At 43.1% G+C, this 207,868-nt stretch overlaps 4 protein-coding genes across 13 annotated transcripts; all 4 read left to right on the plus strand.

Annotated features, from left to right (window-relative positions):
- The first annotated feature begins 1,155 nt into the window (after positions 1-1,155).
- Positions 1,156-104,540, plus strand: MYO5A (myosin VA). Of its 8 annotated transcripts, none has more exons than XM_054836821.1 (41): positions 1,156-1,566; positions 21,103-21,213; positions 22,650-22,821; positions 28,521-28,665; positions 44,920-45,076; positions 48,838-48,981; positions 50,212-50,293; positions 51,793-51,900; positions 52,405-52,511; positions 54,914-55,179; positions 55,753-55,834; positions 58,335-58,475; positions 59,266-59,391; positions 61,892-61,975; positions 65,417-65,578; positions 67,550-67,647; positions 68,335-68,421; positions 68,517-68,625; positions 70,148-70,359; positions 71,218-71,374; positions 74,750-74,989; positions 75,515-75,763; positions 76,883-76,976; positions 77,695-77,843; positions 78,562-78,675; positions 80,827-80,973; positions 81,751-81,804; positions 82,521-82,748; positions 85,515-85,615; positions 86,164-86,244; positions 88,154-88,352; positions 89,906-89,980; positions 91,922-92,015; positions 93,999-94,145; positions 94,544-94,698; positions 95,827-95,916; positions 96,625-96,775; positions 97,573-97,855; positions 98,699-98,873; positions 100,224-100,304; positions 101,160-104,540. In XM_054836821.1, the coding sequence occupies exons 1-41, from the start codon at positions 1,540-1,542 to the stop codon at positions 101,310-101,312; spliced, it is 5,637 nt and encodes a 1,878-aa protein (XP_054692796.1). In that variant the 5' UTR covers positions 1,156-1,539; the 3' UTR covers positions 101,313-104,540. The 8 variants fall into 8 exon arrangements, with proteins under 8 accessions (XP_054692796.1, XP_054692797.1, XP_054692800.1 ...); XM_054836822.1 differs by having other exon boundaries at positions 80,830-80,973; XM_054836825.1 differs by lacking the exon at positions 86,164-86,244.
- Positions 104,541-105,457: 917 nt separating this feature from the next.
- Positions 105,458-143,066, plus strand: MYO5C (myosin VC). 3 transcript variants are annotated; one of them, XM_054837315.1, is made up of 41 exons: positions 105,458-105,567; positions 108,900-109,010; positions 109,929-110,094; positions 110,370-110,514; positions 110,919-111,075; positions 111,630-111,773; positions 112,710-112,791; positions 113,368-113,475; positions 114,015-114,121; positions 114,747-115,012; positions 115,460-115,541; positions 115,885-116,025; positions 117,114-117,239; positions 117,867-117,950; positions 118,864-118,998; positions 119,359-119,456; positions 120,399-120,485; positions 120,572-120,683; positions 121,614-121,825; positions 122,518-122,683; positions 123,082-123,228; positions 125,048-125,212; positions 125,447-125,540; positions 126,120-126,183; positions 127,412-127,592; positions 128,181-128,274; positions 129,138-129,201; positions 129,288-129,368; positions 129,754-129,934; positions 131,729-131,822; positions 132,616-132,667; positions 132,906-133,071; positions 133,326-133,413; positions 134,189-134,284; positions 135,270-135,424; positions 136,553-136,642; positions 137,964-138,114; positions 138,527-138,809; positions 139,795-139,969; positions 140,445-140,525; positions 140,784-143,066. In XM_054837315.1, exons 1-41 carry the CDS (start codon positions 105,541-105,543, stop codon positions 140,934-140,936), a joined length of 5,211 nt encoding a protein of 1,736 aa, XP_054693290.1. In that variant the 5' UTR covers positions 105,458-105,540; the 3' UTR covers positions 140,937-143,066. The 3 variants fall into 3 exon arrangements, with proteins under 3 accessions (XP_054693290.1, XP_054693291.1, XP_054693292.1); XM_054837316.1 differs by having other exon boundaries at positions 120,596-120,683; XM_054837317.1 differs by lacking the exons at positions 105,458-105,567; positions 108,900-109,010; positions 109,929-110,094 and having other exon boundaries at positions 110,414-110,519.
- Positions 143,067-151,715: 8,649 nt separating this feature from the next.
- GNB5 (G protein subunit beta 5) lies at positions 151,716-173,932 on the plus strand. The gene is made up of 11 exons (XM_054836652.1): positions 151,716-152,013; positions 155,861-155,997; positions 157,694-157,735; positions 158,528-158,604; positions 160,126-160,258; positions 164,006-164,149; positions 167,287-167,378; positions 167,500-167,548; positions 170,157-170,253; positions 171,312-171,478; positions 171,816-173,932. Exons 1-11 carry the CDS (start codon positions 151,902-151,904, stop codon positions 171,825-171,827), a joined length of 1,062 nt encoding a protein of 353 aa, XP_054692627.1. The 5' UTR covers positions 151,716-151,901; the 3' UTR covers positions 171,828-173,932.
- Positions 173,933-176,474: 2,542 nt separating this feature from the next.
- On the plus strand, positions 176,475-179,810 carry BCL2L10 (BCL2 like 10). The gene is made up of 2 exons (XM_054836653.1): positions 176,475-176,976; positions 178,654-179,810. The coding sequence occupies exons 1-2, from the start codon at positions 176,575-176,577 to the stop codon at positions 178,783-178,785; spliced, it is 534 nt and encodes a 177-aa protein (XP_054692628.1). The 5' UTR covers positions 176,475-176,574; the 3' UTR covers positions 178,786-179,810.
- The last annotated feature ends 28,058 nt before the right edge of the window (positions 179,811-207,868 follow it).

Raw genomic sequence — 207,868 nt, forward strand, 5'->3', positions numbered from 1 at the left:
ACTTTTTCATTTGTGCTTGCTACTTTCTCCATCTCCTTTCCTTCAGATAGCAGCAGTAAAGTACAGCTAGATTATGGCATTTATTGGGAGTGTTTATTTTGGGAGTCAAGATAGCTTGATTCTCATTTCTGGCTGTTACTCAGTTGATGAGTGATTCTGAGAACCATCGCTTTCATGGTTTTCTCTGTAGAACTTGTTTGTCTGTTTCTTTAATAGCCACAGCAAGTTTCAGGGGGAGTCTAGATACTACCTGCTGAATACAGAGCTGTTATCTAAACAGTTGAATTCTGCAGAGATGATACCACTTAAAAAATCAAAACACTTTGGCAGGGAGCGTGGCAAAGATAACTGTTTCAAACTTCTGTATTTTGGACCACTTGGACTGGTAGGATGCATTCCCAAGGTGAAAAAGGAAAATACAGAAAGATAGTAATATCTTCAGTTCTGCTGTCAAAAGAACTCTTGCTGTAACATGAGCTGTAAAAAATCCCACCTGTTAATGATTCATAAAGCAGATGAGCTGCCATCTCATAACCTAGCCGGAACACGGATTACGCTTTTCATTCCCTTTTGACGTGGAAGTTAAACTTTTCAAAGCTGTGTACCTTGATTTCTTGGCGAGAACTGGACTTGCTTATCAAAGGAACTGTTTTGGGCCCAGTTCTCTTCAGTGTTTTCAGTAGTGGTTCGAATTATAACAATTTTGGAGAAAGAAAACAAAACCCGGAAAGCTCGGCACCTGGAATACATGCAGCAATACACAATGGGAATAACTCCATCTGTGGTAGGGTGGCAGCTAGGCATGTAGCGGCTGCAGTAGGCTGTAACCCAGCTGGAAATCCAGGAGGCTGAGGCTGCTGCAGGAGGCTCATCTGTTTGCCTTGCAGGAGAGGTGCCTCTGACAGCCAGGATCGTTTCCCCGGTACCCGGCGCCGGTGGTACCCGGGCTGCCGTGCCGGCGGGTTTGGGAGCCGCAGCTCAGGGATACAGGGGCTGGAAGGCAACAGCAATGATAAACGTCCCTGATGAAGAAATGAGCAATTTGTTCAGTCTAGGAGGAAGGGGGGGGGGAAAGCGGGCTCAGGCCAGAAGGGAGGGATGCCGGTTCTCGCACAAAGCGGGAGGCCGCTGTGGGGCCGCGCCGCGGCGGGAGGAGGAGCGGGCTGAGCCCGGGCTGGCCGCGGGAGGCGGGCGGCCGCCGCGGGTCTCTCCCAGCCCTGCCTCTCGGTCCTCCGCCCTCGGTAAAGCCCGTGCCGCGACGCTCGGGGGCCCGGCAGCGCGGAGAGGGGAGCGGTCAGCGCTTGGGCGCCCGACGCCGGCGGCCCCGGCACGGCTCGCTCCCCGGGCAGCGGCCCGCCCGCCGGTGGGAGGCATCGCGCCGCCCGCCTGCCTCCTGCCCGCCGCTCCCACAATGCACAGAGCGGCGGCAGCCCCGCCGCCCGCCAGGTAGCAACATGGCGTGCCGCGCCCGGGCCGCCGCCTGAGCATCCTCCCGCCGCCGGGCTGCCGCAGAGGAGCCGCCCGCCCGCGCCCTGCGCCATGGCAGCCTCCGAGCTCTACACGAAGGTACGGGGGCGGCGGCGGGGCCGGGGGCTGCGCGGGGGCGGGCGAGGCGGCGCCGGGGGGCGGGGGGGGAAGCTCGGCCCGGGCCGGCATCGCGGAGCGGAGGGAGAGCGCGGGCGGGGGCCGGCGCTGCCATCCGCCGCCCCGGCGGGAGCCGGCGCCTCTTCCCAAGATGGACCCGCATCCCGGCGGGGCGCGGAGGCAGAGCCCCGCCGCCCGTGCGTGCCCGGCCCGGTGAGTCACGGCCCCGCCGCTCCCCGGAGAGGCTCTGTCCGCCGGGCCCGCCGGGGAGGCAGCGCCGCTGCTGCGGCGTCGTCCGCCCGCAGAGCACCGCAGGGGAACCGGCCGTGCTGCCCTTCCCGTGGCGGGCACCGCGGACTCGCCGGGCGCAGGCGGCAGGGGCGGCTCGGTCAAGCTCGGCGGCGCTGCGCCTCGAAAGGAGCGCGGTGGTCAGAAGAGCCGCTCCGTGCCGTGCGGCTGTCTCCTTCAGAAATACCGTCCCGTTCCTTATAGAAAAACACCTTCTACACCATGGGCGCTTCAATGCAAAACTAACCTTTCTGATGATACTGCACGTTTCGATTATATTTATTCGTTTGGCAGTCGTTCAGAACCCCTACAGTCAGCAATGATGCGGTGCGTGACTCTCATACGCTTTTTAAACAGACATTTTTCTAATCTTTTTGGTCTTGTGTGATAGTATCTCATCAGCTTCTACCCGGAAACAGTTACTGCCCTCCGCATCTTGATGATGGCAAAGCCTGCAAATGGAGAGCTGTGGAAATGACTGTTTTATCCACTAGCAATGCACTGTTTGCATGGCTCTGCCTCTATCTAGTGCAAAAATCTGAAAAAAATTACAGACCGCAGGTTTTTAAGGGCCAGAAGGGATCACTGGGATCACCAGAACTGAGCACGGCAGTACAACATGGCAAACTCCAAATACTTCTTTCAAAAGCTTGTACAGTCAAAGTGTGTTTTATCGAAAGCCATGCCATCTAGATCCTTGAGCCGCTTTATGAAATATCACCAGTCGAGCTCTTTCCGTGAGGAGAGAAAGGAAAGGAAAGAGCCTTTTTGTTTTGGTGTGAGTAGTTCACCTTATTTGTTGAGTCCTCCCACTCAGATACGGTGGACAGCGTCAGTACAAATCAAACCGGATGGTCCTTTCAATAGGCTTGACCTTATCTGAATAGTATATTTGTGTAAGAGAGATTGAATGGGAGGAAGCGAGGTGCATGCCTGCACCCCCTCAAGAATGCTAGATACATTAGTTCATATGGGGCATCTTGGTATCTTGCATCTTGTAGAAGAATGTTTCTGTTAACTGCTATTGGAAGAAGGGATGAAAATGAGCATTCAGGTCAAGAGAGCAATGGTACTGCAGAGTTGTTCCCAGGTGCCCAATAGACCTCCTCTGTGTAAGGAGTTGTTCTGAAAAGGTATTCTTTATATATCTCTCATTTTAATTACATTAAAATGTCTTGCAAGGAGTTGATCAGAAATAATTTTTTTTTAATTTTGAATCCCATCTAACCTTGAATTCACTTCCTTGAGTGGTTAAATCCTGTGGTCAGAAGCTGCCCCAAAAATGTGGGCGTCCTCTTATCTTGGGACTGTGTTACAGTGGAAAGCTCGGAGCCCCAGTTAGTTCCCGAGGAAGGTATGGCGTTCTAAGAGAGACTCTCTCTGCTGTCTTCCCTCTTTGCTGGCTTTTTTCCCCAGGTAAAGCCATCATGCTGTTTAAATCACATTCAGTATCTCATCCTTGATTAAGTAACATAAATAATGGATTTAAGGTCGTAGCATGCAGAGGTAAAAAGAGCAAACACAAAGTCAAACAAGTGCAGGGAGGATCCTCTGGTAGGGACTCACTGGGTGACGAAGGCCAGCGAGATGGCTTCTGTGCTTTGCTCTCACACCACAGCCTTTCTTGTCCTCTTTAGAGCCATCTGTAGGCACAGAAAGAGCGACTTTCACATCTTTTTTATACTGGCAGGCAGAGTCAGGATTGTGATTCAGGGCAGCTGCTTAAAGTACCAGAGCTTCCAGTATAGCATCGACACTTAGCATATGTATTGGCATAGATATTTCGCTGGCAAGCAGGGTAGGGTTTGAATTTGCAGCACACCATTGCTGTGTGTGTCCTGAAGCGAGGGACCTGGCACTCCCTCACCCTCTCCCGTGGGAAACCCACGTCCCAGCTTGCCGGAGTTGTTCAGGTGCCTGTGTTCATGTAAGTTACCTGGAACAGCAGCTGGTGAAATTATGTTAATGACTGGATGACCAGTGTTGCAAAGGAGTTGTCAGCGTCTCTGCAAATGTCTGAGAATGGGAGAAGCAGACTTACTTCCAGCTATTTTTTGTGGAAGCAGGGCTCCCTGCTGTGTGCCTCAGTGTGTCTGGTTTGGCTAACGTGCACTGTGAAGCCTTCAAATTTGGTTTCTTTGCATGCCAGTGTAAAAATAACACCCACTGTTCCAGCCACATGTGCCATCTTGAAATAGCATAAAGGAACTCTTATTTTCCCAAGCTAAATTATTTTTTTGTTAGAAACCAGCAATATACGTTTTTGAAGAAGTCGTGCCACTCCTATGGAAATCCTGTTCCTTTGGTTTGTCCAGGTGTATAGCCAAACTTGGTGAACATATAGACAGCACATGGTCGTAGTTAATCTGGAAATTTGGATTTAAGTTAAGGGACTGGCTCTAGCACACTCCCGAGCTAGTTGTGAACAATGGGCCTGAACTGTGCTGGGCTTTGTATTCCTGGGCCCGGTGATGCCACAAATACAGGCTCCGCTTGAAGGTATTAGCTTCGGTTTTGGGGTGCAGGAGTTTAAAACTGCTCCATGGGTTATATCCCAGGCATTCTTATTTAAAATATTACGCCTAACTTGTGCTGTTGGACATCTGTCAATGGCAGGCTGGTGGTCCTGCTGTAGGATCGGTTCTGAAAGTTTTGGTTCTTTGACTTTGGAAGCAAATTTAGGAGAATCTCGACGTGTTTCCTGAATCACTGCAGCCCCATGAGCGGTGCTCAGATGTAGTGGATCAGCATTTCAGTGGCTGAATGGCCCGTTTGGTGTTAGACATCACCTAGGTGAGTTTTGGGTGTGTAAGCCCAAGCCCCAGCACATACTCTCATTGATTGTAGATGGCAATTAACACAGCAGATCAGAGCCTGGGTTTGTGCCGCTTCTTTTAAAGTCCGAGTGAAGAGTCGGTATCTTTAGTAATTTTTGCTCTCAGTCTCCATCCTTTTTTCCCTGGGTTTGAGTTGTTTCTGTTTCATGCTGTGCTTTCCCAAAGCATGCTGCTTTGCCCTCTTGGGATTTCTGTTTCAGTTTTGTATGGCTGCGTGCAGGGCGCTTATTTATTTATTTATCCATTCAGCCAGACATTAATTTAGTTTTATTCTTGCTGCTACCAATATGTTCCTCCCTTCCCAGTATCTTTGAGATTAGGGGCAGCTATCTCCAGCTAGCTTGTTCCTTATTTAGGGCCTAATCCAATTTCAATTAAAGTGAGTGGAAATATTCCTTTGAACATAGAGGAATCTGTAAACAGTTTTTGCTGGAGGGCATGGTCTGGGCAAGCTGAACTCAGTAGCTGACCTTCAGTCCTGCCGCTCTCTCCTTGAAATAGTTCAGTTTGAGGGTTTATAAGCAGTAAATAGAGTTAGGGAAGTGTCAGAAGGAACTGCACAGAACAAAAAGCCACTTGTGCGGTCCCCAGCGTTGCAGGGCGCCCTTTCTTGCTTTCCTGGGGCTGTCTGCAGGCAGCTGCTTCGGGTTTGAAGCCAGGGTGTTACAGGACTTGGTCTTCCCTTCAGTTCCGCTGGGTCCTTGCAAGCGAAAATAGCAAAAGGCAGATTCTGACCAGGTTATGGCTCTTTTTGGGCACGTTAATGGTACATGGGGGAGGAAATACAATAAAAAACAACCTGAGCATAAGAGAGAAAATGTAACTGTATTTCCAAATTTCTGTGCTTATTAGTGGGCTTTTCCTGGGGTTAAAAAAGAGGCTGCCTTAATTATATAGTCTTGTATATTGCTGTTCAAACTACTGTCTGTGACATAAGTATTTTCTAAACATTATACAGTACCCAGTTGTCTTAGTAGATCGCCGCTTTGTTCTTCCCGAGCCGCGCTGCCCAGCAGTGCAGAGATGGGAGTCGTTCATCTCCACGCAGAACTTGGGTGTCCCGCTCTGCTGCTGAGTTCAGAGCGGGGGGGCTGTTGCAGAAATCAAATGTGCACTGTCAAGCAATTACATCTCCAAATGACAGTGAGCCTGTATAGTATTTATAACCGTATCTCCATGTCTTCTAAAAATCTAATGCAGCAGCAGAAGAGGGGACATTGCAGTTGCTTTTCTTCAGCGCCCACGGTGCCACTGGAATAAATGCGATGGCAACTCTGCCAGTGACAGCTCACAACTGTGTGCACCAGCTGTATTCCTCTTGCTGTTAAACGGACGGTGCTGGGGATATAATTACCCAACAGTCTAACAATACTAGGTTTAACCTAACCTTGACAATTTATTATGTTTTTGTACAAAAAATGTTTCCTGTAGTCGGATGCCAACCACAGCAGCCCAAGAAACTGAAGAAACTCTTAGCTTTCTGACGGCAGTTGTGCAACATGTTGGCAATCTATCATTCTTGTTAAAAGAAGCTGTGAGCCTTGGGAGGCAAGAGGAGCAATGGTTTGGTTCGGAGTCTGATCTGCGCCAGAGCTGCTCCCCTGGCTGCCGAGTGTGTCCGGAGGAGGAAATGATACCACGCTGGGCAGGGCCCTGGGGTCGGAGAGGTATCAGGCTCTTTGTGAAAGCTCCTCCCAGCCCACAAATAGTTTTTGGGAGGGCGTATCCTGCAAGCCTAAAGAAACACTGAAACTGTAGCACTGTTGGGAGGTACTTTGGGGAGAGGAGATCAGAGCTTTATATTAAAAAAAATTATATTTTTTTGCTGTAGACCTAATCTTGAAAGTTGTGTGAATTCTTTGTTACATGTAAAGAATAATTGTGAAGGTCCCATATATAATAATTGGTCTTAATTCTTTCAGTATCATGTTAAAACATTGGTCTTTAATTCTTTCAGTATCATGTTAAAACATTTGTCTAATAATATTCGTGGATTATGTGGGATCCCCCACAAACTGTTATCAGCAATCCTTGCAGAATAATGATGGCTGTACATCAAGCTGCCACTGGTTATTTGCAGTCTGTTTCTACTGCAGTGATTTTATAGCATGTGCCTGATGGCTTAGGTAATGGATTACTATTATTTTTTAGATAAAGAAATGATCAGATAAAGTGCTGTTGAGCTCCCACTATGTCAAGAAATGTGTGCAATGACCACTGTTACCTTTCAGTGAGCCACAGAGCTCCAGGTTGAGTTGGAAGGGATCGGCGGCCGGTCAGGCAGATGTACCTGGCTCTTAGGGTCTCCTTGTGGGGCCTTTGGGAGTTCAATCCTCTCCATGTGTCCTAATAACAAAGTAATTTGTCTCTCTCTTTAATGAGACTCATTGTTTAATCTCTGTAGGACTAAAGCATTTTTGTTATTGAAATTTACTCATTGAACCAGTTGAATTGGAGGAAATCACAGAAACAGCCAGTTTCGCAAGGTTTCACTGTTTCTGGGTGGTCTATTTTTAACAGGATTTAAAAAAAAGCAAAAAGTGATACTAAGGTTAATCGTAGATAGTGTTTCTGCTGTGAGGGAAAAGCAGTGCCCGGCTGGCAGGTCTGCTGTCCGTGGGTACTGGTGGGATGGTGCCTGGATCTCTGGCAAGTCAGAACAGCCTCTGCAGCAGCAGAGCTCGGAGGAGCCAGCCCTGGGGTGTCCTACAGGGACGTCCAGTGAATTCAGATTTCATTACTTGAAAACACAAACCATGCACAAACCAAATACTTCACTATTTGAAGTTTTGTTTGTACTGCTGGAGTCTTTGACTGGCATATGTACGGACATTGCTGGTTTGAGGCATCTTGGCTGGGGGGGATGATGATGGACCCAGTTTCACTTGCGCTGTCGAGCGGCAGGAGCTCCTCTGAGAAGAGCCCGTGGTTTGTTTTATGCCTCTCAGTTGCAGTCAGCTTAGCTTGCTTCGCATCTATGCAGCTAGGGACAAGCAGAGTCTGAGCTCCTTTACTTGGCTGCATTTTATTTTGTATGCTCGAAGGTGCAGAGGTTATCCCTGATCTAATTTTGTGCTCACTGTAGTGGAGCAGTGTTTACTACTGCGTGTATCACGCTTGGCTCTGATAGTGAGTGTTTGTACAGTTGGGCCCAGGGCCAAGAAACGGCGTTTGAGCAAGGCTATTGTTCCTGCTGCTTCGTTAGCAAACTACTTGAACGAGTTGAAGCAGAACTGTGCACCTTCTGCTTGTCTTCTCTGCTACTGAAATAGCAAGGAAGAACTTCCTATTTTCCCTTAATAATAGGCAGTTCTTGTTGCAGAAAATGTGGTGTCAGGGTCAGGATAAACCCATGGTTCTTGGAAATTTTCATCATGTCTGTAACACTGACTTTTTCCTTAGCCTATATCTTTTTGCTCAAGTTATTTTCATAGACCGTAACCTCACCCATGATACACCACAACAGATGTATGCTTTTGTTTTGGTGATGATGCTCTTAAGAGTTTGATTGGTTTACATTGGTATCAAAACTTTTAAGTAAGTAGAAATGCATTAGGCACAAAATTAAAACTGTTATCTAAAGGTCATGGGAGACAGAGAAAATTCAAACTGTGTTGAATTCAAAGGCTCTTTGTGTAGTAACTTTTCCCTTTTGTTGGCTTTACTTTTGAGCTGCATCCAGGATGGAGAGTTGTATGATTTGGTTGCTAGGGCCTCGTTTACCGACACGAACAGCAAGGCTTTTAGTGACTTTCCTGGCAGAGAACGGCACTTTCGTGCCCGTGCCAGTGCCGCGCTCTGTGCCACCCTTTGCTTAGGACTGCATCATTTCCTCCTTGTTCTCAGTGTTGCTTGGCTTTGCTTAAGCCTGGGTTGGCTTAAGCCTGATCCTGCAAAGATTTATCTTTATCCCCTGTGAGTAATCACCTTTCTTAATTTTATGCTTTGAAATCAAGCATGTAAATCTGAAAGACTGGGCCTTTGATTCTCTATTTCCTCTCATTGCAGGGAAATAACTTTGCTGTCGTATACCTGCTCAGAATAATTGGTGCGGGAAAACAAATGAAAACATATCCTAGGGATGTTGTCAAGTTCTTTGTGTGAAGCTCTGTGTATGCAGTGTTGCAGTAACTTAGGACCTGTCTACTTAAAACCCAATTTTAATATTTAATAGCAAGTATGTATTTTGAGGAGTAGCTTCTGCTTTCAGGATCCTAACCATCTCAGGGAGATAATGGTTCCACTCATTTTCTTTTAGCATAGCCCACTTTCTCAGTTTGCTACAGGCAGCAGCCTGACATGAAATACTGCGTGAGATGGATAACCTGAACTGCCCAGCACTGCGCACATGGGGAAGCACCAGAGGTATCGAGCTGATGATCTTGACAATTTTGGGGTCTTCCTGTTCCTGGCCATCCGGGTCATAACCCGCACCTTTTCTGTCACAGTATAGCTGCTTTGCTGCCCGCTCTCAGTTAATTGCAGTATTTAGTAGTTTTATTTCTATATATCTTAGTCTATTTATATACAAATAAAATGTAAAGAAGGGATCAGTGCTGGCTAAAAGGTTTGTGGGGTTTTGTGTGTGTGGGTTTTTTTTTTTTAAAGAGGATAAGTACTTGGTGCAATTACATTAGAGGAATGCCCTTGCTGAATCCTGGGCATTACGCAGCTGGAAGGTAAGCACAGGAAGCATTAGGCACTACGAATAAAGTTTAAAGACTTCGCTCCTACTCAATGTCTGTGGATTGCAGATATTGACCCAACTTTTAATGTGAGTATCTGCGAATTTTAATGCGAATTCTGAAGAAGGTGGAAATGAATGAATTACAAAAATCTTGTGTCTTTACACCATCTGTTCTCCTTAGTGGCACAGATTTAATTTCTTGGGCCTGTTAATCTGGGACAATAGCAAGAATTGTCACAGATCGTTCCCTGAATAATGGCGTGGAGGTACTTAAGGCTGGGATAAAGCTTCTTAAAGTGTTAAGGGAGAAGAAGGTACAAATGTAACATCAAATAATCAAATAAGCAAGTACGAATGATGAACGGTCTGAAGGAGCAGTATGAAGATTAAACTGGAGGAGAAGCAGTCAAGAAAGCAGAATGCAGCGGTGCCTGCAGGGTCTCTTCGAGTCTCTTACCTCCATGCTGTTTGGTGAAAGTTGTGGTTATTTTCTGGACGTCTTGAAAGCTGTTGCATTTCCCTCATTGCTCATCAAGTCTTCATTTTTGCCTTTTAACCTTGCTTCAGGTGTGGCTGTAGGTAAGGCTGCCAGGGTGATTCACGTAGAACATAAGCTGGTAATTAGCAGGAGAAGTGGCTCATTGAGTTTATTTAGCTCTTAGGAGACAGTGGGGATGGTTGAGAGCAGACTTTTCCAGGCTACTTACACTGGGGTCTGATGAGAGCCCTTGCTTTAAGATTGAATGTAAAGGCTAAAGCAATGTTGCTTTGAAGAACTCTTGTTCTGTCTTCATAGCAGTTAACAAAGGGGGGACGTATGACTTGCCGCGTCAAGTTTCCTAAGACTGCTGTGTGGTTAGATGTAAACTGCACGTTTCTAGCTTGACAGTCCTAAATATAGAAGACCAGAGACTTCTCATCTGTGTGACTTTCTTACCCATATGGTCTTTTTTTTGTAAATGAATATGAAAAATCATGAAGTCTTGATGCACTTACCAGTGGTGACTTTGAGTTCTTCCATTTGATTATCACAAGACAAGAGAATTTTGCAATTACTTTGTGATTTACAGGAGGACACTCTTGCTCTTTGTAGAGCCAGAGAAATAAACTAAAAATACTATGAGTTGGTGTAACAATGCGGGAATTCATTGCCCTAACATGGCTTGTCACACGTTACTCTCTGCAGACTCCATGGGTTATTCATAAGTATCATAAGCAGATGACCTCAGTTGTTTTGCTGAGGAAACCAGAGAGAGAGAGAGATTCCCAAGTCGCCTTATGAGTTAGTGTACACCAATACAAGAACTATGGAAATATTTTCCATGAAGATTGAGCCTATTTTGCCTGGAAAGGAAACACCAACTGCCTCTGAAAGTGCTGAAAATCTGTGTTACAAGAGATACGGGATGGAAATAGATGGTTTAGACTATATGTATGTTCAAGTAAGTAGACTGCGTTTGGTTGTTTTCTTGGTTTTAACATAAGTGAAGGCTGTATAGCCAAGCATTTAATAGCTTATTAGTATAATAGTTTATTAGTAAAGGTTTAAAGTAAGTAGAGTTTTGACTCATGATCTGGAGATACATAAAGAAGACATTTTCAAACATGCCAGACAATAATTTCATTGTTTAGGACATTGTCTCTCTTAGAAAAATCTTATGTGAGAAGAAGCCTTTGCAGAAGTTGTTAGAATTTGATCTCAGAGTGCACTTCTTCCTTGTGATGATCTTATGTATTGGAAATACAAAGGCAAATAAACGTTTGGCAAACAATCAAATAGATAACGTTTGCAGAGAAAAGGAGTGGAACAGTTTCTCTCAGGCTAAACATGGTATACTGTTTCCAGCTAGTGTGAAAGGTTTTAATTTCACTCCCGTCTCCACCACAGAGGTGTTTTCCATAATTTCGCATGCTAATCAAGGTTAGAACGGCGCTAATGAAATGGGCTGGACCAGGCAGCGCTCAGGTCCCGGCAGTGCTCGCACCCTGCTGCACCCCGGGCTTGGGCTTTTCCCTTGGGGATTTGCGAGGCAAGGGCTGACAGTCGCGGGGGAGAAATGCAGCCGCTCTCGCCGGAGAGTTTCTGAGAGCAATGCTGTGGCCGTTAACCCTAGTTCTGCTTTCACGGCTTCCCCCGACACTTGTGGAGGCTCTTTGGGAGGTTGCTCGCTGGTTTTAAGTTAGAGCTTGCCGGGGCGTTTGTACCAGGTCATTCTGGTTTCCTTGCATGGGGACTTGCTGTTAATTTCCCATGAAAAAATGGTGAGACTAAATATAGCTTCATTAGACGTGCTTCGCTGATGTCAGGTTGCTGTTCTCATATGGCAGAAAGGTGTCTGTGGTGTGGGCTTGACCATAATGACGGTTATGCTCTGCGTTGCCTGAGTAAAACTAGTTTTCCCTGAATAACTCAAGCTAAGTCAGTAAAAGCACTGTTTTAAGGATGTCACTACATCTCAGCCTGGATTTTTAGAACCTCAAGCAGGTATTTTACTGTGACTTTTTTGGAGGGCTAGGTTTAAGTAAGAACAGAAGAATGCTGTTTGGACTTCAGCTCAACTTTACAGAAAAGTACAGCCTTATCTACTATCAAAGTTTATGCCAAATAGCTTTCCTTCCATTTTTAACTTTTAAATTTAGCTTTCACAGCTAAGTCAGCAATTTTCCACACTCGAGGTGTTTCACAGGTATCAGAAAATTTAGCTTTATTTCACCTCTGTGAGCTAGGTGATCAATCACAGCTCTGCTACTTTTATCTCAGTAACTTCTTGTTTCAAAGCCCAGCGCTGTAGCACGGCGCAGTGCATCTGCCTGATCAATACGGCCCTTTCTTTTCCCTTCCTGCCTGAGCGAGTGCTGGCTACACCAGATAATCTCATGGCAGGGATGCAGATGGCTCTGTGCTGAGACAAAAGACAACGCTTCCTCTTTCTGTGGGTACGAACCCGAGATGAGCGACCAGCTGCAGCCAGCGATGAGCTCCCTCTCGCCCTGAGCAAAACTTGGGCAGTGCTGCGTGTTGTGAGAAACGGTTCCATAATCCTGCTATTATTGGTGAGGTTTCTAGAAACTTTGGGGAATATAATTTTAAAAAGCTTCTGCAAGATCTTAAATCCACGTAAGAACTTGAGAAGATGAAATAAATGTTTCATTGTGTGACATCAGCATGTAAAAATACATAGGAAACATGAGTCTTGACTGAATTTGTACCAGTGGTCTGGAAAGAATACTTATTTCAGCATTTAGTTAATTATGCTGTGAAGGCTATATTAAGGCTTGTATCATCTCAGTGTTAAAACCCTGCAACCCGTTGTTTCATTTGACCTCATAGTATTTGTTTTCTTGGATCTTAAATTTAGGTATCCATGAAGTTAATAATGACATATTGAATGCCTTTTATTGTGTGTATTCCTTAAACATCAGCTTTTTTTTTTTATTATTTAAATTGGCGTGTTTTTGTTACATACCCACAACATTCACAGTAAGCTCACAAGCAGGAAATCATGCTTCCTTTCCCTAATAGCCTGTCTTCAATGCAACATGTCTCACTGGCTTAATATTCAGGGGATGGCTGCAGTTGTTTCATTTGCCCTTAAATTTCTTGTGGCCACTTTTCTACAACTCTTGTAACATGTTTTTCAGGTTGGCTGAATTAGGTGTTTTAAGGCAGTCTTATAATTAACAACTTTACGAAATCACTAGCGTGTAAGTCAGCGTTGGCCTTTGTATTGGTGGTGTGGGTCGAAATGCGCTATAGCGTACGCCTCTCTGTGTGGGTACGACCCCAAACCAAGTTTTACGTGAGTCAGAATGTTTTCCTGTCACTTGGTCTGGAGTAGGTGTCACACTTCTGCTCCACGTTTTCGCTGATCTTTTTGTGGTTATTCAGCTGTTTTGTGTCTCAAGTGGTGACCAAAACATGGGTGGGTTTGATCTAGCTGTAATTGCCATCTTTTCTGAAGGTCTTTCAGAGCTGCGCTCATTCCTTTGGCAGGTCTAGAAATCAAAACTGTTTCAAACACAAAATTTTCTTAAACACTGATGTGTCTTTGAATGTATTTTTTTAAGCTTGATTTACTTTAAATTAACATTTCTTGAGAATAGTGCTGAATTAGATGAGAATAGCACTTGCATCAAGTAAGATAGAAGTACGGCTGAAGTACGGGGTTGTTAGGGTGGGTTATTACGCTGCGGGTTTGCTGATGCCTGGTGACATACGAGGAATGCCATAGGCAGCCGGGGCAGGTGGGGAGGCGCAGCGGTGCAGGGGCATCACTCCTGGTCCTCCCATGCAGGCTTGTGGTAGCGGCAGGGACGTGGGGACGGATATAGCCGCACTTTTAACCCGCTGGCCTGGCCAGCGTCTGTCCCAGTCTTTGCATGGCACTTTGTGAAACATGTTTTATTTTCCTGTCATTGATAATACAGCCTTAATTAAGCCCTGTTGGAAGCACCACGTGGGCAAATGCACGATGTACGCCGGCAGTGTTGTATGTGACTTCCCATTGCTGTCCAGTGGTTTTCAGTGGCGGGTGCTGCTGGCATCGCAGGCTGAGTGAGTGACGGAGGACACGGTTGTAACCGTGGCCACTGGCTGAGGATGGAGAAGAGCCTGTGAAAGCGGGTCTGTGAACTACAACAGGACCTGGCAAATGCCATTCCTGCGTGCAGCAGCTTAGGGGGGTGAACGGGCAACATTTTGATAGCTAAAGTATTGTCTGGGTTAATAAAGACTGAGTATAAACCGCATCTGTCTCCCTCTGTATGTCATTTTGAAGAGAAGGTCAAGTACAATCAACATAAAATGTAGAAAGCTATGTTTTTAAAGATGAAGAAAATTCACAACTTTTAAACATTTCATGTCTTTTAACTCCTTAGAAATGTTTCTTATAAAAATCATATCAACTGCAACCTGGGAATATAACTGTTCTTTGATAGATTTGGTGGTTTAAAGTAAAACACTGAGTTTTCTGGCCTTGATGTCAGGCCCAGTGTGTAAAATTTGCAGGGTGATAATTCTTTCTGAATTTTAGTGGAAAGGTTGCTAATAAATGTAAGATTTAAAGAATTTTTTTAAAAAAAAGCGTTTCTTTTTGCTGATTAAATTTGCTTGCAGTAGCATGTATATATATCCTGTGTTTGGGATTTGGCTTTTTTTGCATCGCACTGAAGTAAGGTGAAGTTTCAGGTAAATGTAAGTCAATGGACATTGTCCAGTGGCTGAAGGTGTGAATCTTGCTGCAGTGATTCTTTGTGGGACGCTGATAGTTTTTTATTGTACCTTGTATCATCAAGGCGTGTTTGGCAAACAACGTACAAATCGGTTTTGTTGTTACAAGTCACCAGGCCCTAAATTTAAAGAATGCCTTATAAAAATGCTTAAAAGAAAGAAGGAAAGAAAGGAAAAAAACCCCCACCAAACCCAACCCCCAAAACTTTTATATCCTTAGGATTCAAATGTAGTGGATATTTATACAGTAGATGAAATACTCAAGGACAACAGATTTTTTTTTTGTTGAGCTGCGATTCAAGGAGTTTCCCTGTGCGTGGTGAAGGATGCAGTGCCTTACCTGCCTAACCTGGAGTCCTGCAGGCACTTTGACCCAAGTTTGCAAGCCCAGTGTCAGCAGCGTGTGAGTTCGTAGTGGTGCTGTTGTGGGGTGTAGCTCAGAGCCTGGGTCACCTCTGTCCTCCCGCCGCTGTTCAGGAGCTCTGCATGTGGCTGGTCAGGGAATTCCCACGAGTCAGAGTAACACCGGGCTTTTGCTCTTCCTGTTAGGTAAACCAACTATGTGAGGTTATTTTTCAGGTAAAACATTAATACCACTGTCACGTATATTTTCCCCACTGTATATCAAGATATAAATGTCTTTTTAAATTAATGCTTTCTAACTATCAGGCCTTAAACTGTACAAGAGGTATATAAATGGCTGTTGCTGAGCAACAAGACAGAAAATATGCTCCATGCCCAAAGAATGCTACTGCCTTTAAGAAAATCGATTTTTTTTTTTTTTTCAAAGTTAATGATGCCATTTCCCTTGAGTCATAGGAAGAATTTAGATGAGTTGGTCAAGGGTTTTGCAGCAGCATGCTGGTCATGGAAATGCTCTACTTTCCGATCCCTCCTGGTTACTTGGCGTTTTTCTGAAAGGAAAGTCAAGACTTGTTTTTCTTTCCAAGCTGCAACCAGCAGCAGCACTTTGTAATAGGAACATGGTGCTCCCTTGAGACTGCCTGCTTGTCGCGGGACAGATGGCAGAAATTTCAGTGGTTTCAGAGGTGGAAGAAATGGGACCTCCTCTTGCCTCATGTGCGAGTGATCAGGATCTCTTTGTAGGGGATCCAGGTTGGTCAAGTTAAGTCTTATGTTTGACCCATTACTCACCCAGCCATGCATCTGCTTATATTGTTAATAGAAAAGGTAAAGTTTTCTATCTCAGGTGTTGCTAGGCTCAGTATTATCATCCATGGTGATGGCACCGTGAACCAAGTATAAGAAAAAATACAAAGCCGAAAGGAAATTATTCCAATAACAGCAATCAATGTTTTCAGAGCAACCCCATGCAAGGAAATCACACAGCAAATCCTTTTCTAGGAAGTTAGCATTTTGCATAGGTAAGTTCAACACTTTGTAGTATGAACTTTTGCAATGTTGTGTTCTGTTTCGCAGTGATGCCTCGCTACCATAGACAATTTTCTTTTTCCAGCATAATAATGCAGCCTGCTCTATCCAGGTGGCCGTGTTCAGTTAGCAACTCGTTCACATCGAGTGCTTTTGGTCAAATTTAGCTTTGACTTTCACCATGTGTTGCGGTTCCATCGGCTCCTTCAGTGAGTGCTGCCAGGATTGACGGTATCTCTTTGATCCAGACATTAATGAGCTGCTTTATTCATAACTAAAAATGAGGTCATCCTTGAAAGAGAGAGGGGCAGTGTCTTTCATAAGTTTTTCATGGTTAACACCTGGAAGATGGTGTTTTTTGAGGCTGTCTGTAAGTAAATAAATAGATGATCTCTGCTGAAGTGAAAATCCTACAAGTTCACTTGTGTGGGTAGATCTTGCTGAGGAACGAGGGACAGCTTTTTATGAGTTGAAATTTCCTTTTTTCCCCCCTTTTTTCTTTTTAGGATGTAGATAACTTCATGAACTCTTTCAGCTCTTATCAAAAGAGCTGTTAAGCTGGGAAGATAGCTCTATCTCCTTCTGCAGTATTTGTGGTTGTGCAATGGAAGTGGAAAAGTATTTGACTGCTGAAGCGACTGCTGAGCCGCTTGCATGGCTAATTCCATTTGTCAGCAATGTCAATTAGTGCTTCAAGAGGTTAATATCTCGGAAGAGCAGCTTTGTGAGTCATATGGTCTCATTTGATAGATAATTATTATAGTCTGCTGATTTCTTCATGTGATCTAAGATGAAATCATATGGTATGAGAGAATATTGCAATTCCTATTATATTTTCGTATTATATAAAATTGTGGTAATAGAGCTAGCTTTCTGACCTGCCAGTGAAACATGAAAACTTCTCCCTGTATTTTTTTCTGGAGTGAACTCTTAGAGTCACTACTTAGAGATCACTAAGTCATTGCCTTTCAGCAGCCCAGCTTGCCCTTTCCTGAACAAAGTCTGGCGATTGCACGCTTCCATGTGATTTTGGAGGTGGTGGGGTCTTTACACCAGTCTGCTGAGGCTGGAGGAGAGTCTAGGCAAGAAACTGAGTTTCGAAATAGTCCTGTCAATAATTATTTGTTTTCCTTCTGAATTCAAGGCTCTCTCATCTATGTGCCTTATCTTTTCATTCTGTTTTTTATTTTTTTAAACTAGTTTAGAGTAAGTGGTGGTCCTGTGCCTGCTCGGCTGGAGATGGCTGGCTGCTGTCCTCCTCAGAGTGCCAGCACGACGGCGTGGCTTTGATGTAGGGTGGGAGGATGGGCTGCGTGTCCTCCTCATGCTTCTTTCAGTCCTGCATCTCTGACGGGGACGGGAAGAAGTCATCAGTGATGAGCCAGAAACGTACCGATGGTATCACCTGGCTAGCACAGCTAAGTTTATTAGAGCCAAATCACTAGTGCAATGTAAAGTGCAAGTGACGTTGTGGGTAAGCTGGGGTTATCCTGAAGGGCAACTATTTACCTAACATGTCATTCACTGCCTTTTCTCAAGTAAATTGTACTGTTATCTCCCCTATCAGCAGTTTTATTCTGGTGGTTCAAAATATACATTGAACTATTGCAAAGAGTAATATATTCATTGATGATAATCAGGCACAATTTCAGGAAAGTTTGTTTGTTTCTTGCCATAATTTTTATTGTCATTTCAGTGCATTTTTAGGCTAGAATTTGCTTTCCTTTTCAGAAGGCTGATTTGTAAATCATGGTCTCTAGAAGTTTATCATATTTTAGACTTATTTTAATGTAGTCATAAACTTGATTTTATATACTAGTACATAAAAAGGGATGAATAGTAGGTAGACTGGAGTGAGGTATTTCCCGAGAGAGAGGCCCTTTCTACTAGTGGTGGTGCTTTGTTTTCCACTATAGGGTGGTGTCCCACTAAAGGCTAGGCAGCAATGGGATTTTAACACCAACTGATTATATAAAAGATAGAACGAAAATCTGATTTTGCAAATAATTCTGCTAAATTAACGAGGTGAGAATGTTGCGAAATGATTCAATGCTTATAATTAGGAACATCTCTCTCTTTCCTCCCACCTGTTCTTTTCACCAGGTGTTTTCTTTGGCAGGGATTTAAGGCCAGGCAATGATGCTAGAGACAAAAAGCTACAGCTTAGTGCTCTTAGGATGACTTTAGTATCTGTAGGGTTATGTCATGTGGAAAGTTCAGCCGTCTGTAGTAACCCAGTTTCTATGGTGATCTGTTTTCTGCTTTCTCTTTCGCTTCTCTAGACAGTAGAAAAGGTACAGTTTCAGCTGAATAAATTAAATGAGCCTATTTCGTACAGGCATAGATCACATAGTTAGAAACTGCTACGCAGCATTCACTGCCTGAAGTTAATAGTATTTGTGTCTTACAAGGCTGCTGCCTTTTTTACATCAGGAAACTTTTCTTTGTGTAGCCTAGAGGAGCCCAGCCTGCTAACCTGTTTTGCTAGACAGTATTTAAATGCTTTCCTCTTTCATATGACATTTACTTCGCTTTCTGTTAATTCCTGTGTGGAGAGGGAAGCAATATCCCATCAGAAATACTGAGGATGGGGAAGTGCTGCTGTAGCTGAGGGGGAGGAAACCTGGGAAGGCGCGGTGTGCATTCCGTCTTCGGCTCTGGCTGACACTGTATGTAGCGTCTTTGTGCTAAACTAGAAAACTTCCCCGCCTTCTGGCAGGGTTTTGATTTTTAGTTGTTTTTATTTTTAAATAGAGAGAGTTCTGTGAACAGGTGCATTGGCGTAAGTTTTGGTATATGTGCGTTTGAGTTTTACAGGGAAGCCTTTGTTTAAAAAATAAGTGGAAAGGAAAGAAGACCTTGCTCCTGAGCGTGCTACTTGACTCTAATACTGCACCTCTGTTGTCACACCCTGATTAATTGTTTTGGAATTATTCTGTAGTTTCTGTAGGTTTGTACTTGCATTGGCACATACACTCGTTAGCACGCACCTTCGTTTTACCTCAAAAGAGGTTTCTTAGCCTGTGAGTTGTGGGTACAGCGGGGCTGCAAACAAACAGATCATCCCAGTGCCCGAACCGTGGCTTCTGCTGCTTGTGTCCCGGCTGCTCCACTGCCTTTTTGTGGCCTCCATTGCTCCTCCGTACAGGGTTCTGTGAACGGCCAGAGCGTATACTGAAGAGTTGCTTTAGGGATCTCTCATTTTTCAAATAATTCATCAATATTCACATCTTTTTGGGGAGTGGGGAGGAAGGTATGTAAATAATAAATTAATACTGCACTTTTGTACTGAAAACAATAGCAAATATATATACAACTAATAAAACTCAAAGAAAAACCAAAACACAACCACATATTTACTACAAAGAACAAAGTTTCTCGTCTTTGTATAAGGTAGATTCTTAGGGCTGGCATAAACATCCAGTGAAGATGAGGAAAGACCAGGTGTGGGAGCGCAACATATTCTGTAGTGGGAACAATGAAAGTGAAATTTTAATTTTTTATTTCTTATTTTTCTCCTTTCAGTGAGTAGAGAGACTTGGTTTAAATGTACGGCATAAGCTTTTCAGGAATTCGGGAGCTTTCTAGATGAAGACAGTGACAGTGTGTTAAAGGCTGCAATGTGTTAAGGGTAAAAGCCATTGATTTAGGCTGATGTAAATCACTCTGCTCTTGAGAAGCATCCTGGGGATGGGAAGCAAATTGCTTTGTGAAGTTCCATGTAATTCCAGGCACTGAGGCTCCCTGCAGCCTCCAGCATCCCTCGCCTGGGCCAAGACTGGGGCTCCTCGGGTCTCGCTCCCCAAACCGCTGCCTTTGCCGAACACATTTTATCATTTCCTGTCTTGCAACAAGAAGGCAATGTGAAGTTTGGTGTCTCAAGAAATCCCTAGTAGAAACAAGAAATTAATCATTTTAAGTAGTGGGAAAACTGGATTAGTAAGGGGGGGGGGGGGGAATTTCAGCCTTCTTTGAGGCAGAAGATGCTATACAGAAATAAGTTGTGTAAGATGAAGCTGTATGACCAAATGCAGTTTTCTCTGCCATCAAATGCCGTGCTTTGACAAATACATTACAGTTATTTTGAAATAATTTAGTGGATCGAGGCTGTTTCGCAACATAGCTACACCTCTAAAGCCAAGAAGCTGTTTTGTTTGCAGATGTGATGGGTGTGGGATGATCTCTAGGCATTGCAAGAGCATCAGTTCAGAAGCTTTAATACATGACAAATGTCATAGCCTTTTCCTTGTGTTACTCAAGAGCTGTTTTCATATGTACGTATTTGCATGTACATGCAACTGTATAAGTAAGTAGGTGGTTTCCATACACCTTTGATTCTTGAATATGGGAAAACCATTATGTCTTCACTCACTTAAAAATATGAACATTCTTTCTGGTTTTGAAAACAAGTCATATGTTTGTTCTGGATTACTTTTATGAATAAAGTTTAAGTAAAAATGGTCATCAACTGAAATGCTGGTTTGGGGGTTTTTCCCTCTTATTTGGGGACCTTTTCAATCAAATCTTTTCAGTTTTATTCTTTTGGCATTTTGGGGATAATCCATTTTAAACTTGCCCTATTTGCAACTACAAGGGAAAGAGCTTTTAATACTTGAGATCAGGCAGCTTTGCCTGAATTAACACAGATGTGCCAAAGTGTTCTCTTGAGGGGAAAAAAAGGCAAAAAAAGAGCACTATATAATGTTATGCTGCAAATGCATTTAGAACCTACTCAGAAGAGTTACTCCAAGTAGTTTTTTGATAGCCAAGTTTCTGATCTCTCTGAAGACACAGGGTTTTTTCTTTGTAGATTTTCAGCATTGAATGTGTATCTTGAAATGTTGTTTTGCGTAGGAAATACCTTTTTCTTTATGTGTAGGCAATAAAATTAAGCTCGTGTAGCCTTTTATCAATAGAACAACTTATTCACCTCAGACATACTAATTAACTTGTCTCTTGCTTAAGGGTTTGGCTGTTAAATATTTATTTAAAAAAGAAAAAAACAGTTTTGGTGTCACGTATATTGATGATTTAACTATATTGCAACAAGAAGTCACTGATATTTTGCTGTTGTTGTATTGCAGTATGCCAGGGTTTGGATCCCTGATCCAGAGGAGGTCTGGAAGTCAGCAGAACTTGTCAAAGATTATAAACCTGGAGACAAAGTCCTCCAGCTTCGACTTGAAGAGGGCAAGGTAGGTCTGCATATTGTCCGTAATTCATTGTTCTTGTACTCGACCGGAGACAGGTGTATCTAACGCAGGAAGCTATACTGTCAAAATATATCCGTATTTATCTATATGCAATTATTCTTGTCCACCGACTTCTAGTAGTATTTTTTGGTGTGATAAATTATACTGTTTAGTTACAAAAATCCATTTTGCCTGACTTTTAAAATAAATAAATTTAAAAAATTGTTGCTCTTATCCTAGTGCCTATTATGTTCAGTTGCATCATCTTTTTCTACTTATGCTGTTAAACCTATAACCCTGCTTTGATATTCCAGTGAGAACAGTGTTGCTAGGAGAACAGTGTTGCAGAGAAAGAACTGTGACTTTTAAGTTGAGCATAAACATCAGAAGATTAATAAAGATAAAAAGGGGCAAGGATTAAGGGCATTACAAAAATGATGCTATATACAGTGTAGAGAAATGATGATGCGTCTACAAAAAGCTCACGTTCTTCTGGTGAAGGCCTGTTCATTTACTTTCATGCCATTTAAATGATTCTTTAATTTTAATATGTAACGATGGTGATTCCTCAGATCTTCTAATGGAAAATAAAGATGTACTGCAGTTGGTCAAATGTTTATTTTTAATTTCTTTTTTTCTTACCAGTGGGCAGCTTAGATCCTACTTTGATGTAGAGGCCTACATAGCAATGAAGTGAAAACAACAGATTACATATATAGAATAGCTTCTAAATAAAATATCTTCCTTGAATGAATTTCAGGTTTTGACTCACATTTCTTATACGGCAAACTGAGATTAATTTTCCCCCCACATATTTCAGGGTATGTGGTGATGCTGCACGCTTGCACATTGCAGGCAGTAGAATGGGGGCGTTTGCCAGTTAAGTCACATTGTGTGGGGACAAGGAAATAGCAGGTAAATAAAATGATTTTAGAACTAGGGACAAGTGCAATTAAAAATCTTAGAGATTAACTTATATCTGCAAAAATTATAAGTAGCGTTTTTTCAGTTTGTGTGTTCTTTATGGCGTTGTGCCAACATTCTCAAGTCATATTACCGTGTATGAAGGTGGCTATAGACTGATGGGAATCTGCTTCCTCTGTTCCGCTCAAGAGGAGAATAGTATGGAAAAGCTGATTAGATTTATGATGTAATGTATTTTGTCTTAATAAAAAGATTTGGCAGCAAAAGCAAAGAGTTTGCTTAAGGAGTAGTTTAAAAATATGATATCTCTTTATGGTTGCCTGTTATGCATATAGAAAGCGCTTTTAGGAAATTTTAAATGATGAAAAACTGCCAACTCAAATCACCAGAAAATTTAAATCTTGCATTGTGTTTTTGTAACTTGGTCATGTTTTGCTGGGAAGAATGGTTGGAGGGACTGAATGAGGAAACCTAAACACCAGTTCTTTCAACATGTGTTTCCATTTGGTTTCCAGGACCTAGAATATTGCCTAGATCTGAAGACAAAGGAGCTCCCACCCTTGCGAAACCCTGACATACTTGTTGGTGAAAATGACCTCACAGCGCTTAGTTATCTCCATGAACCTGCCGTTCTACACAACCTCAAAGTTCGATTTATAGACTCTAAACTAATCTACACCTATTGTGGCAAGTACTGTCTTTTCATACCATAATCTTTACAGAGAATGCCTTAGACAGGAAAAGGAAAGTTGATTGTTGATGTATCTGCCTTTAACTTCAAGTCATTTAATGATCCGGCACATTGGGCTAGTCTTACGAACGTCCCTACGTTTGTGGTCGTTAAGTGCATCAAGTAGACTTGAAAGTATTAAGGTTCAGAGAAAATTGACTTCACTGTGTGTTCCTTTAGCTTCGCAATGGACTCTGTTTATAAAATGTGTATTCAGCAATTTTAGCTTGCCAGTGGGATTCCTGGCCAGTTGGTGTTCCTCTTAGGCTTGGTTAGATAGCCGTGGGCTGGAGCGGGGCTTCCCACCATGCGGATGCAGGAGGCTCGCCTGGCTGTTCGGTGGATTTATTGCCCGGCTCTGATTGCCTACCTCTGCGTTGAGCTCCTCCATCTCTGTATGGAAGACAGCAGTTGATTTTCTTTGTTTTCCAGTCAGTGCAACTGTAGGTGTGCATTTGTAGCAGTGCGCGAGCCAATGCTTGTCCAGTCACAATTAGGAACAATCTTGGTTTTAACAATACCATTTAACTCATAGTAGAGGTTACCTGAAGTTGTAATTGCCTGTGATATTTTCAGATGGCCAGAATGGGGGGAAGTTACTTTAATGATCACTTCATCATAAGTGCAATGTTGCAGCTGAGTGGTCTATTATAAAGAAACATTGTGAAATAGTTGAGGCTTAAAATTTAGATTTTCTGCTTCCAGGCTTTTTTCTCTGTGTGCATGTGTTTATTTTAAATCTCAGTGTTTAGTCAAAATATATTGCTAACTTCTAATATAACCCTTCAATATACATAAACTTTGTAAATTTTTCAACTATTTCTCTAGTTTATCTGTACTTTGGACACTGTGCTAGTGCATGAGAAACAGTTTAAGTCATTAGTGGATTTTTTACATTTTAAGCTGAGTAAAACAAAACATAATATGATGATGTGATTGCTAGAAACCAAATATTGAAAATTTCCTTCTTGTAATAGTCTGATTAAGGCAAAGACAGTATGTGTAGTCAAATTATCATTTGCATATTCGTTTCAGCCCCATTTATGCCAGTAGAAAACATGACCCATGATTTCTTTTTTAACATACAATTTAACTTTGTCTCTAATCAGATTTTCGTTGGACAGTCCCAGTTCTTGGTATCACAAGCCCGAGTATACGAGGCCTTCCTGATGTTATCATATATTATTATATGTTATCATATATTATTAAACTTGCTGTTTATAATTTCATTGTGCTTTCCACTGTTTTGCAAACTATGGAGTAGAGAAGTCATGTTGCAAGGTGGCCCTTGACAGATACCAGCTAATCATGACTGCAGGTGTCTGAAACAGGAATTTGTGTTTTGCAGCTGAAGGCTTTGTCCTGTCCTGGTCTGCATATGGAATATGCCAAGGGTCAGATTTTCCCTCTTCTAGTCACCATTACAGCTTCACCCATGGCAATGGCTATGGAGAGCTAAGGCAACCAGCAGGTTAAACATGTTGTGATGGAGAGAGTGCACGTATTAATGTCCTGCCACATTTTGCTCACTCTGGCTATTCCTAATCTGCAGATGCTCAGCAGAGTGCATCTGCTCCCAGTCCTGCTCTCAGCAGTGTCCAGACCATGGGGGACTGATTCAGACTTTGCCACCCTCTGCTTGCAGCCAGCCTTCATTCCCGTAGGAGTGGGAGGTGATTCATACCCACATCTCATCCCATCATGCAGTCAGAGCATGGCTAGAGGCACAGAATAATTTAGGTTGGAAGAGACCTCTGGAAGTCTGCAGTGAAGCTCCCTACTGAAAACAGGTCTGACCAGATCAGGTTGCTCAGGGCTTGGACCAGTCAAAGCATCTGATTATTTGAGTGTCTCCAGTGATGGAGATACCACAGCCCTCCACCCTGCTGAGGGTGCACGTTCTGGTCCCGGCACTGGGAAACCCCCTCGGTTTCCCCAGTTTAGACATTGTCTGTGCTTCTCTCCCTAGTGCCCCCACAGCAAAGCTCTTGGTGGGGGAATGTTTTGTGAAAGGGCTTTTGTGCAACTGGAGTCTCGTGGCCTCAGCTTGTAGGGGGGTTTCAGTCTGCGATTCGTGGTCCTGTGCCTACGATACCACCATACCCCTCTCAGTTTGTGTTTCAGCTACTTTGCAAACATGCTCTGTGTTTAGCATCATTTAAGAGGCTTTCAAAAGCAATGTGCTGTCTGCTAGTTTTGTTTTGCTGTGTGGGAAAACATGTTGTTTTCATGTTTTCCCTCGTGCAGCTTTAGTGGTGGGTTTGGCTGGTTTTATAGTTTCTCAGAGGGCTGGAAGGCCTTTGGCTCCTCATGGATGGGTCTGCCAAAGGGCTGGGGTGGCGCAGCTCGGTCAGCTGTTTTGCTTCCAAACAAGACTCACGGGATGATTCTGGGAGCTGCTGTGGGTTTATTCGAAACACGCGGATCCGGCAGTGTGGGGATTCCTGGTGGGCGAAGGAGGTTTAACACTACCTGGTGAGCTGAGGAATGCAGTATGCTGTGCCTTGACTAGCTTGGGATGTAGGCATATGTAACTTATGTTATCAGCTAAAGGAAAATAAAGTCGGCGTGTCAGCCTTTAAAAATCAAATCCTTTGGCACGGACATTCACCTTTCAAACCACTCTATCAGTTCCCGTCTGGAGTGCAAGTGGCTTCCCTCTGCAAAGATTATTGCCTAGAGCTCTGCCTGCGGAAGGAACTGTATTTGCCTTCTTAATCTGACTCACATGTTAGCCAGGTTAGTTTAAATACCCCGTGAAGGTGGTTTGAGCTAACCTGGTTGATTTAGCCCGAAGGAGATTAAAACCACTTTAATCCACCAAGAGGATGGTGACATTATTCTCAATCAGTAGAACTAGAACTAGGATGGATGGATGTCCACAGCCCTAGAAATGAATTCAACCATGCTGTCTTAGCGTAATATGTCAAATGGGTATTAAATTCTTTAAAATTTCACTTTGAAGTAATCCAAACTTTTAAACAGAAAACCTCCTGATTTCTTAATTTCAAGTCAGCCCTTCAACAGGAATTCAGAGGTGATTTATAATTTTTACTGTTGGGAATATGAAATGAAGAATTAATGAAGGGAGTTGAGAAGTTACAAAGGAAAATTTGAATGCTTGCATGGAAAAACTGCCGCGGTTGTGATGAAAACTCAGTGAATACTGCTGTTTAGTTCAGATGTATAAAGTACTGCCTGCTATGCAGGAGAGCAAACTTTAATGTAAATTAATTAATTAGTGATATTAATATCCACTTTGTCGACAGGTGGGTGAATACGTTCAAGATAAAAGAATTAGATACACTTATTTTGGGTGTATATATAGGAAGAACGGCAAAAAGAGTAGGCAGAGTTTGATTTAGTGTAATTGTAGGAAGCAAAACACGCATAAATCTGATTTCGGAAAGGCCATGATATTTCTTAAAATAGCAATATGATTTAGTGGAGATAAAGAGAACTTTATATATAAATTAATCTGGATTATAGACCTGTGAGACAGACTGATTGAAGTTACATAGAAAGCATATAATTCCTAACTCACTTGTTTTGGATATTTCCAGATGGTAGTTGCTTGTTGATTTTACAGATTGCTACTGAAGTTAAGTGATTTAATATGCTGAAGACTTGTCATGGGACTGCTTATTTTGAATTCAAGGGTTTATTTTTGCCAACGTAGCCAAAAGCAGGAGGGAATTGTCTGAAGCCTCGCACAGATTTTTTTTTTTTTTTAATGTCTCTTTGATTAGACTTGCAAGCCTGGGAGACTCGGCTCAGCTTACTTAACTTTTTACTACTTTTTCACAGTTACAAAGGGCAGGTGTTAAAAACTGACACCAAAAGCATTCCTCGAGTCTGCTAGTACTGAGGTCCCTTCCCCTCCCTGACCCCCGTCTTATTTTTTGGCTCATCACTAGAGCGTTAGAACTTGGCATGCATTTTTATAGAGACTTTTCACTCGAGCTCCTGAGTCATTTCAGTGAAGTCATGGCTGATGGAAAAACACTGACTCTACTCACATGGGTGTGTCCAGCTATAAAACTTGCCATATATTTGAGAAAATAGGTTGAGGTCTCTCAGATCTCTTCGTGAAAGATATCCTATTGTTGTTTAATGTTTTTGCTATGGTTTGTGCTTATCTGTAAATGCATGACAGGATTTAAAAATAGGATGATGCTCCCAGCAGCAGCGCCAGACTGTTGCTGCTTTCACTTCCATTCTCCGAGCTTTTCTGTGGAAGATTTCTTAGGTAGACATCACAACGCTGTAATCTGCACAGAGCAGAGGGCTGGGATCTGCATTGAGGAAGTCTGTGTGAGCGCGTGTGAATTTCTGAGTAGATTTAGAAGCAAGTTGAGTGCTATGGAAATGCTTCTGGTGCAGGTTCTTCAGGGATGCTTTGTCCAAGGAGCGTGTGCAGCACGCTTGCTATAGTCACTATGCAGCCATCTGCACCTGCGTTGTCGCTTTTAGGCAAAACACATATGTGAGAAGAAATTCTATTTTTAAATTGGCCACAGTTAAAATTAGAGTTTCTTCTTTTTTTTCCCCTTATCACATTGTCAAGGTGAGGAGGAATTGCCATGTCAAGAGAGCATAGTTTGCCTTACACGGCTGGGTCGCATGTTGCATTGATCAGTATTTTCACCCCCACGTGGAGCAAATAAGTGTTCTCTACCCATTGTACATGCTGCGGGAGAGAAAGGTACAAGTCATCGTTGTCAAATCATCCCTGTGGGCAGAGCAATCCTTGTTTCTCATGAAAAAGAAAATCGTACTAAAAGCATTTGAGGTGTCACTTTGTGGCTAGGAAGGATGTACGGAGTAAGACTAAGTTTACCTGTGCAGGGAGAGTAGAAGGATGGCGTGAGTTTAGAAATGGTGTAGTAATGAGTGGCATTAAAAAAGACAGATATGTGTTTAATTGGCATGGAAAAACTAGAAAATAGAAGGTGTAAGTAGTTATACACACAGATGTATAAGGTGAGGGGTTTATGGTGCCTTCTAGAGTTGTAATTACTTAATTTCCTGACATGACTGTGTACCACTGTGTATCAGCCCTATGAAATAAGTCTACATGTATTTTTTTTGATCCCTTTGAGCAGGAGGTTGTCCTGCCTGACTGGCAGAGACGCTCTGGAATCCAAATTACGCCATGACTCTACTTTGTTGCTTGTTTCAAAACCAGAAGATGTTATTCCTGGGCGCAGTGTAACGGCTGAAGGTTAACACACCTCACATATCCAAACTGACTGTCATCACATTATCATTTGGAATTCACATAAAACACAGGAAAGCACAATGCACATTCATTGGTTTCCTGCACTGAGCAGGCTTTATTTCAAGTCAACGCACTCTGAATCTGGTTGTTTCCTGCATGCTAGCTTTAGAAAAGGCAGATAGAGAGAAAAAGTAAAAAGTTGTCCCAGATGTGTTTCCTAAAGCAGGGTAGAAGCAAACTCCTCTGATACTCTTTGTACACAAAACTGTGGTCAGAATAAATATCTGTTGAAGTCAGTAATATCAGATCTTTATTCTTCTCTAGTTAAGATTTTTAGAAAGATTAGAACAATAGTTGGTGTTAAAGCTGGTTTTTTGTGTTTGTTTTATTTTGAAGCAACTATTAATAATTCCTTTTGTTTCATTTCCTTTGTAGGTATCGTCTTAGTGGCCATAAATCCTTATGAACAACTGCCTATCTATGGGGAAGATATCATCAACGCGTACAGTGGCCAAAATATGGGGGATATGGATCCACATATCTTTGCAGTGGCTGAAGAAGCGTATAAGCAGATGGCCAGGTTTGTAGACTGCAAGTCTTGAATTCATTGTTTTTCTGAAAGGAATAAGACTTAAAATTCCTGGCCGATGGCCTTCTCTTTATAGCTCATGAAATATTTAGGAAGATCTGTCTTTTATCCAGTGTTTTAGTACATTTCACAAGAGGATAAGGCGCCTAAGTGAACAGTAGAGCATTATGAATGCCATGGAGATCGTGACCACTGACAGGAAACAGGAATAACCACAAATCTTGTCAGTATTTCGGTCTAAAATTAACCCTGTGCTTTATAAGATTATATTGTTTTAATTTGATTAGCAAAATGTGGAAATACTTTTTAATCATCAGTGGATTTTTAATGAGAAAAGTGCCAGATTCTTAACTGTTTTGCATTTATATGTGGTACTGACAACAACAACAAAAAAATCGCTCGGCTTATGAGTGCTATTATAAGCTCCTGGTCGTGTCAGTAGAGTCCCAGCTACGCAATCTGCCTGCGGCTGTTGTTGACTAGAATTAAGAGGGAGCAGAGGGACGATTGCACAGAGTGCCTGAAAACGGAGTCTCTAAGGTCGCTGTAACAACTGCGCAGGAAATCCTCATTTCTTTGAATGTTGCATGAAAATGAACTTGTCGCCCAAGGAGAGTGGCTATTCAAAACTTCTTCCCCTTTACCCCAGGAACCTACCAATTTGAGGAGCTTTTGAAATATTTCATTTCTCAGATAAAGATCTTTGGGACTACTGTGTGGTCTTTGGTTAACAGGATGGTCCCTGGTATCCTCACTGGTTAGCTGCAAGCCATTGATACAGTTTTCCTTGTTGACAGTACAGCCCCTGGTCAAATTAATCAAGTAAAACAGTGGCAGATCTCTGGATTAATTGCGATGGCCCTCAAGCCGTACTGCAGGACGGGGAGGCAAGGGGAGAATGGGTTGAAAATGGTAAAGTGTTCATCTTTGAAATTAGCTAGCTGTGAATTTAAGAATCTGTATGAGAGCTAGAATGAATAAAATGCTCTGTACGCTGTGAAGTTAGCTGTGTGCATGAATATGGTGATTCACGATACCCACGCAATAGATAATTTCAAAAGAAAACAGTACGGTACAGTGCAACATTTCATGACTTACAGTAATTCTGAAATAGCCAATGCTTCCAAAATACCCTACATCTGCACTGTTGGTATTTGCCTTACTTCCTTTCTGCTAAGAAAATAGACGTATAATCTGGTATGGGAATATAAAGGCAAAACTGTTATGACAGTCACATCTGCATTGTGGCTCTTTCACCGTTGTTTTACAGATCTAGATCACTGTTGTTTTAAACAGACTTGCTACTCAAGTCCCTCTAAAACCTCTACAGGAATTTATTAGCCTTATTTTATGTCTGAGGCATAGTACAGCAACCTGCAATTACATGTCAGTGATGGATGTAATCCAAATTCCCAGAAATTTTGTTCTTGCTATTACCCAGTGGAAGTAAGAGATCAGAGGGGGATCTCTCTCCACTGGCTGCCTCTAGCCACTGTCCAGAGCGCGCTTACCTCTTACCTGTGTTCAAACTTCACGTTGCTGGATCGCCTGTATTCTGCGTGCTTGTTAGCTGAAGCCTCTGCAGTGGAAATGTCTGTCTGCCGCCATCTGTGTTCTCTGCCGTCAGAGGAAGGCTCAGAGGGCTGAGATTTTAGGTAGAGTTTCTGCTGTGGTTTTTCCTTTTTGTGTTAATTGCCTGCTCGTCAGCTCTCGCTGCGCCCTCCAGCAATTCTGCTGTCCTGAAGAACAACAAATAAGATGCGTTAGAAGTTCCTTTTTGAAACAAATGATGAGAAATTATATAAGCATGGAAATGATCTTAAATAATCCTTTTGCATTAATGAATTAATTCCTTTGTGTGTCTACAACATGTTATAAACATTTTGTTGTTCTTATATGGATAACTATCAATACTTTCTTAGGTGCAAAATGAAATCTGTGCACACAATGAAAATGAAAAAAAATCCTCTACACTGAAGTAACAATTTCATTGTTTATTTAGTTTCCCAATGTTTGTTTCCTTTTCTCTCTATTTATTTTTTTTGGCTTGTTTGTTTTTAAGAACTTTCTCTGTCATTTGGACATGCTGGATTTGCTCATTGAATTTCATTTTCTAATGCTGTTTTCAATTTCTTAATCAGTTGTCCTGCCCTTTAACTTCAGCGATGCTTTCTACACTCTGAACAAATCACCTTTTACTCCTGAATGATGAAGATAAAGAAAAAAATGTGCAGATTTACATTTTGGCAGCTGGTTATTTAAAAATGAAAATCAGATTGTCTGTGACTATTTCATTAATGCTTTAATAATTGCATTGAATATACATACAGTAGCTACTCATGTGGCATTAATCTGCATTTATGCATGTCATTGGTGAGATTTATTTTTCTGTTGTTTCTAATCTTTTCTAACTCCATGTTTAAATGATCACTGGAATAATTAGTCATGAGGCTCTTATCCATAAGGCTTCAGTGAGCTCTTCTAAATATTTACTCCTTAGGTCTTCTTGTTAATTTATGATTTAATGATTTAGAATTTGTTCTTGCCAGCTTCATTACTTCATCTGCTGTGCCTGAGAAACTCTTTCCATGTGCATGGTTGGAACTACATGATCTCCGTGGTATTCTTCAGCCATAGAAAATGCCCCATGACAGCAATCAGGAAAGCTAGTGATTGTACCCTAAATGTTTACATTGTGTCTTCAGAAAAAATACAGTGCAAAAGTGTTGACCACGGGAATGGCAGGGATGGAGCTCACATCTGGCTTGTGCAGGAAACGTGGTATTCGGCAACTGCTTGGGGTTAAGTGCAGTATAAAGCAGCACATAAAGATACCTTCGCATGTGAAATTTTCTAAATAGAGAGAGCCAAAGGGCTGTGGTGTCCCCTTTTGGGCATCCATTATTCCCTCTTTCAACAGCAGTTCTGTCACCAGTTTCCAGTGGAGGGTTCGTGGAGTATGGCTCGTCTTTACCCATAGCTGACGATGAAATAAGTGATTGCTGTTTGCTCAGTAGCTTCTTGACTTTTTCAGCACAGGAATATGTGCACAGGTCTTTTAAGACTAATGTTATTCTGGATTATTATTTCTTTTTTTTTTTTCTTTTTCTTTTTTTCCCTCTTCTCTGCTCTCCCCTTCTATTCTCCCCTTCTCATCTGTATCTTTGTGCCTTTTTCCTTTTCTCTCTCCATCACCTTCAGCTCCTGAGCACAGACTGACAGCTTTATTTCCGACACCTTTCCTCTGCTGTGCCCAAAATAATCAATGAACTAGTTTTACAATTGCATTTAAATTGTTTTGGACTTAGGGTTACATACATCTGATACTTACCAATAACTTTATTGGTCTGGGTTGTGTGATCCTCCAGACCTCACATGTAGGGGTTCCAGTGCAGATCTCTTCCTCTGTTCGAGCAGGAGGAGATCCACCCGCAAGCGTGTTCCAGCAGGAGGGAGCAGGACGGGTCGGATGGGGATCTGCCCGAGGGGCTTCCCTCTGCCTCAGGGCTTTCCTGCGGAGCGGTTTGGGGCTGCTGTGGCTCCGCAGGAACAGCTGTACTGAGTTGTGCTTTTGGAAAGAGCTGGGACCTGCACTGAGAGGTCTGTCTCTTCTCACGCATAGGCAATGCTTGTTCATGGATGGCTTGCTCCATTTGAGCAAGGTTATACAGGTTTGGGACAAAGTTTAAGGCAGACGAGTGATTTAAAAGGAAGAAAATTATTATTGAAGAACTTATTTTTGTCTCAGAAATATAAACTGCAATGTCAGCGTGTAGGTGTTTGCGTATGTTGAACCCTTTGAACTACAATGCATACCACTTTTGTAAGTCCAAATTATTAACAAAAATTAAGTTCAGTCTTCACAGTTACCCTTCAGTGGTAACTATAAAAATTAAGGCAAAGCGTCCGTTGGCAAGTATTTGATTTTAATTTTTTTTAAAGCATTACAACTTCAGTAGGAATCATAACCATCAGCAGGTGCAGCTCATTTTCTTTGTAATATTCAGTAGAAGCCTCAATTTTTAAGTGTATCATTTGCAATAAGAGGAGATGCTGATGATTATTATACTCTTGAAATTGTTCAGAATTGCATTAATGTATGAGACTTATGATTATCAGTTTCCTAACACTATTAGGTAAAGAAGTTCTAAATCACTCTTACACAGGATCCCTTTGCCTGCCTAATAAGGCTATATTGCAGTAATTAAGATAATGTATTTTTTAATCAGCACTTTGTTGGTCTGGTTTGTTCCTTTCTACTTGTGGTTGATGACAGATACAGCAGAATTCAGTGCTTTTCAATTTAATAAATTAACTTGGAGATTTCCTTCTGATTAATTAGTAAAGTTGTCTAGCAAAGTGCAAGTTGAAAGTAACATTTGCAAACAGAATTAGTTACTGATGAGGTCCCTATAAAACTCAATGAATACCAGGACGGAAAGCAATAGTGTTTAAAGTGTCAGTCTCCAAAGTTTTGCTTTTTCTGTTTGGACAAAGTATAATGATTTATTCAATGTTAGTGTGTATCTTTTTCATTAAATTACCTTTAATAAGCAGGCTGCCTCTCTGTTTTGTCAGATTTTCAGCATGTGTCTGATGGTTCTAACCTACAGGAAGATTGTTTTCTATCACTTTTTGTTCAAAAGGAGCTCGGTGAGCTGTTGAGTAGGTGTTTTGAAAGCACCTTGACTGACAGTCTCCAGTTATCCCAGGCATCTCAAGATGATGTCCTCTTATAAAAAATGCATGTTTGATCAGCTGTGCTTTGCTTCCAAGTGTCTGGTAAAGGGATACTCTGTTCTCCCCTGGCAGAAGTCGGGAGAGGGATGATTAACAACCCATCATGGATCTGCATCCAGTTAAGAACCGAGAGCCTGCTGTGGTGGGTGCTGTACAAACATACAGGGTCATCTTTGACTTACGGCTTTGGCATATGAGTTTTTAAATGAAATACCTTGAAAATGATGGTACTTTTGGGGCTCTGTTGTTAGAATGAAAAGGGAAATTGTCCTTTCTGGTGAGAACAGATGATTTTGGAATAGTCTCTTATACTTTGGGTCTGACATTTTATGATGTTATGAGTACCAGACAGCGGATGGAGTAATCAACTTGACATAACATCAGGGACCTACTTGTCTGAGCAGTGATTATTTTTAGGCAACAAAAGGGTTAAGCATGGTCATAGCTGGAAGCTAGAGTTCATGTAAGGTGTCCTGCTGGTAGTTAAGCAATGAGCTTTCCTAAACTGTTGCAGGAGTGACCTCTGACTAATCCCTAGACAAATCAGTTGCATAGTGCTGGCTCATCTTTGTGCTTCTCTGGAGTGCAATCTGTCATGATTTTGCAGCGCGTGCTGACCTTAGTTTTCTTCATTTGTATGTATTGGGAGATGTTACCGTCAATTCATTATCTTTTCACCTTTTGCCATTTTTGCAGTCAAGAGCTGCGTTTCTTGGATACAATTAAAATGGCAAGTAGTGCGATTTGTTAATTTAAAAAAAAAAAAAAAATTACATCTGCTGGTTTTGAGAGTATTGCAGAATGTTTTTACCAAGCTCTTGTTGAAGAGGACCAAAAGATGCTTAAGAACTTGAAGTGTTTCAGAGTGGCTGAGTCTGCAGCTGGAACAGACTCAAGAGAATTCAGGTTATGTATAATAGTAATATTTCACCTTTGTTTTGCACTTTCCATGAGCAGATCTCAAAGTCCTCTACAGAAGAGATCAGTATCATTATTTCCATTTTATAATTTGAAAGAGACATGGGAGTGGGAGAGGTACTTTGAGTTCACCAAGCCAGCAAAAAGCAGGGCATAGAGCCCCTGAATCGAAAATCCTCATCCGGTGTCTGATGACTTGATCACACCAGCTTGACAATAAAATATATGAGAATAGAGCGTGTAATTGATAGTGCAGCAGTTAAATGGGTTTCCTGGTAACATTCTCCCAAAGCTAATTTGTTTTCAATATACAAAAAATAACATGCTATATTTTGCATGCCTTCATCTCCTGCAGCATTTAGGGGTCCTTGTGCCAAGTAACATATATTGCATAATAACCTTTGCTTTCACAGAAGGCTTCATGTTTCCCAGGCTCTTCACCAAAGTCTGTCTCCTCTAATACTGGTACATCAATTTCTGCTTGTACAGAAGACAAGTAAGGCAGAGATGGTGTGCTGCGGCCGTGCCTGGATCAGCCCAGAGCTGGTCCCAGGTGCTGAGCTGCCAGCCTTTGGTCCTGTGCTCAGATCGTCCTCTTTTTTCCAGCGGTGAAAGCAGATGTCAGTGAGAAATGCTGTTAGGCTTAAAAATACCGGTTAAACTGGAAATATATTTAGAAATGTGGTTAAAGAGCTTTGGTTTGTCGGACTAATGTTTCATGCCTATTAAAAATTAATGATTTTACAAAGAATTAATTCAGTGCTTAGTCAGGAGCAATCGTTATGACTCAAGGTGCAGCTGAACGTGTCTCTGAATTGTTAATGCGTGGCGTCTGTGAAGAGCGGGATGTGTCAGGTCAGAGCATGTTAGATCCAGATAGTCAAAATAAACCGATGGGTGCAGGGTGTGCAGGTGGAACAGACCAAGAAACGTGGCTGCTCTTCTGTGCTAGAAGTGACGCTTGCTCCTGGGGCATAGCACTAGGAAAGCACTTTTTTTTTTTTTCCCCCCCATCACATCACCACAGAATGGTTCAGAGCACTTTAGTCTCTAATAATAATCCTTAGCGCTTACCTAGCACTTTGCACATTCTGGGAGTTTTACAAAAGTTACCTTGTTAATCCACACAACAGCCCTTGGAGGGTGGAAAACTAATTATCTGTGTCAGGCCACACCTTTTGGGATGTGCCGGTACAAGTGAGTGTGGAGGCACCGGCACTGGGAATGCTGGGATGACATGGCTCCGCAGGGAAGGAGGGGTCGTGCCTGCTGTGCAAAGGAGCACTGAGAGGAGCAAAGTGTAAAATGAGGGAAAAGGGTTTCCTGCAGTACAGGGAAAGAGAAGGGAAAGATGTGCTTGGGCTCTGTGGGCTATAGGAAGCAGCTGGAAAGTAGGAGGACAAAATGGGGGTGCTTTCCCGTGTTAAGGAGGCCAACAGGCAAATCCAGAAACAGGGGATAACAGAACTTATTTAGGGCTGCAAAGAACTTTGGGATTAAAATAGCTTGTTCAGAAGGTTGGTGAAGGGCAAGATGTTGCCTCCTGCCCTTGATGCGAGAGGTGCCGGGAAAGCTGCCCAGACCTGGCTGCTGCTGTTCTCCATCGGTCCGAGAGCATTAGAAAACTGCTGAATGAATTCTTATTTATTTATTGAACAGTTAAATTACTAATATTTGAAAAGCAAATCCTGGGTTTGTAGAGTTGCCAATTTTTATAATGGCTCCTAACAGAAGCTGGGCTGAATTTCAAAGGCCTTTGTGCTGAACAAGTGCTGCTAAACGCATACGGCCTTGTTTGCTGCCACAGCACCGCGCTTGGGCAAAGGTGAAGCTAAATGTATTGCACTGACCTGTGTTAAACCTTCCGAGGCTGGTGGGCTTTACAGCTGCCTTTCCTTTTAGGTTAAGTGCAAAAAGCAATTTTGGTCTGTAGAAAAGCCAGTAACAACAGCAGGATCACACGGAAGTGGAGCCGGGTTGCCCAGAGAGTGAACCTGGGCCCTACCCTGAGAGGGGCTGGGGAGGGCAGGCCTTGGGGAGAGCGCGGGCTGGTGAGCTCGGCAAAAAAATCCTTCTCTGCATTTCATGCTGAAAAGACTATTCTAGGAAAAAAAATATGGCGGTATTTTGGGTTGAAGTTTACAATCACTGGTATTTTTAGGAAATGCTCCATTTATTTCAACATTTATTGAAGTCAGACCTATTTAGTGAGCCTTCAGATGAGGTGCGCAAAACCTTATCATTTCATCTTACACCACGGATTTGTCCTTCTGTTGCTTTATTCTTTTCTGTGCCTTCGCCTGCTATGCACCCCCTTTCCTGCGCTGGAAGGTGCCCAGTGCCTTGAAGCCAGCGCTCCCTGTAGCCTGCTGGGGCTGGCCGCCTGCGCTGGGGAGGCCTTCCCGCCTCTCTTCCTGAGCTAGTCCGGCTGCTTTCTGGGAAGCTCTCCAAGCATTCGATACTACAGAGAACTGTAACTTTATATTGATACCTGATAAAAGGCGATGGATTTCACAAGAAAGGAGTTTAAAATCTTTTCTGTGGGTAATTGTTCCAAGACTGAATAGGTTGTTTGGAATGGGTAGTATTGGATGTATTGGAAGTATTAGATGTATTTCTCTATTCCTGTAACATCAATACTTCCAAGTTACTTGGGAACGTGGATAAAGCAGTTGCAATGATATTTGGCACTTCCATACTGCTTTTATTTTTAGTGCATTGTATGAACTTCTTTTATTTCATCTTATCAATGAGGAAGTTAATTGGTAAAATGTTCTGTGCTCTTGTTTTTGTTATAGCCGCCTCATGGGGGAAACTGATCTTTATTAAACAGATTTGTTTAGTCATGGTCTCATATACAGCGATGCATGAATGTTTTGACTGTAGATACTGCAGGTTATTTTGGTCATATGCTGTCACAAATATGCAACGGGGATGCTGAGAGATTGATTGCAAAAAATAGAATACTTGCTTAGGTTAGAGTTATGTTGGCATTGCTGGAGACACTTAATCGTGTCAGCTGCATGTAGGTACGTGCATCTTTGCACAGCCCGGAAATCTGCTTTACAGGGTAGGGTGTAAAAACATGTCACTTAGCTTAAACTAGGTTTGTGTTGGTCCCTGGTTAATCCTATGGCTCTCAGAGTGGCTGCAGCTAATGGAAGTACAGCAGGATTTCAAACATGGCAGCATTTCAGAGTGAATCCTGTCTGACCTTTCAGCAATGTCATTAGTTTTTAAGTTATTTTCTTGGGTTGCTTTGCCTGCTGCCATAATTCAGCTGTAGGATGGCATATCACTAAGTTCCTTTTCTGTCTTTGATGGGCATGACGCACAATGACGTTAGTGGTAATTATGTGTATATGCTGAGAACAGGATCTATCCCAAATGTTCCCTGAGTTACAGGTTACTTCCCTGGGAGTTTGTGTCAGGTTCTTTGATCATTCAAAATTCACTGTTTTGAAAATGTAAAGCAATTTCATGCTTGCAAGTCTACCTTATTACCACAGAACTGCAGTAGAGGAACAGCAGTGCAATAAAGCAGACCAGACTGTCACTGCTAGATTAAATAAGAGCTATTTATTGTGTTCTTGTTCTTGCATTGAAGCAGTAGGAGATTGCAATGTTTGAAGATTGCAGGATCAGGTCTTTAGCAGCAGTTTGTGCTGTTCTGATTTAAATAAAAAATGAAACTGTCATATGCGATGGAGTTGGTGCCCTTAGCCATAACCTAAATCTGTTATTCCAAAAGAAAAGAAGAAACTAGTAGCAACTCCACAAGAAAAAGGCAGTAGATTTAATTAAACCTCTTAGCACTGGAGCGGTGAGGGGAGGAGTGTCCTGAAGGAGGTGGCCTTCAAACCATCCTGACAAGAAGCTTCCTTAAAAACATCAGCACCTTGGCAGTGTCCTCAAGGTTAACAAATGTAGATGATTTAGGATCAAAGGCAAAGTACTAATGTTCTTCTCATCAAAATGCCCTGTTATTTGGTCTCTTCATTTTATGTTAAGGGTATCTCATTCTGATCTTTTCTGCCAATCTCTCTCCTATATGGCACTGAGACAAGTCAACTTTGAAGTAGTTCAGCACAGGCATGCATTTCAAAGTCCGTATCAGAATCTTTTAAAATCAGCTGTTAATGATACACTTCTGCCAGGCAGAGATGCTGGTGGCTTGCGTATGAATGGATTGATACGAATATCGAGGTTGATGTCAATAATTCTGTATTCCTTTTGTTTGTTTTCCCAGGCTGATGTTTTTGTGGTGCATGTGCTTATATACATCTAGTTGACATTATTTGCTGCCGAGTCATCAGTCTGAAAGACAAGATCAAGTGATACATCTGATGCATCAGTCATAAGAAGCAAAATAACACAAAAACAATGTTGTGCTTTCATGATTAAATTGAATAGCTCGGGGCTTCTTTAATCCCCTCTGAAATGCTTGTTGATGGGTAGGTTTTTAACTGTTCTAGTGTTCCTGCTTCAGAGAGGGGTTTTCTATTGGTATAGAGGAAGGTGGTAAACAAAGATGTCTGTAGGGATTTTCCAGTCTATATGTCTTGATTATCCTGATCTGTTTGGACAGTTTGCTATGGAAATAATGGCTGTGATGCAGGAAGCTGGTTTGGTTTTTGGGGGAACCAGCTTCAGTGGGTGTAGTGATCTTAAGGAAGGAAAATTGTTTGAAAATTGACAACTCTGCCTTTAATGTTAGTAACTTTAATGTTTCATTTCTTGCACTGTTTTTTCTTTTTTGCCTCAATTTTCCATTGGTCAACTGAAATAGTTAAAAGCTGCCTTAGATAATGAGAGGTCTCAATGATTAGTCAGTGTTGCTGCAGCACTGTCTACACATTGAAGGTGCCCAATGACAGTCTTGCTCTTGCTTCCACTGAAGCTGACAGCTGTGACCTCATGGGAGTAGTGTTTCCTCCATTCTGAGCCCTTCTGAAAGCATCTCCCTTAGATGTCTGTGAAATCCAGAATTCCAAGTTAGTAGTAGTCAATGCTATTAAAATTAATGCATTAAGATAAATGCACATTCTCAGCAAAGGTGGTGCTTTTTTTCACATCTTGAAAACAAGATTTTTTTTTTTAAACCACTTTCTATTTTCTTGTGCATTGTCATTTCATTCGTGTTCTGCAAAACCTTTTTCTGCATGTAAGGTTTCTCAAGTCATTTTGTAGCACTCTTTTTTTCCCCAGTGCTGAACCTCCTTTGAGCAGAAGCTATCTTCAGTGTTGAATTTTGCAATGGTTTTTCAAAGCATAAAAAACTGCCTGCTGGAATGTAGGTTGTAATCTCAAGCTTTCAGGAGTTAGGTAAGTCTACATCTATTCTCTTTTGGCACTCTGACAGTGAATTTCCTCATAAGCATATTGCCTGTCAACAGAATTTTGTAGGTAAAGCAAAATTGTCTTTAAAATTTACCAGCCTATGCACAAATCTGTTTCTATCCTTTACCAGAATTATGATATGAAAAATTAGTGACATTTATTGCTCATTCAATGGCCATTACTTGTCATAAGGAGTGCAGTTGTGTATGGCTTGGATACAGCATCTCAATATTACCTTTCAAAATTAGACACCAGCATTATTTTTGTGATACTATTTTAAATTATCAGTTATTCATTCCTTAATGTGTTACTGTTCTTTTATTTGACAATAGCTGTTACCCTCACATGACTCTTAAAGTATAGACCTGAGAGAATGGATATGGGAGATTTCTGAATCAGGTCCCCTGCTACTGCGAGTAATCTCAGCCTATTGTTTCACATTTCTGCTTGTGAAATGTTTGGGCCTAACACCTTAAAACTGAAGCTTTATTTTGGTTTTGTCATTCCTTTATTCTTCTGCACTGCTTAGAAATGGCAAAAGCTGAACGTGATCCTGATCAATGCCTGAACATAATGCTTTGTATTTCTGTGAAAGGGAAACTGCTCCCAGTCCATCTGTTTCAGTCTTCTGGGGTTAAACACTTCTTTTCAAGAGAATTTGGCTTAGGATCGTATCACTGTAATGTAGTTCTGGATCCTAGGCTGTGATCATTATCCACCTTGGGGTGAAAGAGAAGAGGACTCCACCTTCTCATCTTCTGGCTTGCTTTTCCCCATTTCTCTTTGTAAAAGCATAATTAAAATCTTCCCTCCATTCAGAAGTAATCTTTAAATTTAAAATCATCTAATTATGTGCTTTATTGAGAGAAAAAGCTACAAGAAGATGAAGTAGTATTGCATAGATAATGGATTGTGGCATCAGGCTGCAAAGTGGTGTCACACATAACGCTGTTGCCCTACTTACTTGTGTCATTGCCTGAAAGTTTTAATTAGAGCTTTTTTCTGACTGGTGACATGTTAAGTGCTCAGAATGTCAGGTCAAAGGTTGAGGGCTAATGATTTAGCTAAAAATAACTCCAAAAGTGTTATTTATACCTGAGAAAGAACTCAGGATGTTGCTACTTGTGTCTTCTGGGGATTTTTTCCTTCATTTTGTTTTTTTGTTGTTTTCTTTTGTTTTTAGTGCAGCCTGATTATGAAAATTTCATTTGGCATAAGCGGAGGTTATATTTTAGACTGACCATTGCTTATACCAACCCATTAAAAATAATTCTCACCACATTTCATGCACTATCCAAGACATCTGGATTTTATTTTATGTGTGATTTTGTTTTCAGCGTGGCATTTTGTTTCGTTAAAGCTTAGTGGCATAAACGAGCCCTCTGCTGAGCTGACACAGCTGCCTGGCAGGACTATCCCACCCTCCTTCTCGAAAGACTAAGTATCTTGCTGCTTGTGGTAGGACATCCGCATGCCAAGTCTTCCCTGGGGTTGTGGCAGTAACAGCTCATCCCCTGCTGCTGTTGCGTTTAGGGTGTTGTGTCACCTGTCCTTTCTCCTTCTTCAGATGTCAAGTGTGATCTTGGCCGTTTTGTTGTGTTTTTCTTTCTCTCTGCCAGATAGCAGAAAGAATAATATGCTAGAGGACGGTCACTCCAGTGTGTTAAAGCAAAACAATGAACTAATGTACTTCTGAAGACAAGAGCGGCTCTGAGCGCAGATGGAGCGCTGGTGGGGCAATGCGAGAGGACTCCGCTGCAGACAATGAGCAAGCCCTTTGTTTCTCGTGATTGCCCTAGCTACTGCAAACACAAATATTCATTGCAGAAGAGATGGCAGCAAGGTTTTCAGCTCACACAGAGCCAGCTGTATCTTCTCTGGGTGAATTTATGGAAAGTGTATCTGTTTGTGTACTTACACAGTAATATAATAATGGATCCCTTATTCCTGAGCATATGAATGAGTGCTAAGGAGAAGAGTACATCTTCGTATCTTATGATGTGGGGAAGGAAACTCTAGGCTAATTAGCAACAGTATTCTTAAGGAGAGATTATTTCAACCTCTTTGAAAACATGGAGCTCCCTCCTGTGCAGCACTCTGAAGAGCCCACTGTTTCCTACACTCCCAAGCTCCCCAGGAGGGACTCAGCGTTGCAAAACCAGCACGCACTTTCCACACTCACACATACCTCCTTCAGGGATGTGACAGTTAGAATGAGACACCTTGATTTCGATGTTCCTCTCTTGGCAACAGAATTAGTTTTTTGTTGACAGTTTTGTCAGAGATCTCTAGTACTAAGGTTGCATTACTTTGTTTTCTGAAACTGTCTGTACTTTGGGAACTAAGCAAATAATAAGCTTAATCATCAGAGGATACATTTCATAGGACTTGAGCTTCATGAGTCTTTGTATATTTACGATACTATAATAATGATATTTAATACATGAAACAGCTGGTAATCTACAAATGAAAAGCTTGTTATGTCTTTGCCCATCTCCTGTGTTAGACAGCTCCTGAAAGCAGACCAGAAGTTTCATATTTTATAATGGTATGGTTGGTTTTTTTCTATGCGAAAGAGCAGTGGAGGAATAAAAAAAGCACTGCCTGTCCCATGAAGAAATTGTTCTTTGTTTTTGACTTGCTGCAGGAACTGTCTGTGTGAGAGGAAAATTGTTTGTTACTGGTTGTCCTGTTTAGGTCTTTGGCTGGACTGCTCTCATGTCCTTCTACTGCTCTTTTTGAACATGAGCATCCATACAACTCACGCCGCCTCCTGATGCGCAGAGCTACAGGCTGTCCCTCATGCATGTCTGTCCACTGCAGGTGGACGCAGGGAGGGGGGAATGGGGAAGAAGCAAGAGTGTTGCTTCTTCCTTTCCCATCTGGAAATCTTCATCTGTAAAGCAAGCCGCCCCAGGGACACAGACCTCCCTCAGGAGTGTGCACTGTAATGAGAGGTCTCACGGCAGGTGTTTTCATTTTCCTGTGGCCAAGGCTGGCATCTCTGGCAGTTTGGTCTTTGTAACCCGGACTACACGCACCCCGGTATCAAGCAGAATAGTTAGCTTTCCCACAACTTTCCCCCTGAGACTGACAGCTTGGTGTATGTGAATGTGTGAACTGTGCTGTAGTCATTCACACCTATCGCATGTGTTAAATGGAAGTTGAGAACATAAAATTAGGTTGCTTTGATCTTCTTAACACTTTCCTATTAAATTTAAATCAGCATTCAGCCATTTCAAGTGATTTCCTTTTACCAAAATGTGGAAAATCTGCTTCAACTGATGCCTGCATTCGGTTAAACCTTGGCTCTCTTGGAGATGCCTGATGTAACCAGAGGCTCCTTTAGCTTATGTCTTTGTGCATCACAAAGCAGATGCTGGAGCTGTGCTCTTATCTGGGGGCTTGGTGATGGTTTTGAAGATAGGAAACAGCTTGAGAGTAACACCGTGACCTGTAATTTAGCTTTATAATTTCATCAGCAGCTTTTTTTTGACCATCTCAGAAATAGAACCCCAGATCTTCTGGAGGACCTTTAGGCTACAGAAACCACCAATATTTTTTCATAGAATCATAGAATGGTTTGGGTTGGAAGGGACCTCAAAGCCCATCTGGTTCCAACCCCCCTGGTGCGGGCAGGGACACCCTTCACTAGACCACATTGCCCAAAGCCTCATCCAACCTGGTCTTAAACACTTCCAGGGATGGGGCATCCACAACCGCTCTGGGCAACCTGCTCCAGTTCCTCACCACTCTCACAGTAAAGAATTTCTTTCTAACATCTAATCTAAATTGACCCTCCTTCCGCTTAAACCCATTACCCCTTGTCCTGTCACTACACTCCCTGATAAACAGTCCCTCACCATCTTTCCTGTAGGCCCCCTTCAGGTACTGGAAAGTCGCAATTAGATCTCCCTGGAGCCTTCTCTTCTCCAGGCTGAACAATCCCAACTCTCTCAGCCTGTCCTCATAGGAGAGGTGCTCCAGCAGAGGTGCTCCAGCCCTCTGATCAGCTTTGTGGCCCTCCTCTGGACTCTCTCCAACAGCTCCATGTCTCTCCTGTACTGGGGCCCCCAGAGCTGGACGCAGTACTCCAGGTGGGGTCTCACAAGAGCCGAGTAGAGGGGCAGGATCACCTCCCTCGACCTGCTGGTCACATACTTCTTTTGATGCAGCCCAGGACATATTCCATGCATATTTCTTCACTTCCCCTGCATAGCATTTACCGGTGGCCTCAGCAGGTGTTTGGAGGCCGTGCAGACTGTGTATGTGCTGTCTGAACGCGTGCGTACCAGAAATTTCATTCACAGTTACTGCGCTGTAAGTGCAGCCTGCTCTGGGGCTTGGCTATTCTTTCTGCGTTCCAGCCCTGGCTCTGTAGAGCTTTGGGGTAAAATTTTATTCCTTCTTTCTCCACCTTCCAGTATGTAAGAAAGAGTTAAGCTCACCCAGCTCATAGGATTATTTTGAAATATCATTCATTTTAACTTCTTTTGTTTTGGAAATATAAAATACTGTATAAAGCATGTATGGTCTTTATTTTAAAAGATTCAGGCTATGTAAATGCTAATTTCTACCCTTGTCATTTTGTAGTGTGTTTATTAGTGATACAGTTGGGGTTTATGGATAGAGTGCTCTTTGAGATGAGAAAAACTTGTTCTAGCAGCAAATGGAGATTAGATTTTTAAATGAGAAGAAATTACTTCACAACAAAGGGATCATCTTCACTCCAGAGCTGCTATTTGTGTCCTGAACAGCCCTGCTTGAATTTTTCAGATTCAGAACAATTCTGGGAAAAGCTGATGATTAGATCAGAAGGACGAAAGGCTTCTGTTGCTGGCTCTGCTGTTGATTTCTCTATCTGTAAGATGGCATTACTGATCTTTACTAATGAGCACTGATAATTTAGTGGAGCACTGTCCCAAAGACTCTGGATAGAAGTAGCTGCAGAAGCACGTAGTGAATAGTGGTAAGAGTTACTTTACTGTAGCCAGGTTCTCTAGAGCAGCTCTGCTGGCTGGCTGGACTGTGGCGGCAGCATCAATCCTGACTAAGCAGCCTGCTTGCAGGCAGTCCCATCAGCCATGCAGGCAGCTTGGTCACTAACAACCTTGTTTCTGCCACATGCATTTACTTTATTGCCGTATTGCTAACATTTATGTTGGAAGGGTTGTTGCCAAGTTGGGGACACAAAAATTAAGTGTCCTTGAGAGAACAGCTGGTAATTAACATGTCTTTGTGTTTCAGAGATGAGCGAAATCAGTCAATCATTGTCAGTGGGGAATCTGGAGCTGGAAAGACTGTCTCTGCTAAGTATGCCATGAGGTACTTTGCCACGGTTAGTGGATCTGCCAGTGAAGCCAATGTTGAGGAGAAAGTCTTGGCCTCCAACCCCATCATGGAGGTAAGGGAGCTACTGCGCTAACCCCCACCCTCCAGCTGCAGTTATTATTATGGGGCTAACATAAGCATTCAATAGAGAGAGCAATACATACTTTTTTAAAGGATCAAAACCCCTAGAATAAATATATTTTAAAATTCTGTTTTAAATCCATTTACCAGGAGGTGCTTTAGGCATAATTTCATAATTTTTATGAAAGATTGAGAGAAGACGGGAGGTAATGTTTCAGTATTGTTAATGTATTTCACATAACAAAGTAATTTTGATATGAATACTGCTTTAAATCTATACAGCTTTGTAACACTGGTAGTTCCCAGACCGCTGGCCCAATGCAAGTGCAGAAGACTGTTTTTGTGTGTAAAATTCCAAAGAGGATTAAACCTTCTGGTCTTACCCACTGAACATGTACATCACACAGCGGGGCAGGTAGATTATACTTTGAAGTGAAGAGAATTGTTGAGTAAAGCAAATGTTCTATTTTAGGAAATGTGATTAGGGAAGATAGACTGAGAAAGCAAAGTTATGTTAGATGCATACAGTTTCTTTCAGAGGGCAAAACCACGACAGAAGACATAATTTTGCTGTAATTAGCTCAGACTAATGTTTCAGTTCTGGAAATGTATGTAACTAACAGCAGTCAAGTCCCAAAGCCATTAGCTTGGGAGCATAGGTGCTGGCAATAGACGGTGAGATAACATGTACAGTTCCCTCCTGCTTCAGGTTCTCTGTTCTCCAGAAAGCTCAGGAGATGCTGTAATTCTGATGTTGTGGCCAAGCAGAAAACATTTCTTAGGCTCATCTGAATTGGTTTTTGTGTCTTTGCCTTTGTGTAGATTGAAGCTGTAGCTGAAGTTAAGGAACTATGTTAAGAAATGATTCACCAGAGAGAAACAGTCTTGGGGGAATTCCTTGAGAGAAGTAGCGCTGTCCATAGTCACGCACATGCCTGTGGACAACCTAAGAAAATGCTTAGGACAACTGATGCCTTGGTAAATGTTTAGCATCTCCATGCAATAGTGTGAAGTATTAGTGGATAAACATGAGGAAATGGAGTGCACGCAGTGAAATGCAAAATGCTGCCATTGTTTTCTTTCTCAGGTATTTTTAAAAATGAACTATGTTTTATTCCTTCTTTCCTCCTGGTGTGAGGGGTTCATGGTACTCAAACTATAGCTGCCCCATCACAGTTATGTGTGTTCTGTCACAAGGTAATGGTGCCTGGTTTGTGGTGCTGTGTGGTGTTTTGAAACTGTTTTGTGGGATAAAACAAGCTGTGCCGTGATGAGCAGTGGGCTCTCCTGTTGTGGGATCCACATGTCCAGCTGTGGGAGGAAGCCAGGGGAGCTGAGCCTTGTCTTGAGCTACACCTGCCCCAGCAGGAGCAGCCTGGGCCCTGGGGAGCAGTGGCAGTTGTGCAGGTGTGTGCTAATCCCAGAGTACTCCTTCCACTGCTCCGACATTTGCAGTAAGTGTCTGTGGCCATGTTGAGATTGGGTGCCTGGCTGAGAGGACCAGGGGTGCTGAGCACCCCTCTGCCTTCCCCTGTGTTCCACAGAGGTGGTACCTGGGGCCAGGGAGGTGGCCGCATCCTCACTGCCTCTCTGCTGAGTGACAGTTAGGGTAAGAGGCTCTGCAGCGTGGCTCTGCAGTTTGCCATTTGTTTGCTGGGTGAAATACAAGCTGTCTACAGGTTTCTCTGTGCCACTTCTTTTGTTTGGTCTCAAAGCCTAAATAAAACATCCCTCTCTCTCACTCCTTGGTCCCCACCTCCCAGTCAGTGGCCACCAGCTCATGACTAATTGTCCAATGTAATTTCCAAAGCAAGGAAATTTAAATTGAAGATTAGAAATTAACTTTCCATCCATGCCTTTTTTTTATCCACTAAAAAACAATGGTGGTGTTTTATTTTTATTTTCTAGAGATAACAACAATTTCATGAACCTGGGTATATCTAAAATTTCAATTACTTTAAACATTGTTATAATTGGATGAAAGTTATCCTTTTAACTTCAAACACTTGAGCTTTAAATAACCTTTAGAGTGAGTGTTGTGAAATCTGGTGTTGAGACAGACTCCAGGATAGCAAAATTAGTGTTTTGAACTCTTCAGTCAATATATCAGCAGAAACACAAATTAACCCATGTAGATTAGGAAGAAAATGACTAATTCATTTTAGAAACAGGAAACTGCTCATTTGCTAAGTTGACTGTAAAATCTTAGGAGCAGAAGGTCATTTTATTTTTTAATTTCCATTTGGACAACCTAAACATCAGCATTTATGAGCTACCATCATCAGTGTCAGAATTTCACATTATCTTTAATAAATACACTGTAATATCAAATGACCACTATACACTTCTAGCAACTATTTGAATAATTAATTTTGCAGTCAATAACTATATACAGTTTTCCTATTGCAAATACTGAAATTGTCAAGTCTTAAACCACATCTTTATGTGTAATTTCCTGCCTCTCATTCTTTGTTACCCTGTACAGCTAAATTGTACAGCTTAGTATGTACTCTGGTAAGCAATCTTATCATACCAAAGACTTTCTTAACAGTTTGTAGAAGTAATACCTTTCAAAGTAGTAATTGGTTTCTGAAAATATTGTAATATTATAATATTATATTGCTACCAACAACAACAAAATATCTCTCAGTAGCAATAATTTTAAAACACAAGAAATGCAGTTTGAGTACGTTCAGTTTGAAGGGATTCAGTATTTCTTAGAACTGCAGAGATGCAGTTTGCTCTTACGTCCTTTACAGCGACTGTACATCTGATACCCACTTTGACATCTGCTCAGTCAGGCATGCGTGCTGCTGCTGCTGCTGTAACGGGGTTTCTGAACGTCTGATCCCTGGTTCCCGTGCTGTGCCCGGCTAGCCCTTACCAATTCACTGGCCTTTTGTTTACAGATTTACCAGTATTCAGCATTGCTATTTGCTCTCATTTGTTTCTCCCAAGCGTTATTTCAGTAGAGAGTTCCTACTGATGGCTACATGGACTAGGAAACTAGGACATAGATACAGCTCTGTGTTCCTTAGTTGTGGTGTGCTTCAGAGCTAGGTACTTGATAACACACACACAGTGGCCTATGAGAAAAGGCAGCGTGCTGTATCTGAATTACTGCAAATGCCATTCCTTTTGAAACAGAGATGTCTTTAGGATGTTTTTGGAAGGTCAATTGCTATATGATGTCTAAAACATGATCTAATTGAGAAGAGAAAATGCTTTTCCTTGAAGTTCAGCATGTTGTGATTTGCATGCCTTGCATTCTGATTAATCCAGCTGGTACCCGTTGTGGGGCGAATCCTAACGCTGATGAGGTAAGGCAGAGGTGCACCAAGACCACTTAGGAACCACAGTCATCCTTTGCCCTCGACATCCCAAGACCACGTACTATAGAGGAAATACATTAAATTTTGTTTATTGTGTATGAAGCTGTATTGAATTAATCTACAGAAGTTAGGCATGTAGGGCAGCATGGAAGACTGAGTCAGTAACCAAGCTGTTATGGAAGGGATTCAGTTTCAGGCAAATGACCTGAGTCTGTATCTGTTAATGTTTAGATTACATTTAGGCACACAGTAAATATTTTATCATGATATGTTTGCAGAAGATCATTCTATACTAAATTCTTGATTATTTTGAAACCAGGACAAAATTAATGTCGTTACATGTTTATGAGCCATGTAGATCATTAAATAGATTTGATAATTTCTAAAAGCTGTTAACCTTTACAATATTCCCTTTTTTCAGTCTATTGGAAATGCCAAAACTACACGGAATGACAACAGCAGTCGCTTTGGGAAATACATTGAAATTGGTTTTGATAAGAGGTATCGAATCATTGGTGCTAACATGAGAACTTACCTCTTGGAAAAATCAAGAGTGGTGTTTCAGGTAATACTGATGCTGTCTGCTTATTCTATATTTGTGGGACTGTGCTAAAAAAAAAAAAAGCTATTGCTTGCTGATATTAAGTATCTCTCCTAAGAGATGGCTGTAATAGTGTATTTGTAATATAGCACATGTGGGGAGAAGGGAGAACAGGAAACCCAAGTCAGCCTTTCATTATATGAATCATTTGTAGTTCTAAAATGTGTATTAAAAAGGCTGTGTATTTAAACATGAAATACCTTCAGTGCACTGCTAGGTATGAGTTTGTGCTTACCATAGCATTATAGAATAGGGCTTCAAAATCTAGCAGAAAAACCAGCTGTGCTCAGGAAGACCTCTCTGTTGTGGTTGGTAAAGCTGCTGTCTTAGCTCCCTTTCAATCTCTTGTTAAAACCCACTGCTATCGCAATAATTATGAACGAGTCTTAACTGCCATTATTTAAGCAAATGAGAGTATGTAATTTCATCCTTCTTGAACTCCCTTCATTTTGGTATTTCAAACCAATCCGCAGCCTTTTTGTGTCCCACACTTCCTCTCCATCTTTGCTTACCTTATCGTCTAGAGCTCAATAAAAATGGACTTACCCTTGACTGGCTGCCTAAAGGTATAAGACAAATAATTACAGTTTGCATTGTGTGGGAGTGCTACACAAAGTACTGTTGTATATTTTAAAGATAAGAGATACTTCTTGCACATGGTTTAACTGAAAGTCCTTTCTGGTTTTTTTGTTGTTTTGAAATTAGGAAATTTAGAGCGCTTAAGTTCAGAATTACGGTGTTGGTCATGAGTCATAACCTTCTAAGCTGTGTTTGTCCTTCATTTTAAAATTCCAGCTTTGCCTTGGCAAGAAAGATACTCCCTTCACCAGCTTATTATAAATGCTGAGGCAAATGGTATTAGTTATTTTTGGAAAACGAAAAGCTTTTAAGTATGATCATTTCACCCACCCATAGAATCCTGATCTATATTTAACAGTAATCCACAGTTCTGAAAAGTGAAATCATACATTTTTTTGAAATGAAAATGTCTGCGTGCTTCTTGCTGTTGAAAATGGATTAAATGAATCAAGAAGGAAATGATAGATGCTGATTTATCTTTCCTTTCTCCATGCGGCTTCTATGCTTTCAATGTAACGCTAGAGAAAGCATTAAACATAGTAGTTCTTTTCTACTCAGGGATGTTTCTGGCACTTTTTATGTTGTGAAAAATAATCAATTCCTTTCCTTTTAAAGGCAGAAGAGGAGAGAAATTACCACATCTTTTACCAACTATGTGCCTCTGCAACATTACCTGAGTTTAAAACTCTCCGATTAGGTATGAAATTCACGTTCATTGTGTTGTGCACCTCTAGGTACAAAGCAGCATCTCTGAGCTTTTTGAGCCGTAGAACCAAAAGAAGAATTGCTGGCTTTTAAATTCGAAACTTTTAAACCTTCAAATACTAAAATATATTGAAAATAACTAAAATTGCAGATCTCAGACTTTGTGGTTTTTAGATAAAATGAAAGTAACAATTTTGTTTATTCAGCACACTCTAATACACTGCAGTTGTAATCACTAGGACTTACTATGTCCTGGATTCCAGAGTACCTTCCTGTGGTGGGGGTGAAAATCTCTTCTCTTGGTCCTTTAAAACCATTTTTCCATGGCTCCAGCTACTAGAGAATTTTACCATTTCTGGTATAAACACCTGAAAAGCTTATTTTGCATCTGCATACTGTCACTTGGACTGTTACCAACAATTACATCTCTGCTAACTTGGTGATCACGAAACTGATAAGTGAAATTTTTCATTTTTCAAATTAAAATGTTGATAAAGGAAAGGTTTCTTATTTAACAGGAACTGGTATGTTGTAAAAGCAAGGCGTTATGATGACCTTGAGACAGGAAATCACCTCATCATTTTTAAAATTCAATATAAATTTCAGTGCTTCGTGTACATTTTTAAAAGTTAGCTTCATAGTGGGAAAACTGCCTAGCCTGTCAGCCCTGATTTCTGAAATATCATTCTGGTTTTAAAGTGTTTTCTCGGCTCTTCTGCACCATCCTGGCACATTTAGGATTCACATCTGCTGACACAGGAAAGAAAGGAACTGATGTAATTATAACTAAAGCAGCCATTTAGGAGACTTCTCTTTCAGCATTCTTGAAACCTTAGCAGATCAGAAGAAAAGGAGTCTGTTGCTGCAGCTGGAGGCATGGCCGCTGACATCGCAGGAATGGACACAGTACCCAGGAGAGCTGCTGCTGTCCCAGTGAAGCCCAGGGCTGTCCCCAGGATGGGCTGAAGCTATTGGTTCTCCAGCCATGACTTCTCAGCCAGAACGGATCACAGATACTCTTCAGACTAAACCAGACCATAAACTAGAAAGGAGAGGAAAACGGGCAAAATAGATTTTTTTAAATATCCTGGTGCGAACAGTAGCATAATAATACCTGCCGCATAATCCCAAAGTGCTGCTGCTGTCAACTCGGCACCTACCCCTTGGGTGGCTGGCTCAGACTTGGAGAAGAATTGCTTCCAAAGTGATTATTCCACAGGTGTGGAAGTCTGAACCAAGGTTAGCTAGAGAATATGCTTGAGGGTCTGTTGTAGGAACCAGGTAGCTTAAGAATACTTCTTTGCACTGTTAAATCTTGACAAAAAATCTTCTCCATAAAAAGCAGGTCCTATGAGCCAGGAGACAAAAATATATTGACATATTTCAAATCATGGATTCTGCCAAGAGCAACTTAATCATTACACAACTTTACAGATGTGCCGTGAATTTCTGCATCAGTGTGTGTAAAAGATTTGGTTTTTTCTCTTACAGGGAATGCAAATTACTTTCACTATACGAAGCAAGGTGGAAGCCCTGTTATTGATGGTGTCGATGATGCCAAGGAAATGGTAAACACCAGACAGGCCTGCACTTTGTTAGGTAATTTGTAAAACACAATCATAGCTCAAATCTGGTACACTAGCAAGCGTTTTCTATGTTGTCGTTGTGTATTTTCTTCATAATCTGTTGGTTTTAAGAACAGGAGTTCGATAAACTTTGGGATTGAGATACTTTTTATTGCATTAAGAAGGTATTTAAATTGCAGTGGAGTCACATATATAGTGTAGGAGTAGGACATGTTGTATGATCTTAAATAAATGGTGGATTTCCTTGGTGTAGCATATACAATGTTGGAGGTCACTGAGAAGGCACTTTGAAACAACAAACTAAATAGTTCATTTTAATGGATCTGTTTTGCATCTGGTTGTGAAATGTTTTTAATAGAAGTGGAGCCAAGCAGTACTTTCAAATACCAAATTCTCTGGAAAAAGAACATGTACCGGTGGCAGTTTTTCTTTTGTTAATAAAATCTTTTTAATCAGCTTCAGCTTGTGGTTCTTTACTTCTCTCTCCATTCAAAACATCTTATTCATCATTTTTCAGGCATTAGTGATTCCTACCAGATGGGAATTTTTCGAATCCTTGCTGGCATCCTTCACTTGGGCAATGTGGAGTTTACATCTCGGGATTCTGACAGCTGCACTATTCCTGTGAGTAGTAGATGAACTGGTTTCTACTCTGACAGTTTCTGCCTTCTGCCTGCTTGCAGGGGCCTCTTCTGAAAAAGAGTAACAATATAAAAACACAAGCAATGCATTTATTTCTAATTTGTTAACATTTTCACAGTTCTTTTTGCAGATAGATTCAACTCTTCTTGGTTTAGAGCCTTCAGACAGTACTCTCTGTATTATAACAGTGGCTGCCTTAATTTCTTTTCAAAACTGTAATTGATCAGTCGTAGAAAATTCTACTAGACAGGCTAGCTTTGAAATCCAGGGCAGGTATCTAGATCTACATTCCCTGCCCACAGTAAATGCTTTGCAGGATGTTTTTCTTAATGTTACATTCCAAACTGGCCTAAACAATTGCAAAGCAAATGCTTTGCAAAATCCTCTGGGATGTCTAGACAGGAGCATAGGATATACAGATATGATTCATGTGACTTGTCTAGTTGTCGTCATTTTATTAGTCCTTTTTTACCTTTGTGGAGGTCGGCAATGAGGACTGCATAGTCTGATCTGAAAAAAACCCTCCTCATTCAGTGAGGGGCAAGGCTTCTTACTGAAGTCTATATTCTGGAGATGAGAAACAAAAAAGATCTGGCTTGTCACTCTTCTTCCTCGGATTCACAAGTGATCAGTTTCTCCCTTTGCTGTTCCTTGAATGTCTGCTGCTGGACTACACAGCCTTCATCTTTCTCTCTCTTCGAATAGTAGCAACAGTTGCAGGGTTTTTTTCCTCATTTTGCTATCAGTCGCTTTCTCAAGAATCTGCAGTAGGAGTTTCTGGAACTGAGACAACAGGTCCTTCATCAGGCCACAGCTAAGCAGTGTGCCTGGTCTGACACCGCCTGTCCGTGGGAAACCACAGCAATAGCCTGGCTCTTTGATGTGTCTTAAAAAGTTGTTCACTACAAAGAGTGTCATTTAATGATCACAGGCAGAAAGCTGATGAGCCCCAGGACATGATAAGCTAGGCTGTGTTGTAATGGGTATCTCCAATGCAGGAATCTCACTGAATGAGCTAGTACAAACCTGCAAGGCCCTGTGCGATCCTGTCCTGACGTGGTAAACATCTAGCAGGCTGCGGTGAATGTCTGCTCAATGGCATCAGCAACCTGAGCCGTGCTGTTCTCTGACAACAGCCATGTCATTGCAGAGCTCTGTCGCCATGCAGACTGGTCTGCCTGCAAAGCACTGGCACAATGATGCAATGGTGGTGCTTCAGAGAGCTCAGTTAAGAGCTCCACGTGGTGCTGTGTGAAGGAACCTGTAACCCTAATGTCACACTTTTGTGATGTGAGCCAGTTAAAGTGGCATGGCTAAACTGAAAGAAGACATGCTCAGTTAACTGGATTTTGGAGGTGTAACAGCACTGCCATGGGACCTGTATGCTGTAAGGACTGGAACAAGCCCCAGAGAAGTCAGAAGGATGTGGAAATAGAGAGATAAAGCTGATGTACCCTGAAACTACTGGGCATGTAGTAACAATCCCCTGTAATCTGTCCTTGTGGAGACGCTGCTTGTCAGCATGCTGTTGAGTCACCGGGTGCAAAGTGAACGTGGTGAGGAAGTAGTGTTAGGGGAGTTCCTTAGGAGGAAAGACCTGTCTGTCCTCCTTGATTTCTAGCTATCGGTTTGCTTGTTAGTCACAAGGTGTAGTATCTTAACTCAGAGTGGTAAATGCACTGCACTGATTTTTATGCAGAAATCCTATACCCATCTCAGTGTGCCAGCCTTGCTTTTTGATTTTTACCCAGTTAAGCAAAGGTCAGTTTTCTCACTTGTACAGTCCAATTTGAGCGTTAGAGAACATAATTTGTGTGCTCCAATCTCTTAATGTTTGTCTCCAGAATTCACAGAGAAAATACTTGAGACCAGAGCACTAATGCCCTTCCGTAGTTCTTCCTCTTTGTTCTTGGCTTTGGCTGTGATGTCCCATTACCCATCACTCCCTGCCCTGGATGTATATGAGTAGACAAAACCATTGTATTCCATTCCATCCCCAACACACAGTCCTGTCCTCTGCATTTCTCTAGCTTCTTTGCTCAGACCTGAGACAGTTATTTGCAAGAGTTCACAATACCAAGTCCATTCCTGCAAAGCTAGGTGATTCATTTTTGTGAAGGTTGCATGTTCCATGTGTGGGGCTTTTTGGTGAACACGAGTATAGTAAAATGCGTTTGGGGAAGCTGTGATTACTGATTTACTTCAGCGATGTGATGTGATAAGTGGGTAGGGAACTTCTTACGTTTTGAAGGAGGAAGAGCTGAGGAAGCTGCTGTTGCTGCTTATTGTTGGATCACTGCAGGCAGGCAGTTCTTCTGATTGCATGATTGCATGTGTGCTATTGGTAATACTGTTTCAAGACCTAACGAGATTGCTTTTATTAGCCCAAGCATGAGCCCCTCACCATCTTCTGCGACCTCATGGGCGTGGAGTATGAAGAGATGTCCCACTGGCTTTGCCATAGGAAGCTCGCGACTGCCACCGAGACCTACATCAAGCCAATTTCTAAACTTCATGCCATCAATGCCAGAGATGCACTTGCCAAACATATCTATGCTAATCTCTTTAACTGGATTGTAGATCATGTGAACAAAGCCCTTCACGCTACTGTAAAACAGCATTCTTTCATTGGAGTGTTGGACATTTATGGGTGAGTCTCTTTGTCAGAGATACAACACCTCTTACGTAATTATCTTACTGCAAAGTGTCTTTGTCTTTATCATGTAGCGCTGCGTGGATTTCGCAAAAAACCCCAAACCCTTACCAGCTGCTTATTCCAGCTGAAGGAAGTAGGTGTTTAGTTTTGACATGCTATCTGAGATCTTTGTCTTGACTTTCAGGTTTGACATTTACCGTGGGATTTCAGATTTTTGCTGTCGGTAGTTCCTTTGTGTATTGTGTTGGGAAAAGTTACAAGGGAACTGTCATCTCGTGGGTCCTCCAGGGTGGCACTTCTAGAGGGGACAAAGATAACTAACATGCTGTCCAGGAACATCAGTCCCTTCCATGTGTTCCTCATCCCTGCCTAAAGAGGGAGCATCACTGAATTGCCCATGTACTGCAATTTGCCATTTCCCTGTGGGCTTTGTTGCTTGACTGTGGTTGTTTATGCCTGGAATAATGCAGTGAATTTGACGGAAGGGAGGAAATTTAAAATTATGGGGTCATTTAATCTGGTTTTTTTTTCACTGCACTAGTAATTTTGAGTATCTGCATATTTTAGATTTGAGACATTCGAAATCAACAGCTTTGAACAGTTCTGTATCAACTATGCCAACGAAAAACTGCAGCAGCAGTTCAATATGGTAAGTAGGAAATGACTGGCATTTCCTCTTCCCTTTTCCCTCACCCAAGTCCATTCTGCTAATTGGGTCCCCAGTGGTTAAGGATGAATTCCTTCAGTCTATTAACCAGTTGTCCTGGCCGTGGGCTTTGGGGGAGGGGGAAAGATCGACTATCTCCTAGAAATAGATTTTATGACTAACTGCTGCTCTGGGACTATTTGAAATTCCGATCACAGTAACAATTACAAGACAGAAGCAGCGCTTGGCAATTAAGACCCCGAGATTGCCTGTCAATGAGAGCACCACGTGGATGAAGTTGGAGTTAGCCGTGTTTCCGTAAGCTCCAGTGAGAGCCTGTGCACGGGCAGCAGAGCGCAGGGCTTCGCTGCTGGAAACCTGCCACCCGCGCTTCCTCTCCTGGCGTTATTTTTGAGGGTTTTCAGCCGCATCCTGAAGTTGATGACTGACGTGTGGCAAGAAGTGCCTCTTCCCCCTCCTCCAGAGAGATCACGATTCTCTCTCCTCAGCCTTAGTGACGTTTGTAATTCTATATCTTACCTGCATAACGATGAGGCAAGTTATTTATGCCAGGTCTGTTGCTAGGCTGTGCTGCAGTACGGGAATAGCTTTGGACTCTCTTGAGGAGTGTACGTCCATGGCAGCACATGCTCGCAGGACTGGATCCCCCGCACCGTTGTTCATCCCAGCGGCAGGGATGCCTGTTGGGGAGTAAGCCGGGTGCTGGAGCAGAGGCTAGGCGTTCCAGCCTCTGTGCTGGTAGTGCCGCAGCTGGCTTCCACTCCGTAAGAGGGATGTCATAACTGCTAAGTGCAAGGTATCTCGGAGTTCTCTCAGCTCTACAGCAAAAATCTAGTCATTGTAAGGGTTCTCTTCATAAAGATCACCGTCCCAGTGTTTCCTTCCCTCTCACTCTGTTGTTGTAAGCTCTCATCTCACGAAGGACAAGGCAGCAGGCCTTGTGTGTTGATGCCCTGCCAAGCTACCAAACCCAGCACCAGTGGACACAGACCCATTGGGCTGCCATGCAGATACAGGGGGTGGAAGTTGTTTTAAATTAATGCCCTGTGTCTGTGGCAGCAACCAGCAAGCCTTCACGTGCTGCCCAGGGCAGCCTGAGCCCAGCTGAGGGCAGGCAGCTTGGGGGCTGCCCGGCTGCCACTTGCATCTCCACAGCCTGCCCGGCCGCCCCGGCTACCCTTCCCCCTGCCTGGCCACCCACAGCCCATAAGGAAAATTAGGTCTGAAGACATTTTTTACCACATAATTGCTAAGTCCGTTACAGTGGAGAAACGTTTTTATGTTTTCTTTCAGGACTTAGATTGAATATGACTCGCCAATAAAACACTTTCCTGTCAGGAATTAACTTGGCGTGTAACGCGGCTGTTAAGCGGCGGGCTGGGAATGGCTCCCACGGGCACCGTTAAGGAGCACCACCTTAGAAAGGATGATGTTAAGCTAATGAAATAAAAGGGATAAACCACTTTTTCAGGGTAGTTTTCTGCTGTCTGGCAGATGTGTGGCAGAGAGCTGCGAGGTGTTTGTGGGCTTATGCACTGGGCTCAGGGCAGCTGAGGCCGGGTCCGCCAATGCAGGTGTTTGTGGGGGCCCCCCGGTCCCTGCCCACACTGCTGCTCTTCCCTGCTCACAGTTCAGTTCTGCCTGCCAGAGCTGTTAGTATGCATTAAAATTTAAATGGGACATAAAGCATCATTTAAAATAACCAGAGTCAGCAGTCCTCTTGTTTTTAAAAAGAGTGCTTGTGCTATTAAGACCACAGTTTGCCTGTTTAATATCCTTTTTTTTCCTGAAGTTTAAATTCATTTCCTATGCACATTTCGTTAAAGCTGTGCAGGTTTGTTGTGATAACATTTTTTAATAAATATGCAACTACATTGTATTGATCTTCATACCAGATACATCTTCCACAAAATTTTGCTTAAAGAATTTCTTGTGCTAGTACTCCTATAGTCTTGCAGGTTTTTGCTGAAGAGTATTTTTTAATGCAATGCATCATCTTAGAAAAATATCAGCAGCCATTTAAGAGAAAATGGAGCTCTGTTCTTTCACAAGCAAACACAAAAGTATTTATAGTGAAATTTTACTTAAAGGAGAGCGGTATTCATAACTTCATAAATGCATTGCACGTCCCACTTTATAGGTTGCTGTTCCTGCACTTGAGGCTTTTTCTGGGTTTTGCATTGGTGTTTTTTATAAGAAAAAAGAGCTTATAGTAATTGGGGGATGATATAGTAAAAAGACAGAAAAAATAGATATTATTTGCAGAGAATATGGATGAGCACTTGAATATAGTCTGTTGTTTTTAGGCCAGGAAAAAAGGTTAATTTATTTTTCATACACTTACTTGCTAAAGGGTTTATTCAGTTGAACTAGTGTGTCACTTGACAGCCTGGATGAATGTGCCAAGGTAATTCAAGTAAGAATTTGATGTATTTATTCTGCATTTCATTTCACAGAAAACTGTTTTCTTTTTGCCCTGTAGCATGTCTTTAAGCTGGAACAAGAAGAATATATGAAGGAACAAATACCATGGACCTTGATTGATTTCTATGACAATCAGCCTTGCATCAACCTCATAGAGGCCAAAATGGGAATTCTGGATCTGTTGGACGAGGAGTGCAAGGTGTGTGTTCAAGGGCTTTCCTAGGGAAAGAGGTCATCAGCTGTCCTGCTCCTGGGGCCTCACAGGGAAAAGTCATCTGCATTCAGCCATCATTTTGACACTCTGCTGTTGAAAGGATTCGGAGAATGTACAAACAGAATTGGCAATTACAGGAGGAGAAAAAATGGTTTTAGTCATGCTTTTGTTCCCCTCCTCTCCATCATGTGTCTGTACCTGTTTCTGGGTCTCTGATCAACCTTCCTTTGACTCTGGCAACTTTCTCTTTCCCGAGTGTAGCAAGTGCAGTCTTTCGTGCTGTCCAATTTCTCCAGATTGCCTCTCGCTTGGTGTCTCACCTTTTGCCTTTTATCTTAGTTTAATTTATGCCAAGCCATGTACAGGGGATGGCGTGTGGTGTCTACTTCAGTGGAAACCCAGCCTGGGGTTCCTGTGTATCATAAAGCATCACAAGCAACCTCTAAGGGCGGTGCGTGAGTTCTGACTCGCTGAGACGCTGCTCAGATAACGTAACTCTCTGATCCCCACCTTCAGGTGTGTGACACTGGAACCGTTATTAGCATGGTATGTGTCACACAGCAGCTACATCTGCTGCTGGACTGCACCCAGTCCAGAGTATTAGAAAGGCAAGTGCATAGCTGGTTACCAGCTTCCTTGCTTACAGCAGTGCTGGAGATCCAAGGAGTTGGACTTTGAAAGCAAACCACAAAGTCTCGTCCCCTGTCATCTTAGTTTGTTTTGCTACTGAAAAGTTTTCAAGACATTTTAAATGGCTGTGTGTTCTGTTCTGTAGATGCCAAAAGGCTCGGATGACACTTGGGCTCAAAAACTATACAATACTCATTTGAATAAGTGTGCCCTCTTTGAAAAACCGCGTTTGTCAAATAAGGCTTTTATTATCAAGCACTTTGCTGACAAGGTAAGGACTTTTCCTCTGTGCCTCTTTCCATGGCTGGTGTTGCTGAGCCTGTGTGTGGGAGGGGATCCTGGGGTGGGCAGCTGTTGCAAGCAGAGACTGGGCAGCAGCATCCCTGGCTCTGCTCAGCTTCTTCCAAAAGTTATGCTATAGAAATACACAGAATAGAAAATCATGTATCTCACTGTAGTTTTAGCTAGAGAGCAACAACAAAATGATGTTGGTTTTGCTGCCATCCTAATATGCAAAGAGGAAAGAGGCTAACACACCCTTCTTCTTATTGCTGGAGCAGTATGTACTGCTCCCACCCTTGCCTCTACTTGCCTATTTCTAGGAAGCTGGACAAGGGGTATCTCAGTGGAGATCTGCATTGTTCAGCTCCCACAGTGCATCACTGAACTGAGCAACTCCTCAGGTTAAAATAAAAGTCCTGTTTAAGATAATTGTCCTGTTAAAAAAAGAAGCTGCCTCAGTATATTGTCAGCTTTGTTGAAAAAAGTTTGGAGAAGCTCTGGGATTCCTATCGGTAGGTCTGTACGTGCTGACATGGGGGGCTGGAGGCCTTTATTTGCCAGTGTGTGAGCTGGCACAGGCAGGACGCAGGAACAACCACAAAACACAGATGAAATGGAAATAGAGAATTTATTTTCATTACCTCATGTACTGGGGGATGCCCAAAGCAGCACCCGGGCAGAGGCACACAAGTGGGGACGCAGGCAGCGCGGAGCTTGGTCCTTGGGAGAGTATCTCCAAACCTGCAGTTTTCACCTGTGTATCAGGGATTTGCGCAGGCGTAGGTTACCACCGTGCCTTCCCACAGCAGGGCAGGAATCGCAGGCATGTTCGATAGGGTGCCTCTGAGTCTATCACAGACCTGTGTTCTCTGAACACAGATGTTCTGCTTGTCAAGCACACAAGATTAAACAACAATTAGTATGATATATGTGTTTTTCTACAACCCAGCTGTAAGTCACCTGAGCATCTTTACAGTTCTCCTCACCAGTCTTCCGTTATTTTCCCACATCCTCCACTTGATTTCTCCCAGGTTCTTGAATTTATGTGCAGAAGAGGGCTCCTGTTCTTGTTGTGTCTAGTGTTACCTTAATGAAAGCAGCAAGAGCATCTCTGTAACTGATTAGAGTCCATTCTGTTTTATTTGGTGGATGAGAGAACAAGAAGGATTTAATTACTATTTCATATACTGTTCATTAAGCTAAACTTTGATATTTGAAAACAAGCTTTCCTATGCCTAGTCTGAGCATTGAGGGCCAAAGAAAGATAAAAGTAGCTCCAAGCAGGTATTGGCAAAGCTGTAAGCTCTGATGAACTGTCTGTGTGAAGCATTTCATGCTTTGCTCTGTGCTTACGTGAATGCATACAGACATCTTGAAGGAACAAATAAAACCATAGCTGGCAGGTTAGTGACCTCTGTGCCTCGATGTTGTCTTCTCTGGGAGAAGGCAGAGATGCTGCTGCCCTCCCGTGGCATTGTCTCCCGCAGTAAGAACATGAACGGTACCTGAGGTAATGTTCAGAGTGAGCTTTTGGCTGTGGAGACACCTTGGGGAGCCGAGATCCTCTGTATGCTTCCCCCCTAGGAATTTTTTGAAATGTTTTACAGCTTGGGGTGCAGTGTCGTTGTGTAAGTACCGATAAATGGCTGTAGTGAATGAGGGGCAGCTGATGGCTCTCAGTCTGTCCGCTCTGAAAGAATAAAATTGCTGTAAGGGTCTGCTCTTGTATTTTATAGTCTGCACTTCTGCTGATACAAGATTGAAGAGTTAGCGTGAGACACTTCATGAGAATTAGCATACTCATGTTAATTAATATCGAATTCTAAGGTATAGACTTTTGGCAATAGTTTTTGGGTTTTGTTCAGCCTTGAATTAGGACAGTGAAATAAATACTAGGTTTTTATCTGATGCTCTGGATGTTCTTTGGTCCAGGGGACTTAGTGGCCTTGTGATAGAGGATTGTTGTGTGTTGTCACGACATTCAGATTTTTTATTGCTTTTGGTAAAATTAGTCTTTCTGAGTACAAATGAGGCATTTTCATAATAAGCTGCAGGCAGATCTACTTATTGCCTCTCAGCTAATGAGATGAAATGAGACACTTTGTTCTCAGTTGCATCTGGATTTCACAGAATTTTGCAGCCCTGACAACTTCAGTGAAGGAAATGCTCAACACACATTTTGATTCTTCACCTTTACGGTAACCATTCAATCATTCTGTCTTACCACAAGCATCTCTCAGCAGTGAAATATATCTGGTATAATGCAATAACAGTATTCATCTCTTTATGTTTCAATGTTTTACATTTTACTGGAAAGCACTCTCTGAGGAAATTCTATATTTCACAAAGATGCACTTGGGAGCTGAAATTTTCAACATGCACAAGAATTATCTGTTTTAAATATGAATGTTAGAGCTCGTGAATTCTGTGCAAAATATTCTTATTAAATACTTTTAATACTTAAGTTTTTGTAAAATGGTGGTTTTCAGGTGGAATATCAATGCGAAGGCTTTTTGGAAAAGAATAAAGACACAGTTTATGAAGAACAAATTAAAGTCCTAAAATCAAGTAAGGTTAGTATAAGGATTTTTCTTCTTCTTTTGCAGTTATGAGTCCTTGAGTTAAGGGTCATATAAAATTTCTTATAAACCTAGGAAATATTTCTCCCTTAGTATCAGATCAGCTGAAATTGAATGTAGTTTGTGTTTTATTTGACTATCTGTATGAATTTAGAAAGTCTGGTAGCCTATGTAAGCCTTGCTCCATGTAAGGTCAGTCTATTTCTGATTTCACTGTTTGGGGCTTTTTTTTGTTTGTTTGGCTGGGTTTTTTTACTTTTCACAAAACTTTGCTATATTTTCTGTAAAGGCATCAAGGGCTTCTGATATACTATAGTAGTGTAAGAAGGCTTAACAGTTAAGCCTTTAATTTTGTAATCTGAAAACAGAAGTTCCTTGTTTATGGCCTGACAACTGAGCAGAAAATTTCTGGAGGAGAGACAAGTTCTGTTCCAGAAACAAAATGAGAGAGGAATGAAATGTATAGACCCTAAGGACATGAACCAGAATTTACAGAGTCTTGCCTTCTAGATATCTATGAAAGAAAGATAACATCTGAATTGATAAATCCTGTGTGAAGGAATATTATAGAACAGGCCTTCGGTGGCATCGTCTGCTTTTTTTAATGGCAAAAATGCTAGTTGTGCTCCTCTGAAATGTAAAGGCAATTAAGTTCCATTGTGCTGTGATGGCTGTTGGGAATTTGCTAGCTCTAATGGCCCGGGAAGCTGGGTATCAAGGACAGCCTATTTAAAATTATGCCATTCTATCAGGAAAACCAGCATTTTCCCCTTCTGTTTCTATTCTGAGCAGGTCCATGAAGTTAAATGCTTAAAACACGTAGTATAATGAAAAACCACAGCAGACTTGCTACTGAGAGGAGCGTAGAAGTGGTTTGAGTGAAGCCAGTTGCTGTGTGTGTGGGAGGCTGGTGGCTCCGGCTCTGCTGTGGCGTGGCAGTGCACTGTGCGGGGTGGAGGTCTGGGGGTGCTCTGAGGGAGGTAGTCCAGCAAGTAAGGGGTGATGGGGACATAGCTGCCATAAGAGCATGACAACAGCTTGGGCAGGCTCAGCAGGCTGAGTCAATTCAGTCTAAACACTACAAAACAACATGGTTTTCCCCAATGGTAAGTTTTACCCAAACCAGCGTTTAAAGAAAAATGGATAAATTCAACTGTGAAAGTAGAGTTTCAAAAGAAGAATGTTTTATTTTTATTTTTCAGCAGGCCCTCTATATTAGTAATTGTAGCGGGATTGCATTTCTGATTTTTATTTTTTTCTGTTGTCGCTGTGTTCTGGGTTTGCTGTGCACATTCAACAGAAGGTAATTCTAAATTGAATGCATCATCTGTCATCCTGCCCATGCCCACTCTCACATACAGCTCGAATGCTTCTTTGCTCTCCAAAGTGCATGAGACACGCTGCTCTTGGCAAGCGCTGTAGTGTTTAGCTATTTATTTTGGCCTTCTCTGTAAATCCACCCACAGGACCTCTTTGAACTAGTTCAGTTTCCATGCATGTATCATGAAAGCAATACAACAGTCCTCAGCTTTTATGTTTGCCACTGGCATGTTGTTGAAATCTTCTGTTGTGGCTCTGTACTGAAAGAAATGATCTGTGCAATTGTTAGCAGCATGTCTGTTAAGTTGTCTGAAAAAATTACAGGGAAAAAATGCTTGCTTGCCTGTTTTCTACCACGTGAATTATCTGCCCTTTGATCAGTGTTTTCCCTCTCTTTGAACACTCCTAGTGTTCTGCGAAACAAAGAAAATTGATAAGATACTAAAACCCCAAACCAAACGAAAACCTGCATGCCCCCACGGTGTGGATCATCTCAGCAATGCTCTCCTGTTGTTGACCGCTGCTGCAGAAGGCCATACGTTGTTCCTTTCTTCTGCACACAGTAACTGAGGCAGTGTTTAGGAAAATGGCGCCTTTGACATGCACTTGCATATTTTTACAGGCAGATTTTCCCAGGGTTGGAAAAAGGGAATGAGGCTTACGTATTGATAGCTTAGAAGAGCTCGTCCATCAGCAATCCAGATACTGGGGACCCCCTTCCCACCCCTGGTGTGTGAGAGCATCAGGAGTTTCAGACAAAGCGTATTGCATTCAGATAAGTTTCTGGGTGGGTTGAAAAGACTTGGCTCTGTAGCTCAGGTACCAACTCACTCCATCTGACTGCGGGTGGCTGCATGAGGTGGTGGTGGCCCAAGCATCCTGAACTCTTCGTTGAGTCAGTGGAAGGGGAGGGGCTAAATCACCCTCTGGAAATGGCATTCTTCCACCAGCTGCAGAGGTAATCTAAGGTGATCCTGTTCCTAATCTGGCAGACTCTGGTGAGATAAAGCTAAACTGTGACACTCTTTTTTTTACTTCAGGAATTTAGGATACCGTTGCAGCATTCATAGTCATTATATTATGCTAGAGTGCTGTGCTGGATGCTACTGAGGAACGTTTGATGCCTTCTGCTAGCCCATCTGGCACAACCACAGAGCACAAGTACCATTTTGTTGCACAGCATGTTTCATTGGATATCATGCATGCTCACCAAGTTTTATAAGGCAAACCCGATTTTTTTATTTTTTAGGTTGTACTTAGCCCAAGCACTTTCTAGTACTGAAAATTGAATGCTCCTATCTCTTGGGAGAAAATGCACAGATGCTAGATAAAAGATTATTCATTGACAGGTAGAGAAGTTCAGATTTTCTTACTCTTATAATGCTTCTGAAGTGCTATAGTTGTCAGTAGAAAGACCTGGTGGTGTTATTTTTACTTCCAAGTTACTTCAAAGCAGCTATTATATATGGGTGTATTTTGTAGCTGTTAGAGAAAGGGAACCGGAAGCCATGTGTGATATTTGGAAAGATGTTTCAGGTTTTTCCTCCACTCCCACTGGCCTGAGAGTAGATCTTCAATCAGATAAATTTGGCTAATGGTGTTTTTTTAGTTGATGGTTCCTCTCTTAACTTGATTATTTCAATTTAGAGTGATAAAGCAGGAATATTCTTTGTTGCCTGCTGGGTTATTCAGTGTCCTAGATATTTCTCAACCACAAAGGAGTCTGATGCAGCACTGCAATATGAGAGGACCCTGTTGTTTCCTTCTTAGATCAAAGCAGCCATATATAATTGCAGTTGGTACTTATGAAACTGCTGTCACTATCTAACAGTTTCACATGGAAGCTATTGCTGGCTCTACGAAAAAAAACTCAAATCAGAATTTTATCTTCAGAAGGAGACTCACTGATCAAACCCACAAAATTTTTAGTATTAAATCATGGCCCACTCACTATACCACTAGCTTGGATGCTTTTTTGCATTTGTCCCCACGTGGAGTTCAACAAAACCCCAGTGCTTACAAAAACTGAGCCTGGATTCTAACTACCTTAAGCACGAACAGGTGCAATCGCATGCTGGATTCTTACCCTCTCTATTTTTTCTGCTGTTATACCAGTTTAAGCTGCTACCAGAGCTATTCCAGGATGAGGAGAAGGTCCTCAGTCCCACATCAGCAACCCCTTCAGGGCGCGTGCCTTTGTCTCGAACAGCTGTAAAGCCAGCCAAGGCCAGGCCAGGCCAAGCCAGCAAGGAGCATAAGAAAACTGTGGGACATCAGGTGAGTTTGAAAATGCAGCTCTATTAAATAATCTCTCCCTCTGCCTCCCTCTATCTCATAGGTCTCAAGGTGTGCGGGTGCTTCTTGGGATCCCTTGTGATTTTGAGACAGGTGTAGCTGATGATGTCTTACAGTTTGGAGCAAATATACCCTAATTACTAATACATTTTGGGCCACAATTTCAGGGACCTCAGTTGTTATTGTGGTGCCAAAATGAAAACTCATGTTTTTCAAAATAGATTTAACATGCTGGGTGCTGAGAAGCTTTGAAAATCTTATACTGGGTCTTTTTGATCACGTGCCAAATTGTCTGATTCAAATCAAAAGTGGGAGTTCAGTCCCCAGAAAACTTGGTTCCAGTTATCAATGGGCTAAACATAGAATATCCACGTGTATGTGCCAGAATTAAACTGAAAGTATGCAGATCAGCGTGGCTGGAGAACTCACTTCTTCTTTGTTACTTTCCACTCAACAGATTTAACAGGTGTTTTCTCAAGATGGTTATCTCCCCAGGCAGTGCTTTTTGATGGTTTAGTACTCAGTTTTTATCTACTTGCTAGCCTGTGCCTCTTTCTAGTGAGTAGTGGTGTTCTTCTTTTGCCTGGGGCTTCCAGGAGGTCTGTGTGGATAGCTCTTTTTATGTTACTGTAGGGCAGCCTGGAATATAAATTAGCTCTCAGGGACCATAAGATCTTTGTGTCAGGGTGCCCTGCCGATTCTTGAAGATGAACCAGCCACATCTCTTGGGTGCTCAGAGTTCTGATAAAGTCACCAAAAATGCCTGGGCTTTGTCCACTGCCTTGGGTGGTGGTCAATTCCCTAACAAAGATGTTAGGACGGTGGCTGGGTGGTGTCAGTGTGAGAATCAGGGAATTCAGAGAATGTTTGATTTGGATGTTCATAATTTCTCTATAACCTTCCCCAAGCAAGCTATGTCAAGCTATGGGTGGGAATAGGAGTGGTTATTCATGCCACTGTACTGAATGCAAATCTGCTTGGCATGTGTTCGTGGTACAGACTGCAAATTCCCATCTTCTGCAGTTCATGCAAGAGAACCCCTGCCCAGTTATCTTTTTAATTTGCACTTCATTTCTGATTTTGCAAACAGAGTCCTGTGCCCTGAGACAGATAGAGGCCTAACAGTTTTGTTGTCAGACTGAAACTATGAGTTGTAGCGTTAGGAGTACTCTCATACTACTGATATCAATCAAGCATGTATATTAATTTATAAATTTTAAAGAAAGCTAATACAAAAGTAATTTTATCATATTCCATGTAGAAATAGAGATTGGTTTAGCATCATGAGTTCAACAGAAAGAGGGAAATCCATACCAATACATTTAAAACATCTAAGACGTGTTTTCATAGTTTTCTTTATCTATTAGGGTATTCTGTGGTTAGAAGGATATACTGCAGTATGTTAGGTACTAGTGGTCTTGATACTTCTTTAAAAGTAAAGCTTCTAAAACTCTTGGATATTGGACTTTCAAAGTTCACTTCAGTAGGTCTGACATTGGGATCAGTGGAGCTGAAGAAATTGATACTTTTTTTAATGACTCTTGATTTAAAATTTGATTTAAAATTTATTTAAAATTAAATGGCTATTTAGTAATATGCCATGAGGTTTAGTCATGAAGAGATGGATTAAACAAAGATTAGGGTAGGTGAGACAGTCAAAAGCTGAAAATAACTCAGTCTATCCCATGTTTTTGTAATTTATCACATGCTGATATGGGAGCTTTACTCCTGTAAAGCCTAACACTTAGAAGTCTCACTGTAACATAATTCACCCAAAGATGGTATCTGAAACTAAAATCTCTTGCCATAACAAAAACAAACTGGTGTTTATTACCGAAAGCATTATTACAAATAAGCAAATATCCCTAGGTCTGCTTCCTGAGGTTATCTCAAACATGATTGAGATTATTTAGGTTATTCCCTGATATTTTTCCCTTTTTCTTTTTCAAAAAGTTTCGAAACTCTCTTCATCTGCTGATGGAAACCCTGAATGCTACAACTCCACACTACGTGCGCTGTATTAAGCCTAACGACTTCAAGTTCCCATTCACGTAAGCTGGTTCATGTATGGTTTGTATAGCCTGTGTATGGGAGGGAATTGTCCAGAGCCTTGGAATATCAAGGTTCTGCTACACCTTGCTCACTCAGGAGTGGTGTGTCTCCTTTCTCTTGTTATGGACTCATCCTGTGTGTGTACGTGTAGTTACAGCAGATGTTTTGGGATGAATAGAGGGAGAAATACTTCCTGATGCTTTTTGTTGTTGTTGTTTTTATGGTGATGTATGAGAAAAAACACCAGCATTTTCATTGCTGGCTGTTTATATGTAACTGGCAGTTTTCACTCCTTGAGTTCATTTGACATTTGCTGGAATTTGCTTTTGCAGATTCCAACGTCTCATTCCTTATCTTTTTTTCATATACGAACTTGCTTAGGGCTTTTCTCAAAAGTCTGCTGAAAATCCGGGTACACAAAACTCCCGTGGCTATTGGGCAGGCCATCGGGAAGCAGGACAGGACGAGCAGCTTGCAGCAGCTGACAGGCTCGGGCAATTCCCCGGTCAGGCTGTCCTCTGTTATCACTGGGCTGCAGAAGCCCTAGCTGGACTTGTTAACCACCCATCACATCCCACCCCTGCTCCCCCTCTGGGCCACTCCTGCCCTGGGTGTGTGCAGCACCAGAGGTCCCATGTAATGCAAAACTAGCCCCACACCCACAGGCTCTTTTTATTCCTACGTAGATTTGATGAAAAGCGGGCAGTGCAGCAGCTGAGAGCTTGTGGTGTGCTGGAGACCATCCGAATCAGTGCAGCTGGCTTCCCCTCCAGGTGTGTTTGCCGCCTTTTAGATTGCTTTCAGCTGCTGTTCTTTTTCAGAGAATTATTCATTGTTGGGACTGACACTGTCTTTGTTTTTGGGACAGGTGGACATACCAAGAGTTCTTCAGCCGTTACCGTGTTCTGATGAAGCAGAGAGATGTCCTTAGTGACCGAAAGCAGACATGTAAAAATGTCCTGGAGAAGCTGATTCTGGTACTAGACGTAGTGCTAAGAGCATTTGGAATCTGAAGGAGTAAAGAGAGCATCCCTTGCTCCCTCATAGCCACACTGTTTCAGTACTTCTACAAAGTACTAAACCACCAATATTAGCACAGGAACTGTAGAATTTCCCAGTGTATCACAGGAAAGGAAGACAGTGATTTTAAGCGTGGGTGGGTTTGAGGGTGAGCTTAATGGCATCTTCCTTAATGGCAAGATGTATTAACTGTACCTTACGAATGGTATAGTTATCTGGAGGTTTTCTAATGTGGAGGTGTTTCTGCCTTTGTATGTGTTTGTGTCTTTCACACAGCTCCTTTTAGCTCTTGTGCTGAAGTCAACCTTTTTCACTACTTTTGTCCTCGGGACATTGTCTCCCTGCTTAGCTCTGTGGCTGTCCTTGCACCTCGGCAACCTCTTGCTTTGCCTCCTACCTCCAGTTGCAGCCCTGTGTTCCCAGGCTGTGCCATCCACACCACTGGCGTTGCACCTGGACTGATGTGTTTCTTGGGATTTGTTAAGGCCCAGTGCACAGCAGAAGACAGGCAGGCTCCAAAGAGGCAGTTCAGCCAGTTCTCAGTAGAAGGTGGTTAATTGAGACTTACTCAGAAGTGTCGGGGAGGCAGAGAAAGAGGCAAAGTTTACTGAAGGTATAAGAGCAAGAGAGCTTACCTTGCTGAAGTGCAATGCCAATGTTAGGATGTTTATGGAAACAAAAACTAAATACTGTGCAGGCAGGTTGGGGCTCGGCTTTTTAACTTCTGTGTCATTGGGCAGACATAACTAAAATCTTTTGGCTTATATGCATGTGTCTGTATTTATAGTGTTAATGTATAGTGTTAAATACATCCTAAGCTGTAGCTCTTTGACTTCTGTTCCTTTTAACTTGACGTCAATCAACACAATTAATTTTTTTCAGTGTACCTTTGTGTATTCTCAGTTTTTCCCTCCAAGGAGTACTACAGCCTATAGAGATAGAATATTATTCTCTTTCTGGTTTAGTTCTGAAATTTCAGTTGTGTTTGAGCAGCAGCAAGATGCTTTGTTCTGGCTTAGTCCTGATGACAGTAAATGATGCGTACATGTTGGAAGCCCCAACTGTTTTGTTTGTACTGTATAATATGGTTGAAGGTGGACTGTTCAGAGGGTTCATCTACAATTTAAGCAGGAAATTGTACGTGTGCGTTGTCTGTCTTGCTTTCATCCTCTGGGCCCCTTCGTTACCTCCTACAGCCTTCCACAATTCTTACAATCTTTGTGGCATTCTTGTCTAAACAAAAATCTCACGTTACTCCTTTAGGCCATGCTTGTGGCCTTACTGTATTCATTTGTTAACAGAATCATACAGAGAAAATACTCTCCTCCACTACTTAATGTAAGTCTAGATTTACTTGAAATATTACACAGATAATTTTGTCTCTTTACTAACTGTACTTTCATTTAGCCCTTCATGCCTTTTTTTTAATCCACTAACATTTAATGCTGTAATTGATCCTCTTTTTACCTCTGAAAATAGGACAAGGATAAGTACCAGTTTGGTAAGACAAAAATATTTTTCCGGGCTGGTCAAGTAGCCTATCTGGAAAAAATAAGGGCAGATAAGTTGAGAGCTGCCTGTATCCGCATCCAAAAGACGATCCGAGGCTGGCTGATGCGAAAGAAGTACGTGCGTATGCGGAAGGCTGCCATCACCATTCAGAGACATGTCAGAGGGTACCAAGCACGATGGTAAGCAATGCTCGTGGGAAAACCACACTAGCCTGAATTCAGATCCCTTTAAGTAGGACATTTAAATGTGATACATTTGTTCTCTCCTTCCTATACTGGCTGAGAGGAAATGATTTTCCAGGGAAATGAAAGAAATTGAACATAACGAGTGTTTCTGTCCTGCCTGTTTTTGACCTTCCTGAGAGGACAGTAGCACCCTGGCTGTACGATGCTTAGAACAGTATGTCATTAGCGGGAGCAGAGTACAAGTAGTAGCAGGAGATATGTTGCAGGTGCAGGAAAGGAGGACTCTTGGTGGAGTCCTTACTGCCCAGTCTCCATGTGCACTCCCAGGTGGGTCTGTCTGTCTTTCCGGAGAAACCATTCCTCATCCAGGGTGCAGCTGTGAAGGGAGATACATCAGCCAGAGTTGTTCACTTGGGTTGACTTCTGAGGGATGGCCATGGAGGGGCCGGAGGAAAGGGTAGGAGTACAGGTGGTATCATTCAAAGACAAGGTGGTTATGAAGACTGTAAGAATCAAACTTGGGAAAGAGGCTTATGCCAAGATGCTCTGTAATTGTCTTGCTGAGAGGGCCAAGAATGAGCAAACATTTTCTACAGGTTGACGTTAGGAGAAGAAATCTGGAAGGTGGCATAGTGGAAATAGCTTTAAAGCTGGAGAAAAGGTGATGAGAAATTAAGCTGAATTTATCTTGTCAGTTCTCTAGTATATTTCTCAGAGGAAGTGAAAACATTTTGTGGAAAATCTTGCAAGGTTTCTGTTCATTTGTCATTCTGTTGTACTGCCAGACTGTAGAATAGCAAGTAAATATGCTAAAAAATTACAGGTGCTATTTGCAATCTTTTTCTTGCTTAGCTATGCCAAATTCCTGCGAAGAACACGGGCTGCCATCACTATTCAGAAGTTCCAGCGCATGTATGTGGTCCGCAAAAGATATCAATGCATGCGAGCTGCTACTATTGCTCTCCAAGCTCTCTTAAGAGGTTACATGGCCAGGAACAAGTACCAAATGGTAAGAAATCATAATTTTTTACTTCTTCGCTCTAGCTTTATTTCCACATACCTCCAAGACGAAGCTGCTCTATGGTGCCCGCTTGGGAATCTGAAATGTTTGTGTGCGTGCTGTTATGCATAATGCACAAACAAAATATCACAGCGTGGGTTGAAGGACAGCACCTGGAAATTAGAAAGATCTGATACTGCAATCAATGAACTTGTCATTTTAGATATTCACATTGTGATTTAATATGGATGTACCTAGACTTTCAGTGCAGTCAGTGGAGAATCTAACTGGGATTTACAGGATTTCTCTTGAGAAAATTTTTTCATTGGTTATATAGAATGTCGAGGCACTTAAAGTAAATACTGAAAATGGACTTATGTGAGTGTGCCTCCATGAGTCCAGATCAGTATTGCTCACATCAATATACACGTGTGATGCACTACTATTCCTATTCCTTCCCTAAGTTCAGTGATTCTGAAATGGCTGATGGAATATACTGAAGGAGATTAATGTTAGCAAAGAGATACTCTCAAAAACAGGAAATTAAAACTTAAGCATAGGGGGGTTTGGTTTGGATTTTTTTAATGTATTGATGTTGGGTTTTGAAATTAATATAATCCTGTCCTAGTGATATTGATAATACTTTCCTGACTACACTTGATAAAAAATAAAAATTCAGTTGAGAAATTAGAATTTTCTCTTCAGTAGTTACAGGGCTGGAAACAGAATTACGATTCAAATGGTTAGGCTACAGAACACTAACATGTTTCATGGCACTTTTGTCTACATGAATTGTTGTCACTAGGCTCAAAAATCAGCCTATATTTCGCTGAAAAGTTACCTGAGAGAGTTCTGTTTTTTTCCAAAGCAGGTAGATATTGAAGGCATATAACCAAAAGCCAACTAGCGCTTATGTTCCACGTGTTTATCCTTTAGGAAGATCCCCATCCTTGACTTGACTGTTCTTTTGTGTGGGTATCTATTTGCCTTTTTATTGGAATTCCTAGCATTTTCATTATTACGAACCATCTTTTATGTTGTGAGATTATGTAAGATACGTTTATAACAGTGATCTGACAGATGTGACAAAGTGAGACACGGGTCACAGCAATATGTGCACTAAAAGTCATTGTTAGGGAAATGATTCTGTATGCCTGAAGGTAGTCGCGCGAGTGATGCACACCCCATCTGTCCTGTAGCAGAGAGTTTTATAAACCTGTTACATTCCGTCTTGATAGAGGTGGCAGATTTCTGGATGGGTCCCCGTAAGGGGTGGTCAGACTTGCCTGCCGGGGAACATCCCCCTCGAGCAGCGAATCATTCACTGCAGTAAACCATGAAGTTCTGACGGTGCACCTTGGTGTGCTGTGTGTACGTTGTCCTCCTAAGGTGGAAATTTATTAAAGCTGAGATACAGGGATGGCCAGAGAGAGAAGCACAGGCTGTGCGTGCCACAGGAAGGTAAACACGGTTGTGCTGAAGTTCATGATGATTGCAAATGAGTGAAACCAAAAGGTTGCCCTGTGACAGCACATCTGGGCTGAGCCCTGACTCTGTAAGTAATGTATGGTACACGTGTTGTTCGTTAGGATTGTGAAAGGTACCTGTTGTTGTTGTTAGAAGAGAGGGCATGCGTTGCAGTCACATGACTAACACACGGAATTTAAAATGGTTGAATCATCTATTTCACACATCCTGGGGAAAGCTTCTGCCCAAGACATTGTGATGTGCTTCTCAGCTTGACAAGGAGTTTAGTTCCTCCATGGCTTTTACATAAGCTTTCCTGGGAGATCCCTGGTGAATTAAGTAACTTTCCTGATACTCTCACCTTATGTTGGAGTGGCCTGTTTCCTCACTGGACTGCGTGGGTGTGAGAATTCACCGGCAGATGAGGACCATCCCAGCACAATGGAGGTATTTTATGGGACTTGCTGCTTTCAAACTTGAGGTGAAAATGCTGTTGAAAAGCTAGCTGTATTTGAGCTGTTCAGGCACCTGCGGGTAACCTGAAGGCGTTGCCCAAGGAGGAGGCAGGAATGCTAACTGCATGACATGCAGTCAGAAGGACTTTGCCTTTTGACCTTGTTGTACTTTTGAGAGAGCTATTTCCTTACCTCAGTGTGCTATTTAACCAAGTGCTGGTATTTCAAGTCTCATTTTTTCTTCAGAAATAAATGATAAGGGAAAAAATTTGTGTATCTTACAATCTTGCCACTTTGCTAGTGAACTTTTTAAATTCATTGGTCTGGAAACACAACACTTCTAACACATTTCAGTTCTTTCGCTAAGAAGTATAAAATAAAATATAATTGTTGTTACCTTGCTAATTTGTCTTACCACCTTGTGGTAAATCAGTGTAAGAATGTGAACTGCATATGACCTTTAAACTATCAAATCCAAGAAGTAACATAAAATCTTAGTTTTGTTCTTTAGAATAAACTGTTTAATTTGCAGAAGCTTTATTAAGTGACCTCTAAAGTTCTCGGAGTCCTGGAAGCCTTGGGGGTTTGGGCAGGCTCTCCAAGCATAGCTGTGGTCTGCTGGAATTCAGGTGCTCCAGACCTGGGGCATCTCTGATTGAATCAGTGGGTGAAGGATCCAAAAACAAGTGGCTAACACACTGATGAAGGTTGCTGGCATTCTTGACGGGTTTTTTGTTAAAAGTTATTTTTTAACAAAATTCTCTTTTGGGTTTTTTTCAACCTCAAAGCTATGGTTGAAATTTCTGCCATGAAGTCAGTTGGAATTACTACACTATAAAATTTCTGATTAGAATAAATGGAGATTTTACTGTGCTGGCAAAGGAAAACTGATCAGAACTTGTAGTTTAGTCAGCTAGACTACAACTGCTGTTTTTAACAGCTGCTACAATTTACTCTGGGTTCTAGTGTGTACTAGCTGCATTGCATAACGAGTGTGGTAATTTTAAACTTTGTATTGATGAATTATATGCAGCATATGTCAATGATTCTAAGATGTTCCAAGATAAAAGATGCAGGGAAGAAAAAAAAAAAAAAGGATTGTATTTGTAATTTGTCAACAGGTACCATCTATTTTTGTAATTAGCTTGGATCTGACATCAGCACAAAGGAATGCCTGGTTCTTCAGTGTGCCTCCAGTTCGTTTTTTCCATGTTTTTCCTTCTGCTTCCTTTTCATTTTATTCCCTGTCATCTTCCTTATTCCTGTCTTCTCTTCCTCTTCGCTTTTGTTCAAATTAACAACAAATTAATATGGAATTACTCCTCACTGGAAGTTTCTTTTTTCAGGCTAAGGTGTCTCTGTGTGTACATCATCTTTACACCTCTCATTATGGGGTCTGTTTAACTGAGCAGGTGCAGTTTGCAGCTCTAATACCCCTTGTGGTGTTTTTTCCTAACTGTAGATGCTTCGGGAGCACAAGTCTATTATTATTCAGAAACATGTAAGAGGCTGGCTGGCTCGAGTGCGATACCGTAGGACCTTGAAGGCAATTGTTTACTTGCAATGCTGCTACCGGCGCATGATGGCCAAGAGGGAGCTAAAGAAACTGAAGATAGAGGCCCGGTCTGTAGAACGCTACAAGAAGCTTCATATTGGCTTGGAGAATAAGATCATGCAGCTACAGCGAAAAATTGATGAGCAGGTAAAAACTCCCTGGCCTCAGGGAAATATTTAGAAGTCTTGCATTACCTTTCTCAGAAGCACCATGGGCATTCACAGAAAAATGCACTGAATTTGCATTACAAGGTATCAGTTCTCTTTTCTGCTGAAGAACATTGATAGAAGAGAAAGGGAGGCCACAGTAGAGCTGGAACAGTTAAGCATCTGTTTGTGTCTCTCAGCAGCGCTGAGAGAAAACATCTGCTCCCTTAATGTCAGTGTATCATTTGAAGCATGTCAGTTGCTCTGTCTAAAGGGAAGGTAAGGTGATCATGTTTGATGTGTGGGGGCTCCCTGTCTGATTTTAGTTTGGGATGTTGATGTGCAGGGTTAGAGACTGAACTGTTCTGTCACCTTGTTAAGCAATTCTGCAAAAACAGATTGAAACTTTTTGGAACTGGGGAAGCTGCTCTTTTGCTCCAGTGTCTGGGTACATTCTGTAGGGAACTAGAAGGCTCTTTTAAACCAGAACTTCTCCAACAGCTGCTATGTGTTGTGTTTTGCAAAGAACAAAGAGTACAAATCTCTGCTGGAGAAGATGAGCAACCTGGAGATCACATACAGTACAGAGACAGAGAAGCTGCGGAGTGATGTGGAAAGGCTTCGGATGAGCGAGGAGGAGGCTAAGAACGCAACCAACCGTGTCCTCAGCCTTCAGGAGGAGATTGCCAAGCTCCGGAAGGAGCTGCTCCAAACTCAGTCTGAGAAGAAGACCATTGAGGAATGGGCAGACAAATACAAACATGAAACCGAACAGGCAAGTATGCAGTCTCAGATGCATGAGAAGATTTATAGGGGCCTGGTGCCCACTCAGGTTTTGCCCAGACTTAACTGCTTCAGTTGTGAGGCTGATATTTTTACAGTATTTTTAAGCAATGTTGTACCTGTACAATCCTAAATAGGCGTGATACCTAAATAACTACACCTACGGTAGATGAGCATACTCAATCTGTATATTGTATGTAAATATATGTATTCAATCTATTCAGATTTTGATATTGAAAGTATTTGCAAATCCAAATACTTAAACTTCCTCAGTTAGTAAGAGGTAGCCCATTCATAAAAAAAAAATCATTTTACCTCTCTTGAGAGTGTAATCCCATAGATATCAGAAATCTGTCCCATACACAGTGTTCAAAGGTACCTGCTTATATCCTACCTAACTTAATTAGCCTAGTACACACATGCATGTGTGCACAGTCTAGTTCAACAGGTTTTGACTAACCCCTTATCTTTGCTTTAACCACAAACATAGCAAACAGGTTGTTTCCTGTCCAGATTACTTGCTGATAACGGTGCAAGTTTCGAACATTGGAAGAGCCCTTCCATCATACTGCAATGCTGCAGTGATACATTTCAAGATCAGATAAACATAAGGAAAAAATATTAATTGATTAAGCAAAAGGAATGTGTAGTAACCATAATCAGAGACAAATGAGTAACTGACAAACCTGGGCACAGTTAAAGTGGCATAACTTTTGGGCAGAGGCCAGATGTTAGATTATGGTGTTACCCAATGCAATGGAATGTACAACAGAACTACCAAATTTGTTCCTATTTTAGGAATATTTCTATTTTAAGGAATAAATTACATCTTTGGGACTTTACTGAAAAATATTATGGTACAGTGGAGTGGTTCAAGGCAGTTTTGGTGTCTGATCAGAAATGGAGTCTAGAACATACAGGGAAATCTGCAGTGGGATATATTTAAGACACGTAATTTGGCAAATGAAGATGTCATAACTTAGTTCACTGATTTCATTCTCTGAGGAAAAGTTTAAGTATTTGAACTCTTACAACAAGGATGTAGTTGCTGTTAGAGCTACTGATGAAAGATGAATTGCATTCTGAGTCAAATATTTTATTATCTCTGTAGCTGGTGTCAGAGCTGAAAGAGCAGAACACGTTACTAAAAACAGAAAAGGAGGATCTGAACCGCCGCATCCATGACCAGGCAAAGGAAATAACAGGTTGGCTCTGTTCTCTTCACTCAGGTTTTCTACTTCGTGTTACCTTGTAAAGCAACACTCTCCTGCACAGATTGGGCTAATTTGCCTTAGTTTGCATTCCTTTTTAGTTTAATGGTTTCATTTCTTTGTTTTAAGAACTCACATGCATCAGAATTATTTACTGTTTGAGTTTCCATGAAGTCCTGAGGGTTTGGGGTCCTTTTGGTGAGGGTGACTGTTACAAAGTGGTTTTCTTTTTAAAAGAAGGTTCTAATATTTAATACAATTAATCTACTGCAGCTCTTCTGGCTGCTGTGACTACATAGACAGCAGCCAGAAGAGCGTAACTCTAAATGCAAAGGCTGTGATGGAGGCAGCTGTGATGAGGGTCAGTGTGCTGGAGATGTAAAGCATCTCACATTTTGCTTTTTACATAACGCAGCACTGGGCTAGTGCCCCTTCTTCCTCCCTCCTGGAATTACTAATGCAAGGTATTAGCAGGATAACTAACTCGATTGAGCAAACCCTTCTGTGGTTACCACAATAATGCTTTGGTCTGTCATATATTTGGCTTAATGTTTGCCCACAGAAGCACAAATACCACAGACCAGCTTGAAACAACAGACAGTTTCACCATCTGTGTTCCTGGTGCAGACACCTGCCTGCACCTCCAGGATGGATGCGCTGCATGGTAGGTAGAACTGGAGTTCTCACTTTGGATTCCTGTTCTCCATGGCAGAGACAATGGAAAAGAAGCTAGTGGAGGAAACGAAACAGCTAGAGCTAGATCTGAATGATGAACGGTTACGGTACCAGAACCTGCTGAATGAGTTCAGCCGTTTAGAGGAGCGGTATGATGATCTCAAGGATGAAATGAACTTAATGGTGGTAAGTGGCTAAACATCTGAGACATCAAAAGCTGTTCACAAGTGTGTTTAGGCAGACTCTAGTGGTATAAATTAGTAACTGATTCTGCTGTCAGCTGTGTGGTGGTGACCTGTACCTGTAAAGAGAATTTGTCCTTTTAAATATTGATTAATTAGATTAGCTCAGCCAAAACAAACACATTTAAAATTTGTGGTTGATTATTTAAAAATTTTATTTTTATTTTCATGTTTGTGAAGAAGGCTAAATTTCTGCTGTGACTTTGCTAGTGGTTATTACATGTGCCGTTCACCCTTATTTTGCCCTGAAGTTATTTGCATGTGCTAGGGTTGTTTGTACCGCATTCATCTGGTGTTAAATTTTAAGTAGTTCTAGGAATATTTTATGTGGCAGGAAGAAAAAATATGCCTCAATACAATGTCTGGAAAGTTAGAGAATTGCTGCCTGCACTTCCTGTAAACCAAGCTTTTCTTTCCCACAAAATGCTGCGTTATTGCTTGATTCTGCTTTCTGCAGCAATACTTGATGGTGTAGGATCTGACTTGTCTCCACAGATTTGATTGTGAACTACATCTCATAGGCTTTAGGTGGCATGAGAAACCAGAATCAAAAATCTTTTCTTGATAGCTGTGAAATAACACCAAATATTACAAGCTAATTTATAGGTTGGGAAGTGACAGTCACAGGGAAAACCATCTGATTTGTTTCATTTGTACTCCAGAACATCCCCAAGCCTGGACACAAAAGAACGGATTCAACTCACAGTAGCAATGAATCTGAATATACTTTTAGCTCTGAGATCACAGAAGCAGAAGACTTACCAGTGAGGATGGAGGTAATGTTAAAAAAAACCCCACAACTTCTCATTGATCAATGGCTGAATTCATTCTTATCTCCTTTTTTCATATGTGCTTGCGAACGCCATGTGCTTATGTCGAGATATCTAATGCCTTTTCCACTTCTTTTTTGAAAACAGCTCATTCTCTAGTTAGTTGTGGTCCTATGTAAAAAGACTTTGTGAAAGTATACTTTGAATTCTTCTGTATTACAGTAAACATAGACTAGATACTTCGCCATCCAATTGATTTGCATCTGCAAAACAATTGCTTGCCACTGTTTGTGAGCATGATCACTTTTTCAGCACAAAGTGGGAATTCAGAAAGCCAGTGAGACTTCTTAAGAAGTCTGTATGCTGTATATTCAAGGATTAAAAGTGGCAAGGTGGCTAGCCACGTACTTAGTAGCTACATGGAAGGCGTTCCCTGTTAGGGTGAGAACCTCATGTTGATTCATTTTTCCTCTATTTCATAGAGATGAATAAAACTTCAAGAATGTGCTATCCCTTTGTATGTGCAGTGATACAAATCCCAGGATATTTACAAATTTTCAGAAAGATGACTCTGTAATTAATAATAATAATGAATAATTTGTGGTGCAACTCCAAACCATTCCTAGTATTTTCCAAGGTAACTCCCCCTTTTGGCCCCTTCCAAAGAAGTGGGACTGCTAACACAGCAGAGAGCCATTGGTTTGGTGGTCGGACTGTGCTGGGCAGTTAGCAAAGCTTTTTCTGTGCATTGTAGAGATCTTCTTAAATGTGAGCCATCGCACAGCTCACTCCATTTACCCTCTGCCTAGGTTAGTTATCTCCACAGTTACAGGCTGTCATTACTGTTTTTGAAAGCCTCTGCAGAAAATTATTTTCTGCTATGGATGCAAATACGCTGACACATTGATTCTGACACACATTCTGTGCAGACTCTTTCATGATTTGCCTTCCCACTTACGTTTTTCACCTTGCATAATTGTTTCAGAAAGCTGCTCCTACCTTCATGGATAGTCAGGAAAAGGACAGTGCAACTACATGTGACTGGATGTCACATACGAGCCAAATGTCATCTTTTCCTTTGGCTAATAGACTTACTGAATTGCTGTTCTTAAGCCAGTTTTGGATTTTAGAATATAAATGAAAAAAATTAACTCACTCAAGAGTGTGAATAAATGCAGCACTGAGAAGATTAAATCTGTACTTGTTTAACCCCTTAAGATTGCAAACCCTAATTTGACTCTAAACTAACAATGCAGGTGAATGATACAAAACCACATTAAAAAATAGGGTCCATCTCAATGCAAACCAGTAAAGCCAGAAAACTCAAAGTCTGTTTTCTTTTTCCTGAGCAGTTGGTGTGGTTTATGACTCTTCCCCTCAACAGTAAAAGGAGATGAAGTGGAAATGGCTGTGATTGCTTGTCTGCTACAGTCATTAATATTAATTTTCTAGTTCCTTTTCTAGGCTTCAAAATTTTATGGTGCACTTCATAGAAAATGCTTTGATCTTCTTGCTACATAAAGTACAGAGTGGCTGACGGACAATTTCTGATGCACCTGCAGATTCCAAACGCTGGTCCTTGCCCAGAAAATAGTGAGAAAGCTAGTGGATTAGGCTCAGAACAGGCTGTATAATTAGCATAATAAAAGGAAAAAGGCATAAAATATATCTTCTGGTACCTATTTGTGTCACATCCCACTAAATTAACCCATAAATCTACAATCAGCAGAGAGATTTCTTTGCAGCTGAAGAATTTACTGTAGAAATAATTTAAAACTAAAAAAAACCCAAAGTAATAAAAAAGCCTCTATTTACAGTTGTTTCCAGGTGAGTCTAACCACAGACTTTTTTTTCCTCCTTCCCCCTCCAAACAAGTAAGAATAAAAGGTATGCGTAATTATAGACCTCCTGTCTCCTAGGTAGTCTCTAGTGCTTTCTTTTGCTAGGCTTAGATACGTTTTATTCTAGTAGATCCTTTTTTAAAATAGCATTTGACAGCTGATGAAGTATTTTAGATGCCAATAGTCAGCTCTCAGAATCAAGTAACATTCTGTGTTCCTCTCTCTCCCCAGTCTGTTTCCCATCTTTGCTCACTGTAGTGCTTCCTTGTGATGTGAAAGGGGAATACTTCTTGACTTCCTTCTGTTCCTTCTAAAGCAGGAACCAAGTGAGAAAAAGGCACCATTGGATATGTCTCTGTTCCTCAAGCTGCAGAAACGGGTTACAGAGCTGGAGCAAGAAAAGCAATCCCTGCAGGATGAACTGGACCGAAAGGAAGAACAGGCTCTCCGTGCTAAAGCTAAGGTGGACTCCTAGCTGATCAAATGCTAATGCCAGAGTATCCCTTCTTGTGAAATAGCAGCTGTATGAATGCTGACTGGCTTGTACTAAATCCTTATCTTCCTCTAGTTCTTGCTTTATCTAACAGCAAGTTTTATCTCTGGTGCTTAGTACTAGGGATTGGTTATTTAGTTTTCCAAGGTCCTTGAGATCCTCTAATGAAAGTTAATGGGAATAAAAAGTACTTGGGATTTTGCTAAAAAAAAAAAAAAAAGCCTGTTTTTATTAAGGAATAGCAATATAGAAATCTACTTAAATGATGAGGAGAGTGAGTAATTGTTCATTTTAGGAAGAGTAAGATGTGTTTCAACCATGATGCAGAACCAAAGCGCTGGGATTAGACACGTTTAGCAGATTTTATTTGAAATTCTCCTCTGATTTGGTCTCCTTAAGTACTTATAAAAATATGAAACCAGTTTTGGCAGTTTCTTATTACTCTTCCACCAGTGAATTTCTTGAGCATCCTGGGATTCATCCTGCTCTGTTTCATTACCAGTGACAGTAGTGTGATTCTTTGAATGATTTTATTTATATTAACTAATTATGTGCCATAAACTCATAAGTAAATGAAAGGAGACAATGCCAATATTCAAACTAAAGCACTCAGCAGTACCGGAATGAGTGTTTTCCAGTTTTATAGGAAAATAATTTCAGTTCCCTTTCCTTTTCCCACCTCAACTAAATTAAAGAATAGAAGGGATTGGATTTTTATTTTTCACACTTGTCTGTATTCTTTCATAGGAGGAGGAAAGACCTCCAATAAGAGGTGCAGAGTTGGAGTATGAGTCGCTCAAGGTAATTCTAAAAAAGGAGGTTTCTATTATTTTCTAGAGAGAATATTGCCACCAATTGTATATGCTGGCATAGAAAACTACATCAGCCCTCCTGTTTTAGAGTATTAGATGGAGAAACTAGAACAAAAATTCCCCAGCAATCATTTTATTGTAGGATTGCCCTTTCTGAGGTGTAGAATGTGTAGCTGGGGCTGCAGAACAAAAAGATCCCCTAAAACAGGAGGAGTTCTCTGTTGAAACACATAGTACAGCTTGCAAGTTAATTTGAGAAAAAATACAGTAATAAATGTAGCCCTCTTTTCTAAACACATTATTTAAATTAATGCATACCTTAGAGCACTAAAACTAGAAGTATCTCCTAATATCACTGAATGATGCAGAACCTTCTTAGCCTGCTGACCACTACTTGTTGTGAACTTTATTTTTTTGTTAAGGGGAGAAAAAGAGGAAAAATGATAGGTAAGTCTTTTCCCATCAAATCTGTATGAAACATGTATATTTGTTATGATTTTGCACTTCAGACAAAAGGTTAGCCCTATTAGTGAAATCCTCCCTGGCACTATTCACTGTAGTTAAGAGGCCAGGGATACGGGAGAGGTTGGTTGATTTGTTGCAGTTACTCATGTTTTTTACCATTCCTATCCATAGTTTTGTACCTGTGGTTTATAGGGATGTTGGAAGTCTGCTGGGTGATGGAATTGTCCCTATTTCTTGCAGCGTCAAGAACTTGAATCTGAGAATAAAAAACTGAAGAACGAGTTGAATGAGCTGCAGAAGGCCCTCACAGAGACGCGATCTCCAGAGGTAACTGCTCCGGGTGCCCCTGCTTATAGAGTCCTCCTGGATCAGCTGACTTCAGTAAGTGAAGAGCTTGAAGTACGCAAGGAGGAAGTCCTCATCCTCAGGTCTCAGCTTGTTAGCCAGAAAGAGGCTATCCAACCTAAGGTAAATAATAGTCAGCAGATGCACTGTGTAGTAAAGTTACATTGCATCACTGACATGCTTTATTTAATTTAACAACATGCTTGAAAAGGCAGAAAAAAATGGTCTGGGTTTGAAAGCCTTTCTAAGTGTAATCCGTTGATCCATTATTAGTGCACAAATTGCGGCAGTCTGAATTGGGAGATTCTATTAATAAACCAGTTTTGGGTTTGTCTACCAGCATGCATGTAAAGATAGCGTACTCATCACACCAGGCTGGCAGATACCAATGGTCTGGCCAGGATCTCCCCAGATTCCTTTAACAATGCAGAAATAATTCTCATTTGGAACAGCATCATTTCTCTAGTGAGTCTGTAGTTTGACAGGACAACTGTTCTCAGGAATTCTTTTTAATTAGTAGTTCAGTAGGAGGTACAAGGAACCATTTCTTCTGATTCTATGCAGGGTCACAGATGATTACAAATCAGTAACATTTCATAAAGATGAGGTACGAAGATATATAAATTCCATATTATTGCCCGATAGGTGCTATGTGGTTTTGGTGAGAAGAGTAGATTACAACCACTGAAATGCAAAAAAAGCTCTAACTCTGATGAGAAACTTGGGGAAGTCATAGCTATGAAAGTAAGAGTCATTCAACCTGAAAAGGTGTCATGTAAATCTAGGAAGTAGTCATTTCCACCAAACTATCTAGTCTTTCATAACCGCAGCAAGGAATGAACCGATATGTCATCTTTCTTCGCTACTGCAAAGTTATGTTTATATTTGTCCTAAATAAATTGAAAGTCTGTGATGCATGTCTTGTTTTAAATGATTAATTATAAAGAAAACAAACCTCATTTTTCTGTAATATTAAGAACATTGTAAAGAAATACTTGAATAGTAAATCCTTGAATAACTTACTCTCCGCAATGGTGGGATACAAGTCCTGTTTTTACAGCGGTTATGAGTCTGAGGGAAATATGAAGGTGACCTGTGGGATGGCTAGCAGCCAGTTTGCAGATAGCTTCTGCTTGTTAGGTTGGACAGCTGCAGCACAGACGGATTCTTTTTAATGATTTGTTTTTCTTCTTTCTTGCCTACCAATTTGATTGCCAGGAGGATAAGGTACACATTTTCTTCTACAGTTATAAACCAGAACTCTTAAATGCTAACAAAACCCCTCAACAATACTCGTGCTATCATTTCCCTGCCTCTCATAAATAACCTACATGTATTTGAAGTTGTTCTTGCACTTTACTTTGCTGTTAGTGAAAAACCTTTCTTATTTTCCTATGTCCCCCATGTCCCCGTCTTCCCGCTCCTGGCAAGGGAACAAGTTACTTCAAACAAGCAGATTTAACAGTTTTGAACTGTTGGTTTATGGTAACCTGAACATGAAAGGAAAGATTCAGAAATTGGTCTAGTCAGCTCAATCAATGTTTCTTGCCAAGTGTGTTAGAAGAGTAAGAGCAGCACTGTTATTGAGGAATCAGATCTCTGTTAACTTGCAAAATCCATAAATTTCAAGGAAAAAAAGTCTGGTATGAAGAACTACTTTATAGTGTTCTGTTATCCTCGTCATGCAACAATCAGTCAGGACTCACGTGATCTGTAGATATTAGATAGGAATTGCTGAATGTTTGATTAGAAAATGTAGTTGAACACATAGTATTTAGGAGTATTAGAAACTGAGCTGATTCTAAATGAAGGCTGTTACTTCAAGTATTACAACTACAGCAGGTAGAGTATTCTTGAAGATATAAGAGTAATTACCATTTCTTTCCATCAGCACAAAAATACTAAATATGTTCAGACTGCTAAAGCTTGATAGATTGGCAAATGAGATACAGTAGTTTTATTGTCTAAGAAAACAATGGTTGAAAAATCACAAAGATCTCATAAGGATGTTGGGAATAATTATTTGAGGAGCTTATATATTTTATTGGTTTTCATATTAGATAACATGAATCATATTAGGCATAGAGACTTAGGCCAGAAAATTTATGTCCGCAAAATTGTTATTGTAAATACTTTGCAAAAATTTACTCAGGAAAATAGCATTTGATTGTTTTGAAAGTCAAACAGAAAAGTCAGAATTCCTTCTCATATGTTCATGAGAGTCCTGTGGTTCCACTGTAATTATCCACAGCAGTGAGTCAGATCAGACTGGCTGAGGTGACTGTAAACATCTGTTAAGTATTTCAAGTTTTACTGAAGAAAAAGCAGAAGTGCCATAGTAAACATTCAAAACTGAAACAAAATGGTATTATGATGATATCTAACATATAATTTACAACGGCTTGAGATTTTTTTCCTGCTTTGCCAGACTACTTAAAATATATGAAGTGAGGAATGGACCTTATTTGTGAGATTTGAAAGAATACATGTAATGCTGTGTTTAAGATATTAACAGAATTAAGCTTGCAGAATTATGCTTCTTCAGTTTCAGTATTAGCAGCCGTTCCTTGTAATTTGAAATAAAATGCAAATTCATAATTTCATTAAATTAATTTTGTTCCTTTTACGTGATGAACAAATGAAAAGAGATAAGCACATGTCCCTGCTTATTAGACAGACTGATATTTGACCATGTTGCATGCATTCATTTTAAAAGATACACCGAATAGACATAGAAATTATGGACCGACCTCCTGCTCAGGTACCCACACTAATTTTAATGTGGCTACTCAAGGATTAGTGTTCCATGTGGGTAAACTGACGAAAACATGGATTGAAAGAACAATTACATTGTTAAATTTACCCTGGAAATCATCATTCTTTTTCCAGAATACCATGACAGATTCTACAATCCTCTTGGAGGATGTACAAAAGATGAAAGACAAAGGAGAAATAGCACAGGCTTATATTGGACTGAAGGAAACAAACAGGTACAAGCTCTCTTTCTTTAATCTACGATCAGTTGGGGTCTGCTGTGACACACTGCGTATATCATATTCAGTAAGTCGCATCCATGTAAGTCTAGGTACTTAGAGAACACTTGTAGTCGGGGTTAAAATTTGATTAGTAAAATTGCAGTATGCAATACTTGAAAGGATTAGGAACCAATGGAGAAATGCAAAATCAAGCTTCCTGGATTTACATCTTCTGAGCCTTTAATTGCTACATTGTTCAAACTGGGTGCCATTCCCCATGTTGGTTTTTTACCTTTTGTCCAGTAGTTGTCACAATAGTCTGTCATAATACATTTATTGTAACAGCATGAAATGCTGTAACCACTTGGGCTAACACCGAGAACTGAATTTCATCATTAAGAAGAAATACGTATAAACAAGAGAAGTAATTTGCTAAGTTGTTTTACAGCACTGTTTGTTTCTCTTTTATAGTAACTGTGATTTTGCGTGTAATGTCCTTAACATGTCATCTCATCACCATCATGTATCTCTCTTGTATTTTTTTTAAACACTTTTCTTGAAAGGCAATCTCCCCAGGACTGTCATATGATGAATGAGGACGGAGAACTTTGGCTGGTTTATGAAGGGTTAAAACAAGCCAACAGGTTACCAGACTTCTCAGAATGGTTTTCTTCTTCATTTGCACCTTCTTTTCTAGCTAACTGTGCCCCTTGCTACGGGTTTGCCTTATCTACAGTATTTCTATTGCTTTAACAGTTAGAAAAAAAATTCATCACCAATTAAAAGAGTTTCTTCAAACTTAGTCCCCAAACCTTTCTACTTGTCAAGTTATATCATTTCAAAAGTTAGGATGGCGGCAACAGCTAATACATAATTCATAAGAATACTTGCACAAAAAGAGACAGTAAAATACCAGAAGCTCCATAACTGGAAACAATTTGTAGCTATGTATTATTTGTCTGCCTTTATGTTGGATATCAAAATTAATGTCCCTTGCAGTTTTCCAGCCTAAAGAAGTACAATCATTTTAGTAATTACAAAAATATTGTTTGAATAGCTTCAGCATACTCTGAACTTTCAAATAGTTATAGGTCTTGATCTCCTTGTTGTGACTCAAGTTCAGTAAATTGAACATTCTTCTTCCATGTCTCTCCGTGCCAGATTCAAAATGTAAGACAAAAAATAACGACAAACCAAAGTAATCTTTAGTTCATTGTGGCGCTGTTCAAGGCTCAGTGCGATCGCTGCAATCTCTGCAAAGACTGCATGCTGGTCATGTCGTGGGCGAGATTTGCCTTGTTAGGAATGCAGTTCTGGCTCTGTCTGCACGTCTGGGCCCCGTATCCGTCCTTGTGTCCCAGACTTCCAAAATGGTGCCTAGTCCTGCACTAATTCGATAGATCAGGAGTGCTGATCTTTTTCAATATACACATTGGGTAGCAGTAACTACAGAAGGACATATTTTGCAATGAATGCTACTAACTCAAGTCTTTCCTTTCCTTGTGCTAACAAATTCTACACCTAACGTTGTTTTGTAAGCCTGCGAAGATCTAACTTGGACCAAGTCTTCTGCAGAGCAGGGTGTGAGAGTGTTTGCTCTGTGCCTCTTGTTTCTTGTCCTAGCACTGTGCAGACAAGAAGCTTTATATTAAATGGCAGAGCAACGCAGGTAAATGACTATTTGCCCTTGCGTGCTTGATCAGTCTAGTTACTAATAATTGTGCCTGCCTTATGCATATTTAAACCCTGAAAGATTGTCTAATTGAACACTAGTAATCACTAGTAATGTTATTTCCTGTGTGTGTATGTACGAAATGATGAGTCAGAGCACTTGGATGGTGCCTTGCAAGCAGGAGTAGATCCCCACAGCACTGCTCGGCAGGAGGCTGGTATGTGTTATCCCCATTTCACATGAGAAGAATTTGAGACATGATGTGCCCAAGGGAAAAAAGCGAGTCAGTGATGAGGATAAAATACTGCTCCCAGATCCCAGTCCTGAGTTTGGTTCTGTTGTTCACCTTTCCTGCACTAATGACAACCCTCTGCAAAATGCTGGGTTTAATGTAAAAATATGTGCATTTGCAATTAAATGGTTTCTGACTGAATAGAATTAACTATAGAAAGATTTTCCTTTGTTGATATTGCAGAGTTCTAGCTTAAGCGAACACAGTGTCGTCTTCATCTTACAGTTTGTTTGATTTGGTTGGAAGAAAAACCTCTTTAAAGCCCCTTTAAAAGCAGTGACAATCTGTGAAGACTTAGCAATACATTTATTGCTACATGTTCTCAGTGGCACCATACACAGTATGTGTTCAATCACAAAGGAAATGCAAAGCAGTGTCACAATTAGTTTCTCTCCACTTTTTGATCATGCAAGCTTAATTTAATTAGAAGGCATACTGAAGGGTTTAAAGAGTACTCTGCCTTTTTCATTTTCCTTTGCAAGCCATGGCTAATTGTTCCTGAGCAGCAGCTAAAGCTTTACACTCCCTCTGAGAATTGGGGATGTAACTTTCGAAGTGTGTTCACGCAACTGTTGCTCAACTTCTTTAGGCTGCTGGAGTCTCAGCTTCAGTCGCAGAAGAAGAGCCACGAGAATGAACTGGAATCACTGCGAGGTGAGATCCAAAGTCTGAAGGAGGAAAACAATCGCCAGCAGCAGCTCCTAGCACAGAATCTGCAGCTCCCTCCGGAGGCCCGCATCGAAGCCAGTCTACAGCATGAGATCACCCGGCTGACTAATGAGAACTTGGTAAGGGAAATGATCCTGTAGAAGCAGACCGGGGACTTACAGACTTGCTGTGCCTGTAACTTGTTATCAGTTTTCAGATGGCAACCTCCTGCAAAAAATTGCATGAGTGCGGTATTTTCTTTGTAGGTAAGCTAATGGGAGAGACTTAGGATTGCTGGTGAAGTAATAACGTTTCAGGGAATTTGTTCAAAGTTTGTGATATGGAGAAAGCTCGTGGATCCCAGCTTTCAACTGACGAGCTTAATCATCACTAAATAGAGTGATTGATATCCAGGGAACTCATAAAAACATCAGTGCCAAGTAGTGGTGTTTCCTCTGTAAAATATTAGTTTGCTTATTTTGTTGAAAAACTCTGATGTAGTTCCTCCATTACTTTATGCACTTTTCTTCCCATTTCCCTCCTCCCTACACAGATAATCTGCTGTGTTATGAGCTCCAGCTATTCAGTATGTTTTGAAGAAAGAAATAGTTCCAGAAAAAGAAACTTGGTTAGAAGTCACTTAGCTAATAATTGCTATTCCTTGTTTACTGCACAATGTATTTGTGTGAAGGAAAGATCGGGTGAAGCTCCTTACCTTTCCCTGCAAAGGACTGTGTTCATCATATGCAGGCTAGTTCATTTCTGGGGAAATTTCCCCATGTTGGAATATTGTCAGCTTATCACTGTTTATTGGTAAAGGGAACCATGCAACTTCAGGAAGAAAAATCTGAGCTCCGAGTGTCACTGCTTCCTCTAAACAAGCCAAGGTGCAGTCTTCGCTGCTTATGTATGCTATGGAAGTTATCATTGTCGGGCTCTTGTCTTAGTACCACAGGTTTTGAGGAAAGCATCAGAAAATTCAGCTAATAGATGTTGGAAAACTGATTTAAAGTATATTATACGTTTGCCTCGGCAGCAGTTGTCTCCCACCAGCAAAGGTAAATGGTGAATGTTTCCGTCTCTGACGGCTCCCTCTTGCTGCTTAGTCATATGTTATGATTTTTAGCCTTTTTTCCCCCCCAAGAGATCTACCCATCACATTCTGTGTTCCCAAGACAACACACAGTCATGTAATTACGCCCCAGAGGAGTTCTCTTTATTTTCAAATGCAGTGAATGTAATTTTACTTATTAAATACACACTCATTCCTTAGTATTTCACTTCTGAAGTTTGAGTATTGCAAGTTCACTCCAAGTCAGGTATATGCTTCTCTTCCACTCCTAGCCCTAGAGTGGAAATAACATACAGATGTGATATTAGAATTGCAGTATTCACTGCAATCCCATCTTGATTAGCATAAGAAAATGTCCTGTCCAAGTTCTCACAAAGGTTATATTCCAGACTTTCACAGTATTAGTACTGCCCTTTTTTAAAAGATCTGACTGTTCTGCAACTCATCTACATCAGCTTCTCTCTGGGAGAGGCTGGCATGAACACCACAACTAAGGACTAGGCTACCTAAAAATTAGATATTCTTGATCTTGTTTTAATCTGATTTAATTTATATAGTGCTTACTGAAGAGAAGTGTCTCTCAAAGGGAAGGGAAAAACAATCCTGTACCTATTTTTGCAGTTTTATGAGGAATTGTATGCAGATGATCCCAAGAAGTATCAATCGTACCGGATTTCACTTTACAAACGGATGATTGTATGTAGATCACGTGAATCCTGTTTCTCTGTTGTCTCGTTCGCTGTTTCTGGAGCACTAATGACAAGCAGGCTGCCTCCCTTTCTCCCTTTCAAAGGAAATCCCCTGCAGAGAGCTTCACGATGCCAGTTACTTCCCTCACTGCTTTTTTTGTTAGTCTTAGTGTCCTCTGTGTAATCTGCGTCTCTTTTTGATGCACATTTTGTTACTAATATAAGTCATGCACTGTGAGCAAAGCAGTTTCTTTCTGAATACTACTTAATACTGCCCTGAAAAAGAGGTACATGATGCAAAAGATGCTCAGTTTTCAGAACCACTCCATGCTTTAAAACTTGGATACATTTAAATTCAGTTCAGCAAAATAGAGGTCTGATCATACAGATGCTTATCAAGGTGAATCATGCCTGCATTCCAGTCATAGCCTGGATTTGATCATAGCTCTCTTTACAGTGCTGACATCTGGAATGAATAAATCTATCAGAATTGAAATACATAACCTTTTAATATTTTTCAGAAATGCAAAATACGAAGGATGAAATTGGAAAGAATATTTCCATAATAATTTTAAATAACAAATTGAGATAGCACCATACGCAAGCTTGAAAGAATATAATTTATGAGATTCCAAATCTTAATGACATGTGAAATCTGTTCAATTTGTTTAGAGGAACCATAGAAGGAACTTTATTCCTCCTCACGTATTTGTTGTTCAGAAATCAGATCCCTTCACTGATACATTCAAAACAGTCTGTTGGATTTACATGTATTTTTAAATTAATTTCAGGAGAAATTGTTATATCTGACAATAAGTATACTGTGTTATTAGCAGGATTTCTGTTGTAAAATTGAACACTTCTTTGAACGTGAAGCATGGCCTTGATTCTGTTCTTTCGACAGGCCTAATTATCTTACAGCTCAGGTATATTATATTAGGTTGTAAACTCTTTACTACATGATTAAGAGCAATTTCATGCTTAATTCTAAGTTGTTACCAATGCTGCACTAATATTTTTCAATACTTTAGGAGAGGTGTAGTCTCCCAGATGATGCTTTTGGTGCAAGGAGCTCATGGTCCCTTACATGCCATGAAGAATCACACTTACAAAAGAGCATTTTTCTTTGAAGCTGCTTTCAAACCCTTAACCTGGAATGGCTTTCAGGTTTTTTGAGCTTGAGGTTTTGCTTCTGTTAGAAAGATTTCCCCTTTTTTGATTACGTGATTATTTTATGAATGCACTACCATAGGTCACAGAATTATTTAAAGACAGATTTCTGGGCAGTGTTCCTTTGAAAGAAAAATACAGGTTTATTGCAAGAGTAGGACTTTTAGGTGCTAGGTGTGGTTCAGTAACAGAACAAAAACATGTGAGACCCCAGTTTCAGTCTAAGGAAATGTGATGACAGCAAGCAATAGAGAAATGGCAGAACATCACAAGAAATGTGTGTTTGGATGTTTGATTTTGGTAAATTTGAGTGCAAGTTACGGTCTTCCTGCAGATCTCTCTCGTATAGTCTTGTAAAATGGATAGGTCTGAATAATGAGTCAGTCCTGAAGGCATGAATAAATGATGCAGAAATACAGGCTAGCTGTTAAATAATAAAGAAAATTATTTCCATGAGGCTTTTGGAAGAGCAAGGAGGAAGCATTAGTGAGATGTGTTTGCAGCAAAATGTCTTCTGCCGTAAGAACTGACCTAGTTCTGAGTGTCTGCAGAATATACCTGCCTAAGAGCTTTGCCTTTGTCACGCTGCACATAATAATATTTGCAATACTTGGCTTGTGTTATAGGCAGCGTACCAGCTTGCAAACCTCAGCCAGAGGATGGCACCACTGTTCAGCTTTCCTCACCGCCTTGTAACTCTAACAGCACTGATTTAGTCTCTGTCGCACGTTATGGGATTTTTCTGTTATCTTAATCTTTCTCCCATTTTAATTTACAGGATTTAATGGAGCAGCTTGAAAAGCAAGACAAAACTGTTCGCAAGTTAAAGAAACAGTTGAAAGTGTTTGCTAAGAAGATCGGCGAACTTGAAGGTACTTTTATATTTTGAGAGAAGGATAAAGATTTTGGTTTACTTTTTGTGATCCCGTTGTCATCATATCCATCTGTCTTAGTGGTCAGGAGGGCATGAGGTCTTCAGTAGCATTAGCCTCTGTTAGTTGATTCCAGAACCAGGAGGTATGCTCAGAGTTCTGTGTGTTCCTTTACGAAGCTTTAGAGGATTTGTCATATTTTGAAGCGATGAGTAAAGGAGATTGATGTTTCTCTGAAGGCAGAAACCATTTGAACATAAAGGAATGTTACCTGGGCTGTTTGTGTACTCAAAGACAGTGTCTGTTTTTGTCAAGACAAAAGCAATACTAAATATGAACCAGGCAGAAATAATATACCCAGTTTTCCTTTGTGAATTTCTATATCACAAGAATGCTGAGACTATCTTTCTCCACCTAAGGTTTCCTTTCAGAGCTGCTGGCCAAACTTGAATATGAGAATGCTGAGATATGGTCTAAGCTAATTTTATTTTCATGCACGTCAGAGTGAGTTCCCCTAGGATCTTAGGACGGGTGAGACTGAGAGCTTATTATGTCTCGGCATAAGTAATGTCATCTTAATTGCTAAAAGCAATTAATAATGTTATAAAGTTGAAGTATTAATTTGTTTTTAAATAATCCTGGTCCTAACCTTTCAGAAGCTTTTTATGGTCATCTGCTTTTTCCAGAAACAAGCTTACTGCCTAATGAGTTGTTTTATTGAGTGCTAAGATTGAAATCAGTGACTGTGTAGTCTTCAGTGTTTCAGTGTTTGAAAAGAACAGTGATACCAAGTCAAATCTGGATTAACAGGAGGATATTTTCCTTCAGTTAGTGGCAGCTCTCCTTCAGCTCCAGTTTGGATTTCTGTATTTTGTATCCCATTTGGCAGGTGCACACATTTAGCACACTTACAGGATGTGCAATAGGTTGTAACTGCACACAGCTAGGAGGGTTGTGAGAAGAGGATGTAGTTTTCATGAGATGAAGCCAAGTTCTGCTTTTCAAAAACAAAACATGCAACTGAATCAGGTGGAGTGTAGGTGTTGAAGGTGATACTGTGAGGCAACAAGGTGGATATTTCATACATCCTTTGGAAAGGTGACTCTAAGTTTGTTTTTAAAAAGTCTTTCAATATTGTTTGGTTACTACTGTGGACCTGATGATGGTAGTATTCATACACAATATGGAGTGGGAAAATGTTTCTGAAAAAAATAGTTTTGTCTGTGTTTATTGCCTAATTAACTTAAAAAGGTGTAGTAAGTCTAGCTGGGATGGAGTTAACTTTCTTCACAGCAGCCTGTATGATGCTGTGTGCTGGATTTGTGGCTAAACCAGTGCTGGGAATGCACCAGTGTGTTGGCTGTTGCACACAAGGTAGCTCTTGTTGGGAGGCTGGCTGGGCATCCATCCCCCTGTGGTGGGTCATGAGTGATTGCCTTTGCTTTGCCCCCCCCCCTTTCCTTCATCTATTAAACTGTCTTTATCTCGAGTTTTCTCACTTTTGCCCTTAATATTCTCTCCCCTGTCCTGCTGGAGCCAGTGTGGGTGCTTGGCTGCTGGTCGAGATAAACCTACCACAATAGGCAACAAACATCAAGCTTGAAAAATACTGGCATTTTGCAGAACATTTAACAGTGACCCTTGCAGTATTAATCTGGGATTAAGTGATTAAATGCTATCGCTTCACCTTTGTGCTTTTATATGATAAAATCCAGGAAATCAGCAGTAAGTCTGTGTTAATGGATGCTATTCACAGACTTCCATTCTTCTTCAAAGGAAGAATGCCACCCCGACATACATTTATCAACAAACTATCTTTTTGGTTTTGGGGAGTTTAGTTGACAGGTGTTATCCTGAACCAAAGAAAACATTTCTTAGTTCGATATGCTGGAGTTCTTCCTTATAAATGTCATAGTTTCCTCTGGTATGCATTGGTTTCACTGGAAAATATTATATAAATTTCTTTTCATTTCCCCTCTGAAGTGGGCCAGATGGAGAACATATCACCTGGACAAATCATTGACGAACCTATTCGTCCAGTTAACATTCCACGGAAAGAAAAGGACTTCCAAGGGATGTTAGAATATAAGAAGGAGGATGAACAAAAACTTGTCAAGAATCTTATTTTAGGTAAGCATCTTTCTCATTTGTGGCCTCCTCTGCTCCCACACACTCTGAAAAATGAATGATAAGAACACAGAATTTGCATTATGAAATTAATAACTTATTTTGGTTTTGACAGTGTTCAGTTTATGTAAAATTCCTAAGTGTCTATTGTAATCTAATCATCCTTCCTGATGAGTTTAGTACATACTAATGTGTCTGCATATTTTTAGCAGGCAGTTATGGTTTTTTATTCTGTTCTGATATTTTACTAAGAAAATGGCTCTTCTTAGTTTTCTTCTTAGTTTTCACTGGCCATATATAGATATGTATGTACTATTAACTGGGGAGGTTGTGATTACCTCATATAGCATCTTCCAATGACTCCACACTTAACAAAAAAATGTGTGTTTGTTTTTCCCAAGAGCTGAAACCACGTGGGGTAGCCGTCAACCTGATTCCAGGACTACCAGCGTATATTTTGTTCATGTGTGTACGCCATGCAGATTACCTTAATGATGACCAAAAAGTGCGGTCACTGTTGACTTCCACTATCAATGGCATCAAAAAAGTGTTGAAGGTTAGTTAGCCTGCTTGGTTTAGAAAAATGGTAATTTAAAATTTGCTTTTGATTTTATGCAGAGGAGTGAGGATTTCAGTGAATTGGCTCTGGATTTCTGATCAGTAAACTCCTCCCGCTGAAGTCACAAAAAGTTGTCTTAACAAGCAACAAATCACAGTGATAGCATTTTATCCATATAATACCATAGATGCTTTGAATTAGTGGAAAAAGATCTACCTTCTTTTTATTTTGAATAGTCTTCCTCCTCTGAAGCTATGCCTATAAAGTTTTGGATGTAGTCAAAGTTTGCATAGTGAGTCTTTGTTAATCTTCTCCAGAATGCTTAATTAAAATGTTTCATTTGCAGTTTTGGTTCACAGATTTGCTTCATCCACAGATTACACTGATGATAATATGTTACTGCCTAAAGTCTTTGCAGTGAGTTGGCTAGGAGAGTTTAGGCCAGGGGTATCCTGAAGGCATTATTAAGACATAAACATGCTTTATGCCTCATGGAGTTTCTTAGTTTTTAAATAAGACAGGGGTGCTCAAAAAGCAAGTATTTAATCAAGCTACATGTTTTGAAAAAAATGTTTAGTAAATAATCCTGCAGGAGCTTAGATATTCATAGAAATTTTTGGACATTTCCAAGTGAATAGAGTGCTTGCTATAGAGCTCTAGAAATTTTAATTACTCAGCATATACTAGATTCTGTGTTCTTTGGTGAGGAGGGCTTCTTGTTCTCTGCTCCTCCTGCGGGCTCTGCATCATTCCCATCCTCCCTGTTGGGGTCTTCACAAGAGTCATTGTGCCACAGGATGGGTGTTTTGGGAATACAGTCACATTGCCCTGTGATTTCTGCAGACCCTGTGGGTCTGTAAATAGAAAGATTATATCTGTGGAGGAAATAATATTCTGAACATTCTTGAAAAATATTACAGAAATCAGGGAGGGTGTTTAATGGTATTTTGTGGAAAACCTTGCCTTTCTGATACATTACTGAAATACACAAAGTTTTGCAAAACATCAGAATCTGAGTAGCTACAAGAAAGTAACTACAATTAGGTGTTTAATTGTTTATCTAACATTTTACTATTTTATTCCTCCTACCAGTCTTTGTTGAAATGTGTTTATTTTTATATTCAGAAAAGAGGTGATGACTTCGAAACAGTGTCCTTCTGGCTGTCTAACACGTGCCGATTTTTGCACTGTTTGAAGCAATATAGTGGAGAAGAGGTAAGCAGTGCTCCTACTCTGGTTTCTTTTGCTCTACAATACTATTGAGAGCACTACTCTTTAGCAAATTCCTGTAATATCTCAAAATCTACACTTTTTGGAATGCTGCTGATGACATCAGTGGAAAGCACGGGGAGCTAAGATTTGAAACAGCTTCCCTTTATTGCAGGCTGGGGGCCCAGAGACTAGATGACATTGTGCTCCCAAAAGTGCCAGCTCAGACTAAGTATAAGAATCTGGCTGCTACCATTATGTTGTTTAGTAATGGTTCACTGAGCTTCCTATGAAAAAGGCCATATTAAGCCCTTTAACAATAGTATGGCAGACCACTTTATATGTGGAGGCTGGGGTATGCCTAATTGCTTCTTCAAACTTAACTGGGCTTTTGGCTGTCTATGGCCAGGTGAGAATGCCCATGGTGGAGTGGGAGGGAAGGGTCTTGCCTGTCAGAAAGTTGGCAGAGTTTGTTCCTGTGCCAGATACTTGAAGTTTCAAGTGAAGGAAGCAGATGTTGCACAAATCACAGTTGAAAAGCAAATCCTCACATTAGCCTCAATCGGAAGAACTTCCAAATAAAAGTTTTGAGGGGCTGGGACTATTATTTTAAAAGTAGCATTTGTCAGTTGCATGAAAAAATATAAATACCACATTCTTGTAATATTTTTGTATTCCATTGAAGCATTCATTTCTGTTATTTTGTGAATTCAGGGATTTATGAAGCATAATACACCTCGTCAAAATGAACACTGCCTCACTAATTTTGATTTAGCTGAATACAGACAAGTACTGAGTGACTTGGCTATTCAGATCTACCAACAACTTGTCCGAGTGTTGGAAAACATTCTGCAACCAATGATTGGTAAGGCAAAGTTGAATTCCTTAAACTTCACACTGTAGTACCAAAAGGAAAATTGTGATGCAGGTAATATACTATATCTTGTAGTTCTTGTGGTATTCTGTTTATAGATCACAGTACTACGCTGAACAGGTTGGAGTAGAGGAAAAACTAAACTGGGGGTGGGTCTTCTGGCAGCGACAGAACCTTATTCATGCTTGTCTTAAATCATGCATTTACAGGAAGAAACTGTTAGGACAGTCTGATATTTGTTGCCCTTTCTGTTAGGAAATATCCCATGGAAAAATTAGACTTTAATAAGATGAGAACCCATAATTAAAATGAATATGGAGAAAAATGGTTGGTTGTTATTATGGTCAGCAATTAGCAATGAAATAGCTAGCAGTGATGAAGCTCAGAGAGATTCTCTTCATTAGAAGTACTTTTCATTTGTCTTGTCAAACAGTACTCTCACGCAAATTTTTGTTATGCTTTCTGCTCACCACATGTAGAAGAATGGAACAGCATTTGGTTTGCTGACTCTGCTGCTCATATGACCAGCAGAGGAAAAAAGTATTTTGCTGAGCTAGAGTGGGACCTTGCTTTCAAACACACATACTGGAATCTTTGTGAAAACCCTGTAAGTTTAGATTTTGCAGAACGTAGTGGGACACAGAATTGCTGGAAATCATCGTGAAGTGTGGCTAGCAGAAAGCCCAGCTTGCTCTTTCTGTCTAAATACTAAGTTTTGCTGTCTCCCACAATATGCTTGCCTATCAGCAATTTTCAGTCGTTATAATAATTTTGTCAATCAAATGCAGTTTCAGGAATGCTGGAGCATGAGACTATCCAAGGTGTCTCAGGGGTGAAACCAACAGGGCTGCGGAAGAGAACATCTAGCATTGCCGATGAAGGAACCTACACTTTGGACTCCATTATTCGGCAGCTGAACTCCTTCCATTCCGTGATGTGTCAGCATGGAATGGATCCAGAGCTGATCAAACAGGTTGTCAAGCAGATGTTCTACATCGTTGGGGCCGTAACGCTTAATAATCTTCTACTGCGCAAGGACATGTGCTCATGGAGTAAAGGAATGCAGATAAGGTGGGAGAGCTCATTTTACACTTTTCTTGAATGTGCTGCTGTAAATCTTAGTGAACTCCTGACACTGCTGAACATCATTGTGATGGAATAGCAGATACATTTTGAATATTTATTTTTCTGCACACAAACAGTTGCAGATGCTGTTAAACTGATTTTGTGAGGTTCAGTTAAAAAAGAGCTTGGTTAACTTAGGCAAAATCCAACCTGGATTTCAAGGAAATGTGGTAGAAGCAAAACAAAAATATTTCATCATCAAGTAGGAATCGGAACTGTGGGTGAAATGTTGGTAGTTGCTTTCTCAGCTTTTAGAGAAGAATAGCAAACGTGCCTGCTGCTTTCTTTGTATGCTGGTGGCGCAGCAGATACCTGCTGTGTTCATCCACACTGTAGTTTGCTGCATCCTGCGTAAAGCCTTCTTATTCTATTCCTGCATTTGGCATCAGTTGTCCAATGCATTCTACTGGCATATGCCAGGAAATTTAGCCAAGGCATTCCAGTCCCTCAAGTAACCTTGTGAGAGACTTGCTGTACTTTTGTATCAACACAATCTCATTTGCCTTTCTTCTTATACTTGTCACGTTCCTGCCATCAACAGGAACAGACACAAATTGGAAAAGCTAGTCAGTGGAAGTCTTTGGCCATAATTTCTAACTGTTTTGAAACTCAAAATTTCCTGCCCTAATCAGAAGGAAACAGTACGAAGACAAAATTACAAGAAATGATAAGTGTGAAGGAAAACCACGTAAGGACAAAGAAGAAACACCAGGAAAGAGAAATTGCACATGCTTTTGATTTAGCCATAATCAAGCAGTAATGTCTTGATACTCTTACGTCTTTGAACAGATACAACGTGAGTCAACTGGAAGAATGGCTACGTGATAAAAATTTGATGAATAGTGGGGCTAAAGAAACACTGGAACCCCTCATCCAGGCTGCACAGTTGTTGCAAGTAAAAAAGAAAACGGATGAAGATGCAGAAGCCATTTGTTCAATGTGCAATGCACTGACTACTGCCCAGGTAAGCAAACTCTCGTCATCTGTTCTGCTGTCACTTCTGAGCAGTTTTCTGCTCTGTTGGTGTCTGCTGTGCCTGCCTGCACTGCTGTCGCGCATGGATCCAAGATTTCTTACTTCATTTTGCATTAGTACAAGTAAAACAGATTAAGTTGGAGGCGTAAAGAAAGGACTGGACCTTTTTGAGGTCTGATGTTCAAGATAAGTTTTGAGCAAACGAGATGAGGCTCAATAGATTGTTCAGTGTGTAGTACTATACATTGTCTCTCAGTTTGTGAAAATCCTTAGAGAAAACTCTTCTCTAAAAGATGTCTCTCTACTCCAGACAGCTCTGCCTAGGATACTAGGAAATGATCTTTCTGTCATCAGAGTTAGTATCCCGTTAAGTTAATGGACAATTCACACAGAACTGTTGTCTCAGGGTCTGCAAACAAAAGTGTTAAGTTACTGTACCCATTAGCCTCAGAATGGCTGAACCAAGTGTATCTCAGCTGAAGACTTCTATTTATGAAAGCTTAGATTTTGTACACATAAGTTGCACTTTATTTTAACCATGCTACATTTCTGTAGAGGTTGTACAGGAATAAATAGATCCAGGCATGTTTGATGATTACTGAACATTCCCATCAGGAAAAGGAAGAAATTTCTCCGTTTCTTTCACAATGGTGTCAGCACTAGCAGTTGCATTCATATAGCTGTTTTGATTTAGTGATTCACATTGCTGGAAAATCTGTTAGTTTTGTACTGAAATAAGAAGTTAGAATTCCACATGCTTCAAGTGTTTTGTTAAAAAGTGTTGTGGTTTATTTTTTTTAAAGACAATCATGTAAAAAAACCAAAGAGAACTTTTCATAACTTTTACAAGTTTAACCCACATTATTAAAGTCTTTGTAACGTACTTCTTTTCTTTGGTGGTTTTAGCCCTATTTTTTTGAGAAATAGCTCACTCTGTTGAAAAACAGTGAAGTCATAAGACACTCTTGAATGGAAGATACAGAAGGTCAGAATTATAGGGTCAAAATCAGGGTGAGAAATACAGCATGTTTCCAGGGGATGTAGGAACACAGTCGGTTACTTATAATCTGATTTTTCCAGAGCTTGGTATTATCCACACACGTGTAGAAATTGAGTTTCTACCTCCAAAGAACACATGTTCTGAAGCAGGCAGTCATATAGCATAGCATTAAGCAGGTGATGGAATTCTGTATGAATCAATAAAGCGAAAAATAACAAATACTTGTAAATAATTTTCCTTTTAAAATAGCTAATTTTAAAAGTATATTGCCAGTAACCATGGATGCATCTGTTGATTCATCAGTAAAATGAACCTAAGAATGGCTGTTCTTCTTCACAGATTGTGAAAGTTCTGAATTTGTATACTCCAGTTAATGAGTTTGAAGAGAGAGTCTTGGTATCATTTATACGTACAATACAGGTATGGCTATATCTTTTCATCAAAAATCATGTGCCTATTTCTAAGAAACCCTCTCTTGAGCCAAAATAGCTTGTGTCCTTAAATACATTCAGGAATCTGAAGCAAACTAGGCTTTTTAGCTATCATTTTTTAGCTATGTTGAAAAGGTGATGTCAGCCTTAAAATTTTTAGCAATCACAATTTACTGCCTCCAGAATTGCATGAAAATGTTAGTTTCCCTGTCAGTTTAGAAGGTGAGAGGGTTTTGTGTTTATACATCTTTGTGTATGTTATCACACTTGTATGCCAGCTTTTCAAGCGGTAACATTTCTATACACAAATACTTTTGTCAGACCTGCGTCTGCACGAGGAGTTCCAACTGCTTTGAAAACTGAGGCCTATGTTCATTCCAAAGTTCTTCATTTAGCCCTTCTAGATTTATATATTTTGATGACAATGAAATGTTTTGAAAACTGCAAAGAAAAGCAGCCAGTAGAGCAAAATAAAAGAAACAAAGAAATTGAATTACATTACTAGCAGGATAAGGGAGATTGGGAAGGTAGAACTGAGATGAAACTATAATTCTACTTACTGAAAAGATGCGGTTACCAGTTAGTGGGCAAATTCTTCCTTTTGCAGGGAATCTAACTATCTGCAGATTGCGTTGTAAGGGGAAGATACACAGAACTGGAAATGACAAAAGTAACTACAGTTTAATGCCACAATCATTGCAAATGTGTCAGGTCAAGTTAGCATAGAATGTGTGTCTGTACACACGTGTAGCTGTAAGCACAGATGACATACTACCTCTTTGCAAGATGATTATTATCAATGAAGTGGCTAAATGCTAATGTAAACACTTTCTTATCTTTGCAGATGCGTCTGCGAGACAGGAAGGACTCTCCTCAGTTGCTCATGGATGCTAAACACATCTTTCCCGTTACTTTTCCATTTAATCCATCCTCTCTGGCATTAGAAACCATTCAGATCCCAGCCAGCTTGGGCCTGGGCTTCATATCGCGCGTCTGATCCCAAGGATGTACCGTCAGTGTTAGATGGAGAATCCGTTGCCTGATATCTTTACCCGTTAAAACATAGCGAGCCACTGAAAACACATTTTCTGAACAAACAGTCTATGTATGCCCAGATCTGTAGTAAAAGTAGCTGTAAAACAACCTAACAGCACCACAGATTGAAGGCTAATAGAAAGATATGTGTTCGTGTTCAGTCATTGCATTTATGAGGACATCACTGATTCATACATTTCCAGAATATGGAAATTGGGCTTGGACAAAAATTGTGTCTTCAGCTGTCTAGAGACATTTTTAGATCTTTAGTAACATATTTAAATAGTGTAAATTAAACTCCATATGTAATCTTCTCATAGGCAGGGACCAACAGGGACAGTCACAGTCCTGAACATGGAAGACTTGAAAGTAAGGCGTTTTGTAGTAGAATACACAGTCACTTGGGAGCCTGTTACATTTAATTTGTAAAAACTGGAATGGAGAAACACAAACTGGCAATATATAAAATGATTTCTTAAACCACTTCCTTATTTATGTCAGTTTGACATAAATTCTAGTGTTAAGACATATAGCTCACTATGTGCTATAACTTAAATGTTCATTTGTTAGTACTGTGGTTTACCAAGCATACTAAATCGCTGCTGCATATTGTGTTCTTTTACGTGTATGACAGTATCACACTAGGCACTAAAAATAAGATAGTTCATTTTTTTGTTGTCAACCTTATTTACAGTCCGATGCAGCCTGTTATTTTAACTGGATTTTTGCAAATGGTATGAAATAACACCTGTAGAGGAAAATGGTAACTAAGCACAAGTAGCACACTGGAAATTACATGTTTAGTTATTTTTAAAAGTAGTTAGCTAAAAATACAGAATCTTGAAGCAAATGATCAGAACTCAATAATGATTTTAGTATTTATTTAGATTTTGTAGTCTGTCTAATGTTGTTCTTTGTTGGTAGACCCCACAGATGACAGTGTGTATTTGGACTATAATCTCCTTTGGTTTGTTGCCACTTAAAAAAGAAAAAAAAAGCATTTTTTCATACTGGAATTTGAGAGGAAAATCTTAATAGAAAATTTCTGCAGTAGCCCAAGGCTCTCATTCTTTGAAAGGCTGACTAAGAACAACGTTAAGTAGGTTTTGACTATAATGCTGTCATTTGACTATGATTCATGCTGATTTAATCACTGGCAATCCAGAGTGCATAATGAGAAACTGAGTTATTTTGGATGTTGCACATCTTACTAGAAAGATTTTTCTGTCTCACACATCTTGGATCTGCTATATAGAATTCACATTTCACAATGTGCAACGTGAGCGCAGAAGCCTTCCTTAAGGTTCCAGTTCTGAACTTTAAAACAGGTAGTTTGTGGTGTATGGCTCAAATATACATGTAAAAAAAAGCCACACACATTGCTCAATTGCATTGTGCAATATTTTTATGTATTATAATAATTAGCAACTTAGCATTAACATTGATTTCTTTTAAAATATCAAGAAATAATCTAGAGGTACACTATTAGACTATTTGGTACCAATCTGTTTGCCTGCAAACTCAGAGAAAAAAATTCACTGTTAAGCAGATTGAAACATTTCGGTTATGTGTTACTTGAGAGGTAGACATGCTCTTTGTATGGTTGCTAAAATCGTTAGTAAAGACAACCTAAACTTTGCTGGTATCACTTTAAGATGCTCATGCCATCTTATTTTCAAATGCATATGCCCCATATTATGTTTGATGGATCATGCGAGTACTTCCAAGAACCTAATACTGCATTGCATAAATGTTTTGAATGACCTTTGCTGAATCATTTAGATTTAGATGGGTTTCCTGTGCATGGTATACCAAACACTCTTTTTTCAAATGTTACTTGATTTCTGAAACTAGGGCTACTGTTAAGTGGCTCCAAATAAGGTATAATGTAGTTTTCAGACTGTTCGGGGTACTGTACTTGTGAGAATGTAATGGGAAAGCCTTCACATCCAGTAACAAGGTTAGAAAAGAAAATACTTGAGAACATGCTGACCTGAAAATTTTTTCTCCTATTGAAAAACAAACAATTGCCATTACAGTATGTTCATACTGTAGATCAGGAAATGTATCCACTACTTAAGCATTAGTGTATTAAAATGTATGCCTAAATGTATTTTTGTTTATTTTTTAAGTTTGTTTACCTGTAAAAAGCCTTATTGTATCTTGTTTCCTTAAAAAAAGTAGTGGTTAGTAATTTATAGGTATTATCCTTAAACTCAGTGGTTTGACTGGTATTACTTTTATATCACATTAAAAGTATATGCTGCTTGACATGTTTTAAAGGAAAATATTTTTAAGTTGGAATAGATGTGTAATTGGTAATTCATCTAACATTTTACATGGCAGTATTTTACATGCACTTTTCAGAAGTAAAATTTTAGTGTCAGTGTATGATATATCTTTCACCTTAGGACTAATATCTCTTTAACCATGGAATATAATGCAGAATTATTTTAACAACTTTGTTTTTTCCTTTGAATCATTGTTATGCTCTTTTAATGTGGACATATCTTTTATATTTTAATTTATTATCTATTGCTATGATAGATTTTATCGGATGCTGGAAAAATACTTGGCAATGACCCCTTAGAATTATACACAGTTATTCTAGAGATTTTGCACAATAATTACCTCATTCAGTTTGGTGTATTTTTATTCCAGTGATCATTTTATTCTGATGTTTAGGACACAGTCTTCTATCCAAATTTTGAAAAATAACTTCTCAGACTTCAGTCTGGGATGGAATGTGAAAGTGCTTAAGTCTGTAAAATGCGATAAATCTATTCTGTCTATCACAGGAAAAAAATAGGATCAACTTCAATGTTGAAAAGTGGATTGTTATCCAGTAACATTTGTTCCCAACTTGGAAACACCAGCATTTGCAGTTTGAAGGTCTGTGTAATTTGTGATTTAAACTGAACACATTTCAAATACCGTACAAAAACTATGAGTAAACACTTGTTTTTTTAAGATGCTGATACTTCATGTGAAAAATAAAAGCCTTTAAACACAGGTTTTCACTCGATGCCACTACAGTACGTAGATGAAAACCAAAACATTGTCAGAATGACCTGAGCTCTGATCTGTTGTAGTGTCTGATGTTGTACTTAGTAAATGTATGCATCATAAAAACTGTAGCCTAATAGCTATCACTGGAAAATGTTCAAATAAAAATACAACTGTAAGATTTGCTTTGGATTTTTTTTTGTTTGCTTGGTTGGTTGTTCATAAGCTGTGTGCTGGCACAGTCCCCAGACGATCGCACGGGTTCCCTCTACCTTCACGGCAGACCTGGCGTTGACTGCCACGGGAGTGGGGTGAAGTCCGAGGAGTGTATAAATACACACCCAGACACCCACGGCGTGCCATAAACTGCTCTGCGTGTTTGAAAATATTTTGTTCAACATAACCCCATTCTGTTAGGATATTTCGTCACCAAGTATTAACTGTTACTGAAATAATATTTGTAATTGGCTTCTGTGCCATAAGAGCTCTTCGGTGCCAGGCAGGCAGGGAGGGCTACTGGGCCTCCGGGCATCATCCAACTGCCAAAGCCTCGTACTGTGGTTATTCCTATCTTTTTCCTCATAAAGGACATTTAAATATAATACCTATTAGTGCCCTAAGCTTACTAAATGCAATCTGAGTTATTTTTATCTTATTCTAGGCTTGTTAGAGAAACTCCTTCATGTTGTTTTATCGGAAGGTGATTAACGTTTCTGTTGTTTTTCCCTACTGAGTCAGGAATGGCTCCCCTCGTGATCCCCCTGGCAGCTGGAGCAGCATTATTCCTAATCACTACAAGAAGCATCCAAGATGCCAGCTTTGCCCGTGTGGTAATTGGGACTACACCTCATCTCCACTATACTTATATACCTGTCAAAATTAAGAGCTAGCCTGCAGACTGCCCGCATAAAAAGCCCCACACAGTTCGGAATGCTTTGATCACCTGCTCCGGGTCACTGAGGCGAGCAGAGCGCCTCAGCTGTGCCGACGGCGGGGAACCGCCTTCCTGCCCCGCGGGGAAGGGCCGTGCCCAGGCGGGACAAGCCCAGGATGGGGGCCGGGCCGCTTCCCCACGCCTCGGGGGTGGTGGCCGAGGGCGGACCGTGGCCCCTTGCGGAACCTGCCGCACCACTGTGTCCCCGCTGCCGGCCCGGAGCGGCGGCGGCGACGACGGCTTTGTCCCCATGGCGCTGGCGGAGCTCTACACCCAGGTGAGCGGGGCGGGGAGCGGCCCTGAAGAGCACTGGACCGCCATGGCAGGGGCGGCGCCTGAGGGGAAGGGGGGCGACGGTCGTCCCGCGAGGAACCGACTGCCGCCCGCTGAGGGGCAGGGGAAGGAGAGGGGTGACCAGGCTGGGGGAGTAATGCTGAGCTCGCCGGAGTGTGCTTGTGCATTTTGTGCTTCCTGGGGTTGTGGCGGCGCGTTAAAACGTTGAGTCGGTTGTGTTGCTGATAGAGTTCGCTGGCTTGGACCTGATGGAGGAACGCGTCTGCGGTGTGTGAGGATGCATCGCCTGTGCCGGGCAGCGGAGCGGCTATGAAACCCCAGGGCAGCATAGGAAAATGCCGCTTCTTTTGGAGAGAAATACTTTTTGAGACTTTTGGTCTTTAGGTGTAGGTCTCTGATGTGGTAGCCAGCGATTAGACGATTTTAGCAGCACTTCCCTGGCCACTTAATCGTGGAGTGCTCGCTCTTTTTGTTATGCAAATATTGACTATGTTTGGCAGAACTTGACACTAAAGCAAAGATTCTTCCTTATTGCGGCTCCTGTATTTTTTGCACAATTTTTCTCACTAGAGTGTTGTGACGTATAACTTGTTTGCTTAGCTTTGAATAACAAAAATAACACGCATACGTTGCTGCTTTATGAGCCTGTGTCTCTTCTATCGCAAAAGCAGCTGCCATAGTAAACTCCCATTTAGCCCTGTGCTGCGCTGGGATTTATTCATTTGTTGTGTTAGTACCGCACTCTGAGCAGTTGAAAGAACAAATGGGGGGTTTTTAATCAGGAATAATGTTGGGCAGGTGAAGGGCAGGAAGGAATGTGGGTGTAACTTGATACGAAAATGAGCAAACTCTCTTCTGTTTACTTGCAAGGCAGGGTTTGGAGAAACTGAGCTTTGGTAGGCTGGGTGCGTTTGCCAATGGAGGCTCCTGGCACTGCAGGGACCTTTTCCGAAGAATCAGTACTTTGATCACATGCTTTTTCTTCCTTTTTCTTGTCGGTGACCTAGTGCAATTCACTTTCTTACCTGGAAACAAGTGCCCCCGAGGTTATTTGGTGGTGATATTCTTGACTCTTATAGAATAACAGCAAATAATTCAGTTTAACAGCTGTGAATAGTAAGTATTTTTTATAAGCCAGGAAATCAGCATAGTGTAGGAATGACACAACAGTCAATTAGACACACATGGAAAAAGCAAAGTTAAAACTGATTTCACTTAGCCATGTCTTTCATTTGCCTGTTAAATAGATACTCATGAAGCTGGGTTTTTCTCCCTCTGGTTAGATAGATGAAAACATTGTCATCATATTGGTTTGGGGTTGTTTAGGAAAGGTCTCTGTGATTTTTGGATATTGCATGGAAGAATTCAATCGTGCTGAAGGCATCAGCAAAGAGGTATCGTGAAAGTGGCTGAGGTTTCGATTAGTGTTCATCACCTGACATACATGCCAGGTTGGCATAGGGTTGACCAGAAAGGCAGATCTCCATCCTTAGAGATACTGAAAACTCAACTGGAGAGGTCACTGAACCACCCAAGCTAACTTACAGGACATACCCGTCAAAGTCCCTCTTACCCTAAATCGTTTGGAGTTGGGAACTACTGTTGAGGTACAGTGCAGTTGGTAGGGACCTCTGTAGGTACCCACCATCGGTGGTGTGTTCAGCAGGGTCCTCGAGGCGGACACCCTCATGTTCTGAGGATCTGCTGGAGCTTCCACGGCTTCCTCCAAATTAGGAGAAAAGTAATTTGTGCCAAAACCAACAGTTGCCACACCAAAGTGAGAAGGTGTGCGAGTCTCCAAGGTGTCTGTGGCTATGCTAACACTTCATGAAATTCTTGACTAATGTTAACTTTTCAAATAAGCAGCTGCAGCAGTTCTCATGGGTTTGTTTAAACACAGTTGGTTTAAACTGGCCATGATTATAGCTAGGGTAGGGGAATCAAATGAAGGGTTCTGGCCATCAAAGCAGGAGGATGCTGGAAGAAGATTATATGGCATGTTGGGCTGTGCAAGTAGGAACTGAATGGTTCTGTGCTCTCTAGTGTTACTTTATCACAAATTAGAGGAGAGATGGCCTATAAGAAACTCAGTACTAGTATGTACTGGTGATTTTCAGGCTTTTTTCCTGACATCACTGTCCTTCCTCCCGTCCTCTCCTTACATCCAAATATAGTCTTCAATGTTATCTTCATTGCCGTCTGAGATACACGCTATATGGTATAAAAAGTATTTTGCACCCAGATTTAAGGAAGATGGTGATATGTCAGAAGTGATCTCAAACTGCGAATCCCTGAACAGAAGTGATTTCAATGTTACTAAACCCAGTATCTAATAACACGTAGTTGTTGTGTTAGGGAAGCTTTTAGGGACAACGCCACTTTGTCAAACCCTGGCAGGATGAGATGGACACACTTCACTTTGGTGATGAAATTCCTGACTTACTGAGGTTGCCACTGCTTCAGCATTTTAACTTCCGCATAGGAGAACCAGATGGTTCAAACAGCCTAATTTACATTTAAACATTTATGCAGAGGTAATTCTGTTGTTTCAATTCTTCAAATACCTTAAAATAATTAAGATTCCTCTGCTTCCATTAGAAATTAGTACTTTTAGGAAGGATGTTCTCTTCCTGCGGCAGAGCTAAAGTACCTTACTGGAACTGAACTAAGCGAAGCTAGCTGATTGCTTATAAAGAAAGAACCTGTTGGTGGTCTTTGAAGTTCGCCCTACAACAGGAGAAGAAATTGTTTGGAGGTTGCACTTCAGACCCCTTAGAAGAAAAGTAACTGTGCGGTCTTTCTTGTGTATTCATCCGTACCCATGGCAAAATGCTTCCTAAGTTCAGTATCCTATATTTGAATTCAGGGAAGTGATTGTCTAAATTCCACTAAGTGAGATGCTTTCTCTGGTACTTGCACATTTGAAATCTCCTAGAAATCAGGGCTCTGCCACAAGTGTATTTTATTCTCCTTGTTCCGTGTTAGGGGGTTTGAAGAGCCTGGCAACAGTCTGGCTCTTGTTCACCTTACTGTGCTCTGTTCTGCAGACTTTACACTAAACAGCAGTAGAACAAGCATGTCCGAGATTGTCTGTGCTCTTTTTTTTTTCTTCTTTTTTTTCCTTTCCTTTCGTGAAGAATAAACCACAAAAATATAGCCTGCTGAAAGGGTCAGAGCTAATAATAATCCCCAAAAATTCTGGCATCCAGTTCAGCTTTTTGGTTGCACTTGATGTTTGAAGACTTTTTTTTTTTTGTGCTAGTCTAGTATTATGATAATAGCTAAGCTAACTATTGTCTTGTTTTTCCATTGTAGTACAATAGGGTTTGGATCCCTGATAATGAAGAAGTTTGGCAGTCTGCAGAAATCACAAAAAACTACAAAGCTGGAGACCGTTTTCTCCATGTGCAATTAGAAGATGGAACTGTAAGGAGAAAAGCCTTAATTTATTATGGAGTTTGCTGAGATATGTTTATGTAGAAACATAGGACACACCATTACAGGATCTAAATGACTTGTCCTTATTTTATGTTAACCCTGCAGTGACCAGAATTTTATCATATTGAAATTTGTACAGTAACCAGCTGTTACCTAAAAATATGACGAGTGCAATTCTACTATCTGTGCCACATTAGTATAGAACACTTACCTTGAAGAAGAAAGATCGCTTCACTTCTGAAACAAACACTGAAACTCATCTTAAGTCGAAGTAAATCGGAAATGCAAGACAGGCATAAATAGTTCTCAGGGAGCTAGCTGTTGCTTTTTTCCCTAAAGTTGTTGCTTTATGGAGGATCTGTTAATTTTAATATCTGAGTTCTTTACAGATTTAACATTTTGAAAACAGTATACTGTATTTCTGCATTCCTGTTCTTAACAAGTATTAAATGTATGATTAAATGGATTTGCTGAAAGAAACAGAAGTGAGTTTTAAACTTTGTGTAAATAAAACTGAAGGGTTGCGAGTAAGGGTAGTTTTAGAGCTGACTTAAGTTCTGGCCAGGTGTTTACTTTCATTCAGTTGCAGCTGGTCTCCTGTTTTCATCTGTACTTGAAATATGCATGTGTTTAGAGAGCTAAACGCATTTCCCATTTTTGCAGATTTCAATACAAAATATCATAAATAAGCAGAAAGTAGCTTGCTTTTTAATAAGCAACGAAGAGCTCCATCTTACTTTCATGATCTCCAAGTCCCCTCAGTTCAGTGGGATGTACGGAATTGATGAAATACAAGATCAGACAGGGCTCGATCAACCCTGTAACTTTGTGTAAAGGTAGAAGATCAATTAGCATTTATGCAAACACAATGCATTTTATGGTACTTCAAGTCATTTTTGTTGACAGGAACTGAATTACCCTGTTGATCCAGCTGCTTTGCCACCCCTACGAAATCCTGACATCCTTGTTGGTGAAAATGATCTCACTGCACTTAGCTATCTCCATGAACCAGCTGTTCTACACAATCTTAAAGTTCGTTTTGTGGAGTCTAAGCTTATCTACACCTATAGTGGTAAGCAAAGTAAAATGCAGGTTTTAAAAAAAAATTCTTAAAAAAAAAATAAATCTTGGGTTAGTTTGCAATATGATGTGAGCAATGTTTTCCTCAAGCGTATTTTAACTCATTTGAGGTAACTTGTTTTTGTATGAGTGTAGACTTGTTTGTTGATCAGGATCTCCCACCTCGTTTAGAAAATACTGCCACTTTGTATCAGTTTAACTGTTTTCGAAAACTGGCATTTCATTGAACTAACATGTTTTATTTTTGTTTTGTACACTTGGTTGTAGGAATAATTTTGGTTGCAATAAACCCCTATAAACAGTTGCCAATATATGGAGATGCTATTATCCATGCATATAGCGGGCAAAACATGGGGGACATGGATCCACATATATTCGCTGTGGCAGAAGAAGCGTACAAGCAAATGGCAAGGTTCAGTATGTTGCTTAATGTCTGTAAATAACACTTGAAGTCTAGTGCCGGTGTTAATTGTAATTTAATTTAACCGTGTATGTGCCATTGGCTATTAAGAATCCCTTTGAATGGTTAACTTAACTATAGGAGGAATAATTCCAGCTGAGGAATTTCTAAACTCATAACTATTTTCATTCTTGATGAGGGGCGAAACACTGTCTTAGCTGAGTGAATAGCAATGACGTCAGCCTAGAGGTTACAACCAAAGAGCAGTAAGAGAAGAGCAGATGAAAGATGGAACTGATGTGAGAGTTGACCGCAGCTGTGTTTTCACACATTTGTTTCATACATATATATAATTCTTACATTTATACATGCATTTAGACATGTCTGATTTAAACTGTCTGATTATTTGGTTTTAGAAATAACAAAAATCAGTCTATTATAGTCAGTGGAGAATCAGGAGCTGGGAAGACTGTGTCTGCAAGATACACGATGAGATACTTTGCCACTGTGAGTAAGTCAAGCAGCAATGCACATGTGGAGGATAAAGTACTGGCATCTAATCCAATAACTGAGGTAGGTTTCAGAGAATATCCATCAAGCCTGTACTTGTCGAGGAGAGAATTCTGAGAGCTGCTGGGAATCTTTGTTTGCAATCTTTAGGGATGTTTTAGCTGCCTGAGTTAGATATCTAAATTAGAAGTTTAGCATCTCAGTGTTACTGATGGAAGGAGGTAGTCAGCTTCAGGAACACCCAGGTTCTGCCTAATTTACCAGTGGCCCTTTGGAGGCACTAGTTTGTCTCCAGAGTTTTGTCTGACCGCATCCTGTTAATTAGATGATGGGAAAACAATATTGAACAAGTTGTTTGTTAATTGGAATAGAAACTGGTTAAGGTTCCTTATGGTGGGAAAACATACTTTGTCTAATTCTCAGTTTATGTACTGTTATACTATTTGACTTGAGGCTTATTTTCAAATGTGGGCCTCAAAATTTAAATCTCACAGCTCAATGCTGAGATTGATCCTTGCACACCTTTGATTTTAGGAACTTGTAGTTGAGTCGTGTTTTCACAAAGTTATTCTTATGAAAGATGCAAGTAAAATTCTGAAAGTGCGTAATTTTTGCAGGCTGTTGGCAATGCAAAAACCACGCGGAATGATAATAGCAGTCGATTTGGAAAATACACTGAAATCAGTTTTGATCAGAGTTACCAAATCATTGGAGCTAACATGAGAACATACCTGCTTGAGAAATCCAGAGTTGTCTTTCAGGTGGGTAAAATAAAGTTAAAATCAGTCAATGTCAGTATAGCTGCTAATGTGCTATCCTTTTACTAGTTTCACATAAACATTTTTTACGTGAAGTTCTGAATAGTATGTCTAATCAGCATTTGATTTATTTTTTAATAGGAGCTAATCTTATTTATAAGAAGCTAATTTATTCCATGTTCTTCTTTATGTTAGGTGGAGGATGTAGCCCAGGGACAATTCCCTGACATAAGTGCAAGAAGTATTTGAGAAATCTGTAACTCTCAGTCACAATAGCAACGTATGCCAATTGTATCTGGAAGGGAACAATGTATATAGGGCAGAGGGGATCTGGGTAAAAAACTGGCTGAAGATTTATAAGGCCAGGGCTTATTGCATGTGACTCACTACAGTGTCAGAGCATAATTGTGATAATCTACTAAAGAAAGCATTTAATTTTATAAAGCTGTTTTTACAAACTTTTCCTTTTTAGTAGTATTGCAACTTTATAAGTACTATGAAAAATACTTCTATATATCTGCTGCCTGAAAGATGGTTTGAAAATAGAGAGTTTTCTGAGTTACCACGGGGCAGTGTTTCAGCTGGCACTCCTACTCAGTTGTTCATTACAATATTTGTCTTATTAGTAGATGGTTATTCAAGCAGAAGAAATTACTAGAGTTACAGACTTGGGGAAGGAACGCAGCATATCGGTAATAGAAATAAAATAGACTTGAATTCATCACTTTCAAAGCTCTCGTTGAAGAGTAAGATGTGCCATTTTAATATTGGTGAATTTGTTTGCCAAACTATGCTGCAGCAGAATTTAGCCTTCAAGTGTCACTATCTCTTTACAGTAGTGTTGAATATTGAATGTTTCCTTGGTTGGTGGGTTTTTTGTTTTGGGGTTTTTTGTTTGTTTTTTCTTTCTGTAATGGTATTCTTTGCTTTAATTTACAGTCAGAGAATGAGAGAAATTACCATATATTTTATCAGTTGTGTGCATCTGCTATGCAACCTGAATTTAAGCATCTTAAATTGGGTAGGTGTCAAGACAATAATCTACTGTTTGTTTTTGCAGTGCAGTATTTTGAAGACTGGATTTTTCAAATGCTAGGATGTTAAGTGCTTTATAGCATAAATCTCACGAACTTACAATGGGACTTGCATTTTTAAGTCACTTAGCTATTAATCCTGCTTATATTGAACTTGCTAGCAAATCCCTAGTAACTTGAGGAGCGCATGACACTTTATTCTAATACTTTCTGTAGTGACAGATGCCATAATGACAGTTTAAGGGCTTGATTCATTTATCTACAGAGAAGCTTTAATGGCACCTGGGAGAAGCAGACTGTGGGTATATGTTTACTCAGTCTTCATTTCTGGTTGTGTATTAGATTAAGTATTAAACTTGCAAGGAATTATGAATACCAATTAGTGTCAGCTTAACTGAATTAGGTGCATGGATTTCTCTCAGAAAAAGAGGACCTCCGGCTTTTTGCTGAAGAGCTGTCATCTGATAGCATCTTTAATTTTGTCGTGTTACAAGAGTCTTTAACAAGTGGCTATCCCCAGTCCCAAATTTTCCAGCATTACAAGTTTTGCTTCTTATTTATAGGAAGTGCAGAAGAATTTAACTACACGAGCATGGGTGGCAGCACAGTAATAGAAGGAGTTGATGACAGAGCAAATATGCTGGAGACTCAGAAGACATTTGCCTTACTGGGTATGTTCTTGGGAGTACCTTTTCAATAGATTTAAAAATTGTGGGTTCTTTTCTGAAATGGGCAAAGGCAGATGATTTCTGAAACGTCCAAAACTTTAGTAGTAATTACCAAAATAATTTCTTTCATAGCTTATCCGTTGCACTGTTGGTCTGTTTTAAAAGCACTAGGCAAGAGCAAATGGCTGTTAGCAATTGGTGTTCATTGTTAATGGTCAAAATCATGAAGGGCTGGAGTCTTCTTGGCCCTTAAGCTAACATGCGGTGACAGAAGTGGAATTGGAAGCTTCTGTGCCCCTATATGGCTTATGTGAAAGCCAAATCAGACTTGAGCTGGCACTTGGGGAGGTACGGGAATTTATGCCTAATATCTCATCAGATCAGAAAGGCAGAAAGTAGGCAGGACCAAGGCTTTGCATAGTAGTCTGCAGAGATGCTATACAACTCTTGGCTACACAACAAAACAAGTAATTCAGCATTGTGCTATTTTAAATAATTGTACTGTTTCTGAGTATTTAAATAATCAAGAATTGTTTTTTTAGGTCTGAAAGTGGATTTTCAGATGGATGTTTTTAAAATGCTGGCAGCAATCCTACACTTAGGCGATGTGGAAGTAACAGCTGTTGGAGATGAGAGATCATCCATCAGTGTAAGGAAGTAGCTGATTCACATACCAGCGTTTTCTTTTATATTCTATGCCAAAAGTCCTTTAGCAGTAGTTTTTCTCGTTTCTGGGGCTCAGAGCACCATTAAATCTGGTATACTACGCTTGAGAGATTTTTCCATCTTCATATGTATAGAATCATCACAAGTGTTTATGCGAATCCTGTTTTGTGCCCAGGTTCAGAAAGTCTGAACAAAAGGCAAAATGTGGCTGAGCGCCCCATATCCAATTGATCCATAGCTGTTGGAGAAGCCATTTGGGACTGTCTGCAGGATACGGGAAACAGTTTGTCACAGCTGCTCAGAATGTGTCCCAGCAGATTGTACAAGTCTAAAAAGCAAGGACACCTAAACATCGACTAAAGAAATTTTTCCTTTCAACATCTTAATCCAAAGCATCTCATCCAGTCTAAGTTTTTCTCTCTTTGTCAGGACCTCTCTCCAGTATTACTTGCTTTAGCTGCTCTTGATATTTTGCCAGATGAAGAAGTGAACAGAACCCCTTGTCTATTTAAAAATAAATTTGATGTAAGTGGTGCCAGGATTTCGCTGTCTAGACAACAGTTAAAGTATTAAATGTAACTAATAATATTTATTTATCTTCTTTAAAGCTGGAAGATAAACATCTCAATATATTCTGTGAACTTCTGGATTTAAACTGTAACAAAATGGCACAGTGGTTGTGTCACCGAAAGATTATCACTACCTCAGAGACTGTAATAAAGCCAATGACAAGAGCTCAGGCTGTTAATGCACGGGATGCTCTGGCAAAGAAGATCTATTCTCATGTATTTGATTTTATCGTGGAAAGAATTAACCAAGCTTTGCAGTACCCTGGCAAACAACATACTTTTATTGGTGTTTTGGACATTTATGGGTAAGAATGTCTCTGGACACAAATTTAAGTTCTGCCTTTTCTTTGGAGTTAAGAAGCACTCTTCAATTTGTGCTGCTAATGAATTTGGAGCATTTTGCTTTACTAAAAGGTCATAGTCATGTAAGTTCTGTAGCATCTGGAGTAGTGGAAATGTTTGGCACCTATAAATACTAGTATTTTTTATGAATGAGCTTTACGTTTTTGATATGAGATACGGATTTATTTTTTTAGCTCTGTTATGTCTGGAAACATTAACTTCTAGGGAAATTTTGAAATGCCTTAGCATCTTGATTAGCCTTGCAGCAATTTAATTTTCTTAGAAATAGTAGGATCGCTCCAAAGTCTTAGAAGGATACTACCATTTGTATTTAAATGTCAAGGGAATTTTTTTTTCCTCTAACACTGTTGCATCACCTAATCTTTTTACGTATTCGACGTGTGTTTCAGCTTTGAAACATTTGATGTGAACAGTTTTGAACAATTTTGTATCAATTATGCTAATGAAAAACTGCAGCAGCAATTTAACCTGGTATGTTCTTTCATTTGTTATAGTTCTTTATCTTATTTTGCTTCGGTTTTGAAATTGTCAATGATGGATATTAGTAAATGCTATTTGTATTTGAGTAGTGGATATTTCTGGGTAATGGCTATCCAGTAATAGACAAAAATATTTTATTTTTATATATATACACACACATATATATAAAAACAAAATTTTCTGAGTTTATTTTCTTACAAGACAGACATATACTACACAACAAAATATATAAATATTTTTTCTATCTTATATATACAATCACACACATGCACACATTGTATATATTTGCTTCCTTAATTGTAACCTTACATTTTCCTAATTTTCACATATCTAGCATGTCTTTAAACTTGAACAAGAAGAATATATGAAGGAAGATATCCCATGGACTTTAATAGACTTCTATGACAACCAGCCTGTCATTGACCTTATTGAAGCTAAAATGGGAATTTTAGAACTTCTGGATGAAGAGTGCTTGGTAACTTAATTCTTGTATTTGTGAGGCCATAAAAAAGCTTGTGGGTTAATTCATATTTTGTTCCTTTTAAATGGGAAGTAGAGCATTTTCCTTATAAAAGGAATTTTATTGTTTGCTCTCTGTTTGGTAATTTTAATTGTAAGCCACTTAAGTCTATTTTTATTGTATAAAATTAAGAACCTAAAACTAGATTCTTACCCAGAATCTAACCCAGCAACTAGATTTCTTCACTGTGAGAATAGTGCAGTACTAGAACAGGTTAAGCAGAGGTGCAGTGGGATCCCCATCCTTGGATACTTCTCAGATTTGAGTTCAAATGGAAGCTGAATCTAGTGTTGGTGGTAGTCTTGCTCCAAGCAGGAATTTGGACTACCTGGTCTACAGAGGTCTCTTCCACCAATGTTTCTACAACTCAGTTATTCCATGACTCACTAATTTTGGTACAAAAAAACAGTCTTCCTTTCCTCTTTTGTAAGTTCTTGTTGAATGCACCAAACCTACATCTTTGCTTTTTCCTCTTTCGTCTTACTACTTATTTCTCTGTGCTTCTCTCCTGACTGTAGCGATTCCTGAATCTATGTTTTTTTTCTCCTCCATATATGTAGTTCCCTTCGGCTTCCGAACCTATTGAAGTAGCTTTTTCAGTGAAGAACAGGGCAGGGAAAGGTGAGCCCTCTTAAAATGGTCTCTAGAAGGTGCTTTGGAGATATTGGCAAGTTGTACTTCTCAGAATCCAAACTGTGGAGTAATATGGGAGAAATTGGGAAATATTCCCCAACACAGTAGCTCATCTGTTATTCTGCATGTTAGCATTCTCAGGGATCAGATTGTCCCTGATTGCAGGTAGCATCCTCTCAGGACAAAATGATTTATGACTCATCAGAGAATTAACTCTCATTAATATAACCTTCTTTCTTAAAATTATTTGCTACAGGGAGCTAAAGGACAAAAAAACCTGGTTGTTATCAGGCCTTGTAACTCACTGAAGATGCATTATTCAGGCAGAATTTATTGATAGTAAGCAGTTTTGCTGGTTTTAGCAGTCCAGCAGAGTTTTGTTAAAGAGATTGCCCTTCTCATTTTTACAGTTACCTCATGGAACAGATGAAAACTGGCTTCAAAAGCTATATAATAATTTTGTCAATAAAAATGCACTCTTTGAAAAGCCAAGGATGTCAAACACATCTTTCATCGTGCAACACTTTGCTGATAAGGTAGAGTATAAACAACCCAGTATTATTTCACCCTTTTTTTAGCAGTAGCTCATTCAGAAAAGAAGCAAACTTAGAAAATAGAGGAAATATTAACCACACTTGTTTGGAACTTCTATAAAATCTATCTTCAATACATAGTACTATTTATTTTTTGGTAATACTGCCTTTAATGTGCCATTTAAACAAACATAAGAAGTGCTTAAGATAATGAATTTGAGAGTATAAAAGATAAGGCAGAAAAAGAGAGCAACGTATAAATAAAACAGTTAAGTTTGTAGTCTGTACACATTTTAGTCTCTGTTAGTTACATGTCAAATGTAGTATTCCTTTTTTTGTATTTTTATTTGAAATCATAGAATAATGAAGAGAGGAGGAAAGAAATTCCTGATGAAGGCAGAAGGAAATTGCAGTTGATAGTGGATTCTGACAGTTTGTCCTGCTTCTAAATTTGCAGTATGCATCTATGTATGCTTGCCATAGTGAACCTGGTAAAAGCAGTGTTGCAGCCATCATGTTTAAGACTAATAAAGACCTGTTGACCACCACAACTTAGACAGTAAAAAAATTACTGTTTTGTTAACTGTTCATGTATTGCTGAAAAGTTAATGATTTCACCCGTTTGCACAGGTAGAATATAAATGTGAAGGATTTCTGGAAAAAAACAGAGATACAGTACATGAAGTATTGATTGAAATCTTGAAAGAGAGCAAGGTTTGTGACCAATCAGTAATGACTAATTTTCTGAATACCTGATTTTACTGGAATTCATTCCGATCTGATTTTAAAAGATTTGTTCTGATAAAAAAGATTTTTTTAATAGGCTGAATCAATTAGTTTAGTCTTAATTTTTATTAATATTCTACAAGTGTACATCAAAATAGCATACAGGATGGAAAAACAAGTATTCAACCTTTTCATATATGTGCATTTACTTTGCTAGTTATGTTAGTATTTTTTGTTTTCTTAATATCTCCCTTGAATAGCATTTTGGAATCCTTGAAACAGAACAATTCACTTTTTTTTTTTTTTTTTTTTTTTTTCCCCTGTGGTCATTACATGTAGCTTTGAGTGGCTTATCATTAACAGCTGCCTTTGTTTATTCTTCAAAAGAGATTAAAGGCATGCCAGGGCAGGGAAAACATCAAATGTCTTATAAGTGCTTGCCACTTCCCAGCTGCTTGAAGGCCCTGTCCCTTTCAGGTCTACAACCCTGAGACTGTGGGATTATTATTAAGAAGGTAGCTTGATCTGACCAAAAAACATATTCTTAATTTAAATTAAATATTGTGAAAATACAACCTTAAGTGATCTTATTTTTGACTTTGTTCTGTATTTATGTCCACGTTTGCTCATATTGAAAGAGCTTTTGCAGGCCTGCTTAGCAGTCATTGAGGTTTGTCTGTGAACTGTGGAAGTGCTTCACAATAGACTCAGAACTGTTGTGACTATTTCTTCAGTTGCTGGTTGGTTGTGGCTTAAAGACCTGGTTCCAAGTCTGGCAATACCTAACTGAAGCATTAAGATGGATGGGGTTTGCATTTTATGTTACCGTAGGTGTAATTTTTATTTAAATGTTACTACAGTTACACAGTATTTAACTGTGATTCTTTCACCACACTTTTAGTTTCATCTGTGTGCAAATTTTTTTCAAGACAATCCAGTGTCCGTTTCACCTTTCAGTTCAACTATAAGCATCAAATCTGCAAGACCTGTTCTCAAGTCACCTAACAAACAACTCCGGATGACTGTTGGCAATAAGGTGCTACATAAACGTGCTATTCTGCAATGCTCGTACTTTCAGGGAATTGTACTGGGCAGTCTGAGGCTATGGTGCTGTACTCTATTCCTATTCATGGTGGGCTATCCAGTTTTCAGTACAGCAAGAGCCAGCCACAGGGCAGTGCTCCAGGTCTGGGTGTAAGTAGGTGTGTTTAATTTATGTATAGGAGACTGTTAGGTACACCAGGACTGTTAAATTTCCTGTGTTTAAGATCTAAACCCTAAGAAAATCTCCCAGTGTCCAGCCAAAGCTTAACAAAGAATTAAAAACCTAAGATTTTACTTTTTCCTTGGCTGTAAACATTTTGTTAGTAAAACCATTCTGTCTGATATTTTCTAGTTCCGGAGTTCTTTGTCTTTGCTTATGGTGACACTCAATGCAACCACCCCTCATTATGTACGCTGCATAAAGCCAAATGACGAGAAGTTGCCTTTTGAGTAAGTATGTTAGTGGTGTTGAGCTGTTATAGTACCTTTAAAATTAAAAGAGTATTTTTCTACTTCACAGTAGCTGCATGTCAGTAAGGTAAATTCTTATTGTTGAACAACTTCCCCTACAGAACATATTTTTCCTTTCAGGGTATCTAAAGTAAAAAAATATTGTCGTCTTACAAAAATAGAATCAGTCAGTAATAGTTATTGATGCCTTAAAAATTCTTTATTATCCTAAAATTTTTTAAGGCAGATATTAGTGTTTGTGTATTTGTCATAACATTTTTAGGGGAAAGGTTGTCCACCTTTGATAAAAGTTGATGGATATTTTGTTTAGGCATGTTTGCTCTTGTACAATATGGATTAGCACCAATTCATATTTAAGGAAAAAAAAAGCCAGTGCCGTTCTCCTTGTGAACTTCCTTTTTGTCCACACAAATATTCAGAGGAGCTTTAGAAGTCAAAAAAGGTATGGGCAGTGTTGAGCATAGCCTAGGCTTTTTCCCACAATTTTATATCATTTTAATGTTATAATACAATTATGTATGCCAGATAGTTTTTATAATTTCTGTATCTAGTTTGATAACCACTAACTGTAAGCAGGAGTTAACCTTGACGCAGCTATTGGTCTGGCTTGTGGGCAGACATGTGGAATCTACTTTGTTATACAGGTTTTAGCTGGAATTTAATATTGAAAAGAAGCAGGACGTTTCATAAGAGAAAAATAAATATAGTCATCCCTTTGTTTTGAGGCAGAAAAAGAAAAGCCAGATACTCCCTATCACATATGTAAAAAACCCAACAAAACAACACGGTAAGATGCCATATAAAAAGTAAGGAGCCCTGTATCTTATGGGCAGAAATAGAAATCCAGCTAGTAGAATTGGTTATAAATTTTACTGCATTGTCAACCCAGCAAAAATGTAAACTAGAACTCTACCTTTTTAGGTTTGATTCAAAAAGAGTGGCTCAGCAACTGCGAGCATGTGGTGTTTTGGAAACTATTCGGATTAGTGCACAGAGCTACCCATCCAGGTAGGGATGGCAGCCTGCCTCCTTATGTCAAAAAATACTTAAGTGTCTCTTAAATGAATTGCATTTGCTAATTTTGAATTTTCTAGGTGGACTTACATTGAGTTTTTCAGCCGTTACAGCATTCTTATGACACAGCAGGAACTCTCCCTAAATGATAAAAAGCAGATTTGCAAGACTGTTTTGCAGCGACTAATCCAGGTTAGTTTGTATGCACTGACCCATTATGTATTATAGCAGCTATTATTAATAAACGATCTCTTTTGCCAAGAGTAGTATCTCTTTCCTCAAATCAGAAAGATATTTACATTATCTTTCCTGATTTAGTGTGTTGCACACAGGCTTGCGAGTCAAGAATCTTGTGTTGTGACACAGTCGCGATGTGGCCATAGACAGATGATTTAACCTCTCTCTGCTTAGTATCTTCACTTGTAAAATGAAAGATACGCTACCTATGTTTATGAACCAGTGAACAGACAGTGGTATACGTTTGTCAAGTATTAGAAGTTTATGTACACAGGAGGGGTTTTGATGGTGGGAATGCAGCATATTGGAGAACTGTTCTAAAAATGTGCTATTTTGCATATTGCTCCTATTTGTTAGACAAGTCTGTAGCGATGAGGCTGGTCCAAGTCAAGCCAGTGATTGAAGTCAGCGCATCAGGATTGAGTTCAGACTCAGGCATGTATAAGACCAAACACAGGCGTACTTGCAACATAGCTCCGGCACAAGCCAAGGCTGAGAGCCTGAACTTAAAAGTAGCTTCTTCCCTGAGACTTTGCTCCCACAGCTCACTGATTCAAGGCCAGACTTGAGCACCAAAAAGTGTTGTTGAGCCTAAGGAACCAGACGTGTAGGAGGGGGTGAAGAGGTTGCTTTCAAGGCCTTGATGATAAGTCCAGATACTGCCTTTAATTTGAGATCACTAGGGTGAGATCTGTGGATGTAATTCCCTGGTTCTTTCCTGCTAAGGGGATTTTCCCCCATATACTCCTATCTACAAAGAAGGCAGATCTTATTTAGCAAGATTTTAGAAGACCTTGCCTGAAGTGTCAATTTATAAAAGGAAGAGAGTGTCTTGTCTACAATAATAGACTAAAAACTCAATATACCTATTGTTTTCTTTTTCAGGATAATAACCAATATCAGTTTGGGAGAACAAAAATTTTCTTCAGAGCAGGACAGGTTGCTTACTTAGAAAAACTGCGATCAGATAAACTGAGACACGCATGCATCACAATCCAAAAGAGTGTTCGAGGCTGGCTGCAGCGGAAGAAATTCCTTCGCATAAAACAAGCAGCTACTATAATTCAGCAGTATTTCCGGGGGCAGCGGACTGTACGGTACTTTTGGCTGATAAATGAATTTGCTCTTAGGGCATGCCTGAAGGAATATAGAAGGTCAAACTAATCCCCAACGCTAATTTGGAAGTGTAGTTTTTATGAAAAAGCAATTCAGATTGTATTTCTATTTCCTCTTGAATGTAATTATGGACTTGAAAATGTTCAAGTTATTCAGCTGATATGAAGAAAGTACTCTAGCAGATTTCAAATGTTGTCTGTCAGATTCCTGAGAGGTCTGTGTACCTGTAAGCTCAGTCCTTAGCTAGTGAGGAGCGACCCAGTTGTTGGCTTGGGCTTACTGCTTAGCTTCAGAGCCAGAGAAGAAATCAAGTAGCAGAAAGGAAAAGCAGTTTGCAAGGGTCTATAAAAATTAGTGTGTACAAATAATTACGAGGAAGTATGCAGCAGAGAAACTGCACCAGTCGTTCACAGAGCAGACTGAGAGGAAGATGGCTCCATGTAGGCTTTGAAATTTTCAGAAAGAGACCATCAGAGCAATTGGTTGTGGACCAGATTTCAAAGATTGTGGGTAATTCCCTCTCTCTCACTGTGAAGAAAAAGTTGTGGTTTAGATAGTGGATATCTCTTTTCAGTATCTTCTTTTTTCTTTTGTGTGTGATTTGGCTAACTGAGGGAATGAGGGTTAGAAATCTAACGTGACTGAAGTAAACATTATTGTCTTTTGAATTAAGGCAAGCTATAACTGCAAGAACTCTGAAGGAAACATGGGCAGCTATAATTATTCAGAAATACTGTCGGGGTTACCTGGTCCGTAGACTTTTCCAGCTCATCCATGTGGCTACTGTAACAATTCAAGCTTATACAAGAGGATTTCTAGCAAGAAAAAAATATCGGAAGGTACAGCCTATCAAAAATTCTATTTCAATAACTGGAAACAGCTATTGCTGTATGAGAGATGGAGATAAGGGCAATGATCCCTAATAATTTACCTTCTGCATGTCTGGTTCTCATATCTTCTACTCTGTTTTTATATTGTTACTATAAAAATACCAATACAGTAGCTTAGATCTAATCTCTGAGCTGCTAAGAATTCTGTCTGGTTTCTATTTGATGCAGATCATTTAGTGTGATTACTACAGTGGTTCAAATGTGTCTGCAGTCTGGATATTTCAGTATTTTGATACTTCCGTGAGAAGCATTGTCATTACCAGTGTATGTGGATTCATGGAATGTTATAATTGATGCTGATTGAGCCATAGATAATTACAGACAGATGTTATTATTTTATTTTAAAGATGCTTGAAGAACACAAGGCTGTGATCCTTCAGAAATATGCCCGTGCATGGCTTGCCAGGCGCAGATTTCAGAATATTCGGCGGTTTGTATTGAATATCCAGCTTTCGTACAGAGTTCAGCAACTGCAGAAAAAGATAGAAGAACAGGTGAGGGACACCAGTCAGTTTATGATTTGTACTAATGTTTTTATCATACCTGTTTTATTCGGAGCTCTCAGGTTGACTACAAGAAAGCTGGAGAGGGATGGTTTACAAGGGCATGTAGTGATAGGACGAGGGGTAATCGCTTTAAACTAAAAGATTTAGATAAGATGTTAGGAAGAAATTCTTTACTGTGAGAGCAGTGAGGCACTGGCACAGGTTGCCCACAGAAGCTGTGGATGTCCCATCCCTGGAGGTGTTCAAGGCCAGGTCGGATGGGGCTTTGGGCAACCTGGTCTAGTGGAGGGTGTCCCTGCCCATGGCAGAGAGTTGGAACTAGATGGTCTTTAAGGTCCCTTCCAACCCAAACCATTCTGTGATTCTATGACTAGAGGCTTACATGAATTACAATATCCATAGTTTACTTGACAAGACAGGAGGATACATAAGGGATATGTCCTTTATAATAAACCACAAGTATTCTCGTGGATGTATGACTAGAAGGTGGTGTGAGCAAGTTTGCGGATGACACCACATTGGGAGGAGCTGTTGATTCCATCGAGGGTGGAGAGGCTTTGCAGAGAGATCTGGACAGATTGGAGAACTGGGCAATCACCAACCGCATGATGTTTAACAAGGGCAAGTGCCAGATTCTGCACCTGGGAAGGGGCAGCCCTGGCTATACATACAGACTGGGCGATGAGACGCTGGAGACCAGCCATGCTGAAAGGGACCTGGGGGTCTTGGTCGACAGCAAGTTGAACATGAGTCACCAGTGTGCCCAGGCTACCAGGAAGGCCAACCGTATCCTGGGGTGCATCAAGCGTGGCATCGCTAGCCGGTCTAGGGAAGGGATTGTCCCACTCTACACCGCGTTGGTGCGGCCTCACCTCGAGTACCGCGTGCAGTTTTGGGCGCCACAGTACAAGAAGGGCATAAAACTATTGGAGAGTGTCCAAAGGAGGGCAACAAAGATGGCGAAGGGTCTAGAGGGGAAGACATATGAGGAGAGGCTGAAGTCCCTTGGTTTGTTCAGCCTAGAGAAGAGGAGACTGAGGGGAGACCTCATCGCGGCCTACAGCTTCCTCACGAGGGGGAGCGAAGGGGCAGGTGCTGATCTCCTCCCTCTGGTGACCAGCGATAGAGCCCGAGGGAATGGAGTGAAGCTGCGACAGGGGAGGATTAGGTTGGATATCAGGAAAAGGCTCTTCACCAAGAGGGTGGTTGGGCACTGGAACAGGCTCCCCAGGGAAGTGGTCACAGCACCGAGCTTGACTGAGTTCAGGAAGCGTCTGGATAACGCTCTCAGTCATATGTTCTGATTTGGCTGGTCCTGTGTGGAGCCAGGAGTTGGACTCGATGATCCTTATGGGTTCCTTCCAACTCAGGATATTCTATGATTTTTCTTAAATCCAGGGTGGAAAGAATCACCCAGGGTTTCCTTATCATTTTGGGTTAGTTGTGCCAGTGAGAAGAGTCTGCAATGAACTTTTTTTTTACTGTTTCTTAAGTAGTCTGTCTAATCTCTGGATGGGGTTACTTGTATTAAGTTGAAGGATGTGTGAGATACTATTCTGGTGCAATATTTTTAGTAAGTTTTGGGAATTCCATATTATGTTTATTTTGCAGCTTATTTTTGAGAGCTGTACCAGCTACCATCTTTAAGATGGTAGCTTTACTCTAATTGATGGAAACAATCCTTGGTTGAAGCAATCATGATTGATCGGGGATGGTGAGCAGAAGTAGGTCAGGTCCTTCAAAATTCTGTTAAACAGTTTCAGGTGTGCATTTTTCTGTTTCTTTTAACCTGCCTCACTCATTGTAGAGTAGAGAAAATCATGGTTTGCTGGAACGATTGACCAATCTGGCTTCAACTCATATGAATGACATGGATACAATTCAGAAACTGGAATTAGATCTTGAAAAGTTAACTGCTCAAAAGAGGACATCTGAAGAGAAGGGAAAAAAACATAAAGAGGACAGTGAACAGGTAAATTTTAATTGCCACCTGGGTGCTTTTATTTTAGTTTAAATCTTTTTTTCAGTTTTTCAATTACTGGATTTATCAAATGTGTGGAGAGTTACTAAGTGACTTCACTTTTGCAGGAGGAGTGGCAGGGAAGGAAGGAAGTCCATATATGCTTCTTAAAATGTAAGACTTTCTGTGGCCTATTTGGTTTTCCTTTGTAATTTGTATATTGTGCTTACTTTTATGTGTTTACAGAAAATCTTAAAACTTGAGAATCGGAATAAAGAATTACAAGAACAGAAAGAGACATTAGAAATAAAGCTCCAAGAAAAAACTGAGGAAATGAAAGGTACAATAGCTAAGGAGTTAGTTATAAAGGAGTTATAGTGGGGGGAAAATTGTAATGTCAAGTTTTCAGCAAAGGTAAATGACTTTTTTGTTCTAATAAAAGCAATATAAATGCTGAATTTACTCTAAATTAAAAGTTGGTCATAAGCTTCCCTTGCTTAGAATGTGTAGTGCAAGTATTTAATATTTAATAATTCAATTAGATTTGTTCTTTCAGTAGCAAAAGCTCTCCTTTTATTTTTCCTGTCTCATACACATGCATTCCTTCAAAGTGTCGCTTTGTCCTTGGTTCCTTTAATATACTGCTTTTTTGAATCTAATTTCAAAGGACACAGGCAGCACATGAGATCAAGTATACTTTAGATGAATAACACTTTGGTGTTTCAGAACCTTTTTATTCTATAGCATTACTTGTGAAATTTTACTGTGATAATTTTTGGCACTTGAGGGAGTAATTGCAGCCTTAAAGTATGTTAAGGATTGCTTATTAAAACAAAACTTCTCATTGTGGTCATACTGTTTTAATAAACGCACATAATTGCATGAAGGTCTTTGAAATGTTGAAATATTTTTTTGACAGAGAAAATGGATGACCTCACAAAGCAACTCTTCAATGATGTACAAAAAGAAGAAAATCAGAGAATGTATGGAATCTGAATTTTATTGCTTTGAAACAGCATTCATTTTTTTCCCTCTTTCCCTGCCTTCCTTTCTCCTGCTGCAAATGTGTCATGCTTACATCAGTTATGAATCTGTCAGTGTTCTTGGACATTAATGCTAGTACTGAAGTACTTCGTGTACAGTTGAGGAAAAGCACGTACTTGTTTGTGGGTCAGTCACTTGCAGGAAATCATATTGTAGACTTGAGCTTGTTTTTGCATTTGTGTTTTCCTGTTTTTTCATGTGTCTTTCTGAGAATTGAAAGTCAACCCTGATCATAGTGGTTTCTTTGGAGATACCCTCAGAATTCAGTCAGGGCTGGAAGAGCAGCTGATGGCCATACCAGTCAGACTTCCTGTGAAGAGGCTGTTAAAGGACAGAATTGAAAGATTCAGCTTGAAGGAAAGGCAGCATTCGTAAAGGACATCTGGTTGACAATATAGGGGAAAAGCTTTTTTTTTTCCTTCTCCCTTTGGTATTTCATTTGCAATATTAAAAATCCTATTATTTTAGCAATAAATGATTGTTGCTTTGCAGCATGTTTTTCTCAGATGAAGTGTTTATTTCCCAGTAACTCTCTTCCAGTATAAGACAGAGAATCGTAGGTACCAGACAAGTGCTATTCTCTGAAGTGTGAAGAGTGCAATCAGTCACTGTTCCTGAGGGTTGGAAGCTGTGTGGTGTTTCAGCTCCGTCTGATTTCACATGCAAATAACTTCAGACTACACTAAGAGGACTCCTTTGCTAGTTTTTCTGCTTTGCCCATTAGCTATATTTTGTTGGAAGCCAGTCCATTCCAGCGGGGACTAGTAGAAAATTGAAAGCTTCTTACAATGTTTTACTGAGAAGGGCATGGGGCTTTCTGTTGCTATGTCCTTCTTCACTGCTGACTGGCTGTAAATGTAGTGGAAAGCTGCTCAGGTAGGCTAACTCTCAAAGAGTTAGATAGCCTTTAACTGGAAAAACCTCAGTTTTGCCTTGAATTCAGTCCCAATATCTGAATTAGATGTAGGGAAATCCAGGGACGTTCTCATCTTGTTATCATCCATTCTGTAGATTGATTCTGAGTATGTAGGATAGCATTTTCAAGTAATTCTAGTTCATTTAAGTTTTCTTCAATGAAACATGTCCTTCAAATTAAAACAAAACCAAAGCCCACTCTTTCACTTAGGAATGTAGGAAAATAAACCCACTTTTCGTTGTCTTGTTTAGGATACTTGAGAAAAATTTCCAAAATCAGAAGCAGGACTATGAAAAGGAGATTGAATTGCTCAGGGGAGAAATTAAAATTCTGAAAGAAGAAAAAACTCAGCTACAACATCAAGTTCAGCAAGAAATTGTCATTCAGGATGGCTTGAAAGTGGAAGTAGGACAACTTGCAAAACAAGCACAGGTAAAGTATGACACATTTCATTCTGGGTTTTTGCTAGATAAAGCAAGTAGAGAATATGGGTGTTTTATTTATAGGTTATATTCACTAATTTCTTTATCTCCAGTGCCTTTTTAGAAGAAATTGTAGTTAATAAGCTGTATTTTGATAGACCACTATGTTGCATTGTTTTCACATAGTACACAATATGAGTAAGTTATTGCTCGCAGAAATAAGTGCATGTTTTGAAGAGAAATTGTGCCTGAATATTTATACATTTAAATATGTGGGCTGTCATCTTCCTTTTTCCAAGAAAGTATTAGTTTTTCAGAGGATTTTTCATAAATGTAGCTTATAAGCTGATCCTGAAAATAATACTTTTGTGTAAAGTCACTTTTTTCTCTGACTCAATTCAATGACACAAACACATATATTTTGACTACATCACGTTACTGTTCTGCTCTGATGCCTGAGAACCAGATGCTTTAAATGTAACACATTTTAAACCTTTTGCCACATGAACTTGTTCTTAATTAAAATTACTGTTATGATTTAACTGATACTCAGTGTCATTCACTCCTTGTCTCAGTCTATAATTTTTGTCTGATTCAGAAAATACCTGAATTGCAAAAGGAAATTGAACTGCTGCAGACACAAAAATTGGATGTTGAAAAGCAGGCTCAGTCACAGAAACGAGAACTGAGGGGTAAGCTACATACTAGATAATTCAGAGAACTTATCAAGTACAATGTCAGCCAGGCCAGTTCAAATTGATTTCTTCCATGTTAGCTTTGACAAAAAACCCAGTTCTCCTTGTCATCCCATAGCGATTCCATTCTATTTATACCTTTACTTGCAAGGGGAAAAAACCCCCAAAACAACAGGCGAGTTTGTGACAACAAAGTGATTGCTGAGTACTGAGATCTGGGGTACCCCTTTGAATAAACTCTGATTTCAAACATTTCTCCTTTGTGTTTAAAAAATCAATACTAATAATTTAAACTTCACTTAGAATTTAACGAGTAGCTTGTAGAGACCCAAGAATACGGAAACAATACATTATCTAGCTTTCATTCATCCTGTCTTTAGCCTTAGGTCCAATAAATGTTAAGTATGCTTAAATAATTTGCTGAGTTGAGTTCTTTTTGGGAAAAGGTTCTTAATAAGAAGCACTACTGTTGTGCGCTTTCTTCAGTGCTAACGATGTCATAAAGCAAACCTGTATCTGCAGCATTTAATGTAGTAATCTAGCACTAGATAACAAATAACCTATACAGCTCTAGCAGTTGTCCAGATTCAGAACAGAAAAATGTAACTTTGCATTGAAAGTTTGACATGTTTAGGTATTCCACCAATATTTGGGGTTTTTTCCTATCTAGTGCACCTTACATGTGCAGAAGTAGAACAAGTCCGTCATCATATTCTTGTAGTAAATCAGATGTATTTACTGAGTACCAGGAAAGAAGATTAAGAAGAATTAGATTAAGAAATTGGTTTGATTTTTGTAATCAAATTTAATTTGAAATGTGCGGAGAAAATTATTAATGTAATAAACTTTGTTTTTTCCAGAAAAGATGTCAGAAGTTACAACACAGCTTCTTGAAAGTTATGATTTGGAAGATGTAAGAAGCAGGTAATTTTGTTCTGAGGTGTCTTTTAAAAAGGTTAAGCACTGCATTTTGTTCACCTGTGCACTAATAATACTGCCTTGTATTCTAGACTCTCTACAGAGGATTTGGAACACTTGAATGAGGACGGAGAACTCTGGTTTGCTTATGAGGGCTTGAAAAAAGCTACAAGGTTAGTTCAGTTCTTTGGTGTTTTCATAACTCCAAGCTGTGATCTAGAAAACAAATGGAAAGATCAGTAACTAATTTGACAGTGCAGTAGTGAACATCTGTTTAAGAAATGAACACACACTACGTTATATGACTGGCTGAGCAGCTTAAAATCACTTTAACAAACTTTTATTAAGTCAGTGAGGTAAGCGTGTATGCATCAGGGAAATGTGTTTCCTCTGAGATACTATGCATAACTTTCAACTCACTTAATGAACAGGTGATGTGATGGAACGTCTGCGTGTTAACCATAGTACTTTTTTTTTCACTTTGTATTAAACTTGACCCATTGCATGGAGGTTGTACTGCATCTGCCATGTTCTTTCTTCCTTTTTTTTTTTTTTCAGAGTATTGGAAAGTCATTTCCAGTCTCAGAAGGAAATATATGAAAAGGAGATTGAAGGTTTGAACTTCAAAGTCGAGCATCTTAGCCAAGATATTAATCACCTACAAAAATTATTTCGAGAGGAAAATGACATAAATGACGGTATTCGACTCGAAGTTAGCAGGCTAACTTCGGAAAACCTGGTAAGATCAAGCTGTAGTAAAGCAAAGTATATTTTTGTTACTTAGTAATACAATCCAAACATGTTTGTGGTACAAAGCCCTCAAAGTCCTGCAGTCGTGTCCTTGAAATCTCAAGGATTATGCTTCTGTGGCTGAATATTGACATTTTATAAAAGCAGTTTTGAACTTCACAAGATTGCCAGGATGTCCACTGCTGAGCTTATACATATTTTGGGTCTGCTTTTTGCAGTTTCTCAACAATGCAAGGAACTTTTGAGGGGTGTAACAATTTCTACAGATACGCAGCTTTATACTGGAAGTCATAAAGAAACAATTATTTATTTAGTTTTTTATTTACACAGAATTTTAACTAAAAAATGAATCAGGTTTAGCAATGACCAGAAAGTTAGCTCACCGTACCTTTTTTTAATACCTACCTAATTTAATCTTGTTGTCTGATAATTAAAACAAATACCTATTTTTTGGTCAGGCCATATATTTTTCTGATGGAACGCATTTGGTATTTCAGACTTAATGAAAAGCAGTTTTGTGACACCGTAACTTTCTGTGGGTCAGTGTTATAACAGCGTACTAGATCTGTCTGGGATGGAGTTAACTTTCTTTTTAGCAGTCCGTGTGACGCTGCATTTTGGATTTGTGGGTAAAATAGTCTTGATAACTTGCTGAACAGAGCTTGCATGGTGTCAAGGCTTTCCCTTTTTCCTACTCTGCCCCACCTCAGCAAGTTAACCTGGGGGTGGGCAAGAAGCTGGGAGACAGCCCAGAGAGCTGACCTGAGCTGACTAGAAGGATATCCCCTACCGTGTAACGTCATGCTCAGCAATAAAAAAAATGAGGTAGAGGAAGAAGGAAAGGGGGTGTTTGGCTTTATCTTGACTTTATGTTGACCCAGATGTTGTCTCGCTTCTGCTCTTCCTCTTCTTTTCCCTGTTCTGCTGGGGTGTGGGGTTGGAGGTGGGGAGGGTGTGAGCAGCTCTGTGGGTGCTTGGCTACGGGGGTCAACCCATAGCAACCAGCTGCAAGTTTCATTGTGCTGAGGCATTCAAGTTCAGAATTTAGTTACTCCATTCTTTCCCTGTAGTCAGAGGACAGAAAATAGACTTTTTTTTTTTCTCAGAAGCCTCTTTGAAGCTATTTCTGTGTCTCAGGTTGACAAGTTCTGTGATTTGATAGTGAAAAACCAGACGCCTGGGGGATTTATGGTGGTTACAGATTTGTGCAGTTCTGAAGCTCTCCCCACCAGAGGGCAGCTAAGCATATCAAATTGCTAACGAATTACAGGCAAGGCTTACAGGTTTTACACAACACTAATAATTAGACTCTAACACAAGGAAGTGCTGTTATTCCAGAAGATAGTATATACTGTGTTATTTTTCTGCTGAGTGAAAAATAACTTTGTTTTGAAAATATTTCTTTAGTTACCAAAATTGAAAATATAAGGAAAAGTTACTTATTTTAAAAAAATTACTTTATAACATACTGAGGTTTTTTTCTAATGTTAATTGAACTAGGGAAATTAAAGCCACAGTGTAATTTCCTTTAATCTAGAACAGAAGAATGGTAGTACTGGGCTAGTCCAGATGTTTAGTTAGCTATTTCATTTTTAAGAGTGGCCAGCAGCAGATGCCTCCAGAAAGGTTAAACAAGTCAGGTGAGCAGGTAGCAGTACTCCCTGGCAGCGTATCCCCAGTCTTTGACTATTTGCAGTTGAAGGTCTTCCACTGTTGTAGGAACCATTGCAGACGTTGGAAAAGAAGGAAGGTGCTAAAATACACAAATCTTTTCCTCTAAAAGGTGATCCCAGATCTTAAACAGCAAGTTTCTGAACTTGAAAATCAAAAATTAGATCTTGAAAACCGTCTTCAAGAACAAACTGTGAAGTTGAAAGGTAAAGTACCAGTGTGGTCCCTATCCTTACATTTGTTTAAGATGAACATGATGAATTCCGTATACTTGAATTTTTAAAAGCTGAAGCAATATTACATGATAACTTCATTGCCTTATTACTTATTTCTTGCTAGTAAAATGTAAGAAACACGATGAAAAAAATGTGTAGTTTATATCTCTTGTTAAACAATAAAGTATATGTAAGTATGTGTATGTTTTCTTTTTTAACCTTTTTTAGGCCATTTGGTTCTATGGTGTGGATGTCTGCAAGTGTATTCAGTAGGGCTCTGCTAGGAATATGTGTAATGGAGTATGCTCTTTGGAAACAATCATAGAAAGGAAAGATGCTTTGGAACTTAAGGCATACTCTGAGGTGGACTTCAGAGGGTGTTGAAAAATTGAGTGGGAGACAGAGGAAAAAGTTCTTGCTAAATTTGCATGTTTGAAAGTTCTTCTCAGTTTAGGAAAGCATGCTTTGCTGAGGTTTCTGAGTCACTAACTGAAGTGTCTTTCTAAGCAATTGATTTAAGATTTGCAAGTAGTTTTCCGGCCAGCTGCAAGAAGTTAGTAATGTCAAAATTCCCCGTCCCGTACAATCTTCTCTGTGGTGTGGAGTAGTCGGATAGTTCTCTGATACATTGTCTGGCATGCCGTTCAATTTCATCAGATTAAACGAAATTATGAGTTAAGAGGAGATGTACTAAATACTAGTACAGAACAGCAAGCAAATATGATTTTGTTGTTTTTCTTTTGTTTTGGGTTTTGTTGCTAATTATTACCGAAAAAAATGAAAGAGATGTCTAATCGGCTGCATTATGAGCTAGAAGAGGATAAAACACAACAACGGTAAATAATATGTTTGGGGTTTTTGGTTTTGGTGGGTTTTTTTTTTTTTTAAATGTAAGAAATGTAGTTGCCATAAGCTGGAGTAACAAAGTCATTTAGACTCTTTAAAGTACCACCTCCAGTGTCAGATTTGCCTTATGGCCTAGCGTACAGTTAATAAGTAATGAACAAGTATGATATGACTATGCTTTAACAGAAGAAGAATAAGAGACAAAGCTTCCTATCTATCTATTCTTAGAACAAATGAGGCCCAGAATGAAACAGACATAAAAGAAAAAGAGAGACTGAAAGTCACAACCCAAGAACTTGAGGGGCTGAGCAATGGTTTGATGCAAGATGAAATCCAGGATGAAGTAAAAAGCAAGATAAAGCAAGAAACAACTCGACTTACTGTAGAAAATATGGTGAGGAAATGAAATCGTCCTTAATAAACTGTGCCTGAAATGCAGGATAAAAAGAAAGAAATCATGGTTTCATGGTATAGGCAGGATGTTTTCTCAAGTGGGGTAGAAAAAAAGATATGAAGATTTCATGTTTTTTCCACCAAATATAAGTAAAAACACATCATAGTGCTCTTTAATTGTGGCAATAACATGTAGCAGTAGAAGACATTTTTTAATTGTGGTTGCTCTGAACTCACAGGCTTTGATTATTACAGGATCTTGAAGAAAAACTAGACATGAAAGACAGAATAATAAAAAAATTGGAGGATCAGATCAAAACTCTTACCAAGACTATTGAAAAAAGTAAGATATTGTTATATGATGATTTTTTTCAAATATAGATTTGGATTTTCAGTGTGTGTTTGAAAGAAACTATATTAAAGAAAAAGGTAGGGTTTGGTGTGGGGTTAGAAATTTTAAAACCTCAGAAAAAAGTGCCAGGAAACCACCAACTGAAATGATATAAAACCCCTTTCCTGTTTTGTGTGGTAGTTTTTTGTTTGTTTGGGGTTTTGTTTAGGTTTTTTTGATTTTCTGGGTTTGTTTTTTTTTCCCCAGCTAAATAATGGGCACGTATGGGACCTAGACTATACAATAAAAGATTAAGCCATGGGCATCAGGTTCTGCCAACAAAGGTTAATACATTCACGCAAACTGTCTCTGAGCCAATAGAGTGTTAGGTTTGCATCAGATGAGTAGCTCTTCCCATGAGCCTTCAAATGGCAGATGGTTCCTGATTTGAAATTAGTTTGTACAAAGCCCTTGTATAGCAAGTAATTCTTCACCACAGAATACACTTGAAAACATTGCAGAGATGACTAACGTAGAGCTGTGTTGTGGCTGTTTATTTGTCTTATTAGTGCGAGTAATTCCACTGAATCCAGTGAAACTAATCACATTAAGAATATAAATGTTATTTAACTCCTAATGCTTGGAACCGTAAGCTAAGAATGTTATTGCGAACAGGGCCCATAATGTGTTTATTACAGAGAAAACTGCTTTTCTACAATAGCTTGTTCTAATGTGAACGTTAGCTTAGCTGTTTGCCCGCAGGTAACAGTGCTTTTGTGTTTGACAGCTGAAGCTCATGTGCCAGCTTTGTCCAAAGAGTTCATTGGAATGATGGAGTACAAAAAAGAGGACGAAGAAAGGATCATTCAAAATCTGATCCTCGGTATTTTAGTAACACTTCAAATTCTGTCAGTAGTCAATGATGTTCAGTGCAGAACAATGCAACACAAACTACAAGGCGCTGTGTTTCTCTTATGTTCAAAGTTGCCTTTTTTCCACTCCCTTACCACCAATACGACTCAGAGGCTCTATATTGCTCTCTTTCTACTGCCAGTCATTTCAAACACAGAAGCGTCTTATCTGCATAAAAATAATTTGTCTGACTCCTATATAACGGTGACTCTATTATCTTTCTTATTATTTATTCAATTATAAAGCTATAAATCTCAAGAGTACTCCAGGGACTTGAATTTACTCTTTTCCTGGTCATCTACTAAGTCTGTAAATTGTTGGGCTTATATCCACGTGTGATAGATTACTCTCTTGTCTGTCCTTTTCGTATCATTCTCTTCACTGAAGGGAACTGTACTTTCATGTTTCTCTTGTAGAGGAATTTTGTCCTTCCTCTGACTTACTTCACAATATCAATCTTAACTGCCAAACCAGTTTTTGCATTGGCTCACAATTAATGGTAAACTCAACAGATTTTCCATGTATGTTAGCACCCTTATAAACTACTGCTTGGAAACAACATCTTCCTTTTCTCACCTACTTCAGCCTTGTGAATGTTTCTATCTTTGTGAACAAAGGTGTACCATTAAGCAATGCCAGAATTTAGTGGGGCCTCCAGTGGGTAGTTAAAATGCAAATTGCTTTTTGAAGTTGTCGTGCCTGGCGGACCCCATGCTGAACCTCAGAATTTGCTACGATATTCTCCTATTACTCTGGAAAACTTAATTAATTCTCTTATATGAAGAATACTGTTACAGAAGTTTTCAGAAACAAGCAATTAATCAGTAAATCAATTATCAAGTGACTGGTCACTGAAGACATGAACCCCATAGTGCTTGTCTTTTTCAGAATGATACATTGAATTGTTCATTTTTTTTTTTTTTATGTAATAAACCTAATGACTCTCCTTTATGCAGATTTAAAGCCACGTGGAGTTGTAGTCAATATGATACCTGGCCTTCCAGCTCACATCCTTTTCATGTGTGTGAGGTATGCAGATTATCTGAATGATGCTGACATGCTGAAATCTTTCATGAGTGTAACTATTGATGGTATCAAACAAGTTGTTAAGGTAGGAATTATGTCTGACTGTACTGTACTCTTTGATTTTTAATGTAAGGTTTACAAGATGCATGCATAGTACCTGAGGAATGCTCACACTTTCATTTGCTAATATTCCTATAATAGAATAATAATCATTAGTGACACTCTTGAAGTTTGTAGTAGTATCCCTGTAAAGCCTTCAGGTAAGATTCTACTGTACTGAACACAGAATACGTTAACAGAAGTTATTTTTATCTGAAGAGCTTGTTAACAAAATAAAGTATTTTACATTTTACAATGAGTAGCTAATTAGGTGAAGTGCACCTGTGCTTTCGGCACTGGTAGAAGTCAGATGGACAGAGATGAAGGTTAGTATGTTTGGCAGCAGGCAGGTATCTGAATTTTAAGAGGTTTTTACACTGCTGTTGTACTAGTGTAATGTTTTTTTGACATGTCATTTGGTACTGCAGCATTAGTACTCAAATGATTGAAGTTATGTTACTAACCAGTTTACAAAATCAGATTATAAACAAGAATCGTTAGCCTGTTGTCGCATTTACATAACAAATTCAGCTATGTGAATGCTTTATTATAGATTTATAATGCAATAAAACACCAGGCATGCTTTGTAGCACAGGCAGGAATGGGCTATGGTTTATGCAATTGCATTTGTTGTATAGAGAATGCCTACAGTTTGTTCACAAGCAAATTTATACCATAGTTTATCTTTTGGAAAAGCTTGTGCTTACTCAGCAAACAAAAATAAAACATACAAGTAGTTAGAATTGCGTTTATATGTAGTTCAGTTTCATTTGTGTATACGGGCCTTGTTCACACTTTTTTGCAGGAAGGCCTCCAGTACGCTACAACGCTATACACAGAAATTTGTAAAACTGTTTGGTTCAGACTTATTTAGCCAGTCTGTCATATAAGAAGACTTAAACGGTCTTTACCAGATAAGAGGGAACTTTGACATATGTATATTAGCCTCAAAACGCAACATGATTTGTTCAGCTAGCATGTTAGAGATGCTGTATGTTCCTTCTGCTATATATGGGCTCTATTATACCAATTCTGTAATGGTCTTAAGTTTAGTTAGTAAATTAACTTCATAAGGCAATACCAATATAAGATTGCAATACTTAACATTTTTCAGGAACATTCAGAAGACTTTGAGATGTTGTCCTTTTGGCTTTCCAATACATACTATTTTCTTAACTGTTTGAAGCAGTACAGCGGGGAAGAGGTAGGAATGATTTAATCAAATAATTCCATTACTTTACTAGTGACAGACTTTAATTGGAATTAAAAATAGTGATAATAGATAATTGTTTACCACCTCACCACAGTTCCTTCCAGATACTTAGATACTCATATTGCTCTGCAATGGTGTTGTCTTACAAAAATAATAAGACCATATAGAACTAACAGATCAAGTGAAATCAAGGAAACATTAAAGTGCTAAAGTAGATTAAAGATACAGCGTGGAAACCGCTACTTAATTTGAACTCTTCCACAGGAGTTTAATGTGAGCTGGACTTCAGATGTCCAGCTATATATATATGTGTGTGTGTATATATATAAAAAAAACAACCCCAGTTTTACTATTGTATAATTGTGACCATTCAAGAACCTGCTGCTACCAGTATTGCAGAAGAAAACTTCAGGGAAGGAGCAAAACAATAAAATACCTGTTTTCCCCCCGCCACCCCTTATTTAACTTTCTTGTTTAAGCTAAGTTTTATCCTGAAAAACAAAATTATTTTAAATTCTTTTAAATTGCAAACTCTTATATATTTTATTGCTAGGTTTTATAAATTTAGGTAGACCGAACTGAAATTGCATAGGCACAGAAGAATATAGTCTTCAGGACCATAAAGCCTTGGAATTGCTGTAACTGTGTACTGTCTAAACAGCAGTCCTCCCTCTTGTGGTCATATCGAGAACAGCTACAGAGCAGCGCAGAATGAATACATTTAATTAATTAATAAGTCTTTCATCATTTAGTTGCAACAATAGGGAGAGGTCTGAATCCAGAATTTAGAGTTTCAATCTATAGTTGTAATCAACATTCAAGACTTCAAACAAGTAAGGATTCAGTCTAGGCTTTTGAAGTCAGAACTTTCCAGATGAAAAGTCCAAAAATGAGATCTTTTTGCAGCAATCCAATGTATTTTTTTTTCCCAACATAATTTAAACAATTGCATTTTGGTTTTGTGTTTGGTTTTGGTTTTTTGTTGGGTTTTTTTTTTCCCCTTGGGGGGGTGGGTGGAGTTTGTTTTCTGTTTAAGTGATCTAGGAATTGCTCCAAAGGTCATTGAAACCTATGCACGTCTTTCCTTTGGTTTTAGCAGGCTTTAGGAAGAGGATAAACATCAACATAAACTGGACAATTAAGCACAGGAAGCCCAGAACTGGAAGCATCCATTGAAGTTAGCTGTAGCTTTGACTCATTCTGAGACTGTGTTCAGCCAGTTACTCTAATATATATGTTACATTATAGTAGCAACTTATAATTATATAATGTTATGTGATTTCTAATAATTATATTTACGACTTACTTGTAGGAATTTATGAAGTGTAACACTCCACGTCAGAATAAGAACTGCTTGAAGCATTTTGATCTCTCAGAATACAGACAAATTCTTAGTGATTTGGCCATTCGTATCTATCACCAATTCATTATTGTAATGGAGAACAACATTCAGCCCATGATTGGTAAGACAGAAACAACCCAGACAGACTTAAATGTAGCTTGTGAAGTATGCAAATAAAGCTTATACACGGAGGCAAAGGATGGGACAGACTTCTTTCTCCTGTTGATTTATACATATGTGTACCTGTGCGTATAAATTCCACTGATTAGTATATCCCCACAGGGTTTGGAAAGACTTGTTCCTCACAGTGTTTCCTGGTACGCAATAATGCTTTGATAACAATCAACATTCTGGAAAAAAAACAAACAACTTTTTAAAATTTGTGTGCTCCAGAAGCCTTTGTCAGTATCTTATTTTTCTTGCATCATTTAACTTTTAAAATATCCTGAAAGTAGGTTTGGTTCAATAATCAACATAAGTGAAAGGAGCCTTAGGAGTGTTGGTCTTATCAGTTATTTTCTATTGTCTTTCAGTACCAGGCATGCTGGAATATGAAAGTCTTCAGGGAATTTCTGGCTTGAAACCTACAGGGTTCCGTAAACGTTCTTCTAGTATAGATGACACGGATACCTACACGATGACATCTATCCTGCAACAGCTCAGCTATTTTTATAGTACTATGTGCCAGAATGGCTTGGACTCTGAGCTTCTAAAGCAGGCAGTGAAGCAGCTTTTCTTTCTGATTGGAGCTATTACCCTCAATAGTCTTTTCCTCCGCAAGGACATGTGCTCATGTAGAAAAGGAATGCAGATAAGGTAAAGCCAGTAAAGTTTCAACAAGCGCTTGCTTGAGATTGAATTTTTACCATTTTTATGTATTGCCTTTTATCTGTAAGTCTCTGGATATTCTGTAATCATTCTGCTGGAAGTAGCCAGTTGTTTTTCACTCATTTTGAAAAAGTAGATTTTTGCCCTTTGGGCTGAGCTTTCTCAACATATTTTATTACAATTGTTCTTTCCATGGAAACACTAATGGAGGAAAATATGGAGAAAATTACAGTCTGGAGTTGAAAGTCAGATGTTTAGGATACTTTCCATGCTAGTTTACTCATGATGTCACAAATAGTATTTTTAATTCTTTCTTACTATAGTAAACAGGTGCAGCATCTCCTGGCTGGCAGACAGACAGAAGCTGACTTGCATTTTTTTGTGCTCTGTGACAAGAGAGGCACTGAGACAGAGCCTTTGAGGGTTTAAATCGGGCATAATCTGTCTTGTTATGAGCACCAAGAGAACATGCTCCTGTTTTGCAGACTAAGGTGAAAGAAAATCAGTTAAATCTTGACCCATCTGGGAATATTACTAGAAGAAAGCTGCTTTAACCTTTAGGTCATCAGTTATAAGCCCGGTCCTGCTTTGTGATGTGCAAAGTTTGTTCACATTTCCTGTGTAAGCTCAGTTCTAAGTGAATACTTTAAAGACATATAGTGCTACAGTGTAATAGGCAATGCCAGTACGTATTAGTAATTTTCTGTAAACAACAGCTATACTAATAACTTGCTTTCTATTATCCAAGCTTTAAGAAATAAATAAAAAGGATTGAAATATACAAAGGATTAAACTTCCAGATCAATAAGCTATTAATTGTTTGATTTTTATGATTTACAGGTATGTTTTTGACTCAAAATGTATGAATTTGAACACTGCATTAGAGGAACATTCCTTCTTTAGAAGTCTTTAATATAACTTGCTTGTTGGAGGGAACCTGACATTTCTGTTGTCTGTTCACGGTTTAACCCAGATGTAATATCAGCTACTTGGAAGAATGGCTTAAGGACAAGAATCTTCAAAGCAGCAATGCCAAAGAAACTTTGGAGCCTCTAGCTCAAGCAGCCTGGCTCCTCCAGGTCAAAAAGATCACAGAGGATGATGCCAAGGAAATATGTGAACACTGTACATCTCTTTCTACTGTGCAGGTAACAAACCATCTATTTTCTCCTGGCAGCATCAATTGCAGAATCTTAGTTAACTGAAATAACTTGTTGCAAAGAGCTGTTGGCCTTTCATTTGATAAAAACAGCATTCCTCAGCATTCCACATCAGCACTTGTTAAACTGAATTATTCCCAATTGTTAGCGTTTTGACTGCTCCTGTGGTGGATACTTATCTGCTTTGTTGCATCCCACAGTTTTATTCCACAGTGTATTTTCTTTGTGACAGGCTTTTTTTGTTGTTGTTGTTGTTTCCCTTAATCAGTTCAACTTTTTCTACATCTTGATCCTCTGGAAATGAGTCATAGCAATTATCATATAGGTAACAACTCATTAGATGACCAGTCAAAATTCTCTCTTTATTTTAAAATTCTTAACTGAAAAAGCATATTAATGCTTTCTTCTTTTTGTCTTCTCACTTTTTGTGACATACTAAATTAGTCTTTTGTAATTTGAACAGATAGTTAAGATCCTCAACTCATACACTCCAATAGATGATTTTGAGAAAAGAGTGACTCCAGCATTTGTTCGTAAAGTCCAGGTAAGAGCTACAACTATTATTTTTCATGTTCAAGTTACAGGATACTTCATACACACTGGTTTTGATGCTATGTAGTTATACTTGACCTTTACATCATATTATTACTAAGCTGCTCAGCTTCTAGATGTTTGGAATTGATCAAAACAAGTCTCCTTAACATCATGTGAAAGCAATATTTGCAATGGGAAGCAAACAATGTACTGGTTTTGCTTTGATTCTTAATACAATATTTTCTTACCCTTTCTATTATAATTTCAGGCTATGCTAAACAATCGTGAGGATGTTCCACAGTTGATGCTCGATACCAAATATCTCTTTCAAGTGACGTTTCCTTTCACCCCCTCTCCACATGCCTTGGAAATGATACAAGTCCCCAGCAGCTTCAAACTTGGCTTTCTCACAAGGGTTTAATAAAACCAATGCGTTGGTATTTCCTCAGAGACTACGTAAAGACAGGCAGACTTTCATGGTTCATTTCTCCAGCTGGTGGATAGTATGGCAGCTTGCAGTGAATTAAGCCGTTAAAAACTTGTTCTTGAGTCAAGACTTTAAAAGAAGGAATAATTTCAGCTTGTGATTTCCTTCTCTCTTTTCTTACTCTTCTGTCTTCATTACAGTCTACAATGATGAGTTTCTATCATCAGCTGAACGCAAAGCTAACCATACAGTTTTTTAGCGCCAACAAGAAAAGCATTTATCTGACAAGTTTGCATTGGTGCCTTTTCAGCACCAGTCAGAGGGGAAGACTGCCATGCGATAAATGTTATTATTTTAGAATTTTCTTTGCCTTTGCTTTTTTCCAAGGTAACTCTGTTCATTGCCTTGGTATACTGGATCTGTTTGACAGACCTGTTTGACAGTAGCTTTCACCCTTTTATACTTCTTATACCTTTATTCCTTTCATAAAAAAAGTTTTTTGTAACAGTTGCTCTAGAAGACTGTAGCAGGAGGGAAGGGAAGGTGTTTCCACAATTCTTAAAAAAACCCAATCAGTATAAATAGGTACATTGAATCTGAGGAACTGAGATCAATCTGAGAGAACTGTCATTACAAACCCACATTGTCTTTTTGTAGGCTTGCTGGCTTGGCATGCTGAATGCTTGCATTGCAGTTCAGGCGCGCTAGGTAGCTCTTCAGCCAGGGGAGGACGACTTGGGTGCGCTTCCTGAAGATAGATTTCAGTTTTGTTCTCTGCAATGACAAGTCTGGATTTTCATATCAGTCGTTATAATAGAAATGTCAGATATTAAAATTCATGTCATGGTCCAGGTTTGAATTACAAGCTTGCTTCTTTAAAAAACAGGAGTCATCTCCTGGTTTGGGTCCATTTCTAGTGCAGCGTATTTCAGAACATACACTGAGTATGCGCGTATGTGTGCATCTTCTTTTTCCCTTTCTTTTTTGCTGGCTTCCTTCTTCCAGTCCAGACACTGAGTAGGAGTGAATGCAGCTACTGTGGTCTGGTCTTACTGATAAACCAAACTTAATTCCTTACGTTTCATTTGTATTTGTTTCACTTCAATTGCAGGATCCTTAGAAGAACTGTTCCCTTTTTGCTTTGTTCAGCGTTCTCCCTGTAGTCAGAATGCAGCGAACAGTAACTTTATTTAGTACTGGACCTTGTCAGAACAACTGGAGAAACAGCATTCACCTCACCACAATAATGACTGTCCTTAGAAAGTCCTCAGTAAATAATGCTAGTTTTCTAGCTAGTCTGTTAGACATAGTTATTAAAATCAAGTACTAAGCTTTGAAATATTTAAGGGATTCCAATTTATTTAGTTAATTTAAATATTACAAGAAGGAGCAATTGATTTGATATTTTTTTAATACACAGTGTTAGTACTGCTTGTTTAATTTCACAGAACAATCTGTAAATATAAGGAACGAATCATTCTTGCTATTTAATGTCCTGGGTGTTTACTGTGTACAGTGAAATATTCATGGTGATATCCACAGAGATATCTTCAAAATATATGAAGGAAAAATTGTGTGTTTTGTTCAATAGCAATAAAAGCTGTACAAAATATCACAGACATGTAGGTAGACTAGTATTTTAATCTGTTAAATAAAGTAGCTTTTAAATCAATTTGTAGTGCTTTGAGTGATGTAATAGTTAAGTTTTCAGTACGGGAGTATTTGAAAGAAGTTACTTGGAACTGTGCGAACAGTAATGAATGCTGTCAGTCTTGTGCTGCACCGTAAATACTTACTTAGTGGTCCAGTTGCTTTGCTGTAACATCATGTATCTTCCTGTCAGAATGGTACGCTGTCCTTGGCTCCGCATGAATTTCTGTAAATATTTTGATGCAAGCGAGTTTTGTTGCTGTAATTTGTATGTAGCCATTTTTACAGTTACTGGAGCTGTTTGTCTGTTACCTGGTATGGTATGAGTAAAATCACAGTCTACTCTTACATCTACATCACATAGAAGTGTCAGAAGGCATGTATGTCTCTATGACAAAAATTATTGGTCGGGGAAAATTGTTCTGGCAATTTCATGCTGGGTTACTTTGAGAGGTTTGTGTGAACTACACTATTAACGCTGTGTGTGCAAACAACAAAATATATTTTTTAAAAGAAAGTTCAAAATGATCAGTCTACTGTATGTTCTCAGAAACTTACCTTGCTATTGATGACATTAATGCCTTCAACCAGTGCGTAGGTACAAAATTCTGTTTGTTATCTGTAATCCTTCTAAATACAAGGAGCAGTTTTAGTGAAGACAGATACATGAAAGAGATAGTACTGAGGTTAACTGGCCCAGAATGATAGTAAAGGAGAAAGCTATTTCATTCCAATGGGATAACATTGAATGATGATCCTTTCCTGCGGTGGGGAAGCACTGAAACGGCTTATGGAGAAGTGTGTAAGATGTTATTGGCATCTTTGGACATGTTTAGGCACACGACTCCTGCAGTTTCTGGGACTAGGACTCAACAGCAGTCCTGTGTTCCCATAATATTCTAATAAAAAAATTAGGACAGGTTACTTCCATCCAAGTCTCTGCTGGGCTGAGACCTATTTTTTTTCCCCTCCCTTCCCCTCATTTTGTCTCAGATCCTCTTGACTATCAAATGCAAACATCTAATGGCATGATTTCGGTGACTTCAGCAGAATCTCAATAGTAGATGTGACCTTCAGCACTTTTTAAATTTTTCAGACATGTTTTCATAAATTTCCCCTAAATTTTTTAAAACAGTGCAAAAAAGCAGAAATTTTTAATCTTATTGATTTTAAATTTATTGTCTTAAAACAGGTGAATAGTAAAAGAATATCCAATGAAGAACCAGCATGGACACTAATCAGTTTGTTTGACTTTTAAATTTCGTTAAGAATATGAGATAGACTTAACATTGACAGTGTTACTTGTCAGAATGTCAACTTGATAGTTGGAAAAATCAGTCGTCAGTCACCTCCCCAGTACATTTAAGCTTTAACATTTGGAAGCCATCTAAAAACTGCTGCTGTATGGAACAGGCAGGTAAGATCTAGTTTGCCTAATAGTTTATGTTCTTTATTCTATATTCTGAAAGAGGGCAGTTAAAGCCTTTAAACTGTAATCGCCAGTACGTAACTGACCTGAGGTGATACAACCAGAGGGGCTGAGCTTTAAATACCCTCTAAGTAGACTTAATAGGAAGGCTACCTTTCTACGTTAGCAGTTGCCTGCGGCTTATTTAGTCGTTTTGAGAAATCTCCAAGTTCTTGCTGTTTGAAAAGGTGGGTAATTTTGGATATTTAGCAACAAGATTCATTGTACAGAATTTCTTTGTAAGTAGGGTATTTCTTAATGTTTCACTGTGCTACCATTTTTAAATTCCTACTGTAACTTTAAAAACGTAGTAAGTTTAAAATTTCAGGCTACAGCGCAAGAAGTTGTAATCTTTTTAGACCTTTTTGGTTTAAATAGTTTATATCTTTATAAAATACTATACAAATCCATCATTATCACAATCAATCTCAGGTATAATATGGCTTTTTAATTATTCAGAAGTTTTGTTGGCTTCTCTTGTAGAAAAATTTTTTAATGTCATAATCTCATCTGAAGTAAAATAATGATAGCAGGTATGATTCACCCTGTGTGTTACTCCAGCAGATTCTCACACTTTATCAAAGATTAGTTCTGCCTAGAGTATTTATTCCAAGCCCAACAGATCCTTGACTAAAGTCAGTAGATCTATAATGATATTTTGTTCAAATAAGATGGCATTTTTGCCTGTAATGCCTTCGTTTTACACTTCTGAACTGAAAGTTTTCCTCCTGAAGTCTAGTGTCTTAAGACTTCACACCAAGTATATAAATCTGTGATTGTCACCTGAGTTGCCCTCAGAGGGAACCACTAATTCTAAGAACCATGGAATAACAGGTTATTTGGTTGCAAATGTCCAGTTTTAAGAATCTAGCAGAACTGAGCCTGGGTGCTGTAGTCACTTTAAAGCTAGGAGCAACACTAGCACATAGAAGCTCCCTGAAAGGAGGGCAGCTCGTGGTCTTAGGCTCATTGTTTGCAAGAAAATGCATTAAAAACTTCAGGGCATATTTGTTGCTTTTCATCAAATGGAATATAAACCTCTTTGTGCGTAGCTGATTGAAAGCTCCATGCAAATTTCAGATTCATGTGCTGCTGTTCCTTTTGGGACAGATTGCTTCCCGCGTGTTTGGGGATGAAGTTACGTATCTCCTCCAGACAATAGCAAAACTTTTATTGAACTGGGTGTGGGCAGGATTTCAGAGTTTATCATCTCATTTTTCAAGTAGGCCACTGAAGTATTTAAGAATAAGCAGCAGAATGCAGGCAAGTGCATAGAATGAAGTTTGGTTTGGTTGGTTTTCGTATAATGTCCAGCCAAACAAATTCTAAAATCCGTGAATTTCTTTTGCTCCATTTAAATCTCTCTTGCAATAGCTTCTTCTAATTGTTGACACTAAACTCATTACTTATGTACATGTCTAAATATGTTAAAAGCTTTCATTTTAGAAGTGGTGAAAGGTCCCATTTCCTCTATGAAAAATGTACAGAGAAAAATGACATTACAGTAGTAGTCTTGTTTGTTTTTCTGCCTCTCAAGTAGTTTTTAATTCTCTGTTGATGATAGTGCTTTGATCATAGAGATGCCTGGCTTGAGAACAAAAGTGGGTTCATAATGACCCAGCTTTCAGTTTGCTTCAAGCATCAATTTCTGCTTAAGCAGCACATTGTTCATGATATTTTTGTAGCTGCTGACTGAATCCTAGGTCATCTTTTCAGCTTCAAAAATAATGCATAATACGGACTATTTAATAATGCAGTGGGAAAACAATAAATATTGATCAGTGCAGATTTCTCACAAATCCAGCTGCTGTTACGCCTTTCTGGCTACTGTCTGCTGACAGTAGTTAAGTGAAAACTAAGAGTAATTTCCTGCATGTGGTGAATCCACACGCACATTATAATGATGCGTAATCAGTGCACGTTGTAACACAATATGTATTTCGCTTTGTATTTTTCTTCATAAAAATATAATCTGCAGAGCATGTGACTGTCGTGCATATAGTGACAGTTCATCAAACTCGAGAGATTAGTCACAGAGAGAGATTATCCAGCCTACAGATGTCTATAAGCAGTCTAAGCTGCATTAGCTGGCAGAGCAGTAGCGGGAAGCTTTGTGCTGGACTGGAATGCACTCTTTCCTTCTTCTCTATCTCTTTTCAGCTCTCTCAAACCGCAAAGATGTGTGACCAGACCTTTTTAGCAGTTGTATTTGGTCCATGTGACAAGTGCTCCAAAGAGAAGCCCCTTAGGGCTGTTTACATCAAATCAGAACAACTCAGCTACTGCTCACTGTGTGTGGAAATGGTACGTTATCGGTTTTATCAGACAGAGTGTGGAAAGACTGCAAAAAAGGAGTTGGATGTATTAGTGGTCTGTTACGTTGGATTTTTCTGGACAGCAAATAAGTATTGCTAGGCCTGTGAAGTGCCAAGCACACACCTCTGCGGGCGCTGGGTGTTCCCACGAGCCTGCAACAGAGGTGGCCCCGGGGTTCAAGGATACTTTTTATGATTCTTGATTGGAAAATGGCCATGAGCTTTTTTTTTTCCCCAGGGTACCGCATTCCTCAGCTGTGCAAATGTTACGTGCCTGTCTAAACTCTGCTCTGAGGTATATGTGTGCAAGTCTGCTTCGCCTACGATCTTGAGTGTTTCCCATTGTCTTTCACAGAACTTAACAAAAAAAGATGACACCGTTGCAATAAACTCATTCACTAGCAGCTAGGGGCTATGAAGGTCATCTAGTCTGTCTCAGTAAAAATGAGACACAAGTGAAGTGCTGTCAGAACTCCTTGGTGGCCCACGTTTCGTGCTTAGACCATGTTGTCTCGTATCTAAGTGCAGTACTTGGGTGCGAGCTGGAAGTAGCTACAATGAGGATAAGGTGGGAGAAGGTTGCACAGCAGTGGAGTGTCTTACCACCACAGAAGGTGGTAATGGGTGAGACTAGCAAACCTGCTAGCCTGACCAGCAGGTCCTGCCAGAATACTTGCATGAAGAAGGGATGACGTTGGAAGCTTTATAATCTCCAGCAATTACTGGTGAGGTGATATCCCACTATCCTGGTAGGGAGCACTGTTCTAGAGAGATCACGGTGGGGGTTTTTTAGATGAAATACAAAACTAAGATCAGGAACCTATGTGGCTACTGAAGAGCTGGTCTCCAAAACTCCTTTTGTAAACTTAAGAATTTTTTGTCCTGATTATATTACAAGTTGGAGTAGTTTTGTTTTATCTTCCTGAACCATTGTGCAGTATCAGTTGGAGAAAACACCCTTCATAGTTTCCTCCCCAGAACTGGTCTCTACCATGACTAAGGCCCAACAGTTTGTTGTATTTGAGTGTCGGATGAAATGATCTCTGCAGGAATGCTAAAAGGTTTAACTAGCTGTGTTTACAAAATGCTGTTTTACAGGCAGATGAGAGCACTGATTAGGTGGTTATAGGTGGTGCAGTGTGTACAGTTCACTGGCTGACGCAGCACATTCTCATGCATTACATTGTTTAGGAGGAAATTTAGACATATACTGCCAGACAAAAGACAGTCCCTTCCTGGTTTATTTGCTTCTCCTGACTTTGAAATTGGTGCTTTGTTCAGGTCCTTGGCCAACAGCCTATGAATAGTTATTTATCCAGTAAATTTTTGCATGACCTGATAGATGCATGCTGGAATTGCAGGAAACTGGCTGTTTGTTATTTATAGTTCCTACAACTTTCTCCTTATTTGCATTATGGAAGTTAGACTCTTACCAACTGAAACAGCTGCTAGGTGGAAGCAGATTGAGACTTCAGGAAGAATTGTGTCAGTACCTAACAGCCTGTTAGGCTTCCTATTAGCACTGCAGAAAGATCTGGGCTTTCTGGTAGATCTGGCTGTGGCTTGCTTCTTTGTGTTTATTTTGTAAAAGATTTAAAAACAAATATTCGGAATGCAACTCTTTGCACTAGCACTGAAATACATATGGGTAGGGAAATTGTATCCTTTTTTAAATTGATTTTTCAGAATTGTGGGTATACTTTGGCTTATATCAAAATGCGCAAGATATCCTTGCCACACTTGTGCGCGTGTTCATGGATGCATGTGCATAATGTGGTGTACAATTGGCTAATCTTTTTCAACTTCCTGATTTTCACATGCAACTTCTAATTTTGGTCCAGCAGATGCACGCATGCATTTTCATCGGCAGTCTTTGTAATTTCCCCCAAACCAGCATATGTTGAGGGATAACAGAATTAGAAATTGCTGATTCCCAGTGTTGAGATCATCCTCCTTCAATTGTTTGCTTTTAGACAAAATAATCTTTTTCCTCTGGGGTTTTGCCTACTTTAAAGATTGGTGCTAAATAGTAGAAACTCAGTATTTGCTGGTTTAGTCTCCCCACAGAAGTATTAGTAAATTAGCTTACAATTTAAAAAAAGATCAGCTGGTGAATTAGAGTGAAAAGTTATTTTAAAGACCTAACTTTTGAGGTAGGTAACAATTTGTGACATGCTGTTAGGTCCATTTTCCCCAGTGTCCTTATTAACAGAACAGTACCAACGTTCTTCCGAGCATCCCCATCACAGCAATCTGCTGTTCGCCGCGTGTGGAAGATAGGTTTATGATTGCAGTCATGACTGGTTTTGCCACAATTCTTGGTGATTAATATTGCTGTAGCAGCTCCATAGGATAATGCCCTACAGAAAGCTGACTACTCTCATAGTGGTTACCTCAAAATATCTGAAGCCAAGGGTCAGCTTGTCTTTGCTTCATTGGGAAGAGTCAGAGAAAAAAGCTGTCCTTGTTTTGGGCAACTCGGAAGCTCACTGCTGCTGAGGACATAGCAGGTGATTTGGAAGCAGTCAGCTTTCTAGGGAATGCTGGTGGTCAGTATGAAGCCACAACAACAAATACATTTGTGCCAGTCGTTACTGCACAATTAATGGATCATAAGATGACAAAGTGGAGTTCAGTTACTTGTCACTGCTTTTCCATATATTCCACGTACCATACCTCCTGTGCAGGATGTTTTCACAGCCTTTTGTCCCATGTTGATGTGTTTTGAAACCCATCTAAAAGCAGAGACCAGGCTAAGAGGACCTCTACTTTATCCACTGCTGCTGACCGCACTGCCATTTCAGATTAAACATGCCTTCGGCATAGTGAATTCTAATACTGCATTAACAAATTGTTTACTACTTACAATTTTTTTTTTTTTAAGCAATTGCTAATACATTGTTAAAAGTACATTGCCTTCAGTATGGTTAGATTTTATGAAAGGGGAGAAACAAAAATCCTTGATTGTTTACTAAATGGTAACTTTTTTTCTTTTTTACTTGACCTAGTGCTATGTTATCGTCTAAATTAATCCAACCCTAGTTCATTTTATTTAAAACTCCCAAATGGTCTTACTCTAACCTGTGTTTTTTGCATCATTAGTGAATGACTACACGGGTAGTTAAGAAGCTTGGTCAGATGAGCTAAATACATCTCTGTTTTTCTCTTTCCCTCTGTTTTTCTCTTTCCCTCTGTTTTTCTCTTTCCCTCTGTTTTTCTCTTTCCCTCTGTTTTTCTCTTTCCCTCTGTTTTTCTCTTTCCCTCTGTTTTTCTCTTTCCCTCTGTTTTTCTCTTTCCCTCTGTTTTTCTCAAAACTAATGAAATACACGTTATGTATCACACACTTCTGTAGCTCACTGTTCGGTAGAGGCTTCTCTTTCAGCTCATGGCTCTGCTTATCCCTGTCATCTCAGGATTGGTATCGTGTATTGGTCTGAACATGTGTGGTTCCCAAAGACTCTCACCTTCTGTGCTGTACTTCGTAGACTTCTTAATCCCCTTCCCCAAGGCAGTGAGACTGTTCACATGAGTAAGGCAAGAAAGTCTGGGTTTTCCCCTGTCAGAGCTGTGCCAACTATCTGACATGCAGGTGTTATCTAAGCCAAATTCGTTACAGCTGATGTATTCCTATCAAGGCAAAGAAATTTCTTATGTTTTCTGTTGGATTTAACTTGGGGCCCCTTCACACTTATCAGGTGTCAGAAATAGAACATTTGTCATAGATTCAAACCCTTCAAAAATGAAGTTTCTTCAGAATCTTCCCCTGCCACTCCCCCAGGACACAGCTGCATTATTGAGTTTAATATAAGTAGGTTTAATTTTTACAGACATGAAGATAATACACTAGAATGTTCCTGTCACTTCCCTGCTAAAAGATGCTTCTTTCTGTTCTTTTGGTATCACTTTAAAAATACTGAACTTTTATTTCCTTGGCACTGTCAGTGTGCTGGAATGCATTTCCAATGTGCTGTTTACTCTGAAGGACTTTGAAGGATGTTCCCATATCCAGCAGTATGTGAACTCCATAGATTATACTGCCTACTTTTTCTTTTGTGACACGGAAAGTAACTGGATCAGTTCAGTTCAGGGTTGCCTGCGTGGCCATCGGGCTGGTGTGGTTAGGTCACACCAGTTTCTGTGGACAATGAGAAGACTGGAAATGCATCCACTGTGTTTTGACTCCAGCAAAGTAACCCAGCTCCCGCCTGCAGATCCATTACCAGGAGAGACCTGGCACACGTGGCCAGGCCAGGGCCCGAATTCAGCCTCCGGAGTGACAGCGAAGAGTTCAATGGCTCTGCCTGTGCACCCCAGTCGGACAGTGACACTGCTGCACAGCCTGGTGTGGGAAAGGACTACTTTTTTTTCTCTCCAGGACCCACACTGTGACCAGGATATGCCCAGGCTCTAAACAACAGCTGCAAACACACGTTTCTTATCTCCCTTCCCAATCTCGGCACATCTCCAGGTTGAACAATAGCTATTGGACTGTCTCTTTTCTGCCTTAAGGGAGACAATGGGAGTAAATATGAGCAAAGTTACTCCACGTAGATCAAGGACAATTACTGTAATAAGAAGAGGACGTTTTCAAGGAACTCCCAGGGAACAAAAAGCTGCAAGACCATGTGCTGTGGCTCTTTCTCTGGAAACGTCAGCTGCTCCATGTGCCCAGTTTTGGAAACTGGTCCCTTTCAAGGGCTGGGAAAGGCCACAGACTCTAATGTGCTTATCTGTATGTGGGGGAAAAGAGGTGGCTTGTTTAAGGGGGGAAAGAAAGGAAAAAACCAAACCCTGGTAACACAAAATTTAAAAATGAGGAATTCAAAGTATAGTAGAGAGAAGGGTTCACAGCACTGCATCTGTCCTGCTGGCACAGGCGCTGGGCCAGAGACCACCTGAGTGGCCGAGTCTCCTAGTGCCCCCTACCCATAGGGTATAAGGGAATGATGGAGCTGAGCTGGGGTTTGTTAAGCCTGGACAGGATCTGTCTTCCTAGTCTGCTATTTTAAAATGCTATTGGGGTGACCAATGACTTTTTTTCTCCTTCTCCCACAGGATGTGCAATATTTGGTACAAACAAGTTGGGGTACAAAGCAGAAACATCCTTTTGCATGTATTTCTGAGGAAATGAAGCCTTTGCATTGTGAAAATGGCTTGGGATACATAGCAGATAGCTGCTGGTGGAAGCCTGTGGGTGGGAGGAGGACAGGAGGTGAGGCTGGTCCCAGCTGCCTGCCCGGAGGCCAGCAGGGATGCTGAGCCTGCAGTGCTGCCTGGGCTGCACAAGGGCTGCTGGCTCTCTTGGGTGTTTTTTTGCACGGTGTCTGGTCAGGTGCTGGCTGCACACAGGGCTGGAGGAACATCCAGTCCGGCCCTGGACGTCAGCATGGGGAGGGGGAGGGAGCCCGGGCCGGCTCTGGCGCCGTTGCTGAGGCAGCAGGAGCCTCAGCAGCATCCCTGAGAGCCAGGCAGGCAAACTCCTCCTCCCGCTCTCATCTCGTCTCTCTCCCTGCTTCCTTTGCAAAGATGGCAACCGAGGGGCTGCATGAGAACGAGACCTTGGCATCGCTGAAAAATGAGGCTGAGAGCCTGAAGGGCAAGCTGGAGGAGGAGCGGGCCAAGCTGCACGATGTGGAGCGTGAGTGGGGCTGGGGCGTGAGGGCCGTAGGCACGACCGGGGTGCTGGTGGCTGCCCTGGGCAGGGAGCGTAACCGCCGCACGCCCGGCACCGTGGGCTTGGCCTCGCCGGGTAAACACGAAAACGTGCTGCTACCACCCCAAAATGAGAGCGCAGCTGGAAGCTGGGTGCGCCTGCCTGGGAAAGGCAGGCATCCCGCTCAGGAGCAAGGAGCGGAGAGAGCCGCCCCCAGCGCGCATCTCTGGTGTCACGACAGTCGGTTTTCCATGTTTGCTCAAGCCCGGCAGAGAGCACGATGGGTGCGTGCGCTCGGCCGCGCTGCGCGATGCACGGCTCTGCGCCGGGGTAAATAGGAAGCGGATGGGGAGCGCGGGCGGCGCAGCCTCCCTGGGCATTCAGGGCCATGCAGCACTGGCTGGGCGTGGGGACGGCTGCTGGGCATCGCCCCGAGCACCGCGGGGGCTTCTGGCCTGGCTCGGGCTGGGCACGGGCAGCTGTGCTTTCTGTACTGCCTTTGGTGCGGGGGTGGGAGGCAGGGATGGGAAGAGACCGTGACATATCCCCCTCAGTGGATTCTGAGATTTGCATTGTTTGAATGCACATCTTAGTGGCAGAAACAAAGGTTAAACCCAACCTTGTGGAAGTCGGTGGGAATTTGCTTTAATGAGGCCAGGATTTTAGACAAGGTGAAAGGGCTTAAAAAGGAATAACTGTTTCCAAAACCAGCTCCTTCTCCCTCCTCCTTCCCCCAAGGAAATAACTTGCAGGGATCCAGTGCTGATTCAGAGGTGCAGGGTGAGTCAGTGCTGGAGCATTCAATGCGTAAAACACCGTTATCAGCTTCAGTTTCAAGATCTGTGGTTAATGTAACAGAAACAACATGGACCGATTTCAGCCCTGCCACCCCTGTTCAGGAAAAAATAAGCTAACTGTATTTTAATGGAGCTTCTCAAATAGGTATCAATTTATCTGTCATGAGATATAAAAATCCTTTATTATTTCATTTTTATAATTGCAATGTATTGCAGAGGGTTTATTTGAGAAAAATGGGTATATTACTGTATTCTTCTGAAAACATATAGCTCATTTTATTAGAAACATTAGTGGGTCATTAAAACTTTTATTTCATCTCTTTTGATGCCTTCAATGTTGAAAAGTAATCTGAGTCTGTATGCAGTGATTGAGCTCTTAGTGCTTTGTAAGACTGGGGGACTGGCAAACATTCTTAAATTTCAGGTGGGGAAGGGTTAAAAGATTTTTTTCTGGAGTAAATAGAGCATTTTCTTGTCTAAATTAGACAATCATATGTTATATGAGTATCCTATTAATAGGAATCATTAAACAAATGGAGATGGCCTCATTACAGAAACATTACCATAAATCATCATATTCTTACAGTGTAATTTCTGTATCAGAAGTAGTGGGGTCTCTGTTTCACAGATCCCTTAAGCATATACTTAAATCCATTTTTGCTCATGAAGACTTATACTTGTGAATACAGTGATACCATAACTTTGTGTATCATTGATAGTCATAGGATATTTATGTCTTTGTCATGTGTAAAATCTGTAAACTTAGGTTGGAAGGCTGTGTTTGCATAGCCGTCATGTGATTTCTAAGACAAAAGTCTTATGCTGCTGTAAAACAATGCTCCCACATGATACTTTATATCATTGATTTTGTATCAGAGCTTCTTTGCACTTAAATTATCCCCAAGAACTATTTCTGCAGAGATTGTAAATTTCAGAAGAGAACATCTCTTCTGGTTTTGGTTTGGGGTTTTTTTGGGTGGTTTGTTTTTTTGGTTTGCTTCCCCCCCTCCCCCCCAAACTAAAATTGTATCTTTCGCATTTTTTTGCTCTGATCATGACTTTCCCTCTATGGTTCCCAAAACAAACAGCTGGCTGAACTAGGATTGCCCTTATTTGTGCAACTGGTTTTGAACAGCAGCTCTCAAAAATGTGGATAGAAAAAGGAAATACCAAACGTGCATTTGATTTGTAATCTTACAATTTTAAGGATTCAATTCTATCGCTTAAAATGTTAGGTATAGATAAAAGTTTGTTCTGTTCATGTGATCCATAAATTTTTAAGGCCAGAAGAAACCATTGGGACCAACTGACTTCCAGCACAGAAAAGATCAAAGACCCAATAGTATCTGCATCAAGTCCACACCTCCTATTCAGGCCAAACAATATGTTTTAGAAAAATAGTCTTTTTTATCAGGACCTTTGTAAAACCACTCGAGCTACTTACTGGCTTTAGCTGATCTACTTGCCTGAGTGCATAATTTTCAACTATCTTGAAACAATATTAGAGAATGCCTCAAAATAATTATCTGACTCTAAAACCTGTGCTAGGCGGGTGCAGGATTATTATGGCTGTGGTTGAAGATAAGCGTCCTCAGAAAATCAGTAAGGCTAAACCAGACAATTCCACAGAGTCTCGGCTGCATTGACATAATGGAAACACTTTGTCCATTGTCTGTGAAACGTTTGTTTTTTTCAGATATGTTCTGGACACAAGCATCTTTCCAGCTGCCATAACAACCTCCTGTCCTGTGTTTTCATGTCTTTTGATTGGATTATTTGGCCCGTTTCCATGGTCAAAAGTAGAGGGAAATGTATCTTTTCCTCAGTGGGCTTATACGGTACTTTGAGAAACTTGCTTCTGACCTCATATTAGAGATGGTAAGGACAAATTGTCAGGAATGGTGGACAGCACTTGTCCCCTGGCTGGTTGAGCAGAGATTTCAGGTGAGAACATTATTCTGGCACAGCTTGCAGGGCTGGTGGTTTTGAAAGATAATTCTTCAGAAGTTAATCCACCAGAAATCAGTCTCTGCCTTAGGCAGAAAGTGCTCCCTGACCCTGCGCCAGGGAATGATGTCAAAGTTAAGGATGCCTGCTCTCTTGCTGTGACAAAGGGTGAAACAGTGCAACTCTAGAGCAGTCACCTGCCATGTGGCAATGTGGAGCTCAGCCTGCAGCATGGCATTGAAAAGCTTAAGATTTAAGATTAAATGAGGTATGAAAGAACCAACTTCTCCTCCACCAGAGGATCCTACTTGGGAAAGTTGCTTGCTTGCCCTCTGTTTCTCTTTCCCATATTTAAAAAAAAAAAAAAAAAGCTGACCCACCCATGAAGCCTTGATGTCCTTAGACACTGTTGAGAAGTTGAGTAGCACACTCTTATAGCAAATGCCAAACCTCTCTGCTCATTCAGAGCTGTGTTCTGGCCCTCATTGCTCCCCTGGCCACCGGAAGTGATGGCACAGCAGAGTAGAAGTCTCCAGTGCCAGTGGCTAGTACCTGTATCATACCAGAGCTGACTGTGACTGGGAGTCTCAAAACCAGAACAAGTGGTTTACCATTGAAACTTTTGGACATTTGATGCTTACCCCCTTCTTTTGTATGTTTTGGGTTTGGGTTTTTTTTTTTTCCCCCTCCAATAGCCAGTAGTGGCCTTCACCTCTGCTGAGTATCTTGAGGCATGTGTTGGGCTGGAGGCTGGCTGTGCACTTTCAAGCCTCAGTCAAACCGAGGATTTCCCAGTAAGAGGGGGGGCAAGGGGGTAATCTGGTTTCCAGTTATACTTGGGTGTGCTGGTCTACAAGAGCTTCAGCTGCTACAGCCCTGGAATTCAAGCCCTGAGTAAATTCATCCTTATCTTTATCTGGTGAATATGTTCATACACCGCCCACCTTGGTTTTACCGCCTGCCAGCTCTGAAGCAGAGTTCGTTGACTCAAGCTTCATGCATTAATTCCTCCAAGTGACATTACTCATAAACACAGTTGCCAGGGCAGAGCTTTGATGCAGGGCTCTCTAACCACCAGCTGTTTGCAGTTCATCAGGTGGCAGAGCGTGTGGAGGCACTGGGCCAGTTTGTGATGAAGACCAGGAGGACCCTGAAAGGCCATGGAAATAAAGTTCTCTGTATGGACTGGTGTAAAGACAAGAGAAGAATTGTGAGCTCTTCCCAGGTATGCTGTTGGGCAGATGTTTTTCAAAGCTACTGCTGGGCACTATACAAATCTTTTGGCTGTGCTGTGTGCCGCTCTTTGCAGATGATACCCGTGTATGTTGTAAATGTTTTCAAGATGCCCTTAAAGCGGTTCATTGGCAATGAATTTGTTCAGAGCACACAAATCCAAGCTTCTGATCATCGCTACACCTGTTGTAGCTAATACCTTAAATATTTCTTGTCCAGTCATATACAGATTTTCTGCATATTCCCTACTACAATAGAAAATAGAGAGAACTCATCTGAGGCCACTTTTATTTCCTTGTTCTTTACAGATAAAATATTTAGTAACGATTTCAGTTTATGTGTTCAGAGTAAATAATCAGGAAAAGGGAGGAAATGTTGATTCTTCTAGAGGTTTCTGTGCACACAAATTTCTTCTGCAGTCTGTATGATTGGTGCGAAAGCCTCAAACATTCTGCCAAAATTACTGCATTTACTTGAGCATTTTGTGAAACAGTCCTAACACCTGCTCAAGACCAGTCTCATGAGCTGGAGAGGAGGTAATGAGATAATTACTTTCTAGATCCCCTGGTTCATCCTGAGCCCAGTATGGCAGTGGGTGAGCTTTTTGCATCTCACAGCTGTTCATTGACCTATATGAAATCTGTCAGGGGTCTCACTTGAGGGATAAAAATAGGCAATCTGCATAGCAAGCCACCTTCAGTTACAGTGAGTTTTTACCATTCATGGTGATCTCAGCAAAGAGAATAATTTTAAATAATTAATGTCACATTTTTTAAAGTGGTGTAAATATCAGTGGGTAGATCAGAAAGCTGAACAGGCAAGTCGTAATGCATTTTTGCAATTTTTACTCTATTTAAGAACTGTAGTGAGTCCAGGTACAGCAACAATTGTTGCTTGGTAATATACATTTTGCTTTCATGATACAGGGAGGATAATAATATTATGTGCATAAGGCAAAATAGCTGGTGTGAGTGCAGCTGGCATACACAAAGTGATTGTGTTGCTCTCTGTGGAGTCTTCTTACGATGGCTATTTAGCAGATTGTATGAATGGTTAACTGAAGGTTAAGTAAGTGTAGTGAGAAGTAAAGGGAAAACCAGGAAAAGACAGGAAAGGGAAGATGACTAACCAGTGCAATGTCCATAAATAGTTCTCCTGAGTGCTGCCAGCTTGGCAAGTGATTTGTAATGCAGGCCACCTCTTGTATTTGTAAGTCCCTGTACTGAGCCACTGACAGGTGTCGCTTGGGAGAGGTGGCTGGCCTTGCAGGTGGTGATCACAGGCTGGGAGGAACATGTCATGGCTAGAAGGAGGCAAGTGAGGGCTTGCTAGTGGCAGTTTCCTGAGGAGATGGTCCTGTCCATGGCGTGTGCCGCAAGTGAGAGTTTTCATAAACCTGCTAAAAGGGAAGGGAAAAAAAATAAAAAAATAAATCAGTCTTTTAAGCTGACATCAGTCATCTTAGTGAGGAGGAGATTTACTTTTCTTCTGGCCAAAGACAAAACTCACGCTACTGAGAAGTGTCTCCTTGGCGCTTCACTGCGACCGTTGTGCTGCTGTTAAAATGGAGACAAAAAACAGACTGGGGGATGCAAACGAGCAGCAGAGTTTCCCCCAAATCTGGGAAGTAGGCTGATAGCCATGTCTCTGGAAGGCCTTAATTTCTCTTTCTGTGTACTTTCATTTAGGATGGAAAGGTGATCGTGTGGGATTCCTTCACTACCAACAAGGTAAGTAAAAACTTCAGCAAAAGTCAGATTTCTGTGCACAGGACAAATGATGGTGGGATAAGATGGAGGGCTGAAGGGCTCACAGGTGTCACAGGAGGCAGTGGGATGGTGGGTTAACATGCAAACCTCCACCAGCACCTCAAACCAAGAGGCTGAGGGCAGACCACCTCCCTTGACCCGTCTCTGAGTAGAGTCCCTGTCAGGGACTGGGGTTTGTCGTGATCTCTGGTGGGAGGCTCTGATCCAGCCTTTTCACTGACAGAGAGGGCTCCCAGCTGGGGGCAAAGCCTCGCCAGCAAAACAAGTGGCCCTCCCTGGGTAATCCCTGTACCAGGTGCCATGTGTGATCACCTGGGATCCTTCAGCCATGGTGTTCGCTATGAAATGGTGCCGCTGCTCCTCCAAGCCCTGCCAGGGCTGCCTTTGCAGCACCTTGCTCCACACAGCTGAGAAAAAACCAGCTCGTTTGTAACTCACTTTTCCACATGCAGCAGTGGGGACGTTTTACAGCACTGAGTAACCCAAATAAAACATGCTCTGTGATCAGTTTGAGGCTCATGAATAAGGTGGAAAGTGTCAGGGAGGGACTAGCTATCCTCCTGCTGCTCTGCTGGGTTCTACATTAAGGTTGTCCCAGCCTTACATGTGAGTAATGGCTGGGGGAAACACCTGTACCTTTCAGTGACCCTAAGGATGTCCCACAGAAATACTGAACTTTCTACTCTACACTGTTTTCCTTGCACTGATTAGAGAAACTGTGACATCCCAGTTTAAAGACGTGCTGTGTTTCAGGAACATGCAGTGACGATGCCGTGTACCTGGGTGATGGCGTGTGCGTATGCCCCATCGGGATGTGCCATTGCTTGTGGGTAAGTTCCCAGTTTCCACAGCGGCTTACACAGAGAAGCTTGATTTGTAGCGGTGTCCCGGTGCCTTCACATGCTGACAGCTAAAAGTTTGCGTGCCTTGACTGTGGGTGGAGGAACTACTTTCAGTGCCTCTGATTCTGTTCCCATAATGGCTCGTACACATTATCTCCACTGACTTCAGTGCAATAACATTTGTTGTGCAAGCGTGGAAAACAATCCTCTTTCAGCATTTATATCATGGGTTAGGAATTCTGCATGCATGCAACTTCCCTGTTCCAGTTTGGTTGTGTGTGTTGGATATATCTTCTAAGGGAGAGTGGTTTTAACCCTGTTCTTAATTTGTGCTCTTTCCTCTACAACATAGAGAAAGTCATTAACCATTACCAGCACATGCATAGATCTTGCCAAGATGGGGTGGGAAGAAGTAACCCCATCCTTGATAATCTTCTCCAAGTTTTCTGAGGGCTCAGGTTTGAAAAAAATGAGTTTATACAGAGGAGAAAACAAAGAGATGAGGTGTTGGCAAAACATCTTTTAAAAAGGGACTGGGTGGATCAGACAGACAAAGCAAGCTTGGGGCGAGGGAAAGGAACAAAGGGAGACTTTACTGTGCAGCTTGCAAATCTGGAAAGCAGCAGACTGAGGCAGACAGGCAGACTCCATAAGTGTGTGTGGAGAGGGAGTCCGGAAACTGTATGTTTTTGACTCAAACTTGAAGAATGGCAAGAAAGCTCTGTCTTCACACTTGTAAGAGAGATTGGGGGGCATATACCCGTTGCACTGCCTAATTCTGTATTTCTGTGGTGCCATCAGTTAAGTGCTGTGCACGTAATAAAAGGCACAGAAGCAGCACCTGGTGGTGTGCCGGGATCCCAGGGACCAGGGCAGGGCTGATGCACCACGGCTCTAGAAAAGGGTCAGACACAAGTCAGACCCTTCAGAGAAGAGTCCCACGTCTAGCCTGGCAGACACAGCTTAACAACTGTCCAGGAGGGACACACCAGCTGCAGAGGTCAGTGCTTCTGTTGCCTTTTTCCCAAACTCTTCTAAAAGCCCTCTCTTTACGCCTACTAGCTATACCATCTCTTCCAGAGGAGTTAGGTCAAATTAATTAAGGTAAAGAAATAATGATGCTTAAATACTGATCCGCACAATGACAGATGTCAACAGAAAAGTGGCAGTTTGGCTGTATGTGAGACATTAACCCTGAGGTGACTGCTATGCCACCTCCCAGTTTATACTTTTGTGAGGTTTCATTCAGTGCCATTTATAAACTCGATGAGAGTAAAAAATACTGAGGCGCAGCTGTTTGCGTTCTGTAAAGCAGCCAGCCTGGGGAGGCAGCTGGGGCTTCCCTGCGCAGGGAGACCCCGGACAGCACAATACAGGGAAGTCGGTACTTGTAAGGGTTTGGCAGCGCAGCCCTGACAGGTGGTTTCCTTCTTATCACCACTCGCCTTTTGTCGTTGCAGTTTTAACCAGTTCTCCTCTCTCTGTTATTGCTATTATTACTCTCTTTAGTGGCCTGGACAACAAGTGTTCTGTGTACCCTCTGACATTTGACAAAAATGAAAACATGGCTGCAAAGAAGAAGTCGGTTGCAATGCACACAAACTACTTGTCTGCCTGCAGCTTCACTAACTCAGACATGCAGGTAAATGCATTCCCTACCCGCTGCTCACCGTCCAGCAACACCTAACGTGAGCCACGCTCGTACGCGGTGCAAATAACCTGCCTTGCACGTGGGGCCCCCAGGGCCGTGTCCTGCCCCGGGTGGGGGCTGCTGGAAAACCCTCGCTGGGAGCAAGGAAGGTGCTGCCAAAACTGCCATAAGGAAATGCCTGTCACGACCTGTGGCCAGGCTGTCCTGCTTGCGCCCTGCAAAGGCCTGTCCCTTCTGCAGAGGGAGCTCACTGGTACCTGTGTGTTTTCTGCTCACTGGGTCTGTGCTGGCTTGTGCTTTTAGGAGCTCAAACTAATACAAATAGTTAAAAACCCAGCTGAGATAGGACTAGGTTGGGTATGTGCTATGCCATCCGGTGGAGACTGTGTTGTTTGCCTGCTTTGTCCTGGATGTCCAGCCAAGTGCTTTCATTCTTAGTATTTTTTGTTTGTACTAAGTGAGATATTTGAGCTTGAGGATGGCCCCACAGGGCCAGCCGTGTTGTCCGTACATGCAGTGGTGTGTTCCCCCAAGGGAAAGGAGTGATGCTTTCCCCATCTCGCAGCCAGGGGTTGGAGCACAGAGGGCCGCAGTGGGAGACGATGGCAAAGCCAGGAACTAAATGCAGATCTTCTGAGATCAGGCCAGCCTTCCTCTGTAGTGAATATCTCAAAGATCTCTTTCTCCAGGAACACAAAAGATGATGAAAGGAGCCAGGATAATCCCCTTGTCCTCTCTGGTTTTTGAATTTAATGGAAGCTCTGCTCAGTGCAGCTCTGCGGCAAAATAAGTGGCAGAAGGGAGCGTTTTCATTGCACTCTGTGTCAGCGGAGCTGCTGGAAAGGGAATACCTTGTCCCCTTCTTCCAGATATTTGGAGCTCTTCTGAAGGAAATATCAGCTTTCATTGCTTCTATTTCAGGACATGAGATGCCCAAGAGTATGTTGTTGTTTGCCATTCTATGGTTTCTGTAATGACTCCAAGGTGCTAATTTAAGTCCATTGCCATGGAAACAAGCAGTGAAGGTACCCAACGCTCACGCTAGCTTAGCCCTGACCTTGCTGTGCAGGAGCCCTGCATAATTAGAGCAGTCTAAATTAAGTGGAATATTTTTTTATGGGATAGAAAACCAGTATTCTCTTTTCTTGTCCATGCCTATATGCATCATGATTAAATCCTATGAAAGGAAAAACAGTTCTTTATTTTTTCATAATAAAAAAAAGTTGGGTCTTTTTTCTCCATATTAAATACAGCAAACTGCATTGATATTGAAGGTAATGTATTACTATTGTTAAATAATACCACAGTGGATTTAGGTGCTTTATTTTCAGTGATTCAGAGATTTTAATGAAGACTTTAAAAAGAAATTTTCTTGTGATTGATAGGCTTATAAGTGATCATTTATAGCACTGCATGTTATTATTGAAACAAATACAAGCAAGTGGGTTGGCCAAGCTTCTGTTAGGACACTGTTATGTAGGGGATCCTAGAGAATCCCAGATTTCTTATCTTTTTCTTTTACATAATGCCCTCAGAATTAAAATTATTCAGTAACTCTGAGGGTGCACAGTGCAACAAGCACGCTGTGCAGGAGCTTTCCCAGCTGTGCGCAGAGCAGCTCTGCTCTCCCAGCTCGTGTCACTTGAGGGATGTGGTACCTGTCCTGGAGCAGCCCTAGTGTGTGGTGAAGGTGTCCCCCAGCCCAGTGCCCTGCAGCACCCAGCACCACTTGGTGTGCCCACAGGCATCTGGCAGTGCAATGGAGAGACAGGAGATCTGGGGGTGGTTCACTGATGAAAGCCACTCTCAGGCTGTGTGGGTGCTGAAAGAGGGGGTCCCGTCCTTGTTCCTCATCATGTTCCCACTCTGGGCCAAGACAAGCACTGAGCTGCAGAGCTGGGCGACCTGCACACCTCGTTCTTGGTGCCCCAAATCAGTCTTGCTAGAGAGCCTCCCCTGCCTCAGTACGCAGAGAGCTGGGGAGCCTTGCTTCCTAAATTAGGTATCTGCAGCTCTGCGGTGCGATAATGCTCCCCACGTGACAATGCTCCGCATGTATTAATAGCAACAGTTAATTGGGATCTCAAGTGTTTTGCAGGCAGCCGTACTCCCAGTGCGGCAGGGCTGAGAAGCAGGATGAGGCCCGTGGCGATGTCGGAGGAGGCAGAGGTGAGGGTGGCCCCTCTGCCCAGCCCCAGTGCGTGTGCTCCTGGTGAGCAGGGACTGTGTCCCCGCTGTCCCCTGCCCTGTGCAAGTGCTGCCTCTTGCCGCCAGGCGCCAGGCGAGGATCCCCGTCCAGTGCTGCCAGAGCCCCTCGTGCAGCAAGCCAGAGTCTGATAGCAAAGATTGTTAATTCCTTTCTGGTTTTGAATTTTTGGAGTATGGTTTGTTTTTCAATAGCGATACCCTGAAACTGAGTCTGTAACGTTTCTCTTTAAGCATTAGCTGGAGCTCTGGGTTGCCAACAGACCTTTTTCTTACACCTTTAGCTACTCCTATTCCCCTCGCATCTTTCTTACATGCTATTACAAGAGCAAATCTTCAGAGCTGAAAGTCTTCGTTCCTCAGCCAAGTACAAATATTCCTCAGAACAGAGAAGTTCATTGATCTAGGCTCAAAAGCTGGCCAGAAAACAAGTCAGGACTCTCTTCTGCTATTATCATCCTGCGTCTCTCTACTGCAGGATTCAGAACAGTCTGTTCTGCAGCTTTGCAGACCTCTGTTTATGGGAGGAGTTTTTGGAGCATCTGTCAAACATGTTCAGTGTTTAACCTTTATGCAACTCTGTGAATGGTTTCATGATCATGTGACCATTTTCTTCTTGAAGAGTATTTTAACTTCTAACTACCCACTGGGATCCCTTGAGTTTCCTCACTAACCATCAGAAAAACCCGCGTACAAGACTGAGAGCCCTCCGAAGTTCACCCTTGCCTCCTTCCACGCTAGTACAGAGGGACCTTTTCAACCTACAGAATTTGTGATTGCATAACAGCTTCTGGTGCCAAGGGGAAATTTTGAACAATTGAGCATCGTCAGGATTTAGCCACAATAACAAGCACTGATCACATGTGCTTTCTGCAAGCGCTGTAGCAGATGAGGGAAGCTGTGAGCTATGTTCGGTCAGTGTATGTTCAAGCCGTTTCACACACAAATGGTTTTGGACAAGTGAGAGATGATGGACTTATCAAACAACTGTCTAGACAGGCTTACTTCCCTTTCAGAAAATCCATGTCTTAAGCCTAACTAATTGGGTTTAACCTGGCTATTTCAAGCAGAAAAAAAATTAGAGCATTAAACAGGTATACTTAACTCAAGCAGTTCTTCTCTTTACCCAGGTTGAATTCCAGCAGCCTAAATATGGATAGGGTTAAATACAGGGGCAGACAGGAATAACGGTGTGGTTCTACCTCCTTTTTGGAGGATATTGAAATGCCAGCAGATCCTTACTGCCATCAGTTCTCCAAACCCTGCTGCACAAAACTGACCATTATTGAAACACTGTGTAGGTATAGCTGTGTCAATACAGCTCTCCTTTCCAGTCTTAACTTCTTTCCTTAAAAATAAAAAACATAAACTCTGCTTAGATTCACGTTGTTTGTGTGGCTTTGATTTATTGCATAATATCTCATTAAATTAAAGCTGTCCTTGGTGTATGTATAGGATGTCAGTTGTGTCTTTGTGAACTTGAAGATCATCTGCTGATTTTTGTATTGTGACTCTTCTTGCCACATCCTATAGATCCTGACAGCAAGTGGAGATGGAACTTGTGCTCTCTGGGATGTCGAGAGCGGGCAGCTTCTACAGAGTTTCCATGGTCATGGAGCTGATGTCCTGTGCCTGGACCTAGCCCCTTCTGAAACGGGAAATACATTTGTCTCTGGGGTAAGCAGGAGCTTCCTGTCATAATATAAAATTAAAGAATGTGGAAGGGAAAAGGCAGCAAAGCAGGAGGCTCGTGATCTTATGCTGGAGTATGTGTTGGAAGCCCCAGTGCAATCCTCTCATTGCAAGCACATTTTCCAAGCTGGAGCAAATTAAACCCCTGACTGTGGGGTCAAACCCACCCAGCCAGTCTGACTGCAGTTCTGCTTACTTAGCAAATTCCACCCCACACCAAAGCAATCCAGCCCGAGATCAAAACAACGCCTCTCCAGGGAAGGGAAAGGCTCAGAGTTAGAGCAGCGGGCTCCTACCACAGCGGAGGTGTGAGCCCCTGTGGATAGGAGCCTGGCACAGCAGACGACCTCCCACGTTTGGCTCCTTTCTCATGCCCAGCTCTCTGGAACCAGACGGGGTGAGCCACGTGGTTGCTCAGGGCATCACAGTGGGGCTGCAAATAATGTGTGTGCCACTATGTCCCCCAACCGCTCCCCAGAAGCCAAGGGGTAGCTTGGATGCTGGCTAAACCCTTGTACAAGTGGATGCAGGGAAATGAGGTGTGGCCACATCTTCAGCTGTTGCTGAGTCCCCTGTGCCTTCCAGCGGTACCAGAGGCATTTAAAGCCCCTTCGTCAGTCAAACACTGCCCGCTCCCTGTCCTGGCCCAGAGGAACACGCAAACCTCTCTGAGGATGCAGGACAGGTCTGGGAAAGTACCCAGAGCATTTCCAAATCCTGTCCTGCTGCTGAGGCATCGCCGTTTCCAGGCAGCCAAACCATTGGCATGCAGCCTGGCAGTGAGGCAGGCAAGGCATAAAGGTGAGTGAGATGGGGCTCAGCTCCTTTTCGAGGTGGTCCTGGTCTTTCCCACGTCAGAAATCGAGTGTGCAAGTGAAAGCTGGCAGGAGCTGAGGGCTGACCTCTCTTACTGGAGGCAGGTTGCTACCAGTAACTTTGCTGAAGGTACCTGGTTTCCAAGCCCCACTAGCGCTGGCCCAGGGCTGGTCCTGTGCTTGCTGATGGAAATGGCCCTTGTGCCAGAGGGTGCTGACCATGGATTAGGGGTTTCCACTTGTGCTCAGAGTCATGGTCGCATCCCTACACAATAAACTGGACCTTTTCTGTTATGGCTCTCGTATCAAATTTGGCTGGCCCATCAGGAGCAGAGCCCAGCTCGCTGGCCCAGTCTGCTTCCTGCTAGCACAGCTGCTCTGAAGCGTGACTGAAAGCTAATTCCATCTGAGTGCATTACTCCTCCTGGGCTTTCCTGTCATTGAGCTTGCTTCCCAGAAAGGATAGATTCATTCTCCCTGGGAACAGCTCAGCTTATTATAGGGCAAAGAATCGCAAGCAGCTATGGTACTGCTAAGAGAATATGTCATACTTGTGACAATGTAGCAGCTTGGGCATGTCTGTGCTTACAGGGACTCGCTTAATTCATCACATGCGAAATACCACTTCAGTGAAGATCTGCCTTACATCATGTCAATGCAGGTATAGCCAGAACAGTGCAACCTGAAGGTATGGTAGCATAGAGAGACTCCCTGCATATTGTGCCTATGTAATACAGCAACCTTGAGCTGGAATAAGCAATGCCAATACATCAGCGTGTGGACAGAGTGTCGTTACATTTAACAACTTAACCGAGAATCCCACCCCTCCTGGGTGAGCTCAGGGCTGTGTCCCAGGCTGTTGTGCTCAGTGCCCTCAGAGTGCCGCTCCTTGGGGCGACTTGGATAGTACTCAGGGGGCCCATCTCTTTGCAGGTGGTTGCTGGTTTCTCCTTCAAAACCTTAGAGTCAAAGCACCAGCTTGTCAGATTGGTCTTGCCCCCAAACTCCCAGAGAGGCCAGTGAGAGCAGTGCACTTGGAAGCAATACGAAGGGCTGGGCTTGGGCTGTGGCAGCGCTTGAGAGTGAAATATGCTGAGTCCAAAATGTTCTCTGTCCTGTTTGGTTTCCTCTGCACAGAAATCACAAGTTGATACAAAGACACATTACCTCTTTTAAATAGTGACATCATAAGTAAAAAACCTGGGATTTCATTTTAGCAGGAGAATTAAAAAAGGGAGAAATATGTGAATTGTGAAGAGACTGTTTAATTTAGTTAGCAATCATTTACTTAATAATAAATAACGCGTGGCACGGTCTGCTGCGCAGGACGCGCTAGCTCGGCAGAAGCAGCAGCCGCCTGGCCTGCCCTGTGCTTCCCATGCAGCCTCAGAGAGGCTGAGCCCCCCAGAGCTGAGCCTACCTAGGGCCTGCGCCCTCAGCAGGGTCATATTTATTATAATATCCCGTCACTCTTAAAAGACCATATTCTTTTTCCTGTCACCGCGATTGTGACAGCAGTGACACATTGCAGCTGAGAGCGTGCCCCTACGGTATGAGATGGTTCCTGCCCTGAGGATGTTACAGACTACGTGGGCTGAGCCCCTTGCCCGAAGCATTCAGGGTGCCGAGCACCTCACAGCAAGCACTGAGAGTTAAACGATCTTTTCAAAGCACAGCTTGGAAGGGCAGGTTGGAGCTTGACAATGAGATGAAATGCTGTTGTGCTGCTTTTCTCATCCCAGCCACGCCATTGAGCACATGGGTGCAGAGCCACTGCAGGGGTTAACTCTGGTAGGAGACTGGAGGAGACTCCAGATGCACTTATTTCCTGTTTCAGTGTATGAAAAGAATTAGTTATAAAACTTTAAATGCTGGGTATTAATTTTTTATATTGGGCATGTTAACTAGTAAGGGATTGAGTCAGTTATGCAGCTCTGTGGCACGGTGGGACTGCAGCCACAGGTACAGCAGCAGCACAAGCAGAGCAGGGCTGTGTGTGTGGGACTGCCTGCACAAACACCCCCGGCCTGTCTGCACCCCGCTGTGCTGCAGGGCAGCGTCGTGGCCCCGCCGGTCTGCGGCACTGCTGAGGCTCCAGCCTCTGTGGTGTACTCTGCGCCTAACTGCAGCTGCACCAGGCGTGGGGTTACCAGTACAGCTGGGTCTGGGGCTGCTTTGCTGGTTAAATCCCCTCAGAGCTGTCGCATTCAGAGCCTTTGAATGTAGCTGGGCTTGATGACATGTATCGGGCACGAGGGGCGAATGTCAGCATTCGTACAACTGTAGTGAATTTTTTTGTCTTATTAGGGATGTGACAAGAAAGCCATGGTTTGGGATATGCGGTCTGGTCAGTGCATCCAGTCATTTGAAACCCACGATTCAGATATCAACAGTGTCAGGTCAGTGTGTTTCTGGGAGAGGGCACATTTGTGATGTTGAGCAATGCACTGGTTCTATTTTTGAAGTCTGACCTCATCCAAGTAACATAATGTGTTCTGGTCTTTTTTTACTCATGCACAGATACTACCCAAGTGGAGATGCTTTTGCCTCTGGTTCAGACGATGCCACGGTATGTTACTTCAGCAACCTAATTTAGGGAAGTTCTGTTACTTCCCAAGTCAGATTTTCCTAAAAGACTAGGCCACATCCACAGAGGACTTTAAGTGACTAAACTAGGCCTGTCACACCAAAGTTGCAGCAATAATAACGCTATAGTATAATATATATTAAATGCTATATATAATGCTATAGGGAAAATCTAGTAACACTTTATAGGTCACGTCTGCAAACTTTTCTACATGAGGTACTGTCTAAATACTCATTTCAGATTTTCTGTGTTTTGAAGTTTTATGATCAAAATGAGTTGTCTTGCTGGAAGAGATTCGGCTTCGTATAGTTGTTGATCACAGCTTGGGAGGAACCAGATGAAATGCTGCAGCCTGTGTTGGGAGGAGCAGCACAGCGCAAGGGCATGAAGGGACCCTGCACGAGTGTGCACGTCCTGGCAAGCAGAGGGTCCGCGGGCTCAGCGCGGAGCTGGGCAGCCCCGTTCAGCTGGCCTCCGCAGCCCCGTGCATCCCGAGGCGCAGCCCCAGGGTGGCCTTGGCCACGTAAGTCTCCCCGCTGTCAGCCTGACTCACTGCCGATGCTCTTCACTGGGATGAGTCACCGCATCCAGGACATCCTAGATGATACAATAGCTCTTAGTAGATCTTACTTATCTATGAGCAAGCTGCTAGGAGGGCCACAGTATGTTACTGACAGGCAATGCTGGTCAGCACATTGTATGCAAAGTGCCACTGACCTCCTGGTGCCTTCAGGCCCCTGAGTGATGCACAGGGCTGGTGGCTTTTGCTGCAGCTGGTGCTCTGCCTGTATCACGGCCCTGCAGAGACTGAGCTGGCGGTTAAGTGTAAGAGCAGAACGTCTGGGAGGCACCTGGCACCTTGTTTCTCCTGTCTATTCAAACATCACACTGAGTTGCTTGAGGGTGAAGACTCTTCCTAAAGTACTCTACCCTCAGAGTATGTTTTGAGTCTGCTCCAATTCTAGCTAAACTCAACAGAAACATTCCCTTTGTCTTCACTGAATGTGGAGACCTTCCAAGGCTCTTCTGGAGAGACTGTACACTGCTTTTAGGTCCTAAAAGCTGGGATTATAAATTAATACCTCTAGCTCTGTGGTGAGCCTCTCCACACATTTGGATGCGGTACTGTGAGCACTTGAGATGCTGAGGGAGTGAGATGGAGAAATTGTCCATCATTAAATTCCAATGAGAGCACTCTCTTTTTAAGCCCAGTACCACAGACACTGGACTCCTGTGCTTATTAATTTATTTGATGGGGGTTTTCTCTCTTAACTATTCCTGACACCCCTGACTTGAGCAGGAGAATGGGAAATTCCATCTCTGTACTTTTGACAGGTTTTGGCAGTTTCCATCTACTTCATTCTTTAAATGAAGAGGTTGGTATTTTCAGCGTTACTGATACACTGACTGGTATCCTTGACCTGATTTATATACTTAGGGATTTCGAAGAACAGATAATCCTGACTGTCTGGAGGGAAACCATAAAAGCATGCTCACATGGCAGTGCTGTCACCTGCAGTGACCCCAGCTCCTATCAGGACAGTCTGATGGAATTATTCACCAGCGTGGAGCACTGGGAGACCTGGATTTCACATACCTGGCAGCTCCTCACTGCCCTGCGAATGAAACAGCCTCTCCTTTATGTGCAGGCTTGAATATCAGCCATTTTTCATTAGTAAAGTCTTAATATTAGCAAACCTATCTGGCCACTGTTTGCTTAAACATAACCTATTGAGGAAGGTTTTCAGTTCAAGTAGTTTCAGAAGTGCATTTTGATTTCAGGGCTGACAGCATGCCTTTCTGCATGGCAATGAAATCTGGTCTGTCTATACATTATTTCCATGTTAAACAAGCCGAAGTATGCTGGCAAATGATAAAAACAGGAAGTGCAGGTTGTAGAGGCGATTGGAGATTTTCCATGAGAAAAGAAAACCAAAGATCTGTACAAATATGTATTATTTCACTGGAATTATTTTCATGTAGGTTTTTCAGACAGAGGCACCTCACAGAAGAGCAGGGACTGTTTGCTCTCCTGTCTTACGTAAAGCAAAGACTACCATCTAGGCTTCCGTGTGCCAGGGGACTCTGAGCGCTGTGCCATGTGGTCCATGTTCTCAAAGATGACTGGAGATTTAATCCTCTGTCTTCCAGACTCCAGCTGTGGCTAAACTGTTGTCTTTAGAGACTGTCTCCTCATGCACCTCCCCAGCAGCAGGATGCCCTTGTGTAGGAAACCACAGCGGGGAAGCAAGAGGGTGGGGGGACTTTCAGTGCGCAGCCATGGTCCAAAACCCACCACTCCTGTCTTTATAGCAGGACAGGCAGGAGGCTTAGAGAAGTGGTTTGGAAAAGTAAGTTCTGCACTCAATTTATACAAAACAGCCTTGCGTTGCTTAGATCCCTGTTAGACTCTAGTGGAGTCCCAGTTACATTGGGCAGAAACAGCGGAAGGAAAGAAGCCAAGCAGCGGCTTTCCCTCGGTGGCTGTTAGGCTGCAGTCCTTCCCACTCCCTTTTTTTTCAATGAAATGTCATAGCCATTGACTCCAGCCTTTAGTGAGGCATGTGTGTTTGTTTTGTTTTAATCCTAGTGTCGTTTATATGACCTTCGTGCTGACAGAGAAGTAGCAATTTATTCCAAAGAGAGCATCATTTTTGGAGCATCCAGTGTGGACTTCTCTCTCAGTGGTGAGACCTGAATTTTGGAGGTTATCTTAGTGTTGGGGTTTGAGAGGAACTGTAAAATTTTGCCAGTTTAATTTGATAAAGCATTTGTTATTAAAAGTTATAAAGTAATACTAAGTACCAAAAGAAACATTTAACGCATGGAAGCCTTTTTTTGCCTCTGTAAAAGTAATTACTGTTTAAATAATCTAGCTGGCTATTGCTTCATTGTAGCAATGAAAAGTATTTTCCTGGCCCTACTGAAGGCAGGAAATATTTTGCCATTAACTACAGCTGGGGTAGAATTTCACAATAATGATTAAAAACATTTCAAAGGAAACATGAAATGTAACTAGACTATTAAGTGCACTTACATAAATAGTTTATAAAAGGATAATGAATGATTAATAGGTAATAGAAGTATGTTAGAGGAGCATGAAGACAGACACATTACTATTTTTCACTACAAGTCCGGAGGCATGAGCTTGAGTCTTCTTTCTCTTGCCCCAGCACAAATGCAGAGCTCCTCCCGTCACTCTGCGTGGGGATGAGTGGGTGGTGGACTGCCCGCCGCTCGGGACGGAGGCAAATGGCTCTGTCGTGGTCACAGCACCGCAGCTTGTTCCGTTGGGGACAATGAATCACTTACCAAATTGTCTACTAATCATTCAACCATTTGTATTCAACTTCTTGCGTAAAGTCTGAGCAAAATATTGTTATCCTGCATTAGCTGTTGAAGTGCTCTTCAGTCTGTCGTGATTTGGAGTCAGCCCCCCATCTCTAATGACTGAACAGATTCTATAGAATTTAACTCCATTTTAACTATGTTTTTAACTAATAAATTTTAATGGGTGCAGCATTAGCATGGATAGCGCAGCACTGGAGCAGGGGTGTGTTGAGGAGCACAGCTAGCCTGGGGGGAGCAGTGGTCAGGGCTCGCTGTGTGCAGAGGCTGGCACGGGAAAGCTGGGTCGTGGTCACTGGGAGATGAATGTCCTGCGGAAGGCCCTTGCAGTAGGAAACAAGTCAAGACACGTTACCTACTTAAGACCTCACTTTGTAAAATCTCATTCTCTTTGTAGGTCGCCTACTGTTTGCAGGCTATAATGATTACACCATAAATGTCTGGGATGTGCTGAAAGGGTCCCGTGTATCCATTCTGTTTGGACATGAAAATCGCGTCAGCACCTTGCGGGTCTCTCCTGATGGGACAGCATTCTGCTCGGGCTCCTGGGACCACACTCTCCGAGTAAGTGCTGGGAGCACCTGCCTTGAGTGAGTGCTTCTTTCTTCGTTTGATTGTTTAAAAAAAGGGGGCGAGGGGGAAGGGTTGTTACAGGAAAATTGACTCTACAGGGAGTAACGAGGATCTAAAACTACAGTGTAAAACATGAACAGAAAATTCAAATTAAAAAAAATCCCCACAAAGTGCTAGCTGAACTGTTAAGGAAATTTTGAATTTATGGGTTAAATAATATCATTGCTGCTGATACACTGGACCACTAATCTGACTGCCTTTCCAAATTTTAATTAAACGTTTGATAGAATAGTCAATGTCATAAACAATTGTTCAACTTTCTCTGCAGATCTGGGCTTAACCTGAGATCCTGTATGCAGAATCAAATGAAGACTGATACCCTGGACTACAAAAACTGCATAGAAAAATGTCACCCTGCAAAATCAAGTATTTGCTACGCTACAAAAGAGTGACACTGAACCCACAGATTAACACAACTAGGTAGAAAATGTAATCTGCTTGAACACATAGCAAACGTCAACTTGTAGTTAAATGAAATGTTTTTAATTCTGTTTTGAAACTATCTTCTTTTATTAGAACTAGTTTAGATAATTGTAAAGGGACTTTTCTCTGAAGTCACCTGTATCATAGAATGGAGTATTTTGGTGCACATTATGTATTTCTTTGCATGAATTTAATTCCTTTTTAAAGTAAAAAAAAAAAAAAAAAAAAAGATTCCTGATTTTATCAGGATGTAGCCTAAGACTTTGGAAACATTCCATAGTAGTGCATTGAATTTTGGTGTTGAAAAGTGGAAAGAAAAAACAATTCTGATACTTTATGATGGCATTATGGATGACTGAACCTTAGTAGTAAGTAGAGGAGCAAAGGACCTACTGTGAAGGTACTGGTTGTTGTCATAAAAATGTATTTTTTGTACAAAAAAAGGAATCCTTTCAATCCCCATTTTTTCCTATCGTCTTTTTAGATAGAAATAAGTATTTCATCTCTGTTACCTGAATACAAAGAATCTAAATATATACAAAATGATAGGCTGCAAAGATGAGGGATATAAACATGATTTTACATAATCATGAGGTAATACTTAACCAGTAGTTTCTTAGAAATTTTTAATTGTATCACTTGGTGAGTGAATTTTCTTTTACTTAAAGGAACACTACATGCTAAGCACTAAGGGATACTACACGCTAAGCACCGTTATACCGATGGTCAAATCTTTTCCAAGTCAGTCATAGTCATTCTATGGTCATGGTTCTTACTTGCATTTTGAGCAGTTCATACCACTTTGGCAGAGCAATGTAGCTTAAATGTGCGTTAAGGCAGTATGTGCCCATTTTAAGGTCCTTCTGCAACGTCAGAGCAGCGTAAGTTCATGCCAATGCAAGTCAAACCTTACAAGCCAAATTGTACAGTCCTTACTCCAAGTTATCTCCCACTAGCATGGACATAGTTTTGTCGTAGCTGGACTTGAGAATGATCAACAGAGAGTGGTTGAAAACTTGCTCTGAGCCACAGTCCTGCCAGCATTTGATGCTGGGTTCACCAGAGCCCGCAAGCCCATCTGATCCGGGAGCCGCTGGGTTTCAGGGAAGCAGTACAGCCGGCCACGTTGCTGGCAGCACCCAGCCCTCCGCATGAGCACGGTAATGCATTACAAACTGGCAGGAGTACCCCATATGGAGCTGATGCTCTAGAATTAAGATTTAACCAGATAAAGCTGAGAATTGTAGAACCATTGGGAAATTATACCTGCATTTATACATTGAAAACCATTGAGACCAGAGTGTGTCACCTCTGCTCATACTGACGGGTGCTGAGCCTACCCTGAGCAGAGGCACGTAGGGAGCAAAGTGCTGGAGTAATGCTGGGGGCTTGCACGGTCTGGCCTTTGAAATGCAAGTGGTGAGGTACATCTCTGAAAAGATCAAAGGTATGATTTATATTTAGATTGGAACAAGAGGAAGCAAGCTCACTGATCGCTGGAGTCGGCTGTTCATGTAAGTTTGATTATAATATCCTCGTTCCATTTGAAAGTGGGATTTTTTTTTTACAATTCCATAAAAATTGTATTAGCAACAAAGTCTCCTCATTCATGAAAACATTAGGTTCCATGAATCCATAACCAATTAACCTAGGGTACTGGCACTTGTATCAGCCTTCAGTCCCTAATGAAATAGTTCAGCTGTTTTCACTTGGAAAAGTCAACTCTGATGCTTTGCAATATTTGTGGCAAACTATCCCTGTAACAAACTGAATGCACTATGGAAATGTCATATAGAGCTCACTGTGCAATATCGAGTCAATACACTGTACACATTTGATCAAAAGATTAATATTAATGTTTAGATAGTATTTATTGGTAAGATGTTTGTTTCAAACCTACTACATTGTATTGATACTTATGAATGGCCTAAATACAATAAATTGTATTTTACATATTGAGAACATGTTTATAGTCGTTTTTCCCATCAGTTAGGTACTTGTAATGGTAGCTATTTTTTTCTGGTTTTTTGGCATTTACTTTTTGCACCGTACAGTTTCTTAGATCATTTGTCCTGCAAAAATCTAGGGTGAAATCCACATCTACCAGAAAATTGCTTCTGGAATATCTTCTGGAAATACCCAAGGTGAGCCAGAGCAACTGAGAGCGAGCAGTCCTTGAAAGTACCTGAAACTCCATCTGAGCTGCTTCTGCATTCAGGAGGCCAGAATTCAGGTCAGAAGGATCACAGCTAACGTGTCATGTTTTCTTTCCAGATCCTCATCACCATACCCAGGAGTGCACTGGAAGATGCAGAGTATGTGTTTTATGGGAGCGCAGGATTCTCCTTGCATTGCAGCGGGACGCCAGTGAAAGCTGGGCACTGAAACGCTGTTGAGGGTTTGGGCTGTCACTGTTTGGGTAGACTGGATTTGCAGATCACCTTGAGGTGCAGCAGGAGAACTGCGCTGGGGTCAGCTGTCCTTTCCACTTTATCAGTGTAGGTTCTGCGGTCAGCATGAAGGTGGTTGGTGGCAGTGCTCAGTTCAGCCACTGAAAAAAGGACCTCCTTCGTTTAAGCAGATTGTTTCGTTTCCTTTCCTCTGAGGGGCTGGGGAAAGCGCTGAGCCAGCTTGTTCTGAGTGACATCAGTGCCCAAACCATCACTGGTTCCAGTGAGAATGATGCTGACATTGCTTTCTTGCACTTCTGTTCTTGCACTTCAGGGCCGCTGCCTGTGGACTGCATGGACTCGGCACCTGGGAAAGTCACCTGTTTGTTCCTGAGGGAACAGTGAAAGCCATGAACCGGGACAGGCCTCAACTTCCCGTCAGGTACACGAAGGTAGAGGAACAGGGCACTGAAGTATCCGTTGCTTCTCTTATTCAGGGTTGGCCAAGGAGGCTTTGGAAAACCCAGTGTTTTGAGACACCCCCCTCGCTTTGGTCTGTCAAGTTATTTGTGCCTTGGAAACGCCTCTATTCTTTTCCAGAGGGAGAGGCTTTAACCTGCATCTTGTCCTTTCCCCAGCGTGTCCCAGCCTTGGAGAACAGCCGTGCAGCTCTGGGTGCAGCAGGGAAGCAGCAGTGTCCCACCAGAGCCCCGGCGCTGGCCCTCCCTTCCCGACCCGCTCCTCTGCTCAAGCTGGGAGGTGAAGGAAAAGCAGTCCCGAAAGGCTATGCAAGCATGCTATAGCCAGGTTAAACGTATGGAGGGTGAGGGAGCTATAGCTACGGCAAAGTCACTGTCAGACAGTTCCGTCCTGTTAAACAAAAATGCTATATAAACAGGAAGGGTGTAAAAGGATATTGCTAGGGAAAGAGCAGCCTCTCCCTCTTGCTCTCTGCTGTGAGGAATGCAATAGGAAATTCCTTCTCCAGGATTAACAATCGTAAGGAAAACTAGTTAAAAAAGCATGTTGTGTAAAGCACTGGTGAAAAGTCAAGATAATTCCAGCTCCTGCTCTCGCACATGAACACGGATTAGATTTCCCTGCTTAAAACCAAAACAAAAGTCAAACATGGGGATGTAAAACTAAGAATTTGCCTTAGGAATGACTCTTGATAGTGATGCGAGAAATTGCAATAGCATTCCAACCATCTATTTTTAGTTTTTCTAACAGGGATGTAAAATGGAGACAGAGCTGTAACTCAAGATAGATGAAGTGGAGCAGTTCTGTGCTGGTGAGTGGGGCACCCTGACCCGTTGTGCGATGAGAGGTGAGAGCGTGACCAGTCCCCGGCAGGCGTGGCAGCATCTCTCCCAGCGCTGGCGCAGGGCTGTGCAGTGACAGTGTGGTCACAGCCGCGCTTTGCACTGGGCCACCATCTGAACCCTGCCTGCAAATTGGCACTGTGCAGGAGGCACAAGTTGGGTGTAGCATAAATCTTGGTGTGTTTTTTATGGGAGTTTTGATGATTCGTTAGGCAGTTGATGGTACTCGCAGCTCAAAGGGCACAGCGGGGATGCAGGGGAGGCTTCTAGCCAGATGTCTCCCTGGTGCTGTGCCCTGTGCAGATGCCACCACTTGGCTGCTGTTTTCTCAGCCATTTTATTTTACACCACCAATAGTGAAGGGCCCAGCCTTTGCACCACGAAGGTCCTAATCCTAAATTTTGCCTAAATGTCCAGCAAAAAGCAAATGTTACTGCATTTGCTCCGTAAATCCAAAACGTACTCAACCTCTAGTTCTAGAAAATCTGAATGATCTCTGATGCAAAGAATACAGGCTCAGGCCACTACTGTGGAAAACCCCCCCGCTACGTATGAAAAAAGTACAGTCAACATCCGATAACTCGGCGTTCCGCTTGAGCAAAAGGGCAGCCTGGGGCTTTGTGCAGTCGGCGCCTTCCGCGGGCGGACCCTCGGGGGAAGCAGCGCGCTCTGCCCGGCAGCGATGCGGGACTCGCCGGCCCACGGCCGGCTTCCCCCCGCCCGGCTTTGCCTTTTTATGGTGCCGGGCCCCGCCCCGGAGGGAGGGGAGCGCTTTCCCCAGCGCCCCGGGGCGGGCTGGGCTGGGCCGGGCCGGGCCGGGCGGAGGGGCCGCCCTGCCTCTTAGTCGGCAGCAGCTGCTGATGCGGGGCCGCAGCCGCCGTGGGCCGCCGCCATGCCGGGCTCGCTGAAGGAGGAGACGGCGCTGCTGCTGGAGGACTACTTCCAGCACCGCAGCGGCGGCGCCGCGCTGCCCCCCAGCCCTACGGCGGCCACGCTGCGGCGGGCGGCGGCCGAGCTGGAGCGGCAGGAGCGGCCCTTCTTCCGCTCCTGCGCGCCGCTGGCGCGGGCCGAGCCGCGGGAGGCGGCGGCGCTGCTGGGGCGGGTGGCGGCGCAGCTGGAGGCCGACGGCGGCCTCAACTGGGGCCGGCTGCTGGCGCTAGTGGTCTTCGCCGGCACGCTGGCCGCCGCGCTGGCCGAGCGGGGCTGCAGCGACGGGCCGCGCTGCCTGGCCGCCGCGCTGGCCGCCTACCTGGCCGAGGAGCGGGGCGAGTGGCTGGAGGCGCACGGCGGATGGGTGAGCGGGGACGGGGGAGGGGGGGGGTGTCGGCCCGGGCGCGGTGCAGACACGCGTCCCCGGGAAGACCGAGGTTGAGGAGCCGGGAGCCCGGCCTGGGGTGGGTGTCGGGAGGCCTGGCCCCTTCTCCCCGGCTGCAGAGCAGGGCAGCCCCCTGGCGCCGTTGCCACGGCTTACCCGGGGGCGGGGGGAACTGCCCGGGAGACGTGCTGGTGTACCTACCCGTGATGGGCGTGTGCGGCACCCCGGGGAGGTCCGCGGGAAAGGCTGCAGGATGTCTGCGGGTCTGGTTAGTTCATAAAGACGTGCAGCGGCACACGCTGGCGTATTTAAGGTGCCCGCGTGTGTCTGGGGTTGTGCCTTCGCCAGTTCTCTAAAGGTGCTGGCAGCCAGCTTTGTCAGGCCGCAGCCTCCTAAAAATACAGGCGTGATGGTGCCGGCCTGACGGCGGGCAAGGTTTACCTTCTCAGGCGACTGGATTCTGCAGAGCAGACTGGCGCAGGTCTTCTCCCAAGTGTAAACACAAAACACCGACGTGCCCGTTGTTAAATACGCCAGTGTGTGAAGCCACCCGTCTGCGAGACCTGCCGCTCTGGTTCCTGCTTGTCCCGAAACTGGTCAGGTCGGGGCCTTGGGAAGGTGTGGGCGATAGCCTTAATGCGGCTGTGATGTAAAGCGATGGCTGCTATTGCTTGTCTGCCCCTTGAGATGTGCGCTGAAAGTACGGCTTTTAAGGCATCTGTGCGGCTCTGCCTGCGTTTCCAAACAAAATGTCAGCTGTCCCACAGAACAGCACATTTCCTCTTTTCAGTCCTAGTGGAATATTTGATGCCAGTACAAATAAGCACTAAAAATAGAAAGGGGGGGGAAGCAGCCACTGTTCTCGTTGACTTTTCCAGAGACCAAAATGAATTTGGTTTTCCAGTGGTCACTGGTCTATCTGACTGCTCAGAACAGTACAGTGCTTGGCTACGACCTACGCTGTCACTTGGCAAAATCACATCGCGTATTCACACAAATTAAAGTGTAAAGAACAAAGTTCCGGAAGAAATTAAGAGTATAACTTGTTTACATAGACATCTGCGGAGCAGAGTTCAAACGCGACCATCTGGAGCTGTGTTGCTGCCACTTCTGATTATCACAAATAACGATCTGGGAGAGCAGCTGCCAGCTTTGCTCTGTCATAGGTCAGCTCTGAGCAGTGTCCACTTGGCCCTTCCAAGAGTGTGTGTAATCAGTCCCGCATCCACTGAGATGGGACCGACCTCAGGCTCCTGTCTTTCAAGTGGAAATTTCCATATCCTGTGTTTCAGATGCTTTCTCAAACTTGAATGAGGGGGAACAATGCTGGCAGCTCCCACCAGAAACTTGCCTAAAAGGGTGAAAATAACATAACGACATGCTGAGCAGCTCGATAGGAAGTTTGCAATTGTCTGTTGAGCAAAACGTACAAACATTTGTAGCTACTGCTTTCAGTCGCCTTGTGCGAAGGCTCTCACAAAGCATTTTTGTGTGCCCAAGGCAGCAGGCTTAGACTTTCATGATTAAAATAGAGACTTCTGCAGCTGATAAATGCTGGGCTGGGAGTGTGAACCAGACTGTGCTCAAAGACTTGTTAAAAGAAATCCGATTAATTGTAAGCCAACCAACTCAATGTCCTTTCTCTTGCTTTTCTAGGATGGCTTTTGTCGCTTCTTCGGCAGACACGGCTCCCAGCCAGCAGACCAGAGCAGCACCATAAGCAACGCGATCATGGCCGCAGCGGGGTTTGGAATAGCAGGATTGGCTTTTCTCTTGGTGGTGCGGTAGGCTGATGAATGGATCTTGCCATGGGAAAGTACTCTCAAAACTGACAAATTACCAGATTTCACTCTATTTTCTATAGAACAGACCCCCTAAGAAGAAGTTTATATTTTTAAACTGGCTCGGAAAGCTGTCTCACCAAATCCTTGGCTATAAACTGCTTCACTCGCTACCTGGTAACAGCACAAACAAACGTGTACTAAACCACCATTTGTGCATGTTCAAAACCTGTCGTCTCCGAACATCCTCTGGACTTTCTTTTTGAAGGTGTAACCTAAACTTTAGCATGGTTCATGTACTGTAACTTCTGAGTGCTCAATGTTACGCTATGAAAACGTTATGGTGGACTTGCTACTAAACCCTCTGTTCGAGATGTCTTATTTATGTGGAGGCAAGTCTTCCAACCTGCCTTCCATTAATACTGTAAAGCGGGCGAACGTTGACTGTGATTTAACATGGTTTATGGCTTCAAATGCGGTGCACAGCACTTGTTACTGAAAGGCAACTCATTGGTTGATTTAGAGCAATTAGTGCCTGTGATGCGAGAGGCATTGGGGCTTAATATGACATAAGGCTGATTTCATTACACTACAAGAAGATAAGTATTGATACAGTAACGGCTGCAGTACTGGTTCTTACTGAAAGGAATTTAAATATTAAACCTTAATTGGTATATTGAAATCCAGTGGAGGCTGGAATTTCTCTGGATTTCCTTGACAAAACGAGAATTCCATATATCTTAATATATTTTTGAAGTATTTATCACTGTATAATACTTGTAGCCATGGCATCTTTATTTTTGTTTAAAACTTAATGCTGGTTCTTGTCACTCTAGTGCGTATCAAGCGTTGTCTTGTTTGAGTAATATTTCACTCATTTTCAACATGCTGCGTATTTCCTTCAGTGGTTGTACAAATTGCCTTATGTTTCTGGTAGCTTTTAATAACGTTCCTGGGTTACTCATAGCGTGTACAATTTTACTATGGTAACTTCAAAGGTGAATAAATGTTAAGTATTTTTATTTTAAAAAACTCTAACTTCTTCTCATTCGATCGGATGGGTGATGGCACTCAGGCAGCGAGTGTTTCGGTGGTTACCTGGATGCATCGCTTTGTACCCACCTTCCTGGTGCGTTGACCTGAAACGAGGAGCTGTGCAGCACCAGGGCAGTGGGATACCAGTCTTGGTTGCAGAAGAGTCCTGCAGTCAGAACTTAGGGGTAAGCCAGCCTAAGGGGAAAATCCAGTCCAAAAGGCCCAATCTTCACCACTGCGACTGGAAATAACCTGGTGGTTTTGTAGGCCAATGCTTTCCAGAGTTTACTGACATAGCTGGGTACAGACAGGCTCCTCTGAGAGCTGTTCCTGCTTGTAGAGAGCCACAGAGCCTGTCTTTCTTCTCTGCCAAGACTTGCTGCTGCCTCTCTCTTTCACACATGCATGCTTTTTTACTGAAACTGGAGTTTCTGGTAGGAGTTACGATAATGACTGAGCAATAGGTGACAGAGTTCAGCCCTTCTCAGATTAGTAATACTGAGCAGCTGTAATTTTTGAGGGTGTTGGGCTTAACGCTTTCAAAAAGTGGTTTTGTGCTCCTGTCTCCAAGTCGGATGTTTGTGCAGCGCTGGTGGCTCTGATGCCTGTGAAACAGGGCAAGCCTGCTGTCGGGCCGCCCGCCAGCCCACTGCTCTGCCCTTCCCGAGGCTATGGCCCTTCGTGGGAAGAGCAGCTGGCAGGTGGCAGACTTCCTCTTGGGAAAGATCAGCCTGGCAGCCGGGCCACCCTGCTTCTCCTTCTGCTGGCCACCGGGCCCCGGGGGAGGTGTGTGGTGGGGGCTGCGGGCCCGCGCTGGACAGAGCGGTGTTGTGCCAACCGGCCGCAGATGCGGGGAGAAGGACAAAAAGGGACATTCAGGGACAGTAAGTCCCGCGGAGGCGGGAAGGCACTGGCGGTCCTCCCCCTTGCGCCTCCGGCTCCGAACAAACGTCTGCTTGTTCTCTGACTTCCAGTTCTCTAAACTCTGGCTTGGCTCCTATCGGTGAAAGGATTAAGACCCCACGATGGGACTGTCACGCTCAGTTCCTCTCTTAAGTTCCCACAGGGATAGCGCCTGCTTCTGTGGCTGCGGTGTCTGAAGCTGGGAGGGAGCTGGCTGGTGCTGGGAAGCAAAGGTAGTTTCCAAAATGTGGGATGCTTAGGGGGATGTGGGCTGGAAAGCATGACAAATGACAGGGCAAGAAACGCTCTACACAGAGGTCAATTGTTGAACGGAAACATCCTGCTGCAGATCTCAATGTCTCCCCAATATCAAGCAGGACAAAGATAAAATATCAGTCTCTTGATTTCCAGTGTAACCTGACGTGGCAGGCCCCACAAAAGCAATAGCAGAGAGGACGTTATGCTGGTTTTTACAGCGTGCCTGGAAAAGAGAAGAAAACAGTCTGGAAACATCCTTGAATAAAGTCACATCAGCCTTTGGCATAAACCTGACCCTTTACAAGGCGCAGCTTGGAGAGTGTCTGCCACTCTTCCTTGGCCTGATTGAAGCAGGGGTAGGTTTCCTAACAGCTAGAAGAACTGGGGGTAGTTTAGGAAAGCTGAAAGACTGAGTCAGGAGACTGCAGTGCAGCTTAGCAGCACAGCCTCTGCTGGCAGCCCGCACCCAAGGGTGCTCCGCTCAGAGCAGTGGATGCAGCCCAGGCCGCCGGAGCCCCGTGCTCCCTGCCCTGGCATTGGCAGGGGATCTGCCCGTCCCAGCCGGAGCTGCGCTCCCCAAGCCACACTCTGCTGCCATGGGACCGTGGTGATGGAGGATTGAAGACCAGGGCCTAAATCACTGGAGCCCCGTTGATTTCAGGGCAGTTTAGACTAGCATACATTTGCCTGACGCTTCTGATTTTTTTTTTAATTTATTTTTTTCTCCATTTCAGCCTGACCGTTTGTCTCAATGAAGTCCTGTATTTCAGTTGAAAACTGCTGCTCATCCCCTTTTCTGCCTCAGAAAAGGAAAGCAAGACGCTGCTGTTCCTTTCTTTAAATGCAGAAGGAGAGTAGGTGGTATTAAGTACAAGGCTGTGTCTAATCCTCATGACAGCTTTCAGATCTTCAGCGTTGGTGTACTCCCCGGGCAGGTGGTGGATGCAACAGGCCTCGCTCTGTCTAACGATTTGCATGCAGTAATTGCTGTAGGTTCTGCCGGGGTCCCGGTGTGCCTACGCCTGCAGAACCCGTCAGTCATGGGTCGCTTCGAGGCGCCCGAGAGCTGGGCAGGGTCTTGGGTTCGAGGGGAGAGGGGCGGAGGGAAGTGGAGGTCGCCTGGCTGCTCCTACCGGTTCTGAGTCTTTCCTGCTCTGCTGTGAGACCTTTGCAGGGCCAAGAGGTGGAGAAGGCGGCGTTCCCAGTTTACAGGGGTGTTCCCAGTGGTCTTACTGGAGCTGTTGGTGTTATCTCCTGGTGCTGCGCCTTCTCCTGACGTGGTTCCCTTCTAAAGGGGCATCGGTTGTAACCACGGGTAAAGGCTGCAGTGCTGTTGCAGGAGCCCAGCTGCCTTCTCATTAAAGGAAAAAGCAATCTATTCATTACACTTCTCGAAGAGCGTTGAGCTAGCCAGTGGGTTTCTTTTTGACTTGGAAAAAATGAGACGCTGTTAGAGCTCAAAAAATGTGAGTTGCAGAATGGTGTTAGATGGCAGTTTGTGAGCTGTTTCGCTGTGGCATGCAAAAAATCTGGTCTGGCGCATCTCGCTGAAGGAATTGGTGCTGGTGCTGTGTCCTTTTCTGCCCACACATGCTGCCATCATGAGGGGGTACAGCATGGGTCTCACCTGCAGGGTGGTACCCAAGCCCGGGTGGGACAGGAGAGCCCTGTTACAATTGGGCAGCCAAACCCCTCCCCCCCCCGAGAATCACTGGAAGGAGAAAAGATCAAGTGCGTGGCATTTATTCACATAATTTCACTTCTTCTGTTCATTCAGTTTGGATAATGAAAACAAACTTCTGGTTTTCACTTCTGTGTCTCTGACTGCTTTCTGTACCAGACTCGAGCTGTCACCCTCGCAATGACACGATGTAGTGTGGGGAGAGCAGGCGCAGCTGGAAACAACTTGCTTTCAGGTTTAGTGTAATTCCTTCATAAAAACTGCTGTTATCGGGAGCACTTAAAAACGTTACCTTCAAACTTTTAACAATGATCCTGTCACAAACTGAAGTTCTTAAATGAGAACAGAGTTAAAAATAAAAAAAGAAAATCCTGATTTACTTGAAGTCAAACGTAGGAAGTCTAAAAATCAACTGCTGAACTAACAAGATCGTTTCATTGGATTTTTTTCTCTACCTGGGCTTGGTCTATTTGTTTTAGTCAAATGAGATGAGGAAGAGAGGACCTGGCTTTCCTTGTCAAATAGGTCTCCTTTCAAACAGGCCATTTGTTTCTGCCCAACCTGTGGTAGGTTTCTAGCGCTACCGCCTGTAACTGATACTTGCCAACTGGCAGTCTCATGGGTTCTGGATGCTCACCCATTTTGTGTAAGAGCTGACGTGCGTTACACATTTCTGTTAGTTAAGAATTAAACCTATTAAAATGGCTGGTTTAATTCAGTAGGGGACCACAGAGAAGCCTGCCTGCAGAGAGTCGCTGTAGGCACTGCCCAAAGTTTATGCTCTGGATTTTAATCCCTTTAATGATTCTGACCTGTGACAGCAGTTCACTTGAGGGAGTTCCTGTGTGTGACCCAACCTGCCCTTTTGTTTGTCTCTGCACAGCTCAGCACATGGTGAGTAACAGCAGGAACCCCACACCCTGCTTACAGCTTTTGGATACCATCTTTTTTTTTTTTAATTTTTTTTTATAAAATGTGTCTTATACCCAGCAGGGTCTGTAGGGAATGATGGCCGGGTTCAGTCTAACCGCGGGGAAGTTGTCCGTGCTGCATTGCACCTCAGGGACCAGGCACGGTATCTGGAGCTCTGCTACGGGCAGCCCGCTCTGCAGCCTGACACCAACGCCAGGAGCTCTTGCCGGCGCTTTTAATTTGCAATGCAGAGTAGCAAAAGTGCAAAAGCGCTTGGCTTCATCAAAGTGCTAGAGAGAAAGCAGAGCCTGTAGTGTGCTGAGCTAATAGGCTGGTTGGCTTCTTCCTTGTAGCTGTGAGCGTCTTCAGAAGAATCCCAGACTGCTGAAATTAATTTCCGAGCATTAATTGTGAAGCTTTATGATGACCCCATTGGAAACTCCTAAAATACAGGTACCGCCACGTGGCTCTGGTGAGGAGTCAGTGCAGGGCGGGCAGCGTTAACTCCGTTGCCAGCAAAATCTCAGTCAGCACCCGACCTCCCGGCACATCGGCTGGACCCTCCTGCTCCTCTGGCCGGACATGGCTGCTCTGTGCCCCCGCCAGCCCGGGGCGTCCCCACCTCTCCCGACACGGCGGATGCGCTCCCCGAGGTCCCAGCAGCCTGCCTGCGGGAAGCGTGGCCGTGCCTGGGATGCACCCAGTGCCGTCCTGCCCCCGGCGCACAGCCACGCCGCCTCTTGGTGCCAAGCAGAAGGCTGCGAAGGAGCGGTCGTATTGGTGCTATACAGGGTGGGTGGTGGTTAGATGACTTTCTAATGATTATAACGCATGAGCAAGAGTGAATTCCACCAGTCGGGTGTAAAATAACCTTGTAAAACAGTAGTGACGAGGCCAGCGGCAGCCAAGAGTTGACGGTGCTTGACACGCGAGGCAAACTTGTTTCCTGCTATCCAGCACATGCACGGTGGGTGCTTTGATAGAGACAGGCGCTTTAAATGTTGAACCTAATTATCCTGGGAGCCCACAAGTGCCGTGGTGCCTCGGGCATTTCATGCCCAAGCTGGATGGTGGCATTTTCCAGCAGAACGTGGGATGTGGCCCAGCAGGTGCCCAGCTCTGGAGGAGGGCTGGATTCCTGCCCGGACTGTGCCTGTCCCGTCTCCTCACGCAGCCCTGGATGGCGGCAGCGCTGGGCTGGGACGGTGTCCTCTGCGACGGGGCGCGGGGCTGTCGCACAGCCCTGCAGAGTCAGCCAGTCAGTGTGTGGTTTCTGTCCCAAAATTCCACAGAAACCCCTGAGCTTTCTGGTGTATGAGAAGCCTGTAAAACATGTGCAGGGTTTGAATTTTTTCCTCCTTTTGTCTGTTCGTTTGTTTGTTTTCGGGGCACGTAGGGGGAAGAAGAAGAACGTGTACCTGCAGCAGCCCTGCTGGCAGGGCCAGCGTGAGCACCCCTCCTGCGCGGCTGCTGCTCAGAGCAAGTCACGCTCACAGCCGTGGCATGGAAACACAGCATCCTCAAATGTTCTTACTGCCAGCCACGTAGGCAACCCTCTGCCATAGCAGCATTACCTTCCCCTGGTCTAGAGAAAGAAAAAAAAAAATTTCTCATAAACTTCAAAAAGGGCATAAAATAGCACAAAACTAGCCTGAATCTTTAAAAAGAAAAAAAAAAAAATCCTCTGGGGTCTTGTGTATTGTCCTTGGTGATGTTCAGAGCAGAACACAACCTGCCCCTCTGAAACCCTTCCGGTGTTCCTGGTCGCTTTTTCCAAGTAAAGGTCTGCTCCATGGAAGGAAAAGGTTAAATGTGGGAGCGAGCAGGGCAAAAGATTATGTGAAACCGAAATCCCGGTGCTGTTTGTTCTGCCATCTGCTCCGCACTCCATTCAGGGCTGTGGGTGGTTTCCCATAGTGCTCCTGCTCCCCTCGCTGCCGGCGCAGGGCTTTGAACTCCTGGAGCGAGCTGGCACTGCAGAGCCAGGCGGGATTTGCATCTCCTTTCTCCCGGAGGAGCTGCCCTTTGGCAGGGCGAAGCTGGATGCTGTGGCCTGGCCGGTGGCTGCGGGCAGTGCCGCTGGCCATACTGGGGCTGCCGCTGACAGCCCGCTCCAGCAGCAATCCAGAAAGACGTGGACCTCAACACCTCCGGCACGAACAGCGTGAGCACCCGGGGGTGCTGGGTCCTGGGCTGTGCCCGTGCCCAGGCAGCCTCCGCTTCCCTGGGAGCGCTCAGTGTTTCCATCTTTGGAGCGACGTGCCGGCGGTGTGGGGTGCTCCCCGGCGAGCGGGGCAGCCTGCGCTCGTGGCCGCCATCTCCGCGAGCCAGCAGCGGGGCAGGCTGAGCCCCACGTGGCTCTGTGCCGGCACACCGTCCCGCCAGCAGTGCGGCCCAGCACGCGTGCCAAAGCGTGGGAGGACGGAGGCGTCACTTGTCCCTGCTTCAGGGACGGCCGGCACATGAAAGGTGAAATTATCTCGCCTCTTAACCCAGGGCCCCCCTCTGCTCTGCCCCTTCCCCCACCCCCATTTTTCTGCTGTGCCCCCGGCCTGGCTGTGCCCGGGGCTGGGGGCTGCACAGCCCTCTGCACCCCCCCGCCTGCCCCGGCCCCCTGCCCTCCTCCCCTGCTCCGCTGTCACTTGGGAATGTGACCTTGTGCTCTAGATTATTTACAGACAAAATATTGCTGCAAGCCTGTGGAAGGGTTTTCTGTTGCATTTTTTTTGGTGGTTGTTTTTTTTCTTAAAGTGACTGAATTCCACAAAAAATTAGTTATTTCAAGGGGGCGTGTGGGGCCTGGTGGGAATGCTTTGCTGTGTTTGGGAACAGGCTGCCTGAAGCTGTCTGCCCTGCCCAGCACAGAGGTGCGAGAGACTTCCTTTCCCTCGCTATAGGAAATGATCTGCCTCTGGTTTTCTTTGAGGAACCCACCCCCTGCTCAGAGAAGGCTGCCAGGACGGGACGCCAGCGTTAACGGGGCCATAGCACGCACGTAACCGGGACCTGGATTCCTTCCGAGGCGTGCGTGAGCCACCACGCAGTGCTGTGGGGAAAAGCAGAAGCGCGAGCGACTTTCCGCGGCTCCCCCCCCCCCGCGCCCCTGGAGCCGGGGTCTCCACTTCCCCTGGCCTGCGAGGGAGCTCCTGGGTCTCCTGCTGCGCTGGCACCACGCGCTGGGTTTGCTGAGGACCTCAGACAGAGCTGTCTCATCCGATCGGAAGCGGGCTGATTTCTCCTTTCTGTTTTTACTGGCAGGACCAACAGCTGCCCTTTTTGCCGCTGCTGACAGTTCTTCTTTCTAGCTCAACTTCTGAAAGCCTGGTGGTGGTGGTTTCCCCACTGTGCAGAGACCTTACGCCTTTGACCTTGCACCACTGCGGTACCCTTTGTGTGGCCGCTGGGGGCCATAAAGCTGTTCCTTGCACGCAATAACGTGAGTTGCTAGGTTTGCTTTTTGGACGGGGCTGACGTGGGGTCCCTGGCTGGCGCTGGGTTCCTTACAGGGTCAACGTAAGCCTTCAGCTGCCAGCTGCCGAGTAGGTGTCCCGAGTAAGGCTGCGTGCTCAGCTTTTATTTGGGACTAAGCACGGCAACTGTCAACAGAGCTCAACTTGATGACAGACAGTGCCCTTTTGCTGCAGGAAGAGTGCTTACACCAAAATCCCTCGGTCTGGCTCAGCGTGCACCTTGGCTTGATCTCTCCGCAGACCGAGCCGGTGCTGCCGATGGGCTGGCAGAGGCGTGCTCTGCTCCCCGCTGAAATGGGGCTGCTGCCGGGAAATCGCTCAGCAAATGTGGCCACAGGGGGTGACCGCGAAGCAGGTGCCTGCAGAGCCATTCCCTGCCTGCTGCGGGGGTAGTGCCGGCCCTCCGGAGCGACTCCAGCCTTCCCAGCTTGCAGCGGCGACGGTCTCATCCAGGTCCTCGCAGAAGCGTTGGGCGCAGGATGCACACCGGGCAGTGAGAGGATGCTGAGGGAATGGAGGTGGTGCGTGTCTAGGGACTGTGATCAACCAAACGTGTTCAGCCGGGGGTGGTGGTGGGGAGGCCCATCTTGCAGCAGATCTGTCTAGCTGGTGGAGTGGTGGGAGCCGCTCTGGTCCATGTGCTAGTTTGGGTGCTGCTGAGCTACAGAGCACTCTGTGCAAGTCATAAATATCAGACTGGTTGTAAACAAGGGCAAAAATCAATGGCTTTTGTTCAATAAAATTCCAGAATTTCCCTTGTTGAGAAGCCATGGGGATGAAGGCCGGGACGGGGAAGACAAATGGGAAAAGAAAAGGTTTATTATTTCAGTCAAATCCTTGACTTGGCTGCAGCCAGCATGTTCGTACCAGGTGAGAGACAAGACTACCTGCCGCGATCAAGCAAGTAGAGCTGAAGGGCAGCGTGAGGCCGTGTCTGTAGGGGCTGCTCCTTACCGACGCACCTGCTGACCTCTGCGTGAAACCAGCCCCTTGCCACCTGCACCTTTGGTACTGGGCATGTTTCTGAAGGAGCCGTGGTTAGCGGGGCAGAGCGTGCCCTGCTGGCACTGAAATAGGAGCAGCGCTGGGCAGAGGGAGCGGTTAGAGCTGCTGGGAATGCCTGCTGCTTTGCCGCCGGGCAGGCGAGCAGCGTGTCACGGCGTTTGGTGAGACCTGGCAGGAACCCCTCCACGGTTCCTCCCCACCTAAGCTGCCCAGGCTCCCCAGAAAGGGTAGCGGGCGTGCTTGGGGCTGCCAGAGCCAGCAGGCAAACCCTGCCCGGTTCTACAGCTGTCGGCAGGGGCAGTTACCAGATTTGATGGCTACCTGCTAATCAAGGGGCAGCCTGCCGCCAGCTTGCAGGGCCAGGAGGGCTGAGAGCGCTGGGCACGTGAAACGCGCGCTGAAGGCAGCTGGGTGTCACTGCCGGGAGGGAAGGGGCAGCAGGGGAAGGGTTTCTGTTCCGGGTGCTCTTTGCCAGGGTTTGCACGGTGTTTGCTGGATGCTGAAGCATCCCCGGGAAGGCAGTAAGAGAAAGCTTGGCTCACTTCACTGCTGCAGTGCGCAGCTTTCATCTTCTGGTTCCCTGCCTTACCTGGGGGTAGTGAAAACCCCGTCCCATTCTGCTGATCTTTTAAACAGGCATCTTTTTACCAACGGGTTGTCCCAGTTATGCTTTTTTTTTCTGTCTGGGGGAAGCTGAGGAGAGCAGCAGGTCTCTGCTCAAGCTGCCAGTAAGGACGGGACCCGGCACACCTGACTCTGGATCCGCTCTGTGTACATCTATGGATGCATAATGCTGCTCCTCACTAACGGGGTCTCTGGCACAAGTATGGCTCTTCGACCTCGACTGGCTTGAAGAGCTAAGCGTGACCAGCCCCTGCCATGGGGTGCCGAGCAGCCCCAGCGGGTGCCCGGGGAAGGGGTCTGGTGAGGCTGCCGGCGAGCAGCTCTCCATAGCGTCAGACCAGCAGTGTCCCGGTTCCCTCAGGGTAAGCCTGGGGCTTTGGTGGGTGCTCATGCCCCCTTAGAATGGTGAACTGGGCATCTTGCGTGAAGCATCTTCTCCATCTGTGTGACCCAAAGGGTTAATGATCCTGGCAGCAGATGGATGGGTGGTAAGGAGATTGATTGCCTCCTGCAAGGTACATAAAGTCTCGCCCTGCTGCAGAAGCACAACTCTTGTTCAACCAGGTAAGTAACTGCTTTAAAATCCCCTCTCGCAGCAGCTGACCCTACACGTGTTTATCTGAGTGACTGGAGTTGTGCCAGTCTCACTGGTAAGTGACCTTTCCCGAATTTTTCTTTTCAAGTTGACATTTAAGAAGGGGGGAAAAAGTCACAGCAACAAACGGTGTTTTAACAGCGATAAAGCCGTACCCGTCAACAAAGCCAGGAAAGCCGCGCCGGAGCCCGCGCTGGCGGCTCTGCCGTCCCCGCCGGCATCCGTATGGACAGGGCTGCCTCGCGCTTCCCGACCTGCTTGGTTTTCCAACATTTGCAGCGTCCGTGGGCTGCTCCTGCCACCCGGGCTGGGCTGGGCACGGGGCAGCTCCACAGCTCCCGGGAAAGGCTCCTGGGTGCAATTAAGTCTGAGGCAGCTGCTGGCAGCTGGAGGCACTTTACAGTATTAGTTCATTACTGCAATTCAAATGAAGAAGAGTCTTAAATCTTCTCTGAAAAGAATCTGGGTTTGGCAGGCAGTGGAGCACTCGGCTTATTTTGAAAATGCCTTGGACAATTTTGGTAAATGGTTTACTCCGTGTGTGGGAGAAGTAACATTTACCCCTAGTTTTCATGTTCCTTGGTTCTCAGCTTCAGCACTGCCGCCACTCACCCCTTGCCCCCGGCGGTTGTCTCACAGGGAGATATTTAAGCAGCGAAGTCTCTGTGCTTTGCAGGAGGTTTACCTCTTCAGCCCAGGTGCCCCGTACATGAGCTCCTCTTCCAGGCTGGGGAGTGCCGAGGGCATCCCAGAAGGCTGCTCAGCACTGAGGGGTTCCCCAGATCCCTCTCCTCCCATGTCCTGGCCGATGCAGTAGCTCTGGCATGCCGGCTGCCAGCCACTCCATCTCCACCGGGCTCTGTGAGATCTCCTGAGCGTCCCTGCCGCCTCCATCCGCAAAGCACCCCACAGCCCTCCCCGCCTTTACCCAGGTTTTTGGCTTAGCTGCAGATGGTGAGCAGGACTGCGAGCAGCAAACGGGCTGGGGTGTTGGAGTCTCCCTGTGATCCCCCCCGTTCTGGCTCGTCTCCTCGAGGTGCTGCTCGAAATGGTTCCCGTGGGGAACCCCGGGACAGCCAGCCTCTGCTCTGCACCTGCGTGATCCTGCCTTGAGCAGAGAAATCGAAACAAGGACTTTCCAGAGGCCATTTCCCAGAGCAGGAGGTGTGGGAGAGCTCTGGGAAGCAGCCACCAGCGGGGATCCGCCAGAGCTGGGTGCTGCCCTGGTGTTTCTCGCAGAGGGCCCGCCGGGGAGCGGCTGCAAAAAGGCACGAGGGGACCGGGGCGAGGGCAGCGCTTCGGTCGAACGGGGACACGCTGCCGGCTCAGGGTGACGCTGGGCAGCCCCATGCCGGAGCCCTCCTGAGCGCGTGGGCCGGCGGGCTGGTGGAAGGCTCCGCTTTCAGCAAACTGGTGTTCTGTGACAAAGCTCACTTGAGAAACACCTAAGTGGCTCTGTCGGGACGGGCCTGATCCCTGCACCTGGCTTTGTGGTGATGCCTTCTCTTGGATTTAATCTATTTGTGCCAGAGGAAAAAAACCAACACTACCACCCCCCCACCCCCCCCCCCGATAAGTCCAATAGCGAAGATGCTTTTAGCCTTTGCGGTTCCCCATGTCCCTCCCTGCGCAGCCCCAGCTCCGCTGTGGGGGAGGCGGGCAGAGCTGGCGGGGTGGGCAGGGCACCGCAGCCCCCCGCTGCTGGGAGCAGGGGTCAACGGCTCACCGATCCCCCCGTTAGGAGCATCCATCTGCCACGGCTCTCCCCGCACCCTTGCTGTCCCCGGGAGGTCTCTGGTGCTGCACGTTAACGTGAGACAGCCGAGCTTTTGTGCCGGGCTGCCGCTGGAGTGATGCTCCGGGGCCGCTTGGCAGCGACGGCAACTTTGGGACCTCACCTGCGAAGTCAGTGTTCATCTTTCATGGCAAGAACGCCTCGGTTGGCTCTCGCTCGCAGCAAGGCCGGGTGTTGGCTTGCTGCAGGGTTGGTACGTGAGCCCTGGAGCAGGACTGCCTGTATCCGGAGCCTTCCTTCCCCTGCGATAACATCAGCGCTGGAGAGCAGGCGGCTATTTCAGTCCCAGGAATGCCAGCGGATGATTTCACTTTTGTTTTGTACCCGATAACCTTTCCCATCACAATGAGAGACGACATCCGCGCCCCCTGTGCTTCTGTGTGCGAGGGGAAAGCCATTCAAGCGCCTCTGCGGGGGAAAAGAAAAAGCCAGTTTAAAAATAGCTGCCCAATTGTCCGTGGAGTCTGGGCAAAGGAAGGGCAAAAGCCTCTCCGTGCCGCACTCTGCGCCGTGCGCCGGGATCGGCTTCGCCGGCTGAGCAGGGGCACGAGGATGGCGGCCGTGGGAATATTTGCCACGCTGGCTTTTCCCATCGGCCTCATGGGGACGGGGAGGTCTGGGAGAGAGTTTCTTCTCCATGCAGAGCGGTCCCCATGTGGGGCTCCAGAAGAGCTACAGCAGCCCCTTTGCCCCCCCCGCCCCTCCTGCCGTTGGCCGAGTCCTTTCCCTGCGCAGTTTCGTGGCTGGGAGCTGGGTCAGGAGCAAGGCGAGACAAACCCACCCTGGGCCCCAGGCAAGATAAGTCTTTGCAAACCCAAATTGCTAAAGCTCAGCTCCAGTTTTTATTTCCTGTGGGGAAGGAGTTGGCTAAAGTAACTTGTTTTTTTTTTTTTAAGCATTCAGCCTGCGACTTCCCACGAACTGCTGACCCATCATGTGACAGGAGCCGCAGCGGGGCCGCCGCAGCGAGATGCGGTATCACCGGCTTATCGAGCCGCGCCGGGGCCACCGGCAAACCCCGGGGCTCAGGTGGGGACGGGCGTCCCAGCACCCATGCGTGCGCCTGGGCACCGGACCTCTGGGAACAGGCAAACCCCAGTGTCCTTTAAGAGGGAAGGCAGCGAGCTTATTTACTGCCGGCCCCCCGCCCCGATGGAGAGGTGCTTCCCAGCTCCCCGGGGGCAGCGCGGCCCCTCTCGCCGATGCCCGCCCTGCCCTTCAAAGTACATTATAGACCATTTTGTGGGCTCTTGGCCAGCGGGATGGCTATCTGGGCTCCTGTTTGATCGGTCCCTTTGCTCAGTGGGAGGTTTTTGCTCAGTCCCCCGAGCACACGACTTGCAGGGTGGCTCCAAACCTGCCCTGGCCCTTCCTGAGCTGCAGCCTGTTTACAAAACAGTGGCTGAGGGCTGTTATTTATCCTTACATACGCATTATATTCAGAGTTGCCAAACAGGCAAAGCCAAAATGAAAGTCATCTGAGTTTTCTTTGATTAGAATAAGATCCTAATGAATCATGAGGTCCTTTACCTCAAGGATGCCCAAGAATTGACTTTGGCAGCAGACATCAAGGTACAGCAGTCAGCGGAGCTCGCTGCCGCGTTGACATCTGCTGGAAAGACTTGTTTTTCCCTCCCTAGTCACATGCTAACTTGTGATCTGATCATGAGATACAAAGGATAACCTTCCAATATTTATTTTCCTCATCTGGAATTTTAAAAGGCAGAGGAAAAAGAGTAAAAAGCAGTGTAAGGGAAAAAAAAAAACCCAACCAAAACCCTCGCCTCTTTTGCTTAGTGTTGCTCTAGGCGCTGTGCCTGCTGTTGGGACACAGCAGGAGAATGTCCCCAGCGTGATGGGCTGCACGAGCGCCCGCTGCAGCCGTGATGGAGAGCGTCAGTGTGGGGAGAGCATCACTGGGGAGAGCATCGGCGCGGTCAGCGCAGTTGTTGCCGGCGCGTTCAGCCACATAGACGTCCCCCCTCCAGCACGAGCACGCCCGTGTGCCGGCAGAGGTGGGCAGGGGCTGCCTGTCCCAGGGTGGCCTGCACCCACACGGGGGGGCGGGGGTGAGCGCTTCTCTGTCCCCGGTGGCTGCCCAAAGCTGGCCCTGTGCCATCCTTCAACGTGAAACATGTATGTTTGATTATACTTGTCAAAGTAACATTTTTTTTATAACAATATCCCAATGTAATCAGCTAAGCAGGTGGAGTTACTTGATATGCACTCTAGTCCAAAGCTTTACAGTAACCTCAGCTGCAAGATTAAACCAGAATCGCCCTCGAATAAAATCCCCCACATAATCTTTGGGGAATTTTGCTAGTGTGGCTTGGGTATGTTTACTTCTCTGAGATGATGCCTATCAAGCACCAAAAAACCCCAGAAACCCATCATGGTGCTGACACAGGGGCTGTTGGGAAAGGAGCGTTCAGGCTTTGCCATGAGAGGAGAGACCGAGGCAAAGCAACGGGGCAGGGCTGTTTATTTTCCGAGACGGAGAGGTGTGTACCATTGACTACCAAATTTGAGTAAGAAGGCTGCTGCCCACGGTTTGCATACGTGCAGCAAACCTGCTTTGCGCATACAGCGGGATTGCTCTGGGATTGGCAGATTGAGATCAGCAGTGTGTGCGGGTGTCTGTCTGTCCAGCTGTTCAGTGCTGGGGGCACCTACGCAGAGCTGGGAAATGCAGCAGCCCATGGCCATACTTTCCGAAATCCCCTTGCCATGGGATGCCCTGGCCGCACGCTGGGCAGAGCCAAGGCTGGGCGTCCTCTGCAGCCGCGTGCGGGATGACCGTCCTGGCATCACGCCCCGGTTAGTCGGTAATTCAGCTCCAGCACTGCTGAGCGATGGTGCACCGTGCCAGTGTCCTGCGGTGCCGTGCCGTGCCACCGTGCATTGAGGGGTCCCTCGGGGGGGTCCCTGTGTGCCCAGGCTCGGGGTGGGGACCATGGAGTCCAGGAAGGCAAAGCCCGTGTCTGCAACGACAGCTCAGCAAGTGAGAAGAAGGGTTGAAGCAGAAAGGCACTTGTGGTTTCCTTTGAAACTAAAAGGCCCCATAATATTTCAGGAGGCTGGTGGCGTCAAGCTGCTGCAGAGCGCTCTGTCCCAGGGGCTGTTGGTGCGTGCTGAGCCCGCCGGTCCACGGAGGCTGAGCCCCAGGTCCTCGGGAGCTTTCAGAAACTTCGTGGTCTTTTGGGAGAGAGGCGTGTACGCCTCGTACGTTCCCGGCTAAAGCCTGCCGGTCTCCCGGCTCTGCCTGTCCCTGGAGGGAGCTGCAGGTTTGCAGGGCCGTGGGTGGCTGGACCCGATCCGTGCCCTGGCCCCGGGGTGGACGGGATGGACAACGGAAGGGGAGATGCTCCGGGCAAGGCCCAAGGCGCTGCAGCTGTGTGTGACGCTGCGCGTCAGCCTGACACAGGGTGAAAAACCACCGTAGCTCCCCTGGAAATAAGTAACTGCGAGGAGGAACAGGAACATATCGAGGTGGATGTCACGCTGGAGGGAGGCAGCCAGTGCAAACCGTTACCAAAGCGCCGCCTCCAAGAGCAGCAAGTGCGGCTGCAGCCTGGCCACAGCTCTCTCGGTGCCGAGGGAGGGCTGAGCGAGGAGGTGTTGCCAGTAAGAACCCACGCTGGTGGCAAGTGGGGAGGGGAGGAGGCGGGACAGAGGGGTGCGGCCAAAGGACACCCCAGCTAATAGGGAGGGCACGCAGGGATGGTGCCTGCTGGGTGCCTTCGACGCGGTGAATGGCGTTTTGACTGCAATAGGAAGGTAGACTTCGACATTTCAGGGAGGATGGCTTAATGATGGGTTTGCAGCGAGAAGTGGATAAACTCCGTCCTGCGAGGCGCAGCTGGCCTCTGCTCCTCTGCCAGCCCCACGGCATTCGCGAGGGAGGCTAGGGATAGCTGGGACCTGATACGGTCCCTACACTCAAAGCTGGGGAAGCATGAACAGGAGATGATTTTAAATTAAAACCAAAGCAATCCGTAATAAAGAGCTGTCTCTAGTAAGCAGAGTTATTTCTGATTTCAGGTTCTGAAAAGTCTTGAAACTGTTTAGGTTCAAGTTGTGTGTCTCCTGCTATTACACCAGCTTTACTCTGCAGTGTCCTCACCCACCCTCCCATTGCCCCACTTTGTGCAAAGACCAATTTTTTTTTTATTCCGAAAAGCAAGCTAGCCTCTTTCCTTAGGCAAATATTTCTGCGGCCTCTGCAACAGCATTAGCCAGGGCTGGTTACGGGCAGTGTGATGGGCTAACGAGGGGGTCGGTGTGCATCATCAGTGGTCCACACAGAAGAGCGGCATACCTGCCTCTGGCTCCTGGGCATTTGGAGGTGGTTTGGGTTTTCTGGAGCTGGCTGACCTGTCTCTGTGCCCCAAGGACATCTCTGAGCTCTGCGATTTCCCGGTTCGCCAACCCTTTGCCTGCCCCTAACAAAATTAGAGCAGGCCTGACCCAGAAAGCTGAATGCAGAAGTGATCAATAGTGATGGTAATTGGTTGGCAGCACTGCCTAGAGGCGCTCGGTGTCTCAGTCCCAAAATAAATAAATGGGTTCAGAAAAAACGTAGGCAGTCTGACTCCGCTGGCTGGGGCGTTGGTGGGGCGGGGGGGGGGGGGGGCTTCAGCCTGTGGTGCAAGGGCTGCAGAGGGCAAGGCTGCTGGCAGAGGGCTGAGTTTGCCATCCCCCATCCCTGGTGAATGACTTTGGTCCCTCTGGCGTGCCTGACCCGTGCTGGCGTGTCTCCAGCAGGTTTTGCTGTGCCAGGTGTTTGTTCTGCAGCAGCAGAGCGCGGAAGGCTTGGGCGGAGGGAGGCGGCCAGGCAGGTGCCGCAGGAGGGGGACACGGTCACACGCAGCGCTGGGTGCCATCGCTCCGGGTGTTGGCGCCTGGGGAAGGAGCTGCATCCGCATATCCTTGAGCACGGTGTAGGCACTTGCTTCTGGACAAGCAGTCCCTGTTTTTAAGGAAATAAACAAAATTCCAAAGAACATCCTTTTGGAGCAGTCCCCTCCTGCCTGCTCATGTCCCCAAGGGACAATGAGGGCTTTGTAATTGCTCAGGGCTCTCAGGAACTGAAACAACTTTGGTATGAGCTCAGCGGCTGTAAATCAACGGGCTCCACCGGGTGCTATTGCTAGGGTAAATTTAGTGCTGATTGCTTTGATCTCAAATGCTTTTATTTCGTACCCTCTACAGAGATAGACACAAGGTCAGACTAATGGCTGATACATGAAAAACATATGTGGCCTTTATTGATTTTGCAGTGATTAATGATTCAAGCGGAGGGCCGGTGATTCACGCACACATGGATGGTGCCTGGGAATGAGCAACACTGACCAAGGTGGCCTTTTAATTCCAGCATCCAGCCTGCCTCGTGCTGCTCAGGGTACCAGTGCCACTCTCCTGGATGCTCTTGCACTGGGCACACGCCCGTTTGTACACAGTGAGCTCTCGCACCCGCGTGTGAGTTGTGTTTTCCTTGCTTTCGCTGTCCGTTTTGGAAGGGGATCAAAAATAACCAAACCTAAACCCTTACTGTAGTCTTGTTGACAAATCGTCTTGAAGCTTTCCTGCTGCTGTCCCAGGTGGTCCAAGAAGAGAGTCCTTCAAAAGGGTACGGCACAGCGCCTTGCCCCGGCTCATGTCAGGAGGCATCGCGGCAGAGTCCCCGCAGGAGGCAGCCCCTGGGTTCAGCCCTTGGTTACCAGCATCTGATCTCTCAATAAACGAGCTTCAGAGCTGTTTGCTGCGATTAGCCTTGCAGGCGATGGGTTTTGAAATGCTCCCCAGAGGATGCCGAGCCATGGCCATGGGGTGGGTGCTCTCCTCCCGCAGCCCCCCCGCCCCAGCCCACCCCGTGGACAGGGACCGCACACACCCCCCACCCCCACCCCCCCCGCGCCACAGATGCATCTGGAAACTGCATGGGGAAGTCATCCTAATTCTGGAAGGGGGAAATCAGGCCCTGTTGGAAGGCTCTGGTGGTAGTTACACAACTTTTCTATCTGGTATTTAAGAAAACTTCCCCGTCCTGGCTATTTTAGCCTTGTGACTGTGACTAAAGCCATCGTGTAGCCACCAAGGCTTCTTCTGCTAGGCTTACTGCTTTTACACTGTCTGTCTCGCTGAGCAGGAGAGCCCTGCTACCTCTCTTAGGGCCTGAAAACTCGCTGCAGTTTGGGTTCCACTTGTTGCCAGCTCTACTGTTTTGGGTTTGGTTTTTTTTATCTCTCGCAGTTGCCAATGGCTAAAGGCAAAGACGTGTTCTCTCTTGGGCAGTGTTGTGGGGGAGGCAATGCTTCGCTGTGAGAGCAATTGCTCGGTTACGGGGTCACCCCCCTGGGGCCATGCATCCATCGCCCCCCCCCCCCCGCCCCGGGGTGGTGAGCACGGAGGCACCGGCAGCGGCACGGGGTTAAATGCAGGATGGTCACTTGGGATGGGGAGCGAGGCAGGAGGGGAAAACACCACCCCGGTGGGGGTTTCTGCAGCTTCGTTCCATGTGGCGGGATTCTGGGGGAGGAATTTCAGAGTTGGGGGTGATACCCATGTGTGCGGGGGGGTGGATGTTGGGGAAGCTCATCACCCATCCACATGGCCAAGTGGGGAGCGAAGGCTGATGTGTGGCAGCGCTGTGCTCCGGGTCCTGGGGGAGCCTGGGTTCCTCTTTGCGGTAGTCATTATACGGCAGCACAAACACAGAGGTGAACGGCTGGAGGTGCAGGTTGAGCTCGGGCTGCGCGGATGCCAGCGCGCACAAAGCCGGTCAGTCACACGCAGGGACGCGTGAGGCCGGCTGCAGCTTGCTCAGGGGCGCTGGCTCCCAGCCTGTCTGTGCCGGGAGCCCTAGAGCTGCTTTGAACGTGCCGAGGACGTGAGGGAGCTGCATACATTGAACTACACCCGTGTCCTCAACGCTCCCCCGGGCTGGCGGCACCACCTGAGAGCGCGGGGCAGACGTACCCCTGTCCCCAGCAGCCCCCGTGCTGCGGCGGAGTCGGGGCGCACTGCCCTGGGATAAGGGCAGGAGAAAACGCTCCCGGGACAAACCAAGGTGAAGATGTCCACCCTGCGAGTGGCTGCCGTGCAGTGCTCACGCTCTCGCCCTTCGCTTCGCTGGCTGTTAGCGCAGATGCTGATCCATCCCACGCGCCCGACGCTGGCTCCGGGTGCAATCGGCGACAGTCCTGGCAGGGTCTCTGTCCCCGCTCGGGAGCGGCCGAGGGCTGTTGACTCCCTCCAAGGGCCACTTTGGGGACGCGGGGCGTTGGCCCCGGTGCCGCCCCACTGCCCGCAGCACGGCAGGAGAGGGCGGGAAGCATCACAGGGAGGCACATGGAGAGACACTGTGTGCTCCCAAATTAGCTACCAGGCCAGGTTGGTTTTCCTGTTTACTCCCTAAGTGGAAAATAGGAAGAGAGTAAAAAACCTCATCCCCTTGGCTATAAAAAGATCTTGTTGTGTGGGCACAGGAATTTTACCTTCTTTTCATTTTTCTCCTAGTCTAGCGGAGCCTCGGTGGCACCAGGTGCGTGGCGTGGGCTGCAACAACAGGAATGCAAAGGAACCGGGATGCTGGGAATAGCAGCTCCTCTGCAGCAGATATTTCTTCTTGGGCGGGGAACCGGGCCCGTTCACCAGTCTGGCGGTGGACAGTCGCGTTGGGGTTTCGCAGAGCATGAGAGTCGCGGAGGAGACGTGCAGGGGTTGTGTTGGGGACACGAAGCCCCCACAGGGTATACCCGGTGCTGACCCACCTGGCGTGCGAGGCAGCTGGGGGCCGCTCACAGCTCCAAAGAACGGGGCAAAAGGTGGAAAAAACACATCGTCCCTAGAGCGGGTCATGGGCAGATTGCAATAAAAAGGTCAGCGGGGTGGGTTTGGCCAGCAGGAGCAAGGGGTCAGAGCCATGAGGTACTGCCAGGAAAACTGGCCGGGCTGTGTTTTGGGTTTACAGTATCAGGGTGAATTATTGGGATCCCAAACCCTGCAAGTCCAGAGAGATTGCTAAACCCTGTTTGCCTCAGATTGTTTGTCCAAAAAGATACTGAGAGATAAACTCTTTCTTCCCTTCGTAATTGGCCATAATCTTATCTGAAGCCTCCAAAGTGTCCTAGAGACTGCTCAAGGAGATAACAACCAAAGAAAAAAGAAGTCCAAGAGCATTTATTTCTGAGGCTTGAGACTGGGGATTAGCATAAGTTTCTTGGTCAGCTTTGGTCACCCTTATTTGTCACAAAGAGAAGGAAGGGACGCCCAGAGCTGCCAGTGTCTTACTTGGGTGGTGACTGAGATTTCTGCCTCCTTGCTCCTCTCGATAACTGAAGCTGTTTTGAGGAGGCAAGTCTCAAAGTGGATTTAGCTATTAACTAGGGGAAAATACTGCATGAGAGCAGTAGGTTACAGCAGCCCGTGCCTCAGGCATCCAGCTGCCCAGGCCAGTATGGTTTAACCGTCTCCCACCAAAGGGTATTTTTGGTGTGTGTGTTGTAAGCCCGTGGATAACCTGCAGGCGAGAGGCTTTCTCATGGATTCGGTGGTGATTTCAAGGTACTTTTTGCTCTGCATGCTGTGTGGCTTCTCACAGAGGAGGCTCTAAATAATCTCACCATGGACTTTGAAAAGTACATGCAATTGTAAAAAAAAGATCCCCCAAACATAGTATTTCCTCTAAAATTCAGCGTCTGTGTGCCTGACTGGTCTTAGCTGGTCTTGCCATAAAAGATTTTACAGACCCCGTGGCTCTTTTCTGGGGTCTGTTCCTGCCAGCGCCACCCGTAGTTGTCCATTTGAAGCAGCTGTGTGTTATTGGTGATGTTGCCTCCACAGCACAAGGATTCTCCTGTGTGGTCACGGCCGTATGGGCTCACCGGCAAGCGGGGATGTCGCACAAGGGCTGGTGATCCAGAGCAGACCTGGAGGGTCGTAGGTGGCTTTGTCCACACTGCATGTCTCACCCCCAGCAGCGGAGAAGCTCCTGCGCTGTGCACCCCTTCTCATTGCTGGAGCTCTCTGCTGGGGAGGGGTTGTGGACACCAGCATGGGATGCACCATCCCAGCAGCACTCATACTGGGCCTTACTGGGGGTATTCCCACTCAGGGGTCTTTGCTTATAAATTGGATGAGCCCTGTTAGTTCCATGAGGGTCCATCACGCCCCCCCCAGGGCTGCTCCAACTGCCACGTCCCACCCCTGAGTCCGTCTTGGCTTTACCTGCGATTTTTATGTAGTCCATAGCAAAACATTTACTGCATGTCCCGTGCGCCCAGCTCTGGAGCCGGGACCTGGGTTCTGTGCTAATTATGGTGGGTTTGTCCAGGTTATGTATTAAAAATGTGAAATTTTGGAGAAGGAAGAAGAAAATTCTTCTCTGACAAAGCATCTAATTGATGCTGGTTCACAACTTAGAATTTGTTTTCAGACCTATGAGTGGGCCAGGTTTTGCCACAGCTATTACGTGCTATACTGCCTGTTGCGTTATTCTGGTTCTCAGTCCAAATACCACACCAAGTAAGAGGTGTACCAATGTGTAAGCATCCTGTATCAGCACCACAGCAAGTTACTGTGACCAGATCTGTTTTCTGTCAACCTCTCTTGATTAGCAGAAATCAACCGCTTAAGGGAGGGGAACTGAATTAATCAGCGTGTGCCCGGGCTCTGGGTTATGGTGACTCGCCTCTGGCGTTAGCCTGTTTACTCTTTCAAAATACTGGCATCTTCCTTTTCTTTCGGCTGAGTCCCTCGGCAGCTGGAGCGAGGGCGGGACACACAGCCACTCCCTGTGCCAGGGCAGATGTCCTCAGTTAGTCCAGGTACAACGTGTATTTTAGGAGTGAAGAAAGTGGATGTGAAGGATACGTAAATGTCGGGTTCTTCTGAGCAAAGCAAACGGACGGGAGAAATGAGCAGCACGCAACCCTGCTGTAATGAGTTTATTAACACAAACCAGTTCACAGGCAGTAAGGATACTCTGTCAAAGCAAATGGATTTTTTTTTCTACTCTTTTGCACACCCACTCCAAGCCCCTGGGCAGTTGCTAGCGAGGCTGTTCCCCAGCTAGCGAGCATGCCCTCCCCTTCGCTGAGCTCAGCCCCGCGCTCCTCCGGGGCTCGTGCCCGGCTGGCCTGGCTGCGGGGTTTTACCCGCTGCCGAGCTGCAGCCGAGCCCCTGCGGCACCAGGGCCACCAGCATTGCAGGTCACCTCCGAGGCAGCCCGGCCGAAACCCAGGCACGGGTCCCAGGGGACGCAAGGCAGCCGCAGGAGGTGGCTGACGGCGGGACGTGAGCGGCAGGGCTTGCCTTGTGCCGCGGGAGTGCGGGGGACAGGCACGGCGGAGTTAAAGCCTTTAGCCTGACTCTGCCGAAACCCGCCGTTGCACGGTTAGAGTGCACGGGCTGCCTCAGTTCGCCTGGGGTTTACCACACATTTTCATCATGCTTGCAAAATGCTGTAATCACAAATTGCAAAAACCAACCTCATCCTCATCTGATCAGAGTGAAACCAGCATAGCTCTGCACAACGTCTCCAGCGTGTCCGGTCTGCTGGGTGCTCCCACGGGGCACACGGTTATTGCTCAGAGATGCTTCAGTTTGCTGCTTGGGGTTGGGGTTTTTTTTTTCATTGCAGACCCCTTGGCCTTGTCCTGTGAAAGTTGGTAACCACTGCAGGCAGGGTACTGGCTGCCTCAGCTGCTGGCCATGACACGACTTTTTGCTGAGGGCTGATGTGGCCTTTCTGTATGCAAATGTGCTGCAGGAAAGCTGAGGATGTCAGGGAGCCCGTGTTGGGCTGCTCCTGAGCAGAGAGCCCAGGCTGCCACCAAAGCCCTGCTGAGCAGAGGTGAGGACGGAGCGGGTCGAGACGCCCGCAGCAGCCTCTCCACACCCTGTCCCATCGGGCGAGCAGCACCCCACTTGGGGTCACCCTGTCCCGCTGGCCCGGGGTGAGCAGGGCACCTGCCATCTCCCTGCTGCCAGTGCCCGTGTTTCACCCCGATAGCTCCTTCCATCCCGATAGCTCCTTGTGTCCCGATAGCTTCTTGTGTCCCGATAGCTCCTTCCGTCCCAGCCCCTGTCTCCACGATGGGAGGACAGTGTGGACGAATGAGCAAGTCCAGCAGGCAGGCAGTCTGGGAGGCTCTGGGTATTTCCCAGTAATATGTTTAATAATTATTAAAGTCCCAGAGGCTGTTTAACCTGCGTGGAGGACACGAGCTGGAGGCACCGCACGGCTTACCAGCCCCAACACCCACAACCCGCCACTTGTGTGTGCCACTGGGGTGCAGGATGACGTGTAAATATTGGGGAGCACTGCAGGTTTCTTTGCTAGAGTTTACCAAGCATCTTTGGCTGTAAGTGATCCAAGCCGGAGCTCAGCCCAGTGCCCGCAGCCCTCCTGGGTGAGCCGGCGGAGGGGGCCCCGTGGGCGGCGGGGCAGCAGGTTGGGCAGAGGAAAGCCCAGGTAATGCCCCAAAAATGAGGGCTTTCGCAAGATGCCGTAATGAATTGTGGCCCCAAGTTACAGCTGTGCTCTGCCTACGCCCGCAGTGCGCTGCAGGGACGGTTACCCAGCCCCCCCCCCCCTCAATGCGACAGCAGAGCGTCTGTGTCAGCGCTGCAGGCGTGCAGGGCCACAGCTCCCTGCCTTCAAATGCCATGTCATATGGTGGAATCATATGGTGCATCTTGCACCAGTAATCAAGTGACTCTGAAAACCAGAACATGAAAGTGCTTTGGTAATACCAAAAGCAAAACTTAAGGGAAAGAATTTCCCTTCACTTAAAGTTCAATATTAGATCATAGGATCATAGGATATGCTGAGTTGGAAAGGACCCATAAGGATCATCAAGTCCAACTCCTGGCTCCACACAGGACCAGCCAAATCAGAACATATGACTGAGAGCGTTATCCAGACGCTTCCTGAACTCAGTCAAGCTCGGTGCTGTGACCACTTCCCTGGGGAGCCTGTTCCAGTGCCCGACCACCCTCTTGGTGAAGAGCCTTTTCCTGATATCCAACCTAATCCTCCCCTGTCGCAGCTTCACTCCATTCCCTCGGGCTCTATCGCTGGTCACCAGAGGGAGGAGATCAGCACCTGCCCCTTCGCTCCCCCTCGTGAGGAAGCTGTAGGCCGCGATGAGGTCTCCCCTCAGTCTCCTCTTCTCTAGGCTGAACAAACCAAGGGACTTCAGCCTCTCCTCATATGTCTTCCCCTCTAGACCCTTCGCCATCTTTGTTGCCCTCCTTTGGACACTCTCTAATAGTTTTATGCCCTTCTTGTACTGTGGTGCCCAAAACTGCACGCGGTACTCGAGGTGAGGCCGCACCAACGCAGTGTAGAGTGGGACAATCACTTCCCTAGACCGGCTAGCGATGCCACGCTTGATGCACCCCAGGATACGGTTGGCCTTCCTGGTAGCCTGGGCACACTGGTGACTCATGTTCAACTTGCTGTCGACCAAGACCCCCAGGTCCCTTTCAGCATGGCTGGTCTCCAGCGTCTCATCGCCCAGTCTGTATGTATAGCCAGGGCTGCCCCTTCCCAGGTGCAGAATCTGGCACTTGCCCTTGTTAAACATCATGCGGTTGGTGATTGCCCAGTTCTCCAATCTGTCCAGATCTCTCTGCAAAGCCTCTCCACCCTCAATGGAATCAACAGCTCCTCCCAATTTGGTGTCATCTGCAAACTTGCTCACAACACCTTCTAGTCATACATCCAAGTCGTTTATGAAAATATTAAAAAGAACTGGCCCTAAAATGGAGCCCTGGGGAACCCCCACTAGTGACTGGCCGCCAGCCTGATGTAACCCCATTTACTGTAACTCTTTGGGCCCAACCCGTCAGCCAGTTGCTCACCCATCGCACTATATTTTTGTCAAGCTGTATGCTGGACCTTTTGTCCAGAAGGATACTGTGGGCAGAGGTGGGGTGGTCCCACTCCCTCCCAAATTCTTAATTTTTCACCTTTTCCTTTTTGCAGGTTCAAAGATCTTCTTATCCACTTGCAGGGAGTTAATTTTCCAAAGGTCTTTAGTGCTTTGCCTGGGTGCCTTTGGCACTATCCGTGCAGGCATGACAGGCTGGCATTTTTGCTTTGTCCTGCAGGATGGAGCTCGCCCGGGTTTGCGAGCCTCAGCGGGAAGCTTTCTGGGGTGCTGGTCTTGGCAAAGCCAGGCTTCACCCTGCTGCCTGATTTGCAGTGGCTGGGGCATCTGAGCCTCTTGACTAGGCATGTGGATGCACACACCGCACAGGGCAGGAACAAACCAGCACTGCCCTGACACAATTAGGGTTTCCAAATCGACACTGGGCTAATCACCAAGGTTCGTATTTCCATTCCCACCTGTCACCTATGTCAACTCACTTCTTGGCGACACCGGAGAATAACTAAATGAGGAGAGTATTTTGTTTGGTGTTACGCGGCCAGCCGAAGCAGCGGCTGAGTGATGGCATTGCAAGGCTTTAAACGCCTCCGCTCTTGGCAGAGCTGCCCGGGCGTGGGTGGGAGAACCAGCCTCTTTGGGATCCAACTCCCCACCCGTATGGCTGCCTGGGCTTCCTGTGGGCTGCCACCCACCTCTTCATCGCTGCCTCTCTCCATCCCTGCCTCTCTCCATCGCTGCCTCCCTCCATCCCTGCCTGCTTACCTCCCTCCTCCGTCCCTCCGTCCCTCCCTCCGTCCCTGCCGTGCTCCCTTCCCCGGGCGCGGCCGCCCCCCTGCGGCAGCTCGGGCGGTTGCAGGGCCCCGGCGCCGGGCGGTGCTTGCGGGGGGGGGGGTGCGTCTGCGGAAAGAGCGCGGCAGCCAGCTCCACAGCCTGCCTTTCCTGGGAAGGTGACATAAATAGCATGGCCTGTGTGTAGAAACAATTTATACAGACATGCACACATCATTTATATAGATATACACACGCACATGTGCCTATACGTGCACACACGTGTATATGTATGTAAATTATATACTTATGCATGCATATGCACACATATACATAGGTACATATGTGTATGTACATATGTATCTGTGTGTGTATATGCACACACATATGTATATATGTATATGCGTGCATATGTATATAATTTATATACATCGTGTATATATACACATAAACACAGGTATATGATGTGTATAGTGCATCTATGTATTCAATGTACATATGCATGTATATAATTATACATATATAAATTGCCATATTTAAGCCTTAAAGCCGGCTGTGGCTGGTGAGGGCTGCGCAGGCTGCGGGGGTGTCCGCGCTGTCCCGGGCAGCCCCGGGGCCACTGAGGAGCGGTGCGTGGGAGCGGTGCGTGCAGCGTGGCCGTGTCCCGGGAGGGGGGGAGTGGGGGGTGTCGGTGCTGGCTGCCGCAGCCGCCCTCGCACCGCCGCTCGCAGTCGGGAGGAGAAGCAGCGGCCGCGGTCCGGGCCCGGCTGTGCCGAGACCTGCGGCTTTTCCTTCTCTTCCACAGGAGGAAACTCGGCATTTAAACAGCTTCTGAGCGGTGAGAGGAACACACAAATGCCAGGGCGTCCGCAGCCCTTCATTTGGCCATCTTGGGAGGAGAACATCACAACCCCACAAAAGCCTGGCCTAAGAGTTACGCTTGCATTGCGGCCGGAGGACACCTTGCACTGGAAAAAGGTCTGAGGAGAACGGGAAGAAGGCGTGGATGCTTAATACAATGATGTCAATTTATACATGTGTTTTCTCAACCTTAAAGATACTACTCTTCTAGTTTAGGTCACTCCATGGTAAAATCTAGATTTGCTGAGGAGGTAACAGGAGGGGCATGATGCCAGGTGAAGTACGGCTTTGAAAAGATTAATACTTAAAAAAAGAAATCTTATGTGATTCAGTTTTAAAATATGTCATGGAGAAATGGGAAAAAAACCCACCTTCTTCTGGAGAAGTACACAGTTTTCAAATTTATCTGAGAAATGAGTTTTCGCACAAACACATCTCGCATCCCACTAGAGTTGCTCTGCTTGTGTCGTCGTACTAGAGACTATCCTAATAGCTTGTAAAATTGAAGTAACTTGGGAAATATTTGCTGTGCCCAAGGGGAGTGAAAGTTAAAAGAACCAGAGGTAAAGCAGGGGATGTCCTGGCTTGGACGGCGACCCGCATGCCATAGCCGCAGCCCAGCAGCAGGCTGGTGCAGAGGTGCATTAGACTGGAGCAGGCTGGTGGGGTGGGTATGGGCACGGCCACAGAGCCCGTAGTGGGGGCTGCAGAGCTGCCCCCTTGCTTGCCTCCTCCCAGGCTCGAGTTTTGGGCTGGCTGAGGCAGGGCACCCTCCACCCCTGCCCAAACGGTTCACAAGGTGATGGTTTAGGTTGGTGTGGGAGCAGCTGCAGGGTGACGAGAGCGCCGCCTTGCAGAAAAATTACAATAAAAGATTGGATTTGATATCGGTTGAACTGAAACAAGCTGAAATAAACCCCCCAGCCCCACACTGCACAACCCAGCAGCCAGGGATTTATGCTTGCTGCTGATTTCACAGCTCCATACAAGCGTGGAAAAGCTGCTTGAACTCCCGTGTGTGCTGAAGGGCAGGGGCCGCTGTGGATGTGTGGGGCCACAGCATCACCCCCATTAGCGAACCCCCTGCCAAACACAAACCCTCCCGGTTGCTTCAGCTAACACTCCCCTCCTGAGAAACAGCTAATCTTTGCATGCCTCGGCCTTTCCCAACACAGCCTGGTTCACAAGTTCAGTGGCTTCAAAGTTGCATCTGATCATTAAACCCGAAAGATCAGAGATTACTGAAGAGTTTAAACTGCGTGTTTGAGATGTCTGAGATGCGCAAAGTTCAGGCACAAATCTGCACCCAAATCCCCAGACAATCTTCCCAAAGTTCAAGAGGCAGATGCAGACCGAGGGTTTCGGTTTGGCTGGGCGATGCCTGAGCATTGTGTAGGTTTGCGTCTTCGTTTCTTTTTAAAGTTGCTTTCATGCAGCTGCTATTTTCAAAACCATGAGTTTAGCGTCCTTCTGGCTGTGCCGTCTGTGGTGAGTGCGGCTGGGCTTACAGCTCCCAGGGACTTCAGCTGGAGAGACGAGAGAGGCCAAGTAAAAGCCCTGCAAGTCAAGTCAGTTCTTCATTTATGCTAGAGACTTTGCTAGAAAAAGACTCTTTTCTTGTGCATTTTCTCTGTCACTTTTATTCCTGATAAGATCTGTAGAGAAGAAAGTGCCGTTTGTGACTATGTTATACACAAAAACAACAGCAGAAGACAGAAGCTCCATCTATCTTGGGTAGTTTTCAATTTTTTTGTTATTTCCATGAGATAGCTTTTGGTATCAGAACCACAGGGAAACAAACTTAGGTTGGAAGATGCCTCCTGAGGCCAGCTGGTCCTCCCTCTTGCTCAGTGTGGGTCCAGCTCCGTCGGGCTGCTCAGCAGCAAGGAGCCCCTTGAGCCAGAGCAGTGGGAACCACAGCACTGCGGTACTGATTTTGGAAGGTTCTGAACGAGTGCCGAGTAGCAAAGACATTGCTATTGTCCTTGATGGGATTTAATCTTAATGCAACTCATTAGTCTTCAGTGTGCAAGTCCTGAACCTGATGGTGCCAAAGGATTAATTTAAATCTAAATTCCTCAGGTATCGCCTCAAAGACTGGGAGGTGAAGGTCACGTAGCGAGGGAGGCCCATGAACAGAGCTCCATCTGCAAATCTGTAACACCGGCTCCTGCTGCAGGTAGAGGTCCAGCCCCAGATGCCCCCAGGACGAAGCTGGTGGAGGGCTGAACCCTTTGAGCCCTGCTGGTGCTGATGCTTCTGGAAGTCAGGAAGGGTTCTGGTC

Source organism: Grus americana, chromosome 10 (assembly GCF_028858705.1).
Source record: "Grus americana isolate bGruAme1 chromosome 10, bGruAme1.mat, whole genome shotgun sequence".
Classification (NCBI taxonomy): Eukaryota; Metazoa; Chordata; class Aves; order Gruiformes; family Gruidae; genus Grus; species Grus americana.

What these genes read in the sequence shown, in the direction of transcription:
- MYO5A (XM_054836821.1), top strand. Translation starts at nt 1,540, where the DNA reads ATGGCAGCCTCCGAGCTCTACACGAAG. An exon ending in TGCAGCAGCAGTTCAATATG is followed by an intron (nt 55,835 to 58,334) that starts GTAAGTAGGAAA and finishes TTTGCCCTGTAG; the next exon opens with CATGTCTTTAAGCTGGAACA. An exon ending in ACTTACCAGTGAGGATGGAG is followed by an intron (nt 78,676 to 80,826) that starts GTAATGTTAAAA and finishes TTCCTTCTAAAG; the next exon opens with CAGGAACCAAGTGAGAAAAA.
- MYO5C (XM_054837315.1), top strand. Translation starts at nt 105,541, where the DNA reads ATGGCGCTGGCGGAGCTCTACACCCAG. An exon ending in AAATCTTGAAAGAGAGCAAG is followed by an intron (nt 117,951 to 118,863) that starts GTTTGTGACCAA and finishes CCACACTTTTAG; the next exon opens with TTTCATCTGTGTGCAAATTT. An exon ending in TTGGAAGATGTAAGAAGCAG is followed by an intron (nt 129,202 to 129,287) that starts GTAATTTTGTTC and finishes CTTGTATTCTAG; the next exon opens with ACTCTCTACAGAGGATTTGG.
- GNB5 (XM_054836652.1), top strand. Translation starts at nt 151,902, where the DNA reads ATGGCAACCGAGGGGCTGCATGAGAACGAGACCTTGGCATCGCTGAAA. An exon ending in TCACTAACTCAGACATGCAG is followed by an intron (nt 160,259 to 164,005) that starts GTAAATGCATTC and finishes CACATCCTATAG; the next exon opens with ATCCTGACAGCAAGTGGAGA. An exon ending in TCAGATATCAACAGTGTCAG is followed by an intron (nt 167,379 to 167,499) that starts GTCAGTGTGTTT and finishes ACTCATGCACAG; the next exon opens with ATACTACCCAAGTGGAGATG.
- BCL2L10 (XM_054836653.1), top strand. Translation starts at nt 176,575, where the DNA reads ATGCCGGGCTCGCTGAAGGAGGAGACGGCGCTGCTGCTGGAGGACTAC. An exon ending in TGGAGGCGCACGGCGGATGG is followed by an intron (nt 176,977 to 178,653) that starts GTGAGCGGGGAC and finishes TTGCTTTTCTAG; the next exon opens with GATGGCTTTTGTCGCTTCTT.